The sequence below is a fragment of the Trachinotus anak genome, unplaced genomic scaffold (assembly GCF_046630095.1).
Source record: "Trachinotus anak isolate AG129_WGS33_773 ecotype Australia unplaced genomic scaffold, CSIRO_AGI_Tana_v1 ptg000002l, whole genome shotgun sequence".
Lineage (NCBI taxonomy): Eukaryota > Metazoa > Chordata > Actinopteri > Carangiformes > Carangidae > Trachinotus > Trachinotus anak.
The window spans coordinates 11,329,123-11,583,295 of NW_027273853.1; the positions used below are offsets into that span (position 1 = coordinate 11,329,123).

Here is a 254,173-nt window from a genome sequence, read left to right on the forward strand (position 1 = left end):
TCCTACAGAGCAGGATCAAGCACATCCAAATCTACTTATAAATACATTTTCACTGCATCACTTTTATGCTGCAGTTGCTCTGGCCATGTCTTTAATCTCCTCGTGTCATGACAGCTCCTGGACCAGATCTTCTTCATTTAATGTCATATTCAGAGGCTCATTAGATTTCATACTACATCCAGTTTACAAATCATGTATTGTTTTTATCCATCTGATGTTTCTTCGGCAGTGATTGTAAATACACAAACTCTAATATAATCTTTTTATCAAACTAAATGTATGTTTAAACAGTTAGCACTGGCTCTAATAAATAAAGTGATGTGGCTTGTGCTATCTCTGCCACTCAGAGGGTAATTGACACAGATGCTTTGAGATGCTTGAAGTCAAGAAGGACTTTGACAGGGGTCAGAGAGTGCAGCATGAATTGCTCATTGTGGTTCGCTCTCTTGGTGACCCACCTACGGATAGTGGTCTCTGGATAATAAGCTTCACGGATGACGCAATAATTCAGCCATTAATAAACATTTTCCAGAGGAAAATTTAAGTCATTCTCAGCCTCAATAGTCCATCTACAACAGAGATATTCTTCCACATTAAATTATACAAACTGTGCAAAATGTTCTTAGTCAAAACACAAATTAGACAATAACACATTGAAAAGGCACAAGGTAAAAATGTTCTTTAAATATTTCTGTATATTCATCAAAATGTGTACTGTGAAATAATTTTTCCTTATTATATAGCTGAAATACTGGAAATATTCAGTTACACTAATATTGATTTCTTGTGGCTCCAGATGAAGCTTATCATGCTTCTACGCATTCACACACCTCTTTACTGAAACATGACCTACTTTTAAGGAAACCACTCATGGCAAGGTTGTTGATAGGCTACTTAGGCAGCTAATCAGGCAGCCAAACTGTCTTCAATGCCACATGAAATCTGTCAGGAAAAAGCAACCTTGTTACACAAGCTCTTATTTTTTGATCACTCTGTGGAGGTTGGTGAAGAAGAGATGCTATGTTACAGATGTGTCCGAGTGTGTGAGAGCTGCACCGTGACCACTCTGTCCCAGTTCTGTTCACTTCAATCAGAGGGATTTAATCACAGTGTCTGAGCATCAAGCTGCGAGAGATCTCTCCAGCTAATCTCACCCATGGCACTAAGAAAGTGCCCAACATGAGCATTAGAATATGTTAAAACTGCACTACATCTCACCGGGCACACGGAAGAAAAATTACACTAAATTACTGCAATAACAATGTGTGTTCTTACTGTGTTCTTCACAGGTTCTCCTGGTCAGAGGTCACAGTGTCTTTGATAGAAATTTAGTGTCTCACTCAGAAACACCATCTGTCAGGGCTAAAATAACTAATTACATTCACACTTGCTGCTGTAATTAAACACTTTTTTACAAATTTTACAAAGGTTACAGTTGTGCATCCAAACACATTGACAAATGCCAGGAAACACATCACAGATGTCAATTATAATACACACTATAAAAACAGAAAAAAAGCTTAACAACTTAAGGGAATATTTTGTTATATGAATATATAAAAAATGACTTCAGTTTATTGAATACATTCTATTCTCATCTATTGCGGAGTACAGATTTTGTAGAGTTGGAAATCAAAACCAAAAACAAGACCAACTACACATTTTTCAGCATCAAATGCATGCATACACTGTAGTTAACATACTGTAACCTTTAAGATCAAATTAATCTGTGATAGTAATTTAGACAACATCTGTCCAGCTCCATTTGTTTGTACTTTTTTTTCTGGCAGTTGAAGAAAAAAAAAAGAAAACAAAAGAAACAACAGTACATTCTAGTAGGTTTTGTTCTTTCTTTTAATTAACAGACTGAATGGCATTCAATTCATTACCTTTTTTTCTGTAGACAACAGTTTAGAGTATATTCATAGTGAACATTTATATTTTGCATTGGAAAGATCATATGTAATTCTGAGTATAAATTCAGTGTCAGTGGTTCTACTTCTGTAGGATGTTCAGGCAGCCTTTCCACTTCTGACCAGTGTTATTTGAATTTCCAGAAAATTCAAGGTCTTCTAAAAGCAATTCATCAACACTGAATTCCAGTCTTTCGCCTGATCCTGAGCCTTGTTTGAACAACTAACTAATCAGAACAGTGAATGGTCTGCTTACGTACGCTTCCTGTGGCAGGACTATGTCTCTTTAATTAGCTCCAATTCTTTCATTGTAGAACAAACAGCAACATATGCCACTTGGTGACAGGCGTCAGTGTACACAAGGACAGGACAGGATAGAGCTGCGCCCATAAACACCTGCTGCATTCAAAATAGAAGCGTTTCACATTGTGCAAAAAAGAAAAAAAAAAAAAAAGAATGATAGTGATTAATAAATGGTCACTGAAAATATTGATTAGACACTGGTTTGGTTTTGATTATTTATTCAACATATATAATCATGTAAGGGGACATTAGCATATTATGTGCCAGGTGTATTGTTTAAGTACATTCTATCTCCAAATACCTTGTGATTTTTACAATACAAACAATTAAAAGCACAATTTAAAAAGCCACAGCAGTTAAAAATATTAATAATATCAAAAATATTTTTATTGACTTATTTATTTAATATAATTGTTTTTATTAAATCACATGCCTTCCACTACATGTTCTGCTTACAATCTCTTACTAACTGAAGGAAGCAATTTATTGGTTCAGTGTTAATCATGGGTTGGTGTCTGGCTAACATGAAACATGGAGACATTCACACCTCACAATGTTACCACATTCATTTATCTTACTCACGCTTACTCAAAAACTAATAATTAGTTAGTGAACCATCTGTCATCACACTGGGTGGGATTATGTATCCTCAGCTGATTCAGATCATCGTTTTGAAGTCGGGAGCTGTAGTTGCTATTGGTGATAAGAAAACTGGGTGGATCACCAGTGGAGAGGTATGGAGTCCACCAGGGTTCAATTCTTGGGCCACTGTTATTCAGCCTGTAAATGTTCCATTTATAGGTCATTAGCATATGACAATAATGTTGGTTATGACAGCTACACACTCAGATTTACTTAACTCTTTCACCAAGTGACGATGGTCCCTGAGACCCCCTCTATCAATGTCAATTTAATGACAATTAAATTGACAATTTCTTTCAATTAAATAAAGACAAGATGGAAATAACTGTATTTGGCAACAAGTAGGAAAGAATGAGAGTCAATGCTTGGCTTGATTCAACAGTTATGAAAACAAAAACACAAATTATCCCAATAATCATCTTGGTGTCACATCAAGGTGATAATCACAAGTAGTTAAATCACAGGCAAGATTTAGAGAAAGTAATTCATGCCTTCATCACCAGCAAGGCAGACTATTCAGGACTGACAGTCCTTTGTCTGGTCCTCCCTAAAAGGCTGTTAGAGAGTTCATTCAGGACACAGCTGTCAGTACAACAACCTGGACAACAACTGAGCACGTTACTCATGTTCTTAAATCTTTACACCAGTTACTTGTAGAATAGATTTTACAATGTTGCTGCTAGTTCATAAATCATTGAACAGTCTCAGACCAAAATACATATCTGATCTCCTTGAAGAATATCAACCCAGAAGGGTATCGCAGATCTTTGACAAGCATTTAAATCAGTCATTCGAGTCAGTGCTCTTCTCCTGTGACTTTGATTTACTGGTTTCTCTTCTGTGCATTTTTTTGAATTTGGGAAAATTAACAACAAATACTGTAACTGCACTGTAATTATATTTCTGGTCTATTATTTTTGTGTATTTGTATTTTATCTATTTGATTTAACTTTATCTATTAAGATTCATTTTATTCCATCTTAACTGATTTCATTCTGTTTTTTATTACTTTTCGTTTATGAGTGTTGTTCAAATGCTTTTCTTTGCATATGTAAAGCATGTTTATATGTATGTGTTTGAAATGTGCTATATAAATGAAGCTGCCTTGCTTTGTTTAAAAAGGTTTTTAAATATTATTATCATTGGTGTATAGACAAAAATTTTAATCTTTTAATCTTTTAAAGCTTTTAACCTACGTTTTTGTTGATTTTGGGATGTGTAGCCTCATTTTGAAACTGACCCTGAGAATGCCTTGTGGAAGATTACTGTTGGAAATATACCTTTTATCCTCATGAATCAGATTGTGTGACATGTAAGAAAAATATTATTGTGCTGTCTCTGACATAGGTTACACACTGTATAGCATCTTTGCTGTCCGGTTTATCATTACAATATTCTAACAGATAAGCTAGTTGAAGCAGCAGAACCGGCAGTTAAGGCCAATGCAAACATGAACGTCACCACATCACTTTTTGCGAGGAGGAAACGTCAGTGTCTTTGATATTCGGGGATCAGGAAGGGGAAAGGTTCATTGTGATTCTGTTGACAAGAGATAGAAAGCACAGGGAACTCAGGAAATGAGCTGAAGGGGGCTTTGATTGCACCCAACAGCATCATGTGTCTTTATTAACACGCCTTGACCAGGTGGTTGTGAATAGGCCAGGCCTTGGAATCAAAGGAGAGGGAACGTGATGCTGCACACACACGCATTCTTCATCCCTTCATTATACCCCCCGCTCGCCCAGCAACAGGTACTACTCCAGTGTCCGAGCCATTTTACACACTCAAGAGGGCTTAATTCAAGCCCTGACAAAATGACCCAAAAATTATTCTAAGAAATATCTCAGTTCATATAACAAATAACAGACTTGCATCATGAGAATCCCCTAATCCCTTTCACTGACGTGTCCACAGGAAATGCTTTTCCATTCCAGTTGGTCACAGGTTAGATATTTCTTGCTGTAGAAGAGCTGTTTATTAGCCCAAAACTTTACCTTATTAAATTATTACAAATCAAAATCATCATCAACTTCACAGAGATGTAATGTTAAAGGTAGTGTTATTTTTTTCCCAGGTTACATAAGGACTTTGAACAGATGAATTTTCACACAAATGAGAGACCAAAATAGACTGCATTTCACCGTAAGGCAAAATGTCAGGTCATTTAAGAGAACAAGCAAGCAAGCAAGTTAGTTTTGTGGGCAGTGGTAAACAGAAAAAGAAATAAATGACATCCAGCATCAGCATCAGACAGGCCTGACATGCCTCGGCGTCACTGATGTGTATAAAGCACCGGCCACACGAGGAACAGCCTGCTGTGTTAAGTTCATGGAGTCAGATCATATCAAGCTGCTGTGAAGCCTGCCAGACTGACAATGAAGTTTGGCAGGGCAGCAGGAAACATCTGGGCTTCACCCTGATCTCTATGACATGACGCGCCTGGAAGGGAGGCCTGAAGACAGAGCAGCCAGCAAAGTGCAAGTCACTGGCCACAAGCAATCTTGAAAGGCCAAGCACGATTACATCTACATCATTCTAGCCATTTACAACACAAACAGAACATGACTTGCAGATCAAGGCACCAGCCACCTATGTGCATCACGAGTATAGTCAAGGTTCAGAGCGTATCTCAAGATAGCAGGATTAAAAAGACAGTTTTTTTTTTTCCCATAGGGTGATCTCTGTCTCGCATACACGCTGACCATCTCAGGATTTCCATTAGAAAGAGTGTTCTACATATCAATCCAAGCTTTAATTAAAAAGCTGCTATATTCACAGAGCCTTCGTAAGCTTGCTGGAAATGCGCAGGCTGTCCTGCTCTTCTCCATGAGTGGGTGAAATGGTGCATTTGGAAACCAAATTAGTTCATTGTTGCCAGGCTCAAGCCTTTCATCTAATTTTATTGTCCTTAGCGAGTGACTGTCACCCTCTGGTAAACACTTGATGTTGTCATCAGCATTAGCACCATTACTCATATGCTTGGCAAGGTGACTCAATACACACTCAATGCATTTCATTTTATATAGAAATGTACTTTATTCTATATTTTCATCAAATAAAAAAAAAAAAATCAAGGGATTAATAATAACTATATATACTTTGTGTTGGAGGTTTAAAAAATAAACATGGTTATAACTTTAATTTTTGGTAAAAAAAAATGGCTCTTGTGAGTTGCGATGTTAAATTTCTGGAAACGTGTCACAGAGACATTTGCCTACATGTGGCAAATAGATGACAGAACAAAGTAGAGCTCAAAATAATGTTAATCATCAAAGGGAGTATATACTCACATTTAATTGTCAAATATACAACACTACAGTAAGATCTTCATTGTATCAGTGTCTTATTTATATTTTGAAATAAAGAAGGCTTGGCTTAGGCCTGTGCATCCAGCCATGATAATAATGTCTGAGTAAAAAATTACAAGCACAAATTGTTTTCAATAAAAAGACAGTATTTAATTTATACAAAAATAGCATTCTCAAAACAATTAAAAACCTTAAACAGAAGCACAACTGTACTTTTACAGATTTTACAGATTTAGTCTAAGAGTGGCTCATAATAGTGATTGTGTGACATCTGAGTCTTTCCAGTGGAAATGCAAATAGTCTGACTTGAAGCGGGATCTTTGGAGAGGAAATAAAGTCCACTATAAAAAGCAATGGTGGGAGTCGGGATGAGTGCTGAACACTGATCTGCTGTGCGTCTCAGTCAGGAAACTGTTTTCTCACCACGTCTGCCAACTGGGGATCAGTCTCTGCCAACATAAACTGCAGGTGCTGAAACTGCACAAGAGGAAGAGGGGTGGGGTGGAAACATGATGTTTATTTTCCACAGAAGCTGGTGGCGTATAGTAGCAGTCCATCACATGTCCTAACTTGACACAAGCTCTAAAAATAATCCTTTATGTGAAACAATGGAATTACAAGCAGTGGTCTGAACACGTGACCATTAAGCTGCTAAATATGTGGACAAGAAACCTAAAAAAGAAAATTCAATGTCAAAAGCAGCCAAAAAAAGACAGTTGTCCATCACAAGTTACCGGAGTCTACAATGATATTTTAAAATAGCTTATTTTGTTTCACCAACAGTGAAGAAACCCAAAGTTATTCCACTCAGAACTACTTGAAACTGAGAGAAGGAGCTAAATTTGAGACACTCTAACCAACAAATGTCCGAGACTTAAATCTTGAAGATATTACAGTCATACAATTTTTTGACAACTTACCAATTCTTTTCTCAATTATTCCTTTTAGCAGAAGCAAGAATATATATTCCCAAAAATTAATAATCTGTTATTTAAACTAGATAAGGAGTTTAAGATGGCTGACATTGAAACTACGAATGATTCTACAACGAACTTTGATTTCACAATGAAAAGCAGAAAGGATATTAAAGTGATAGTTCGGGTTATTTGACATGGGGTGTCCATCGAAAAAAGCCAAAACAACTTGAAGTTTACACTTTATTTAGAATATTTTCACTGCTTTATCAGCCCTTTCCTTTGGAACTACATTTTCTTCACAGTTGAACTACCGTATTACAAGCACAAGCACACCTGCAGCGCTCATTGTATTACACCACAGATCCGCTGTTTGAGTCAAAAAGAGCAAAGTACAAGTGTGTAAGAATATGGCAGTTCAACAGTGGGCAGTCTTTAAGGGGCTAAAACACATTTTTTCTGCTGCCCCCTTCCACAGAAGTACAGTACATCACTCAGCTTCTGTGCTAGTGCTCTTGTCAAACTGACAGCGCACTGATCCAAATCTACTACAGGTAATATGCTGACTATGTGTAAGTACCTCACACAACCCCACGTCAAATAACTTGAACCATCACTTTAATATTCCTCAACCACTCAACCTGTTACAAGTGGAGTTTGATTATTTTGTACCTTCTTGACAACCCTGTAGTCTGTGAAACATCTGTGCGTTGTTCAGTAAGTGCAGATGATTACAGTACATGCAGGGAAAAGTAAAGCCTCACTCCTCATGCCTACACTAAAATGATATATCTTTCATTCTATTTACTCCATGAGTGAATGTAATGCATGTTTTAATCTACTTAAACCATTTAGAGAAAACACTTACAGAAGTCTTAAAGTTGGGAAGTAAACTGTCCGCGGCTGTGAGACAAGTCTTCTCTGTCAGGACACCTTTCTTCACCAAATCTGCCACAGTGTCCTATGAAGAAAGAAAAGAAAGAAAAAACAGGATGGACACACCAATGGCCTTTAATACAGAACAGAAAATTCTTGTTCATATTTTTCACAATCCTTAAAGTGATAGTTTGGGTTATTTGACGTGGGGTTGTGTGAAGTACTTATCTATAGTCAGTGTGTTATCTGCAATAGATCTGGATCAGCGCGCTCTAAGTTTGGAGAAGCAGCCAGGAGCACCGGCTTAGAAGCTGAGTGATGTGCTGCTGTGGATGGGGGCAGCAGAAAAATATCCACATAAAAAAGCTGATATCAGTTGAAGTGTGCACTATATTTTGAATATTGTCACTGCTGTATGTTTCTGTCAAACAGCTCTTTCATTTGGAACTACATTTTAAATGTTGAACTATCGTATTCCTACACACAAGCGGACGAGTTCAATGGATCAAAAACTTTAGTTCCAAAGAAAAGGGCTGTTTGATGACAAAGCAGTGAATATATTCGATAAAGCATGCACTTAACCTGATATTAGCTTTTTTCTGTGGGCATTTTTAAAAGTGGCTTAAACACATTTTAAAACCTGTCCACAGCAGCACATCACAGCACACTGATCTGAATCTACTGCAGGTAATACATTGACAATAGATAAGTACCTCACAAAACCCCATGTCAAATAGCCCAACTTTAAACTGTTGCATTTAAGAATCTGAGTACATGATGTGATCCAACAGGAAAGTGAGCAGAGTGCTCCTTTGGTGGCATTACCTTGGAAATTTGATTGCAGATGTCAGCTAGAAACTCAGCTGTGATCTCTGCCAGGGTCTGGAGATGTTCATCTTTTGCGCCTTCTTTGCTGGTACCATCGTCTTTGCACTCACTGTGGTACTGCAGCACCCGCAAAATGGTCGCCAGAAGGGGCAGACCTAGAAAAGACGGGAGATATTTGCACAAAAACATAATAACTTGATTAATAACTGATTAAAAGTAAGCACATTAAAACTGAACTGCACCTTTTTACTGTGGGTATTTGTCAATAGTGAGTCTGAGATATTCTTGTTATATTTCCATTGTATTCTTTTTTTATACAAAACTAAAAAACTAAAGGACATACTCGTGTTCATTAGTGTTTTGCTCAAAGTCAACAATGAGAGGAGGACCAAACTGTAACTGTTCTGGACATTTGGATGTTTTTTGTTGACCAAGTAACCACTTCAAACAAGGAAACAACTGGCGTTATTTAGAAAGAACAGTGGAGCTGTTAAAAAAACTTACTTGCGTCACTTTTGCTGGGCCACTGCTCCTGGCAACTATAAAGAGCCTGAAGCACAGAAAACGCCTGAACCAAAATGCTCTTCTGCTCTTGCAGGACAACTGGAAGATCATTTGGCTGACAAAGGTCCTCACATACCACCTCACAAACCAAGTCCCACATTGCTTTGCCAGGTCCATCAGGGGCAGCTGAAGACAGAAGTAAAACAGTAAAACAGTGTCTCATCTGTTAAGAGTTTAGTTAATGAGTCAACAACTCCAGTGAACACATTTAACTTCTGAGATGGGAAACCAGCAGCTGAACATGATGATCAGTCGTACCAAAAACCCGAATGCCCTCATCTATGGTGGTGAGGAGTTGAAGGGCATGAAGGTAAACCTCTAAGCCATTCGGACTCTCCGGTCTGTGAAAACAATAATACTGTTAAATGCTGAGGGTCACATCAACATCATGTATTAAGTATAAATTCTGCTGTATCAGACAAATAATGAACTTCACTAAAAAACAAACTACCAGAGCATTGCATCAACATTATTATTCCCACTGAAAATAAAAATAAGCATGAAAATACAACTAACATTCTCCTGAATTAAAAGTTCAGATTCCCACCTAAGCTGCTTGGCTGCCTCAAGAAGGCATGAGGCCACATCCAGACGGCTTTCACCATCATCCTCCTCCTCCTCACTTGGATGAGACGTGATCCAGCTCTTCATCAGCTCTTCGTCAAGGTCAAACAGTTTGTCAACCAGCTCGCCGACTTTCTCAAGCAGGTCCGCTGTAAAAACGCACACAGTATCTACTTAGGATAACCGTTTTAGAAAGCAGGCAAAAGGTTACAAATAGTTCAGATAAACAGCTTACAGGGACTCTAAGCTAACATAAGTAATTCATCTTGGTATTTCAAAAAGATAATCATTTGTTGTACAAAGGTAAAACTTCAACAGCTCTTTATACAGAAAGAAATGAATAAAAGCAAAGTACTATTGGTAGAACTGCACATGATGAAACACAGGCTGGAGCGCACAGACGTCTGCTGTCGTATTCGCTGAAGCCACAGGGAACAAACATCTTTCTGAGAGACACAGGTCAGCAGCAATCTGCAAACATCATCAGAAAAGGTAAATACTTCTCTCTCAGTGTCTCTGTCTCACATGTCTACAGAAAATGTAAATGTCACCTGCTCGTTTCCAGAAGCGTCGGAGGATCTGTATCTCCGAGAAGAAGCAACAGCACAGAACTGTGGACACACGCGGAGTTACAATAAGTTGAATGAATCGCAGCAGTGTGCAAAATCTATTTCAGGACAATTCTACTCACCCTAAGTCTTCATTTTGGCTGAGAGTCAGACAAGTGTCAGGAAAACAAGCAATGTTCCCAAGGATTCCCACACAAATTTCCTAGAGAAGCACCAGAAAACTTTATGACCTGACACTGGAATTCTATATATATATATATATATATATATATATATATATATATATATATATATATATATATATACACACACACACACACACACACACACACACTGAGACAGAATGCATATAAAAGAAAGGATTTCACTCACTGTGAGACGTGGACAATGAGATTTGGCTATCACCCCTAGAAGAATATCAGTAGCTTTGAATTCCTGCAGAAAACCAGCCACATCCTATACAGAGTTGGTTAAAAAAAAAAAGTCATTATGATGGTTCACTGTGCATTCCATTTATATGAATGAGGGTAGGTTAAAGAACAGGACCACCTGTCATTATAATGCAATATGGGTTAACATTATGACAAACTACATCTTCCAACATTATCATATAGTTAAACCAACTTTTTAGTTAGGAGTACCTGTAGCACTTAGATCGTTTGTGCATTTCACCAAAACACTCTTTTTTTCATAATTATCTCATATTTAGTGTTTAGTGTTAATGTTTTTAATTCATTGGTAATATTTCATGAAGCGGCATATTACATCACTTGTGGCTAAATTCCCCAGGAGAGGAAAATCCTGTGTGACCAAAGAATGTGAAGCCTACGGGACGAAGATAAAGAACTCTACCTTGTCCATTGCCATATCCCAGACTCTACACAGATCTTCCTCATCATCTTCAGGGAGCTGCATTTGACCCTCAGAGCCCTTCTCTGAATGCTCTGTGACCATCTACAAGACATGACCATTTTATGAACATTAAGACACCTCATCTATAACGGACAGTGTGCACCAGTGAGTAGTATAGTGGGGATGGGCCTGTCAGTTGAATAACAACTGTTATTGACAGATTTCTCATTGCAACTGATTCGATTTGTAGTCTTTAAATTGGCTGATCAGTTCAATGTTCAATAGTTCTAGAAAATAAATGCAACTTCAATCATGTCGCCATTACCTGGTTAGTTAACAATACTGTAGTGATGCTAGAAAGATCAGGTAGTGACACTGGTGACAACAGTGTTGTTCCTGTTACGAATTAGTCGCTATTTTCCACTTGAACTCATGAATTACTCCATGAAATCCCAATTTCATTTTCAGGTGTTTCACAAAATGTGTCATATTTGACAATAGCAACAACAGCCTGCTTACATGGATGAGACGAGTCAGGGTGCTGAAAAGCCAGTGCTTGCTGTACACAGTGTCTCCAATAGCGTCCAAATCTTCATCCTCCTCTCCATCAGCTGTTTCTGGGGGTGGTGATGGGTTACGGTCCATTACAGGGGACTGTATTCCAGTTGGAGATGTCGAGCGCTCGTTCTCCACCTCCTCTGCACCATCAACACAGTCTGGAAGGAAAAAAACAATGATATGAATTAGGGTTGGGGAATATGATTATACCATAAAGTAATAGAGATTATCAGCAAATAGAGATTTTGCTTCTACTAAGGTAACTAATATCAGTGAGCAGGACTGCTTTATGGAAGTGCTAGATGTGCAGGATTCGGGGAAAAATGACACGACATAGATTTGACAGGTATTTCATTGACTGAACTAGAAAAACCAGACATCCTGTCTGGTCCTTATACCTTTGGATTTATATTATTCCCAGGAAGTCAGGATTTATACTTAGTTGCCAGTTTATTATTTAAATGTACGTAATGTACGTCGTAGAAGTACTGATACAACAGTGTAGAAATACCCTGCACTGCATTTAAAAATGTACTTTGAATAGAAATTTTAACATCTACTTTACTTTTCTTTTTTAACATGTACTACATTACCAGTACCCAAAGTAATAGTAATATCGTGTATTAATAGTCGTTGCTAAAGCTGTCAAATAAATGTAGCAGAATAATACTAAGTATAAAGTAGCATAATAATGGAAACAGCCAAGTTAAATACGTCGCCACCTCAACATGGCACTGGAGTAAATACACTTGGACATGTTTGCATCTATTTTGATCCACTTTCAATCGAACAATTAATCGAGCAGCTGCAAACCTCGCTGTTTTCGGAGGATCACTGCCAAGCTGTCATATTAACAAACCTCTTGTCCACTCACCCATAGTGACCGCTCTGTGCAAACGTAACTAGCTGGTAAATATTTATACTAGTACAATTGTGTTTCTTTCATCACAGCATACAACGTTTCAAACAGCCTCCATTTGACATGAGTCACTGACTGCGCATGCGTCAGCATTGTACGCACTTCCTGTTGTGACCGGCCGCCTCAGTTTGAAAAGGACCTGCCGCCCCCTGCAGGGTGCAGGCGGAATGACAGGGTGTTGGAGCCAATGGGGTGTGCCCATGGATGTATTGGTGTGCCTGAGGGGACGATGGGACGTGTAGGCAACAGTTGCCCTGTCTTTCCCAGCCCTAATCCAGAGCTGGGAGTGCAGCCTGAGTTCAGTGCTCACAGGGTTCACAGTAACCCAACTGTAGTGATGGTGAAGCTTCAGGGACTAATTAGAAGTGGTGGAAAGTAACACAATGCATTTATTTAAGCACTGTGCGTGAGAGCCATTTTTAGGTACATGTGCTTTACTTGAGTATTTACATTTTCGGTTATTTTATACTTCTACTCCATTATATGTCAGAGGCAAGTACTCTGCTTCTTACGCTGCTAGACTTATTTGTTAACTTAGTTCCACTTTCTGATAAATTAAGAAAATAAAGAGTTTATGAGCTGTAATGAATTGCTTTATTTGATAAATAATTCACCAAGGCATTAATAGGAACAACATCTGTGTTACCAGGTTGTGGAAAATCATCCTCCAGCATGACACATTGACACTGTGAGCTCTTTGATTCATTGTAGGGAAAAAGTCAACCCACTGGAAAAGAGCTGCCGGACATTGGACCAAAATCTATTTATAAACTGTAGACTTATTATGGTGTACGCATTTCTTATCTTATACGCAGAGTTCAACTTGCAGTTGACATGTGTGCAAATGTGAAATAGAACAAATATAGAGAGTCAATACAGTAAATGTCATGGTAAGATTAAAAAAGATTTTAGAAAGGTTGAAACAAACAAACATCCTGGCAGGTGGTATCACTCCTGTAGAGTGGTTTCTTTCATCAATTTCTGTTTGAGTGATTTTTTAAACTACGTATTTGCTTCTGATTTGTTTATATGTGTTGGTAAAGAGTTCCACTGGCTGGAGGCGCTGTCACTGACTGAGTTTTTAAGTTGATTTGATTTTGGCTTTGGAAGTCCTAGATGACCCAGGCTGACCTGTCCCATTTGGTTCAACTTGTCTGTACTACTTGATCAGTAAAAAAGTCCAATTTTCTGTCTTCTGCATTACCAGAGGTGATTGACCTGCATTTATAAATATGAATAAATCATGTGCATGAAGTCCGAAGCTGTACATGTTAATAAGCTGTTTATAAATGGATTTTAATCCAGATGTCCTGCAGCTCTTTTCCAGAGAGTATAGGCTGTCAAAAAGCCTGATGGAGAGGTCTCCCTAATGAATTAATGAGGTAAAAAGACAAGTGCCACGCTGGAGGTGGATCTTTTTGCAACCCAAAAGCTATTCTTATGAATGGATTATAAGTGATCTATAAAGTATTACCAAATGATGTATAAACCATTAATTACAGCATACCAATCATTTATAAATGGTGCCTTATTAGAAAGTGGTACAGATACATTTAGTTACTAGCAACCTTACGGATCCTGATTAATAATCAGCCAATAATCAATTAATTGTCAAGGAATGTTTGAAGCAGAAATGTTGAAAATCCAATGTCTATATCCTCTCATAGTGACCATTTGCTGGTTTTCTTTCTCTTCTATGACAATAAACTGAATCTCTTTGAACTGTTGATTGAGCAAAACAAGATATCTTCATATATTTGAGGCATGGACTTTACTATGAAATTTACAGGCATTTTTTTTTTTTACAGTCATGTGATATTTTATATAGACAACATGAGTTACTTAATACTTTACATTAGAAAATAATCAACACATTGATTTGATGATAAAAAGAATTGTCAGATTAAGTCATAATACTTACTTTAGCATTAGAATCAGCTGCATAACAAATGGGGTATTTTTCATCCAAACCTTCCCACAAAGCATGTCTACTTTGACGTTTGTGTGTTGTTAACAGCACAGTCAATGTTGTCTTTACATATTTTCATGCAAACAGAAAGCCTGGCTCCGACACAAAGCAAACACAAAAGCTTGTTCTGGCTGAGCCTTGGCACAATTAAATGTATCTATGGTTGGAAGACATGGAATATGTTTTAGTTTAGTTACTTTTTAACTTGAAAATAAAGGTTGTCCTTATAAAAACAAAACAGTGGGTATTTTGTTTCTACGAAATGCTTGTTTGAGGGAGTTCCAGAAAAGTGCAATGAAGGGCGAAAAATAAAAATGAAAATAAAAAATCTTGTTGGTTAGAAGAGACATGAAACCTAAATTTAACATTGGATTTAATAGAGAATCTCCTCAGAGAAACTCCTCAATCTCTATCACATGTTTCCCTCTCCAGCACACTGATCTGGTCCTCTGGTTAAATAAGCACATTAGTATGATCCTAACTAAAGTTCTAATTTTGAGTGCAACTCTTGAGTATAATTTGGCCAGTAGTAAATGTTAGAAACATTATAAAACCTGCACACATTTGAAAAAAGAAGTATTCATAAATATCAATGAATGTAAAAAAAATTGCTAACTGCAGCAAATTCATGTATTTATACTCTTCTTTTGGTTGTTCAGAATGGAGTGTAATTTCAGTCAGTTTTTATTGGAACTGATGAAGAGTTAGCTGTTAAACAGTATTATGTCAACACATATTACAAAGTTATGAATGTTCCTGCCTCTAATCAGATCTGTTTTGAGGTAATTTGGCGTCAGCACTGTCCTCCCTGAATCAACACAGACACATGCTGTCACACTGCGATGACTGTACACTTTACTCATTACGCAGCTGTCCTCTGGGAGTGGTGCTATTTACACTTGGAGGAGCTGCCACTGAATTCGAGAACATGCAGAATAACTTCTTATGTATTTTCAAGTTATTGTTATTATTTTTGTAAAGCTGAATGTGCAAGATGGAATGTAAAAGATCAACTCAGCAGCTTGAGCAATTGATTAACTCTTAAGCTATATAACTGCTTTACATTTTAAGTTTCCTCTGTTTCTAAAATGGTTTTTGTGTGTTAAATGGGTTTAAACGCACGGTTAACACAAACCAGTTCTCATGACTTTGTTTGAGAGTTGGACAGTTTGCATTTTAATATGATGCCAAGTTTCATGCATGTCAACATGACACTGCAGGTAGAGCATGATTGCAATCAAGGATGTAGGCTTGATACAATCAACTGCACATCCTGTGTTATTCATGATCCTGATACAATTGAGGTAATACAGTATCCTGTGTTACCACATTAAAACAAATATTAAAAGGTGTCCTGATGATCTTACGGTTAAGGGGTGAAATCCTTTGTTGCATCCCCATTTCTCTTTCTCCCATCGTTCCCTGTCATTTCTATACCGTACCTTGTACTACTATCAAATAAAGGCACAAATGCCAAAAAAAAACCAACAAAACAAAACAAATAAATAAATAAATAAAACCAAAACTACAAATGAAACAAACACACCTAGCAAACAAACTCAAACTCATTATCCTAGTATGTTGTTAACTAATGTATATAAACAGTGGTCACGGGGCACACTGGAACAAATCTTGGTGACCAGTCAAACAATCCATGAAGTTACTGGCCATCGTTTCTAAAGGACAGTTGTTGAGAAAAGAATATTTCAGCTCCTCAGATACCTCACTATTTCCTGTTGTATATCCTAGAACATGCAAATTAATGGATTACAACTAAGGCCCTGTTCACCCCTAACATGTTTCATCCCTCATAGCTTTCATAACCTCTGATAAGTCAAATCAAATCCTTTCAATTTTACAACAGCTCTGGAAAGCACTAGTCAATGAATCCAGCATATGCCACTGCCATATTTATGAGTTTCATTTCAGTGGGATTAGCCTAATTAACTGCAAATTTCAACTTTATATTTTGTTAAATTCCAGCGTTCCTTCCATTCTAAACTAATTTGTATTATTATTATACTTAACTAATGACGAATTAATGTATTTAAGTTTTTATTAAGCAAGTGTTTACTTTTGGACAAATGCCTTGTAAACAAGTTCAGTTCTGGTAGTTCAATTTGTGTGCATTCTTGAGGCTTAACAAACACACTGATACTTTTCCTTTATTTATGATGCAGATTTTTTTCTTATATAATTTCAAATCTGCCTTGTTAACATTGATGTTTGCATGTACAGTTGAAGCCAGATGTTTACATAAAACTACTTGGCAGTCTTCTAAAACTTTTTTAACCACTCCACAAATTTCATGTTATCAAACTGGCAATTCAGTAAGGTCATCTATTTTGTGCATGACACAAGTAATTTTACCACCAATTGGTTACAGACAGATTGTTTCACTTTTAATTCGGCGTATCACAATTCCAGTGGGTCAGAAGTTTACGTACACTGAGCTGACTGTGCTTTGAAACTGCTTGGAAAATTTCAGCCAATGATCTCGTGGCTTTAGAAGCTTCGATGGGCTAATTGACATCATCTGAGTTAAATGGAAGTTTACCTGTGGAAGTGTTTAAGGTCTACCTTCAAAATCATTGCCTCTTTGCTTGTCTGGTTTATCATTGGGAGCAATTTCCAAACACCTGAGGGTACCACGTTCCTCTGTACAAACATACACAGGTGTAAACACCCTGGGACCATGCAGGTGTCATACCCCTCAGGAAGGAAGGAAAATTATGTGGATGAGTGACACCAGGGCAACAATTCCAACAACTTATTGTCAGAAGCTTCTGGAAGGCTGCCTGAGACATCTGAGTCAAACTGAACAATATATAGGTCATGCTACCAAATATTAATACAGTCTATGTAAACTTCTGATTCATTGAGAATGTGATGAAAGCAATAAAACCTGAAATAAATCGTTCTGTCTATAAATATTCTAATATGCAACATTCTTCAAATGAAGTAGTGATCCTAATCTACCTGAGACAGGTCATTTTTATCGAGATTAAATGTCAGGAATTGTACAAAACTGAGTTTAAATGTATTTGGCTAAGGTGGGTGTGAACTTCTTTCCTGCCTTTTTTTGGTGCGTTGTCATGATTTTTTGCAAATAGTGTGTTATTGTCGACAGGAATGTGTGTTGTGTCACCTGTGTTCATGTGCGTCCTCATGTATGGCATCAAATACAAACAAAACAGACCCCTCTGATTAAAAAACAAAACAAAACAAAAAACATTGCTCCATAACCACTAGTGGTAAAAAAAAAAAAAAAAAACACCTCACAGGTTACCTTTAATGTGCTAGTAGCTTTATTTTAATATTTTAAAGAAATGTGGCTAAATAAAATATAGTTACCCCTATTTAAAGTGGCTCAAAAAATGTTCTAATAACAGAAATTGGTGTTCATTAGTGTATAGGTCTGTCAGTTAAGTGTTAATACCTCACCTGGTAATAATCATTTAATATATCAGCCTTCTATCTTTTGGACCCTGTAGCATTATATAATCTGAAAGGTCACAGTTTTAGGTATAACACTGACTTCAATGTCTGTCCTGAGATCAATTTAGTCTGAACTATAAAGACTTCTCCTACTGCCTTCACATTGAATTCATGAGGTTGTACTTCATCCAGTCCTGCAAATCACAGGGCTGCTCATTGATTGGCAATATTGCTTACAACCAATAACATTGCCATGGAGAAAACAATACAGCAAAACCTGTACTGGTGAACAAATTCTTTTATCAGCCTCCAATATACAACATAGTGATATTGTCCAACCCTGCCCTGAATGAAATCTGGAAGAAAGGTGATTAAAAAATGAACAACATCCTTAGTGAAAACACTGATTACTTGTATTTTTTTAATACATTTAACACTGTAGATTGTTTGAGTTTGTTAATGATCCACCTGCCTATCGCATGTAAAGCAGATGGCAGATAGGGTGACACAGGTCGTGTTTAAGGCAGAGTCATTGTTAGATGACTCATTTTCTCTCATTAGATCTCATCTTTCCTTTCAGTTTTATACCTTTGTCAAGTTCATTTATGCTCATTAAAATTTAAGTTATTACGATTTTATTTTATTTTGTTTAGTGCTTCCTGTCTTCTTGCATTGTTGGCATGGGCTGTTCATATACATCATCAACAATTATCTTGTGCAGGGTTGCAGGTTCAGTCATACGCCAATAATAAAAATAACAATTATAATAGTAAAATACAATTCTCATAAGATATCATGGATAATAAGTTTTCATTATGAAATTAAAAAGCTGGAATGTGAAATCATTTATTGAAACTTTTCATCCAGATGTATTAATAAAGAACAGATTTAGAACAGAGTAGCACAGTGTCAAGAAAACTTTTTTATTGCTGCCCATCTCAGAACACAAGTTCATGATTGAAGTGCAAACATATCTGTTCAATCAAGAGATAAGGACATCCTCCTTACCTCGATTGAACAAATATGTTTGATGTTTGGGTATAATATGGGTATTGTGAAAGGCGTTGGACATCCTTTCAGCACATATTTGTCTTAGGAATAAAATTTCAATTTGAAGGAAAAGGGTGGGAGCAAACATTGCGCAATCTGAATATAAAGGGCAACTGAGTACTGTCTGACCATTACCTGCTTTGGTGACAGCAAGCCCACAGTGGCAACAATGAGGTGGAGATGTGTGTGGTTGTGTTTCCTTGCTTTGTCTGTGGCTATTGTCACTGATGTTCAAGCCAGACTGGGTAAGATGCTTATCAGGACTTTGTGAGTGGATTATTATGCTTCATTTATACATACTGCATCAATGTACTCAAACTGTTTCCTGTGCTTTTGTATTTTTCTCAGTTCGCAACCATGTCAGCAGCATCTGCAGCACATGGGGCAGTGGGCATTATAAGACGTTTGATGGTGATGTGTACGAGTTCCCTGGTATGTGTGAATACAACCTGGCCTCCGACTGCCACGAGACCTACCGGGAGTTTTCTGTGCACATGAAGAGGAAAGAGCAAGATGGAAGCACCATAGTCAGTTATATGGTGGTCACCATCAATGACCTCTCATTCCACCTCAGCAAGAGTCTGATCACTGTGAATGGCCTGCCGTAAGTAAACAGCCCGTGGAAGCAGCTCTGCTTCTCTCTTCTGATACACGTGCATGATAATAATAATGATTATAAAACAACACACATTCTCTGTCTCCCAGAGTCAAACTGCCATACTACAATGCAGGGGTACAAGTGGAAAAAAATGCTGTTTACATCAAGCTCCAGTCTAAAGTCGGCATCACAGTCATGTGGAACCACGATGATGCAATCATGGTAAAAACTTAAAATAAAGGACTTTATCTTTTGCACTCCATGTCTGCCCAAAACAGATTGTTGTGTCATATAAAGAACATTAGACCGCTCATGGCGTGATACACAGGCAGAAATCTACGCACACACCTCACACCTGAAGTTAGTTTGAAGCTTGTTATAACCTCTTGCTATGTTGTAGGTGGAACTGGATCGTGACTATGCCAATCGTACTTGTGGACTTTGTGGAGACTTTAATGGTGTTTCAGTCTACAATGAGTTCATTCATAATGGTATATATGGTTATTCACTTTATGTATTAACTCATTTCATCAGTCATCTGTTGCATCTTTTGTATGTGATTCTATGAATATAATTATATGCAGGTCGCACAATTAGCCCAATTGAGTTTGGCAACAAACAGAAAGTCCACCGTCCAAACGATGATTGCGAGGACCCCGATGAAGAGGAGGATGACTCACGGGAGGCTCGGAGTGTGCCAGATTCATGCAAGGACTTTGTGGGTTTATTATCTACCAACTTATAACAACAGTGATATGTAGTGATATATAGCATTTCAAACTTTGGTTATATCACCCATCTCTTTTTACCTTTTAGCAAACCACCTGTGAGAACAGATTGCATTCAGAGTCCTGGAGCTCCTGTACCAAACTGATTGACCCCGAACCTTACATCAGGTCATGTGTGCAGGACTTGTGTAGCTGTGGCAACAGTACAAATGAGTCCTGTCTCTGCAGCACACTGTCTGAGTTCTCTCGGCAGTGTTCACATGCAGGGGGGCAGCCTCCCAACTGGAGGACACCTGAATTCTGTGGTAAAGTTTGGTGTTCTCTTCTTTGTTTTGTTATCACCTTTACATTTTATACAGTTTGGGGTGGAGAGAGTATTAAACACTGAAATCAGTGCAGCAAAACGCAAATCTTATCAATTGTTCTCTGAATAAAAGTTAGAGTGTTACTCTCCGAACACAATTACATTTTGTCATGCTGCTTTAGAATAAGAGGATTCATTATATTCTATTATACCTTATCTTCACAGCTAAAAAGTGCCCAGGTAACATGCTTTATGAAGAGAGCGGTTCCCCTTGCATGAATACTTGCACACATCTGGACACAAGTTCGCTGTGTGAGGACCACAAAATGGATGGCTGCTTCTGTCCTCCTGGTGAGTGCTCTTCCAGCATGATCCTATGTTTCTTACTACATAATATATTTTTGAGAATTTTCTGTTTCACCTATAATTATCCTTTAATATAACCGTCTGCTCCAGGTACCGTGTATGATGATATTTCCGAGAGAGGGTGCATTTCTCAATCTGAATGTCAGTGCAAGCATCACAACAAAACTTATAACTCCAATGAGGTTTTCCGACAGGACCAAGCTGAATGGTAAGTCGAATGTTTCATAGTGTAAACATAATGTATTGCTGGGGTTTCTTCAAATCATTTGTTATGTTAAATTATTTGACTTCTTTCAGTACATGTTCGGAGGGTAGATGGATTTGTAAGAGCCTTGAAACACCTGCTACATGTGCAGTGGAAGAGGGCTCGCATATAACAACCTTTGATGGGAAAACCTACATCTTCCATGGAGACTGTTACTACACCCTCGCCAAGGTGGAAAGGAAGGTGAATAAGCTAAGCTTGCTTTGTACAATTAAATGAAATCAAAAATATAATCAGATGATGAAAAAAAAGCTAATTATTTAATTGTACTTACACTTTATTTTGCAGGATAATTCAAGTCCAAATTTTACCATCATTGTCCAGCTGCAGCCATGTGCAAACCAAAAGTTTGACACTTGTCTGAAAAGTCTTAAAATCCTGCTGAACAACGACAGAAACAATGTGAGTTCAAACCTGTCAGTTAAAAAGACTGTAGTCATTCGTTAGTTCATACTGATATCTGCAATGCTCAAATTATCAAAATGATCAATTCTTTTTTTATTCAGGTATTAATGTTCACTTCAGATGGCACAATAAAGCAGAATATGCAGGCCATCAGTTTGCCCTACCACTCAGGTGGGTCAGACAATAAGAAACTCTGAATAGAACATACTGTCTTCTTTTATTTACGCTATGACATTGGCAAATGATCTTACTGTTTTTGTATGTTTCTTTATTCAAAGGTGAAATCAACATATTCCAGGCTTCATCCTTTCACATCTTGCTCCAGACCACTTTTGGGTTGCAAATTCAGATCCAACAGGTGCCTATCATGCAGGTCTATGTCAGCCTGGACCAGAGCTACAGAGCAAAGACACGTGGTAAGTTTTAAATTTGTTGTAACATGAAGTATCATCATCATCAGAAATATGTCAGACTACAATACATTTCCAGTAGATTATTCTACCATTTGATGAGCAGTGAGGATGACACCAGTAATGTTAATTTATTAGTGGAAAATAATTTTGCCATACACAACTGTCACAAAAAAACAAACCAGACAGATTTAACAGAAACAAATGGTCAAAGCTACAATAAATCTGTTTTCTGTGACAATACTGTCTTACAGAGTTAAAGTGGTAAATACAAATGTGCATGATAATGTTCGTTAAAACTGTTTATTCAGTGGTTATTATTCATTACATTTATTACACCCCAGGAGAAAATTTCAATATAAAACAATATACAGACTATAGATAAACACATGATGTCCATCTTAATTCAGTTCAATTAACTGAATTAAAGAGTCCCTTTAAAATCCTATGAGCTATCTCCATTTTTAAGTGCTGATACTCTTAAAATTCAAATTTAATGTCAAACATATTTGATTTCTTCAGGTTTATGTGGGAACTACAACATGGTCTTGTCTGATGATATGAAGACACCTCAGGGGATCGTAGAGGGAACCGCAGTAACTTTTGTTAACTCCTGGAAGGCTAACCATATGTGTCAAGACAGAGAGGAAAGACTTGAAGAACCCTGTTCCCTCAGTATGGACAATGGTAAAGAGTAGTAGTTGCTTTTTTGTTAGACAAACATGTTTCTTAGATTTATTCTCTGCTTTAAACACTTATTTGTATTCTTAAAGTATGTTATATTGAAGGCAACTAGACAGTCTAACACAACTGAGGACATTCAAAATAAAAGGGTTGCCATTTCTTCATTCTCAGAGGCATATGCCAAACACTGGTGCTCCTTGCTACGCAGTCCAAGCAGTACCTTTGCACAATGTCACTCAGTGGTGGATCCTGAGATGTATTACAAGGTACAGTAATATCTTTCAGTTTGTCTTTCATTGAATAAAATTTCAGTGGGGCTGTAGTTCTCTAAAACTGGGTTTTGCTTCTGCAGCGATGTACTTATGCTACCTGTAACTGCGAGAAGAGTGAGGCCTGCCTGTGTGCTGTCCTCTCCTCTTATGCACGGGCTTGTGCATCAAAGGGAGTGTTCTTGATCGACTGGAGAAAGAATGTGTGCAGTAAGGATTTCTTTCATTCTGTTGTGGTAAAATGAGATGAAATGATTTCCAAAGTTTCATTAGTAACATTATTGCTTTCATTAGTTGGTCATAAACTATTAAGTAACCATCCTCACATTGTGCACAAAACAGATAAATACACAAGGAACTGCCCAACATCTCAGACCTTCTCTTACAAGCATCAGAGATGCCAGTTGACCTGCAAATCACTGGGCTCTAAGCAGCAAAGCTGCACTTCTGATTTCTTGCCTGTGGATGGCTGCTCCTGCCCTGACGGTCTCTACCTAAATGAACAAGGGACCTGCGTCCCCATGGCAAAGTGTCCATGCTACTATAATGAAGTATACATTAAGCCAGGAAAGTCCATCAGCATCAAAGATGAGCACTGGTGAGTTAGTTGTTTCCAATTTAGTGACCTTGGGTCAGTTATCCTAGCATGCGGTATAGAAGGTTAATAGAAACTGAATGTTTAGTTTTTAAGTACCTTTGAGTTGCATCTTATATCTTTGTCTTTTCCAGTGTGTGTACTAATGGAATGCTTCATTGTCGTTCTTGGAGAACCCATTCATCAAGTATGGTCTTTTTGTTTTCTGTTTTTTGTTTTGTTTTTTGTGTTTTGTTTTGTTTTGTTTTATTTTAATACAGCACAATCTTTTGGTTGATATGTACCGGTATATTAAATCAGTTTCTCTTTCTGTTACAGCATGCCCCTCTCCAAAAGTATTCTTCAACTGCTCCACAGCCGGCAAGGGAGAACTTGGAGTGCAGTGTGCTCCAACTTGTTTAAATCTGGACAGCGATGATTGTGTGAGCTGTTTTTGCTGCTGGGTCTAAGTTGACCTCTCAGTCTCAAACAAAATAATATTTATTTTCTGAATTTAATGGTAGATAGCATGTTACACTGTACACTAGTGTCTACAGTAGTTTCCCGACAGTTTTGAAGAGTAATTTTTGACAGTATCATTCATATTTGCTCTTTTTTGATCTTCCTATCTCCTCAGGACTCCACAGAGTGTGAATCTGGCTGCCAGTGTCCCGATGGCCTCATTGATGATGGCAAAGGTGCCTGTGTGAAAGAAAGTGACTGTCCATGTCAGCATGATGGGCATCTGTATGCTCAAGGAAAAGAAATTCGTTATCAGTGCAACAACTGGTATGACCTTGGTTTTATTAACCATAAATATATCATGGCAAACAAATATTATCTTTTGCTTAACTGCAGTATGCAAAGCACTGTAATATATTCATCCATTTCTGATTCATCTAGTACTTGCAAAAGTGGAAAGTGGGAGTGCACAGAGAAAAAGTGTCCAGGAACTTGCAATATTTATGGGAGTGGGCACTACAACACATTTGACCAGCGAACATATGTTTTTCAAGGACACTGTGCCTACGTTGCTGTCAAGGTAAACAAAGCATGTACATATCATCTCAATGACAGACTGTCAAAAATCATTCTCTTGTTCACCCATTAACTCCTCCTTGCATAGTGGGCAAACATGCAAAATGTTTAATGAATCTCTCTCTTTTAAGAACAAATGTGGCAATAAAACAGCACAGGACAACTTTGGAGTTATCACAGAAAATGTACCATGTGGATCAACAGGCACCACATGCTCCAAAACTGTCAGAATCCAACTGGGGGTAAGATCTCATAACAACACCTGATATGTATTCTGGCTTAAAATATTGAGTAATGAATGCAGCACAAATCTCTTCAACGTTACAGCGAATGGAAGTCAAATTGTCAAAGGGTAAATATGAAGAGGAGGACCTGGGACATGGCCCTTATATTCCATACAGAATACGAACAGTTGGCTTGTATCTGGTAATAGAATCTGCCATTGGTCTGGCAGTGATGTGGGATCGCAGGACAAATGTTCGCATCCTCCTGGAACCACAGCACAGCGTGAGTCACAGTAGTTGTCTTATTTTACATGTTTTGAGACTGTGTAGCCTTTTTCTTTTCTGTTGTCTAGCTGTGTTTGTAGCTTATCTTCCTGCATCACTTTGCTTTGGGCCATCAGTGGCATTGCTATACAGTACAATTTTTCTAAAAGTCTTTGACGCTTAATATTCATGATGTATGATGTAAATACAGTAAAATATTATAACATACAAATATATCAATAACTGTAAAATACTTGTTCTATGTTATATTGTCCCCATGTAAAAGAAGTGACTGACTCATTTTGTTTGTACAGGGAGAGGTATGTGGCCTGTGTGGAGATTTTAATGGTGATGGCCAGAACGACTTCACCACCCAGGGTCAGCTGGTAGTGAGCAATCCAATAGAATTTGGAAACAGCTGGAAAGTGTCCAGCACCTGCCCAGATGTGGAAACGAATGTTGACCCTTGTGAAAAAAACCCTAATCGACATTACTGGGCAAAGATGATGTGTAGCATTATAACTGGAAATACATTCAAAGACTGCCACAACAAGGTAATAACAGATTTTTTTCTGATTTATCATTATATAAAGTAAAGAAAATTTAACACATTCTTAAACATCTGTCATCAACTTTGAATGACTGAGCAGGAAAATCCCCGTCCATATTATGAAAACTGTGTGAAAGACTCATGTGCCTGTGATACGGGAGGAGACTGCGAGTGTTTCTGCACAGCTGTCGCAGCTTATGCTCAAGCTTGTAGTGAGGCTGGTGTCTGTGTTGCATGGAGAACTCCAGAAATCTGTCGTAAGTGAACAACTGTTTTATACTTTGGTCATTAAACTAAGTTATTTCAGCTTTTTCTGGCCCAAAAATGTTGTCAAATCCCAAAGTTTTTGTGACCCTAGAATTTAGAGGTTGAGAGATGAGAAAAGACATGTGCTGTTAGGATTTAATTGATGGAGTTCAAGTTTCAGTCTTTAACTTTGTGACACTTGTTTGAATCAATATTTCCTTTATTTGAATACATAACATGCCTCATATTTTTTCTTCCTAGCTGTCTTTTGTGACTATTACAACAGCCCAGGTGATTGCAAGTGGCACTACAAGCCATGTCACAAACCTTGCTACAAGACCTGTTTGAATCCAGAGGGAACATGTACAAACCCTCTACCTCAACTAGAAGGTAAGAGTTTAACTCACAATGTCTCACCTCAGATTAATGTGCGAGTTAAAATTTTGGCATACTTTATTTGACAAGAAAGAAGAGAGATCACTTGGCATTAGTGTCCGACATTTAAAAACAAAGGTTTGGCAGTCAAATAGTAATGTGATATTTTATGTGATTTTTACAGGCTGTTACCCTGAATGTCCAGAGGATAAGCCCATATTTGATGAACACAAGCAGATATGTGTGGAGGAATGTGAGGGTTGCTTTTACAATGGGACCAGATACAACGAAACTGAAGTTATTTTCAATGTGACTGATAACTTGGGAATGTGCTACTATGCAATCTGCATCAATGCAACAGTGATATTTGGAAGTGAATCCTGCTCCACTTCAACTCCTCCACCATCTACAACTATTACCACCACTGCACATACCACCACACCACCTGAAACCCATAGTACAACCTCACCAACCACACCTCCTACTACAACTGTGGGACCAACCACAACTACAAAATCTACAACACCACCAACCAAACCTACTACTACACCAGAGGAGACATCTACGACTCCGTGTGTGATCTATTGTAATTGGACAAAATGGTATAATGTGTATGACCCAGAAACGGACCAAAATGACTTGGAAACATATGAGAACATCAAAAACAGTGGTGAAGAAATATGTGAAAAACCGTTAGAAATTGAGTGTAGAGCAGCAGATCAACCTGGAATGGACTTCGGGGACTTTGTGAGTCAAACAGGCCAAGTTGTTACTTGTGATCGGGACGATGGTTTAATATGTAGAAGAGACCACCAAATAATGCCTCCATTTAAGTGCTTTGACTATGAGATCAAAGTATGTTGTCCGGTCTACAACTGTACAACACCACCACCACCCACACCTCCTACTACAACTGTAGGACCAACCACAACTACAGAATCTACAACACCACCACCTCCTACTACAACTGTAGGACCAACCACAACTACAGAATCTACAACACCACCACCTCCTACTACAACTGTAGGACCAACCACAACTACAGAATCTACAACACCACCAACCACACCTCCTACTACAACTGTAGGACCAACCACAACTACAGAATCTACAACACCACCACCCACACCTCCTACTACAACTGTAGGACCAACCACAACTACAGAATCTACAACACCACCACCTCCTACTACAACTGTAGGACCAACCACAACTACAGAATCTACAACACCACCAACCACACCTCCTACTACAACTGTAGGACCAACCACAACTACAGAATCTACAACACCACCACCCACACCTCCTACTACAACTGTAGGACCAACCACAACTACAGAATCTACAACACCACCACCTCCTACTACAACTGTAGGACCAACCACAACTACAGAATCTACAACACCACCAACCACACCTCCTACTACAACTGTAGGACCAACCACAACTACAGAATCTACAACACCACCACCTCCTACTACAACTGTAGGACCAACCACAACTACAGAATCTACAACACCACCAACCACACCTCCTACGACAACTGTAGGACCAACCACAACTACAGAATCTACAACACCACCAACACCACCTCCTACTACAACTGAAGGACCAACCACAACTACAAAAACTACCACACCACCAACACCACCTCCTACTACAACTGTAGGACCAACCACAACTACAGAATCTACAACAACACCACCAACACCACCTCCTACTACAACTGAGGAGACAACCACAACTATAGAATCTACAACAACACCACCAACCACACCTCCTACTACAACTGTGGGACCAACCACAACTACAAAATCTACAACACCACCAACCACACCTTCCAGTACAACTGAGGAGACAACCACAACTACAGAATCTACAACAACACCACCAACCACACCTCCTACTACAACTGAGGAGACAACCACAACTACAAAAACTACCACACCACCAACACCACCTCCTACTACAACTGCAGGACCAACCACAACTACAAAAACTACCACACCACCAACACCACCTCCTACTACAACTGAGGAGACAACCACAACTACAGAATCTACAACAACACCATCAACCACACCTCCTACTACAACTGAAGGACCAACCACAACTACAGTATCTACAACACCACCAACACCACCTCCTACTACAACTGTAGGACCAACCACAACTACAAAATCTACAACACCACCAACCACACCTCCTACTACAACTGCAGGACCAACCACAACTACAAAAACTACCACACCACCAACACCACCTCCTACTACAACTGAGGAGACAACCACAACTACAGAATCTACAACAACACCACCAACCACACCTCCTACTACAACTGTGGGACCAACCACAACTACAAAATCTACAACACCACCAACCACACCTTCCAGTACAACTGAGGAGACAACCACAACTACAGAATCTACAACAACACCACCAACCACACCTCCTACTACAACTGAGGAGACAACCACAACTACAAAATCTACAACAACACCAACCACACCTCCTACTACAACTGTGGGACCAACCACAACTACAAAATCTACAACACCACCACCAACACCACCTCCAACTACAACTGAAGGACCAACCACAACTACAAAATCTACAACACCACCAACCACACCTCCAACTACAACTGCAGGACCAACCACAACTACAAAAACTACCACACCACCAACACCACCTCCTACTACAACTGAGGAGACAACCACAACTACAAAATCTACAACCTCACCAACCACACCTCCAACTACAACTGTAGGACCAACCACAACTACAAAATCTACAACACCACCAACCACACCTCCAACTACAACTGTAGGACCAACCACAACTACAGAATCTACAACACCACCACCCACACCTCCTACTACAACTGTAGGACCAACCACAACTACAGAATCTACAACACCACCACCTCCTACTACAACTGTAGGACCAACCACAACTACAGAATCTACAACACCACCAACCACACCTCCTACTACAACTGTAGGACCAACCACAACTACAAAAACTACCACACCACCAACACCACCTCCTACTACAACTGAGGAGACAACCACAACTACAGAATCTACAACAACACCATCAACCACACCTCCTACTACAACTGAAGGACCAACCACAACTACAGTATCTACAACACCACCAACACCACCTCCTACTACAACTGTAGGACCAACCACAACTACAAAATCTACAACACCACCAACCACACCTCCTACTACAACTGCAGGACCAACCACAACTACAAAAACTACCACACCACCAACACCACCTCCTACTACAACTGAGGAGACAACCACAACTACAGAATCTACAACAACACCACCAACCACACCTCCTACTACAACTGTGGGACCAACCACAACTACAAAATCTACAACACCACCAACCACACCTTCCAGTACAACTGAGGAGACAACCACAACTACAGAATCTACAACAACACCACCAACCACACCTCCTACTACAACTGAGGAGACAACCACAACTACAAAATCTACAACAACACCAACCACACCTCCTACTACAACTGTGGGACCAACCACAACTACAAAATCTACAACACCACCACCAACACCACCTCCAACTACAACTGAAGGACCAACCACAACTACAAAATCTACAACACCACCAACCACACCTCCAACTACAACTGCAGGACCAACCACAACTACAAAAACTACCACACCACCAACACCACCTCCTACTACAACTGAGGAGACAACCACAACTACAAAATCTACAACCTCACCAACCACACCTCCAACTACAACTGTAGGACCAACCACAACTACAAAATCTACAACACCACCAACCACACCTCCAACTACAACTGTAGGACCAACCACAACTACAGAATCTACAACACCACCACCTCCTACTACAACTGTAGGACCAACCACAACTACAAAATCTACAACACCACCAACCACACCTCCTACTACAACTGCAGGACCAACCACAACTACAAAAACTACCACACCACCAACACCACCTCCTACTACAACTGAGGAGACAACCACAACTACAGAATCTACAACAACACCATCAACCACACCTCCTACTACAACTGTGGGACCAACCACAACTACAAAATCTACAACACCACCACCACCACCACCTCCAACTACAACTGAAGGACCAACCACAACTACAAAATCTACAACACCACCAACCACACCTCCAACTACAACTGCAGGACCAACCACAACTACAAAAACTACCACACCACCAACACCACCTCCTACTACAACTGAGGAGACAACCACAACTATAGAATCTACAACACCACCACCAACCACACCTCCAACTACAACTGTGGGACCAACCACAACTACAAAATCTACAACACCACCAACCACACCTTCCAGTACAACTGAGGAGACAACCACAACTACAGAATCTACAACAACACCACCAACCACACCTCCTACTACAACTGAGGAGACAACCACAACTACAAAATCTACAACAACACCAACCACAACTCCTACTACAACTGTGGGACCAACCACAACTACAAAATCTACAACACCACCACCAACACCACCTCCAACTACAACTGAAGGACCAACCACAACTACAAAAACTACCACACCACCAACACCACCTCCTACTACAACTGAGGAGACAACCACAACTATAGAATCTACAACAACACCACCAACCACACCTCCAACTACAACTGTGGGACCAACCACAACCACAACATCTACAACACCACCAACCACACCTTCCAGTACAACTGAGGAGACAACCACAACTACAGAATCTACAACAACACCACCAACCACACCTCCAACTACAACTGAGGAGACAACCACAACTACAACATCTACAACACCAACCACACCTCCTACCACAACTGTAGGACCAACCACAACTACAAAATCTACAACACCACCACCACCACCTCCAACTACAACTGAAGGACCAACCACAACTACAAAATCTACAACACCACCAACCACACCTCCAACTACAACTGCAGGACCAACCACAACTACAAAAACTACCACACCACCAACACCACCTCCTACTACAACTGAGGAGACAACCACAACTATAGAATCTACAACAACACCACCAACCACACCTCCAACTACAACTGTGGGACCAACCACAACCACAACATCTACAACACCACCAACCACACCTTCCAGTACAACTGAGGAGACAACCACAACTACAGAATCTACAACAACACCACCAACCACACCTCCAACTACAACTGAGGAGACAACCACAACTACAACATCTACAACACCACCAACCACACCTCCTACCACAACTGTAGGACCAACCACAACTACAAAATCTACAACACCACCACCAACACCACCTCCAACTACAACTGAAGGACCAACCACAACTACAAAATCTACAACACCACCAACCACACCTCCAACTACAACTGCAGGACCAACCACAACTACAAAAACTACCACACCACCACCTCCTACTACAACTGAGGAGACAACCACAACTACAAAATCTACAACCTCACCAACCACACCTCCTACTACAACTGCAGGACCAACCACAACTACAAAAACTACCACACCATCAACACCACCTCCTACTACAACTGAGGAGACAACCACAACTATAGAATCTACAACAACACCACCAACCACACCTCCTACTACAACTGTGGGACCAACCACAACTACAAAATCTACAACACCACCAACCACACCTTCCAGTACAACTGAGGAGACAACCACAACCACATCTACAACACCACCAACCACACCTTCCAGTACAACTGAGGAGACAACCACAACTACAGAATCTACAACAACAACACCAACCACACCTCCTACTACAACTGAGGAGACAACCACAACTACAAAATCTACAACACCAACCACACCTTCTACTACAACTGTGGGACCAACCACAACTACAGAATCTACAACACCACCAACCACACCTCCTACCACAACTGTAGGACCAACCACAACTACAAAATCTACAACACCACCACCACCTCCAACTACAACTGAAGGACCAACCACAACTACAAAATCTACAACACCACCAACCACACCTCCTACTACAACTGCAGGACCAACCACAACTACAAAATCTACAACAACAACACCAACCACACCTTCCAGTACAACTGAGGAGACAACCACAACAACTAAATCTACAACCTCACCAACACCACCTCCTACTACAACTGAAGGACCAACCACAACCACAAAATCCACAACAACAACCAAACCTCCTACTACAACTGTAGGACCAACCACAACTACAAAATCTACAACAACACCACCAACCACACCTTCCAGTACAACTGAGGAGACAACCACAACAACTAAATCTACAACCTCACCAACCACACCTCCAACTACTACTGTAGGACCAACCACAACTACAAAATCTACAACAACACCACCAACCACACCTCCTACTACAACTGTAGGACCAACCACAACCACAACATCTACAACCTCACCAACCACACCTCCTAGTACAACTGAGGAAACAACCACAACTACAAAATCTACAACACCACCAACACCACCTCCTACTACAACTGAAGGACCAACCACAACCACAAAATCCACAACAACAACCAAACCTCCTACTACAACTGTAGGACCAACCACAACTACAAAATCTACAACACCACCAACCACACCTCCTACTACAACTGTAGGACCAACCACAACCACAACATCTACAACCTCACCAACTACACCTCCTAGTACAACTGAGGAAACAACCACAACTACAAAATCTACAACACCACCAACCACACCTCCAACTACAACTGTAGGACCAACCACAACCACAACATCTACAACCTCACCAACCACACCTCCTAGTACAACTGAGGAAACAACTACAAAATCTACAACACCACCAACACCACCTCCTACTACAACTGTAGGACCAACCACAACTACAAAATCTACAACAACACCACCAACCACACCTTCTAGTACAACTGAGGAGACAACCACAACAACTAAATCTACAACCTCACCAACACCACCTCCTACTACAACTGAAGGACCAACCACAACCACAAAATTCACAACAACAACCAAACCTCCAACTACAACTGTAGGACCAACCACAACCACAACATCTACAACCTCACCAACCACACCTCCTAGTACAACTGAGGAAACAACCACAACTACAAAATCTACAACACCACCAACACCACCTCCTACTACAACTGAAGGACCAACCACAACCACAAAATCCACAACAACAACCAAACCTCCTACTACAACTGTAGGACCAACCACAACTACAAAATCTACAACACCACCAACCACACCTCCAACTACAACTGTAGGACCAACCACAACCACAACATCTACAACCTCACCAACTACACCTCCTAGTACAACTGAGGAAACAACCACAACTACAAAATCTACAACACCACCAACCACACCTCCTACTACAACTGAAGGACCAACCACAAAATCCACAACAACAACCAAACCTCCTACTACAACTGTAGGACCAACCACAACTACAAAATCTACAACAACAACAACACCAACCACACCTTCCAGTACAACTGAGGAGACAACCACAACAATAAAATCTACAACCTCACCAACCACACCTCCAACTACAACTGTAGGACCAACCACAACTACAAAATCTACAACACCACCAACCACACCTCCAACTACAACTGTAGGACCAACCACAACCACAACATCTACAACCTCACCAACTACACCTCCTAGTACAACTGAGGAAACAACCACAACTACAAAAACTACAACAGCACCAACACCACCTCCTACACCACCTCCTACTACAACTGAGGAAACAACCACAACTACAAAAACTACAACAGCACCAACACCACCTCCTACACCACCTCCTACTACAACTGTAGGACCAACCACAACTACAAAATCTACAACAACAGCACCAACCACACCTTCCAGTACAACTGAGGAGACAACCACAACAACAAAATTTACAACCTCACCAACCACACCTCCTACTACAACTGTAGGACCAACCACAACTACAAAATCTACAACACCACCAACCACACTTCCTACTACAACTGTAGGACCAACCACAACTACAAAATCTACAACCTCACCAACCACACCTCCTAGTACAACTGAGGAGACAACTACAACTACAAAATCTACAACACTACCAACCACACCTCCAACTACAACTGAAGGACCAAGCACAACCACGACATCTACAACCTCACCAACCACACCTCCTACTACAACTGAGGAGACAACTACAACCACAACATCTACAACCTCACCAACCACACCTCCTAGTACAACTGGGGAAACAACCACAACTACAAAATCTACAACACCACCAACACCACCTCCTACTACAACTGAAGGACCAACCACAACTACAAAATCTACAACACCACCAACCACACCTCCTACTACAACTGTAGGACCAACCACAACTACAAAATCTACAACACCACCAACCACACCTCCTACTACAACTGTAGGACCAACCACAACTACAAAATCTACAACACCACCAACCACACCTCCTACTACAACTATAGGACCAACCACAACCACAACATCTACAACCTCACCAACCACACCTCCTAGTACAACTGAAGAAACAACCACAACTTCAAAATCTACAACCTCACCAACCACACCTCCAACTACAACTGTAGGACCAACCACAACTACAAAATCTACAACACCACCAACCACACCTCCTAGTACAACTCAGGAGACAACCACAACTACAAAATCTACAACACCACCAACCACACCTCCTAGTACAACTCAGGAGACAACCACAACTCCAAAATCTACAACACCACTAACCACATCTCCCACAACTGAAACACCAACTACTGTTTCCACAACTTTCACGACAACTGAGTCAATTGTCACTGGTCCTACAGTACTGACATCAACACCGCTTACAGGAGACCAAGTTGTCAGCAACCATACAACTGTAACATCTCAAACTCCACCATCAACAACAACCACACAGAGTTCCACTACACCTACACCTACACCTACACCTACAACTACACCTACACCTACACCTACAACTACAACCACAACCACACCTTCTCTACCTACCTGCCCTCAATGGAATGTAACAGTAAGAACCTTCTTACCTTACCTCTAAATATATTATTATTTTTGTTTTATGTTAACTCAAATACATTTAAAGGTTCTGTAAACGATTTTCACTGCCACTGGATGTCACACAAGACCACCACCACCTCAGACCAAAATAAAAAAAATGCTTCATCTGCCACACCTCCAGCCTCCTCCCAGCCTTCAGCCAGAATCCCTTTCCCACCTTTACAGCCAAGCCCAGTAAAAGCAGCCAGTGAAAAGACAATGAAAAGCTCAACTGAATAAAGTTACCCTGTAATAATGTTACCCTGTGTACATGAGAACCAACAAAAATCCAGCCACAACCATTAGCCCATGTTAACATAGCTGCAATATGCTCCACAGCAACGCTTGGCATTAAGCCAAAAAGTGATAGCAATATTAAATGAACAAATTCATAATCTTGGTAACAGGGAGTTACATTATCAAGCTTTCTGTAGCTGGTAACTCACTAATGAAGACAGATACTTCACATTTTGGAGGCATGTTATGCATGTAGTGGGAGAAAAGCCAGTTTTAAGTCAACCTTTAAGCTGCTCTCCATCTTGGAATAGTTAGACCAGTATTGGCTCCACGGTTGAGCTGGAAAAGAAATTCAGCCATGGACAACCACTGGGAGCATGAGTCACAGGTACACCGGTAGAAGAAGACAGGTAAAATCACTGAAGGGCCTGTAAAAAACTGTCCAAGATACCAAAACAACAGATAGGAGTAACAGAGGAACAGAGAAACTTGGATCTGCCCAGGACACCATTACTCCACTATGTCTTTACCAGAAAATGATTGTTTACTGCTATATCATTGTTTAAAATCTTGTTTGCAGAACCTTTACTAACAATGTATATTGTCACTGTAAAATAACATTTTTAGAGAAATATTTCAAAGTACCACTGATTTAACCTATTTTTTTCTCTCTGTATTAGCAAAATGAGACCTTCTTTTTGTGCAACTGCACCATGGCCAGATGCATTGAGAACAATACAATTGAAATAATTCCTTATGAATGTCCACCACTTGAGAACATCACTTGCACCAATGGAAAAAAACCAGTTGTTGTTTATGATGAGTACCACTGCTGCCAATATCATGCTTGTGACTGTAAGCCATTCTGTGGTTAAATGATGTATGGCATATTTATTGACTCTTATTTTTCTCTTTTAAATACATTTTAGATTTTTAACTTTTCTATTTATTGTTTCTTGTCAGGTGAATGCAAAGGCTGGGGAGATCCTCATTACATCACCTTTGATGGATTGTACTACAGTTATCAAGGAAACTGTAGTTACATTTTGATGGAAGAAATTACACCAAGACATAAACTGAAGATTTATATTGACAATGTTAATTGTGATCCCACTGAAGATGTTTCTTGTCCAAGAGCAATAATTATATCATACAACTCACAAGTTTTCAAACTCATCAATCATAACCTTGTAGGAACAGTGCAGTTGGAGGTAAAACAATATATGATAGTTTGAAAGTTTTTACGTTCTGAAAAATTCACTCGGCTAACTTTGAGTATAATATTACTGTCAGTATAGATGGAATAACATGATGGATCGTTTTTTCATAGAACATTACCTTTTTTCTTGTTACAAGTGTTTTTTTCCCTTGTAGGCACAGAAAAATGGAGTACATCTGAAACTACCTTATTCACAACACGATATTAAGATCTTGGATTCTGGCATTACCTTGGTTTTGGAGATTCCTAAACTGAAAGTGGTCATTACATTTGGATTAGTTGGCTTTGGTGTTAACCTTCCATTTGAACACTTTGGCAAAAACACACAGGGTCATTGTGGTAAGAATATCCTTCCCTCCAGTGTCACATTAATAAATCATTAGTTTGAGGTTAGACTGTAATAATAACTGTTTTGTGACTCTTTTGTCAGGAACATGTAACAATAACCAGGCAGATGACTGCAGGTTGCCTGGAGGCCAGCTAGTGCGGAGTTGTGCAGTGATGGCCGACTACTGGCTTGCAGAAGACATTTCCCGGCCTGATTGCAAGATGCCACCTGTACTGCCCACCAACAGACCTGAACCTCCACCAACCTTGACTCCATGCACACCGGACAATATATGTGACTTGCTTAAGAGCAGGTAGACATTCTCTGATCCACTGTAGTTGTTCACATACATCCCCATAACTGACATATTGCAATTAAAACTGGATAGCTTTTTCATTTGAGTTATTTTTCTGTTTTATTTTCACAGTGTCTTTGCAGAGTGCCATCCCTTTGTCTCCCCTGACCATTTCTACCAAGGTTGTGTTTTTGATAGTTGCCATGTTTCCAATTCAGCAGTGGAGTGCATAAGTTTGGAGACTTATGCTGCTGCCTGTGCTCAGGCTGGGGTTTGCCTTCACTGGAGGAACCACACAACACAGTGTGGTAAGAAACCAGTCATTATTTTACTGTTGGGATTAGTGAAATCAGGAGGGGCAACTTGTTTACTTGTGTTACATTTAGCACATGCTAAAAAGGCTACTCTTCTATCCATGTTATCATTCTGGTATATAGGCAGTATGTGTTTTTAAAAATAACCAATTGAGTTCTTTTCTTCACTAACAGCAAGTGACTGCCCATCAAACAAAGTTTACAAGCCATGTGGTCCTGCAGAACAGCCAACCTGTGAAGACAAGTAAGTTTCAACAAAAAAATTGAGTGTATTCATTCCATGGTTCACAGTGCACTGTGTAAATAAGCATTTCCTGAGAGTAGGGGCTGAATGGGACATCCATTCATTCATCCATCCATCCATTAGCCATACTGCTTTTCCTTATAGAGTTGCAGATAATGGGACATGCAAATAAATATTTCTTACTAATAGTGATAAAACCAATAGTGGTAAAATACAGTATATGAAAGTAACTCTGTTTTAGATATCTGAAAGAAATAATGTAAACCAGCTATTCCTTTATGGTGATTCAATCTTACAGTCCTAATGAATCAACTATGAACTTCACTACTGAGGGCTGCTTTTGTCCTGATGGAATGAAACTCTTTAACAAAGAGTCTGGCATATGTGTTGACAAGTGTGGTAAGTATGGTGCATATCTTCCGGTGTTAATAACAAGTTAAATGTATTGTATCAATCACAAAGTCTTACAGGATTGATAATTTTCCAACAGGATGTCTTGATCCTGAGGGCATTCCTCGTGAGGTGAGTCTTCTGTTCATGCTCAGTTAAAATCCAAACTTGTACTGTCTACTTGCAAGAGACAATTAAATCGCTGCTGTGGTTTTATTCTTTTAGTTTAATGAGAGTTTTGAGTACAAATGCCAAAACTGCATTTGTGAGGAGTCCACCAAGACTGTGACTTGCAAGCCTAAGGGGTGCCCAGCACCACCTGTAGTAGACTGCACTGGTCCAGGATTTGTCCTTGTCAACCAAACAAATCCATCAGACCCCTGCTGTTTTGCCTATGTTTGCCGTAAGTCATGTAACATCAATACACATTTCTTCCAGAGTTTTCAGAATGCTTTAAATTGAGGATGATTCCTCAGGATAGCTCTTAACAATTTACTAACACTGTTTTATCATCTCCACAGAATGTCAAAGCAACACTTGCCCAGCTAACAACATGAACTGTCCAGTTGGATATAATCCAGTTGTCGAAGTCCCTGAGGGGAAATGCTGTCTAGAGCATACCTGTGGTGAGCTCATTAATTCATAGCTTGAATTTAGATAAAATCTAATGACCACAGTGACACTTAGTTAATTTCCACTGTCTTTCTTTTATCTAGAGCCTAAAAGAGTTTGCGTCCACAAAGAGACTGAATACCAGGTAAATAAGAAATGGAAATGTGTGGATGATGTCTCATAATTTGTTTATATAACAGTCATTTTAATTTCTACTGTACTTCAAATTCTGTCTGGCTAAAAGCAGAAAATGACCACATGTCTTCTTTATTTGTAAGCCTGGTTCTTCAGTTCCTGTCAATCCATGTCAAGATTGCACCTGTACCAATGAAGTGGATCCCAAATCTCGTCTATTCAAAATAAAGTGTGAGCTTCAGCAATGTCAAAAAGACTGTAAACCGGTAAGAGAAATACTACCCATAACCCATAATGTTAATATACACAACACAAACAATGCAACTTGTTTTTCCTCGGAGTGTTACCTCAGATTGAGGGTAAACTTGTAAAACTGGACTTAGCAACTTAACTCTCTCTGTTCTTTCAGGGATACAAATATGTGGAAGAGGATTCAGATGAATGTTGTGGGAAGTGTGTACAGACACATTGTGCCTTCAATTTAAATGGTACCACGCAACTGGTTAACGTAAGCTGGATCACCTCTGTTGGCTGTGTTTTTGCATGTAAATATTTAATAGCCTAAAGTATCTCAGGGTTTTCATGTCTGTCCGCCCATCTCTCTGTTCTTCAGCAAGGAGAAACCTGGTCACCACCTGACAATAAATGTGAGCGTTACATCTGTATTAAGATGGGTGAGACTTTAACAACGATCAGGTCACACGTTGTATGCCCGCCTTTCCAAGAAAGCAACTGCCAACCTGTAAGTATCACTTTCAACAAATGATTCTGGATTGATTGTGTCTGCAAGGACATAAATTAAAACAAATTCTGCTGATGTTGTGTATTTTCCTTAGGGTACAATTCAGACTGCAGCAGACGGCTGTTGTACAGTTTGTAAGTATGATATTTTCTTTATTTTTAGGTAGAGGGTATTTGAAAACAAGCTCATTGTGTGTCTTTTCTGAAAAGGTGTGGAGAAAGAGAAAGCCTGCAAGTTACTATCCATGAAAACCTATGTTAAGTACAAGAAATGTCGGTCTAACCAGGAGGTAGAAATGCCATATTGTGAAGGATCCTGCAATACTTTCACCAAGTAAGTATGGTATTGCTTAAAGCTCTCATTCCTCTGGAAAGTCACAAACCCATTAAAAAATGTTTAGGTGTAGTTTGTGCAGATTTTTAGTTTTTTCATTTATCATACATCTTCTCTCTCCAGGTACTCTGAAGCAGCAGCTAATATGCAGCACTCTTGCTCCTGCTGTAAGGAGATACGCTCCAGCAGGCGCACTGTTGACTTGCTATGCTTAAATGGAGAAGTGATTCAGCACAGCTACATGCATGTGGAGGAATGTGGCTGTGATCACACAGAATGCCCCAGAGCTGCCGGACAACTTACTCGCAGGAGGCGAAGCTTCACACTAGAGTAATAGAAAATCAGTCATCACATTAATGGATGTGGGCTGTAAAAGTTCTTACCATGTTATTCATAATCTAATGATTGTCATTGTAGTGAGATTATTCATCAACTAATCAAATAAAAAGATGCAACTCTGTTCATGTCTCTTGTCTTGTTTCATTTGTTCCAGTCTAACTTATATTGCTTATTATTCTTTTAGTGTTTTTGCTGTTTGTAGTTACTTGCAAACTTGTTTCTGTAATCATGATTATCAATTTTAACAAATAAAAATTAGAATGATTAAAAAGTGCATTTCTTATTAATTTCACACAGACCTACACACGGTCTATTATTATTTTGTATCAAATAAAATGTGACTAGAAAACAAAAGAACAGAATATATCAGAATTAAGTATCTTGTCTGCTTTTAAGAAGGTAGTATAGAGTGAGTATAGGTGGAGAGTGATACTGTGGGAGATGTGCTGTTCAAGGTGAAGTGGAGAGTGGTGAGTTATTCTTTTGCATTGATAGTGTCAGCCATCTATCTCTGTGTGTTTGCTGCATCTGTATTGATATTACAAAGTTTGTTAGTGTGGATGTAGATAAACAACCCAATCAAAAACTTTTGATGGCAATTGGATGTGCAGCGGGATCTGGTGGAAACTCTCTCTTTGAAGGAATGTTTTTGAGTTGTGTACTTAAATGATGTATCCCATATGCTCATTTATCAGCGCTGTGGTTGCCTGCCGGAAGCTCAAAATTGACTTTCATCCAGTTGATGTATGATAAACTGCTGAATATACACGATACAGATAAAGGACATTAGAAATATTCCACTTTGCAATAATAGATTAATTAAACGCTATCATATGTCATAGGGCTGAATAAACAATGCAAATCACCACCAAAGCTTTAGGTCAAGTTCTCCTTTTAATATAACAAATTTAATACAGATAAACTTATCACAAACACTGTGTAGATATTTCAGTAAAGACATTAAACACAAATTAAATAAATGAACATAGTGTAAATTTATATAGTCTTTCTATTTACTTTCTAACAGCCCCTTGCCATTGGAACTTAATCTGCTACTTTGTTCACCATCACCCTGCCAGAATAAATTTAAACAGCACACTTAGTTATAGATAGCTGTCATGCAATTTGGTTGTGATGATCATGTCTCCCATCCTAGTGTTTTTATAAAGCCTTTAGCTTTATAAAGCTTGAAATGCTGTTTATCAAAGTTTGTTTGTTCATTGTTTTTTCTGGGGCTCTTAGAAACAAAGGCAGAATATAAATGTTATTTTGCGTGTCCGCAAATAGCAACACAGGTGGGAGCACCTCCAAGAGCAAACATGGCTTTGGACAGATGTATGATGAGGACGTTCCATTTCTCCATAATGTGTTGATTCAGGGAGGGCAGCCAATTTGCACATTTCCCTGAGAGAGTTTTGATTAGAGGCAGGACTGTTCAGGATGTAATCTATATTGACATAAGACAATTTAACTTGTAACACTTGTCATCATTTCACAAACGCACTGAAATGACTGTCACTCAGCTGATTTAAACAAAGTAGTGTGTTAGAGTACTTTACAGACATTTCTGTCATACTTCTAACATGGAAACACAACAGAAAGGTAACAGATATCAGTTTAGCCTACAACACCTACAACACACACACACACACACACACACACACAGACACATGAACACACACATACGGTAATATTAGACGATATGGTTTATGGTTGCCGATGTTCTTTGTGAATAAACAGATGCAAAGAATTACCGGTCTTCATCCAAAGGCTGTAGTGCACACACTACTCTTGTGACGTGTCCCTTATCCATAGGCCAAGAGGGCTCACGGAATGGTTTGACGAGAATAAAAATGTTTAAAAAATTATGTGAATCCTATGCTTTTAGCTTCATGGTCACCAGATTTCAACATATTTGATAGAGAGCTGCTCCACCACAATCAAAACACCAAATGAGGGAATATCTTTTGAAAGAATGGTATAGCATCCCTCTCCAATTGACAACTACCACAGCTGGAGGCTGAAGCCAAAGTGGAAGTACCTTAAGGTGCAATACCACTGACGTCTACTGGACCCTTGCTCCAAAAAATCCTGGCTTCATGTTACTCCCATTCTGAAAGCATAAACTTCTCTAAAGTTAGCCTTCTGCCTAGTGACTGAGAAATGATGCAGTCATTGCTGTTATCAAACATTTTTTTCTCATGTGTAGCTAGTAGCTGAAGTCATTCAGCAAGGTTGTTCTGTTATTGCTGACAATTGTTGATTCAAGAGCAGTGAATGCTAACTGGTAAGGGAAAAAGGGACATGCTTAGACTGTTTCAAAGGTCTTTAAGTCTTTGTCAAATGTTTGATCAATGAATGAGTAAGTGAATTATGAATTTACTTAACAGATACAGAGGCACAACCCACAATGCTTAGGATCAGCAAGTAAAGTACATGATGCCTGTTTAAGTATGCATGAAAACTAATCTTGCTCTCTCAAGAAACAGGACAGGGCATATAGTGCAGTGTATCATCAACTGAAACTGTATGACAGCTTAGTTTACACATTAATGTTTACCAAAGATCTAATTCAAAATACAGCTACTGAGCCTGAGAGCGACTGATCAAATTCTTCATGACACAGATAGTTAATAAAGTGTTATTATAAGCAACCTCTTCATGGTTGTGATCTTAATGGAGACAAAAGCTACAAGGGTTGACACCCACAATGTCTCTTTTACCCCTCCTAAACTGCAAACACCCAGCAAAGTATATTACATGACACTGACCATGCGGTACCAGTTGGCTCAACCATCTATCTCAGGACAGGCACCGTGCAAGGATCATGAGGACAGCCAGGATGCTACTTGAATGGGTGATACCATGGCTCACCCTCTGCCTTGGACTACCTGCAGCCACCACTGGTATATATATATATATATATATATATATATATATATATATATATATATATATATATTCTGAGAGGAAAAATTGACACCATTACTCTATACTGTTGCATTTTTTTACATACTGGATAATGCAAATAGAGACAATATGATAATGTACACTTACCGTAAAAATGTCTTTCCTCTCTTTTAAGTCAGGGTTCAGACAGTGACTAAAAGGCCAGTGATTACAGGGAATTGTTTGTTTTTTTTCTTTTAAAGATGAAATATATCAAATCAAACATCGTTTAAAATTTAAACTACAGCATAATCAATGCTTTCTTCTTCACAAACTAGAAGTGAGACCGTCTCACAACGGCCAGTTCTGCAGTACATGGGGAAGCTACCATTTCAAGACTTTCGATGGAGATTTCTTCCAGGTTCCTTTCACTTGCAACTATGTCCTGACATCCCAGTGTAAGGGCAGCTATGAGGATTTCAATATTCAGCTCCAGCGACAGCAGAGACATGGGGTCATCACCATTAAGAAGGTCACTATGAGACTGGAGGGGATTGTTGTGGAATTAGTCAACGCTTCTATCAAAGTTGACGATAACCTGTGAGTCTGTTTTGATAATGTGACTTTTCATTACCAGCTGATTACTGGTTACATTAATGTTTAATGCCACATCTTCTTACTATAATGATATTTTTGATATTTTCTAGTGTCACTATACCATTCAGCCAAGCTGGAATTTCAATTGAAAGAAGTGCCTCATATGTCAAAATCGAGGCAAAGCTGGGTTTGGTCATCATGTGGAATCAAGAAGACTCCCTCTGGGTATGTTGATTCATATTCACACGACGTCATATGACCTGACTGCATTTAGGTAAAAATAAGATCTGATATTGATTTTCATTATTTTGATATCTTACATATTAGCGAATATACTGAGCTCTGAAACTATATGCACAACATTTTACTGTCATTTGCTGCTATACTGCAATTTTACTGCTAGCTAAGAGATTATAGAGAACAGAGTCAGGTGAAATAAAGATTCAGTGTCTTGCTCAAGGATTTATTTTCGATGACTATATCGATGACTACACTGAACCTGACACATTGTGTTGATGAGACAGTGTATAAAGGAAGATCAAATACTGCCACTGTGACAGAATCACGTGTCCTTCACCAGTAGATGATGAAGTTGTCGTGTGGTATGGTAGTGTCACGTTTTGTGGAGTTGAGGACCCAAATGCAGGCGATCCAGGAAGAAGGTGGAAATGGTGAATTATTTAACCAAAAAGTAAACTTACGAAACTGGTGAAAAAACAGAGAGAACTCAAGAGCTGGACGAGAGAAACAAAACTGAAGAACTGGAAACAACTGGGGAACACTGGAGCAACACGGGGAAAGAGAACAGACGAACTGACAAAGAGTAAAGCAAAGACAGAGACTTAAATACACCAGGAAGGCAAGGGCAATTGAACACAGGTGTAACACATTAGCAGACAATCAAAAAGCAGGGAAAACAGGGTAAAGACAGGAAGTAAATAACCTTGAGACACACCATGAAGTATCTTCAAAATAAAACAGGAAATGAACAAACGGAGAATCAAAATCAATAAAGTCCAAAGTCCAAACATAAAATGTCAATCAGGGCAAACACAACCTGACAGGTAGAACACGAAAAAGAAAAGCAACTTCATCAGACTACTATGTACTTCTTCATTGCTGCACTTTATTTAAATCTAATTTTCACTGGTTAAAAGGTTGAGCTGGATGCAAAATTCAAGAATCAGACATGTGGCCTGTGTGGTGACTTCAACGGAGTCCAGATTTATAATGAGTTCATCAGAAAAGGTGAATACCGAAAAATGAATCCTAAAATAAACTGAATTGTACAATATTACCAAATTACAAACATCTTCATATTTGGAATAAACTCTTTTTCTTCTAGACACAGGGGATTCTGTTGCTCCTGAAGACTATGCGGAGGCTTGGAAAATCAATGCTCCCACTGAAAGCTGTGACGAAATTTCTTCAGCTGCAAAGACCTGTGCAAATCAGGTATGTGAAAATGGATTTGCTTTTAATAATTTTCTATACAACATTTAGGTAGAATTGAAGTTCCTCCCCATACTTTGACCCACAGAAAGACCTCTGTAAGAACCTGCTGTCAGGACCTGCCTTCCTCAGCTGTCAAAACCTGATTGATACCGACTCCTTTATCAAAGCCTGTTCAATGGACCTGTGCAATTGTAAGAGCAACAGCACTTCATGCTTGTGCTCGACCATCTCAGAGTACTCCCGTCAGTGCGCTCACGCAGGCGGAAAACCACAGCAATGGAAGACCACACAACTATGTGGTAAGAGCAGCAACAAGAAAACTGTTCAAGCTTTCATTGTTTCTGGATAGTTATTTTTCAAAATCAGTGTTTCTGAAGTGCAAGTTTTTGTGTTGAACAGCAAAAACATGCCCTTTCAACATGGAGTACAAAGAATGCAGTAGCCCCTGTACTGACACCTGCAGCAACCCCCAGAGAAGTCAAGTGTGTGAGGAACACTGCATAGATGGATGCTTCTGTCCACCTGGTAAGTTTCCTGATTTTAAAACCAGCGCAGATCCCTGTAAGGAGAGAAGATGCAAGATGTTTGTTGTTTGTTTGTTTTTTTTTAAAATCTTATTTAGTTTTACGTTCACACAATTAGTGATTCATAGCCTTGAAATACTTGTGTTCTTGACTTTTAATTAGTGCGCAGAATCACAATTCATGTTGTTGAATTACTGTCAAGTAATTTGCAGCAGGTAAGCTGAAGTTGCAGTTTTAGTAGCAGGCAAGCCCCCGTGTTTTGGATATTAAAGTTACAGTGACACAGACATACCCCTACTTATATGATATAGCTATGGTATTATTTATAGTGTGGTGTAGTTTTATGTGCCGTGGTGGGGCTAGCTAGTCGCCCACGAAGCATATTTGGTTGGACAAATTTATTGTAACCAACCCCTGGTTCAGGATAAGGTATCCAAACTCTTTTAAAATAAAGGGACATATTGAGCATGTAACGAGAGATAAATTAACACAAGGGCACAAGATTAGCTACTTGGAAAGTGTATTTTTGATTTTATCACATTCTGTATATTTGACCTTGTCTCATCAACACTCTTTTTTATATGGTTGTGATGCTACGGTATATTGGACATAGGTTTGACTATTAAACAGTGTTACCTGTGCAATCCTTTAAACGTGTTAATATTTCAAAAATGTTGCTTGTCATGTTCTACTAATTTGTGCACACAAATTAAGCAATTGAAAATCTATTAAGCATTTTTCTCATGACGCTCTCGTGGTAAAATAAATGCAAAATATTTTGCAATGTAAATGTAAAGCATTTTACTCTCGGTCTAAGATGAACCATGTCATCATATTTTTCCCAAGGGACCATCTTTGATGACATTACACAAAGTGGGTGTGTTGCTGCTGACCAGTGCTCCTGCTTACACAATGACAAGCCGTACAAACCAGGAGAAACATACTCAAGGGCATGTCGTAAATGGTAACCACTTCCTTATCTTCATTATAATATATATATTTACAACTTGTGTATTTAACATGGTCTGTCCAGTTGAACTAACTAAACTCTGATGACAGCACCTGTACTAAGGGTGAGTGGAGCTGTAAGGATATGAACTGTCCGGGCATCTGCTCTATACTGGGTGGCTCCCACATCTCCACCTACGATGACAAAACATATACTTTTCATGGAGACTGCTCCTATGTTCTCTCCAAGGTGAGGCATTTAAACTTAAATGAATTTATTCTTTAATTTACACGCAAAATGAAAGTACAGGTAAGTAAGAGTTTGAGAACCGTTTGTAATCAAATGTATTTTAATCTTCTTGATTTCAGGAAACTACAGGGACTTTCATTGTCCATGGTGACATGGTCAGATGTGGAAAATCTGATAAATCAACTTGCCTGGCTGCAGTCACTCTAATGCTGACAAAACACAAGGTAAAATTACAGTACACTACAGTTCACTCTTAAAAACATGACAGTTTTTCTCCATGTTGGATCATGTTTGGAAATATGTTTCCTGATGTTATTTATCTTTTTTTTTTCTGCTGCAGATGATTGTAGTTGACGCCAAAGGACAGGTCTTTTATAACAAACTGCTTTCTCAACTGCCTTTTTTCATGGGTAAGGGACCTGTTCTTTAAGTTGTGTGTTTAGATGTTGACAGTTTGCTGAGTAAAGTAAAACAGTCTCTTTACTCAATGTGAAAATGTTTTATCCCTCGCAGATGACATAACAGTCTTCAGCCCATCGACATTCTTCATTGTAATCCACACCACCCATGGACTTGATCTTGAGATTCAGCTCACACCCATTATGCAAGTCTACATCAAAGCCAGTGTGTCCAATAAGGGAAAGCTCAAAGGTGTGTTTTCATTCTTGAGCACACTAGTGTAACATATCCCCCTCTTGCAGGGAGTACTGCAGTGAGTATTAAGTCAAAGTATCTTTTTTCAGGCCTTTGTGGAGATTTTAATGATGTTGGAGCTGATGACTTTAGAACCACAAATGGATTGATTGAGGGAACAGCTGGGTCATTTGCCAACACATGGAAGACCAAAATAGGCTGCCACGATGTAACAACCATACTAGGGGACCCCTGCATTTTGAGTGTAGCCAAGGGTAGGTCACAGACCATGTGCTCCACATTTTAATGTCATACTTCAAAACTTTCTACCATTAAACATGTTTATTTTCTTTCTTCTAGAGAAATATGCCAAACACTGGTGCTCCTTGCTGTCAGACCCAAAAGGGATTTTTGCCAAGTGCCATTCTGAAATAAACCCAGAAAACTATCAAGCTGTGAGCAGTGATTTCTTTTTGTGTACACTCTATAGTGTATAAGTTACGTATTTTGCTTATTTAACAACTCCACATTTTAATTATTCATTTAGCTTGTTGCTGTTTCTCTCTGCAGTCTTGTATTTATGATACTTGCGCCTGTGAAAACAGTGAGGAGTGCATGTGTGCTGCCATATCGTCCTATGTCCATGCATGTGCTTCTGAAGGTGTCTTACTGAATGGATGGAGGGACACCATGTGCCGTAAGTTTAAATCAAACCATAAAAATGTGCAATAAAGGAAAATGCTATTTATTTATAGTATTCAAACCTTATGCGACCTATTTCCTTTCAACAGAGAAATACACAAGCGCCTGCCCTTCTACTTTGGTCTATGAATACCAGATGAAAAGCTGTGGTCGCACCTGTCGCTCTCTTAGTCATTCAGACTTAACATGTGAGGTTGAATTTACTCCACTTGATGGCTGTGGCTGTGCTGAAGGAACTTACCTAAATGAGAAGGGGGAGTGTGTGTCAGCCTTACAATGCTCTTGTTATATGGGAGACACAGTACTGCAGCCCAGGCAGGTCATCAGGGTTCATGGACAAATTTGGTGAGGATTTCGAGTTTTCCTGTAAAATTGAAGCAAAACTATTTTTTTATTGTAAAATTTTTGGTATTCTATTAGTCAAGTGATGGTAGCAAGATACCAAGAAATGAGGGGAGCGAGATGGTGAACATGACGCAACAAAGGTCCATGGCAGGAAGTGAACCACTGATGTTGGTTGCAGTTCATGGTTGGTGCCTTAACCCCTCAGCCAGGACACTTCCTAGTGGGTCACAGTGCTCTGAGTGAATTGTGGGACAACTTCACTCACTCTTTTAAAGTGTGTAGAACATATCTAGCACAGTCATTTATTTTTATTTTGAAGTGTCAGCCCCCACTGAAGAGTGTGTTGCAGCATTAGGGCATGCAGCATTTCAAAATAAGAAGCCTAGCAATGGTCACCCTTCACACTGTGGCAGACCCTCTTGGATCTACGTTGCTAATTGTAGAGGTTGAAGCTAGTATGTTCCACAACTTAACTGCTTAACAGAAACATATTAAATTTGGTTTTACTGCAAGTGAAGATTAACCCAAAAACCCCTCAGTATATTGTATTCAGTGAAGTACTGCCCTCCCCGGCCTTGCCTTAAATCCAGCTTGTAAACACCTTTTAAACACCTTTTCTTATTCTATTCTTTTCATTTTCTTTATTCCTCTATTGATATTATTCAGCCTATTGATATATTGTGCTGTAAGATTGATTCTGTTGTTGCTAATTGCTGATGCAATAGTTTTAATGTTGTTGGATTTTAATCCATAATTCCCTTTCTTCTCAGGGTATTGGTTTCCCCAGACACAGTTGTTTCCAGAAACAGTGTTGATGACTGATTGACAGAGAGATAGAGTCCTTTATTGTCAGTTTTATGCTCCACATAAAAATAGTGTTTTACACATTCCACCAGTCAACAAACACACTTCAGTGCAATATATTAATATAAATAAAAGCAATAAATCAAATAAGTATAGCAATGATAAATAAGCTAAAACTGTGAGGCCAAAAAAGAATAACTGCCTGTGTAAATGTAGTTACCTGTTTGTTGCTGTCAAGTCAGCTTATATGTAGATGATGACAATGTTTTTTTGGGTCCTGCATCAAATGACTGAGATTCAAATGAATCAGAGGGCTGTATTTTTTCATGTGGGGCTCACATTAATCTAAACGTAGCCTAAGGAAAATTGCATATCCCCAAGGCTAGACCAGTTGGTAATCACTGCTTGTGTTTTTGTATTAGCAAGAAAATGAGCAACAGCAAGCAAGAATTAACCAGAAAATGCATTTCTCTCCTTTGTCTTTCTATGCATTTCAGCTCCTGCCATGGTGGAAAGTTAAGCTGTTCAGGAAGCCACACAAATGAATGTAGGTGCAAAGCACTCACCTCATCATAGTATTCCTTCTATAGCAAAGCATAATAGCTATACATTCACGTCCTTTGTAACACACTATCACTGTCATCAGCATGCACCAGTCCAATGGTTTTCTTCAGCTGCTCCAGTGCAAAGCCAGGTGGCAAGGGATTGGAGTGCCAAAAAAGCTGCCAGACTCTGGACACAGAATGTGTAAGAATATGACTCGAGCTCATGACTGTTGTTGAATATTCTATACATGTATACTAAAGCAGCAGAATTGCATTTTACTAGTTTACTACTTTACAATTATGTGTATAGGTCAGTACACAGTGTATCTCAGGCTGTGTATGTCCTGCCGGTCTGCTGTCAGATGGTAAGGGAGGCTGTGTTAAGGAGGAGGATTGTCCCTGCCCATATAATGGACAATCCTATAATTCTGGACAGACTGTCACTGTGGACTGCAATACCTGGTGAGCCTTCCTATCTTACCGTGATGCAGTGCTGTGTCAGTTCTCTGTTGTCGTCTCATTTTTATGTTTAATTAATTTTTAATTTAATTGGGCACATGTGTGTATACCTTGATATTAATTCATCCTTTTAAATCATAGCACCTGCAAAAGCAGAAAATGGGAATGTACAGATCATGAATGTGATGGATCCTGTACCATATATGGAGAAGGGCATTACATTACTTTTGATGACAAGAAATTCTCCTTTAATGGGGACTGTGGTTACGTCTTCACCCAGGTTAGTATGTATTTCTGTTTAGTATTTGTGATTAGTCAAAAATCTGTCTTGTAATACTAATATCAATATTTTGTAGGATTACTGTGGGGATAATATGAATGGCACCTTCAGGGTCCTAACTGAGAGCATCCCATGTGCAACAGCTGAAAGCATCTGCTACACTGCTATCAAGCTCTACTTAGGGGTACATACAGTGACACTATTATATGCAATTTATTTATTTATTTTTAAACTCTGAATATTACTTTGTGGGACTATAAATGATTTGTTTCTTTCAGAACAACGAAATTGTTCTTTCAGAAGAAACTTTTAGAGTTGTCAAACAAAGCAAAGGGGTGGACATACCATATCACATCAACACTATGGGTATATATCTTGTCATTGAGGCAAAGAATGGTCTTGTTCTCATCTGGAATAAGAAGACGACACTGATGATCAAACTCAGCTCCACATTTAAAGTGAGTGAGTAGATATACAGGTAGCCTAGTTAGATACATGTTAATAGGGTTACCATTTTACAAAGTAACTGGATCTCATTTTGTCACAGGGCAGAGTCTGTGGTCTGTGTGGGAATTACGATGGGAACGTCAAGAATGATTTCACCACCAGAAACAAAGAAGTTGTGGTTGAGGCCCTTGAGTTTGGAAACAGCTGGAAAGTGTCGCCTACCTGTCCTAATGCAAACAAACAAAAAAATCCCTGCAGCCTGTATTCACACAGGCAGGCATGGGCATTAAAACACTGCAGCATTATCAACAGTAAAGTATTTGCTGCCTGCCATTCAAAGGTGAGAAAACTACCAAGGAATGTCACATGACATATATGAAGTTATTGTAATGAGTTACAGAATGGCTTTATGTATAATCAGCCAGCAGAATACAATTCAGCTTCTACTTGCATTTACAATGGCTTCCTTCAAACAGGTGGATCCCCAAAGTTATCATGATGCCTGTGTGAGAGACACATGTGCCTGCAACACAGCAGGAGACTGTGAGTGTTTCTGCTCCGCTGTAGCAGCCTACGCAGCAGTCTGTAATAAGGCCGGAGCCTGCGTGAAATGGAGGACTCCAACAATTTGCCGTGCGTCTTTTATTTGTGTTTCTGTGAGGAGATGAATTAATATTACAATGTATTATGTTTTCTGTCATTAGCATTGAATTTAAAGGTTCTGTAAATGATTGTCACTGCCACTAGGTGTCGCACTAGACCACCAGCATCTCAGACCAAAACAAATGCTTAGTCAGGCTCACCTCCGGCTCCACAGCAATGCTGAAAGTCAGCTAGCCTACATTATCATGTCTACTGTGGCGGGTCACTAATGAAAACAGACATGTATCATTATGTAGCATCAAGTTACTGACACATGGAGGAAATGTACTGCACTGTACCATCTCGCAGCAATCAAAACAAAGACCAGAGAAACTCAGATTACAACATACACAGAGGGGGTGTAACTTCATTCTCTTCTCAGGATTTCATTACTTAAACTTTATCTTTACATAGAAAGTAGCTGTTTGCTGCTGTATTATTGTTTAAAATCTCATTTACAGAAACTTTAATTATAAAGTTTTCAAATAAAGGGTGACTCTCATTGTATTCTAAATGTTTCATAGTTTCTGTTAATGTAGTATGAAAACTATAATTAACTATATTAATGTCCCTTTCTTTTGTTTCATTAGCTCTGTTCTGTGATTTTTACAACACTGATGGAGAGTGTGAATGGCACTATGAGCCTTGTGGAAAACCTTGCATGAAGACATGCAGGAATCCCTCAGGAATATGCTACAATCAAATCCCGGCATTAGAAGGTACAAATAACATGAAAGGGATAATGTATGTTTTTTAAGGCTACTAATATTCAGAAAGAAAAAACTGACCATGTATGCTCTTTCTACTAAGGAAGTTTAGCAGAAATATGTTTTTGTGCTTACTGATGTGTTATGGATTCATCCAATTTCACCACTCAGAGTTGCTCACAAGGTTTAGGTTAGACTTATTCACCTATTCTTTCCTAGTTTCGTAGTTTACAATTACATTAAATTTTTAAGGTTGCTATCCAAGATGCCCACCTGAAAGATCTTATTTGGAAGAAGCTACCATGAAGTGTGTATCAAAGGAGAAATGTGGCTGCTATGATGATGAAGGGAAGCATTATAATCAAGGGGATTTCATGCCTCCAAAGGAAAACTGTCACAAATGGTAAGAAACTTTCCTTAGTAATCCTGCATGTGGTGCAAATGTTAATGATAACTGATACGTATTTTAAAAAGCTGTTATACTGAAATAATGTACACTTATGTCACACAATCATGATCTTTCACTACATGAAGTGAAAAATATGACAACATTAGCTATCCTTATTTAATAAAGAAATTTAAGTGGATATAGACTAAATTAAATATTAATTAGCTAAGGAATAATGTATCTGCATTTAGTTTACTGGTTCCCTATAAGCCTTGCTTTCACTATGCAATTCTGTCTGGCACTGGCCAGTTACGACACAAACAAAGCACATCTGCAACTGCATAACCAAAACAGAAAGAGGATAGTGCTTTTGTTTTCCCCAGTAGCTATAGGTAACTTTCCCCAGGTAGCTGAAATGATAGATGGTAGAACAACCAGAGTAACTATGGAGAACCAGCAAAAGAGAAAGAGCATTGTTGTCGGAGGAGGCAAAGAATGCGAAGACAGAAGGTGATTTAAACCATGTAAAAGAAGAGTGAACCTTGGACGGACATTCAGACCATTCAGCCCTAGACTTAAACACTGAGACCAGAGAGAGAGTCAGTAAAGAGACTGACAGGCTTAGTGAAAAAATCTTTTACAGTCTACCGGCCCATCTATGCGGCAGTCCAATGGGATTTCTCATTATTGTCTTGAAGGCTGTCCAACTATAGAAAGAACTCCAAACCGACACTCAGTTGGCCTTATTTGTAGTAGATCAGTAAGTAACAAAACATGCCTACTTATCAATACAACCAGGTGTTTTAGTCTCCTTTCATCATAACTTTGAGATTGAGGTTCCAAGTTCAAATTCTTGAAAAGTTAAAAAATTCTTATGGCTGTTTCTTGCTTTGGATAGTATAGTACTTACTATATTTTGTTATATTCGAGCTAGTCTTTGCAACAAAAGTGCCAACATTAATCTCACTTGGATATGCTAGAGGGGATAAGTTGAAAAGTTGCAGATTTCCACTTTAAGGTAATTGTGAAAATTACAAATAAGACAGAAAACAGTAAATATAGGCAATAAATGTACATAAAGTGTGTTTATCCTGTATATTTTTCAAGATTAACTTTCTTTTCTTTGTTCATTTATCTTCCAGTTATTGTTTCTCAGCAAAGGTGGAGTGCAGCTATGATGTCCAAGGTGAGTATAACTCACCTGTTGTTTTTGTTCTCTTGAAAAGGGGTCCAAGCAGCAAATGTTGGATTCCTTTTTCTCTTTATTATTATTATTATTATTATTCTCCACTCAAAGTGATCATGCAGCAAAAAATACAAGATTAAAAATAATGAACATTGGCGTATAGGTTGCAAATTTCACTCACTACTCAGGCACAAAAACCCCAAAATGAACTAGTCCAAGGCTGTTCATCTAATTCTCACACGATTTGGTTGACCTCATCTACAGACAATACTGACAAAAAGTTATCAAAATACAGAGCTGAGATTTGTTTCAGCACATCCACTGCATGATGATGAAAGTTTGCTTCTCTGTAACTGATGGTCAATTCAGAGGTCCATCACTCTATATTTTTCAAAATATGCTAAATCATTCAGCATCTATATCCTCACAAGTCTTCATTCAATGCCACCAACAAGTGGCCACCACTTGACACAGACATTCTGTAGATGGTAGGTAGCAAGGGTCATAAACAGCATTTGGATCAGACAAATGGTGAGTCCCAGGGGCGTTGCTAGACATAAAGCTCTACCGGAGAAAGCTTGCTGCATATGAAATGTGCTATTGTAGGCTATGTGCTTAACCAGCTTCCATTGCTTTGCTCATTATTATTGCCACTGCCACACTCATACTGACAAAAGGACTGGTAAATGTAAAAATGCAAAGATACATTCATGAATGTATGAGAATATTTATTCAAATAAACATGAACCTCAACAGGTTTTACAAAGTAAAGCATATCGGTATGCAAATAATAGCAACCTCTGACTCCAGCCATCGAACTTTTGCAGTCCTCTTCTATGTTCCACATGAAAAATATTCAAGTACTACAGGAGGGAAGCCTGTCTTGTCCCACTGTGGACCACAGCCAAGTGTGCAGCCATTTCAACACACTCAATGACCACAACTTCAGCTATTCACTGGGATTGTAATCTTTTCATACTTGTGTGGATTGTCTGGAATCTGGCAACATAAATATCATGATAGTGGGATAGCCTACTGTATGTCTTAGTAATAATTTGTAAAAATATATCATGTATCAACATAACTACATAATGTAAGCTACATTAGAATACCAGTCTGAAGTTGGAGAAAAATTGTTGTTGCAATTTGCTGTTGCTGTAATTTCAAAACCAGATTACTTGAGAAAGGCAAAAGGCACAGATGAATACTTTATACCATTCAAAACGGTAGGGACTGCTATTTATTTTGATGTATGGTTTGTGTAAACTCAGGAGTTAGTGAGGTATTGCGCCGACAAGAATGGGTGTGGAGATTTTATCACAAACCATTTATCACAGCAACCTGTGGGTAGCACCATTGGGAAGTTCAAGTCGTGTGGTTTCAAACAATATATGTATATAAATTGCGTGATGAGTGTATCATCAGCAATTTAATGGGTGCGATTTGGATGCATCGGTCATATAGGGTTATTCCGCAGTGCCAGAGACAATACTGTTTCTGAAATGTGATCAGGAAATTTTACTGCAGCACAGCAGATATATACTGGGGCATGTGCCCCGGTAAAATAGGTCTGGTGAGTCCACAACTTATTGATCATCTTATTGCAATTTGTACTGTATGCACAACATTTTCGTTTTTGCTCAGCATTGGATTAAAAATCACCAAAATATTTGTTGAAAACCCCCAAAACCCCCAGAATGATGTGTGATTTTTGTCAGAACTGTCACACAAAGTTTTGACCATTTTAAGAGTTTTAAAGTGAATAAGGCAAAAGTGCCCTGGTTTTGCACATGTGATGTCATAGCCTCAACTTGTGTAAAGGCAACCAATAAGTCACCTTCTCTGAGGATACCAAGGTCAGGGGTTCAAAACCCGATAGCACTTGTAACCCTGCTAACCTACCTGTAATTAGTAAGAACCAAGAACAAGCTTAGACTAGTTAGCCAGGTAGCAGACCAGTGTCTAGGTTCATGCAGGTAAATACTGTGCTGACTGACAGTCAGAAAGGAGAAACAGGCAAAACCATGTTTCAGGGCTGGCAAAATTTCAATAATAATTGATGCATATGTTATTGAAATGCTCACTTGTGGCTATATTTAAGGTTATAATTGTTACAGACTGCCTCAGTTCTCTGTGACTAAGCCACATAATACACAGATTAATTGAAAACACAATAATACGGCTCTATTGAAACCATAACATTTGTATGTCTTCTCTTCTATTGCAGCTTGCAATTGTTCATATAAAGGACATACCTACAAGTATGGAGAAAAGGTCTATGACACACATGATGGAGATGGAACCTGTATCACTGCTGTTTGTGGAAAAAAAGGAAATATTACCAGAAATATAGAAACTTGCACTACAACTCCTCCCATCCAGACATCAACAACACCCTTTACATTTGTCACACCTGGTAAGAATAAAAGAATAAACTCATCAACTCACAGCATAGGAGAAGAATATTTCAAGTTGTTGGATTTTGAGCTTTTTAAAGATAACTTGATGATTTACCCTTTCTTTACATTACAGGAAAAACAACCACAACATCTACAAAAATCACAACAACAATCACTAGCTCTCTGACTCCAATTGAGGCCGTAACAACGATGTCAAAACATACACTTTCAACAAGGTCTAAGACAACAACAGAGCCATCATTCTCATTGTCTTCATCAACAACCACTGTCTCTACAATCAGCACAAACAAAACAACAGCTAACTGCTTTTTTTGTAAGTGGACAGGTTGGATAAACAATGATTACCCTGACCCCTCCAAAGATGGTGGAGATTATGAAACCATAGACAAAATTACTGACCCAGACCTAAATGTTTGCAGTAAACCTCTAGAAATTGAATGTAGAGCAACCCAATACAAAGGTGTACCATTGAAAAATCTGGGTCAAAAAGTAACATGCAACCCAACAGACGGACTCGTCTGTCATAACAAAGATCAAGGTATATCTCCTTTTTGTTATGACTATGAAATACGAGTGAAATGTTGCATGAACATTTGTAAGTCTTCAACCACAGTTACATCTTCACCAACAACAACCAAAGAAAGGCCCTCTACAACCTCAGGAACAACTACAGAAAAGCCCAAAACAACCAAAGTCACAGAAAAATCCACCATCACTTCAACAACAATCACAGAGCAGTCCACCACTACTACTACCACAACCACAGAAAAACCCACCACCACTACAACCACTATCACAGAAAATCCCACCACTACTACAACCACAATCACAGAAAAACCCACCACCACTACAACAACAATCACAGAGAAGACCACCACAAAACCCACAGAAAAGTCCAGTACCTCAGCAACAACAACAGGAAAGCCCACAACAACCACAATCACAGAAAAACCCACCATCACTTCAACAACAATCACAGAGCAGTCCACCACTACTACTAAAACAATCACAGAAAAACCCACCACTACCATAACCACAATCACAAAAAAACCCACCACCACCACCACTACAACAACAATCACAGAGAAGACCACCACAAAACCCACAGAAAAGTCCAGTACCTCTGCAACAACAACAGGAAAACCCACAACAACCACAATCACAGAAAAACCCACCACCACCACTACAACAATCACAGAAAAACCCACCACCACCGCTACAACAACAGAGAAGACCACCACAAAACCCACAGAAAAGTCCAGTACCTCAGTAACAACTACAGAAAAGCCCAGCACTAGTTCAGTCACAACCACAGAAAAACCCACAACCACAATCACAAAAAAACCCACCACCACTACAACAACAATCACAGAAAAGACCACCACAAAACCCACAGAAAAGTCCAGTACCTCAGCAACAACAACAGGAAAGCCCACAACAACCACAATCACAGAAAAACCCACCACCACTACAACAACAATCACAGAGCAGTCCACCACTACAACAACAAAACCAACAGAAAAGCCCACTACCTCAGCAACAACTACAGGTAAGCCCACAAAAACCACAATCACAGAAAAACCCACCACTACTACAACCACATTCACAGAAAAACCCACCACCACTACAACAACAATCACAGAAAAGACCACCACAAAACCCACAGAAAAGTCCAGTACCTCAGCAACAACTACAGAAAAGCCCAGCACTAGTTCAGTCACAGCCTCAGAAAAACCCACAACCACAATCACAGAAAAACCCACCGCCACTACAACAACAATCACAGAGCAGTCCACCATAAAACCCACTGAGAAGCCCAATACCTCAGCAACAACTACAGAAAGGCCCACAACAACCACAATCACAGAAAAACCCACAACAACAACAACAACAACCACAACGACAGAAAAACCAACCACCACACTAATAACAGAAAAGTCAACAGCAATGGTCACTGGAAAGCCCATTACCACTGTTGTTAAAACAACTAAAATACCAACCACAACAACTCATGAAGTTGTTACAAATACAGAGGTTATAACAACACAAACTAAACAACCTCAGATTCAGATTACAAATGTCACAACCACAGAAAAACCCACAACCACAATAACAACCACAGAAAAACCCACAACCACTACTACCACAATCACAGAAAAACCCACCACCATTGCAACCACAATCACAGAGAAGACCACCACAAAACCCACAGAAAAGTCCAGTACCTCTGCAAAAACAACAGGAAAGCCCACAACAACCACAATCACAGAAAAACCCACAACTACTATAACCACAATCACAGAAAAACTCACCACCACCACTACAACAACAATCACAGAGAAGACCACCACAAAACCCACAGAAAAGTCCAGTACCTCAGCAACAACAACAGGAAAGCCCACAACAACCACAATCACAGAAAAACCCACCACCACCACTACAACAACAATCACAGAGCAGTCCACCACTACAACAACAAAACCAACAGAAAAGCCCACTACCTCAGCAACAACTACAGGTAAGCCCACAAAAACCACAATCACAGAAAAACCCACCACCACCACTACAACAACAGAGAAGACCACCACAAAACCCACAGAAAAGTCCAGTACCTCAGCAACAACTACAGAAAAGCCCAGCACTAGTTCAGTCACAACCACAGAAAAACCCACAACCACAATCACAGAAAAACCCACCACCACCACTACAACAACAATCACAGAGCAGTCCACCACTACTACTAAAACAATCACAGAAAAACCCACCACTACTATAACCACAATCACAAGAAAACCCACCACCACCACCACTACAACAACAATCACAGAGAAGACCACCACAAAACCCACAGAAAAGTCCAGTACCTCAGCAACAACAACAGGAAAACCCAAAACAACCACAATCACAGAAAAGCCCACCACCACCACTACAACAATCACAGAGCAGTCCACCACTACTACCACCACAATCACAGAAAAACCCACCACCACCACTACAACAACAGAGAAGACCACCACAAAACCCACAGAAAAGTCCAGTACCTCAGCAACAACTACAGAAAAGCCCACAACAACAATCACAGAAAAACCCACAACCACTACTACCACAATCACAGAAAAACCCACCACCACTGCAACCACAATCACAGAGAAGACCACCACAAAACCCACAGAAAAGTCCAGTACCTCAGCAACAACAACAGGAAAGCCCACAACAACCACAATCACAGAAAAACCCACCACCACCACGACAACAACAATCACAGAGCAGTCCACCACTACAACAACAAAACCAACAGAAAAGCCCACTACCTCAGCAACAACTACAGGTAAGCCCACAAAAACCACAATCACAGAAAAACCCACCACTACTACAACCACAATCACAGAAAAACCCACCACCACCACTACAACAACAGAGAAGACCACCACAAAACCCACAGAAAAGTCCAGTATCTCAGCAACAACTACAGAAAAGCCCACAACCACAATCACAGAAAAACCCACCATCACTTCAACAACAATCACAGAGCAGTCCACCACTACTACTAAAACAATCACAGAAAAACCCACCACTACTATAACCACAATCACAAAAAAACCCACCACCACCACCACAACAACAACAATCACAGAGAAGACCACCACAAAACCCACAGAAAAGTCCAGTACCTCTGCAACAACAACAGGAAAACCCACAACAACCACAATCACAGAAAAACCCACCACCACTACAACAATCACAGAAAAACCCACCACCACCACTACAACAATCACAGAAAAACCCACCACCACCACTACAACAACAGAGAAGACCACCACAAAACCCACAGAAAAGTCCAGTATCTCAGCAACAACTACAGAAAAGCCCAGCACTAGTTCAGTCACAACCACAGAAAAACCCACAACCACAATCACAAAAAAACCCACCACCACCACCACTACAACAACAATCACAGAAAAGACCACCACAAAACCCACAGAAAAGTCCAGTACCTCAGCAACAACAACAGGAAAACCCACAACAACCACAATCACAGAAAAACCCACCACCACCACTACAACAACAATCACAGAGCAGTCCACCACTACAACAACAAAACCAACAGAAAAGCCCACTACCTCAGCAACAACTACAGGTAAGCCCACAAAAACCACAATCACAGAAAAACCCACCACTACTACTACCACAATCACAGAAAAACCCACCACCACTACAACCACAATCACAGAAAAGACCACCACAAAACCCACAGAAAAGTCCAGTACCTCAGCAACAACAACAGGAAAGCCCACAAAAACCACAATCACAGAAAAACCCACCACCACTACTACAACAACAATCACAGAGAAGTACACCACAAAACCCACAGAAAAGCCCACTACCTCAGCAACAACTACAGAAACGTACACAACAACCACTAACTGCTTGGTGTGTGAATGGTCAGACTGGATAAACAATGATTACCCTGACCCCTCCAAAGATGGTGGAGATTATGAAACCATAGACAAAATTACTGACCCAGACCTAAATGTTTGCAGTAAACCTCTAGAAATTGAATGTAGAGCAACCCAATACAAAGGTGTACCTTTGAAAAATCTAGGTCAAAAAGTAACATGCAACCCAACAGACGGACTCGTCTGTCATAACAAAGATCAAGGTATATCTCCTTTTTGTTATGACTATGAAATACGAGTGAAATGTTGCATGAACATTTGTAAGTCTTCAACCACAGTTACATCTTCACCAACAACAACCAAAGAAAGGCCCTCTACAACCTCAGGAACAACTACAGAAAAGCCCAAAACAACCAAAGTCACAGAAAAATCCACCATCACTTCAACAACAATCACAGAGCAGTCCACCACTACTACTACCACAACCACAGAAAAACCCACCACCACTACAACCACAATCACAGAAAAACCCACCGCCACTACAACAACAATCACAGAGCAGTCCACCACAAAACCCACTGAGAAGCCCACTACCTCAGCAACAACTACAGAAAGGCCCACAACAACCACAATCACAGAAAAACCCACCACCACTACAACCACAATCACAGAAAAACCCACCACCACCACTACAACAACAGAGAAGACCACAACAAAATCAACAGAAAAGTCCAGTACCTCAGCAACAACTACAGAAAAGCCCACAACCACAATCACAGAAAAGTCCACCACGATACCCACAGAAAAGTCCAGTACCTCAGCAACAACTACAGAAAAGCCCACAACCACAATCACAGAAAAGTCCACCACGATACCCACAGAAAAGTCCAGTACCTCAGCAACAACAACAGGAAAACCCACAAAAACCACAATCACAGAAAAACCCACCACCACTACTACAACAACAATCACAGAGAAGTACACCACAAAACCCACAGAAAAGCCCACTACCTCAGCAACAACTACAGAAACGTACACAACAACCACTAACTGCTTGGTGTGTGAATGGTCAGACTGGATAAACAATGATTACCCTGACCCCTCCAAAGATGGTGGAGATTATGAAACCATAGACAAAATTACTGACCCAGACCTAAATGTTTGCAGTAAACCTCTAGAAATTGAATGTAGAGCAACCCAATACAAAGGTGTACCTTTGAAAAATCTAGGTCAAAAAGTAACATGCAACCCAACAGACGGACTCGTCTGTCATAACAAAGATCAAGGTATATCTCCTTTTTGTTATGACTATGAAATACGAGTGAAATGTTGCATGAACATTTGTAAGTCTTCAACCACAGTTACATCTTCACCAACAACAACCAAAGAAAGGCCCTCTACAACCTCAGGAACAACTACAGAAAAGCCCAAAACAACCAAAGTCACAGAAAAATCCACCATCACTTCAACAACAATCACAGAGCAGTCCACCACTACTACTACCACAACCACAGAAAAACCCACCACCACTACAACCACAATCACAGAAAAACCCACCATTACCACCACCACAATCACAGAAAAACCCACCGCCACTACAACAACAATCACAGAGCAGTCCACCACAAAACCCACTGAGAAGCCCACTACCTCAGCAACAACTACAGAAAGGCCCACAACAACCACAATCACAGAAAAACCCACCACCACTACAACCACAATCACAGAAAAACCCACCACCACCACTACAACAACAGAGAAGACCACAACAAAATCAACAGAAAAGTCCAGTACCTCAGCAACAACTACAGAAAAGCCCACAACCACAATCACAGAAAAGTCCACCACGATACCCACAGAAAAGTCCAGTACCTCAGCAACAACTACAGAAAAGCCCACAACCACAATCACAGAAAAGTCCACCACGATACCCACAGAAAAGTCCAGTACCTCAGCAACAACAACAGGAAAACCCACAAAAACCACAATCACAGAAAAACCCACCACCACTACTACAACAACAATCACAGAGAAGTCCACCACAAAACCCACAGAAAAGCCCACTACCTCAGCAACAACTACAGAAACGTACACAACAACCACTAACTGCTTGTTGTGTGAATGGTCAGACTGGATAAACAATGATTACCCTGACCCCTCCAAAGATGGTGGAGATTATGAAACCATAGACAAAATTACTGACCCAGACCTAAATGTTTGCAGTAAACCTCTAGAAATTGAATGTAGAGCAACCCAATACAAAGGTGTACCTTTGAAAAATCTGGGTCAAAAAGTAACATGCAACCCAACAGATGGACTCGTCTGTCATAACAAAGATCAAGGTATATCTCCTTTTTGTTATGACTATGAAATACGAGTGAAATGTTGCATGAACATTTGTAAGTCTTCAACCACAGTTACATCTTCACCAACAACAACCAAAGAAAGGCCCTCTACAACCTCAGGAACAACTACAGAAAAGCCCAAAACAACCAAAGTCACAGAAAAATCCACCATCACTTCAACAACAATCACAGAGCAGTCCACCACTACTACTACCACAATCACAGAAAAACCCACCACCACTACAACCACTATCACAGAAAAACCCACCACCACTACAACAACAATCACAGAAAAACCCACCACTACTACAACCACAATCACAGAAAAACCCACCACCACCACTACAACAACAATCACAGAGCAGTCCACCACTACAACAACAAAACCAACAGAAAAGCCCACTACCTCAGCAACAACTACAGGTAAGCCCACAAAAACCACAATCACAGAAAAACCCACCACCACCACTACAACAACAGAGAAGACCACCACAAAACCCACAGAAAAGCCCACTACCTCAGCAACAACTACAGGTAAGCCCACAAAAACCACAATCACAGAAAAACCCACCACCACCACTACAACAACAGAGAAGACCACCACAAAACCCACAGAAAAGTCCAGTACCTCAGCAACAACTACAGAAAAGCCCACAACCACAATCACAGAAAAACCCACCATCACTTCAACAACAATCACAGAGCAGTCCACCACTACTACAACAACAATCACAGAAAAACCCACCACTACTATAACCACAATCACAAGAAAACCCACCACCACCACTACAACAACAGAGAAGACCACCACAAAACCCACAGAAAAGTCCAGTACCTCTGCAACAACTACAGAAAAGCCCACAACCACAATCACAGAAAAACCCACCATCACTTCAACAACAATCACAGAGCAGTCCACCACTACTACTAAAACAATCACAGAAAAACCCACCACTACTATAACCACAATCACAAGAAAACCCACCACCACCACCACTACAACAACAATCACAGAGAAGACCACCACAAAACCCACAGAAAAGTCCAGTACCTCAGCAACAACAACAGGAAAGCCCACAACAACCACAATCACAGAAAAACCCACCACCACTACAACAACAATCACAGAGCAGTCCACCACTACAACAACAAAACCAACAGAAAAGCCCACTACCTCAGCAACAACTACAGGTAAGCCCACAAAAACCACAATCACAGAAAAACCCACCACCACCACTACAACAACAGAGAAGACCACCACAAAACCCACAGAAAAGTCCAGTACCTCAGCAACAACTACAGAAAGGCCCACAACAACCACAATCACAGAAAAACCCACAATAACAACAGCAACAACAACCACAACGACAGAAAAACCAACCACCACACTAATAACAGAAAAGTCAACAACAATGGTCACTGGAAAGCCCATTACCACTGTTGTTAAAACAACTAAAATACCAACCACAACAACTCATGAAGTTGTTACAAATACAGAGGTTATAACAACACAAACTAAACAACCTCAGATTCAGATTACAAATGTCACAACCACAGAAAAACCCACAACCACAATCACAACCACAGAAAAACCCACAACCACTACTACCACAATCACAGAAAAACCCACCACCACTGCAACCACAATCACAGAAAAGACCACCACAAAACCCACAGAAAAGTCCAGTACCTCAGCAACAACTACAGAAAAATCCAGCACTAGTTCAGTCACAACCACAGAAAAACCCACCACTACCACAACCACAATCACAGAAAAACCCACCACCACTACAACCACAATCACAGAAAAGTCCACCACGATACCTACAGAAAAGTCCAGTACCTCTGCAAAAACAACAGGAAAGCCCACAACAACCACAATCACAGAACAACCCACCACCACCACTACAACAATCACAGAGAAGACCACCACAAAACCCACAGAAAAGTCCAGTACCTCAGCAACAACAACAGGAAAGCCCACAACAACCACAATCACAGAAAAACCCACCACCACTACTATAACCACAATCACAGAAAAACCCACCACCACCACTACAACAACAGAGAAGACCACCACAAAACCCACAGAAAAGTCCAGTATCTCAGCAACAACTACAGAAAAGCCCAGCACTAGTTCAGTCACAACCACAGAAAAACCCACAACCACAATCACAGAAAAACCCACCACCACCACTACAACAACAATCACAGAGCAGTCCACCACTACTACTAAAACAATCACAGAAAAACCCACCACTACTATAACCACAATCACAAGAAAACCCACCACCACCACCACTACAACAACAATCACAGAGAAGACCACCACAAAACCCACAGAAAAGTCCAGTACCTCAGCAACAACAACAGGAAAACCCACAACAACCACAATCACAGAAAAGCCCACCACTACTACAACCACAATCACAGAAAACCCCACCACCACCACTACAACAATCACAGAGCAGTCCACCACTACTACTACCACAATCACAGAAAAACCCACCGCCACCACTACAACAACAGAGAAGACCACCACAAAACCCACAGAAAAGTCCAGTACCTCAGCAACAACAACAGGAAAGCCCACAAAAACCACAATCACAGAAAAACCCACCACCACTACTACAACAACAATCACAGAGAAGTACACCACAAAACCCACAGAAAAGCCCACTGCCTCAGCAACAACTACAGAAACATACACAACAACAACCACTAACTGCTTGTTGTGTGAATGGTCAGACTGGATAAACAATGATTACCCTGACCCCTCCAAAGATGGTGGAGATTATGAAACCATAGACAAAATTACTGACCCAGACCTAAATGTTTGCAGTAAACCTCTAGAAATTGAATGTAGAGCAACCCAATACAAAGGTGTACCATTGAAAAATCTGGGTCAAAAAGTAACATGCAACCCAACAGACGGACTCGTCTGTCATAACAAAGATCAAGGTATATCTCCTTTTTGTTATGACTATGAAATACGAGTAAAATGTTGCATGAACATTTGTAAGTCTTCAACCACAGTTACATCTTCACCAACAACAACCAAAGAAAGGCCCTCTACAACCTCAGGAACAACTACAGAAAAGCCCAAAACAACCAAAGTCACAGAAAAATCCACCATCACTTCAACAACAATCACAGAGCAGTCCACCACTACTACTACCACAACCACAGAAAAACCCACCACCACTACAACCACAATCACAGAAAAACCCACCACCACTACAACAACAATCACAGAGAAGCCCACCACGATACCCACCGAAAAGCCCAGTACCTCAGCAACAACAGAAAAAACAATCACCAAAACAACCCACAAATCCACATCAGCTTCCACAATCAATGAAAGCCCCACAACCACAAAGAAAGCATCCACAGAAACGCCAACTGTAACAACTGAAAAGATCATCACAACCACTGGAAAGCCTACTACCCTTCCATCAACGACAGAGAAGCCCACTATTGAGACTCCAACTGTAACAACTCAGCCTTCAGCATCTGGCAGAACAACCTTATGCTTTTGCAAGTACATGGGTCAGATTTTCTCTCCTGGTAAGCAATTTGCGGTTTTCATCAGTTCATACTATCACAACAATGTTTTGGCCATAGTTACAACTGTCCTGATAATGCAGCATACCAGACCACCTAAAGTGTGAGGTGTTTGTGTTGTGAGGATGTTCTTTTGAGTCATTTTGATCTAACTGCACTGTTTTTTCCCCATTTAGGTAGTTTCATTTACAATAAGACTGATGGAGAAGGCTGGTGTTTCACTGCATACTGCAGTTTATCATGCAATGTTGAGAAGCTTGTTAGACCATGCCCCTCCACTACTCCACCAGCACCTATCACCACCACATCAGGCTCTGGCAATACAAAAAGTGGCTCAACAGCAGTCAGTACAATTACAGGATCCACACTGAAGCCTTTCAAAGACTGTACATATCTAAAGCCACCTAGAAAGGTATATGAATTACATTATATACTGAACTTGGACTTACATACATTAGGACAAAGGCCAATTGTTGTTTTATTTGATTTCATTTCTTTATTAAGGTCCTGGTTAATTTAATCAAAACTGATGCTGTTCTTCCAGGGGTCTAATCACACAATTAACAGGCAACATAAAATGCCTTCAAACACCCCATAACGATGCCACTAAAGGACATAACACTTGCATATACTGAATTTCAGCTTAGCATTATATCTCAACAAAATTCTTTCCTTATTCCCTAAATTTCATAAAAAATCTAGATGTATATGTACATTTGTATGTATGCACCTAGGGGACTCAAACATAATATTTCTTTTGCTATTATTATTAAAGTACCCCTTTGCCATTTACAGCATGGCGAGTCATGGAAGCCAAACAACTGCACCACAGCAGCATGTGACGACGGTAGAGTAATCAATGAACCTGTACCATGTGAAAGCGTGATCATGCCTATATGTGAAAATGGGAACGCAGCAGTAAGGGTCTATGATGAAGCAGGCTGCTGTTTTCACTACGACTGCAGATGTAAGCTCAAATTAAAACATTTTAAAGGTCAAGCAGCATCTTAAGACTGCTGCACATACATGCTACAAAACACAATATATACAGTTTTCTCTGATGTAACTTGCAATGTTATCTCAATTTCTACAGGTGTTTGCACCAGCTGGGCAGATCATAATTATTTGACATTTGATGGTCAATACTACAGCTTCCAGAGAAATTGTACATACATCCTGGTCAAAGAGATCAATCCCCAATACAATTTTAAGATTCTTGTCGACTATAAAAACTGTGCTTCTGGAACTATGACCTGTGCTAAAGCTTTGATTGTGTATTACAAAGATTATGAGATTATTCTTACACAGGAGAAAATCCCAAAATCCGTTAACATGGTAAGTATTGCCACAAAAAACAATCTTATCTTATTTTAATTTTACTTAAATATATTTAATTGATATTCAATGATAATCTGAAGAAAATGTTTTGTCTGTTTAGAAAGACTCATACAAATGTTGCAATTGTTTAGGTGTCCATCAACAGCAAACAAGTATTCCCAACCTACACTAATAAAGACCTCATCATTATAAGCACAGCAACTGAGCTGATTTTGAAAATCAGGGCAATTGATGCAGTTGTGAGGCTCAAAGGTCTTTCATTTACTGTTGAATTGCCATTTTACCTTTTCCACAACAACACAGAGGGACTGTGTGGTAAGTTGATAATCAGTTTGTTAGAATAAACTTGGTGAAAAGTAAATGAGGCTGCATGTTATAGTCACAGATAAAACTGCCAATGGATGGACCAAATGCTGTAACACATGGGTTGTAATATCTGTCATGTTAATATTTATTTTCACAAGGCACCTGTGATAATAACAGGAAAAATGACTGCAGACAACCAAGTGGCCAGATTAATCCTTCATGCTCTGAGATGGGACATCACTGGTATGTGCCCGAAAAGAAAAAGCCATATTGTGAGAGGCCATCTCCTCCACCAACCCCAGGGCCTACACAGACACCCTGCAAACCTGATATCTGTGAAATTTTGATAAGCAAGTAAGCATTTACAGAATAAACATGAACACAATATTGTACTTAATTGTGCAGTATCACTCAGAAAAACACTCTAATTTCTTTTGTAAATTAAGGGTGTTTGAGAGATGCCACAAAGTCATCGCACCAGAGCGCTTTTATGAGGCGTGTAAATCTAATGTTTGCCACATGCCAAATTCCACGGAGGAGTGTTCCAGTCTGGAAGCATACGCCACAGTGTGTGCTGAGGCATCTGTCTGTGTAGCCTGGAGGAACTCCACGAACGGACAGTGTGGTAGGAGGGGTTTGTTTCAGTAAAAGTAAACTAAGTTATTCTCTGATGTCCAGATTACCTTGTTTATTGATGTTTAAATCATTTTTCTCGTCTAGAACATAAATGTCCAGAAAATAAAGTCTACAAGCCTTGTGGACCAACTGTTGTACCAACTTGCAATGCAAGGTAATTGCTTGGTTATATGTATGTAATATTGAATTATGTCAGTGGCTTGTAATTTAACAAGGCTAAGTTTCCATGCTACCACCTCTGAGAGGCTGTACTTAGGCTGAGATAAATCCTAGCTTCAGAATGCTAACATGCTCACAATAACAATGCTAATGTGCTGATGTTAAGCAGACATCACCATCTTACCTTAGCCCATTAGCATACTAACATTTGATAATTTAATTAGAAATAAAGACAAAGTCTGACTGAGGCTGATGAGAATGTACTTGGTTTTGTAGGTGTTTGATCTTAAACCAAAGTATTGGTGTATTTGATGTAATGGTGGTGCTACAAAAAAGTGATTACCAAAGTGATTATAGGTTAATCCTGACAAGCAATCTATCCAATGATAGATTGCCATGAAAAGTCAGAGGATCACCAAAGTCATTAGTGTTCATTTTCTGGGGACCATGAATTTCATTTCAACGTTTCATGGCAATCAGTATAACTGTTGAGAGATTTCAGCTTGGACCAAAGTGGTGGAACAACAGACATTGTCAGCACTGCATTATACAAATTATTTATCATTTTATGTCTGAACTTATGATGTGTTTTTCACCATCAATTGTCTTCATATTTAGATACAATGAGAAGTATGTACAACAATGCCAGGGAGAAAAAGAAGACCAGAGCATAATGTGTAATCGATTCATTGAGGGATGCTTCTGCCCAGAGGGGATGACTTTGTTCAGTTCAAACTCTGACATCTGTGTCACCTCCTGTAAGAGTATTTTCTTTGAAGAAAAATCTAATTCTTTGTGAATGAATGAATATACAAGTAAATGTATTGTTTTTATTGTTGAAGGTTGCACAGGACCTGATGGCCAACCCAAAGAGGTAAATGCTACATTAGATGAACAATTTTTTCACTTAGTATCTGCTGCTGTCACAACAGTAATTCTTTTTCATCACTCAAACAGCTTGGTGAGACCTGGCAGAGTGACTGTCAGCAGTGTGTCTGTGATCAGGACACTCTGAGTGTTCAGTGTAAGCCTCTCACATGCCCCACTCAAGAACCAGTTATTTGTACCAAGGAAGGTGAGGTGTTGGTGAACCGCACAGTGGACTGCTGTGAGAAACTAACATGTGGTGAGTGATTTAATGCACCACTTCTACATCTGCTCACATATTGTTTTAACAGAAAGAGGTAGAAAAAAAAATTGCTATAGTTTTTTAAAAGATCAGTTTAATCATCATGAAGTGTATGGGTGGGCGATCTGACAATCCAATATGGTTGATGATCTACATACATACAGATCATACAGATTGCGTTATTGATTTAAAAAGTTCAATTACTGCTAACCAGCCCACTGTTAACTATCAAACACCTAGCCTGCTAACTGCAGCTGGCAGTCCTTGTTGTGCTCTGCAGCCTCAGCAAGCTTGGTGTAGCACCACATGTAGTAATTGTCGACTTGGGCAGGACAAGAACCACCGTCGCCAGTGGAGTCACAGTTTGCCTGTTGGACAAGAGACCTGCCTGCAGGCAGGGAAACACAAACCAGGGCTAGCTGGTCACCAGAAACTGAACTTTCTAACTAAAATACTTACACATAGCACCTCTTAAAAAATAAATAACAGCACAATTTGTAAACAGAAGACAGCATTGTGGGGGCAACCCTGCAGTTCCCCAAGCACAACGTGTACTACAAGGCTTAGTCCATTAGGACATGCAACCTTTGCTGCATGTCATCCCCTCTCTCTCTCTCCCTGACTTTCCTGTCTGTCCCTAACTGCAGCTATCAGAATAAAAGCTAAAAACACCCAAAAAAAGAACTTTAAAAAAATGGGAAGAAAAAAAATTTAATAAATAAGACAGCTTCGAATAGCAGCAAGCAGACAAATATCCAAAATACGTGTCAAAGTGGCGGACTGATGAGGTCCCCAACTTTGAGTCAGGACTTTCAGAATAAAACCAGAGCAGAAACAGGATGCAGAAAAAAGAACTTTTGGCCAGATCACCTACCCCTATTTGGGAGTATGATACTAGGGACTAAAGATAAGATATTTTGGCCTCCTCTGCATTGATTTTCAAGCTAGTTTTAAGAGTTGGTAGACACATACACACACACACACACATATGTAGTATCTGAAATGACTGGCAATGAAAGTACTTTGAATAGACTGTATGAATATATGTATAAATGTAGCAGTGTTTGCTGAGGTCTAAAATTAACCATTTTTGGTTGGACTGCAACAGCAGGGCCAGCCCTAAAATCACAAATGTCTGACTGACTGCAAATGCCACATGACTGAGTTGGAGTTTCTCCATTGGCCACTGCTCTATCAAAATTAATTGGCATAGCACTGCCAACTTAGCACATTTCTTGCTACATTTAGAGACCATTTTCTTTTTCCAAAAAGCACCTAGCCACAAATCTAGCCACTTTTTGGACAAACCTTGGCAACATTGAGGACAGTCGTTCAGTGAGTGGCAAAGTAATGCAGCAGTTTGTTACCCAGACGGAGGCTGTACACAGTGTAAGAGACTGAAATAAGAAAGATCAACTGTCACTTCTATCTCTTTTAGTTATCATATCGCTGAAATCACAGCACAGTCTGTGTCCTTAATTTATGTGTTTGGTAATTTTGTCAGACAACGTTGCAGTTATAAATTCAGGGTTTTAGTAGTGCAGAGCAGCAGCCTGGAAGTGGCTTGGGATTTAACATTTGTAGTCTTAATGGGTCATGTTTCAGCAACTATTTCAAACGTGCTCCATTGACAGACAACATAAACACTAAAACATGTAAATGAAAACAGCTTTATTGGTTGTATTAAAATACTGTATATGTGAGCACAGAGAATAGGAGAGAAACAGAAACAGACTAATAGCTGAAACAGGCTAAAACTAAGCAGAATGCAAATAGATGCAATGATGTCAGTTGTTTACAGCAGTTCCACAGCAGTTTTCAACTATGTCCCTTATTATGTTATTATTATTATTATTATTATTATTGTTGAAAGACCCATTTTTATTTTCAGTTATTTTACAAATTATCATCTATTTTTTATCTATGGTCTGACTAATGTCAATCGCTGTACCTAACAACTGTTGGTTATCTTTGTTAGATTTTATGTTACACTCACCAACCCTGGAAATGTCTCACTTTTTCAACCAATAGAATGTGATAAAAAACGCTGTTCACCGCCGCCACAGAAGTGCGAACTGGGATTTGAGTTGGACATCCGCAACTCAAATGATAGTTGCTGCACTTCTTCCGTCTGTGGTAAGTTCCACATTAAGGTTTCATTTACATTTTTGTGAAGTATTAGGGCTTCAATTTAACAGTCTGAAGTGCATGGTTCAAAGCGCATGGCACTAGTGCATCTAGGGAGTGTCCATATCACTTTTGTTATTTTAGCCGCGGAAAAAACAGCTGCACCAGTTGCATGGCTCAAAAGGTTTGCACTAAATATTTTAATTAATCATAGGAATGTTTTGGGCGTAACATACATTTCACCAATCAGAGTGCCGTCTCCTATTCCATTTAAAAGCCTGATGCACTTGCACCTTGGCAGATTACTATTATAATGACGCAATGTTTCACACAGAGTTAGATTCCAAGAGACATCCAAGATGCATGGCAACATTGTACAACACACAATATGCCACAGAGAAGCTTAAGAGGCATGTTGTGCATCCAGGTTTTTCCTGGTCAATTGTGCAGTCATTTTCCACTGCCTCAAGATAGCAGTACGCCAACAACACACCTAACCACCACCTCATTTTAAGACTAACATGCCCCATGAGCACACAGATGAATGCAAGTGTGTAAATGACAACTGCATCGATCTGAAACTAGCAAAGATACTTGTTTTGCACTTTGTGCCACACTGTTGCCAGTTCAAGTTAGTGTTTGAAAGATTTACGCGCTAAACTGAACAAAAGGCTTTGATGTGATCATAAGTATTTTTTGTCTTTTTTTTTTTGTAGTACCTAAAGGTGTCTGTGTCTTCAATGATACTGAGTACAAGGTAATAAATAATACACAGTATATATTCTAAAGGAGCACTGTTAAGAGTATATTGCATTACCCCTCTGTGTTTTTACCCTGTAGTCAGACCAGAGTGACATTTGTTTTGCTGGTGTCTATATGAAATCAGCTCAGACTTTACATTTTATTGTTTACAGCCCGGAATGACTTTCTCCAAAAACCTATGTGAAAGTTGCCACTGCACTGAAACTCAGAATCCCACCAGCAAGTTGAACATGATTGAATGTTATGTGATCGAGTGTCTCCTACACTGTGCAAAGGTACTTTTGCATGGAAATTATTAGTAATATTAAAAATATGAGTATTGCTGTTTTCAATCACTTGAATTTGTAGCCAGTAAAGTTATATATTGTACAAAAATATTTAACATGAGACCACATGGTAAATCTAGTGGAGCTCACTCATATACTTGACTCTCAGAAATCTTCATGGAGTGTACTTCTGATCTTGTGTAAGTGTTGTTGATGCAAAGATTTTGTAATTTACATGCACAGTATGATTATTTTGAAGAACAAAAATGTGTGAATGTGGGTGTTGCCTCATGATATTTATGTTTAAAAAGTTAAACTAAAAGACAAAACTAAGATTTTTTCATGCATCAATGTCATGTCCAGGTTTGAAACATCTCATCTTTTCAATTCAATGGAGATTAATAGGATTTAGTTTGTGGTGCTGCTGAAGATATTGTCCACTGTCTAATCTGTAGACCATTCAGAGAAACAGGGACATTATTGCAATCACTCTATTTGGGTGACAGAAATCTCAGAGATGGATATCTCAAACCTTTGCACATGAACCTTAAACTATCAGATTGGCTCCATACCTCTTGGGGGTAATAAAAATATGTGTTTTCTCTTTGTAATTTGGATAAAACTATTCTGACAAGTGAAAGTATTCTGTAAATACTACAAGTTGCAAATTATGTCTATGTTAAATTGATTGAAGTTTCAGACCACCACCACTTGTACATTTTTTCATACAGGGCTATGAGTATGAACGCCAACCTGGACAATGTTGTGGATTATGTAAAAAGACAAAATGTGTTTTGGAGTTCCCAGGCCTCGATCCAATAATTATTGAAGTGAGTAGAGTATAATGGAAACATCTTCAGAGTCAGTGTCTATAACCTTAATTGTGTTATTAGTTACAATTGTTTATGTGTACTAATTGACCACTTGTACACTGACAGCCTTCTAAGTCTTGGTCACCACCAAATGACACGTGTACCAAGTATGAGTGCCAAAAGGTGAAGGATGAATTTATAATCTCTAAAACCCAAGTATCATGTCCTGAATTTCGTCCAGAAAACTGCATTCCTGTGAGTATAATCCAGTCCTGAAAGAAGTGTAAATTCTTATTTCTTACTATCCTTGTTAATAACTCTGAACTGATTCTGCCTCATCTTAATTTTCACTTTAGGTCCAAACTGCATCTAAAACAACTCAGAGCTTTGCTTTGCTTTTGTTCAATTGAATAACAAGAGTTAGGGTCTACTTTTTCTATTTCTTCATTTTTGTTTTATAGTGATAGAGCTGACTATACCTCTCTGAAAGTAGACTTTTGATTCAAGCTAATTAGTCTCTTAAACATATATGAAATGTTTTTAAATGTATTTGAATTGCGTAGAAGGCCAAAAATTGCACTGCAAGCCAAAGACAAATAAAAATATCTGTAAATGGGTTGAAATGATAAGTACTTTGAACTAATGTATATGGTTAGAGAAAAACGAGGGACATAAATACAGCAAATGTGCTCAAACATACCTTGAGCAAAAGCTTCAGTAATACATCTGACTTGTGTGACTGTCAGTGTTGCATATTTGCATACTTTACAGTGCACTTTGTCTACATTACAGGGAAGTGAGCAGACTGACGGGAATGGTTGTTGCAAAACCTGTAAGTATTAGTTGATAAAATGTAATTACACACTATTTTTCAGTCACCTTTTCTGAAAATGCAGTTGTACATAAAATACTGTATATCTTTGTGAATGACTTGTAAAAATAATTGTTTCTTAATTACTATGATTCCACAAATATATAATTGTAGCATGTAGAAATAGTGGCAAAAAAGATATGTTTCCATAATAAATTGTGTCACACTGATACTTACAGGCTTGTTTGGGAAACATATCTCGTATTTGTGGTGCAACAGAACCTATAATGCTGTTTTTACATAAACAACAGCCGGACTGGAATACATGGTTCAAAAGCTATACCTTCAAAGTCCTCCCACTTATTAGATGCTTTATTTTGTTTTGTCACTAAAATGATAATGTACAGACAGTTGGGTGTTACATGTAATCTTTGTTGAAAGATGAAAGAAAAATTCATGTGTCATTCACAGGTATCCCACGTTACAGCTGTCAAGTGAGCAGGAACACCACCTATCTGCAGACAAAGAATTGCAAGTCAGTGGTGCCAGTGGAAATCGCAGCCTGTGAAGGATCCTGTGGAGCTTCCTCAACAATGTGAGATTTATTAGAAAGTATCTGAGGATACCAGCAGGATAAAGGTTTATTTTCTTTGAACAAAAAGTAATACACTGATACTGATCCCGCCTTGATATTAATTTACAGGTACTCGGCGGAGAGCAACCAGCTGATGCGTTCGTGCTCATGTTGTCAAGAAATGGCCACCAGTAAGAAGGAAGTGGAGATGATCTGCTCTGATGGCAGCAGGATAAAGCACTCCTACATTTCCATTGACAAGTGCGGCTGCCAAGTTGCTAAATGTACTGAGAAGTAATGACAAGATTTTGAAAATTAAAGTTAATCTGAATAAAGTACTTTTATAAACTTTGACAATTCCTCTTCAAAAACTATTAGAGAATCAAGACTCAATATGTGAAAACCACCAAAGACACACCTCTGTGCATTAGCTGACAGCATGCACCTGAGCACACCCCAGTACAGGATATGTAAGAACAAACAAGTAAAATGTTTAAAACAGCGGCCTGAAAACAAGGAGAGCATTACTTTGAGCTGTTACACCTTTTTGTTTTATGTAAGTAATGCTGAATAGTGATAAAAATCTCCCCTACACTTCTGAGCACTAGAATGATCTACTATCAGAATACCTGTCATCATTTCCTCATTCAATGTTAGGAAGACAGGTCCAGATGGTGCCTCATGATGACAGCACATATTGGAGCCATGGTCACTTTTAGCTTTTGAAGTGGTACTTTCCAAACTTTATGATATGGTGTTTTCATGGTGTTTCTCTTCCTTCAACTGTGTATGATTTGAGAGATAAAATACAAGGTTCTGATATTTAGTACACTGCAGTTATACTTTGTTTTCCTTTATTTCTTTGTACTATCTGAGGGACATATTGTGACTATATATGGGTAAAAATAAATACAAATTTGAATTTGAATTGTTTGTCGGCCGTCATTTATAACTGCTACATTCACATTAATTATGGTCCACTGACTGCAGCTTAGTGATAAATAAAAGTGTAAAGTGTGTATCCATGCTATTTTTCTCAAATATCGTATGTGTCCAACTTAAAAACTTGTCTTCAGTGTCCTTAAAACTCATAAGTGCATTAATGGTTGTTACCTTGTTTCTTCTTCTTTCTCATTTAGATTTAACTTGATGTGTTTACATTTTATGCACCTTTGGTATTGAGGAGAATCTTTAATTTCATTAAATAATATTATTCCATTTACATAGTGCATCATGACTTCATAATGATTTTATTATTTCTCATGTTTTTGACATAAGCTAACATTTTCACTAATGGTTAACATTACCAACATTGGTAAACATTGTTTTACTTACAAAGGTTCTTAAAATTTGGAATGTAATAGTCATACCAACTTTGTGTGGTTCTAGGGTCAATGGAGATACTGGGCTTAGCCCAGAAATCTGTGAATGAATCTGGGGCCATGCTTTGTTTGATACTGTTAATATCAATAGGACCATGGGGTTCTCAACCTTTTTGGATGTGGGGACTTCAAAATATCCAATCCAGACATGTTTTAAAACATATGAAAAAAATTATCAGCTTTCAGTGAAACTACCTGTTTGAAACTGGTTTTCTACATTGAATCAATATGTACATTTTGGGCACAAGATGTGTTCTTTCACTGTGTATTTACATAGTAGGTTTCAAGTTTTCACATCAAACTCTTGTGTTAATTGTATTTGTTGCATCACAGTCACCTATTGCTGCATCACAATCACTTATTCTTGCACCACAGTCACCTGTTGTTGAATCAGTCATCTATTGTTGCATCACAATCACTTGTTCCATCACAGTCACCTGTTCACAATAACCTGTTGTTGCATTAGAGTCACCTGTTGTTGCATCTTACTTGTTGTTGTAACTTACTTTTCTTGGTTGACAAAAGCAAATAATTATGCTGTAATACATAATATGCATGTGTTACATACTTCCTCATCTTCTAGGTTGTCCTGGCCGGGAAACTGTGTGCAGCTGCTCAGTCACCTGGCTAACTCCATGACCATGGCAGCATCAGTGCTAACACCAGTTCTCCTCCACTCATTAGGCCAGCCCATCCCCGCAGGTCTTGATGGTGAAAGCGGTCTCCTGTGCGTCTCACTTGCCACTCTGTGAATATTAATATTGGCCCGTGTAATCACTCTGTATCTCCCTTCCAACAGCTGACATCCTTTCTGCATTATTTTCTCTTAGTTTGCACATCAACACCTCCACTCCACACCACACACATCCATGCATTGCTCTAATGGTAAACATTGCAGATTTTCACACCCCATTGTTCATTTGTGCTTTTGTTAGTTTAAGTAAACTGCATATACATGCCTCTCTTACATGGAGTCCCTCCAATTCACAGTCCAGGTCAGTTTATGACACACTTTATACCATAACATCCACATTATCACATCAGTATTACATGTTTTTCATAAATTATAAGAAATCTTTATTTATTTACAAAATTATCATCTCTTCTTACTTCCTCTGACAATTTGTTTGACATGCATATTATTAAGGATTACAACAGTGATTTATTTTGATCTCCATTGTCAGTTTCGATGTGCAAAGTTAATGCAAAATGTCATTGTAGTATCCAAAATAAACTGTAGCACATGAAGTGATTCATTTGGTAAAGTTACACTGTACATTAATCACTGAATTTTAAACAGGTTTTAGTCTATCCTAAATATTGAGAGGGGTTGGTCATTATCACTCAATACTGCTGTGCAATTGCTACATCAATAAATCCATAAATCTATACACACACACACACACACACATATATATATATATATATATATATGTATATATATATGTGTGTGTGTGTGTGTGTGTGTGTGTGTGTGTGTGTGTGTGTGTGTGTATATATATATATATATATGTATATGTATATGTATATATACATATATAACATGTGCCTCAGAACTTAAGCTTTAAGAGATTAGATACTTTTCGTTATAATGCACAGCTCGTGTGTCTCAGCACGGCTCTGACTGGAACTATTTGTTTTACCGCTTTATCTCTCCGGAACGTTTTTGGTGTTACACTCAGCTTGGCAGTCATGTCGGCGCTGAAGTCAGGGCGCCCAGTGTTAGAGTAGTCAAAATTCAGTTAAATGTAAGAAATTCTGTAATTTTGTACTCAAGTATACATTAATTCGAGATTATGTGTTGACCCAAAGCGAGGTATTCGCTGCAGTGTTGGTTTATTTTGAGGTAAAGTAAGTTTACTGGCGACTTCTCCCTCAGGCTTTTTCTATTCTTGACTGTTAACGGTAGCTAACTGGTTAGCTATATTGATGTAATAAAACCGTCACGGAGCAGTGGCTTGTTTGTGTTCAGATATCTAGCAGAGGATAAAGGCGTAAGAAACAGGACATTAATGTAGTAAGTGCCATCTGCTAAATTTGTTCGTGCTTGTATCTCATACAAAGTGCTAAACATTTTATTATGTTTATTAATGTTAATTCTGCACCACTCAAGTAACGACTGGGTGGTTTTTTAATAGCGTTAAACAGATGTTTATGAGGTAAAACATGCTGCTTTCAAATGTCCTGGTTATCCTTTAATCTGTGAGGCAGTATCCAGTACACATAATATGGTTATTGATGATAATCATCGGCAATTTATCTGTTTACTCAGTTCTCTTTTTGGGCCATGGCATCACTATCTGAGGAGGTGCTGCTGGTGGTGAAAAAGGTTCGCCAGAGGAAGCAGGATGGCACACTTTATCTGATGGCTGAACGTATAGCCTGGGGTCCAGAGGGCAAGGACCGCTTCACAGTCAGCCACCTATATGCAGATATTCGCTGTGAGTACCGGACACCACCAAGTTACATCTGGTGAAGTGATAATGATGCCTTGGTGGTGTTCTGAAGTTGCACTTTATTTCTTCTCTGTACAGGTCAGAAGATCAGCCCAGATGGTAAAGCCAAAGTTCAGCTCCAGCTGGTTCTTCACACCGGTGAGAGTACCACATTCCACTTTGCCAATGAGAGCAGTGCTCTCAAAGACCGAGATGCTGCTAAGGAACTGCTTCAGCAGCTACTGCCCAAGTTCAAGAAGAAAGCCAACAAGGAACTTGAGGAGAAAAACAGGTGACGCCTAGCTGTTTTCACAGTATTCTTCTTAGAGGATAAATCTTAATATTCTAGGTTTTTTGTTATTGTTAACAAATGGCATGAAAAGACCAAAACCAACTATGACGGATTCTTACAACCCTGTTTACAAAGAAGTTGGGGCACTGAGTAAAATGTAAATAAAAACAGAATGCAATGATTGACAAATCATGAAATTGAAAATAGAACAAAGACAACATATCAAATGTTGAAATGCTGAAATTTAATTGTTGATGATGAATGAAAAATATGCTCAGAATTTTTTTTACTCCAGCAACATGTTTGTCAAAAACGTTGACACAGGGGCAACAAAAGACTGGAAAAGTTGTGTAATGCTTAACTAAACACCTGGTTGAATATCTCACAACTAATTAGGTTAATTGGCAACAGGTCAGTAAGATGATTGGCTATAAAAAGAGGCTCCCAGAGGGGCAGAGTCTCTGTGCAGTGAAGATGGGGAGAGGTTCACCACACTGTGAAAGACTACGTGGGCAAATAGTGCAACAATTTAAAAATAATGTTCCTCAGCATAAAATTTCAAAGAATTTGGAAACTCTGAAAACCATTGTCTGTGAACACAGTTCACTCACTGCATCCACAAATGCAGGTTGAAACTCTACCATGCTCAGACAACACGATATCTAAACATGATTGCCAACTTCTATGGGCCTGGACTCACTTAAGATGGTCTGAGGCGAAATGGAAAACTGTCCTGTGGTCTGACGATTCAAAATTTAAAATTCTTTTTGGAAATCATGGACACTGCGTCCTCTGGGCTACAGAGGAGAGGGACCATCCAGCTTGTTATTAGTGCACAGTACAAAAGCCAGCATCGGTGATGGTATGGGTGGGCATTAGTGGCCATGGCTTGGGTAGCTTGCACATCTGGAAAGGCTCCATTAATGCTGAATGATATATACAGGTTTTGGAGCAACATATGCTGCCATCCAGACAACATCATTTTCAGAGAAGGCCTTGCATATTTCAGCAAGACAATGCCAAACCACATTCTGCGCATATTACAACAGCATGAATCCATAGTAGAAGAATCCGGACACTAAACTGGCCTGCCTGCAATCCAGACCTGTCAGCCATTGAAAACATCTGGAGCATCATGAAACAAAAAACACGACATAGGAGACCCTGAACTTTTGAGTAGTTGAAATCCTATATCAGGCAAAAATGGGACAACAATTCACTTTCAAAACTCCTGCAACTGATCTCCTCAGTTCCCAAACATTTACAGAGTGTTGATAGAAGAAGAAGTGATGCAACCAAAGTCCAATATTCCTTTGGGTTAGACGATCCTTTATTTTGAGTCTGTTGCACATACACCATTTTGGTGTATGTAATTCCCTGATGAAATGTTTTGGTAATTTGCTGTAGTTTGTGTTATACTGATGGGCGTTTCTAATATATATAGTTAGTCTAGCCTCACTGCTATAGATGGGTTGGACAAAATACAGTTTAGCAGTACCACAAATTGCAGCCTCTAAAATGACCATGAAGTTGATCAACGTCTCTCTAACACAATTTCCACAAAAACTGAACATTATAACCTTCATGAAGGTGGGATTTATTGCAGGACTGTTGTATTGCACTGAATTAGTTTTAGTCCTCGGTGAGTGTGCATAGATCTAATTTTGATTTCTATGGTATGAGAGTAGAAACTGGAATTTCGTTTGTTGTAATTTCATGATGTAGTTTAAATATGTGTTTCTAGTCTAAAAGGATGGTTTATAGTAAATAAACAATTATCTGAACTTAATATGAAATTAACAGTTAATGTCCTCTTGTTGACATTACTAAGAGGTTTAGGCAGTTCATTCATTAAGAATCGTCTTGGGGCTAAATTCTGACTGAAAATCTCTAAAATATTATTGTTAATTTTTTCCTATAGAATGCTTCAAGAAGATCCAGTGCTTTTCCAGTTATATAAAGATCTCGTTGTGAGCCAGGTGATCAGTGCTGAGGAATTCTGGGCCAACAGGTTAGGTGGTGTCAACAACACAGACCCTGCACTATTCAACAACAAACAAGAAGTTGGTATATCTGGAGCCTTTCTGGTGAGTAGATCACGCCTGTCACAGGTAGACCTCAGATTGTGAAAGCAGCCTAATCTTAAATTTCATAATTATTTTAATTACTGACAACTAAAGCATTAGTAATATACTATTGAATGTTAACAGACACCCTTTTCATGCTTTACAGGCAGACATCAGACCTCAGACAGATGGCTGCAACGGCTTGAGGTATAATCTGACAGCTGACATTATTGAATCCATCTTCAGAACATACCCCACAGGTAAACAATTACATTTCCAATTGGAAGTTAGCCCAACAATTACATCAGTATTGTCAGACTAAGAAAATGCTGCTACAAGATTTTCATTTCAGCTAAATTTCTATCAACTTGCATTGTACCTGCAGTGAAGCAGAAGTATAATGAAAATGTGCCTCATAACCTGACGGAGAAGGAGTTCTGGACGCGCTTTTTCCAGTCCCATTATTTTCACAGAGACCGCATCAACACAGGAACACAGGATATCTTCTCAGAGTGTGCCAAGCAGGATGAAAAGGGTAGGTGGATTTTCTAGCGGTGTCAGTCCATATATTATTTCATTACTGCAAAGTAAAGCACAGAGCCGCAAGTCTGTTTTCATATTTTAAAGTTTTAAATCTGTCTCATGCAGGGTTAAAATCAATGGTGGTTCAAGGAGTGAAGAATCCTTTGGTCGACCTCCTGTCGTTAGAGGATAAAACATTAGATGAGGTGAGATTTAGTGAGATGATAGACAGCCGCAGCCACATCATATTACTCAACAATCATTTATCTGTTGAGCTTTCTTCTTCCACTTCCTCCTTCTACCTTTAAGACTTTTTTTCGTAACACAGGGTTATGGAGTAGGCACAACACTTCCCTCAACTTCCAATGCTAACAGGACGGTGAAGGAGAGCAGCAACTATGCCATTATAAAGCGGTTTAACCATCACAGTGCCATGGTGCTGGCAGCAGGTTCACGCAAGGGGTAAAGAAAATACTTTCCTAAAAATGAACAATAACCTGCTTAATATGCTCATTGTTTTGCTAACTGCATCATATTTTATAGGGAAACGCCAACTGACCAAGCTAGTGAAACAAGCAGCACAGATGGAAACTCTAGGGATTCTGACTTCTTTCAGCCTCCTGTAAAGAAAGTATGATGGCTCTGTAGCTACACAAAAAATGTCCAAAACTCAGTTTTCCGCTTTTACAGATTGAGTGACTTTTTTTCTGTTGACAAACATTTTTAGGTTAAATTGCAAGAAGCCATAGAATATGAGGATCTGCAAAGGGAAAACAGACCAAAAACAGTTGCGCTGAACCTCAAGAAGTCTGACAGGTACAATTTGTCCACATTTTATTGTTATTTTTTTCTTGTTTGTTCCTTACTGGGAAACTTAGAAAGTTGTGAACTCCAAATGGCAGGGGTTGATGATACAGTTTTTTAGATTATACTTTTGTCTAAAGATCTATCAAAGTAATAGTAAAGTGTGTTAAGTTTGTTAACAGGCAGGGGATGTCTTGAAATTGCTTATTTTGTTTGCCATGCTCATCTTTTGCTGATGAGTCTTAGTTCCTCTAGACCAGTGGTTCTCAACGTTTTTTTTTTTTTACATCAATGACCCCTAAACTGACACAAATAATACCACAGACCCCATTTGATAGACAATGTGTCCCAAGGTCCTTGATTGTTGCTTTTAGTTATTTTATCACAGAAGGTGTTTGAAACCCATCACCAAAATAGTCATACACTCTGTCATCAAGTATGGATGCAATAATAGTGGAAATAAATTGTTCCCCTTTTTGCTGGGAACCCCCAGCACACTTTGCACTGTTTCATAATAGATTTGGTATTTCACTTTAAAGGTCAGATTCATTGATTTCTCTGTTAAAGTTCCTGCTGGTAGCCTTAAGTAAACACCACACTGTCACGTCAGAACACAGAGAGAATGTATGTATAAGTCTCAGGTAGAGGGGATAGGTTGCTCCTCTGTTTTGCAGTGACCACTCCATGTTTGACGCAGATAAAACAACCAAATATTTTTCTTTAGACATGTTCTAATGCAACATTTCTCCCTCCTCTTTATCTGTAAGGTATGCTCATGGTCCTGTGCCACTTCAGTCCCAACAGTATACAACAAGCCAGGATATCATCAACTCTGTCAACTATATCCGGCATGAGATGGCCAATTACAAACCCGACCTCACTCAGGTTAGATCATACACACTATATTCCTGTAACTTTATCATGATTTGCTTTGGGTGAAGGGCAAAGTGAAAATTATTGCCATCAGATCTTCCACAGGTGTTTCTAACTCACCCTTGGTTCACATATTCATCAGATCGTGATCAGGTTGGCTGATGTCTTCACCCAAGTGCACAGCGTATTTTGTGATTCAGCAGTCATTGACCTTAGGACAAAGATTAATGATCATCTTTGTGGTTTGAACTATTCATACACAAATCAGAAGTCCAAAAGCAAAGTGTTTTCAGGTCAAGATCAGGAGACTTGTTGCTTCTAGTTCCTTCTTGTTCCTCTTGGTATCCCTCTTTAGGCCTAGGGTGACTGGGTAGGCAGGCAGGGAGAAACTTTGCAGGCATCTGTCAAGGATATGTGTATATCTGCATATGTGAGAAACCATCTTTACTTAAGTGTTTGATGCCAGAGCAGACATTGTGCATAGAGGTAAGGCCACTCATATCTAGTAAAAACCTTTCCTCCAGAGACAATGTGCTGCATTCTGAGGGTTATATTTAAAGTTTATTCTGTTAGTTTATGGTACAAGTTTACTTATAATAGTAGATATATAGTAATTCCACATGAACAAAAGATGGTTCGTTGTATTTGATTTAGTTAATTCTTTGGTCATGTCAGAAGATTTAAGTTGAGACAAATTAGGATGTACTTATTCTCCAACCAGTCTTAAAATTCAAAAAAACTATAGAAAACAAAAATCATACCTGAATGGAAAATGGGATTTAAAACCATGTAAACATGTTATTCAGATATTTTCAAGTGACTTAAGAAATAATCCAGAGTTTCAGTTTTCCTGAAAGTAATATGTAAATTGTTGAAACTATGAACCTATCTCTGCAGGTGTTGTCCAGCACAGCAGCTAGCTCTGCCATTGCAGCGCTTTCTCCAGGTGGTGTCCTCATGCAGGCAGGAGCACAGCAAGCCATAAATCGTAAGTGTGTTTGTACAGTCATTAAATTACATTAATATTAGTTACTGTGGAAGATGGTGACCAGTGGGTGCTTGTAGCACAACTGCCTTCTGTGAGGCAGTTGAAATGCTGTTTGAGCAACACTAGTTCAAGTTCACTTCAACTCTCTGCTGCTGTCCATTGTATTGTAGGCCTAATCTTTTATTTACTTATTTATATATGTATTTTTATTTTTAAATTTGTGATATTTCTTTTTTCAGAGATGGTACCCACTGAGGTTCAAGGAGAGTTGAAGCATCTTTATGTAGCTGCTGGAGAGTTATTGAGACACTTCTGGTCCTGTTTCCCTGTAAACACGCCATTTTTGGAGGAGAAGGTGACTAATATTCCCTCTGTTGGAAGAAAGTCAAATTATTATTGTCACAGAAGTTAGTCCCTTGTTCCCTGTCTTGACACCCATGCTTTTGGCAACAACAATAGCAACTAGTAGTGCATACAGATCAAGTATGAGCATTTCTTTGTGGTTTAAAAAATATAAACCACACAGGAGATATAATTGATACATATTTCATACATAAAAGCATAAAAAGCCAATTAAAGATATTGACGCTCCTTGGAAATTTTCATGTTGTATTGTTTTACAATACTGATTTATAGTATATGTTGACTAAGCTTTTTGACAATGATCACATTTTGTGTTTCATATGCACTTAACTTTGCTTAATTGTAGACGGTTGAGCATTTACATGGATATTACCATATCTTTTTAGTTCAATCAGTGCCAAAAAGTCCTAATTAAAGGTTTCCCACATCTTCAATTCGAGGACCTTCAAGGCCCAATTCCCTCAAATTCACCAACATGGCAAAGTTTGGCACAGATCAAGGGTAATTACTGTTACACTAAGAATTTTTTGTGTTCAATATATTGTTTTAATTGAGCAATAGAGACAGAGACTTATTTCGAGTTGAAAAGCTGAGTCAGTGGCAGACACGTGCAGATAGCAGTGTTTGTCTTTTGTCAAAAGCTTTCAAGGTCTTGATTGTTCTTTTTTCTCAAATTCACAAACTTTAAAGGATTTCAAGGACCCATGGGAACCCTGTAGTTAACTACTTTAGACTTGTGAGTCTAAAGTAGTTAGCTTTTTCAGTTTTTCAAATTTTTCTTATCATCATGTTCTTTTCATATAGGTGATAAAAATGAAGTCGAACCTTGAGAGATTTCAGATGACCAAGCTTCGTCCTTTTCAGGAGAAGATCCAGCGCCAGTACTTAAGTACAAATGTAAGTTTCTATTGTATTATAAAGACACAGTGGCTTCTACCAGGTGACACTTATGTTAAATCTCTGTCATGTTCCCACAGCTCACAGGGCACTTGGAGGAGATGTTGCAGACAGCCTATAACAAGTTCCATGTCTGGCAAACCCGCCGGATGATGAGGAAAACCTGAGGTCTGATGGTTTGTCAAAAAGAAGACAAGGAAGACATTAAAGTATATGGACAAATGACCTGTGAAGGTCCTTCAGACTGCTATGAAGAGACCACAGACCACAGCTTTATGTGACATTGTCCACAGAGGCTTAATGATAAGGATATAGATGAACGCTGCTACATCCCCAAATGTTCAAAAGAGACTAACTGCATCTCAGTCACAAATAACTGTAATTAGTTTATTTCTCTTTAGTTTGTGTTTTCTCAGTGATTGAGAGATTGGTGCTGGTAATGGTTAAATGGGACTTTTAAAATGGTGTAACATGACCAAATTTCACATGGAAATTTAGAAAAAGGCTCTCAGGACAACAGGCTGAGATGTGAGATGCAAGCAGAGGACTGCCAACATATGTTTCATCAGTGCACAGAGCAGAGAGAGCTTGGACTTAACAAAGAGCCCCTCAAAGCACTGACTCGATTTGTGGAACAAAGTTCCACAAACTCAGAAGCGAAAGGGGGAAGTGAATATAGCAATACTGTAAAGACGTTTCACACTCCAGTGCATTAATGTGTGGAACTGAAATCACACTGTTACTGGTTTGTAATGTCTGCACCTTCTGTCTGCACTGAAGACAAAAATGTAACTGAATTAAAGTGAGGCATAAAGCTTTTGTTCATGCCACTGTCTGTTGAAACTGCAGTATTTCATTGATCCATGCACCTCCACATACTCTTGTTTTTGGTCACTCATCTCAGTTTTTACAAGAGGAGTTGTTTTTCTGCCGTGGTACTTTAAAAACTACAACATCTGAAGCTGTATTTAGGTTGCTTTCCTAAATGCGTGGCTGCATTGAATAATAGTTCGAGATGGTTTCAGTTTTCTTTGTGACAAACCAGAGCGTCCAGCGCAGCCGGTGGGGAACCGACGCGCTGCCTCCAGGAAGTGTCCTCATACCAGCCGAGAGGAGCCCTGACAGGTCCGCTGGCCGCCGTCAGTGGCGTGGGACCCACCGCTGACTTTCTCCAAAAACACTCAACAAAACCGGGAATGTAAGAAATCTGTTTGGTCTACTTTTGCAGGCGGTAATGCTGGAGTGTCACCCCGACCATCAGGTAGGTTGACAGCGAGTGAAAGGCAACATCACTGTCTAAGCTAGCACGCTTGCTAACTTGTTATTGCAAATATAACGACACTGGGGCGAGGTGGCGAACTAAACTGCGTTTTAAGATTTATCACAACCTCAACAAACGTTCAGACATATTTAACATAGTCATGCTGTGCTCATATTTATATGTCTTTAAGCTTTTGGCGACCTGGTAGTAGCGACTGGAGAGTTTAGCATCAGTGTCAGCAGACGGGTCCCGTGATGCCGATTGCCATGGATTGGCCGATCTAGTTGCCCGTTTTAGTTGGTCGTGATGGCGACGCAGCAACTCAACATAGTTAGTTTACCGTGTACTAACAAGCTGAACCGTTAATGAGCCACCCGGCTAACCAACCGACGGAGTCATAACCGTTAATGAGCCACCCGGCTAACCAACCGACGGAGTCATAACTGTTAATGAGCCACCCGGCTAACCAACCGACGGAGTCATAACCGTTAATGAGCCACCCGGCTAACCAACCGACGGAGTCATAACTGTTAATGAGCCACCCGGCTAACCAACCGACGGAGTCATAACCGTTAATGAGCCACCCGGCTAACCAACCGACGGAGTCATAACCGTTACCTAGTTACATTAATGTGAACGACGGGCTGTGATTGACAGCTGTTACCGTTAACATTAGAACACCATGTTAACGGTTAATTACAACGTCTGTTGACGTTACATCGGCTCCTCTTTCGACCAGACCTTCGTCGGGTAAAACCACTACACTTCTCCTCGACAGCAATTCAGAGACACATGTTTTGACAGCTTTATGTTCACACCACATATGAGTTTACAAAGTATGATACTTTGAAGTGGTTTAAACTAACCAGCAGTTTGTATATTAGTCAAAAGTAGCAAGAGAACTGCAAGAGAAAAATGTTATTAATGCATGTACCGCTGCAACGATTAATCAATTAGTCGATTACAGAAAATACACCTGCAACAATTTTGACAGTCAAATCAGTGTTTTATTTATGTTTTATGCAAAAATAGCAAAAAGTTTCTGTTTTTAGCCCCTCCTCCTATTTGCTGTCATTTCATAGACAAAACATTAATTTTAAAAAAATTGCCAGCTTAATCACGAATTAAAATTATTGTTAGTTGCAGCTGTAAATGCATGAGTTGAAATAATTTATGTAGTTGTGCAACAGGTATTTTTTCTGCATTGTAGACTTGAAATGCATTCTGAAATGCAGTCACAGTAGTGATAACATAGAAGGTCAGAGGTCAAAGGTCACTGTTGCTTCTCACCCTTTCCTGAGGTTCTTGTGTCAACTACTTTATTGCTGAGAAGCCTTTATGTTCAAACATTTTGTTTTAAAACATTCTTCCAGCATTTATGCTGAAATACTAACAGTATATGGTTTCTTTAATTATCTACAGCTTTGGTTTTGCTTTTGCTTCCTTGTAAGTTCACATAAAACCACAAAGAAAACAGAAGTCAAACTATGCTGTTGTGTGAGCTGAGTGGTGGTCTTGGGTCCTTTCCAAATGGATTTTCTGGCAATAATAACTGACAGCTCCAGGACCAGGATACTGCAGTAGGGATGATATGTTTTTTTTTAAATAAACCCCAGCCTAAAACAGAATTTTGTTCATGCAGATGTGAACTAAAGAATTAATTTAGTGACAGCGATGTCTTTCTTCTGTTGATAATAATTAGAAACATCAGTAAACTTTGCTAAGTTAAAACACATCCATGAAGTGAGGTTTGTTTCACACCCAAATGTTTTACAAGTCTCCATTTTAGTGGCACGAAAACAAGGAGTAGAGACAAGTAAACAAAGCAGAAGTTATAAAACTTGTTTTAAAACGAAAACATATTAGTGTGTACATAGCCTTAAAGTCTGATGCGGGGGTGTTTCACCAGGCTGGAGTCAGTGTAAGTGAAGTCATGACTGGTCAGTTTACGAAGAGTCATGTGATGCCACATGGCTGAGAGCTGTGGTATGTGAAAGAGCAGGGTAGTAATGCTTGAAGTCGTGCTCTACTGACTTTCTCATTCTCTCTCAGTTGTGGAAGATTACCAGGGAACATGTCTCTGATACCAGTTGTGCCAGAGAACCACAGTCATGTACTGGCAGAGTTTGACTGCCTCGATCCACTTCTGTCTGCGCTGCGTTTAGACTCCGGCAGGCTGAAGGTAGGTTTCACCATCAAATGTCTAAATCAGTCTTATAATAAAATCACACATAGATAATTTAATAGCAGCTTCTTATTTAATGTCTTAACCATAGTGAAGAGTGAGAAATGACTGAATTTACCTTACTTTTAAACAGTTATTGGATATGTAATGTTGCATACCTTGTACTTGCCAAATATATATTAATAAATAAAATTGAGATTGTCCTAGACTGAGAAGTGGGTGCACTAAAAACAGAAGTTATAACATGTTATCACAAAAAAAAGTTTATCTAACAACGTATCCGCATGAAGAGATGAGTCCCCGCCCTCTAAATGTGATTCTGTTGTGTTACAGTGTACATGTTTGGCAGTGTCAAGGAAATGGCTGGCATTAGGAACATCAGCAGGGGGGTTGCACCTGATTCAGAGGGAGGGTTGGAAACAAAGGATCATCCTCACTCATAAGGTAATATGTGCATGAGTACCTATTGTGCAGAACTACTGAACTAACTGTTGTTCTGCTGTTAGGTAATACAGCTGCACATTAGAAGGAATGCAATGGTCATATGTTTCACTTTCTCTGAATTTCCTGTTAACTCCCCATCCACTGTCTGCTCTTTTTCAGGAGGGATCTATCACTCAGGTGGCATGTTGCCCTCATGATGAAGATTTTATTGCTGTCGCGACAAGGTTGGAGTCTGTTTATAGAGTAACGAAATGCATCACATTCATCTGCCCTCAAGACAGCCCATTGTCATCTAATGTTCCTCTTCCTCCCTCATATAACACATATCTCTGAGTTAGTTGTGTTGCCAGTATTTGCTGTGTTTGTCTCTGGTCCAGTCAGGGTCTGGTGGTTGTGTGGGAGCTGCAGCTGGAGCGGCGGGGTCGTCCAGAGAGAGTCAGTGTGTCCTGGGAGCACAGAGGTCAGGCCATCACTGCACTCTGCTGGGACACCAGCACTCTCAGAGTTTTTGTTGGGGACTCAGGAGGAAAGGTGTCCTATCTGCGTGCAGGATCCTCCAAGCTGGGCAAGGTATTGTCAGTTGACTAACAATGAAACTTGTCTGTTTTGTTAATAGAAATGTACATAAAGTAAATATAGCTTTTGAAAAAGTTTAGGCACTTTATAGTTGATCCACTCGTGGTTTGGTATAGTTGCAGAACTTAATTGAATCAGCAGGCCTTGATTTGAGCCAGGTGACAGAGGTTAATGAACTCTCTGACGCCTCTAACTTCACAGGCTGTTGTGTGAACAGTCAACAATCAAAGAGACCTCCAATCCACTAACTAAGGATCTAAAAAAAAGATACTTGATTATTACTGGCATGTTCAACAAACTAAAGTTGCGATTGACTAATATGTGCTCTGAGAGGAAGAGATGAGGAAAAAGACTGTAAAGCAAAAATAGAGATCACAGTTAACTGGCTACAAGAAAGCTGTGATTTCTGCAGAGTGGATGTTAACATTTATTGCTGGTTGACTGAGTGCCTAAGCTTATGTACATGTACATCATGGCACATTTGCTGTTATTTCTTTTTTATGTTGCTTTTCATCCCAAACTGAAATCCACTACCAGTCAGGAAGGTTGGAATTCAGTCTTAAAACTTACGGTTGGAAAATGGAAAACAGTTGGCAGGCTTGCAAGCATTTACAATTAATGGTAACTGATAAAACAACATAATCAATTTAAAGCTGTTTTCATATACAAGTCATAGCTGATATTTTATATTTTTGTTTCTGACACTTACTTGTGGTTCAGCAAAACGAACCAGTGTCACCTCTGCTTCCTGTACCCCAGTCCTGTCACCCAGACCTCTATATTTAGAACTTTTTGATTTTTCCTGATTCATGTTTTTTCTTTGTGTCCAGGGGTCATTTGTTATCTTCCCTGTTCAGACTGTCACCACTGTTGACTCCAAAGTGGTTCAGCTTGGGTACCAAGATGGCCGCCTGCTTGTGTCTTCCCTTAGTCGCTGCTACCTCTGCGACACAGAGAGGTGAGTAAAAATGTGTGTGCATCTCTCTTGTGTCTCTAATGGGGACAGAGACTCTCAGAGGACCCATGTTAATGCCCCCATATAGGTAAATATTGTCCCAAAACAGCTCTGTCAAAATGATGATGTTTTGTGACTCATGAAAATCTCCTTTCTTCATGTCGAACATCTCTCAGCGGTTGTGTATTTCTATTTTTACCTGCCTTCAGGGAGAAGTTCTGGCGTGTTGGAAATAAAGAGCGTGATGGGGAATACGGAGCTTGTTTTTTCCCTCAGAACAGGGGATTATTAGTTGGCCAGCCACCCCTGCTCTACTGTGCCCGGCCGGGGTCTCGAATATGGGAGGCCAGTTTTAATGGCGAGGTTCTGAGCACTCATCAGTTCAAACAGCTACTGGGCTGTCCTCCTCTACCTCTCATCACTTACAGGTACTAATTGTTCCTGTTTTTATGTTGTGTTGTGTAAAAGGCCAAGTTGCTAATTTGTCCTTTCTTCCGTGTTACCCGCAGAAATGAGCCACATTACAACCCAGTGCAGAAGAGCCCACAGTCAATGGCCTTCCCTAAACTGCTTTATCTGGGGTAAAGTAACATATCCATTATGTATTTTATTATCTCCCTTGTTAGAAGTGTCAATCACTTTTTTTATAATCGAAAACAAGGCTCAAATATGTAGATTAAGAGAGACAACATAATTTAACCCCTTCATTTATTGGTTTAGAGACCAAAACCTGCTGACCTGGACTGATTCAGCCATTTATATATTCACACCTCAGAATGGACAAGTGCTTCTGTGGACTGAAGTCAAAGGTGATTTGCTCATTTATCTCCAAAAGTCAAAAGTGGAATAACTGAACTCTCAAAACATTTTGTTCATAAACACACTCTTTATTGCTTTCTGCAAATGCAATTTTTGTGCTGCACAGTTGATCCTAGTTGATGTAGCAGTTCAGTGTAATGTCATCCTGGTATTATTACCGATAACAGTGATTGAGCAGTAATTGTCTGTGATCATTTCAGCAATGATCACACATACCCTCTGTACCTATGTTTTCTTTTTAACTATAAATTGATCCAAACCTGTTTTCTGGTTTTGTAGACCTGGTTGAAATCGCAGTCTACCGCAGTGAGCTCTTCTGTCTCCATGGTAGCGGACGTCTGTCCCACCTCTCCATGTTATCTGCAGAGCGCTGTGTTGAGCGTCTTCTGCGTAGGGAGTCCTGGCCTCTGGCTGCTATCGTCTGCTGTATGTTTCAGCACGCAATCACCACCAGCAGGGTAAGATGGCTGCTACTGCCATGCTAGCTGGACTCGTCTCTGTGTACCGTGTAACCTGGATTCCAGTTTTATCTGGGCTAAGCTGCTTATTTGAATTCTTGACTTTCTGTGTTACTGAGGATAAAGCACAGATCATACCTGTTCCTGTGCCTGACATATAACTGAAGTGACCAAGAAACAATATTACACTTTGAATACATAGGGAACAAGGCATTATTTCCATGGTAAACATGAACAAACAATAGGTGTGGGTGTATGCAGATGGTGACAAATCTGAAAATACCAAGTTTGCATATCATGGGTTTAACTTAAAAACATCTAAAAAAAAAACATCTTAACCATATTTCTTATAATCAGAGTAAGGGCTTGTGTCTACTCATGTGCACTGTGTTGAACTCACATGTTGGTGGATTCATAAATTTAACTATTAATTCAGGCCAGGAAATCCATTCCCATCGACCGCCTTGAACATCTCAGGTGCCAGCTCAGTTCCACCACACACCTGGAGCTCATTGGGCAGCTGGAGGAAGTCATCGCTAAGCTAGAGCCTCTGGACTCCGCCTCTAGCAGCCGCAGGAGCAGCATCTCCTCACATGTGAGTTAATCTTTATATAGATGTCTCTTTATATTGTAAGCTATTTGCATCACAAATGCAAATGATTAGCACCCCACTTCCATTTCATGTGCTCATCCACTGACTTACTTACCCATTGAATCCTGTTGCTATGGATATCAGTCATTGAAGGACAGTTATATTAAATTGGAGATAAGCAGGCTCTAGCAGTAGAATTAAACTGTAATTGTATATATTAAGTCACCAAACATTAGACAGTTAAATATTTCTTCCAGGACTTGTTTCTCTCTCATGACTCGTTATGAGGTTCATGGAGCTGCATGGCATCCAGAATAATTCCACATCAAATAAATACATCATGGTTTGACTGCTTCATCTTCTGTGATTTACACAGAAACAGTTCTGTTGTGACCAGGAATATGCATTCAGTACATTTTTATTTATCTGAGTGTTTTGTAACTGAAGCACGCCGCTTCTGCTGATCTGAATACACATGCAGCAGTGAGTGTAGTGTCATCAGATACATGTATGTCATTATCCAGGAGAGCTTCAATGTCCTTGACTGTGGAATCTATCGTGTGATCAGCCGCAGAGGAAGCCAGTCAGATGAGGAGACGAGTTCCCTCATCAATCAGTCCATGTCAGAGGAGGAAAGGCTCAAAGAGTTCAGTTTTGTACAGGAGGAAGATCAGGTGGATCAAGGTAAGAGGCAGATGTTGCTCTTTACCATTAGCTGACTGAAAAAAAACAGATGGCTGTCAATAAAAATGTCTGCTATCCATAGACAATATTGTGAATTTCAGTTTTTTTGTCAATGCTGCCCCTTCAGGATGGTCTAATTTTAGTGCTATGAATAAACTGGTTGTTTTAAAGTGTTAATATAATAATTACTGCTCCCATTACTAGTATTACCAATAATATTTACTATTAGTAGTAATAGTCACAGTCACCAGATAGAATCAAGTTCAGCAGGGTAATTGCCTGTATTAAGTACATTAATTTTTTAAGACATCACACATGAAGAACAACTGCAAAAATATAAGGCTTGGTTATTGTAATACTTATTTACATAAACTGATTTGCCCTAACAATTTAAAAATGATCACATAATGTGTTATATTCTTCTTGATAAGTACTTATTATTTACTTATATTTAATCTGTAATCTTTAATCAGTACACACAGGCACAAATAAGAATGAAGAAATTACCCAGAATGCACATTTACCAGCATTAACAATTTTCTTTGTGTCTGACTCCTTCTTGCTCGCTTTGTGTTCTCTCTCTCTACATACATATATATATATATATATATATATGTATATATATATATATATATGAATATGATTGTGTGTGTGTGTGTGTGCGTGCGCGGCAGGAAAAAATGTCTCTGCCTCTTCTGAGAGTTCAATGTGAAAAGAGAGTGAAGTTATTTTCAGTTTTATAGCTACCATTCAATTAAAGTACCTGAATAATTAAAAAAAAAAACATGGAGGAAAAAAGATATTTGTACTTTGGAGCATCTCTAGCTACGGAAAGATTTATCAGTGTGAACGTGACTGATAATAATTTTACTCTTTGACTATCTCTACTGTCATGACAATCATATGTACCTGTCTGTAATACCCTTTTGTGTGTTTTCTACTAAAATCGATGTGTTCTTGATTGATTTGAATACATAAAATCATATAATCAAACACTATGCAGCACCACTGGATTTGCTGTGAGAGCTGAATGATCACTGATGACTGTCATGCTTTATGAATATAATCTTCACTTTGCCCTATTGTTAACACCGAGTTTCTTGTCTGTTTCATTGTATCACACATTTATCACCATTTTGGTTCTGTATTTTTTGTATTGTGCAGCATTTGATTTACTTTGTCTCTATAGTGGCGTCTCGCACCTTTGCGCCATCTGCTTGCATTTTGCTCTCTCCCTGTCATCATTCCCCTCCAGTACTCCATCCATCTGTGTTTTTCTTCTGGCTCTTGCCTTCATCTTTATTCAGATCCACAGAGCAGTGAGCGTCTGGAGGCTGAGCGATCTGAGCAAGGCCTGCAGTTCCACCTCCCCCTCTCATTCCGCCCCAAACCCCCTCGCATCGCACTGCAGGTCGTCAGAGACAGGTGAACATCCAGAGAAATGAAGGATAGACATGCTAACAGCTTTAAACAGAAGACTGTGCACATGTCATGCAACCATGCAGCTGCACTGTGTAGTTTTGAGTTTTTGGATTATATTTGAACTCTGATGAAATTATTTGTGGTTTGTACTTCTTTCATTTTTTTCTTCTGAGGATTGAAACTCCTACAATACCCTATTATTCAAGTGCAGCTGTGCTTTAAGATGGCTTACTTCCTCTTTTTACTGGAGACCCACATCTAGTGTTTTTTTAAATTCACATGCTACATGCTCAAAGAGCATGTGGCAGATTTCATCTCTAAGCATTACACTCTGTCATAAGTCATCAATATGAAATGGCTCGTGTTTTGTAGCTCTGTTCGACTTTATTTGATTCAATGTTCTCTTCCACAGTGTTTCTAGCTTTGTTAAGAAGACAACAGAGAAGATCAACACCCTCCAGATGAACTCTGAACTCTGGCAGAGGTCTGAATTCAGAGAAGGCGGACAGTCCGAAATGTCAGCCACCACAGCTGCATACTCAGAAGAAATGGAAAATGAGTAAGTACAGAGAACACATGAAGAAATTAGTCCGCACCAATTTCTTCTTTTCTATGACTTTAGGTCAAACTTTTATCTAACACTCTTTAGCTTTGCTGTGAATAGACCATTAAAAAGAAAACAAATCAATTACATTTGTTGTTACAGAGTTTATGATGAAATGCCAAGCACGGAGGCCGACATGCGGGAACTTCGATCGGCAACAGAGCGAACTATGTGAGCACTGCTCTGCATTGTGTTAGAATCACCACTGTAGGATTTCATAATCTTTTTCAGAACCCATACTCATACATATTACAAATTTCCCAAATTCAGCTCCCAGATCCAAGATCCTTTGGTGCTACTAGATCCAGCCTGCCTGAGAGAAACTCTACTGGAGTGGCTGCCGGTGCTGGAGCGAATACTAGGACCTGCAGATCTCGGGTCAGCTGCTGCCAGTGATTCAAGCGAGGATGGACCAGCAGAGGAGAGATGGGAGAAAGATTATCTAAACTCCTGTTCAGAGCAGCCAGAGGAGTCTTCATGCTCACTAGGAGAGGCAGCAGAGAGCATTACAGAGGAGAAGAAAGAAGAGTCCCCTAAGCTCAGAGAGCAAGAGGACCAATGCAACTCCACTGAGAAGGTTTCTGAAGTATCTAATGGGAGCCCTCCAGAGCCTGTGCGAGTGGCATCCCCCAAACCAGTACCATCAGATCTGTTGGCTAATCTCACCCAGCTGGCCACGTTATACACAGAGCTGAGCTGCTTTAGAAACCAGGAGAATGAACAAGTATTGGGCTGCACAACTTTCCTGCGCCGTTACTTCTTTCTGCTGGATCAAGAGCGTCTGAGAAGAATGTGTCTGCTGTGTTACCAGGAGCAGCCGGAGGTGCAGAGCTCTTTCATTGAGGCCATGCTAGGTCAGAAGCTTCTTCTTAAAGTTCTTGACCATACCCACTCTGGTTTAATCTTTTATTTTATTTTATTTTATTTTATTTTATTTTATTTTATTTTATTTTATTTTATTTTATTTTATTTTATTTTATTAACTGATAGTTTTTAAATGTTAATATAATGCTTACAAATAATAATAATTAGTAGTAGTGATATGATAATTACCAGAAGTAATCAAGTTGATCAGGAAGATAATTACCTGTACTGTAATAGTCTACGAATAAAAAAACTGAAAACACACCTAAGAAGAGACAAAAAGGCAGTCTTGGCCTGACCCTGTTTGAAATGAAAATTGATTAAAAAAGATAAAATGAATTAACAAAAACAATAAAAGTAGAATAATAAATATGATGCTTTATGTGAATTAATAGAGATACTTCAAAATTGAGTTAAAGGTCCTCAAACAACTAAAAGAAACTTTTTTTGGTTTCAGAAATAAATCAGTTTAGTTTCATAAACATAAATCCTTGTGACTGTATTTATTTGCATCTACAATTTATGAATAAGTATTTCATCTCCATTCATCTTCATTTCACATTATATTAATCTCTGATAGTCTCTTAGTTTAATTTTTAGTGATTTTGAAAAGCTGCTTCATTTCTTTCTCCATAGATCTCACTCAGTCCAGTAAAGTGGTGGAGGTTATTCAGAGAGGTGATCTACTGAGATCACTGCGCAGTCTGAGAGAGCTGCAGCCCTGGAGCGCACCTCTTCTCCTTGCTCACTTACACAGGTCAGTACCTGCATTTCTCTCATCTACATACAATATTTAAGCTGTGAAGGACCTTGTGAAGTGAGTTCACTGTGTTATTGTGCAGGCTGTATGGGAAGCACGGGGAGGCGGCTGTCCGCTCGTTTTCCCAGTTCTATCCTACAATAACTCCTGCTGATGTAATGACCATGGCTCAGAAAAGCCACTTCCTGGCCTACCTGGATAATTTGGTCCAATCACGAACTGAGGAGCACAGGTATTTCTTCATATTAAAAAAAACAAAAGACAACTCTTTTTCTGGCCAGATCTTACATTCATTTCTTTTTCTAGGTTGACATTTTTGCAGTCCCTTCTTGAACCTGAATCACTGAGACAAGATTGGCTGGAGCTGGCACTTACCCATGATGCTCCTCAACACTGTGATACCCTAACCCCTGATGGACAGCCCAGGTTTGGTTCTGATAATGTATGATAAAATGCAAAATAACATCTCTATGCCTTTGAGTATCATTGCAAATGATGCATGCAGGTGTGGAAAGTATATAAATAATATTTTATTTAACATTTACTCAAATTTCAGCAAGTTGACTGTACAAATCTGAGGCTAAATATCAAATAAGAACATAAAAATAAAATCATTCTGTCTGGATTGACATGAACAAAGCTGCTATCATGGGTATGTTTCACTACTGGATTCTACTTTGGCCAAAACACTGTAAGATACTGAAGTGAAACTAAACAAATAATTATAAGTGTGAAGCCATGTGACCTCTGTTGCAGGTGGCATTCACATTGTTTCAGTTGGGGTTACGGACGCCTCCTGTCTCTGCTGATTCGTCTCCCTTCAGACCTGTCCTCCAAGCAGAAGATGGCAGAGACATGCCGCAGTCACGGGTACCTCTAATGTTCTTAGTTTATGAAGAACATGCTGTATCCTGTTGTTGATGGCAATGTTTGTTAGTGAGTTTACAGTGTCATGTTTAACCTTTTTTATAATGTGTGTATGTATAGGTACTGGACAGGCTACCTCTACCTCTGCTGTGAGCTGCAGCGTCGCGCAGAGGCGTTCTCCACCATCTGTCAGCTGGATGACATCAGCCTGCTGGAGGAGCCTGAGGGTAAAACTGTTTCTCAGAATCTTTTCCTTACACTCTTTCAGCCAGAAGGAGAATTTTAATCTCCAGTCAACTGAGAGGAGAGTTGGCTAGACTGTCAGGAGTTACTGAGATACATACTGAAGTCCACACATCTGCTGCATTGAAATCCAGTGCCCACACACACACGATACAGAAGTAGTGCAGCATGTTTACATCAGCTATGTACTATAACCTCACCAGAATACAAGACATGGGTTCACCATGGTCTTAACTTGTTTCAGTTATTATCACACATCACAAATTACTTTAGAAATAAAAGTACTGTATGTTGGTTGATAACAGTTTAACATGAGTGAACCTAGCTTTGTCCTTCCCCCAATTTAGCATTGGTGTTTACACTTTGTGTAAAGTGACATGGGACCTCATGCAAGAACATTTTCGTATTCTTGTCCTAAAATTCTGTTACTTTTTTCTCTGAGGTTTGAGGAGTGTCCTAAATCAGATTCACCAAATTCTTTTAACTGCACAAACCTTTTGTTCATTGCTTGTTTCAGCCTGATGAATTCCACCTGTTCATGCGGATGTGCATGTTTTTGAGATTTCATTATTAGCTTAATCAAAGCACCTAAAATTGCCTCATAAGCCTGCCTGTTTTAGTAACTGTGTGGGGAAAGTTTCATTCACAAAAATGTAATGCAAGAGTAAAGAATTTCACGCTGGAAGCCTCCAAATCTAGTGACATAACAAATTTAGCAAAGTCAGTAGTTGTATTAAGGGACCCAAAACATTTGGAAAACTCTGATAGAAATAAAGTCACATGCTGTCAGTCAAGGGGACAACAGTCACTGAGATATTAGACACAGGAACATTACATCCTAAAGTAGGTGATGTTACACTTTGTGGTGCAGCAGAGGATGATTCTGGACAGTGACCTGCAGAGAGACCTTGAGGCAGCGAGAGCAGCTAGTGAAATGTATCAGCTGCTGTGCCAATGAAATGTCAATAAGAATACTAAAATCTAAGAAAAGCTCTCAGTAAACTGGCACACCACACTGATGGTGAATATCATGTATTATCGTGCAAGTTTGTTTTATATTTTTTTAAATAAAATCAGTTTGGTTCAAATTCATTCAGATTAAGCCACTGTAATTTATAAATGAAACATGTATGTTTCTTCCTGTAGAGTAAGGCAGGCTATCTGCTCATGACTCGTATGACAGGTCTGGACCACTGGTGAATGCCTAAGAGAAAATTCCAAGTACGAGAAAACTGGTTGATGGCACAAATTTTCTTAATTCACTTGTCTTAGCTTTCAGAGGTTTATTTTCAGTTGGTACAGTGTTTGATCCAAGCACTTGTCAGTGCTGACAGTCAGCATGTAGTTGTAAATCAAGAAATGTATATCTGGCAACCACCTAAATTTAATACTGATAGGTTAAATACTCTGACTACAGCTCAAAAAGTGGATTGAAACAAAGAAGAAAAAACACCATAGACTAGATCATAGACTAACATCTGCCCTGGCTCTCTGTAATTTTCCAGGTGTTGAGCCCCAGACCTTGGATGAATGGAAGCTCTTGATCCAGTTGTCCCAGCAGCGCAGCAGTGTTGGAGACTCAGAGCAGGTTGCAGGTGTGAATGGGAGTAGCTGGTCCAACAGCTCAGAAGACTGCGGAGGCAAGATGAGCCTAGAGAACCTGACCCTGATGCTGGCTCGGACAGCCGGACCTGACCGAGCTCTGGCTGTCCTGGAAGAGTGTGGGGTGCAGCTGGTCCTTTCCCCCCACTCCAAACTGGTCTGCGACCTCCTGAGAGTCACTGAGAAGAGGCAGAGGTGGGTCAGAGTGCTGAATACCACGTCATCAAAATGTTATAAGCCTGTAAGGACAGGATGCAGTTCCAGCATTTCTTTAAGACAAATTTCTAAATGCAGACTTCGATTTAAAAAAACTCTGAAGCAAACATAAATGCATAAATCTCCATCAGGCATTCTGGTTAGTCTGGGAATTTTCTGACATAGTTTGGTTCTGTTTATCCTTCCAAGCCTAGAAATCAATAGCAGTGATATGCTATTGTTATATGCTATACAAACAGCATCAAAGCAGATGACATAATTGTAACAGATGTGTCAGGAGAGGTCAAGAAGCTTATGTAGATGTACATAGTGGACCTTCCCTCCAAATTTAGAATAAAAAATAACATAATTGAGCAATTATGTTGAAGGAAAATTCAGATACATCACCCTTTTTATAACATGCCTTGATGAGAGCAAGACAGTACAGTTCTATTTCTTGTGATTTTGTTTCAGGGCCATGATCCAGACAATGCTCGAGCGCTGCGATCGGTTCCTGTGGTCTCAGCATGCTTAACTCCAGATCAGCGCTGTGTGGACAGCAGCTTCCCTAAGATAACTAACACTGTATGTAATGTGAGTGTAACTGCTGTTAAAGCTGTGGCTTAATTTATGCACTGTGATGTTTTACAAAGCTCTCTAACTCAAATGGAGGTATTTATCCCCCCAGTGAAAGCAGTATTATCTTCATAACTTTTGGTTCATATTTGTTTTGCAAGTATCTTTCCAGTATTATCCTCTTCATTCCATTTACTTGCCAAGTGTATCAATATTCAGGTGGATGTTCAGGGTATCATCACACTACTCTTTTCTTTTTTTAATGATTGAGTTTAAGCATGTACAGTAAATCAAATATTTCATGTACTGCCATGACAAAAAATGAACTGTCAGTAACAACAGTGAAATGTTCTAACCAGTAATATTATGTGAATAAAACTGTCCGTATGAAACATCATGTTCTCTTTATTGTTTTTTTATGCCTCCGCACCGGCGACAGCCAGGGCCAGAGGCATATTGTTTTCAGGTTGTCCATCAGTCCCATTCTCATTGACATAATATCTCAATAACAACTTGACGGAATTACTTCAAACTTGGCACAAATGTCCTCTTGGACTCAAGGACCAACTGATTAGACTTTCATGGTCAAAGGTCAAGGTCAGTGTGTTACAAAACACTTTTTAGCCATTATTAAAGACTTCACACGGCAATTATTACAAAATTTCACACAAATGGCTCATATTTTATATGACTGGATAAACAGGGATGTAATCTGAAATTAGCCTGAGTTGCAGAGGCATACAACCGTAATTCTAGTTTTTTGGGGGTTTTTTTGCCCTGATGTTCTTAGTATTAATGTGTTTATTTTTTTCCTTGTATCCGTGACAAAAACAGTGATAGAGTCAATGTGATGGATTGGATTGGCAGCATTAAAAAAAATATCTTGCTGAGATTTAAGATTTGCTTTAAGCCAAACTAACAAACTAAAACAACTTTCATAGATTGAAACATTTAGGGTTAAATAGGGGAAATGATTTGGGTAAATTTACCCTTTTTTTTTAATGTGAGACATTTTTCAGAACAAAAGATTTCTACATTTCAGATCTTAAACATCAACAGCGTGTACTGTGGAAGATGGGTAATGTGGGTCAGCAGAGATAATGTTAATAACAACCTAATGAAATGCAACTGATGACTCATTTGATCGTATCACACACCTGGAGCATCAAAGGGAAGAGAGCAGGCAGGGGGATGTCCTGGTGCCTCATATTTGACTTTTAAAGGTCCATACTGGCCACAGTCAGGCTTCCTGAGTCACGTCCTCTACAATGATTTAACTGAGGCTTTTCTGTCTGATCCTTTTCCATTTTCAACCACAATCCTGGTTCTTCTTCATTTCCCCAAATCCTTGTTTCCTCACCCACCTGTCTATGCCACTGCCACAGACTGAACTGGCGAAGACACAAACACACATTTTAATAAAAAAAAAACAATCCCACGAAAACAGAAATTAATGTGTCATTGTGCAATTGAAAAATAAAAAAAGTAACCTGTCTTTCCAGTCTGCACCCCACTGTGGCACGCTGCTTGGACATCCAATATTTCAACCACCTGAATTTGGTTGGTGTCCACTGCTACAATCCCTGTTCTCTGGAGGGATTGGCAGAAGTGTTGAATTTATCTGAAATGATCCACATACGACAGAAGGTTTTCATCATGGGAGAGAGGACAGAAGTAAATTTGATTTGAAAAGTTATTTGGTTGAGGCAGTGAGTCCAGTGTTTGATGTTGCATTCCTGTCACCAGAAGGACAGATAAGGGGATTCTGCACATACCTGTTGGCCCTGCTGCCAGTGTATAAATGGCAACCTTGATGCTCGGGGCCTGACACACATACACACACATACACACACACACACCTGTAGGCTCTCAAGATGGGTCATGGTCAGCGCAGCATTAAGAGACTGTAAGCGTGGTTAGATGTGCACACCTGAAGTGAATCCTTTCTGCACGGACCAAACAGTTATAAAGCTCTAGATGGACACGGCACTCATGGTGAGTTTCTGTATTACTTTCTTGATTTAATTGAATAAAGTACCACGTTTCATGAGATAACTCAGATATGTCCTTTGGTCTCAGGTGTCCCTCTCTCTGTTTGGACTGGCTCTTGTCCTGCTCTCCTTCCCTGAGCACGCTTCACTGAACAAAGTGTTTGACAACACATCAGGTAGGATTTCTCTTTGATTATCACTGAAAAGAGCAGGTACCGAGGAGTCTCACTAACCGCACTGATGTTTTCCTTTTGTGGTAATCTCAGAAACTGTGTATCTGGGGTCTGTATTTGTGAAGGAGGCTCTTCAGAGGGCGATTGAGCTGACTGATGCTGCTTACGCTCACACAAGTGAGAGGTAAAAATTCACAGGGCACCCTGGGAATTTTTCAAATTCAAGCTGAACCACTGTGAAGCATAAATGGTCATTGTACCTTTATAAAGCATTGTGTCTTAATGTTTCCAGGGGGAAGAAGTCTCTGTCTGAAGGCGCTCTGAGACCCAGTGACCTGCTGGCTCAGTTCAAACAGACTGAAGCCAGAACCAGGACTCATATCCGAGCTGCAGAACTGCTGGACAACACAGTGGAGCTGATCAGAGAGATGGTCTACACTCACACTATGGTGCAGCCCAACCCTCATGGTACTGAACAGCAGCATTACACACACCACAAACAGATGTTTCAGCACCTGTGTGTTAAATAGTTTACATTGGCTTCCACTATGTAGGATACAGAATCACATCTTTTCATTCATTCATTCATTCATTCATTCATTCAACATGCACTGTGTGTTTTGTGTTCTCACATAATGCACCAACCATCAAGCATGTTCTCAGATCAACCAACTGTTAACTGCAGATCCAGGCTCAAAAATAAAGAGGGATTATACTGTGACTGTTTCACTGTAGGTTCAAGAAACCAACACAGATATTTAAGTTATCACTTGGGTTGTTTAATGTATTTTCCTAAAGAGCTGCTGAGTGAGGGAGATGTGGAAAATCTGCTGCAAGTGACAGGCTGCTCTGCTGAGCTGCAGAGACCCAGCTGTCAGACCGACTGTCTGTCTGAGCGCTACAGATCCATCACAGGAGAGTGCAACAACAGGTCAGAGCTGACACAAAAAAAAAAAAAAACATGTAGAGACAGAGCAGTGTGTTTTGGGGTTTTTTTTCTTTGGTAAACATGTCTGTCATATCCTGTTCAGACAGCACCCCAGATGGGGCGCTGCAAACATCCCATATTCCCGTTGGCTGCCTCCAGAGTATGAGGATGTGTGGGGGGCGCCCAGAGGGTGGGACCCAGAGCACACCTACCACAACGTCAGCCTCCCTCCAGTAAGAGTCCTGCAGCAGAACTCAGTCGTTCTCTGTCCCGTCAACTCACATCACTCCTCACCCTGTTTGTTGTGCAGGTGCGGCTGGTGTCTCAAGAGGTGCTGTTCACTCACAATGACAACATCTCTCTGGACTCCACGCTGTCTCACCTGCTGGTGGAGTGGGGTCAGTGGATAGACCATGATGTGGTGCTGACGCCTCAGAGCCCCAGTACAACCGCCTTCAGGACCGGAGCTGATTGCACGCACACCTGCAGCCAGGACACACCCTGCTTCCCCATACAGGTGCACCAACTGTCAGCTGATTCTCTCAAGTGCTGCTGTCTCTTCTCACGCCTCCTTTAACATTCCTACATTTGACATACCGTTTTTATACTGGGCCTCAGTTCTTTTTATCTTAGATGCATTTTATAAAATTCAAATATGAAACATACAATATATAAACAAGTTAGCACTAAAATACCTAAGACACAAAAACCAGAAAAGCAAAGCAAGAAAAACTAAGTCAAGCCTTTGGAATCACCTGCATTTATGTTTAAATTTGTCTTAAAGTCAGATCTTCTTCTAAATCGTTGTATTGTTCTTGTCCAAAACATCATTCAAACAGGCGAGGTGTGGGTTAGAGACACTTTGATTAATTAATACTTAAACATTTTGACTTTTCTATTCACAAGAAGCGACTGTGTATGTGAACCGTGCCTTGTGAAAAAGAGATCTCAGTCCACAGTGATACAATGTGTCTAGAAATGGAGATGATTCAGTTGTGTGGCTCCTCTGGTGTGAAGTGGGTGCTCAGCTAAGATGACCCCAAAAGCACAACACAGAATGATCAGTGAGGTGAAACAGAAAGGCAAGTGCAAGGTGAAAAGTACAAATAAAAGTGAATGACAATAATGAAAGTGTGCTGTATCAATATACAATAATAAATTAGACAATAATGTATCTATGTTACTATATTACTATGGGAAAAAAAACTATAAAAACAATAAAACAAAACATTCCTTCCCAGATCCCGCAGTCAGATCCCCGTAATGGCGTCCAGAGTTGTATGCCTTTCTTCCGCTCTGCTCCCAGCTGTGGTGCAGGAGTCCTCCCCCATCAGCACCGAGAGCAGCTCAATGCCATCACCTCTTTTGTAGATGCCAGTATGGTGTACGGCAGCTCCACCAGTCTGGCATCAGCTCTGAGAAACCATTCTTCTCCGCTGGGCTCAATGGCCCTCAACTCCCAGCACTCAGACCAGGGGCTGTCCTACATGCCCTTCCTGCCTCGCCAGCAGGCACACCTGGACCCCTGCGGCCCCCGAAACTCCACCACTGCAGAAGCATCGGACAGATCCACACACTGGGAGAACACCACATCATGCTTTCAAGCTGGTGAGTAAATGTAGTGATTTGTCTGTTGTCTGCAGGCTTCAGTGGAGAGGCTGTTTACCATTAATGTTTCACAGGTGATTCAAGAGCCAATGAGCATCTGGGAATGATCGCACTGCACACTCTCTTTCTGAGAGAGCACAACCGGCTGGTCAAAGAGCTGCACCTGCTCAACCCTCACTGGAGCCCTGACGTTCTTTATCAGGAGGCCCGCAAGATCATGGGAGCCATTCACCAGGTATCACCAACAGTTTCATCACGATCTCTACTTACATGAGCCCTCCCATCACTCTGACCAGCTGCCTTGTCTTTTCCAGATCCTAACATGGGAGCACTATCTGCCACGGGTCCTTGGTGACGTCACCATGTCTCTTCTGATGCCCCCCTATGAGGGTTATAATCCTGAAGTGGATTCCAGCATTGCAAACGTCTTTGCAGCCGCTGCATTTCGTTTTGCCCATGTCACAGTGCAGCCAGTGGTGACCAGGCTGGGGCCAGGATACACCATGAACTCCCAGCATCCCCCGCTGCCCTTGCATCATTCACTGTTTGCTTCTTGGAGGGTTATGCAGGAAGGTAAAGAACAAGGCTGTAATTCACTCAACTTAAATTACACATGGTTTACTCAGCTGTCCTGTTCCTGTCTGTCAGGTGGTATAGACCCTGTGCTGCGTGGCCTGTTGTTGTCTCCAGCCAAGCTGCAGACCCCAGGTCAGATGATGGTGGAGGAGCTGACAGAGAGGCTGTTTCAGGCACAGGGAGGGATGCCTCTGGACCTCGGGGCCCTTAACCTCCAGAGAGGCCGAGACCACGGCTTGCCTGGTACCAGCATTTCTTATCTGTCGCACAGCACACACTCTGGTTACAGCAGCTTCACTTCAGTCACTTTATACTGAAAGTCAGCTGATGACTGTCAACAGTGTCAGTTGACTGTCAACAAGGACTGTTACAACAGACAGGCTGTATCTATTTTATCAACAACTTTCAAATTTAGTTGAAATTTCGGCACTTGACAGAAATGACTCAGAGGCTGGTAGATAAAACTGTAATTATTCAAATTAAATTTGAGGAAAATTAATAAGATTTTCTCAGAGCAGACATTTTCACCTGTCACAGCAGAAAAGGTGCTGATTGCCCCTGTAATCATGATGGTTGCTGCATCCCAGGTTTTGGGTCTGTTGTGTGTCACTCTGGAAAAGTCAGTGTGCATATAAAATCTATCTCTGAGTGAGCCAGTTACATATGAGGAGGAGCTTCTCAAAGTGGCAGCTGCTTTAGCAAATATTCAGGTGTTGGTGAGATATGAGCACAAAATTCCAGGAATTTAAAAAGTTCATAATAAACATTTTGAAAAAATCTTTCTATCTATTTATTTTCTTAATTGACAGTGAAATTCTGAAGTCGCAGTTTGATTGACATTTTTCATATTTATCATTCGCTGTTAGAACACTATGTTGTTTTTGTGACAGCTGGTATGTAGTACAACGTTTATAGTGACGGTTTTAATTAATGTGTGTGACGGTCGATGACTGTGCTTTCACTGTTGCTTGTAAACTCTGAATACAAGCTTAAAATCTACATAAAATCTCAAGAGTGGCAAAATAAGACTTGGTTTCTTTATTTTTTTTTTACTTTGTGGGTTATTATATTTTGCAGTTTCTGTCTCCCTCCCATCTCCCTCTTTAATTTTTCCTCTTCTCATAGAGCATTTTGTAACTTCTGTTTGGAAAAATGCTTCTAAATAAGATTTGCTTGCTAAACAAACACCAGACAGTTGGTCTTTGTTTCAGACATGGTTGTCCCCACATTTAATGCAGATCCTTCAGTGTCTCACTTCTTGTACCAGACCTTTCAACCCCTGCTTTCTGTCTCATCTCGTCCCCTCAGGATACGGCTCGTGGCGAAGGTTCTGCGGCCTCTCTGTTCCCAACACTACTACAGAATTGGCTGAAATCCTGGGTAACTTCACTTTGGCTCATAAATTCCAGCTCCTGTATGGGACACCACACAACATCGATGTGTGGGTTGGGGCCATCTCTGAGCCCGCTCTGCCCGGAGGCCGAGTCGGGCCGCTTCTGGCCTGCCTGCTGGCCAGACAGTTTAGAGCCCTGAGAGACGGAGACAGGTAAAACTAAATCCTCCACTGATCATCTGCTGATCCAACAACAAGAATCAGAATTGTAGGTGAGAAGAGAGAGTTAAATCTGTCTTTGTCCTCTGAGGTTTTGGTGGGAGAGAGAGGAAGTGTTCACCAGCACCCAGAGAAGACACCTCCACGCCGTCTCTCTGTCCCGCATTATTTGTGATAACAGCCATATCACCCTTGTCCCTGCTGACCCGTTCTCACGCACTGAGAGACCTGAGGACATGCTGGACTGTTCCCACCCACTCATCCCCCACCTTAACCTCAGCCCCTGGAAAGAACCAGACACAGGTGAGGAGGTGAGGACAGACAAATATGTCGAGTGTGATATCATGTTTGTGTTGTTCTTTCACTGACCTCTCTCCCAGATCCCAGCTGTGGTCCAATACCCAGGATCCAATCTGGCTACTCGCTGCTCTGTGACTCTGTGATTCTGTATCAGTGTCACTCGGGCTTCACGCTGCTGGGATCCTCATCTGTCAGCTGTGATCCCAACAGCCACCAGTGGAGCCCCACACCTCCAACATGTCAAGGTACAAAGCCTGAACTAAGGCTGGTTGACATGGCATCATGATATTTCTGTTTCACAGTATGGTTTATGTGTCACATTTAACAAAACTGATGTCAAGAGTCAGATGGGTTTATTCTTGATGTTGGAAACAGTCAATTTCAATTTAAGGTCAAGAATGAATGAGCACTTGCATTGGTTGAGGAATATCATGTGATGTGATCAAAAGCTACAGAACAGCTACTGAATTTAACACTGAGGTGAAATTATTTTGTAAACTATTTCTAAAAATGTTTTCCCCCTTTTTTGCTCACTGAATTGTTTCTGACTGCTGCAGATATTAATGAATGTGGAGATCAGATTTCCCCGTGTCCTCAAAACCTGGAGTGCCTCAACACACCAGGTTCCTTTATTTGCTCAGGTTGGTTCAGATGCTGCTGCTGTCTCTCAAGCAGATTTTCTGTCTATTTGATATTTCATGCTAAAAAATTGTGAAGCAATTTGTAGCCTCTTTTTGGAAATATATTATATAAATAAATCTTAACTTCCATTGCTGAAATTTTTAGAATATGTCACTTCTGATGCTGAATGTTTCTGTGTGTGTGTGTGTGTGTGTGTGTGTGTGTATGTACACACTGATCCAGAGCCCTCCTCCCTATCTGCCGTCTCCGTTGTCACTGCAGTGATAGTAGTGATCGGTGGTGTGGCCGTGCTGGTGATGATCATGATCTTTTATCGAAGGTATTTAATAAACCAGATTTTGCTATTTTATACAAATATTAAAAATAAATTGTATTTCTGGGAGCATCTATTCCGTGAGCCGGCACCTTCTTGAGATACAAATGTTTTTGAACTGTTGGCTAGACTGCAAACAAATTTTGTAAGTTGCTGATCAGAAAAAACATGATTATAATGATGATAATTCAGTCATGTGTCGTCAGTGAATTAACAAGTAAAATGAATATTATGGGAATTATTCATTCAGGCCTGAAAGATCATCAAATTAGTTGAGTGGATATGAATAACTGTATGTCTTCATTGCAGATATTTCCCCAAGAAAGAAGAGTCGGTCACTGCTGGATGTTGCCAAAGAAAAAGTTAATCAACCATTTTTAAGAATTCGGTCATTTTTTTTTCTTGATGTTCTCAATATAATTGCAACTTAAAATAATAATATTTAACTGTCTAAAGTAGTATAATATTTTGTCTTGTTTATTTATAATCACGCTGAGGCTGAACAAATCAATGTTTTACATAAACAAATATCCTTGTTGTTGACCCCTGCAGATATCGAGATGGTTTTTACCTCCATGTTATGGTTTGTCCTCTCGCTACACATTATGTCACCCTGACTAGCTCATTCATTAAGGTCTAATGTAATCTGTATGACGAGGCCATGAAAACAGAATAACAAGCTTACAAGTCTTTTCAATCCGGAAACTAAATCTTACTGGAATGACTGCTCCAAAAGATTTTTATACCATAAAGCCCCTCTGAGTGGGATATGGCCTCAGTATTTCCTCAGTATCTGTGTGCCTGATTCCTGCTAACAAACCTGTTGGGCAACTGTGGGTGTGTAGCAGAGCGTTTTAGGCAGTTCCTGGCAATGACTTTAATCTAAAACCAATGACGTGCCCTGAAAGAAACAGGTCTCTGTGTCATCCAACTGAACTGTATTGAAAATGTTTACAGTGATGAGTCATCACTCTCAAACTTCAGTCTGAACTTTACAAAGACCTGAAATCAAAGTCAAACTAATCCATTTTACTGTCATCAGATTTCACACAAACAAGACCAATAAATCATGCATGATACAAAGGTTATAGGCTACAATGCCTCGTTTTTAATGGAGTGTTGAGACTGGAAGACACAGTTAATAATCAGCACACTGAGGTTAGGAACCTCAAAGCCCTAGATAAGGCTAAGAAGCAGTTATTGCACTTTCTGACACAATGTTCTCCATTTTTAACTTCAAAAGACTGTTCTCTGTAAAAACTGGTCACTAATAGTAATAAATCTTTACTATGAAGTACAACCAATATACATTGCATAATATGGCTACGTACTGCATTCATGCAAAGTCATTTATGGCTTACTCTGTATGTACATACTGTTCATTGCAGACGTGCAAAACTACAGTTGTGCATATTGTAATCACATATTAAAGCTTGTTTATTTTCTGTTTATATTGTAAAGCTGTCACTATTTTGAATGTGGAGGTATAATAATTAATTCATTAACAGTATATCTGATTATTAATTACAGGCCAATGTGAAACTGCTTTTCTTGCAACAGGCTGCAGCTGTTTCACTTGTGTTTCTTAAAAGGCCTCTATAACTGGTAGTGCATCAATACATTTAAGGCCATGCTGAGACAATAAGTCTTGCCTGTGGTGTTTGAGCCGCTAACTGAAAGCCACTAAGAGGTGCTGGTGAGCATTACATTTATGTAACAATTAAGAAAACAACCCAAATCATTGTTCTATGGAAACTAAATGGATACTGTCAATCTCACACATCTTACATAGAGATTTATTTAAGCATGTAATACGTGAGGTAAGAGACCAACTAAACTCTCTCAACTGCTCTCATCCTGTGTTCAACTTTCCAACAGACCAATGCCTGAAACATGATACATCTAGATTCTATTGTGTTAACATGAGAGGTTGTGTGTACTCCACCGGGGAGGTTCAGAGCTCGCAAGATAAAAAACAAACTGTTCTCCTCACTTGGAGAGAATTACTGGAGGCCTGCAGTAAAACGGAATAATATATTTGACATAACTGGGAGTAACACTATTTAGAATTGCGTTACTTTTAAGCTGTGGTTCATTTTTTATTTTAACTGTCTTATTGCATATCTAAAAGTGTCACTAGAACATTGTCTGCTTCCCTTGTTGGTTGACCTCTGCTGCAGAACTAATGCGAAACAACCTCTGCTACAAAAACTGATTCAAGACAAGTTTGTTACCACAGTTTAAACCAAACTCATCTGAATAATCAAGGTCCTGGGGTCTTGCTTGTCCTGGTGGGTGTTCCACTGGACTGTCAGGATCTCTAGCCCTGGTCAGTGAGGTAGAAACCTAACTTGGCCACAGTCATTTCTCTGCGAAGACGCATCACCTCCCAGAACATCTGCTCCGCTGCAGAAGGGCAGAGAGACAACAACAAGAGTCAACTGAATGAAACCCATGTTGGCAAAGCAAGGAGCAAAAGGAGGCAAAAAAAACGGCTTGATATATCACATGTAAATAGATGTTAACTTACCATCATGTCTCACCAGGCCCTGCTGGATGTAGCGGATATAAGTAAAAAAATTGCAAACTGCTGTGATCTGCAAGGGTGAAAGGAGGACAAAGTGAAATGTAGCAACACTCAACAGCAGTGTGTCTAGTGAAGGTTACGGCGATTAAGTGAGAGTTACCCGTGCTCGGCTAGAAGGAGAGATGTAATAGTAGCTCTCCTTGTCGCCAAGCTTAATGCGATGCCGACAGAGTCGTGTCATGCCGCTTAACGCACATTTTCTGCAAGTGGAGAAAGATCAGCTGTTAAAAAAAATCACAGCTACAAGATACGTGGATACATGTTTTGATCACAGCTAACAATGAACATGATTTTCATTTCTTAAGGTATTATCAACAGGTATCCTAAAAGAGGACACATTCCAGGTGGAAATACATTTTACAAGACAGCACAAAAACAGAGGAGCTCAATCAGAGAAAGTTAGTGATTGAAAGAGTAAAGGATTCTAGGTTACATTAGACAGACACATGCAGAACCCTATCTGGGTCATTTATTTACAGACTTGTTTACATCTTTTCAGATCTCTGGATAAACAGACTTCATTTCATTCCACAGTAATTAGTGTTAGTGAAAAGCTGGACAGGTTATTGGTTCTTTGGAGGACTTACGTCTCTATTGCTGCCCTAAAGCCACTGGAAAAAAAGATTTTTAAATCAGACAGTGATTAGAAATGTGCCCATTGATTAAACCCCTCTGTTGACACATGGTAAGACAGTGAATAGCCCAGGACCATAAATCATCAGTGGAGAAACCAAAACCAAATTAGAGTGAATTTTCAGTGTTGCCTTGGCCATTGTTTAGGAGTGAATGGTGACAAGAGAAGAGAGGATGATAGTTAATATGTAGACGTGACAACTCACTTAGGGCCTCCACACTCTACAGCTGAGGCTTTAACCATCGGTATTGCTGACATGGCCACAGGCTCAATAGTCAGAGAGTTGTTTTCCACTGCACTCTGCACCAGCTGGGAGAGCTGTGGAGAGCAGGAATCAATCATGTTAATGTAACTTCAAACACTAAAATATGACAAATACAGTGACATAATGTTTCTGCTAAGAAGCAGCAAGACTGTGACCTCAGATCTTGTGAAGGAGAGACAGGGTCCGATGTCTTCTCTGTAGATACGACTCAGGAAGGCGGAGGAGCGGTCTAGACTCGGATGTTCCTTCCACATCAAAAACTCTGCATACAGAACTGAGTCCATCTGCAAACAGAAAATAACATATCACTCACTCTGTCAATATACTACCTGCCTAATGTGTCGACAACATGCAGCTGCATTAAATCACAGAAACCTTTAACTGACAAGACGTAATCATATTTTAAAAAGATTAAGTCTAAAGCCATGCTCAAAGCACAGCCTCACAGAGCAGCTACTCTGTGAGGCTGTGCTTTGAGCTAAATGCTAACATGTTCATGATGACAATGCTAACATGCTAATGTTACCACGTTGACCAGCCTTGCATGTTAGCACGCAAAAATTTGGTGATTATAAATATAAACAATAATAAAAACAAAGTACAATTGAGGCTGATGGTAATATGATTAATTTAACAGGTATTTCATCACAAATCAAAGTAATGGACAAATTGAAATTTTGTCCTGACAATGGCACTAAAGGAAAAGTTAAGGGACCACCAAAGTTATTACAATTCATCCAGACAGGGACATAAATATGTGTATCAAATGTCATTGCAATCCATCAAGTAAAGTTGATATATTTCACAGGATAAGTGAAGACTTTTGAGCTGTTGAATGCACTGGAGAAAAACTCTTTGCACCATCCAAGGTGACACGTCGACATGTGAGTAGAAAGAGTAGTTGGGGATCGAACTGCCTGCAGTTAGCGGACACCCTGCTCTACCTTCTGAGCCACAGAGAAGGATGTGTACTAAATTTCAATGCAGTTGCAAAGTGGTAGACCAACAAACCAACACTGCCATCCCCAGAGCAATAGGACATGCCATAAACATAAAAAACAGAGATCTGGGTTCATTATTTAGTTAGTGAAAGAGGCATAAGGAGGCTGTGCATTCTCCTTTCTACCTGTATTAGTCAGGAATGACTTTGCTTTCCACATATTTGGTGGCTCTTAGTTGTCTACAGCACCTCCTTGAATATTCAAAGTGAAATTTCTGTCCCTGCTGCATACTTTCACCTGCACAACCGGCATATTTTTACAGACAAAAATTAACCACTACTGCTAATATTGCTTCTCTCCAGTAAAAACACATGCATTAGAAGGACCAACTCTTATTTACATTGGTTGGTCAGCCATAAACACTGCATTTCACTAACAAATACATTTAAAAGAGATGACAGAAGCTGTTTAAACATTAAAATCTTAACTGCTTCGATTGAAAAAACTGCTGAAAAGAGCAGGACAGAAGCAGCACACTCAGTTATGAGTTTCTGTCCAACCAAACCACCAACTAAAGAATGTTATTCCCAAATGAAGACTTAAAATACACTTTTCCCAAGAGATACTGTGTATTGTTGTCACTTTGAACAGGAAAAACTCCCTCACTGTCCCAGAAATGCAGATGCAGCAGCTACAGCTAAAACTCCACTAAGCCTCATCGAACGGATGCGGTTACCTGTCTGCTGTCAATGCCTTGCCCCTCTCCCCGCTCCTGCCAATAAGAGTCATAGGTCACACTGACAGACTGTCCAGGAACCAGGCAGAGAATCAGAGAGAGGAGAGCAGGAACAGCAGGCTGAGACAGAAAGAGACAGACAGGGAGGAAGAACAAGTAAGGCAGAGGTTAGTAGTGAGAGAGAAGAAGAAACAAAAAGCAAAGAAACTCAGCTCAAGTAAGAGACAGGGAGAAGTGAAAACAAGAGTAAGTACTCAGAAAAGAAAATGTACAAGTCCAAAGAAAAAGAAAGACAAAAGTACAACATTTCGTTCAGGCTACCTCTCGATCCTCTTTGGCCACAGGTTGAATGGAAACTGAGGATGGTTCTGGTTTTCCAGGTGAGGATGGAAAGGCACCACTCGCGCTCTTGTTGCGGATGTGTCCCGCGACATGTTTGTACGCTCCCCTGGCTCCTGAAGGCTGCAGCTGGGGATGCAGCTGGCGGTTTGGTGAAGAGGGCGTGGATGTCAACACCAGAGTCTTGAGTGCCGTCACCTCTGCTTGCAGAACATCAATCTGGGAGCCAGACACAGAAAAAGCAGAGATAAAAACAAGAAAAAGTGCTGAAATCTGATGACAGGAGAGAAATCAACACCAACAAAATGCTATTTATGTCCTTTTTTTTTTTTGTTCATAAAATATTTCTAAAAAAAAAAACTACTTACAATAGCAGCCTATTTTAAGACAAATCAGAGGTGGATTCAAGAATAGTTCAGGCGCTGCTAAGGAATTTTAATAGGACAAAAATTCAATTCATGAGGCATCTGCTGAAGTTTTAACTGTAGTACAGAAACACACAGAAACAACCTCACACACCTTCCCCTGAGCCTCCTTCAGTTGTTTCTCTGCTGCTGCTTGTTTGACATTTGCTTCACGCACCATCTTGTGAGCTTCCTGTTGAGAAGCAGATTACATCAACCTGGTTAAAACACTGCAAGGTAAAGATATCTGCTGTGTGTCTATATGGTGCATTTAAAAAGGGAAGTCTGAGACATCTGATCATAAGTTGTTCTTAACAGTTCACTCATGCTAAAGGGTAAATCTGTTAAAAAGTTAAAGCTGCATTATTTTATCTTTTTGGTCACCAGTAGCAGAACAAGCTGAAGTCACAACATTGAGTGAGTTTACCTGCACATTAGTATCCCAGTTGTGTGCATCATCCTGAGTTTGATCGTATTATTGTTGTGATATTTACTTAGAACATGAGACACCTGGTTATTCATTTCCCTGAATAAATGATTATATCAGTATCCAGGTTTCTTATAATCTGTTTGCAGTTTTGTCCTACTCAAAAAATCCAATCATAACCAGGATACTCATGTAAATCCAATATTCACTCTAATTGAGCTCTTTTTGGTTTCCACCAACTCCTGAGAAAATTATCTGCTCCATTATGTTCACCAGCTCGTCGTTTACTTTGTCTGTCTGCCATTTGGTGCTGAGCAGGTAGTGTACAGTGTCTCAGTCAGAGCTTCTTTGCTGAAAACAGCTGCCTGCTGCTGCTGGAACAAGGCTGAAGACAAAGGAATTTGTTAATCAAAGAGACTAAGACGCTGTAGCACTGATGGGAACCAAAGAGTCTCATCGGTAATAGCTACTAGTCACCTCTTTCAAGTTGAGGTGTCTAAGTGAACTAGAGGTTTAAGACGCTGACCATTTACTTGCACAGCCCAAGATCACATGTTTGGTCAGGACCATCTTTAAATCCCCATCACCTCACTGTTTTGTGTTTAAGCCTCTTTGCTCTCATCAGTCTCATTTCCAGCAGCAGCAGTCAATGTTTTCAAAAAGTTAAATGGATAAACTGACTACACTCCCTGCCCAGCACAAAATGACAGATAGATAATGTTACCAACCAGCTCCTGAACACAGTGGAGCATTTCATTGCTAAAGAACAAGATATTTCCCTCAGGAGTTGATGAAGGCAAAAAACTGAGCAAAAAGCAGAGTGAATGTTGGATATAATTTGCCCGGTTGCTTGTGTCTGCTGTACGTATAAACTGTTTGCTAAAAGTTTGTCATATGAACTTAAAAAGTGAAATTATATCATTTTTGCAGCTTGTTTTTGCTGCCCCAAAGTAATGTTCAACATCAACGTTAAACTTGCAGTGAGTGCAACCTTACTTACACCATCATCGTCATCAGGGCATAATGCACGTGTCAGTATTACAGTGCACTCACCTCAAACAGACTAGCCGTCAGCTCCTCTAGCTCCTGCTCCAGCTGATTCCTGACCTGCGACAGACGCTCACACTCCTTATCTTTCAGTTTTAGTTCCTGAATTGTGGAGAAGAAAATGTCACAATCACATTTAACAAGGAAGAACATTTGCATTGTCAACTTTTTTGTTTTTTACTGTGTTAGCAGCAAGTAGGTTACAACACCCTCTTTGCAGCGTCCAGCTGTTCCCTAAGGATCTCCGAGCCCTTTTCTCTGATTTCTTTTTCTCTGATTTCCAGCGAGGAGCTGCGGAGCCGGGAGAGGTTGCCATGGTCTCTGCCCGAGGCGGGCACAGCCTGGCCTCCCCCCTCCACTCTGGACTCTGGCTCTGGATCCAGATCTACCAACCTTTACAGGGCAACAAACAAAAAAGTAATCATGGTTATTGACAGGACCCTTAAATCTGGGTTAGTGTAAAGACTACTATAGGATAGAGGTCTGCTTTAATGATAAGGACTGATTAACCCACAATTTGACTTATTTTCTTTTAAAGTCCTGCCTTGTTTGCCTAGTATTGAATGTCATTGTGACTGCAGGTGTGAATTATCTTTCAGATAACTCTAGTACAACACATTAAACTGCATTGTTTACATTGTAAGCTACAAGGTCCATGAGTTCAAGGTACAACTTGCAAGTCATCAAGTCACCTCTAAGTCATCATGCTCATGTGGGACTGGATATCATATGGTTATAATAGATATCCAACACTAACATACACTCAGTTATTATTATGGTAATATCGTTCAGTTTTTGTTTAAACTGTTTTGCATAGGTGTGGGGTGTTAACCACCCCGTTTACAGTCAGTGTCAACAAACCCGCAGCAAGATTATATTGGCTAATTAATGAGTCCAGACAATAGTTATAACCTTGATAAAGGCAGGCTTTATGACAGGGCTGCTGAGACTGGGTGTTCCTCATACACCGGCAACTGAGTGTAAATTATTATTATTCGTCAAGAACTAAGATGCAAAATGAACAACAAAACATCAAAACATTAGGCTGTGATGAACAATACTGACTGTGAATATTCAGTCTATTAGAGACTTTTCCAGCTCAGTTTTTTATATAATTATTTTACTCTGCCAGTGAGGGAAGCAGACTCTTGAGGGACCCCGGACCACCGTTTGGGACCCTCTGCTACTGCATTAGCAACATTACATTTTAATCAAAGCAGTCAGATTGTTATATATTAGTTAGTTGACGTTCACATCAGCAGCTAACAAACATTAAGCGGCACTTTTAGCCGGCTAGTTGCTGTTAGCTGCAACTTTCTGACAGGGAGAGGTCTCCCCTCAGCGTCCGCCCTTACCCCGTCAGTGTCCGGGACAGCAGATAAACCTCCCCCCGTGTCCCCTCAGCGTCCTCCAGCCGGTGTTGTTATCACAGCGACAATGATAACCCTACACACGGCGGAGGTTAGCCCGGTTCACCGAGGCTGAGCCACCGCCAGCGGAGGAATGCGGACGCTGACGTAGACAACCGACAACAGCAACGGTCACGAAAAAACAACAACAACAACAACAACAAAAACGATCAAGTTAAAAAGAAAATAAATAAATAAAAGTCTAACACCGACTGTGGTTTACACTTATCCTGTCTTATCCGCCACTGATTTTCTCCTCATCTCCGCGGTCAAGGGAGCGACTGCCTCCTCTCACAGGTCACATGACAGCGCATCCACCCCACAGCCCGGGGCCTGTCCCACCTCCACCTCCTCCTCCACCTCCTGCATGTACTGTCACACTGACAGGCTCATGCTTTCATCTTCTGATGTATTGTTAGCTGTATGTGTTAGATTTACCTCCTAAAGGAACAAATATTCGTTGTTGGGCCCATTTTCACCCCCAGTTTCACTGTGTCCATAGGCACCCACAAACCAGCCAGTATTGACAGACTTAATTATATTAAGATTTTAAATTAGATTTAATTATATTGACAGATAATTAAATGGCAACAATCTTGATAATTTATTAATATTAATTGTTTTTTTCAGCAAAAAAATGCCAAAATAACCACTGGTACCAGCTTCTCAAATCTGAATATTTGCTGGTTTTCACAGTTTTCTATGACAGAAAAATCCAACATCTTTGGGCTTTTCACTGTTGGTCAGACAAAAAAATATCTGAGTTTGTTTTGTTTTGATTTTTTTGTCAACAGTGCAACATCACACAAGGAGTTTCTGAGCACTTTACAGACTGAATAAAAACTATAGTACTACTATAGTACACACACCAAAATTTAGTACGTGAGTCAAAAAGCATATCACGCTGTGCCCTGGTGACTGAGAGGTTTAGGACACTGACCACGTAATCTCAATGAGTTTAGCCAGAGACATGTGTTGCATTTACCCCCATCTCTCTCCACTCATTTCCTGTCAGCTCCCTACTGTACTTTCTAATAAAGGCAAAAATTAAAATCAAAACGAGTCCTGGTCTGACCCTGCAGTAGACTGAAAAAAGGCCCCAGTATGTACCTGTTGTCAGATGAGGTTCCTCTGTTTTGGCAGCTCTTCATCACATTTGTTTAACTAAGATTTTACATGCAAAATACACCTAAGATAGTATCATGCAATGTTGGAGTTAAATTAGTGACTAAAGATTTAGACTAAAGAAGACTTTTGTCTGCTCGTTTACATATGTAGTCATGTGACTCGACCACCTGTCTACTGCCTTATTGTGATTGTCACGGGCGAACACATTATCCCCCTGGTGGGGCACATTGTCCATGGTGTGTGACAAAGCAGTGCATACTGTAAGTCAAGATAAGTCAGATTTCTCAAGACTGGAGTTGGTTTAACATTAGAGCCTCATCTGAGAAGATGTTTGTTGTTACATATTGTGCAGAATTGCACAACTGTCAATACTACAGCTGGTGGAAAGGAAAGCATTTGGGCAAAAAAGTGATCTTACATATTGTCATTGTGGTAACTCTAAGGGAGCCATCTGGTGACCACGAATATGAAACATAAAGTCTCTTTACATATGCTGTGCAGCAAACAATCACCATGCATTATGCTAATGTCATTCTGAGTGAACAAGGTGAACCTCACTTGGGCCAAGTTGCCTTTTTAACCAACAAAACCACTTTGTTCATCCCATTCAGATAACCTTATGTCAACTGTCTCACCCCGATGCTTTGTGATTTAACACTTACCGTCCCACAACACAGCCTTCCTCCTCAGATTCTCTGCTGGACCTGTGTCTGGAAGCTGGCTGTCCCACCACATCAGGTGTCCCGTAGAAGACTGTGGAGGAATACACTGCTATTCCAGATCTCCCCGCCTTGAGGACTTCATATCCCCGGCTGGATGAAGCTGAAGACGGTGGAGAGGAGGAAATCTGGACGCTGTGAATTCCCTCAAAAGCATCCATGTCTGTATCTCAGGTCAGAAACTGCTGGTTTCTTCAGCCAAAATTTAGTTTGTCAAATTCTTTAAGTGGCATGTGATGACCTTGATGTCTGTAGCTGTCAAGCTCCTAAAATACAGACAAGGAAAAGTTACATACTGCAAGTTAAAATCACATGACAACTAAATGGTTCATAAAAGTTTCGCTTTACAAACTTGCACAGTAATAAGTATTCTGTTGGACAAGACATGACCTCTACAGTGTTAAACTGTAACTTCCCTCTTTGTATTCTGCAGAGACATAAGAGGTCAGGTTTGAGATATCCCGTGTAAACATAAGGTAGGAAACAGTATCCTGCAAGTATCATGCACATGTGGAGTTTGACAGAGTTACACTTCCAGGTTGAGTTAAGGACAAAAAACACACATGACATACTCACCAAAATGTTCAAAACGGATTCTTAGTTGTTTCCAGTGGATCAAAAATCTGGAAAACAGTGCTTTGTTAATCTCTGGATTCAGGGTTTAGCAAATTAAACTGTGTCCGCACTTCGCCCTGCTGCTGTCCGTCTGGTTAGACAGGAAGGGTTAATCACTAACACTTTCTGACCAGCCACAACTCAGCTGTGCACATTTCTTCCAGCAGGGGGTTCCTCCACAGTCTCACCTGATCTGGAGCCTTATATTATCAAATGTTGAACGATGATTCAAATAGAAAATAATCAAATTTCCTCTGATATCCAGAAATGAGAGTATGTCAAAAGTGAAAAAAGAGAGAAATGGCATGAGTGTTAAACTTTAAAGAAAATAGTCCGTGAAGTTGCTGAAATTTGGTTTCATAAAGTCATATTTCCAAAGTCTAAACACAACTACTCAGCGGTTATGTCTGGAACCAACCTATTTGTGGCAGTGTGGGTGCTCTGCTGTCCTCAGATTTGTTCAGATTAACAGGACCTGGCCTCACAATGCAGCTTTGTTGCTGAAACAGATTAACACATCAAGTGACCGGAGGTGTAGGAGTCCCTTGCTCTCTTTTTCTTTCCTGCTTTCCTTTCTCCAACATTCTCCCCAGACGCTGCCGACACACATCTTGAGCCACAGTAAGTGCAATGACCAGACGTTTTCGTTTTCAGTGGTGAGTAACCACAAATTCACAGTTTTATGTTTGAGTCGGCAGATTTGACCTTTTGTGACCCTTAAATATTGTATTAGCCTGTTGTAGCCTTGCAAACATCTCCTCAGAAGTAGTTTTATATTTAGATCTATAAAATGTGAAAAAAAAAGTTTGTAGAAAATGGAAAATAAAATTTCGTTGATTAAGTTTGGGATCATTGAACTGTTCTCTGGATCTCAACACAATATAGTGTATAAATCTAAACCTGTGGATTATAGAATAAGTAGTGAACATATCTCAACCAACATTCCTGTTTTGTTTTACTGAACAACTTCAGATATGTGACCACACTGGCCTTATGAGATCCAGGCTGATCGCTGACGCTGAGCTACGACGAAGCAAAGAAAACAACACCACACTGGTTTCCTTCATGTCAGGCCACAGTCAGCCAGCAGGTTGGCCAGCAACGAGCAGCAGCAGCAGCAGCAATGACAGTAACGTACTCCCGCAGGGTTGCTGATGCAGGTCTGGGAACCTTCTTTCACCTGCTCCTGCGATGGAAAGGCAGCATCTACAAACTGCTCTACAGAGAGCTCATCATCTTCACCCTGCTCTACTACTTCTTCAGTATTGTTTATAGGTACTCATAAAGAGAAAACACCAAACTTCAGTTGTAATTATTCATGTCCTCCAGTCTACGGAAAGAGTGACTATTGCCTGATCCATGCTGGGTTTTTATTCCTGATATTGATATTTTATTCTATAATTTTTTCCCTTTGTTAAGGACACACACATATATACTAAAGGAGACATTCTCCAGTTGAAAAATACACTTGTCAGTGTCCTGTGGTGAACAAACTATGTAAAGATCTCAAACATTACTTTGATAAGTCAGTATAAGCCAGGGCTGATTTATCAGTTGTAATCTTAACAGTATTTATTGTATAACTGTGGTATAACAACGACCGTCACAGTTTTAATACACCAGTTTCTGTTATAGCCATAAGACAAAGTAACATTTTCTTAAAGTGGATTCTTAATGGACAAAACTGTAAAGTTTAGTACATCTTCTTAGCAGCATATGGCCTCCATCATAACAAAGGAAATATTTGCTCAGTTTCTCATAAGAACAAGAAAATGTTCTCATATTAACAAAATATAACAAATTATTTTCATATTATAATGACTTTACAACAAACTAAATTAACAAGACTGGTTTTTAAAATTCTAACAACATGGATGTTTCTATTACGACAACATCCTGACTTGTGTTATAGAGAGAAAATGTTTCTTATTTTAATTAGAGAAGATTGTTTTTAAAGTGAGAATGAGATATGTTGACTGTGTAATAACTGGATATAATGATGCTTCACAAAAACATTTTGTTGACTTTGGTTTTTTGTATTTACAAGAGAATGTGGAATAATAGCACTATATAAATATGTTGTTATGACATGAAAAGGATCTTTTTCCAGTTATAAGGAGAAACTGAGGAAATATTTTTTGTCATGGTTAGAGCAGAAAGTGTGGTCCCAGCTTGTCACAGGTCTGTCCTCAGTTGTCATAGAAGGGACTCAGCAGATGTTTCCTTCACCAGGTTTGTGTTAAAAGATGACCAGAAGAGGCTGTTTGAGAAGCTGTCAATATACTGCGACCGCTATGCAGAGCTCATCCCGGTGTCATTTGTGCTGGGTGAGTTGGGGCTGATTGTTTTCTATCTTGTATGATCCTCAGTTGCACCTTCCCACCATCTCTCTGAGTAATTCACTGCACCATCATCTCATGTAAATCTGGAAGATCATTCAAACATGTGCAATACTCGTGCATACATCTAGTTTGCTGTAAACCAACACTACAGACAGCTTCTGATTTTGCAGTTTTGAATTTTTTAACCAGGTTTCTACGTGACTTTGGTCGTGTCCCGCTGGTGGGGCCAGTTTGAGAATGTTCCCTGGCCAGACCGCCTGGCAGCATTAGTGGGTGGTCATGTTCGTGGAGGTGACGAGGCCTCCAGGCTGACCCGCCGAACTCTGATGAGGTACGCCAACCTGTCTGGCGTGCTCATCTACCGCTCTGTCAGCACAGCTGTCTACAAGAGGTTCCCCACCATGGAGCACCTGGTGCAGGCAGGTACGACGTGATGATGAAACCACTAAGACACATGCCACTTGTCACATACAGCACAACCACACCCACAGCTGCTGGCTCTGTTTGCACCATTTAAAGTCTTGAGGAAACCGATGTGGCGCTTTCTCTGTTTATATATCGTTTTGGCTGCTTTTATCTCCACGCCATCTACATCTCCTAGGTTTGATGACGTCAGAGGAGCTGAGGCACCTGGAGGACCTGCCATCTCCTCATAACAAGTTCTGGGTCCCCTGCATGTGGTTCGTCAGTCTGGCTCTGAGAGCTCGGAGTGAGGGTCGCATCAACAATGATGTGGCACTCACAGCCATCCTCACTGTAGGTGTTCATGTGCATCAGTCTGCAGGCCAAAAGAGCCTCATCATCATCACTTTGAAAAAGCTTTTATTTTAAAAAATATGGTTTCTGCATGTGCTGCTGTTTTCTCTGTTCAGGAGTTGAATAGTTTACGGGCAAAGTGTATGAAGCTGTACGGTTATGACTGGATCAGCCTGCCTCTTGTCTATACTCAGGTTTTGTTGATAATGTATTCTGTGGCAGTAGAACAAATAGATTTAGTAGTTTTCATTTAGTGATAATTGCACATTGATTATGTAAAAATAAACACTGCCAATGACTGTGATGCTAAGCTGAAATGAGGCTACTGGTTTTTACTACTAAAAAATATAATTGTGTTCTTATAGTAATCACATACCTGAAATGATTAATTCAGTTTAATCAATATTAGAAATTTAATCAAAAGAGCAATAAAACAACTCTCGTAGATACTTGGTAAATTTTTCTCTGAGGTTGCTGTGACACTGCTGGACTTGACAAATGTGTTTAAATTAGGTGGCGACAGTTGCTGTCTATAGCTTTTTCCTGGCTTGTCTGATTGGTCGTCAGTTCTTGGATCCAGCTCAGGGGTACCCTGGTCATGATCTGGACTTCTACCTGCCTGTCTTCACCCTGCTGCAGTTTTTCTTCTACGTTGGTTGGCTGAAGGTGAGGAGCATCAGATCATTTGTTTGATCCAGTCACAGTGAAATTTTATTTGTCAAACCCTGAGATGTATTGTTGCCGTTTTCCTTCCGTGGTCTCAGGTGGCTGAGCAACTCATAAATCCTTTTGGTGAAGATGATGACGACTTTGAAACCAACTGGCTTGTTGATCGCAATTTACAGGTCTGGATCGAAAACCTTGTTGCTATTTGTTTTTCATCAGCTGTGGACAGTGGCTGTCTTGTTCTACTTGCTGTCGTTTTCATTGTGTGCCAGGTGTCCTTGTTGTCTGTGGATGAGATGTATGACAGCCTGCCCCTGGTTGAGAGGGATATGTACTGGAACGAGTCTGAACCTCAGCCTCCCTACACTGCTGCCAGTGCTGAACACCGTAAACCCTCCTTCATGGGCTCAGCACTGGATATCAGGTGCAGTAATGATTTTATTTCCTGGCAGACAATTCTTAAATACTCTGTCATGTAACCATCTGTGCGATCTAAACCAGTGTCCCTAAGGAGGAGATGGAGTTTCAGTCCAATCTGGAGCAGATCAAAGAACACGAAGAAGCCAACTACTCCACCCCGCTGCTTGGAGGGCTGGGTCGTCTTCTCGGTGTTCAGTCTCCTAACTTTCCTCGCTCCTCCCGTGTCTCTCTGCTGCGCCGCCGCCCTGGAGCTCCACTAAGCCGTTTCCCTCTTTACCTGCACCAAGAGACTCCATCAACTCTGAGTCAAGTTCGCCAGCCTTTGAACCAGGAGCGAGATCCGGACTACGCCTTCTCCAATATGCCCCTGTACGAGAGACCAGGTTTCTACAGCTGCCCACAAACACCCATCCACTGCGTACCCCCTGCGGTGCCCCGGCCTCGACCCGCCCGGAGAACCCAAAACGAGTGGGATCGCAGCTGCAGCTCCCTCGCCCATCCAATGGCGGGCTCACAGTTGCTGCCTCCTGACACCCCCAACCTTGTCCCCCCAATGCCGTCCTCTGCTTTCCCCTGGCTGAGCGAGGATGGCGAGATGCAGAGTGCCCCTGCTTTCTCCTTCCCCGACCCTCCAACTGAACTCTGCCCAATTTCTAAACTCAGGCCAGGACACGGCCTGCTGTCTCGCCGGCCTCCCCCTCCTCGCCTCACTCTGGACAACCTCCCCTCAGCCGACAGCCAGCCTGGACCTCCGAGTGCTCGAGCTGCCGGAAGCGGAGGAGAAAGGGTGTTCTCGTTCACTCCTCCCTCTCGAACAACCCCAGCAAATCCCAGTAATCCCAACAGCAGCTCTAGCAGCATTAATGCAACAAGTACCAACGGCGCTGGCACGACAGGAACTCTCTGCAACGGTACAAGTCACAGTAATTTTAGTAGCCATGGCAACTTCAGCGGCAACATGAGGGCAAGCAACGGAGGCGCCAACGGCGGGCTGAGCAATAACATGAACACGGTTTCCACTTCAGCGTCATCGCAACAAGAAACCAATCAGCAAAACTCGCCCAACGATTCAGGAATCTCACTGGCTGAAGGGGACCTGCTGGGTGTTTTGGTGGATGGCGGGGTGAACAAGGCGTCAGGAGGGAGGGAACAGGATTGACACTGTTTTTATACCAGACGTGGCATTCAATATATTTAACACACACACTCACACAGCTACCGACTTATGTTACATCTGAAATGCATTACATCATCTGAAGCCATACACACAATTGAAAACTATTTGTTGCAAATACTGAGTTAATCTCTTGCTTCCTGACGAACTCTTAGAAAAGAATTAACCTACTTGTAAAGCAAAAAGCACCTTATGAGATTTAACCGTCAACATATGAAGGAAAAATAAAAAATACTTTACAGTTTCTTCTGGGACTCCGTGACAAGAAGCCAAAATGTGTATATCCTTAAACTCTAGTAGTCTTGGCATTGTTACCATCAGTGTACTCTTTAATAAATATTACTTAACATTTTTTCAATAAAAAAACCTCAAAAGCTGAAATTATTTGTGTACTACTTTATTTTATTATACAAGGATAATGTACAATTCACAACTACATATATTCATAAAACATGTTCTATGAAGCACTTGCAAAGAGGAGCAAACTGTCCAACAAAGAAATAGCTGAGGAAACATTTTTATGGCTTTCATCTGCTTATTCACATCTGCGTGTGGTTAGACTTTAGTTTGTAACCATGGTGATTTGTAACCTCGGTTAATTATCATTTCAGTAATTGTTTTGGAATGTTTCAGTAAAAAAAAAATAAAAAACAAGTTTGTCAAACAGGAAATTAAATAATTAAACTGACAAGAAATGCTCATAGTGATTAGATAATAATTAAATGGGCCAATGAATTTAATTTTATTGTTTTTAAATTATGGATTATTCTATTTGCTAATGTTCCTTCCTAATTATTCATGTGGTTTTTTTTTTTTCTTTGCTTTTTACAGTTTCATTTAATGCACATAAGAATTCAAATATGATACACCCTAAAGTGACAGGAGTATCCTGGAGTGGTCTACAGCAGTGATTCCTAATGTTCGTAAAAAGAGGCATGGTCTTTGTGTGGACATTAGTTGTGAACAGTTAAAACAAAGAAGAAAAACAATTTAAAAAATTAGAGAGAAGTCAACCCCCAGGTTGGGTTAGACCTGATTGATCTTTTTATGTGAAACACTGGTTACATGTCTTTGAATTATAGAGAGGTATCATTAAATGTAAGAGTGGAAAAAGTAAGCTATAAATGCTTATATCAGGCTATTGTCAACGTGCGGCTGGAATATAAGACACATAGTAATAAATGGAGGAACAAAAAGCTTGCTTTAAAATTATTTTCCAAATCAACTTTTAAAGTAATTAATTTATACATAGTTGTGATTTTACACATTATAAAAGCCTTTAAATGTTCAAGTGGCCTCCATACACTTCCTGCTCAAAGAGAAGCAAATATTTTAATAAAATGCTGACAAATTTCAGTGCAGACATTAAATTGTTGTTCTAGCCACCATACCACCATACCAAATAAATAAGTATGAACACACAAGGTAGGAATTAAAGGTCTATTCAGTCTTTATTTTTACAAAACACGTCTACGATAGATTGTAACCTGGAATGTAACGTCAAGTGAGGTCTGGAGTGGTGCAGTTTAGAGCTCTATCTATGGCTTTTGCAAACATATGCAGTGTACGTAAGGGATGGGGGCAGGCTGGCATGCAGAGGTGAGCAGGATGATCAGTGTCACAGCGTAGTTTAACTGCCCTCTTCAGCCATGGTGTGTTTGTCAAAGAGGTACTCGGCCATGCCGGTCTGAGGGGCTCCCATGCGACGCAGGTTTGAGATCCAGTCAGCGAGCTGTTTGATAGATTTCACCTGTTCATCCAGAAAATGTGTTTCTATGAAGTCACACATCTGTGGAGAATAAATGACAAAATGTTGCAGATCATTAGACGATCAGATCCTCCAAATAGCAAGTATTTTATGTTCTTACGCCAAATGTGCAGACTTCAGCTTTTCCAATTGTTTTGATGACATTTCTGGTGTTTTGCAAGCATAAATAAAGGTTTGCAGGTCACTTAAATGTGTAAGAGATTGGCTTTTGGGCAGTATTGAATATGACATCTTGTTGTAGCTTCAGATCTTCTCTGCAATCACTCATTTTAAAATGTCAGTATACCCAGTCTCACAGCACAGCTGCTGTCATTAACCCCTGCTTTTGTTGATATAGTCTGAAGATGTCACGATTATTTAATAATGATTTTATCTACAGCTCAGCAGCTTCTTACTGAGCGTTGGTTAACATGGTATTTATGAGCTGCTTTCAGATTTCATACTCACTCCATCGTTTGATGGTAAAAAAATATAAATGAAATCAACTTTACTATGAATTTGGCTATATTAAAAAACACAATATATCTGATCACACAAACTGAGGTTTAATGGGCCGGCCATATCTATCTATCTATCTATCTATCTATCTATCTATCTATGTGTCTCTGTCTCTCTCTCTCTCTCTCTCTCTCTCTAACTGCAAACACCTACAGCGTTTTGCTGTCAAGAAATAAATGAAATGCATCAGTAAAATTAATTTTAAGTCAAATGCCAATAGCGCTGAGTGAAATGGCAGCAGACAGTTTCCTGCAGCTGTGAAGGAGCTGGAAGGAGACACAGTGAACATTGGCCCATAGTTTGCTGCTTACATGAGGATCATTGTGTTCAGTCGCCATTTTCTGCAGGTCGAGCAGAGATTGGTTTACACTTTTCTCCAGCTGCAGGGCACACTCCAAAGCCTCCAGGCCGCTGCCCCACTCATCTCTATCAGGTTTCTAAGACAAACATAAATAATTCACAACAATTCAATACTCCACATCTGCTGATTTTACAAAAATAGCCAACTGAGGAATGAATAATTTGATCATAAATTGGTAATTGCATCCCATTTTATGGACATTTCAAAAGTTTCCTCCAAAGACCTTCATGGATAAAGATTCACTTTGTGATTCCACAAAGTCAACTGGTCTTGGTTTCTTTAACTAACCTGATGTGAAAATAATGATAATAAAACTGACATTGTTGGGACACTGTAACACCATCGAGGAGGAAAAGCATCAGTACATACATTTATGTCCTGCAGAAAAATCCGGCCTCCCCTCTTGTTCTGCAGACTCATCAGCTTCTCTGCATGCTCATTCTCCTCTTTGGACTGCGTGCGAAAGAACTTAGCAAAATTTGGCAGGGATTTATCATCCCTATCAAAGTAGTAGGCCTAAAAATGAACAAAAAGAAAGATGAGAAAACCTTTGTTTCATCACAAACAGCACTGAGCTATCAGAGCTGAGCAGAGAAGATGCACCTCAAGCTGCTGATTTGAAAGCAGGTCTTACCATAGAGAGATAAACATAAGAGGCATACAGCTCCAGGTTTATCTGTCTGTTAATAGCAGCCTCACAGTCCTGGTGGAAGTTTTGTCGAACTTGTGAACTCATTTCTGTATGGATTATAACGATGAATATGAGAGTGAACAAATTTCCTTGACACTCCTATGCTGGTCAAATTTAAGGCAGTAGATAACGGGATAGGCACATTTAACAAGTATGGATATGGATATAGTAGGATGGATACTTGAACTCAGCTGATGCAGTATATGTCGCATCACAAATTACCAACATGAGACAAGACATGCACTTCAGACCACTGCCGACACTAGCTGATGATAACTTACCACTCCACCCTCCCTGCCAACATCACCTGACACACAATCTTCTCACTACACATCAGCTTCTGACACTGAAGCTCCTACTAAACCAAATAATTACACTTATGGAAGCAAGCACCCAGCTTTCAAATGGTCATTCACCTAATTTATTTAAAAAAAAAAAAAAGCTTTTCCACACTTACCCTAGTTGTATCTATCCATGCTGGTCATTTTGGGTTTACTTGCACAGGTTTTAAAACATCTGTCCTTGAGTTTTCTGTCTGGACCTCAACACAATAAGTGGATCTTCTAAATATTTCCATTTACTTTACGTGCAGCAATTTCTCAGGGCGATCCACCAAACTGTGAACAGTAAATGCCGCAGTGAAATTACTCCTGGGTCTGTGGAGCATCCTGATTTGGGTGCACTGACCTTTTAAGTGAACACCTGCATCCATATTGATCCAGACAAACCGACCTTCATCTCACGAGCAGCGACTGAAAACCTGATAAACCGATGTAACGTGTGTGTTTAAGTGAATCACTGTTGATCAAAGCCAACCTGGTTAAATAGCTTTTGTGTTCGAGTTGTAGCAAACAGATATTTTCACTAAACCGTGGGTAGTAAAGGCGGACTGTTTACCTGCTTATGTAAAGAGGCGTTGGGTCAAGGTGGGCTGATAGCAAGACTTGCTAACCTGGTGGCTGATTTCAACGCAAAACTAAAGGGGGAAAGTAGCCTTGACTGGCGGTAATGCTGACTTTGTCGATGAGCCTAACATTTTATTCTACCGGAAAGCTAGCTGACGATAGCTGCAGGTTGAACACACAGTTAGCAACCATCAGTCCGTTCATTCAGACAACAGCTCGACAGGTAACAACTCACAGGCTAGCTGAGCATCGAGCTGACACACAAACGTACCTGGTTTGTCGAGCTGGGACTTTCCACAGAAGTAAACAGCTGTGTACCAACGCAATGTTTACGACCTTAAACTTCCAATGACAAAGTTTCTCCGTGGAGCAGCTAACGTTAGCGAGCGGCGGGGCTCGCTGGGCCCCTCCCCCCCTTCAACGTTAGCGCCGTCAGGGTTGCCAGGTTTGACCGACAAAAAGTTGCTACCGCAGAGACTAGAAACCGCCCAGTCTCAGCAAAAATGTCACTTTCCTACAACAAAGTCGTTTGATTAATGTTAAAAGTTAAGATAATGTTAATGTTAAAAGTCTTCACTTATATGAACAGATCTAAACGTTTACAAGGAACAGGAAGTATGCAAATGTAATCAGTATTTGTTGACATTTGGTAAAAATAAATCAAGAAAAGTAAAGAAAATAAATAAGCCGAATTCGCTATTAGCCGTTCCTGTTTGCTATAACTGGCTGTAGTGACAACTAACATTAAACTGCTTTTACACTGAAGAAAACTTTAATACTTTGTAATTCTCAGGCAAGTTCAGTTTCATTCAGTTTTCTGACCTCTCAGCAGACATTATTTGTGCTAGATGTCAGAGATAATGATAACCTTGTAAAGTGTAAGTTACACTGAATCAAAAAATGTATGTGTAGCTTTTGATTTGACTGATTTTATTACACAATTTGCTGCTGCAACTGATGATCGTGATGATTGTCAACCAAACTGCACCATCTCATGTTGGTTGTGTGCTTTTTATAGTCTGTGGTTGTGTCTCTGACCATAACCCCAGACTGGCCCTCTTCATACACCTGTCCCTTTCACATCACACAATATCTCGTATGTCCCAGACTGCTCCACCCTAATAGTCTAACTTTTTGACTATTTTGCCATCATGGCACAAAAGGTAGCTCAAATTATATCCGCCCATTTATGGAAAAAGTAACTAAATTGGGCGGAAAACCTCACGATCTGGCAACACAGTCAGTAGCTAAAGGGGCGGGACAGTACCGCAAAACGTAAACAGCCACGTGCACAGTGGACTTCAGCATACAAATCAAAATTTAATTAGTAATAACATGCTACTGCCACATTATGTCTTTTAATTAGTATGTAAATGTATGTAAACAACTAAAGCAGTGATGTTTTTGTCCGCTGTGAAAAAAGATCTGCTCGGATGTGGAGATGTGGTCGTTTCTTATTAAAGGACCTTTATCAACACAAGCTGGTTGAAATAAAAAAGTAAGTTTTATTGAAAGACCCCGCACACCCGTGGTGTATTGACACATTGTATGTTATTTGGGAATGATTTAGCCCTGTGCTGTCTGCGTTTGACATCTCTTTGCCTCACTTGTTAGCATCTGGTGGGTGGGACAAATAACACATATCTCCGCCAACCTTAAACCTGAGCAGAAGTGTAACAAGCTAAAAATAAAAATAAAAAAACTGATAACTAAAAGAGTGCAGGGTAAAACATTTTCAGCTGCAGGTTCAACTGGTAACTGGCACAACCTTTAGCACAACCAACCATTTTAATGCACTAGATAAATCCCAAACGTGAATCATTTACAGTCACCACACATTAAAACCAAAGTTTTTACTTTTAATTTGGCAAAAACTTTAAAATATCAGCTCCCACTAGGTTATTATACAGACTCATTTTCAAGTACAAGTAAAGCATCAGTTCCATCACACATGTATCACTTAAATCCATGATATTTTACATACTCATAACAATATAACTAAAATGTTGGTGCCTAAAACCTTTAAACAAGTTTAATAGTGGGAAAAAACATTAAGAAAGAACATGTTACTTTATTGGAAACAGGCTTTAAAGCAAAAAATTAAACTTTATACAGCAGTGTATATCCGTATCAGTGTACAGACATTACTTGGTTCCAATTGGGGGAGAGTGCCACACAGCAGAGCTGGTGCGTTTAAAATAGCGAGGCTTGCTCTTGTAAAAGATGTTTTCCAGTTTTGGTGGTTCAATTGTTCCGAAGAAAGAGTCTAAATCAGGAGGGTTGAAGTACTGCTTCATAATTATTTGCTGCAGGTTGGGACCTGGAAGGGGGAAAAAAATCATGAACAATGTTTTTACTTAAGACTTCACAACATGAGACTGAAGTCATATACCTTACAACAAATAGCTGTTTTTTGGTAATATACAGACCTAACAGGCATATCAACTGAAATGACGACTGCTGCAGGCTTTTATTAGCTACGGGTAAACAAGTTAATGTTTGATCCATGACTTGGTTGAACATGCTGTCTCTGACTGTCTTTGTCATTTTTCCAGCTGACTCATAATGAAACAAAATCTTGTAAAAAGGTTTTTAATAAGCACTTAATGGCTACATACGTGACATCATGCTAAAAGAGGCTAGAGCTGCGTGTTTCAGGCGTCAGATCCAATCCAACAGAACCCGGTCTGGCCTCTTGGCTTACATACTTGTTTGTATTTTTAAAAGAATATGTTTTCAGTTTGAATGTTACCAGAGGAAGGGATTTTGAGGATCTTTTAGAATGAACACTACCTGATGTGTTTGGCAAAAATTACCACAACCTTGAGTATAACTTTCCCAAATCCAATAAAAAGCCGGACAAGGCACCATCATTAACCTAAACTCTGATCGCATCCTGCCACACAGTGGAGAAATGCTACACAGTAGACTTCCTAGTCAGGAACCTGACGTTTCTTATAAAAACACAAATCCACAAACCAGTATGGTTAGTTCATAACATCCTAACTCTTGGTCTTTGAAGTAACACTCATGATTATTCACACATACCCTCTGCCCAGGACGGAATAGGTTTCCTCGGGGCAGACTCATCATCAGTAGAGTCGTCACTGTTTTGGTCCATTCCATAATCCTCTGAATTTTTGGACATCATCAGAGGTTTGTTGCCACCCTTTGGAGTGATGGGATATGACTGTGGTGATTGCTGCAGAGGAGGATAAAACACACATTATGGAGGCTTTATTCTGATGAGAAATTAGTTCTATCATGTTTAAAGACAGAAATCAGTAAAATACTTGTACAAAATTAAAATTTTACCTCAATATCCACAGTCACATTGAGGCCACCACCTTTTCCTACCGGTGTACTCATTACAGAGTGCTGAAAAGATAAAGCACAAAAGTGGTAATTAGGTTTATATCACTGCTTAACAAACTAACAGAGCATTAAACATTCAGCTGAATGATCTATGTGAATTAACATTGTCAATTAGTAATAATTAAAACCAAAGCCAATCACAGAGCTCAAAAATTCTTACCTCAATATCCACAGTCACATTCAGGCCAGCAGCAGCCTTTGTGAAGAAAAAAAAAAAAACAGCATGCTTAGTTATTACATCATTAATAAGATATACCTGTCTATGAGACAGTTGCCAATTGATGCGTCTGTTCTATATCTGAAGAAGTACAGTAGTTATTTCCACATCTGTCCCTGTGTGTCTTATGTTACTGCTGCATTATGGACTTTATTCAAACACATCACACTGGAAGGTCCATTGAACACACAGACAACATTTTTGAAAAGGACTATTTAATTAAGCTAGATAAATAAAATCAAGCACATCTGCATGGCTAGATGAAGTGGGGAAATATTTCTGTAATTTTGCTAAACAGCCCTTTTATACTGAGAATAATTAACATTTATGTCCTTTGCTTATGTTTCACTGGGCTAATTTACCTAAACTAACTATTATGTTCCCTTGCTGGTTTACCTGTGTCTTAGCAGCCTGTTTAGCAGCAGCCTCTCTCTGCTTAGCAGCTTCTCTCTCTTTAGCAGCTTTCTCTTCTGCAGCTAACCTCTGCTGCTCCTCCTGCTGGAACAAAAACCACATGAACAACCAGACAGCTGAGCAGTGGAGTAATAAACCCAGCTCCTTAAAATCTTCTTACATCAAATTTATAACCTGAGTGGGCTACTTGGAATTGTTTCATGGAGGTAAACATGGACATGGCTACATGGTTATGTGGAGGCTGAAATTTAGTCAGCAACAAACTGACTTCCTGAAACTGTCCAATTAATCAGCAATAACTCAATAAACACGATTTCTGCAAGTTAAATTCAAAAATGTTTCAATTATTTTTTTCTAATACTTTAATACTAATAAACTTTATAAAATCATTTCAGTTGATTTATGTTTTTTGCTAAAATCTGAACTTGCTTTTTCTAAGTTCTTTAACATCTATCTTATATTAATAATAGTTTTTCCATTGCCCTTCAAAACAACAGTAAAAGATCAGTTATAATCATGATTTTAATTTTTGCTATAAATACATGTGAGCTCAACTTTCCCTGAAAAAGTGAGGGTGAAAGTGATAATCTATAATCCATATGAAAAGTGTACAGGTGGGCTCCTGCAAGCATGATCTGAGTTTGAGTGTTTGCAACATCATACAGTCTTTTGAAACTTTACTCAGTTAGAGTCTAATGTCGACATCAAGCAAAGGTAACCAGCCACAGCCACATACATTTTGCGTGATTTCTTTTAACCACGTAACTGCTTAAGCTTATTATGTGTCATCTGACCTCTGTGCACTACAAAACAAATTTTATTTTGGACTGCTCAAACCTTTCAGAAATGTTTTACAGGTATTGTATTTCCAAATTTTTATTCCTTACCAGTTTTCTTTTTTCCTCCAGTTCTCTCCTCTCTTTCTCTCTCGCTGCTCTCTCCACTTCACGCTGCAGAGCGAGAGCTTTTTCTTTTTCCACTCGCTCCCTGGGGGAAAAAAAAAAAAACAGACATTAAGTCAGAAAAACGATCTCTAGAGTCTTGTCTTCGCCAATGCAAATTTCTGTTTGATCATTCAATTCAAAAGATAATTAGGTTAGTAGCTAAATAATTAGTTAAGTAGCTCTTATGGCACCATTAGATTACCTTTCAGCAGCAGCTTGTCTTTCTCTCTCCAGCTCCCTCTCTCGCTCCTGCTCCCTCTTCAGCTCCAGTGCTTTGCGGGCCTCAGCCAGTTTACGAGATCGCTGTTCCTCCTCCTCAGCCTTCTTCTTGGCCTCCTGCTGCCGCTTCTCTTCCTCCTTAAGTTTTAACAAAAGAAAAAGCCTAATCAGCAATGTATAATGGCAAAGGAAATTAAGTTACTGAGAAAAAAAACCTTCATGCCACATGACAAGAGATGACAAATTAGTAGAGTGTGCTTACTGTAATCTCTCTGAATCTGTTTAACAAACATCCATACATATAGTATATTGAAAAAAATCCAGAGATAGGCTTTAAAAACACTAAATCATACACTACACAGTGATGAAAGCCCAAGTATGGACCAAATGAAGCACAGCCACAGCAACAGAGATGACTAAATAAATGAATCAATAAATAAAAGAGCATCATCTCACCGCTTGCTGAATCTTCTTCCTCCTAGCCTCTTCTTCCAATTTCTTCTTCTGCTCCAGCTCCTCTTGACGTTTAATGGCCACCTTCTTCTTGGCCTTTTCATCTGCCAGACGCTGCATGAAGAGGCACAATATCAAACTTTAGACAATAGCGTTCGATCTGTTTTGAAGTGAACATACAGATTCACAGTCACCAAGTTTGTTGCATACCTTATCATTTTTCTCATCAATCTGAGCCATTTTCTGCTCAATTTTCTTTTTCTTTTCTTCCTCCCTCTGTTCTTCTTTTACTTTGGCCTCAAACACCCTTCTTAGCCTCTCATCCCTCTTCCTAGAAAACAAATTTGAAGGTGTATGATATGAATAAATAAAACCGATAGCAGTAATAAAAAGGAAGAAAGAGGACTATGTTTCTAAACTGTGTATTAACTCTGAAAGACACTGATCATTAACCTTTTAAGTTCGTCCTGTTTCCTTTTCTTCTCCTCCTCCATTTTCCTCATCCTTTCCTCCTCTTGCTCCTGCTTCTTTTTAAGTGCTTCCAGTTTGTGACGTTCTTTTGTCTGTCGAGAGACAAAGCAAGGAGAGAAGAAGATAGGAATTTGTGAAAATATGCAAACAATGTCAGCAAAGTAAAGCAATGGAACCACAACACAGTTGTGCAAAGCATGATATCAGCCCATTCAGCGTGAACGAGAAGCATCACCATTGAAGCCTCCAATGTGTGTGTGTGTGTGTGTGTGTGTGTGTGTGTGACTGTAGGGTGAGGGGTCCTGGACTAATAGCTGCATATGAACTGACTTGGGTTGGTTAGAAAACCACAAAGACAGGCAAAACTAGGGAGAAGGAGGCCTGTTGCCCATCTAAGCCTTGATCTAGATAGGCAGCAGAAAATTGATGGACAGATTAACAAATGGAAAATAAATCAATAATTTATTCATTCAAGTTTTTTTTTTTAAGGGAACTGAATTTTGGGTTTTTTTTTTAAGACCTGCAGATAACCTAAAGTATACACAAAGTGAACTACCTCTTAGGCTAACTGCCTACAGCTTCCACTGGTGATTCTCTAAAGATAGATATTGTGTCACTTTAAAGAAAGCTTTGTTGCCCAGTAAAGCTCAGCTAATGTTGTACCTATGATATCTTCTGTAACAATAGTCCATCTGACGAAACACAAAATGAGGGGAAACCAACAGAGAATCACCCAGTGCATCACCACAACAGTGTCCAAACACCAACAGAAGTAGCTGAATGTGATTACAAGAATAAGTCAATTTCTACTTCTGATCAAATTATGTTTTAGAGTCAACAAACAGTGAGGTTTGATTATAAGGGTTTGCAAAGTGTGATTATTAGTTGCCTGTAAGATCAGAGGCAGTCAACTAACAAGTACAAGTACTTTCAGGGAAAGTACTAGTAGTTTGGGGTGATGTTAAATGTATATGCCGTAGCCCCTTTCACACAATGACCCTGCAAAATTGCAGGGTTCAATTACTGCGAGTAAGTTTTGATTGCTTACACGTATGTCTGTCTCCAATACATAAAGTGTAGCATAGAGATTAATTCTAGACATTTTGCTTTTTGCATTATTTATGTTGTTTTATTCATGTTGCTGCTTCTGTTCTCACTAGAGACCACATCTAACAAATCTCTAACTCTTGAGCCATCAAACTGCCAGAGACTTAAGTTCAGTGGTGCTGTAGACAAATGCCTGAACTTTTAGGCTGAAATATGGACGTGTGAAAGGGGCTTATCTAAAGGTATGTGCTAAATGAAGGGACATTTAATCAAATCGCACAATGGGATGTTAGACACCATCAGATGCCCTCAAACAACATACAGTGCTTAAAAATTACACTTACCACTATACCAACACTCAACTGAGGAGAGGAGAAAAAAAATATCCAAATAAGAGGATCACAGAGTTTGACAGCGCAACAAAAATGCCAGCCATAATATTTTTTAAAATTCAACAACACGCACTTTATCAAATATAACAATTTCAAATTTAATTTGTGACATTTCTCTTTGTTTATTTATGCTGCAGTGAACTACAAAATGTTTTTTTAAAAAAAAAGGTAAAAAGATTATAGTGTGGACACAATTGTATTTCCTTTACATTCACTACAATACCACATCTATTGTTGGTTAATTAATAAGTGGTTTCTGCTGTGTAATCAACACTAATTATGAAAGCTCAAACTCATAAACCTACAATGATGCAAATGCAGGTGAAGGATACGGTTTTACTATGAAAGTAGCTTTCGGAAGTTACAAGAGTGTTGTTGCTTTGCTACAAGTTAAATGTTAAACTTACCTTAGGATCAACCCTCATCGGAGTGGTGTGTTTAATAAAGGACTTGATAACAGCTGTGCGACCAAGGGAATTTGGAGTCATCATCAGCATCTGATTCTTTTGCACAGTGTGGAGAAAAGATCTCATGTTGGGCCTGATTGCCTGTGTATTAAAAACAAAAGAGAAAAAAATTCCAAACATTACGATTTGATTAAGTAAACCCATCATTATTTTTCATACATGTCCCAAAATTTTCCATTGAATAATATTAACACTCTGAAAGATTTTTGCATCTTACACTCTGGCTTTTCTTGGGAGGAGAGAGCCTCTTTGTGGGACTTTCCTCTACAGTATCTGGTGCTTTACGTTTAGTGCTCCGACTTGACCTGGAGACACAGAAAAAAACTCTTTGAAAAAAACACAACACAAAAAACATCATAGCACACTGACACATCCTGTCATTGCAGACATCAAAAAATGCAGTACTCTGTCACCTAAGACAACAGGTACATCTATATAGAAACAGGACAACAGCCCATCACACAATACCCAGCACACATGCACGCATGAACACACAAACACACCGCCAACTCACCTCCGACTTGACTGGGAAGTCTGTTGCTTCTCAGTGACAACTGAAACACAAATGCAAACATGTATTTAGCACACGCGTTACATTTTGGTACAAAACTGTCAGATACCAACACATATTTATATTTAAGAAGAAATATTAACTAAAATCTAATTAAACAAGAGCTAATTAATAAAATGTTCAGTCCCCATACCTGTTCTCTTGTCAGGAGTGCTCATTTTCTGCTCAGTGATAAACAACGATGGGGGTGCCAGCTTGGGAGAGTTTGCAGCCACAGAACGAGTAATGCGTCCAACAGATGGATGTATACTCTGGGTAAACATTTGTTTGATATAAATAATAGAAAAACAAAAACATCCGCTGATCAATAAATGTTGGATAAATTATATTTCAATTTGACACTTTAGCAGACAAATACTACTTCTTTTTTTTTTTTTTACCTCTGAAGTTTTATGCAATTCTTTCACTGCAGCATTATCCTCTGTATCTGCAGTTACAGCTTCTGACATGCTATAACAGTGAAAACATTCTTATGGTCAAGAAACACTTTAAAATAAAAGAACACTGAATTCATGGCCAGTTACATGTAAGTTATAATAGCTTATACAAAGTTACTGTTATATTAAGCTTAAATTCTAGATGCAAACACCTTATTTTTCTTTTCCACAAAGCTGACAATGCAAAGAAAAATTTTATTACTCACGTTTCCTTATCCTCTTCCTCTGCAGAGTCCATGTAAGAGTCCTCTACAAAAAAAAAAACATTGCAAGATATAAAACATAGCTTGACAAGAAACAAAATACTGAAGAATTTGCAAATGTTTTGCATTTTATGTATTTATAAACCAAAAATGGCTCATCTCTCACCACTAATGTTGCTGCTACACGTGGAGTTGCCCATACGAGCTGCCTTCCTCTTCATCATGGAGCGGCGAGAAGCGCGGCGAACAGAATCCTGTGTCATACTGTGCCGCAGACCAGCCAGCGAGTGACGCAGCTTGAGGGAGCACCGGACGGAGGTCCGCTGTGAGCTTTGTGCCGCTCCAGCTATTGCAATCTTCGCAGCTGTACGGCCAGGAGATGGCTCAGGCTTTCTAGCGAACTCAGCAGACAAGCGGTCTGATGAGGAGATGCTGACAACAACCTCAGGTGAGGGTATCTTTGGTGGAGACTGGGAAGTGCAAGGTATGTCATCGGGCCTGACTTCTGCATTGTTCACCTGGGTATTTTTGTCCACCTCTTCTTCATCAACCAGCTCTGGCTTCTTGTTCTGCACCTCTTCATTTTTACAGCTGCCATGAGGTGAATGGCTCACGTCCTCTGCCACCTCAGGCTGTGGCTGTTTGTTTTTGCGGGTGGTGCGTTTAGGCTGTGTAGTGGTGCTGTCTGCAGAGGTGGAAGCCTCAGGAATGGATTCTTCTTCAGTAATGAAGTTCAGTGATTTTACAGATGAGCCACGAAGGTTACTGCGCTTTCCCTTTGAAAACCTGGACAGGAAAGGAAATTTATTTAGAGTTACAAAAGGTTTAACAATAAAATTGCTCAGGTTTGAAGAAATGTGAAAATTTAGCCCTTATTCTTGTGAAATGAAAACAACAAACCTTCGCTTTGCTTGATTTTCTTCCTGGCGCCCCAAAGATACACGCTTCCTGCGACTATTCTTCTTCTGTGAAGGTGTTTTTGGCATTAATTCTGGTTCAGCATTAAAATCTCTGAAACAAAACAAAATAGCCTTATTAGTAAAGCCTTGACAAACAATCCTAGAGAAAAATTAGACAGAACAGAAAAATTTCTAAAGATGGAAACCTGTGGGGAAAAAAGTCAAATGATTTTTAGGACATTACTTAAAGCCTACCGTGAGAACATGCGGTTGGCTTCTTGTTGGATCTCCTCGAGCCAAACCATGTGGACATTATCGATGTCACTGATGAATTCTTGTGTTTTGCCATCAAACATTTGCATGAGCGAGCGTACAGATGATAGTACAGAGTTCATGGTGATGGCCTGGGGCAAAGATTGAGCAATTAAAATTGGGACAAGTTGGGACAGACTAGAAACGGCAAGTAAGAGTAAATTAGTTTGGAGCATCACCTAGAGAAGATTAAAACATGATGAAATTGGTTCTTTTTCCTTTTTGTTTATGTTCTAACACTATGACTATTTAACCCACCTGTATCAAACTCACTAAACAGCCATCATGAACACTTTAAAAAATATATAATTTTATCCACCATAAAAGCTACGCTGTAAATATCTTAATGTTATATCACATTGTCTATTTAGTCACTTGTGCTCGAATAGGAATCCTGAAATAAAGGCACACACCTACTGCTCAGTCAAAGGTTAACAGTGCTACAAGGTTCACTATCTAGGTTATCACTCACACTAGTAAGCGACCTTACTAAATCATCAAAATGTCATTTCAAGTCACAGACAATTCTGGGGAAAATGCTACCAAAATACTTTTCATAATATTTTGACTGGGCAAAGATGGGCAACTGTGTAGAATTTAACGTTTTGATAAAGAAGTACTTTTCATGATGTCAATACACAAACTAACATAGTACATTGACAAATAATGAGAAGCTGCACATTTGACGCAGCCATGTATCAGTCTTGGTTTTTCTGGTTGCCATATTTTTTTTTTTCCAGTCTCCTACTGACAGCTCCATTTCGCACTGCTCTTGTCTTTGTATGTGAGGTCGGTGCCTGCGTAATGTCTCCTGTTTTCGCGGACGTTATCAGTGTGGTGGCTGTTTGAAAACAATGTGGTCGACAATAACACAGCTGTCTTCAGCACTGACACATCGTGGTACGATAAAAAAAACTGCATATTAACGTTACCCTAATATAAACCCAAACATTTTATAATATATATTTAGTTAATAGACTTAGCGTTACCCAGGCAACAAGTTAGCTTAGGTAGCTAACATTAAACACTAAGATCGACAAGCATTAAAACTCAAAGAATGCTAAGGATTATCCTAACACTATGACAGTTACTGGTAGACGCAGTAAGTTTACTTAACCGAGTTGGATATAAAGTTTTAAATTGCTCTGCAATTAAAAGGCTGTCGCAGCGATGTTAGCTAGCTAACGCTAATGTGGTCTTTGAATATTTACCTTTGATGTCCGAGTCTCTGAAAAAGAAATCCGATGCTCGCTGCTCCACTATTTTAAAAAACTAAATCTATCGCATACTGAGGTGAAAATAAACGTGCTAAAATGAAGGAACATCCACTTTGTTTTCAGCTCATGTGTAAACTTTACAGTATGAACGTCCTGGACGGCAACAGCAGTGCTCCGACTCACCCGCTGAAACCGTTTAACTGGTTCAAAACCTCAGCAGCCAATCCCGGGGCTCCATGAGCAGAGGAGCTGTTCGATTGGTGGATTGTGTCTGAAAGGGCGGGGCCAGCTGTTCGTGTGGCCAGTGAGGAGTGGTGCGGAGGGCGGAAACGGCCGAACAAGGCGGAAGTTCTGGGCGGAGTTAGAGAGGTGCCCAGATTTAAACCAACCAATCGATGCTTGGCAGGATTTGCTATAGACTGACCACGGGTTACCTGCATGTCTGTCACAGACTTATCCGCTGTGCTCTCTGCCTTAATGCCACAAAACTCATAGGGACATATTTTAAGAAAACCCTAAAGCATAATCATGGCATGATTTATTGTAAGTAAATTCAAATATGATGACCTCTTTCTGTTCTTTCTCCCATATTTTCTTGCAGACTGAAGGGCTGTTGCTGTCCTTCTCCACAAAAACAAAGCTACAGGATGTTTGAAGACATCAGTGACACAGCAAAGACTGGTGGTTCAGCTCAGAAAGGTAACATGAACATTTTTGAACTGCATTGTGCAGTGGCCCTGAGACCTCTATACACTGAAATTTAAGAAGACACACATAAGTAGACAAAACACAAGCAAAAAAAACAACAACAACAACAACACTCAAGTGGCACTTCGAAGAAAATGTTGCAAAGTGGGAAAATACAACCAAATACAGAAAACACAACCAAATGAGCTTCAAAGACGGAAGGGTTTTGCTTTTAGTGATTTTCTCAGTGTACAGTGTTGCTTTTGCATTATCAAATTGTTAAACATATTTTCTTAGTTTGCTTTTGTTTTGTCTATTTGTGTTTTCTTAAGGTGCAGTGTGGTGAGCTCTCAGGACCACCATAATGCTGTTTACATACTTGCAACAAAGTCTCAAAAGATTGAAACAAAGGGGGGAAATTTTATTTGAATATTTTTCATTTACAATACAACATAATTTGTTTATACTTTTGTAACATAGGATATGATAGAACTAAGAAGATAGGAGAATTTTAAAATAAACAAACAAACAAAGGCGCAGGTTCTACATCCTCACCACCAGTTCCCCATCTTACAGCCTCACAAACAAGTAGGGTGAGCACTCAAAAACTTTCTTTTTGAATTTTTCTTTTCGTTAAATCTAAACAAACACTCCATTTACATTTGGTTAATCCCTTTATGCTTATTTGTGATCCTGCTCTGTGTCGTAGCTATAAAGAAATGAAATTCATGTGGCCCTTCTATACTGAATTTTGTACATTGGTTGGTGAAGTGAATGTGACCATGCAATATAAATACAACATATTTTTAATGTGTAAATGGAATGATTAGCAGGCTCGGGGCTTCTGTTTCAGAAAGGCCAGCAGGAGGTCGTAGCGAGTTTACGAACACATCCAGGCTCTCGAGGAAAAGTTACTGGCTTCCCTGAAAAATATAGATGTATATGAGTAAATTCATAATCATCAGTTCTGCATCGGTCTTATGTCTGCTTTATGCCACATGGCAACATGTATATGTATGACATCATTTTCTTTTCAACATTTTGAGGTTTCTGAATATGTCAGCTTGGGCTTCAGAGAATAATGATTTCACTGACATTTTATACACTGGGCAATCAATGGATTATCAAAGAAAAAAACCTTGCAGCCTTACAGTTCTCCTAATGGAATAATACAACCTTGTCTGAGGTTTTCTCTGTGAATTGATTTACAGAAAGCAGCTTTACAGGAAATGAGCTCAGTATGAACTAAAATGATTAAAATCTTAAAAACTGATGGGGGTCAAGATGGAGAATGGAGGACCTGTTAAAGTTCATATTCTACTTCGGTGGTGCAAATTTCTAATAAATTTTCAATTAGTGAAATTATGTAGATAAAAATAGAATAGAGTAAACATAAGGCTCTTGGGGCCCCTGGTGATCTGGGGCCCCCGGGCAGTTTCTCCCTCTGCCTATTTCTTATTTTGTCACTCAGATAAAATGCCCTTCCTATGACCACATGTAGTACTTTATTTTTTGCTAAGTTATTTCCTGAGTAAACTGTATGAATGATTCACTGTTCACTCATTCACTTTTCTTGGGCTATAAACTTACATATTTATTGCAGGAATAAATGTTCTAAGAAACTGAAATGGGCTGCTGTCATTGCATATCTTAGCTTGTGTTTTTACCTGGTGTGAGAGGGATTTTAGTTCCCGATGCCTTCAGGACAACCTGTAGATAGGGCTTAACAGCGTCATCTCTGCTTGCCCCTTCCCTCAGTATGATACACACTTCTTCTTTCCTCAGGAGCCAGTCCATCTGACTGCCCAGGTAGTTTACACCACGGATGCAGAGCTCAGAAATGTCATTGGGAAGAATTGGGGAAAAGGCCAGGCATTCCCTCTCAACTCTACAAAAAAAAAACACAAAAAAAACCCACACAGTATCTCTGCGTACGTGCTGTGTACATACTGAGGTGTTTTTTCATTGCACAGTGGGAGGATTGATGACTAACCTGAAGCCAGTATAACCAAACAGCACAGCTTGCAGGAATCCTCCCATACCTGTGAGAAAGTTGACCGCACCAGAACCATCTGATGATTCACTCCATACCTGTGAGGACAGGCCATCACACATCCACTGAGTATTCAGTAAAGAGGCATAATGTGGCTGTGAGAGTGAGAGCGGTACCTGGAACGGGCCCTGGATGTTGCTGAAGCACTTCTCAAGTAGACGCTGAGCTTTCTCAGCCTCCCCCAGCTCCAGCCAGCCGATTGCAAACATACCCTTATAGTGGAGAGATGTAAAAGCATTGGTGCAAACAAACACAAATTAATAAAGAAGTAGCAGCAACAACAGACTTTTACATTCAATACAAAAGGACTCTTTAAAGCATAGCTTATTATATGTACCTCAAGCAATAAGTAAATGATGAAGCCTTTATTTATAATCATTAAATCACCCACTTTAAATAGAGGAAAGTTAAGAAGTGCAGTACATTTACTAAGAACTATATACTATTTTTCCACTATCTTACCCATGTCATCGCAGGACCATGAGGGTCTGTTACTGGCTCGTACGCTTCTAGATCATTTCTTCTGACCTCTGAAGACATTGCAAACCCAAGAGGATAGCCCAGCATCACCGTGTCTGCTTGCTTCACTGGACGACCTGTCAGAGGTCCAGAAGACAGTCTGGCATCATGTCACTTTATTTTTGTTATGTGTGTCAGAGCCAAAAAGGTGCAAAAATGTACCTTTAATATAGCCATCAAACTCAGGATGGTACTGAGATTCTTGGTCAAAAGGTATCTTGATTTGCTCGGCCACATCTTTCCATTCCTTTGGTGCAGGGTGTTGGAGGAGATCAGCCAACTCTACAGCGAACTGGAGACTGACAAATGAGAAACGCTTTGTATTATTGGTATTCACAGGTTAATATGCACTGTAGGGACATATTCAAATACTAGTACCTGAATTTGGCCACTGTGTTTGTGTACACAGAGTTGTCGACATTGTAGTAATACTCATCAGGTGGCATGACACCTAGATGGCAAAAAAGAAAAATGTGTCATTATATTTTAATAAGAATATTCATGCTACTACACAATAATGATTACACACATATCAAATAGTTATCTAATCTTTTTAGATATGTAAAATGTATGAATATAGAAAAAAAATTAAGTTGATCAACAAGAATAGCAATAGAAAAAATACCTGACATTACAATAGCAAAAATATAAAATAAGGTGAATTCAATTTTTTTAAAAAAGGTGTTAACATTTAAAAAACTAATAACACAGAGAAGCAAGTTCTACTTCTCTGTAGACATCTTTTGGTGAGATAGTGAGTTTTTCCACTGGTAGATGTCTTTCATTTTGCTTGTATTAAAGAATTAGCCTGAACCATGTCAACCTACATAAATTCAGTTTAATTACTTTCTTTCTAATAACTGTCTTTACCTAGGAGGTGATATTTCTGCTCCTCCGAGTTCCATGTTACTCTGGAAACCCAGTAATCAGCCACACCATATATCACCTCGCTGCCCTGTCCCTCCCTGAACATGGACAGGTCCTGCAACAAAGAGCTCAGTTAACACCCTCACACAGGGTGGGACAACCTGCTGCTGAGTGGGGACAACGGAGCATACCTCGGTGAGATAGAGATAGTGTTGGAAGGCCAGGGTCACGTCTCCATTGATGTGAATCTCTTGTTGTCCATAAATGTCCTCTGGACACACCTCCCTCCCTGACACAGCACTCTCCCATGGGAACTTCAGTCCCTGTAAAGATAACATCTTTTCTTCAGAAGACTTAGACAAAGTTTCATTGTTGATGGTAAAATGTCAAACACACACACACACACACACACACACACACTAACAGACCAATTCTATTCAACAGCACTTTCATTTTAACCAACATTGTTACATCCTCTGTTTTGTCAAATCAAACATCTTATATTAAATAGTGCTTTTGACTTATTTGTAATTCAATACAACATTCATGGTTACTTTGTAACGGATGTCTTTTACTTGTCTTGTGGCGTCGATGTTTATAGCGTAATTGTGATGTACTTGCTCTGACAACAGTTACAGGAATATCCTTAAACTGTTTGGAAATATTCTTGCTGAGATGTAGATGAGAAGATCGATACTACCCTCCCCTCCTGTCTGTAGCTAAATACAGAGATCCCGAGAGCCAGAGACTCCAAGAATCCACTGTAGTTACAGCACATAACTCTACCTAAAACCACAAACTGTTGTCTGTTTGTGCACAGATTAAAAACTTGAGATATAATGTGTTAATCAGTGAGCTTTAGAAGTGCTGGTAGATGTTTGTTTTTTTTACTTTGAGAGAGACAGGTCAGCTGATTCCTTACTTCAAGTCATATTGTTAAGCTAAGCTTTTCCCAGTTCTAGCAACATGATTAGCAGAGACACACCTTATAGCAGTGGTATCAGTCTTCTCATCTATTTCTTGGCAAAAAAGTGAATAGGTGCTATTCCTTTGATGTTATTCCTTCACTGGAGATACTTTTTTCATGGCATGTGCAACGTAAGTCCATCTGACAGTCAACCTCAGTCATACAGCTTTCTTGTTTATCCCCTAATTTAGTGGAGTAACGTAGATTGTGTGTTTAGATCACTACATAGCCGTGCACCTACATGTATAGCCAGTGTTAGTGAAGGCAGAAGAGCTGTGATGGTAACACCTGAGAATCCCACTGATCGTCATACCTTGAAGCCCTGCTTTTGGGCGTTGTTTTTTGCGCCATCTATAGTCCTCACCCTGTACTCCAGCACAGCTCGGGCTAACTTGGGGTAGAAAAGGGCTATCCCAGGATACATCCAGATGTCCTGTCACAGGAAGGTACGGTCACTGTGTGATACAATAATCATACAACCAAAAAAGACACGGGTATGCATTAACTTCCACCAGCCTTACCTGGTCCCAGAAAACATGGCCCCAGTAGTCCTGACCATCCCCACCATTCGACAGCCCACCTGGACTGACTCCACCAAAGGACCTGGAGGTGTCATGTATGGAGGGGAAGGCGCTGAGGAGGTAGAACATGCAGCCAATCAGGGCTTTGCAGAGGCTCTCTGATCCTGCCACCTCCACCTTGCTCTGCAGCCACAGCTCTTTCCACGCCTTCTCGTGAGACAGACGCAGGTTACCAGTTGCCATCAGATTCAGGCCCTCATCAAAACTGGCCTCAGCAGAGTCTAAACTATTGGCCACAACCAGGATGAAGCCCCAGCGACCCTGACTCTGTCCTGGAAGCAGCGTCAGAGTGGCAGGTATGGGGTTCCAGATAAGGTGCACTGAGGGACAGGAGCCACCGGGGAACTCAGCTGTGGTCGTCTGTCCTTGGATGTGCCTGAGGGAAAGAGGAAGTAGACCACATGTATAATCACCCTTGCACTACATGTTGCAAAAAAAGTATTTTACATGTGTTTTTGTTAACAGTACCTCCCTCCTTTGTAGTCAGGACCAGACTCAAAACCAATGTCTTTGCTCTGAGGTGTGAACGAACTGACCAGCTTGACACTAACTGGCTCCTCTGACGTCACCTGCCGCACCAACAAAATCTCCATCACCATCAGGTTGGGGTTGTAGCGATGTGAATACAGAAACTGTGAGGCTGTTACTCTGGCTGAGCTCAGAGTGTGTGTAAAAATGCCTGGATGAGAAGATGAGAAAGTTAGCAGTGATAATCCTTCACAGCATGAAATGAGATCAGCCACAAAGCAGGTTTTGGTGACCGAAGAGTCAGGTGCTCTGCAGATGTTACCTGTGTGTGTGTTCAGACTGTAGCTATGTTTGGCCGGTTCCTCCAACTCAACTTTAACAGCCAGAGGACAGGGGACATCTGCTCGGTGGCAATGTCCACCCTCTCCGTTATACACACCACCCATGTGCATGATGTTGTTGTACACCCTCCAGCCAAGAAGCCCATTGGCCAGTGGAGGGAGGAAGCGGAGGTCACTGGGTAGAGTCTCGGTGGAGAAGATGTAAGGGTCTGATTCACAGGACATGGCAGGAGATGATTTCTTCAATCAAACCAAGAAGCTGTTTCCAGTGCAGTCGGGTCGATCAGAGGATGTCTTCAACTGAATGAACAAGTATTTTACTCATTGGAGGGTGTGAAAACATTTATATTTTGACAGCATTATTTGCACTACTGTACTCCTTTACTGAGATTATGAACAGTTACGTGCTATATTTCTGACTATTTTTGGAGTGCAGGCTCCAGATTAGATTATGACTTGAAATTTTGACTGTGGAACAAGACACACACACTTTTCACACGTTCCTTCTAGTAAAGACTATTTGTAGTTCATGTACTTTGACGCACAAGTGTCACAAGACGAGCCCTGACGTCATCATCCTAAGATACTGTGCAATAAACAATAAAAACAAAAAGAAAACAGAAGTCAATCCTTGGACCAATACTTAATTAATTACGCATGTCTGAAATAATCTCTGAAGGCGTTCATTAACAAAAACATCAACACACAATCTCAGTGATCAAGCTAAGCAACTCCTAAAAGTCAGACTGAACTGTTGCATGTCTGCATAGACATCCAGCATAATCCCCTTCCACACATTTGTACAGTGGAAATGTTTCACATCTCACATGAACAGGAAGCAGCATCTGTTTCTGCAACAAAGGAATGCTGGAAAATCTGCAGAGGCTCCAAAACCGCTTGCTCTTTACAGTTCAGCCTGTGAAAAACAGCTTATGAGCTCTAATTCCCTTTAAAAGCTCATATCCGTCAAAGTAAAGAACTAAAACGTTGTTGACAAAGTTTGTCCAAGTTAGTCAGTACTACAAGTGTAGGAGGAGGCCGTGTGGCTTTGTGCTGCACAGAAAACCTGGACTTGATCCTTGGTCTGCTGAAAAACATGGCATGGATTAAATGTAAAGGACAAGGCAGAGTCTGCATGGACCCAGCTGTGCAATGGATCAGTAGGACACCACAACATATTGAACATGCTCATTAGATTTGAATGAAATGTAAACACGTTACGTTCGTTTACTCCAGCTTTAGGAAAAACATTTCTTCACATTATTAGTGTAGATTATTTTAAAAGTTGGACAGATTAAACAGTGGAGTCTTGTTAGAGGCTAACATGGCTGCCACCACGTGTTTACATATTCACAATTGAAACACCAGGACCACTTGGCCGAGGCAGTAAAAATACTCCTCAGGTCACAGTAAGAGTGTTTACATTTTCATCCTATCTTTTCCAAGAAGTATCGCGTCACTCTCTCCAAACTAAATCATGTCATCGCTCCTCTGCTCACCAGTCACTCTATAAATTCCCTCTCAGCTTTTTTGATATTAGATCTTATTTTACTCCTCACAAAACAGATCTATGTGATAATTTGAGACAGAAGGGATAAGGTCAGTAAAGTCAGTAAATCAGTATAAGAGATCTTATTCTGATTTTTTTTTTTTTATACTCAATTTTACCTGAGTGATATTTCTTTCATGCTATTTTTCTGAAATCTGTTTTTAAATGTATAATACATATACATTCTTTATTTGCTTTTATTGTTGGTTCCTTGTCTGTTCCACTGTATGAACCTTGTTAACTGGTTTTTAAAATATGCTCTAGAAATAAGTATAAGTAATGGTTTATTATTATTACTATAAATGGGGTTGCAGGCAGGGTTCTCCATCAACCTCGCCATGGGTGGAAGTTAAAAATGCAGCCCCACGACCACTACCTACAACACTTTTTAATTCAATATAAGTAAACTCTAAAAACCTTGCATTCAGCTGTGACCCTTAATTGCATGTCATTCCCCATCTCTCATTTCCTGTAATTAATGTACTGTTCTTATTCACAAAGGTGTAAAATGTCCAAAAAATGGGATAAAACCAAGGCCTGTTAGGAGAGAAGGTGGGTCCAGTACCCTCAACATGCACACACCCACAACCCAGTTTGTCTAGACCCCAGAAACCAACCAGTACTCATGTGCTGGTTTAATACACTTTTTGTATACTACTATTTGTTTTATGGATTGTAGTTTGCTTATGATAATTTGATTATATTAAAAATGTGTTAAAGTTAAACTCCACCAAATGTAGTCATGGAGAGTCAGTCAGTAAACACAGCTTTACATTGTTTTCTGTGGTTATGGATGAGCTTTCTATGTCAGACTGAAAGACTGCAATACAACACAGAAGAGTGGGATTTGAAAGATGAGGGCAGGTTTAAGGTTCAAGGGCAGACTGTTTAGCAGCATCATGTGAATTGTATATTACAACTACATTTATAAGACAGGGCCTGAAGATAGACTAAAATGCAAAAGCCACTTTAATGCTGTTACTAATTCAGTTTTCGCTGTGCTATATCGCATATTAACAAGTTTCCAGTCAATCAAATTACCACAAGGTAAGTGCCATACAAACAACCTGGAACCTGCTGGATTTGGGTAGTTTAAGTTTGTCTTGAGAACCAGTTGTCAAAATTGTTTTAAAAAAATATAATGGAGAGAACACGTTTGTCACCCAACTGCATTACATTAATTGCACCTCTTGGTGGTGCTGAGGAGCTGTTTGTGTAGCATCTGGCATCATGCCAGGGGGTCAGAGCCACAAACCCTGGGAAAAGCAGTGCTTTGTCCATATAAGGCTGCAATCCATCCGCTTCCCTCTTCCTCCCCAGCTCCCTTCCTCTGTCTTTCTCAGACCTGAGGGATATTTACAGAGAGAGTGCCTCAGCCAGCCTGCCCTTCCTTATTAGGAGCTCAGCTTGTTGTCAGTACTTCTACCCTGCAGGACAGTGGTCCATCTCTCTGCTCCCAGATGAGACAAACAGATGATCTAGTGGTAACTTCACCTTGGTGCAAATGGACGGGAGCTCAAAAGACAACAGGATTCCTACAGCAACACTGACGCCTCCTAAACACTCACTCAGCACATGTAAAGACACTAGTTTGTGTCATGTCAATCAAACCACTTATGGTGAACTGTCCACCTGGGAGCAGCAGTAGATTAATGTTACAGTCCAAACATACTGTAAATACATCTGTGTTGCTGTTTCCTCTGTTAGGCTCACGGCGTGTGAGCATCGCAGTGTTGCAGCTGTTCTGTTCCTCTTTTTTTTTTATTATTTCCCCTGTGATGTAGGACATCTGGCTACCAGAGAATAGCAGCTGACACTGTATGCAGGGTTGATACAAGCATAGCGTGGATGAAGCAGAAAAACCCCCCAAAACAACCAGGTGACCCGAGATCATACAAGAGAACAGACCTGATGACTCCCTCAGTCACAGCACGTTACTAGAGAGCCGGGAATCAAAGCAAGATTCAGTGGTGAGGCTGCAGGATGTGATATCCTACATGTATCAGTACCTTTGTGAATGATCTGGTGGAGGTGGACAACATGGCCTTAATACTGTGTATACAATAACCAGGCAGTTGCTACAAACACACTTTTTTTTTATTAGGGTGCAGACATTCATTTAATATATTAGAAAACCAACAGTGAAGAAAGGCTACATGGAATTTTACTTCAAAAGGGTATTCTTCAAGACTAATATTTATACACATGTAATATACATATCCATGCTCCCTTGCAAGAGGGGAACTGACAATGAAAAACTATGAAAATAATATCTTTACCAATGGTAATAATTAAAACCATTCATAGCATAATAGGCTTTGACAGAACAGCAATTTTTATAATTGTGCAATGACCTTTGACCTTCAGCTGTGGGTAACTTCTCCCTCCACTTATTAAGTGAGAAGGTGCTGCTCTGAAAAGTAAAGTTGTCTGTCTGGAGGACGGGCAAGGCCTCGCAGATCTTTTATTGCTTTGTAGAGAGTAAAGTGCTGTGGTCGACGGACCTGGTTCTGCGGTCATTTATAAGAGCATGGAGTGTGTCTGTGGTCACAAAAATAAAAATGTATGTGGGGAAGTGCATAGGTGGAGAGGTAGGTGGGTTCAAACACTTGCACGTGGAAACAAAACAAACCCAACAGAGCTTCATGGACTTCCCCGTGTTGTCAGGACGTTACTGAATGTGAAGACACAGCCTGAAACGTGTTTCAGAGCCGAGTTTTAAACGAATACACCAAAACCTTAACTGCTTGGCAACACATTCGATTTTGGACTGTGAGTGGGTTAAATTCGTGAGTGTGTGACGTGAGTGTGTTCACAAAAAATAAATACTAAGTGGGAGCTTTAAGGCCCAAGCTGCCTTGTGCGCTCAGTGGAATGTGCATTGAGGAAGTATGTGATGCACGCATAGGAATGTGTGTGCGCATGTTCGTGTTCCCCTGATGCACAGTCGTTGTAGATGTTTTGTGTGTTGCACCAGCTGTGGGCATTTTGGCTGTTGTCAAGTCTCATGTTGCTACTGTTGGAGCCTCTGACCAGGGCCATGGGCCTTCACGCCATCGGTCTTCCTGTGACTAACGGGCATTAAGGCACACAAAAGCCAGCTGTTCACAGAGAGGCATCACAATCCAAGTCAATCTGTGGTGCTCATGTACGTAGGACATTCTGCTGCTTCTCTCCCCCCTCTCGCTCTTTGGCACTGGGAGGAATGTGTGGAAGGAGGGAGGGAGGGAGGGGAAAGGGGGGAGATCCCTGCTCTTCTTGTCTCTCTCTCTCTCTCTTTCCACATCTATTTGGAGAGTTTGCTGATGACACGGATCAGTGCTCCATTTTCATCTTTAAGACGCTGGTTGTCTGCTCTCAGGTCAACCAGAACCTGGTGGTAAAAATTAAGCTCACATTACAACAAATCAAAAACAACCACATTTGATTCTATTATACTGTTGTATTGTTTGTATATCATAGGCTTTTTTTTAAACCGCAGACATTTTGACTCATGGCAGGAAAAATGCAGGTGTTACTAGTACATCATTAAAGATCACTTTGCTGCTCTTAAGTGCTGCCTGACACAGCAAGCTGAATACAAAAAATCTGCACTCCTAAAGGCACTGAACCAATGTTGTTAATTACACCTTTATCTGTTAGGACATGTCAAAGCATCTGCCCTGAAAAAAAAACCCATTAATCAAAAAAAGGCAGATTCATTAATATTAAAGCATTAAATCTGAGTAAACAGTATTAAAGGAAGAAGAGCAGCTAACTCATGTTGTATCAAATACAGCTGAATGAATGACAATGGGCTCATTTTTAACTTAGCATGTTTTTTAACCAAGGACGACAGTGATCTTTTGCTGCCACACTCATAAAAAAAGATATAAAATATGCATTATTTTATGCATATATTTGGTTGAACTGTGGACGAACAAACCTCACAGATGATCATTTCATTTGTTACCCATGTTGCTCCTATAGAGCCTCAAGAATCTGGATATTAGAAGCTGAACTAATTATCAGGTCCTTAACTGTGGTACTTGCTCTCAATTACCAAAACTGTGTACAGCTTACTACCAAGGACAAGTGTGATGCAAACAAGTCATGTTTGAATCATCTGTGGGATACATTTAAATGTCAAAAGGCTGAATGGAGGAGCTAGAAAATAAAGGTCCAGTGGCAGAGAACTTAAGCACATTTAAAATGAGGCTATTTTGGGTATTTTATTAAAAATAAATTGTTACACCCAATATGATTTTTTTTAGATCCTAGTATCAGAGAATGTTAAAAATGTTTACAAGCATAGTTTGACATATTGTAAATATGCATCTTTGCTTTGTAGCTGAGGGTTAGATGAAAAGATTAACACCACTTTTACGTTTGTGCAGTAAATATCAAGCTCTTTCCTGTCTTTATGCTATGCTAAGCTAACCTACTGATGGCTCCAGCTACATATTTACTCGACAGACATGACACTGGTATCAATCTTCTCATCTCAAACTCTGCAGGAAAGGGAATAAGCACATTTCCCAAAATGCTGAACTATTCCTTTAAAGAATAATGACCTTCATTATATACTTATTCATTTTGCTTGAATAGAAAGGTCGAACAATTTACTAAAAACAGATCACTGTGTTATTATGAAAGCACAGTCAGGATGCTGGGCAGGTAAAACAAACAACATCATCATCTATTAATTTGATCAACAACTAAATGAAGCTATGAGATGTAACATTAGAGAGAATACACTGTGTAAAACAGCTCTCTACAGTGTGCCTTCACCACTCTGCTGAACTGCAAAAGCTAAAGCCAAGCTAATCAAGCAGGAGCATGCAAAGTGTCTGTGGCCATGATGACATTCGTTCTGAATATCTCCTCACCTTTAGCTCTTCCTCCAGCTCTGCCATTCGCCGCTCCAACATCCTCCGGTCCTGATGCCAGGGAAATGTGAGGGAGGGTGGGAGGGAGGGGGGAGTGAGAAGAGACAGGAAGGAAAACACACAAAAGGTGAGTGAAAACAGGTGAGAAAGTGGTTGGAGTGGGGAGGAGAAAGGAGAGAGTGTCAACAGACAGCAGGGGTGGCAGTTGTGAGGCAGATGAAGCTACAACAACAGCATGTAAGATCATGGGCAGAGAGGCATTACCTTTCTCTCCAGCTCCAGCAGGGCTGAACAGTCACTGAAGCGCTCCTGTCTCTGTTGGATGCAACAAACCAACAATATTAACATCATCGCCAGTTGCTCGAGTAGTCATGAAGTCAGCAAAACATCAGTTACACTCCATTATCTGTTTGCGGACATTAACCACCGTTATTGGTCATACCAGACCAAGTCAGCAGCTTTAAAGACATCAAGCAAATAACAAGTCACTGTTTGCTATATACACACATACACACACACACACACATTATGTAAGGAATTTTACTGTAAAACAAAAAGAAAAATAAATAAATATCTAAATTAAATTATTGATCTTGCCTGCACCAGGCATTATGGTAGTTAGCTCTCAGTTATGGCTGATTCTGGGGTTATTTAGGGTATAAATAAGTTATGGTAATTTTCAAGACAACACAAATAAATAAAAAAAAAATCCCAATATCCTATATTGTGAATAATGAATGATGATGATTGGTGCCTCCTGCTGTGGTTCTGAGTCACTTCTTGTTTCACTTTGTGACAAAACCCCTGGAACACTTAAATGACCTGCTCTAATGTGGCGTAACAGGAGCTCAAGTACAGACAAGTCATTAAGTCAGTGAACTGGCTCAGTAATGCCATTTACTTGCTAAGGGTTTGCCAAACATTTGCTAACATTAGCCAGAAGCTACTGTCACACCAGGGGCCTCATTTATAACCACTGCGTGGCAAAAAACAAGGCCTGACAGAGACGAACGCCACTTCCCATGCAAAAGTTAGGATTTATCAAAGCAAACATGACGGGAGAACATGTGCGCTCTGGAGACAAGGGAATTTGTGACACAGATGGTGAAGTGGTGAATTGAAGCCAGATTGTGGAAATAACATTTCCCTTCATATCACACATAACTCAGACATTCAAACCAGCAGCACTATCTGTTCTTGTGTTAGTGAGCCATACCTATACCATAAGCACCTTTCAATTGCAAAAGACATAAGACAGCTAAAATGTCAGATCAAATTGTGCTCAATATTTGTGGTGGAGTTGTGGAGCCAACGCAGCTGTTGAAATGCGAGGATGATGCCAGGATTCAGGAAAGTCTGGCTTCTGCCTTTCCCTGATATTAAGTATGAATATACAGAGTCCTTTTCACCTCAACCACTTTAACTAGGCCAAGTGATTAGATCATCATCATCGGTTGTAGAGATCAAAGATAACATCAAATTGAATCAAAGGATTGCAGAACAGAGCGTTAATAGTTGCATTCATAATCAACTGTGACAATGAGGAAAAACAGTTAAAGAAGTGTGTGATTTCATCAGCTGTGTGTGTGTGTCTTGTTTTGTTTGTGACACTGCCTCCGTTCTCAGCATGGAATAACATGTATATTAATATTCATGAGGAATTTGCATTGATGAAATATGGTTCATGTTTTATAAATAAGGCCTCAGAACTTTGAAGGCCAAACCCGACTGTATTGACAAGAGCATGGGCGCATTATTTTTTTAAATGAATTCAACTTTCCATTTATAAAGAGGGTGATTGAATTACTTTTAAAAGTACCACATTTTCACTTTAATGTCAGACAATTTTGATTAAACCAAGAAGTTCCTTATATTTTCTTCTTCAAAAACAGCATTTGTGATAAACAGCATAGGGTTTGGGTGGATGGCCCGATAAGTAATAGCCACCTGAACGGCATACAGAAACAAACAGAGGAGACAATAATAGAGCTTGTAGATTACTGGTTTTACCACTTTGAAATGCACCCTTTTGTCTTTGCATGGGGAAGGTTACAACAGTTTGCGTTTTAACTTTTGTGTGTCTGTTTCGTCACCTGTGTGGCCTTTTCCAGGTCCAACCTAGTCTGACTGACAATCCTCTGAGTGTCCTGCAGCTGAGACTGGAGCTGGCTGTTTTCTCTGGAGACCTCCTCGAACAACTGACACACACACACACACAGAGCAGTAAATAACTGGGACAAATAAGAGACATTGAAATTGTGTGACCTCACTATCAGCCCTGTCTGCCGACCTTCTTAAAATCCTTGGCCTCAGATTCTCCTCCCTGGGTATAGTCGTTACAGGATACAGCCGACCTGAGTGGAAGAGGAGAGCAGAGGTCAGAGATACTGCTATCACAGAGGTTCTGCTGACAGAATGAAGAAAGAGGGGAAATCAAAGAGGTCAAAGGATGGATTCATACCTGGAACTCAAGTGTCTGTCTGTCTGTAAACGGAGAAGACAAACAAGTTATGGATGCTGTCTTAGGTTACGGTCCACTGTGACCACAAATAAACACACACACACACACACACACACACACACACACACACACACACACACACACACCTGTGGATCCAGCCCACTGCCTGAGAACTCTTCCTCTCCACTGGGATCATTGTCATCACTCTGCAGGTGACACAGACAGTGCAACATGTTATTAAACTCTAAGATCAAACTCAAAACATTCCTGGTTTTGTTTCCACTGCTGCAGACGTGGTCTTTTCTTGAATTAAGTTTCCAGATTAAAAAGAAGTCTGACGTACCTCCCCGGTCCTCTGTGCCTTCCGTCTGGCCCGAGCTTGTCTCCTCTCCCTGCGCTCCCTGGCCCATCGCTCAGTCTCGCTCTCCCCTGTGCTGGCCTCAACATCTGGAACAAAGCCAGACAGCAGTTGTTTAACACCAAATCAAATATTTCGACAAAGTCACGTTCTACATTTTGTTAGGAAAAGGGAAGTGGCGGTGCGTACCTCTCCTGTCAGAGGCCTGAGGCCGTGCAGTGCCAGCGGGCTGCGTGAGGCCCAGCAGGTCCGACTTCTGCAGGCTGGCAATACGAGACCTCCAGCTCACTTCCTGTAAACACAGTATCCCCCGCTATGTGATGTCACAAGAAGTTATATAAGTGCAGCCAACGCAGGGCTATAACTCTGAAATATGGCTCTCACCCCCTCCTCTCCCTTCTTCGGTTTTGTTTCCTTCTCTTTCTCCTTCTCTTCCTCCTCCTTCTTTTCTCTCCCTTTGTTGTCAGTCTTCATGGTTTTCATCGTCTTCTCTGCTTCCTGCAGATCTGTTAGTGTCACCCCCTTAATATGAAAGAGAGACAACACCATGTTATGTACCAGGCTGACAAACAGTACTAGAAGTTCTCCAGAGCTGGAAGACTTCCTCCTCATCTTCCTCTGAAGAGCAGGTGGTGTTTGTACCTGAGTGGAGCGGCGGGACTGCCGTGCGTGTCTGGAGCGAGCCTTCCTCTGTGCCTCTGCTTCTTCATCCCGCACTGGGGTCAGATAGGATCTACACAAATCAAATTAAACTTTTAAGCCACAAAGCGGCACCATCGGGCTTGCAGTTTAAAAAACCATCAGCCCCGCAATAAAACACTCAAGAGAACAGCTGAGACTCACTTGCGCCTCTGCTTGGTCTCCTGTTCGCCTGTGGTCGTGCTCTGAGAGTTGGAGGTGGTGACGGCAGACTGATCCTTCTTGTCTGTCTGTTCCTGAGGAAGTCTTTGGGAGAGAGATAAGAGCTGGCTATAAGATCTTTCAGATAAGTGGGGGAAAATGTTCCAGACAAATTGACATACAGTACAGTATACAAAAATTAAATACCTCTGCGCCAAGACACTATTAAGGCGGCTGAGTCCGGCAGAGCTGGTTCCTGTGCTGGCTGAGGTCACGGTGGGGTCATCCAGTCTCTTTCCATAAGATGAGCTAAAAAAACGAGACAAAACCCATTGGAAACACAAAGGCATCTTTCACAGCCACACAAACAATTAGTATTCACTGCTGGGGGAATATAATGTGCTGTGACACTGCAGAAACAATCACACACAAACAGCAGAGCAAACAAATACAACATGGGCAGTGAGCAGCATGACTGACCTGTGAAGCAAATAGGGGGTGGAACTAGTGAGATCATTCCCTGTTTGACTATGAAGGCGCCGGGTGTAAGAGGAGCTACGGCTTAGCCAACTGAAGGAGACAGACAGGGTGACAAGGCCACATATGCAGTGACTCAGAAAAACAGATTCTGGTTTCACAAGTGCAGAAGCATATCGGAGCACAGGCCCACCTGTTGGAGTTGTCAGGGCTGCTGTCTGGAATACTGAAGAGTCTCCGTGTTGGAATGGGTGGTACCCTAGCGAGCCTTGGCTCCTGATGATGAGGGGTGAGAGTACTTCATCAGTTATTTATGTGACTCAGTGATCGGAGGATGTAAAAGAAGCCTACATTTGGCCTGTCACGCTACATTCATAAAATAATATCTGTGGTGCGTACCTTGGTGTCGGCATCGGAGCTGAGGCGGGGGCTGGAGGCAGAGCGGGTCATGCCCAGGCCTGACTCTGGAGGTCTGCTGGGGTCCTGGCTGGAGTCAGAGAGTCCAGCTGAGCCCAGAGTCACCGAGCTACCTGCCTTCCTCAGAGATGTTCTCCAGGAGCCCGGGGCCTCAGGGGCTGCGGGTTTGCTTGGTTCCTGCTACACAACCAATAAAAAAAACCACCATCCCTGTTGTTCAGTATCGTTATGCAGCTAAAACAGACATTTGATGTTCTTTATAGAATATCTCTGTATATGACCTTTTTCACTTGGCTTGCAGCAGTACTCGTTGACATGGAGGTAGGAAGCAGGCTGGTGGTGTTGCGTTTGTTGTTCAAGTTATTTATGATCTCTCGGTTTTTTGCTTTCTCTGCAAATGTGCAAAGGTCAGCAATTAATGAATCATGAGTTAAATAATAAAATCCTAAAACTCTGATCTAGTAAACATGTTAGTTCTTAAACACACATTTCCTCAAATATTGATCAGCAGCAACCCCAAAGATTTCCTTTGAAAAAAAAAAAAAAAAAAAAAAAAAAATGGAAATTTTCTCTGACCTGACTCTGCATCACTCTCAGATTCACTCTCCTCCTCTGAGCTGGAGCTGCTGGAGGCTTTTGCCTGGCTCTGAGACTGACTCTGTCCCGTCTGGCCTTCCTCCTCCTCGTCCTCAGCCGGACTGCTCTGCAGGGCAGGAGGTGGGTGCTTCTCCCGCTCATGGAGGCAGATCTTCTCCTTACTGCTCATACGAGAGATAGATGTCCTGCAGGGGCGGGGCCAAGGTGGGGTGGAACAACAGGTGGCATGCAGGGAGCTGATCAGTGAAGGCAATCATTCCATGTGCAGCCAATTAGAGCGAGCATGCGCCAATCAACACACCAGCGGGTGGGACAGTGGGTCAATTTCTGTGAAGCCATGTGTAGAACTGCTGTCTTATCACTACACCACCATTTCACTACATGTAACTTCAACCAACATTTTTTTTTTCCAAATCATTTGTTTTACAGATTTAAGAATCTTCTCTTCACGTGTGATGATGCCAATTTTACACAAACTCCCAGGGATAAAATAGCAGCACAGCACCCACACAAATGGCAAACAATTACTATGTCCCAATTCCGCACTACATACTAATTGTATACAGTATGTATATACAATAATATGCATACAGAATACAAGAAATCAGTGTTTCGTAATAGGAGTGTGGTGTATTTTACACTTTTTCTTTACCTTATTTTGACACCTTTCCTGTGTGAACACACTACATACTCAAACCCTGCAGAAACCCTAGAATTAGTTTGTATGATCAATTTGGGAAATACATTAACTCTTTATGTGGAAATATTGGATTTTTCTTTTTTTGCAGCAGCAGCAGCAGCAGTGTTGACTTGTGTTCACCATAAACAGTTTCACTGTGGATTTTACAGAAAACAAAATAAATCAAAATATAAATATAGACTGATATTAAATTTTATTTTACTTTTATTACTTTATTTTTTCTTTCCATCTCTCCTTTCAGATAGCAACAATGTTCTTGTAAGCTCTTATTATTATGCTCTGTTTCTGTTATGCATTACATTGTGGGACAAAAATACGCATTGAAGGCCATGCTGAATTGTACCATGTATGAGTTTTTTTTTAAAGTGTACTCTATTTTTGTTGTATGTACAGTTAGTATTTAGCATGAAACTGGGACACAGTGTTACTGACCACTACTGCTATCCAGGTCAATGTCAGTGGATAGAAGTAATGTGGTTCACATGAATGCTGGGACTGTTAACATCATACCCGCATGCAGACAACTGGTACTGGGATTACTGGGATTCAGCTCAGGAACAGCGTAGCATGTGCCCACATACACACAAACACACACACACACCAACACACTGGCACTGACCTGCGTGCACGAACTGGTACCATGGAGATTTGCGGGCTGGTCTCAATAACAGGAGTCTGTTTCTCTTTCTCGCTGCGTAACTGAAGAGGAATATAAACACACATAAACACAGAGAACATTCGCCGCTGTAACACTATCAATCATATCAGGTTTAAATAACTGCGTCAGATAGTCATGGAGCCTGTGTGAAGGTGGACTCACGGCATTTTGTTTCTTCTGTAGCTCCTCCAGAGTGTCCACGAGATTCTCATCTGCAACATCTAGAGGTGTTTGGCCCTACAAGGACATTCACGGCATATGATCAGTCACGGCACCATCAAAGGCTTCAGTCGCAGACGCAGACATGCAAAGGTTGTTTGTCTCCCGCTCACCACATTGTTGACGGCACCCATATCGCACATGTTGTCGGCAAGCAGGGTGCACACCTCCTCCTGCCCCCAGTGAGCTGCTGCATGCAAGGGTGTCCAGCTGTCAATGTCCCTGCTGTCCACATCCACACCGCACTGTAACAGCACCCTGAACAAGGTGAGGAGGAGGGGAGGGAGCAGGGAGGGAGAGAATGGGGAAGACGACTATGAATAAAAGCTGTTTGACTTGGTTTGGCACCAAAATAAGACAAAAGCTAACAAGCTGTCATTGCTGTCGTGTGTGTGTGGACTGATGCTCACTTTAGGACTTCAATGTAGCCTTTGGCAGCGGCAACGTGGAGAGCCGTCGCCCTGGTGTTTGGGTGAGGTGTGAGAGTGCCACCTCCTGCCAGCACCGCCATGGCGTCCTGGAGCATGATCCTCTCCTCCTCCTTTCGGGCCTTGTCCACGTCTATTGCTGTGATGCACAGAAGAACAAATGAAAACACAGACACACTTTAGAAAAGTGAAAATCACCTGCCGGTTAAATCTATAATGTATGCTGCTCAGTCAGTGTGTATTGAGAAGAAATATAAAAAGTTCCAGTTGCATTTCGGATCTAAGCAAACTGTTCATTTGACAGGAATAAAGATATAAGCCTGAAGCTTCAGTGCACTGAGGGTCACAGAACACTCTGTCCTCATTTCTTGACCTGTTTTCATCGATTCAGAACAAGGCGTGTTTTAAACATGACCATGTGCAAAAATGAAAATGCAAAGAAAGTTTTGGGTCTAAACAGTCAGGGGACAGAGATCTTGAGTTTTTCGCTCCATGTAGCCTGATCTCTGTGTGATTTCCCAATTGATTCTGTTCTTAAAAAATTAAACGATGCAAAAGCTGTTGGGAATCAGTCATTTCAACCACATGGACTGATACAGGAGAGCATCTAAAAGCACCTGATCATCTGCACATTATTCCAAACATCTCTAATAAAGATGGCTTTTGCAAATAGCGATGTGATACTTCATGTGCATTTTGTTTAATAAACACTACGGCTAGTTAAATAATTAAAAGAAGAAAAAGAAATATGAAGGAAAAAACCTTATTAAACATTTATCAATGTTTTGAATTATCTCTTGTAATGTTACTCTTTGGTCTATAAAATGTAAATACTGAAACATTCTCATGACAATGTTCCAGAGACAAAGGTGACATGTTCAAAAACCTTGTGCCACCCAAAACAAATAACACAAAACAGAAAAAGCAGCAAATCATCACATTTGAGAAGCAGGAACCAACAAATGTTAGTTAGCAACTTAGCAAAGGCTTTCAGAAAAATGACAAAACAATTCAGCACAGTTATAACACATAAATATATAAATATATAATAAATGGTTTCTAAAAATGATCTTAGCCCCGATGATGCAGTTTTGACTGCTGTGAAAATCTCACATTAGTGTCAATTCTGACGATACCATGTTATATATTGTAGTTATCATGTACTTGAGATTGTCATAAAGATCACACGTGGGTACCCAGTGAGTCTTCACCTTGTTTTTTGATTTCAGCTTTGAGAAGTCTCTCCATGGCGTCTTCTGTGGCCACATCCAGAGGAAGCTCTCCCTCACTGTTCACCGCCCCGACGTGAGCGCCGTGCTCTATCAGGTATCTTCAAAAACACAATTTTGGATTGCAACAGTTCTACCAGAAAACAGTATAACATATGTACACACACACACAAACACTAAGTGAATGTAGGCTTAATAAAGCTGGATATTTAAATCATCAGTGTGGTGACGGTCAACACTCACTTAGCGATCTGGATGAAGCCGCAGGACGCCGCAGCGTGGAGAGGAGTCCAGCCCTCGTTGTCCCCTCTGTTGACTTCACTCCCATTCTCCACCAGAAACTGCACCATCTCAGCATTTTCATCAATGCAGGCCTGCCAAAGGACACACAGCCACATGATGGATCGCTGTACAACTGTTTACTGTTTATTACAGAAATCCCGGCTACACGCATTAAAAAACAGAAACCATGCTGCACACGTCAGTCAGAGTCCAGTTTCAGTACAGTAGAAAAGGTCTTAACCTTTTTTGGTTTGTTGTGAAAGGCAAAACCCAAGACACTTCCAAAATCCATTAAATTCAACGAAAGCACTGGGGCTAAAACAATGACTACTGTGTCTACTTGTTATAATGACTTTCTGTTAAGTGGCCTGCTAGAAGCCCTCAAGTACTTTCCAAAACAGTCATTTCATGGCGTGAGTGAACAGCGGATCTATTTAGCTGCTTTTCCTGGGGCTGGTCTAGCAAAGATCCCAATGTGATCCAACACAGGTCCCAAGATGAATCCCATGAGCACCTTATGGTGTTATGTTAGGATATGCTACTTTGATTTCAGCTATACTGATATTTGCACTAGTATCAAATTGAAATCGGAGTAAGTTATTAGTTGGTAAATTAGTATCAAAATAAGTTTAGTTGTACAAGAAAATGTCACAATAACATTGTAACAGTAGCAGTTTTTCAGTGTTTTATGCTTCAATTGCTTCAATTATTTACAAAAATGACTTGAAAAAGACATTTTCACAGTATGCACCAGCAACTAGCTCTAACACAGATAAATATCAGAGTTGGGAGCCTCTCTGCTGAGAACAGCATAAAATATGACTGATTCTCGATCAGTGTCACAGTCCACTTTTTAAAAACAGCAGAAGCGAATATTCTGTAAATTCAAGGTAATGCCATCATGTTGCTGGTTTTGTCTTAAAACTGTTGATGGAAATTATATAAAAATAGGAAAAAGCCACAAATCCCACATCTGTAAAGCAGGAAACAGAATATTGTACTTTTGGTGAACTTCTTAACCTTATCTTTTTGCGCTTGGCCTTATTGAATCTATTTAGTACATAGTACTTATTTCAATTATTTCAATTTCAAAAGTCACTTTGGATAAACGTGTCTGCCAAATGACTAAATGTAAAAAATAAATGTAAAACATCAGGCACTTTTGCTTGATAAATGACTTAAACAATTACAAAAACTGTTGTTGATTAATTTTCTAAAGCTTCTTCACTTGTTTTAACAAAATAATGGTTTTATGAGTCAATTATAGACAAAAACAAGAGTCTACAATCATGCTAGTGGCTCTGTGAGGCTGTACTTAGACACAGCTGTGCTTTGAGCTAAATGCTAATGCTAAAATTGCAACATACTCACAGTGACAACACTGAAATGCTGATGTTAAGCAGATATAATATTTTTGTTTACAGTGTCCACCATCTTATCTTAACACTTACTAATTAACGAAAGATCAATTACAGCTGAGACATGGGAGTGTTCTTCATTTTGCAGGTATGTGATTATTCACCAAATGAAATTCTGACCTGCTGGTTGCACACGATCAAAAAAACAAAGAGATCAAAAAAGTCATAACAATTCATCCTGAGAGGGACATAAAGGCCTGCACCAATGTTGACATTTCATTCAAAACCACAAATGCCAACCTCATGGCGCTAGAGCAAAAGTCAGCTGATCACCAAAGTCATCAAGGTTCATCCTCTGTAAAAAGATATCACGGCTATCCATCCATCCTGGACCAAAGTGGAGGACCAACTGACAGACGTCGCCCTCCCTACAGCCATACTGCTAGCATGACATTAGAAGATTTTGCAGTGTAAACCGGCAATAGATAGAATAGAAATACAACAATAGAAACCAGCCTGAATGAGAATCAACAACAAAAATATGAGTGATTCTCACTCATGTTCACAGAAAAAGCTTAATCTGTACTGGTGCAAGCGAAGAGCAGGCACATAGATTACTATTTATTTTGTTAGGAAAAAATAAAATCAAGCCTTAGATGTGTTCTTATTTTCCCGCTTTGTTTCATGTATTTTCTCATACATGTGACCACCTAAACTAAGAACATGCTTCTATGTTGGATTTCGTCGCTATCAGCTGATGCCATGACACCTGATCAGGTGACTACACTCCCAAATGTAACAGTCTTTCCAGTCATTCATTATTGGGTCATTGACAAATAAAGCTTTTAAAATGTTTTTTTTTAATAAGTATTTTTAAAATGGATATCATGCATATTTTTGAAATTAGAACAATGTGTTTCAACAAGCCTTATTTGTGTTACAACATTTCAAAGTTTTAAATTCTTTTTTTGACTATGTTTTTAACTTCACCACCTGAAAAATGTCAGGTGGCGCAACCAAATTTTGTAAAAATTGATATACTTTATACTTTACTTATATACTAGTTTTTTAATAAAATGAAGAGTTTTATAATAAAATAACATTTTCCTAGTTTTACCTTGGTTGTACCACCTGACATGAAAAGTTGAAAGTAGCTATTTTTATGAATATTTGAGAGAGCTCTACAAACCTTTTCACTCATCAATAAAGATCACTTGGGGTCCTCTGGCTGATGCAATATCCTGTTTGATGTTGTCAATATTCACTTCAGAATAAAAGATGCATGCATACAGTTGCACCACCCTGACATTTGACAATGCACAAATTCCTGGACAAAAGTTTTTGAATTATCTCAACACCTTTAAAACTATTAATATTTGTGAATTTAGTTTATTTGAAAGGTGTCAAACATGAAATCATGCCACAGTATTTATTTTGAATTTATAATTATTAGAATATCATATTTAATACTTTCCTCAGGCTGTTCATTAACTTGGACGGTTGCGCCACCTGACATTTTGGTGGTTTGAGAGGCCAAAATATAAAATATATACATTATTATAATGTACTGAAAACATGGTCAAACTACAGCAGTTTTATAGAATAAAATGATGCATGTCATGAATTAATTAAAATTATTTTAAAGGAAAGTAATACACTCGGACACAAAAATATGCAGGTCATGACAATGACCCTATTATCACAGTCACTCTGCAGGATGTCACAGTAGCAAGTGCCTATACCCACACAAACCCCTGTCCATCAGGCCTGTCTTAAGCCACCTAAGAGGCTTTGCTTTTGGGCTAAATCAACTAATCACAAAGCTGCTACAAGTCCCCTCCCTGCTTCATAATATGAGATAATTAGTCTGGGAATATGGTGGTAAAAACAAAAACATGGTCACTGTGAGACCCTGAACTGAGGTTCGTAGTACGCTCCAGAGCCAGAGCGTGGCAAATGAAAAGCAGGCTTCACTCTCAGCAGAGGGGAAGCCCTCTGAAACAAGTGGGTGCTCCAAGGTGAATGAATGAACAGAGGGCATTTCTCGCACCCTGTGCATTTAGGAGGGTGCACACACTGGCTCCCAGCAGACTCCATCACTGGGTCATCAAATGACTCATTGTGGAAATGGCCTTTGACAACAGCAGCTTGTGCTGTTTCAGGAATGTTTTCCATTTCTTCATCCGAAATCCCCAAAGTCCCCTCCATGGGGAATTGGCAAAGGGAAGGAGAAAGAGAAAAAGAGACAGAGAGAGGGGGAGGAGAAGAGGGGGGGTGGAAGAGAGAGAAAGAGTAAAGACGAAGACAGAAAGGCTTTGGATGCAGAGGATGGAAAGTTTGGAAAGTGTGGGCCTATATTTAATTCTGGTTGCCAGGCAACCCATGAGCAACAGGGGAGGACGGGATGGAGGGCAGGAGAGGGACCACACTGGGTGACAGTCCAACATGTGGCTCGACCAAAAGAGGGCCCATTTACTGAAAACCCAGGCAGTAACATGCTCGCTCACTCATCTGAGCTGGTCATGGGAAAGCGGCTTCACCAAATACATACAACTGACTTAAATTAGGAGGAAAACACCAATCATCTCTGGGCATGACATCACAGTGAAGCACACAGGCCTGCTGAACCGCCATTCAGCTCCAGTGGGCCAGAAAATTAAAAGCACAACATCTTTTATGTTGACAAGTATGCTTAGATATCAAAGTTAAATCCATCCAACTTTGAGTTCACTGTATGTGAGGAGGCACAAATGTGTTTATGACACGCAGTATCATAAAAGCTGAGGAAATACTGCACCACTGAGGGCCTGTGTGACAGTGATGTTGTCCAGACTGTGCTGTGTTATGACTGAAGTGAAGTGAAGGGGAGGGAGGGAGCTGCGTTAGGACTGGAGCATGCTCTGGAGAAACCAGCGCAGCCTATTTGGGACATAAACTGCATTAAAAACCTGAAGGCTAAACCACACTCTTTCTGACTAAGTTGCCCTGTTTTTAATCGACAGGCTCACGTTTGCTTTCCTCCTTGAGAACAATACTGAAAACCCGTTGATCAGATGATAAAATCCTCCCTGAATTCAACGACCTAGTACTGTCAAAAACCTGACAGTCAGTGCCTTTAAACGCCTAAAGGAGACCCCACAGGCTGTGAGCTGCTTTTCCTCTCTACTGCTAACTGCTAACCCTGCTGCTAGAGAGGAGAGTGATGAAGCACAGCAGTGAGGTGACCAGCCTCCCAGCAGCCTCCTCACCTAACCGTGTCTGTCCACACAGGCCACGGTGCCGCCGCCGCCGTAATGAAGTTCACTTTAAGCTACAGGAGAAGCGACGGTAAACGCAGCGGGGATCTTTAGATTACCGTAGCTGTGAAGTTTAACCTCTCAGTCCCCGCTACGTTCAGGGGACGCTCCTCCGCTGAGAGGAGCATTAACGGATAAACCGTCCCCGCTGGTTGAGCGACAGTTAACGTCTACACAAACTCATTAACGTCTACACAAATTCACTAACGTCTACACAAATTCACTAACGTCTACACAAATTCATTAACGTCTACACAAACTCATTAACGTCTACACAAATTCACTAACGTCTACACAAATTCACTAACGTCTACACAAACTGTGTTACTGAGAGTTTGACGAGGCAAACTTCCTACCTGATGAAGCGCTGTCAGTCCGTCTATGTTGGCGTGGTTGATGTCAGCTCCCTGCCGGAGCAGCGCTGCCACCTCCTCCCGGTCTCCGGCGGAGCAGGCGGCCATAAACACTGCTCCTTGGGCGAACCGGACTTTCGTCCGCCGCGTCACGGAACCGCCCGAGGTTTCCCGGGCCTCCGGTCCCGTCCGATCCGTCTCTGAGCCCAGCCATCGCTGCAGCTGATCCTGCCGACGCTGTTTTGCAGCTTCGGACCGGGAATGGTCAGTGGCCGCCATCTTCCCTGGTCTGTCCCGGACAGATTCAGCTCATGGTACGAGGAGCGGCAGAGTGGATGGTCTGGATCGAGCCTCCCCCGGGCTGCGCCCTCTGGCGGACACACAGCGGAGACGGAGCCGTGAAAGTCTGGGCGAACTTCTGACTGAGTGGCAGTCCTGCGCTGCCTTCAGGAACTCCTCGGAAATTAGACACAATGTCTTACAAGACAATGCTGAATATCATTTTAGGTGGATACAACAAATCAAAAACAAATAAAACAAAAACAAACAAACAAAAGAATTAGCTTGCACAAATAAGACGAACAGCCTTTCTAACTGAGTAATGATTTAACAAATAAGCTCATTTTTTAATACCTTTTGGTACAATTAATTTGCTAATATATTATATTTTTTTGTGACATGACAATTCCAAATATTTCCATTCATAATTTAACTTTTTTTAAATTGTTTTCGGGAACAGAGTTTTATCTTCACATATTTTACTAAGTATTTTAAAGCAGCCAGAAATAGATAAATATCACTTGTAAACCAGGCCACGAGCAATAACTTACAAATAACATTACTGAATAACAATTGCAGTTGGATAAAACAAACATAAACAAATGAAACAGCCTACATAAATTAGAGTGCAGAATAACGAATTAATGATGATAACAAATAAAGAATTCATGGTACATATTATTATAATATATTTTATTTTTGTGACATGAGCACCTAACCCACTCAGGACCCATGTTCCAAATTATTTTCAAGTTAAATGTTTTAACTCGTTTGTTTTTTCTATTTTGTATTTATATGTTTGATGTGTTCATGCTCTGTGTGTGTTCTTTGTGTTTGGTTTTTCACTGCTGCACAAACAATTTTGGGAAAAGTTAAAGTGATTGATTGCATGCTTTGAACACATGTTTAGTAGAAGCACCTTCTAGTCCTCATGGCAACACAAACGCCAGTAAAGTGAAATGTTATTATTTATGATTTCGTGCAAATTTTCCATTGAACCCAATTCATTAAAAACTTAAAGTGGGCCTGGGTGAGAATCAGAATCAGGCAGTTTACTAGGGGCGTCAAAAAACTGGTCACAAAGAAAAGAGTGAAACTATCAAGACGAGGACCAAAATAACATCAAAATACATAAAATGAATAAGCATGTGCTATCCACACTAAAACTTCAGAGGCAGACTATTAAGTATAAATACAGAATAGTATTTGTTAACGACAACTCAGAAGTTACCATTTTTCCCAACATGACTTGAAGGCATTATCACGTTTCGTGTCGTTGCCTACTTTAAAATCTCTGTAATTTAAAAATCCACGTCAACAAACATTTTTGTCTTGGTAGATAACTTCTTAGGTTCGATTATTCCCCGTTTTTACTAAGCACATCCGGTTAAACAGCTTTCACAACAGACCACAACTGATAAGACCGTGCGTGATGAGTTTTGTTATCATATGACTTCACTGCTGACCGGAATCCCAGGATGCGCCTCTACTGCTGACAGTACGGTACGACCAGTGCCTTGTCTCTAATAAATCTCTTTTAGTTAGTGTGGCATCTCATTTATTTTAATTTACTAGGTTATTAGATGTATTTGTTAGACCAAACTTTCTAGAGAAGAACATGTGACATGACGCGCTATTGAAAAAATAAAGAACATTTAGGACAATATGAGACTTAAAAACAGCTTAAAACAGGAACATTAGATACAGCTTGTTTATGTTTTTTCTATCCTATGCCGCACCATCTTAAAAGCACAGGCACGATTTTAATTTGTGAACACACATAGCTTATTATGTTATGAAAAAATATGAATTGCAATAAAGATGTGCGTTCAAAAATATCAAATGTTGAAATCTAAATACACAGTGAGAGATTAGATTACAGTTATGAAACCAAATGAATCTCCCAAAAATCGATTATTGTTATTAGTTGTGAGTTTTATCATCACATCTCATAATTGTTTTGACAATTTGATGAGTAAAATAACAAAAAATATATATATTTTGGGTTATGTAATAGCAAAATAAACAACAAACGCTTTTCACCACTTTTTTTTTCAACCAGACTTATCAGTTTTTAGATTTCTCACTATTTCGTATATAATCTATTATCCCTTTAGCTGCTGTCAAACTGCATTATTCCTGTTTTTTGTACTCACAGGTCAGCAACCAGCAGTGGATATTTGTCATTTCACTGAGATCATTTGGATGCCTCCCAAAAACACCTTCAGGTCCCAGATCCACTGTTTGATTTCTGTTAAGCATGTGTACTGTTCCCTGTCCTGTGTGCACTTTTCATTGTAAGTCACAGTTTTTCTGGGTAATGTGAGGATTATTGTTGTTTAACTGATCTCTGAGAAGTCACAGCGATGAGAAAACACCCATAAGCTGCAGTTAATGTTAAACAATACCAGTTTATTTAATAATCATAAATATTATTCCCTGCAACATTTCTGACAATATTAACTTCACTTGGCAATTGTTTCATTGACGTTTATGGTACACGTTGGGGCTTCATCATACAGTTAGACATTCTTGTAGTACAAAGTACAAGATAAATATTTAAACAGGTAGGTTATTACCTAAGAACTTAATCTGATGTCTTACAGCGACATCAAATGAGAAAGTGCAATTCAGATTAAACTGATTCTTTGATTAATCAAACACAACATAAAAATCATTGTTAATAAGATTTTAAAACAGAAATACAATAAAATGTAGATTTAAATTTAAACCTAAAACAGATGTAACTTACATGCAAATAAATGATGATAGTTTCTATCACTGGGAAAACAGAGCAAAGCAGTTTTATATTTCTTATATAAATAATTGTCAAGACATTGACATTCAAACAAACCTTAAAACATAAAGACAGTGTATTTTTTCACAATAATGCATTGACTTTTGCATATGATAAATGGAGTAACTACCTGTGGCAAACAGATTTCCTCTCCTTCAGTTCTTCACTGCCTGTGTTGCAGAAGTGACTTTGAGTTTCATAACCGGATACAGCAGAACCTCTCTGTTTAACAACTCGTCTGACTGCATTCCACTTAAAACATGAACACTCTCCTATTTTAATTACTATTTTTGCTACATCAAGTGTGCATTTTTGTTTGTAACATCCTGTAATTCAAGTTTGTACATGACTTACTGGGTGCGTGTGCCAACTTTAAATGCACTTCTGTAGGCTTACAGACATACTGTGTCTCGAGGCTTGCCTGATTATACTGTAGATAAAGACATATTTAATTGTGCTGCATTAGTCAAAAAATACTGAATACACAGTGAGTGTAAATATGGTAAATTACTACCATTTCCGTCCCCTATACCAAGAGGTTGATTAGATTATAAATACTTTCTTTGTATCTTAAAAGTATCTAGACGTCATGGTGTAAACAGATATTAAAATCTGATTAAAATTCTTTTAAAATGCTCCTGGATCTAGAATAAGTATGTCTGAATCTCAGAGCTGCAGCATCTGAGGCAGAAAACCTGTCAAAAACTCTTAGGAGCTGCTGATGGTCTCACCAGAGTCGGCAGCAGGTGGTATATTAAGACAGCCTGTGTGCACTGTGAGGCCCTCTGTGGAGAGGATGGATGAAGCGCTCTTATTTGGTGGCATCTGTCCAGTTTCGAAGGAGCCTTGCAGGTCCATGTTGATACACAGCACTCCAGACAGCAGCTGTCTCTTGTATTGGTCGAGACGCGTGAAGACGTCCTGGACTGAAGAGCTTCGCTCATTCACCCAGGTGGGAAACAGGCTGGTGGAGCTGAGCTGGTATCTGAGAGTCTGGTAGTGGCGCAGCTCCAGCTGATAGGAAAACCTAGAGTAAATTTATGCAGAGGTGTGTATCAGGAAACAGCTGTTTCACTTATTGCTATTAGCGGCTGTAATTTATTTTTTCTATTATGACAATATATCAAATGAGTGTGAGAACAATGTGAAAGGGGTTGCTTATAGTGATGAACCTACAGAGGACTATCACCTGAATCTGCAGGTCCTCTTGACTTAAGAGTAAGTGTCAGCTCATTGTTTTGCTGTTGGGCTACAACTTTACCATTCAGGTTCACTCACACTGCTGTCACAGTGTTGTTTTGGGTCTTTACAAACATACTGTACACGACTTGCTCAGCATCAAAGAGCAGAAAGACACAGTTAGCAACTAGCTAGTGAATGTAGTGGAGTACTTTTCAGCTAAAAATCCCCAAATTTTCCCTCAGGACTTGGTAGAGACCAAAACCTGTGACTCTAAATACATGTTAATGTTGGTCCAGGTCTGCTGGATGTGTAAATAAGCAAATGTTTACTAATGAATTAGATTTACTGACTTACAAGATTATATCAATGTTGTGTTCACAATTTGTTTCTGCTGCTGCCAAGTGGCCAAAATAATCAGTTATCACAGGTTCACCTAGAAACACAGCCATGTTCCCATGCTGTAGATATCAGCTAGATCCAGTCACGGAACATATAGACCTGTCATGTATACTGACTGGATGTTAAATTTTGCTTTAAAAAGTCAAGTACAGTCTTTGTAAATATATGGCATAAATGGGTAACTGAAACTTTATTACACTTTTTATGTGTAATAATGTATGTGTAATTGTTGTCACCTACCTGGCAGATACATGCTGGGAAATGCTTTTGGAGGCCTGGCGAAGAACATGCTGCGCGATTTTTAATATCTGCTCTCGAATCCATCCCACATCTTCTTGAACATCTGGCAGCCACTCCAGAAGTCTACACACGAGATATATAGCTGTTAGTCGGTAGGCACAGCAGGCTGGTACAATATCCTGTACCATTTCAATGTCTTTCATAAAATACAACAATTGGTACAGGATAGTCAGTTTCACTAATCTAAAACATTCTAGAAAATCTATTCTAAATAGTGTAATGACCTTTGCTGGACACAACTACACATATGAACCAAGTAGACACAGTACTATTTTGAGTGCATGTCAAATGTGTAAGGAGGGAGTGGGACTAGATGTAATTAAGTCTTTCAGCACCTGAGAGTCAAGCACATAGCAGACTCCAGAGGGAGAGTGTAGGGAAGCATCAGGGCTGAGGCCATCCTGACAGGAAGCAGGTTGCTTAGTGACTGCACCAGGCTCCTCCTCTCCATGCACGCCTCAACTAGAGCTGTAGAGGGAAGTAAAAGAGGAACTCTCTGGTTACTAAAACTAGTCAGATTTGCACAGTTTTATTCAATACTATTCATGAACTAAACAGGAGATGGAGTACATTACAGCATATTCAAATAATTTTTCAGTACATGGAACATAATATTAATTTGTATAACATCAAAAATTATGTCTGTAATTATTGTTGGCACAGAAACATTATCTTAGCATTATAAGGCTAAGATAATAAAGGTTAATAATAATAAAAAATAATCAAATTAATCTGCTGTGTCAACTGTATTATGTCATTTGTTACTTTTTACATGGAAGTGAAGAGAAGCTTTCAAACACAAAACTCTAAACCACAACTGCACACTGAATGGTCAGCTGTTATGTAAATTACATGTCATTTATAATTCAAAGTCTACATATGAAGCCACATACATTTTTTTTTTTTTTTAAGTAGTGTTTCTACCTCTGTGCAGGGTGGGTGGAAGGTGTTCAATGATATGCTCCTCTACTGAAGAACTGGAATGAACCATCACTACTCTTTCTTCTTTTTGTGCACTTTCTTCCTCTTCATCACTTTTATTGTCCTCCTCCTCCTCTTCCTCATCATCATTGTAATCCTCCTTTTCTTCTCCATTAGCTAGCAGGGGTCTGTCTCTGAGAGGTCCATTGAAATTAAGCAAGCCTGAAAGAAAAGTAAACATTAAAGTGCTTTTTAATCTGTGATCAGTGCTGAGGTTATTTCTTAATTAGCCAACAACTTAATAATAATCAACACATTTTGCTTTATTTTGCAATCCCATGCTGATTATATGCTTAGTACTGAAAATGCTTAGATACACAAATAAATGAAGCGAATTGACATGAGAAGCCATAGGGAGTAACAAGCCTGATCACAAAACAAAGCAATCTACCGATTTGGTGACATGTTGTCACAGGAAGCACAAGCTGTGATAGCATATCAGTGTGAACGTACTTCTGGCCAATGGACAAAAGATCAATGAGGCTTGTTAGTACAGGCCAGGTTTTTATTAAAAAGAGCTTTGAAGAAAGTTAGAATAAACACAAATGGGAGATTCTTACCATTCTTCTTTAAAAAGTGCAAAGCATCTTTGTATCCCTGTTTACACATGGCCTTCATAATCTGTACTCAGAAAAACATACATTCATCCCTCATGAGTCAGAGAAGAGTTCACTCCAGTTCAACTGAGCCAATCAATGTATCTCTAGATGTATGTGTGTGTGTATGTGTGTGCGTATGGATCAAGTGACTTACCATTGGGTCTGGAGGGAAAAGCGCTCTGGAGACTCTGTAGAGGTTGGTGAGAGTGAACTGGATGCTTGTGTTGGTGAATCGCAGCTCATGTATGTTGGTCGAGGTGTCTCGGGGGCAGATGTCGCTCTCTCCAGAGAACGGGGACACAGTGATGGTGTTTTTCAGCTCATACTGAGGCAGGTTGTCAGAGATTCCTCCGTCCACATATCGCTAAATGACAGAGGATAAATATTAGCATCCGAGCAAACAGATACAGATCATTAATTGCACAACATCTACACAATATTTACTGTGAATCCTTTGAAGCAATAAGAGGCTATTTGGCCAGAGAGCTTTTATCATCACGTGTGATTATAATGACGTCATATCCTGCATATTGATTGATGTTTGTTTTTATTGAAGCTTCTGAACTGTTCAACCCAGAGCTGGGAGTCATGCACACGAGTGTGTCAACAGATAAGATCAGGACGACATCAGTCTTTTGAATAAGAGCCACTGAGGGGAGGAAAGGACAGAACAACCCTACAGCCTGGGCCAACATGGTAACATCTGGCTCTGCCACTCTCAAATTTCGGTCACAAGCCCTGCATATACACAAGCACATGGAAACTCTTAAAACCCATCACAAAGGCCACAGAGGGAGGGTTGGGAAAGCTGGTATTGCTCAATGATATTCCCCAGAAAACCTCTGGTCTAGAAACATGTCCAGAAAAAGAATACAAGTTCTACTTTCCCCTTTATTGTGAGATCTCAGACAAACACTAACTCCTGGGGAATTTTATAATCATTGTTTCCACACACATGTGCCATTCAGAACAAACACATTCTTGAGGAAGGGAGGGGGTTTGAAGACAAAACGTGCCAGAAGTAACAACAACAAAAAAACACAGTGAGAGAAAATATAGTGCATATTAGAAGCCGAGCAGAAGGGAAGACTGGTCGTTACACCTCTTCAACAGTAATACCTACTGTATGTGTAGTTCTTAATTTAAAATTACTGCAAATCATGAGGGTAATTTATCTCCATTCCAAACAGGATAGTGACAACAGGAGGAAAAGTGAGTAACTGCTGGATAATACTGCATTTACTCACCACTCCTTGAAGTGTAGGAGGAATAAGGCCACAATATACTGGGATGTAGGCACTGCAGACACATGCCTAATTAACAAAAAAGAAAATATGAGGAACATAATTTGACAAAGTAATCGAATAAGAAATACATCTCTTGGACACATTGTTGGGCTGACACCCTTTAGACAAAACTGAACAAAAACAAACAAAGCTGTAAAAAAATTTGATAACATTTTTTAGCATATTGCTGTTCTCATTACATCATAATATAGCTTCATTTTTGTCTTTTTCTGGTCTTGCATGCATTACATTTAAATTAAATTCATTTCTACTACTGTGGTGGCTCAGTGAACTCAACTATAGTGGGTAGCTAACAATTATTTTCATTTCCAATTCATCTTAGGATTGTTTTTTTTCCCAAGTAAATAATTAATTGCATAGGCCAATAAATGTCTAAAAAAGTGAAAAAGGCCTGTCACAATTTTCCACAACCTAAGGTGGTGTCTTCAAATGTTTTTTTTTCTGAGTAACAGTCCAAAACCCCCAAGGATTTTCAGTATACAATGATATAAAACAGAGAAAGGTGGTAAAACCTGACATTCGAGTCGTGTGTGGTATTTTGCTTGATAATTAACTCAAATGATTAACTGACTAATTGTTTTAGTTCTAAAATCATATTCTCATTACTAATCATATTTCCACAAAATGTTCTAGTATATAAATGGCATCTGAAAGCACCCATGGGCGTCCCCAAAATACTGTCACATCAGTATCAGCACTTAAGTATTAAATTGTGCCTTTCATGATACCTGATTTTATTAATATCAACTAACTCTTCCGCTAAGTACTGCGAAAAATGTACTACACAGTGCACACCTGCACCAGCTCCTCCTTGTTGTTGAAGTGAGACACCAGGACATTTTCTCCATCTGCCACTCGGGTCAGAGAGATTCCCAGCCGTCCATTGGCCCGGTCGTGGCAATCAGCTGGCAAAGTGCGCAGCAGCATGTGACGCACAATCTTCACCAGATTGAAAGAAGGATGCATGGGTCCCAGGAACCGCTTTCTTGCCTCTTTGGCAACATCGATGATACTCGCACCTGCCTCTCCTGTGAAAACATTAAATAAAGGTTTATGGGAACAGTGGTGAACTCAGTGAGAGCTCATAAATGTGGATTGTTATTGTAAATCATTAGATAAAGATAAAATTGAACTTTTTTCAACCAGGTATTTGGGATGAATGAGGTTCTTCATGCAGCTATCTACACTAGTACACTCTAAAACCAGGAATTGTAGCTGCAATGAAGATTTTAATTAGGTATTGTACTCAATTACAAACCACTTTGTTTTTGTTACAACCTCTGGCTGAAAGTAAGGAGCTGTCCATTTTAAGCCACTTTATTCTTTCATTGTGTTACACATTTTGAGGGAAATATTTCACTTTTACTCCACTACTTGTATCTGACAGTTACTGTGCAAATGAACATAGACACCATTAGCTCACTTTCTGAAAGTTTATAACGTAGTTAAAAGTACCCCCACCTTATCAAGCTGCAACATGAACTGCCTCTATATTAATGCAACAAAACTAATAATCCAGGTGTAGCTACGGTATTTATTCATCATACCACTGTAAAAAAGGGCAAAGCTGTACTTTCGATACTTTGATCACGTTTTGTTGTTTTGTTTACAGTGTACTCTGAGTATTTCTTCCAACACTGGTAATTACACACACTTGTCCTCTTCTCCTCTGCATCCTCTCCACACTCATTAAATAAAATACAAAAAAAAAAGTACATACCGAGACATACTCCACTGACCAGGGCAGTGGCAGTGAGGGCCCCGGCTGATGCCCCGTATATGTGCCGGGCATTTTGGACCAGAAAAGGGGCCTGCTCCAGCAGACAGCTGGCCACACCGACGTGGTAGATGCCGAGGAAGCCGCAGCCCGCAAACGAGATGTTCCACGGCGAGTCTAACGGGAACATACCGGCGACCGTCCGCGGCTGTCAAGTGGGGCTAAGGTCGTGAGCTAACAATAAGGCAGAGTTCACTCTCAGATACTAACCACTACACAGGCACCACAAGTCTAATTTTAGAACCGAGGACCGTCCGCCTTTTGTTACTGGTGTCTCTTCACATGCTGCCTCTCCCCGTCGGTTGTTTTTAGACCTCTAGCTAACAGTAAAAGTCACTTCTTTCGTTGCAGCTGAGTCGCCAAGTTGACATGGTTTGAAAATACAAAAAAAATAAAAAATAAATCACCTATGCTGAAGCTAAACCCCGTTGGTAGATGTTCTTATTAAAACAGCCCTGAGCTAGTTATATAGAGACATGGTGCGCCGCGGGGAGTTGTTGTTACTTTACACACTTGCTCGGTGTGTATTGGGAGGTGGGGGCACAATAAACCGGCTTGCCCAATCACAATCGACAGCGCTGAGTAAAGTGACCAACCAGAATTGAAACGGTTGATGCATTGACCAATCACAGTCCGCACCGCTGGAGCACACGTGACGTCAGTGAGCGGACGTTCGCATCGCAGTGACTGCTGTCACACGCTCCCTGCAGACTATGTTGGGACTTTCTTTCGTAATAGGTGTTATCGTCAGGAAGACCTTTATATTGATTTGCCACTATGGAATACTGGATAGATAAACCAATTGTTTGCAGATCGATTAAAGGAAAACCGCGATTGTGCTCACTAATAAGTTATAAGATATGTTCTATCTTATGCGCTGTAGTGGTAACACTTTCTATGATTTTCAAGAAATGACCCGGACATCATTGCTTTCAGACGCTTTGTTATGCCAGAAAAAGTAGAACCTGTCCTAATAATAAAGATGAACAAATCTGGCTTGTTTGCAACGTCCTGGTTACAAAATAGTAAATGGTAGTAGGGTTTCACAAGAAAGACTAGTACAATTACAAAGCTGCTGCATCTGAAACACGTTCAACAATAACACTGAAATGTTTTTCTGGAACATTCCCCTGAACAAACTATTCACAGAATTAGACTGTAAATAGTCACTTTTTGTGGGAATTGATCCAAGTTCTGTTTAGGGCATGATTCCTCAGAGACCATATTCCTATTGTGAAAGTAACATCAGCTAGGGTTCACAGTAAGAAGTATCCCTTCTTTATCAAGTGGGTATTGAGCATTCAAAGCTAGATTACCAACTGGCCAACTCTCCCAGGGTCCAAGACCCCCAGAGACCCCATGTCTCAGGTTCACTGGGGGGCCTTTTGTTTTTTTTTGCACATATAAAGTACAATATATACTAAAGCAGGTCCTGCATTATTATCTAAACTGTAGTGGCCCTGTCTTTTAGAGGGGCCCCGTGTCAAAATCTAGTTTTAAGATTTTTATATTGTGCTCACATGGTGCATATTCTTTAATAAAGTTCAATAATCTAACTGATACACAGAAGCTGCCATGCCTGCTATGTACTTGTGAGAACATAGAGGCGACAGGATATATATTCGGTGCATAGGGGAGGGTTAATAATGACGGGATGTTGATGTTGAGATTAAGTAAAATTGTTAGGTATTTAGATTGTGTTCATTTACGAGGACTCACATGGATTCACAAAAGAGAGGTCATTCTGGCTGAACTCCAAAAGAAGTGACTCGAAAGGTGAAATGTGCCTGACCGGGAGATGACCGCTTCGCTGGCAGGCTGGGAGGTTTTTTGAGGAGCATTTTGTTATTGCACCCAAATAGCTCACTGTACCACTGTTGGCCTTTGGCACAATATCTGAATTGAACAAATTCTTTTCTCTATGATTACATGATTTCCACAACAGAGATGAACTTTTGACATGTTTTTGTTAAATGCAATGCAGTTTTTAATGATCAGCCATGAATGGACCACAGTGAATGGTGGAACAAGTACTGAGAGCTTTTACTTCATTACAAGTAAAAACCCTGAACTCATAGTGTTACCAAAGTAAAAATGCAAGTGTAGTGGCAGCTGAGAAGTACAAAAATTAAAAGTGTACAACATTAGGCACCAGAATGCCCCTTGTCAGAATGCAATTATGTTATAATTATTACCAATAATATCATAACTGGTCAAGTTGAAACTCATTTTAAGACCTTGTGTGGTGCTGGATCATTCATGAGGCTATGTGCATCATACTCCATAATATGATCATATGCTTTGTGCGGTAAAATCTGTAGAGGTATTTCACTGAAATAATTATAGACCTTTGCTGTGTTTAAGTATAATCACTTAATAAACTGGTTAGTATAATAAATACATTGTAATTTAAATGATTAAATTCAAATTATGAAACAAAAACTCAGAGAAAGACATTCCTTTTCATGTCTTTAAATGGTGGATTTCAAAATAGAATAGCACAATTTATTTTAAAAAGGGCCTAAACTTTTTGGTAAGTTTTATTACGTGTCATCATAACTCATCTTATTATTATTATTATTATCATCATCATCATCATCATCATTATTATTATTATTATTATTATTATTATTATTATTATTATTATTATTATTATTATGACTACTCTTGTTGGTTTGCGCTGCTCACATTTGAATTGTATGTGATTTCAAATGTGTATGAGCCATGTGCAAACAGCGCCACCAGATGGCCGAGCAGGGGGTGACAGCGCTGCCGACGTTCAGAGTCTGTCCCGCCCTGAGTTGAAACTTTGGCGGCGCCAGCATCGGGGCGCTCGGTGTTAAACATAACAATAAGCGGGCGGGCGGAGCTTCTTATTCTTAAACCGGTGCAGATGGTTGGACTCCGCCCGTCGCCGACCGTTAGAAGAAAAACGAACGACCACCTGTGATGCAAACGGTTTTCTTTAAAAACATTCGAGTCCAAGGAAGTAAACGGTGGCGGAACAGGTTAACCCGAAGACCAGAGTAACACATTGTTTAGTAAATAACACTGGATTAGCTCGTAAGCAGCCGGAGTTAAATGTCTAAATTAGCCATAGAGGTCAGCAGATATGTAATTCGTAGCTGGAGTTCATAGCTTAACACAGCGTAACATAGCTGTTGTTAGCTAGTAGGTACTACCACTTCCACTCAGCAAACATGTCTAGTGAAATATAACTTTTCATGGCAGTCATTCAGCGCTGTCCGGCTGTGGTGATAATGAATGTATCCGGTCGTGTCATGATGACAGAAAACCTCTCGGACGCTGTTGGAGGAGCAGGTATCTGCTAGCCGGCTGTGTCAGTGTCAGCAATTGGCTTCAATGGAGAGAAGCAGCGAGGAAGGAGCAGCTCCTGATGAAGAGGATGGACACCAGGGAGCCGGCTGGACTGTGAGGACAGACAGGTTGGATGATGAAGAAGTGGAGACGACAGCATCCCAAGGTGGAGTGCCAGAGTCAAGGGGGCTTGTGTACCAGGAACAGGATAACTCAAAGAGAAAGTCTGGACCAACGATATCAAGTGGTGAGATGTCTGAGGACCAAGCAGAAGTCTTGGAGCCAGAGAGGGATGAGAGCTCAGCTGCTCCCTCTGTGTCTCCCTCCAGCCTCATGGACACCTGTGGTCCTTCCATCTCAAGCCTCTCCTCTTCCTCCTGCTCATCCAACCATCATCATACCTATTTTTCTTCCCCATCTTCCTCTTCCTCTTCCCCTGTCCTGTCTCTGACTCCACCCTTGCCTCCCTCTGTGGAGCTCTCAGCTGTGTTGACTGATACAAGGCTGACCCTGGATGTGTACCAGGGAGGAGCAGCTGCACTGCCACTGCTATGGGCGTCCATCCCCGGGCAGCTGAGGGGCCTCCAGTACCTGAGACTGGGCTCTGAAGATGAACCAGGGCTGGCTGGTGCACTGGATGTCCTACCCCATCTGACAGAGCTGCGCTCACTGGCTATTCGGGGTATTGTTCTGACTGATATAAATAGTATCAGTTGCATGTTAACATACATAATTAAATGGCTTAAATGGCTTAGTTCACATTTGTTCTTAGCCTTGGAAAGCTTTCACATACAAAAGTGGATATAGTAAATACTATGTTAATATGTTATGATCTGGCAGTCATTCTATATTTTCTCCTGGATTTGCTCCAATATTTCAACTTTTGACTGATTTTTCTTTCTGATTAAAGGACACTGTTTTTATGACTCGCAAGGTGACCCGCTGCCTGGCCTCCTCACCACTTTGCCCACAGCTGTTTCCTCCCTGTCTCATCTGGTGCACCTGGATCTCTCCTTTAACCAGCTCTCTGCTCTGCCATCCTGCCTGCTCAGCATTTCTTCGCTGTCTTCCTTGCTCCTTTGTCACAACTGCCTCTCAGCTTTGCCTCCTGATATAGGGCAGCTCTCCTCCCTTACCTACCTCTCGCTCCTGGGGAACGAGCTGGTCTCTCTTCCCCCGAGTCTGGGTCAGCTGAAAGCACTACAGACACTGGATGTTTCACATAATCTCCTCCAGCATCTGCCTGATGAAATTGGTTCTCTGGAAGAGCTTGTTAAGCTGGAATTGTCCCACAACAAGCTGAAACGGCTACCAGACACCATGGGTAAGGGTGAGAGGAAGTGTTGAGGAATGTACTGGAGTTCCCATTTTGTTTGATGGAAGTGAAAATCATAAATGTAGCAAAAAATGTGTAAACCTGTCTGCTCTGTTGCCCAGGCTCTCTCCTGTCACTCAGGGAGCTTGTCATCTACAGCAATGACCTCCGCCTGATCCCACTTTGTCTGAACAAACTACCTCTGCTGAAAATAGATGTGCGTGACAATCCACTGGGTCAACCCCCAACCCCACCTCCTCTCCCTCCCACACCTGGTGAGCAGACAAAAAAAAGGGCTTCAAATTGATTTGGTGCTCACATCATTTTGATGGTATAGTCATCAGATAGTGTTTACATGCTGTCAGTACATGCAGTGTCAGTTACATCACTGTTTTCTCACCAGATCAAGCTGAAACAAAAATTCCAGAGTTGCACCTCGGATTTAATCAGCACAGGTACAGTGTCAGTCTCAGCATTGAAATATTTCCTCGGTCTCTTCAGTAATATTGTCAGTTAAGGAGATTGTGATGCTTCTTTTGCTCCTTAGTTTCTGTGTTTCGTCTGCTGGGTGTCATGTGTTTCTCCCAGGGGGGGCTGAGCTGCTGTTCCCCCCGGGGTGCCTGGTGAAAACCACAAGGCTGGAGTGGTTTGAGAAAAGGCCAGAAAAGAAGTGGGTGTGGTTGGAAGAACATGACATCCTACTGAGTCGTCCTCTCGAACTTCGTCCCCATGGTATTACATTTCTTAAGGTATATAAACTTAATTTATTCCATAGCCACATAACTTCTCTCAAGTGTGAAGACTGTACTGAACAGACACAGTAAACATTTTATAGTTGGGATGCACTGATCTAAGTTGTATCTTATGATCACGATTCTTTTAACCCAGCTTTGGGTATCTGCCAATACCAAGAACTGACCCAATACTAATGCTTGCTTTACCAAATTTTAAAATCTGTGTACCTCACTGGAACTCATTTGAATCATTTTTATGTAAGGTAACATGAGGCCATAGATTGTTGTGGCTCTAAAAACTGACCTTTTAGCCTGATGTTACTGAATGAATGTGGCTAATAGCTAAAACAATGAATTAATAATGACACTGATAAAGCAACTGTATTTAAAGTGGATCGATCATAGCCAATATGGTCAGTATCTGCACAGATACTGATTCTGCCTTTTGAACTGGTGTATCTCTATTTCATGGGTCATAGGTTATTTTTCCTCCCTCTTGTAATTCTTTTCTCTTCTGCCCCTTAATGATGTAAATATACTTGAACTTTATAATCCTTACAGCCTGTGGAGGTGTGTGTGCCATATCATCGAACTAAAAGAAGGCAGGTGGTCGTGCGAAGGTTTGACGGACAGTCATGGAGCACTCTGCCCACTGATCTAAGGAGGGGGAGCGACAGCCATAGCAGTCACCCCGGAGGACAACCAGCCAGGGTAAAGCACAAACATCCCACTAAGAATATTATGAAATTGACATGTTTTTTCTTTGCTGTGCGAATTGTAACACTCATGTTGAGAAAAAATTACCTGTTGTACCTGTAGCTGGCGTGCTGCTCAGTGCACCAGTTCTCCTGGTTTATGGCAGTGTCCCGTCCAGTGAAGGACAGTTGCTCTGTTACCCCAGCTGGAGCCCTGCTGGTGTCCAGCTCTGACCCTGGAATCAAGCTCCATTTCCCGCCAGACTCCACTGTACAGACCCGCGCCATAGCTTTACAGGTAGGCACCACAAGTGGAAATTCACCACATCAGCCTCTCAGTGTGGTGTCAGTGGTTGTCTAGGCTTTACGTTTCCTCTGTCTCTGTAGGTGTTGCAGGTGTCAGTGTCAGAGGTACAAGCACTGTGTGGAGATCCTCAGGCCAGGGTCAGCCCTCTCCTCTGCCTCTCCCAGACTCCTAACATACATTTCCTGCAGCCTGTCAAAGTTCAGATCCCTCTGCCACCTGGAGTCACAGGTAAACTGTGCCATTTTCATTTTCTACATGTTTAGAACAGCATGTATCAGCACGTACTAAATGTGTGGTGCTTCTGCAGGCCATACAGTTGATACAACCTGTTTGCATCTGCTCCATGGAGACCCCACTGCCCAAACCTGGACTGATATCACATCACAAGTGTCTCTCTACGTCACTCATTTGTATGCCATTTTCTACATTACACATTTCTCCTGGTAAGTTTCTGTAACATATCCTCATGATGTAGGCTTGATTTATATATTTACACTGTATCAATACAGCTTTGTGTCAACCACTACAGGTACTGGCTGTGGTACACCACTCAGCGCTGTGTTAGTGGGGTGGTCAGGAAGGTCTATCAAAGACTAAAACAGTTCAAGGTCCAGTTCCTCGTCCTCCAGCGGAAGACTGATCCCGCTCAAGTGTTGTTACAGTGTTTACCTGCTAACAAGGTTGTAATTCTCTCTGTGCTGTAACTCTCAGCCTCAGCCCTGCTTGAGTCCAACTGATTTCATCATGAGTGTGAATGCCAGCGTAATATTTATGCATGAATGTTAAACAGTGTTTGTGATGCTTCCTGTCCAGGTGGAAGGCAGAGTGCAGTCTCTGTCAGAGCAGTATGATGGACCTCAGCCTTCAGACCTGTGTGACCTGCTGGAAGGAGAGCAGTTCTTTGCGGGCTTCGAGAGGGGCTTAGATATCAGCACAGGTCTGAAGTCCTCCTTGAGACTCTATCTTAAATAAACATTTTTTTCTTCTGTTCCCTTTCCTTCCAAGGTCTTATGATGTGCTGTTGTGTAATAATTGTCTGGAAACAGCTATTTGTTTGTAGTCTTGATATGATATTTTCCTTTTTCTACAGACAGACCAGACTGTGTGCAGGGAAGACTGTGCTTTGAGTTTTACTCCAGCCTGAAGAATCTGAAGGAAGTGTACATCTGTTCAGCTCAGGGTCAGAGTGGGCCAGTGAGGGGACAAGTAAGACAGACATCATATTCAGCAGATGAGAAACTAATTTTTTTTAAACACATATAATTAAAGTCACGTTGTGTATCTTGTGTATCCAGCTTACATAGTGGTAACTATGGTGCGAAGACAGCATGACCTCACCTACAGTATATTTTACCAATCCTATACCAACCTAACAAATAGACTGCACATATCACCCATCTACATATGGCAGTATGGCAAATTCTACACTATGTAACCAGAACAGGAGAGACTCTGTCAACTGTAATAAAATACAAATCCTGTAATAGATATACTAAAACATTTGTAATGGTTGGTGAGACACAGAAATGTTTTGATTCAACTCCATGGTCAATTTTGAGGTTATTCTGAGATGTTATGGGGTGTTTTTGTATTAGTTATATAGGACAGTGTTTTCTTATATTTTTGTTTGTCAATGCTGTGTATGTAAAAGAAGTGCATGCTAGGAACACCTTTCAACATAATTATACATCAAATTTCAAAATACAGGCTCAAAACGAACTGTAGAATTGATGGTTTAAAACACAAACGGCTAAAAAATATGTCTCGAATAAAATCGATGTAAGCTGAACATTTTATGTAAGTCAGTAATTATTTGGTAGTATCTATTGTATTGCATTTTATAACATTTAAGGAACATTTCCATCTTTGTGGTTACTTAGTGTAAAGTGGATCAATTTACGATCGCTGCCAGTTCAAAATACAGCTGTTATTTTGATCCATGAATCAGTCTGGTAGTATTGTTTAGACAACACACTGACAGTATGTTTTGGACCTTTGTTACAGGTGTCTTTTTATAGAGGGGAGATTCCCAGCAATCTGCCAGAGGAAGTGGCGCAAAAAAGGAAAGGACATGACAGCCAGTGGCTTGCAACTTTACCGCTAAGACTTCCTGTCAGTGGAAAGGACAGATGTTTTTTTTCCCCTTATTTGATACAATAAAAAAAATATTTTTGTGTTTCTGGACAGTGTGTGAATTAGTATGGACCAGTTGTGCATTTTGTTTTAAAATATTGGATTATATCCTATAATTTCAGAGTATGTGTGTATTGGTTAGAAATAAAAAATATGTACAATGTTCCACATTAAAGTTAGCATTTGAACTAGATGCCTATTTCTTCCAACTAAAGTCACAAAGATTATTGTTGTGCTACAAATAACATCAAAACCTGAGGAAAACACTGCATATATTATCTCCCCTCTGTTTCTGCCACAGGCTTTAAACTCGGACAACAGTTACATCATGGAGGAGCTTCAGCATCCTCCTCTGAACCTGGGTGACCCTGAGAGCGGTTATCTGACAGAAGCCAACCTGCTGTCCATCTCTCTTCAGATAGGACACGACTGGCGAGTCATTGGCATCAATCTTGGCCTAAGCTATCAGGAGTTGGACCGTATCCAGTTCAAGCACAGGTTGGAATGACATCCTGTTAAGTCAAGGCTTCCTTATTTGAAATCAACAATATAAGTAATTTGCAGGTTGTGATATTTTTTATTTTTACATTTTTATCATATACTTTTTGAGATTCAAATTCAGTTCAGTTATATGTTTATTTTAACACCAAGACGCGGTCTCCACGTGGCCAAAATGTAATACTATAAATTCAGCCTGGTATATTTGGTTTCTTTGGAAGCTTTGATATCTTGACTATCTTGACTGCAGCAGAGGTTTAGATAAATATGTACATTTTCTGTTAGAGGATCTCTTCGTGAGTTGGTGATGTAGTGAGTGTGTGCATGTGTGTGTTTGCACAGCCGAAACCACTCAGGGAACAAAATGGAGTGAGATGTTATGTGACTGAAGGAAAGCCTGCAGTGGGAGAGAAATGGTAGAGAATTTTGATTGTTTTAATCTGCACTGTCAGCCATCTCTAAGCCATCTGGGACACTGCAGGAGATTACACACAGACTGATGCTCATCTGGCCCTCCCCCTACTCCTCATGCCTCTCATGACTCATCCCGGAGGTGGAAGAAAAATTATGCATTATGTAAAATTCTGTATATATGTGGTTAAGATGGTTTTGTGTGTAAGATTTCAATGTTGGAATGCATACATAATCTATCTTTCAACCCTTTGGTAGGTCACTGCAGCTGGAAACATATAATGTGAAATTTCTTGTGTATGTTTTGTTCTCCCCACCAGGGACAACCTGGGAGCCTTGGTGCTGGACATGCTGTTCCTTTGGGCCCGGGCGCAGAGGAATGCAGGACCTGGGGCAGTGACGCGGCTGGTGGCCGCTATGATAGAGAGCGGCAGGAGAGACCTTGCAGATGAAATTGAGGACATAGTCAGTATAGGACGGAGAAAGTACTCGGAGTCACTGAGGAGAGTGGGCCTGGAAGCAGAGAGCTCCTCCCACAATGAAACACAGCAGTAGCTGAGCCCTCGCTGGGTGCAGATGGCTGACTTATACTTGAGTAACATGTTTGTTTACAATGCGCCTCCATCATCTCATCCTGCTGTGTAACAACTATCCTGGAGTACAAAAAAAATCTCTCTTTCACAATTATGACATTGAGCTACCAGCTGGAAGCATCTTTCACATAACCCAAGGAACAGCAAGTAAAATGGACCAAAAGTTTTCTTTTTTTTTTTTTTTTTTCCAATTTCCCCTTTTTTAAAAAAATTCTCAGTATGCAAGACAGTACTATGACAGCTCATTTCTGCCAGGAAAAGAAGAAAAATGATGAAAGGTTATACTTGATAACAATACTCATGCTAAGTCAAAATTATGAGATAGCAAGTCAGAATTTAAACTTACCAATTTCATATGTCAGTATTATCAGCTGGGACAGCATGTGGCGGATGAGTCAGTGTGTGTATCATCATGGTAACATGTTGTCCTGGAGAGACCGACTGTTGCAGGAGCTACCACAGAGACAGTTTTGAGTATTTTTTACATTTCTATGTCTGGACAAATTTTTGTCACCATGATAGCATCACAGATCACTACAGATTTGTAATTGAGATCAAAATGATGGCCGAATTCGAAGATGGATGTGTTCTGTCCCAGTACTACTGAGCACTAAAGGGCTGGAACGTCAGTATGTTGACGAGTGGTGTGATCCCATCACAAGATGGTCTTCAGTTATGACATAAGTAGGGTCTTTTGACTCAGTATCACATAATTAATTCAAATCTTTGACCAAATAACTCAAATGCCTGGTCAGTATCTCTTAATTTTGGCAAAGTCAGTCAAATCTTTGACTTAATATTTGAAATTGACTTAGTGCCTCATGATTTAAATCTAAAAAATATAGCTGAGAAAGTCAAATATTTTGCCTTGCTACATAGTATATCAAAATTTTTCATTAGTAAACCAAACCTTATACTGAGTATTTCATAATTGTGACTCATCTCATACTTTTGAACCAGTATCTCAAAATCACTGTTTTTGGTTTAGTCAAATTTTTGACTTTGTATCTCATCATTATGTATTACTGATTACTTATTAACTTAAAGTAACAGAAGTTGCTTATTACCTAGCAGTACACTTCTTTTCATCATGCTTGACTTTGCATGTTTTTTTTCATGTCTTGGCAGAAATGGCCGCCATAGAATTCACTTGTCTCTTCCAGGACACAGTTAAGTGGCAGGACAAACACTGGAAGCTGTGTGACAGTGAATAACACACTGAAAGTGCAGGAGGAGGCCATTTGTATGGTTGATTAAATTTCCTCCTTGTGTGCCTTTGGTCCCCGAACAACCAGTTTAGCTGCAGCACCAACTCAGTGACATGTCAGGATATTAGGTTTTTGTAATGTATGAATGTAATGTGTTTAGTAAATAAACCTGTGATATAAAGAAATACTGCGTTTGTCAGCTATTTTATCACTTTTAGCTGAGATTCCTGTCGTGACTCACTGTTTTGTTTTTTTTAGACACATTTATTCCTGCATGCTCCCCTTCATCCCCCTCCCCCCAATATTTCTACTATAGCCATTTTTCTATTTTTATGTTCAAGGTCATACAGTTGAGATGAATCGTCACGATGACGCCGGCCCTCACCCCCCACCCCTACACATTTACTGCATATACAAATGTGTGTACTTCTACTACACACCACTAGAGGAGCCCTTTCTTTGAATCCATTTACTGTGTGCTCCGTCTACCCCATCGCCAGCCAGGCTGCTCCCCCCTCCCTGCCTGCCTCCCTGCTTTCACTCCCACCTCCCCCACCTCCTCCACCTCCCCTCCACTGGACTCAAATGCTAGTAACGCCGGTAGGTTAGCTGCTGTCGGTCTGTCAGCCAAAGATCCAGAGAGCAGAGGCTTTGATTTCACGCTAAAGAAAAACCCCAAACCCGGACAGATAACGGAGGCGCCTCTCTGCGGTACGTACATACCGGGATGCAGTGAAACTCTTGGATGTGGCGGCTGTCTGACTCAAACGTGTCGTTGGCTTGAAGCCGTTGAAATCTCACCTGGGAATAACGGGAGGGCGACATCGGCTCGAGCTGCTGTCGGAATAAACGCAGACGATGAACCGGAGGCTGGGATGCGATCGCACTGACGGGAGGCTGTCGCGTCGTTGCGAGAGGCAGCGGGTCATTGTCCGTTATGTCGGAAATCATACGGCGGCTTTAGAGATGTAACGGGAACGGTTGGGCCCGTTGCTGGCCGTTAAAACGGAAGGTCAGAATTAACGTTAAAAGCCAACAAACGAATAACCGTTACAGTGCGGCCGTTGACGCGGTCTGTCATAGTTTGCCCTTTAACCTTTAGCCGTCAGACAGAGGTGTTCACGGCTGTTCATTACTATGCTAGAGGCGGGCGTGTAATCTCAGGTTTGACCGCTTGTGTCTGACTGTAAGTATATTTGCTTTCTTTTGGGTGTTAACGCAGAATTACCGGGCCAGTTACCATGTTTCCTTCCGTCCTGCAAGCGGCCACAGCGGCCGCCTTCTGCCGGCCACTGGCGCTCAGCACCCAGGGTGTAATCATCATCATGTGGGCTGGGATGTTGGTAGTGGAGGGTAAACCCACTTCAACTGTACCCACCTCCTTTTTCATTGGTAGAGAAGAGTGAATCTGCTCACATCTGACAGGCACAGTCTAGCTAAACATTAACATTAGCATACAACTGCAAGAGAGTCAAACTAATGCAAGATGGAATATAAAAAAAAAAAAAAAAAGTTCTATTATCCCTCAATATCTTGCCTCTTTTCTGCAGTGTTTACCTCCTCATCCTGCCGAGGCCTTAGACTCAAAGCACACATAAGGGGACATTTAACTGTTGAGCAAGATGTGAGATGAACACTGAATTTTGAAATAGTCTATGCTTTTAAAAGAAGCAACTTTTTTTCCACAGCCACTAGTGTATTGGTAGTAGTGGATAGGTTATGATGAGGCCAAGTAGAGTAATAAAGCATTCCTGCAGCCTTGAAATAATTGATGAAGCAGACCATTCTTGGGTGTAAGGTGACTCATCCGGTGCTTTCCGGTTGAAATGTTGTACCTTTTTGGCTCCAGTGCTTAAAACATTGCTTTACTTTCATTCAGCAGAAAACAACAACTGTGTGTAGGATATTTATTTAATCAGCACGCAGGACTACAGGCATGTAGCTAAAGTCCCAGAGGCAAGGACTGCTAAATGTCACTGGTATATGTGCACTGAATGGAAATATGTCGCCAAGCTCTTGGGTAGATGCTGTGCTCCCGTGTGAAAGTTACTGACATTCAGGCCATTCGAGGCCTTACTGAAATCTGAGGACTGTAACCAAATGCCTTAATTCTACATTTGGCTTTCTCACTAAGGAAAACTCTCTTACACTGGAATCATTATTTTCCTGCCAAGGCTGCAGGAAAGATGAGATGAAGGCAAAACAGGAGATGCAAGACAAAAAACCCAGTTGACTTTAGAAAGTGGGCCACCAGGGATACCTGTGGTGTCAGAGGAGGGACTAAACTCTACACCACCTCTCTGCACAGGAGGGCCAGTCTTTCTGGCTGAAAGTTAGACCCAGCTTGATATTTCTGATCCAAAGCCAGTGATTACAACAATGCATAATTGTGCAGGTGTAATGGCCGCATGAACTCAGAGTAGAGCACTTGTGGTGGAAATGCATTGCCGTGTCCAGATCATAACTCTCACTCCACTGGTTGTAAATGGAGATTGCGAGAGAGCTTTCATAAGTAGGTATTAGGTTTATAATCCTGATGCTGTTGGGAAGAGGGAATAGTAATCAGATTTATCTGTGACACCACAAAATTCATCCCTTATTTCCGCAGTGCTGTAGATGTCCAAAAATAGAAACACGTCTTCTAAACCATTATTATAAAAAAGCATGATTACGTAGCAGATGTCAATTTTTTTTTGTGAAGAACAGTAGATACACAGCTACCAGTGCAGAGAACTATTTAAAACTTAATCCTTTTAGAAATAATTGATGCAACAAATATACACAAGAACAACATCAAGCTGAGAGTAAGTCATGTACTGTAATACTAGCTCATAGTAGCCTCACAGTAGAACTAAATAATGCCCACAAATGAAGAAAAATAATGGCTCCAGGGGCAAAGTAACAGTGGACAGACTGAGATTTATATTTGATCTGGCCTCTGTGCTCTTGCAGCTCAGAGACGAACTCGACATCTGATGGAGGATTGCAGGAACGCACATAAGTCTGAAACAGACCTCAGTGCAGATCCTCTGTGGATCGGCCTACAGCGTGTGTGTAGTTAATCAAACCAGTTCATGTGAGACAGATGGACTGGTAAGTAACAACAGCCTCTTCTCTAAGCTAATGAGGTAGGGGCTGTGTGCTTCTCATTTTATAACTGTCCTTTTGACTAGCCAAAGTCACATGAGTTAATGCTGACTACAGTCACTGTAGCCACTCATGCCTTCCTATCAATCACCAATATCACTGTCATTCAGTCAGCAAGACCTTTACTCTGTTTGGCACTCGAGGACAGAGAGGCAGCCAAGGAGCTGTGATGGATAAGGTAAATTTTTCCTTTGTCTGATTTGAATGATAGGAGTGTAATTTGCATTGAATTTTGCATAGTAAATAAACTGGGGCAGACTTGTCTCCAGATTTTATTTGTATCTGCAGGATTATATTATTTGTGATTCATTTTGTGATTAAGACGTGCCTTTCAGTACATTGGTTGAAATAAGTAACCACGTGTATGCTTTGCACCCACGTGTTTCATTTAAATGAAACATGCACAGTACGTGTCTGATATTGTTACGTTTTGGTCAAGAAAAATTCCGAAGACATTTGAGACCATTTGCGTTTTGAACATTTTATTTATCATATTCACCTTAGTTACATAATACTCAACTGATTTTTCATTCAGGAGAATTAAAAGACAGTAGGAATCATATTTAAGATTATTGTTATTATATAGTTTGATATATTGTTACATTATTGCACTGCATATTATATGTGGTGTCATTCATGCATGGTATGTAAATCAGTATGCTGCCACTCTCTGCCTCACCTTTGTGGGATTGCATTTACTACCACAGCAGATCATTACATATGATACTATTAATCATTTAACCTTAGACACTTGTCCATAATCTTATGCTTTTTAATTTAAAACCTGTCAATAAAATGATGTTTTATAGGAGTTTAAAATCTTAATTTTAGCATTGCATGTCGCACTGACAAAGTTCTTACAGATGTACCTATTTGTTGGTAAAACAGTGTTTATTGCCTCATTGTTGAAGTTGAAATGATGAACAAGGGTCAGAACAGAGCTGTTATCTGTGTGACAGTTTCCGGGCTTCCTACTAGCTCTTTCATCAAGTGTGTCCAATGGCTGGTTTAAGTTTTAGGTTCAAGGTTCTGCAAGTTGCACAATAACCTTGTCTATTGTTTACTCATCAGTTCTTATCTGCTTTAGTGGCACAAACTCAAAATGTGACCTCTGTGTGAATGTGTGTGAGAGTCTGAGAGACAGAGAGATATTTAAAGTCACTTGTGGTCGGCTAGTTTGATAAAGAAGTTTTTCATTCACTTTGGATCCATTGTTTCGTCATGTTTCTCATGTCTGGTCAGATGTAACTCTCCTCCTGTAATAACTGAGCGAATTGAGAGATGACTTGACTGAACTGAAATGACTTGAAAGTGATTTACTGACAGGGTTATGTGTGGTCTTGAGAGAGGAATTACCACTTCCCCTGCAGTTTCCTGACAGCTTGTTATTTTTTCTCATGCTTTGGGAATAAAAGGAATTCCTTGAAGATGTGGTTGATGAGTGATGCCACTGTGCTGTGGACTCTGCACACTGGAGCCAGTTGTTTCCATACAGACTCCAATTGTCATGACAAGACACTGCAGCCAGGCTACGACTGTGGGTCAAATAAATGCCCGAGCGTAGACACAGTTGTGTGGTTCAGATGAACTGAAGTGGACCAGTAAAGCCGCGGGCATGGTGGAGAAGGAGAGAGATGTCAGTTTGATGGGTGACTCATGTAAGACTGCAGTGCTGTTTAAGCTCAGTCCTATCACTAACAGAGCATATAGTCTTCTGTAAATTGTGGTTTAAAGAGAAGCCAGAGTGCTGACTGTGGAGTTAACAACAACTTGTTATGTGAATATTCTTGAGGAAGTCAGGCAGGAAACAGGGAAACAAAAGTAGAATGCAGTGAAGTGAAAAAAAGTGGGGCAAATATCACTGCTGGGTGAGAAACGGTGTGGGTGAGGTAGATGAACAGTCAGAGGGAGATGAGTGATGGAGGTGAGCTGTGAAAGTGTGAGGGAGCTGAGAGGAGAGCACCCAGCCAACAGAGACCAGAGAGGCGTCTCGCTGACCTGCTCTGAACCCCCCCTTCCTCCTCCTCCCTTCCCCACCTCTGGAGCAGCCAGCGAGGGCCTCAAGTTCCCCATCCAAACTAAACACACCAGACCACAGCTGCATTCATGGCGAGATACCGTTATCAGAAACCTAAACATCCACGCACGCTGCGCAATCTCTCTGAAACTGATCCTGAGGAATTAGTGACATTTGAGTCACACAACCGTACGCATGCACACTTCACACAGAAACCCACAAGTCAGCAAAGATCTGAGACGGAAAAGCTGCGTTTGAGAGTCGTGACTCGTGACTGAGGGAAATGATGGGGGAGGGCTGGTGAGGAGGAGAGAGGAGGAGGCGAGTAGTACACGCAGAGGCAGGTTGTGATTGGTGGATGGAGGGGGTGGAGAGAATGAAAAGGGAAATGGGAAGCATCTTTTCACACTGAGGGCATTCTGTACTGTACCAGAAATAGGGAGCATCTTAGCTACATCATCTGTTTGCTCTGAATTATCGTTTTAGCATTCAGAGGAAAGAGCTTCCTCTGCAAGACTCCAGTTTCACACTGAAAGAGCTTATGCATAAAACATGAATGTTCAAGGACGCGCGTGACGTGCAGATGATCCAGTGGCGATAGATTTGTTTAGCAGAAAGTAATCCCTCCTCAGTGATGGCTAAAGCTCTGTTTTGAGGGAGGTGTCACTGTGGTAATGAATCTTGTGCCAATGTAGGATTAACAAATGGTATACAGAGTTTCTGATAATAAACTATGCCTTATTTATTTAGTCAACTGCCAAAAATATAATAGCAGCTAAACTGATGATTGATTTTTCCAGGAAAAATAGAATAGATTTTCTGCCTTTCTTTGTCTTATGTGATTGTAAACTGATTGTCTTTGGATTTTGGGGTGGTCGTAGGACTACACACACTCCTCAACTGCAAACACCACTTATATTGTTGCAAGTTTCAGCTGGGCTTCAGTTGCCCACCTAGCACAGTGCACAGGGCATTTGCTTGCCATTCCAGGCTTAATACTGTAATTGAGGGCTGTATTTGGTTTGGTCCACAGCGCACCTGGCAGTAGAGTCAAAAGTTCAACTGGACATACTCTTCAGTTTTTGTCACTGCTCAAACATTGTCTTGGTCGTTTGTGGGTTCCACAGTGGTGGAGTAAAGTTGGACTCAAAGCTATTTTCACGGGGCATCTCAACACCACAGGTTAGCACTTCTATCTAACATCTCATGAAAAAAAAAGCAGCACTTCTGATGTAGATCTCTGACGTGCTTTTAGCTGTTTATTTGGGGGGTGGGGGGTGGACCTCTAGCTTTTCTGGTGGGAATGCATTTATTGGAAGTTACCTTGGACATTGAACGTGAACAAAACCAGCAGTTCGATCACACCACCCTGGGCTTTAGTAAGCTACACATGATAGACATTTTTCACCGTTTTCCAAGATTTTATAGACCAAACTATTAAGTGTGAAAATAATTCATAATGAAAACAATCATTAGTTGCTGCTCTAGCCAACTGATATTAGTTTTTGATGTAAAACTAGAATTGGGGGGGGGGTGTATTTATGGTGGTGTTACTAAAAGCAAGTCTATGTTGCAATGTGTCTGAAAACAACATTGCTTCATTCTAACTTTTGAAATGTATTGATCTTCTATTTTGTGGAAAGAGTTCAGTGTTTAATGAGAACATCTCCTTTGCTATATCTTTACAGATATCCCCTAACTTTAACTAGAGACGAGTGGACAAAGCATAATCGGACTACACACTCCCACTTGAACAGCAACACACTACTGTAACAAACAACAAAAGACAAAGACGACCACTGAGTGACCAGCTAACAGACAGATTGGCACTTTGACCTGCCGGGGCTTGAGATAAATGGCTGACAAGCAGATCAGGTAAGTTTGATATGGAACGACTTAAAATTGAATTATGCAATAGTTTGCAACAGCAGCACTGTGACCTTCTTTTCATCCAGTAACCTTTCATAAGTCATATCTTTCTCTGTGGTCATCACCTTCATGCAGTTTGCCTGCCAAATTGATCAATGGGGGGATCGCTGGCCTAATCGGAGTGACCTGTGTGTTTCCCATTGACCTGGCCAAGACTCGCTTGCAAAACCAGCAAAATGGATCTCGCCTTTACACCAGCATGTATGAAATTTCTTTATTTTTACTTTTACACATGAACAGTCCCTGACTCACTGAAAGCTCACTGCTGGGCTATGACCAGAATAAATCAGCAGTACAATTCAGGTTATCAGCAGATTCCTTTTGTACCTCCTGTAGGCAGCCGTTTGACTAACATACCAATGGTTGTGTTTGTGTTTCAGGTCAGATTGCCTTATTAAGACCATTCGGTCAGAGGGGTATTTTGGGATGTATCGAGGTAAGTTTTCCACTCTATCAGGAGAATGTTGTGATTAATGTGTGTGTTGAGTACCATAAGATTCTTACTTTCAGCTGCAGACATCAAATAGAAGGATTCCTGTCTGATTAGAACAGGCAATTATCTGTAAAAAAAAAAAGCTTCCACCATGGTCTGCCTCATTCTCTCTCTTTCTCTCCTCTATTTTTTCTTTTCTCCGTGCCTCCCTCATCCTTGGTCTCCGTCCTTTTCATCCTCCCAGGAGCAGCGGTGAACTTAACACTAGTCACGCCAGAGAAAGCCATCAAACTGGCCGCCAACGACTTCTTCAGGCATCACCTCTCCAAGGATGGGTGAGGCATGAAAGTGCTGACAGGCTGACTGACACACACCCACTCCCCTCATTCACACTGTGATTAACTGGCGTGTTTACTAACATGTAACCTGACACATTAGCTGTCTGTATTCTCACCAAGGCTCCAGTTAATCCTCCACTGTTATGTCATCTCCTCCGAGGCACAGAGCATTTCACGGTGGTTTGTTAATTGTCTGGTTTAAAAATACAGAATTACTTGCAGGTGTGACAGCAGAGGCTCTGTCTGAAATCACATTACCAAGTAAAAATTTGCACATCATGTTATCACATGTCAAAGTTTTAGCAACCATCATCTGGTGTTGCTGAAACTGAGCATCCATTGTCTCTCATGAACACTGCAGAGATAAACCTGAAGGTTTCTGGGCCATCTATCTTCATCACTATGGTGACAAACATGCAGGCTGATCAATGATTGACTTGTCTGGCCCAGCTACTCACCTTGTGAATTATTAATCTGGCCTCATGGCTGACATGTTGATATGGAAAACCAAGATTAGCATCGCTAGCGCAGGTAGTGACAACTCCCTTTTCCATCTATGGAAATAAAGTTGCACGGCTCTCACACTGACATTGTAGTTGCATGCTTTTGTCTGATCTTGTTTTTATCTTTTTTTTTTTTTTTTTTTCCAGAAAACTCACTCTGGTCAAAGAGATGCTGGCTGGGTGCGGGGCAGGTACATGCCAGGTGAGTGAGTGAGTGAGTGAGTGAGATGCTCCTTTTAACTGCATCCTCCTGTTCTCCATCTGGAACTCCCGCCTTCAGCACTGCCAATGTCAGCTCACGTACAAACCACTGGGCCTCAGCCATTGCCTCATTTATCTCTGCCTCCAGCAAGAATTAGACACGACTAGTTTAAACGAGAGGTGGTTGCTGCAGAAACGCGCTTGCAGTTTGTCTCTGTCTCTGTTGTCTCTGTCCCCTGTTATCTGTGGTCTGAATGTGACCTGTAATGTTACATTTTCATGAATGATTTGTAATTACTGAAATGCTGTCCTGTTAGCAGGCGATACCCTAGCACCTAGATGTAAGTGATCAGATAAGACACTGAGAGAGTGCTTGGCCATGTGCACTGAGTGAGTGAGTCAGAGGGAAGTGCCTGTTGTCAATGAGGGCAAAGGCTTCAAGCCCAAGGAACGTGATTAGATTAAGTGTAGCAGACCTTGGATTAAGATTGCAGCTGAGAACGTGGCCATCTCACCCTTAATCCAGTCAACTTGCTACTACTATGTGGATTACAGAGAAAAACAAGTGTTGACATTTAGCTAATGATTGCCAGTTGATTTACACTGGACATTCGTTTCGTATGTCGCACTGAGTACTTATCAACCCTTAACGCTGACTTTCAAATCACTTGCATTCACATGTAGGAAAAGTAACTAAGCTGGTAAATTCAGAGTGTGCATATGTTGACACTGTACCTGAGTCTGTCATTTTGTTTTGTTGTAGGTTATTGTCACAACTCCTATGGAGATGCTGAAAATCCAGCTCCAAGATGCTGGACGACTTGGTAAGAGAAAATGAAATCCACATGGTGGTATAGCAAAGAATGAAGTGCATGTGGTAAAGTAGAGAAACAGTGGCCTCGTGTGGCCATGTCAGAGATTACAACTGCTTTATCGCAGTTTCTTCTTACTGTTATGAATCCAAAATGTCTGCCCATATACCTGCTATAGTGTATCATGGTGTAATCATTGTCATTGTTCTCAGGTAGCCTCAAGTTGTGAATCTGCTGATATTAATATTGTGTGTGCTATTGTGCTCCTCAGCGGCTCAGAGGAAGCTGATGCCAGAGACGGTGGCAGCAGGTACTGTGGAGACCAAGTCCCCGACAGCCATGCAGCTCACAAGAGAATTACTGAGGGAAAAGGGCATTGCTGGGCTGTATAAAGGCCTTGGTGCCACATTGCTCAGGTGAAACAGATCCGGCAACCCGAGAGTAGTTTTAGCAACCAACTGTAATGAGCTTCTTAAGACTTACTGTGATCATCCGTCTGATTTTTCTCTTTTTGTAGGGATGTTCCTTTCTCCATCATCTATTTCCCCCTTTTTGCCAATCTGAATAACCTGGGCAAAAAAGGTGCAGATGGCCCTTCTCCTTTCTACGTGTCATTTATATCAGGCTGCCTCGCGGGGAGCACAGCGGCCGTCGCTGTCAACCCTGTTGATGGTGAGCAGTGAGGCCGTGAACATTGTTACAGCAATCCATGCGCTGACACTTGATGTTCTATATTCACCTGAGCTCTGTGTGTTGCAGTGATAAAGACTCGACTGCAGTCCCTGAACAGAGGGAGCACAGAAGACACGTACAGCGGAGTGACTGACTGTATCAGGTGACCTCATTATGTCTTCACTGCAACACCATGTGTGAAGCTGTGTGCATGGCGTGCCTCCATATCTACTGACACATAGCTACTGCTGGCTGTATGCTTCAGAACATATAATGAGCTTTCGTTTTGCTCTCTAGGAAAATCATGCGTAATGAGGGTCCAGGAGCGTTCCTGAAGGGAGCCTACTGTCGAGCCTTGGTCATTGCACCTCTGTTTGGCATCGCCCAGGTGGTCTACTTCCTGGGTGTGGGTGAATTTATCCTCAGCTTCTTGCCTAAAAAAGACAACTAAGAAGCGCCTCCTTTCTGCCTTTCCCTCCCATAATGCATTACACCAACTGTGTGAGGATTCATCTCATTCTGAAAGAAGTTTTCGATGGGTCAAAGCAATGACCAATCAGTTAATTTTGTTTTCAAATTTGTTGTGTTGAATGTTGAAGTAGTTTAAGAGGGAGCCTTTGTTTGCCAAGCTGCCTAAGGTGGCACACAGAATTCCAGTAGGCACGCTCAGCTAGCTCTCTGGAAATTAAGCCACAAATATCAGTTGAAGTTTTAAAGGAATATTGCTTTATATTAACACTGAATCACATTTTGGAATACGATTGTTCAAGTACTGCCCTTGGTTGCTGCGGTTCTGCAAGCCCTACAGTACTTTATTTCAAAAATAGCATTAGCCTCTAAATGACAGAGAAGACAACAGTGATCTACTGAAAATGATAACCCCTAACTAGCTAAATTAAATGCACATACTATACTTAAATTTGAGACCATTAACTCTGGTATAGTGACTCTAGTATTTACTAAAATGCTATTTCCAATTTTTCACCTGAACATATGTCTTAAAAGATGATGGAATACTCAGAAGTAGAGCAAAATATAAACCCTCTGTTTCAGGCAAAGACCCAGGGAATGTGTTGATGTGATAACAGCACACCCCTTCTGATCTTTCCTGAGAAGCCACATCCCTTCCTGTAAGTGGTTGTAATGAACTCAGCCATTCAGCTCCAAGCAGACTTTGATTGCCTTGGCTTTTTAAGTAGATCAGGTTCCATCTGATATTTAGTGCTACCACAATGCTTCGACTGTTTTGCCTCTGTGAAAGACGGCTCTGTATCGTGGTCACACACTAGACTGAAGAGACAGTGTACAACATTTGGGCATTATGCACTACCGATCTACATGTACACATTGTTTAACCTCGACACAGAATCACAAAAAAACCCCCAGCTTCTATAGTCTTTTTCCCTGAGGATTAAAACTGTCAAACTGTTGTACTTGAGGCCACACCCCAATCAGTGATGTCACAGCAGGGGTTTTGCCTTTGAGGGATGATGGAAAACACCTGCTGTGACATCACTGATTGGATTGCGTCCAAAAGTGCAGTGTGCTTTAAAATTTCAGTCCACAGAGAACCATGCAGCAGCAGTCTTTCTTTCTCTGTGATTCATTGTGAATTCAGATGAAGAGCAATAGCTCTGAACACTAAATGGGTTGAAAGTAATTTTAATAGAATACCAGATTATGAGTAAATATTCAGTAATTATGCTGAGAAATGGTCAGACATCACCTGCTGAGGCCCCATGAGTAAACTCATCCATTGTGGAGCGAGTAAGACCTTAGCTGGAGTAGCTCACGTCCCCTTAGATCCAGGCATACTTATTATTGTTTACGGATGAGTTAACGCTCAATTAAAATTATTTTCTTTTCCGAACTTGAATTCAGTGGCAGGACCCAAAGAGCTAATGAAAAACCCTTCTTTATCACAAAATCAAACCAATGTATGTTCAGTGTTCTGTGGTTTCTACCAAACATCTCTGCTTGTTTGCTTTAGAGGTTTTGTTTGCTTTAAGCTGCTGGGGAGAGCAGCCCTGTCCTGTCTTGTTTATGCATCACAACACTGAAGCCCTGCCATTGGTTTATCTCGCCGGAGATCAAGGTGACTTTGACATGTATTACCCAATCACATTCCTTCCTCTCTCCCACTGTTCAAGCAGCTCGTCTGTTGTACTGTTGCACTGTAGATGCGTGATGCAACTTTTCAGTGTATTATCATTTGTGGGAGTGAGACCTATTTATGAATATTCCTTTCTATAGGCAGTATAGCACTATATATTTGAATGTGTTGTTTTTTTCTGTGTCAAAGTGTCCACCTTAACTATATTGTACATATGCAGATGATATGAACTTTATGTTTTAGGATTTATTGTTTGTTTTGTACATGATGGCTTATTTGCACACCTACCTCTCCAGCTCCCCCCTCAATCCATATTGTGGTGATTTTATGTTATGATGGTGTGGACATATCGAATGAAGGAACTTGTTTTAATGCAACAAGCATCATTTGAACTTTAATGCAGCAATTTGTTGAGGGTTTTTTTTACTGTATGCAAAGGGGAACAATAGTCTAGATCTAGGATGGTGTTTTGGAGGTGCCCTTTCTCCCGAGCTACTGGTTAATTCTGTGGGTCAGCTCATTGTCCTGTTTCCTGCTGTTTTATTAACAAGGACCAAATGAAGCATCATGTAATGATGAAAAAACAGAAATGTAGTTAGTTTTAAGTGAATGACCTATGGCACTGCTTAAACAGTTATGGAAATGAAATACACTCTGGACAAAGCCAGCAGGGACCTGCTGACATCTGTCTGTCTGAATGGTGCTTCTGTCATGACGTAGCTGCAACGTGACCAATGCTGCACTGACTGAATTACATGCTAGCGAATCTCAGCGTTGTCTTAACTGAAAGCCATAGGTCAGGGAGGGACAGCAGAACTTCCAGGCACCTCCAGCCACGTTGACAAATGACAAGCAGAGCCGCAGGAAAATGGCGAAAACAGACCTGCCTGCTCGTGTGAGCTCGTCTTTATGAATTACTCTTGTAGTTTTTTCAACATTCCGATTGCCAGTTCATCTCATATATGCGGTTATTGTGATCATAATGCCTATTTTTGTGTTGTTGAGATTATTGTTATGATTTTTGAACAACCCCCCTCGACCCTCCTAGATTTTTATTTGATCTGTCTTTGGTTTAATCTTGAAAATGTTGTGCAAATCATTTTGTTTTACCCAGCTGTGAACTTTCTCTGACCTTGTGCATTCGGTTATGTATGTGCGTGTGTGTCTGACTGTGTAGTGATGTAGTTGATGTGTACTTCTTAGTGTGACACTGCGGTATTTTTCTCTTTGATTGTCAGACCCATGCTCTCTCCCCTCCTTCCCTCTATGTGTCACACTCCTCTGCCATCCACTCTCCCCTGCATCCACAGCCGGGGTGCAGGTTAACGCAGAGGAGCTCTAAACACCAAATGTATGACTTAGAGTGTGTACAATCAAAGAAAGCACAAAGGATTATTAGGCACAAGAGACCACATGGCCCACTTTCAATACTCAGACCTTGGAAAAGTATGTGCTGCTTTTGCAGAAATGGATCAAAGTGTGATTTATTTCAGTGGAGATGTTGAGATTAACTTTGTAGTCTTGTAAGAAAGTTTATCTATGTCTGTAAAACTTGATCCATATAGGGCTGAGACAACAGGTCATTATAAGAGACCCATAATGTGATGGTGTCCACTATGTTACCCATCAGCAGTTAGTCACAAAATGTATATCGCCTACATATTTTAAATGAATCAGATATGAGAATGTAACGTAGATATTGAGATGTATTATAATTATAGTGAAGAGTTTATTACATTTTAATCTAAAGATTTGTGCTTTACACATTCACTGAATTCATGAACCAGCTCACTGATATGCAATAAGTAAAAGCCACACACAGAACACCAGAAAGAAATAAACACAGAAGAAACCCCACTGAACACAACCTGTCAATCACATCGTCACACAATGTATGAATAATGCAACTGGGACCTTGGAGGCCTTCTGGGGTCTGAGCTCTCCTCATGGCCTCTGTTCTCTTCCTCCAAGAGGAATTGTGCATTATAGCACTTTAAAAAAAAACAAGGACCCCCCCACCCCACTGTCCATCTACAAAGTGTCTCTCTATGACATAGAGGGTGTCTATGAATATGTGTGGTGAATGACACAGTTATCCTAAACATTGTTTACAATGCAATGAAAAAAAACAAATAAAACATTGTGTTTCTTGTCACAATTTGCTGTTCAATAAACTGACTGTCCTGAAATCTCCTGATGTGGTCGTCTGTGCTGAGGGTTACACTTTTCTGTCTTTTTTTTTTTTTTTTTTTTTTCATACCCATCACTGCATCTGCTTTCAAGGTCTGGTGGTTATGTGACAGAATACAAAAGAACTGAGGCTGCTGTTTTTATTGTCTGTAATAGTGCTGTGAAACCCAAACAGCAGGGCGATGTTTTGAAGAGTATGAGGATGACACTGGCTCCTTGGGGCATGGGAACAGCTGAGCCTGTTGTGATGGTGATGATTTTGCTGCCTTGCAGAGCCACCAGGTGTCAGTGTGGGGTCGCAGTAGAGCTATGAACCTCGCATGGTTGGGAGTGGGAAGGGTGTCAACAGTGCCATATACTACAGGTGTATGCTAAGCTTGGGGGATGTGGCGGTAAATCATGCACTCCGATCTCACTCTCTGTCGAGCTGCCTTATCCTCAGTCACGCTAGTTTCTCTCTCTTGCAGCTGTGATATAGCTCATACACAGATGTGCCTTTTTTTTTTTTTTTTTTGCCTGTGGTCGTTGTTGTTTCACTTGATAAATAATGTGCTTCTACGTGTTTATAAGGTGCCCGACAAGAGTATGGAAATATATCTTTGTGAGGATTTCACCAAATGTTTATGGTGTATAAATCCCACATGATTCCTGCACGTTTCAGCAGAACAGATGCTGTGACAGGGCTTTATTCATTATTAATCCTCGGCTGTTTGCGATGTATTCAGCATAACTGTTTATAGCATTAGTTTCCAGGGTACTGTTTTGCAGCACCCTGCAGCATAATTACATCATAGCACCTTCATAACCCTGCACTCACACACACACACACACACACACACACACACACACACACACACACACACTCACACACACACACACACACACACACACACACACACACGCACATACATATTGCTGTCTTTCCATACGTCTGTTGTATCCAGATCTTATTTCAGCCAGATTCAGATTGAATGTTGTGCCTCTGTGAGGGGCTCCTTTCATCATACTATCTACTCCAGTGTTTACACACATAAGAGATTAGCCAAAGGCTCCATTTACTACAATGACAAGACTTTGAAATATAGAAATGATCACCAGCCACTGTTCTTCTACACATTCAAATCCCTTTCATGTGTCATGACTTAAGCTTCCACCGTGAACTATTATTAGCCTTTCATGCTTTCTTGGAAAAGGAGGGGGAGAAGGTGGAGGAAGAGGTAGTCAAAGTTGAGCTTAAAGGGAAAGAATGATGGAGGTGAAGGGGAAATCAAGAGGTGGGGACAGTAAAGGACCATCGATATAAGGAGCAGAGAGCCGGAGGAAGGGAGGGGATGGTGGTGATGTGTATATAGGTCACTAAATCAATGGGAATCAGGTTTTTGAAGGGGAGAGAAGGGGGTATTTATAGATACCAGTGGAGACAGATGCATCAGTGACAGGCACAATGATGCTGGGAGCACAGGAGGGGGAAATCTGGGAATAGACTGTGGTCAAATTAGTCTGCAGAGAATTCTCCTAACAAATGGCAAAAGATTCTCAATAGTGAGCAAATAGCATGGAGCGCATTGCAAAACAAAATATAATCAAATGGAAATCACTGCAGGATGCTTTGAGCAAATGACCTTCCCAGCTCTATTGACAAAACCCAGGCAAACTGTTAGTTGCGTTTTTGCAAATGCTCACAGCATTTGCATCTACAGTACAGCTCCACTCATATCCTACTGAATTGTAATCTGTGATGTGAGAGAGTCACATGATTGAATGGGATATTAGCTTTCTGTTTTGCAGGCTTGTAAGGAGAACCTGCACATATATTACTCAGGCACACTGCAAGCCACTGAAAGGCTGTGAAGTACAATGAAGACAATACATTACTTCTATTTTAACCATTTCCACAAAATGCTAATATGTCTTTGTGCAGTGGTTAACCGTCAGAACTTATCCCATTTATTTTATAATGTTCCATGTCTCAGTCTACCAGCTTAAAGTAACTAGAAGTTCAATCATAAATTGGAAATTTGCTCTGAGAACAAGAAGAAAAAATAATTGAAGAAAGTGTTTTAAATTGCCTTCTGACTGGATTTTTCTAGGACTATGTCAAGGTCATGGACAAATTGTTCCCTCTCCACTTACAGGGCTGCCTATGCGTGATGTAAGACAGCCTGAATACTGAGTGGTAAAATAATCTACATCTCATTTCTGCATCTAATTTGGGGAGTATTTGCATTGCAACCACATCACCTTGCATCAAAAAACTGGCAGAGGACACGCCCAATTACTCCTTGAGAGCTCTTAATCTCTGGCCTGTGCCTAATAATGTGGTCGATAAACTCACACAGTGTCCTGAATACAAGACCATCTGATGAACATTTGTATAAGGGACGGGGATATGGATATGCTGCAGGTGGGGCATGGTTGAAGTGACAGGGCCAGATGGGTTCTTACTTATATCAGAGTTAACTGACACTAAAGGTTTAACAAACTGATCCACTGAAACGTTTCAGACAACAGTATGTTGTTGCTTTAATGCCTCATTTGTCATTGTGGTTTAAGAGATCCAGTGGTTGGAAGTAATTATGTATATTTTCTCAAGTTCTGTGCATAAGTATGATTTTGCGGTACTTATACTTTACTTAAGTGTTATGTTTTGTCACTTCATTAATTCAAATGTCTTGTTTTATTTGCCCCAAACTCTAAAACCCAAATGTATTCATTTTATAATTATGTAAATCAGAGAAAACCCTCAAATCTTCACATTCGAGAGGCTGGAACTAGTCAGTTTTTGGCATTTTGTGTAAATGATTTAAATGATTAACTAAACTAATTGTTTCAGCACAATGTTACATATGAAATGTAGAATCATCTCATGAAATATATAGATATATTTTATGGATTAAACGACCAGGCAGTCAACCAGGTACAACATTAAAATGCATAAATCAGGAATAAGAGAACAGTTTATATCATGGTAGTGATTCTAATGTTTCATTTTATGTTATGTTTTGTGAATGTGTTTCATTCACAAATACATAACTAACTACAATAAGAACAATACATTAGACTTTGTATAATAACACTGTGACAGGACCCATTCTGCGTAATGAGATTTTGCTGATATATAGCCTAATACTTTTTCTTAGTTCTAAGAATAATTTTAATACATGACTTTTACTTATAATTGAGTTAATCCTTATGCATTGTGGTATTTCTCCCTTCGCCTCATTAAAAGATCTGCATACTTATTCCACCACTTAAGACATTTCCCAGCAGCTCAGCTCGGGTTCAAGCCCTGTTAGGTGGGCTGCAGCTGCACTCCTCGATAGACTACACGCAAAGCGATATTTAAAACTGATAAATCAATGCAGAAATCAATGATCGCGGCAGCTGAAGACTCACTCGCACAGCTGCAAAAGTCACTTTTCCCCATTTTGTCCTCTGAGCCACAGTGAACCGGTGGTTATTAGAGAGAGAGAGAGAGAGAGAGAGAGAGAGAGAGAGAGGGAGGGAGAGAGAGAGAGAGAGAGAGGGAGAGAGGGAGAGTCTCAAACTGGTGAGCCTACCTATCCACTAGGAGGAGAGGAGAGGCTGTTGAGGAGCAACAAAACAACAAACAGCTACTACTACAAACCACATCAGCGGAGTTCACGATACACATCAGAGGAGTACCAACACAATAACTGAGACAAACGCCGTCGCATTAGCCTCGAAGTGAAATAACAGCCATGTATCTGAACAGGGAAGAGGACAACAGCAAAGGTAAGAGCCCGTGAGGAGCTGTCACTCTTTAGGGAGAGCATCCTGACAGTTTCAAGGTGTTTCATTTCTGACCCGCTGTCTCCCTTTGAGGTGGCTGCCTGGCATGATAAGGTGGGGATGGTCTCTCACACACCCCTCGTTAACGCGTGTGTGTGTGTTTTCTTTTCTTTTTTAAACAGCCTTATCCTTTGGCATGGACCGGTGCTGTTGATGAAAAGTGTGGGCTGTCATTATGTAATATCAGTGCAGTTAATTGCCTCCTAGGAGGACGCTTATCATTTGCCCAATCCTGCATTTATTTCAATGCACCGTGAACGATTAATTGTGACTCCATCGTAGACGGGGACACTTTATCACATGCATGATTTCCTTTTGCCGGTGTGCATTGGCTTGTCCTGTTAATGTTCTGGACATTTACATCAGCCTACTTAAGGGCAACATAACACAAGGTCAAACCCTCTAGCTGCCATGAAACCCAAGTGGTCTTTAGGTTATGTGCGGTGCTTTGCAGCTCCCGACATCCTGCACAAATATGCACGAAATGGGCTGCGGGCTTTTACTTGACGGGGATGGGTGACCGTGCAGCAGCGAGAGGGGTAAAGAGGGTACAAAGGGGGCATATTTGAGTAATCTCTCCCACGTGTTTTTGAGGCGTGATTCCTCCTCTCATCGGGTGCCCAGAAACCCACCCGAGTCGTGAACCCCGCCCCCCCCCCCCCCCCCGCTCTTACCATGAAGCATAGATAACTCTCTAAGAGGCAAAGAGGCGATGCTGCACCTAAATCTTCAGGTTATACGAGAATAACACCTGCTGCTACCGAGGACCGGGGGGGGGGGGGGGGGGGGGGGGGGGGGGGGGGGCAGAGTGGGAGGAGCCATGTTTTTGTTCACTTCCCTGTGATGTGAGACAATGTGATCTCGCCACACACGGACAACAACATGAGGCTGCGTGCGGGCAGCGGCAGCCTCGGTGGGTGGATGGGAGGGGGGGTCGTGGTGTAAAGCTGGGATGCAAGTGGGAGCAGCCCGTGAATGCGTGGTCTGAAATGAAAACATGCGGGCTACAGCTTCACGCACAGTCCGGGAAAGAAAGCTGCAAGAATTATGTCATTTAAAAAAAAAAAAAAAAAAAAACCCGCAACAGCGTAAAACTGATTTGGTTGAATTTGACAAGAAAGGTCTGTGAGGTCACATTGAACTCTGACCTCCACAGAAGTGAATACATACATGAAGGAGACACTTTAGCTGCGATGCTGCGCTGTGGCTCCCTGTTGTCATAGTAACCGCGAACAAGTTGTCAGGGTTTTCTGGCGCTGATGCTAGCGGTGATGAGCTAAAGTTAGCTAGGATATTAAAGATGCCAGCTGAAGCATGTTTTTGTTAGTTGTCACAAGTTAAACAAACTGAAGTACTATCATTTTCTTTCTCACAAGTAGGCTAATTGACATTAGCTAGCTAAATTAGTCATCTTCCATTTGAAGCTAGCTAGCTTTTTGTTTTGTTTTTTTTTTACCTGGAAATTTGCCAGTTTACTTTTCTAGTTATCAAGATAACAAGATCGGGTATGATTTTAGTTGGAGATCCCTTCACAGGCAATAAAGGTGGGTTTACATCTGAATTATTATATTTCTCCATTGCCACAACATTTGATACAGACATTCATGTTCCTCAGATGATGAATTCAAATGGCTTAGCACCGTCATGGGGTCAAAATTTCTATTCCAGTACTTGAATTTATGATAAATAACCTAATGACATTACCGTCAGCCTTAGCGCTCCCTTGTGATTAGTGCTAAGTGGAAAATGCTAGCACACTAACACACTAAACTAAGATGGTACATGGTAAACATTACACCAGCACGCTAACATTGTTGTTGTGAGCATGATACCATTAATATTTAGCTCAAAGCACCATTGTGTTTAAGTACAGCCTTAGAGCTGCAGCCTTTTTATCTTGTTGAAGGGCAAAGAGGGATACAAAGGGACATTTTGGATCATAGCAGATTGTGTAGTATTTGGGACTTCATGATCCAGGTTTATAGCAGGTGAGGAAGGAGAACTGCATGTGAGCTTTAGTGTAAGGTGCTGATGTAATAAAAGGCAAGATGCTGTGAAGTGAATGTACCTGTAACCTGTTGTTAGAATTTGTGATTATTTGGCCCAGGTTAAGACAAAAGGCTGTTTTTTTTAATAGACTGTAAATATTAAAGTTATGAGTAGGCTGACTACCAACATATTAGGGCAACTCTTTTAAGTAAGGAACTCAGTACTTGATTTATATGCCTTGAATTGATTGAGTGAATGGGTCTTCCTTTCCAGCGGGTGTTTCCCTTGCCACACTGCTGTAGCCTTTAAATTCACACTGCGTCTCAAGGTGGAGTGGCAGGGAGAGGGAGAAAGGTCTCCCAGGGACATATCGATTATGGCCTCAGAGGATTAAAGGGGAGTGAGGACAAACAGGTTGATCATATGTGAGTCTGACAACCACACAAACTGCTGGCTTCTGTCAAATAAACACCTGAAATAAGACTGGATATGGGCTCCAATCAATATGAATGAAATAAAGGGGAAAAAAAGTAAATTGGTGAAAGTTGAAATGGGTGAATGCTGGGGATAATGTGGCACCCTATTATTGTCTCTTCAGTGTGAAGGCTAAATGGTTTGTTATTTGTACCCACTGGAAAACATTCAACAACTATTTAGACTACTTACTGATGTTCCAAATTCAGCAGTGTGAGCTCCTGCAGGGTTTGATTGTAGGTCCTTAACAGACAGCTGGGGGATGTTCAGACCATCTACCCCACATACACCCAACTTCTCTTAATCATGGTAAAAATAGCATTTAAAAATATTTAAACACTTAGTAGGCATGTCATTTTAAAAGTACATGTAGGTTGTTTGTAACTCTAATCAATAAAATCATCACAAAGCTTCAAATGACAGAAAGGAGTCTCCAGTTTTGTGATGGATGTTGCATTGACCACCTTACTGTCGCTTTTTGCAACAGGAGGAATTTACTTTTGAGACCAAATGCTTTAGGCCATATGTAAATACAGTGTTTCAGGGTGTATATAAACACCAAAGGTGTAGAACCAGTGACTAATTAAACACAGGCCGACTGAAAGACTAGATCATGGTAACAGTAAACAGCTATGTAGGCAACCAAGGTGTTGAATGTTTTAGAGTCTGGGCTCATCTTTGTATGATGGAATTAGTAATTACTTTCATTATTGTTTCATTCGGCAACTATTTTCTCAATCAACTGATTTATAAATTATTCACTAAAATGTTATAAGAGATATTTTTTTAAAAACCCCTTTTAAAGGTGACTGTGTTGACCATCAGCCCAAAACCCAGAGATAGTTAGTCATACATCAGTACCTACTCTATCTTAATTAGTGATAATCATGCATTTTTCTTTTCTCATTTTAGTCCCTAGAATTCAGAACTAGAAATATATTTTATATGAGTGGATTGAATTTGTATGTGGCTTTACTTATGATAGTGTGTGATTCTCCTTTTTAACCAATACCAACAAGTGTGAAAGATCTGTCAGGCAGGCGGCATCATCACCCCATGTACAAGGAGGAGACTGTCCCCTACTTGTGAAATGTCTGTGCTACACATAAATGGGAGATTTACTTCTATTCCCAATTCAGCAGGAATTTCGGCTGAAGCCAGAAACTGAAGGGTTTCTTTCCAACTGGAACAACGTGCAGTTTTCAGCTTGTCAGACAGCAGGAGACCAGTAAATGAGAAGCTTTCGAGCTTCTTCTATTAATGACTGTTTTGATGAACTGAATGTCATACATTCGTTGGACAGGAACTGATGCCTGTATTGATCGATTGCACTAAAGGAGAATGGTTCAGGTACAGGTTAGGTTTGGGGAGACATGTTCAGAGAGGGAACCTGTGGTTGACTGACTTCATGTATTATGCATGTAATCGCCCTGATCTATATAACTAACAACAAGAGGTGGATCAGAAATACAGCTTTATGGCCTCTCTAGGTGGAGCAATGTCACCTCAGGACCCTTGTCTTGCTTATATTGCATTGTCCAGTTCATTCTCATGCAGGATAAAACTAAATGCAGTTTATGTCATTATACCCTTATGTAATGACCGTAATGAAGAAATCAGTGTAGAGCTTCACTTGTTTGCTCAGCAGCATAAAGTATTATCCTTCTGTGTGTCGACATTTTGTTATCTATCTTCTTTTTGTTGTACTAAGTCTGGAGACAGAGGTTGTGCGTCAGGGACAAATTTCCCTAGATCTGTTTGATGTGTGGTCCTGTACTCCGTCTGGCAGCCCACACTACCTACCACTTGAATATGATATATAGTAATGCCATCAGGTTCACTATTGATTTAGGCTGATGCTGGCCTTGGATTTGGGCTGGAATCCAAAACTCTGGCCAGGGCTACCAATCTAAATGACTTAAGTTTGGCATGTGTAACCTGCCCTAAGAGAGCTCTTAAGGTAGAGCTTATTGTTTTTGGCCTCTTTTCAGATAAATCTGCAACCTAAAAGGGTTATGCAACTAAAAAAAAAAATATGGATATGTTTCTCTGTTTTAAGACTGAGAGACCTAATGCTGTCGCCCTGAAAGTTTTTTTTTCAGCCATTTAAGGGGTGTGACTCTAGAGATGGCAATATATGTCAGTCCACTGCTTTGTTCATGACTGAAGTAATTCAACTTCTGGTGGTCCCCAGAGGATGAATTTTAAAGATTTTAGGTGTTCCCCTAACTCTAAATCAAACTTCAATGCCAGGTCAAAATTCAGTGTGCTTGATACTTTGGTTTATCACCAAATACCTGCAACACTCATGACTTTCCCATCAGCCTCAGCTGTACTTTGTGTTTTGTGATAATGAGCAAATGCTATCATGCTAACATGCTAAATTAAGATGGTAAATATGATACCTGCTAAACAAAAGCATGTTAGCATTGTCAACGTGTGCATGTCAGCAAGCTGACATTAACATTTAGTTTAAAGCTCCCACCTCACAGAGCTGCTAGCATAGCTGTGGGTCATGTGGAAATAAAACAATCCAGGTGCATTCATTGTGGTCCTTCTTCAGTTGTGGGCCCCTGACTTTGATGAAAACCCTACATGTGCTCCCACATTCTCAAAGTTGTGGTTAGAGTCTTTGTATAAGTGCAATTTACTATTGTCACTTACCTCTGAATGAAAAGGCCTTTATTATGCACAGGGTTTTGACAGTTCGTGGTGTACCAGCTTTTTTCATGGTATACATCAAAGGATTTTAAATGCTAAGGAAATGAAATGGAAAATGGGGGAATTTGTGGGGAGTCTTTAACATGGTGTGAAGTGTACGTGTCAGCAGAAGACTGTGAGTTCCTAACCTCTTTGTTATTATTGCCCTGTAGAAATTGATGATGTCCCTCTACTTCATGGCTGTTTTACTAATGTGGGATGGGAAATTATTTGGGGGGATTGCTGTGGCAGTCTTGTAATGTCCATGCCTCTTAGAGCAAGATGAATTGAAAAAGAGCTGGATGCTGGGAGTAAAGGAATCGCCACTACCTTTGCAGCTGCATTCAACAAGTCTATTTTTCTGTGATCAAACTTAAAAGAAAGATTACTGGAAATATTCATTCACGGAGACCACTATTTTCCCACCTAATATTGTTTAAAGCATAAAGCTGCCGGAAGCTATTCTGTTGTCCTGCCAGCTTGCTGTATTGATATCAGATGTAGAGTAGATGAAAATGTCATATTTTACAGCAAAGCCTGAATTCAATGAGGAAGATTCAGTCTGTGAGCATCAGATTGGTGAACACAATCGCAGCTGTACGATATGTAAGGTACATGAATTGGCACATGAATTGCGTAATTGTAGAGAGCACTTAATCAGCCTGTTTGACATTTAATAGATGGCTCCGTCACTTGAGCTTAAGTTTATTTAGCTTTGAATGGATAGTCAAATGGTTAACAGCTCCAATTTATTATACAGATGGATGTTGTCAACTGAGCCATTTGGAAAATCTCAAGGATCACTGGAGTCAGAGGAACAGGCTACAATGCTGCGATGGAGGCAATTAGATGCTTTTGTAGGAGCACCTGCAATGAAACAGGGATTTCGACCTGCTGCTTCTCTGTTCCACTGAGAGATCTCGTCATCCTCCCTGGTGGAACAGGAAGCTGCAAGTCTAATCACACTTTGAAATCAAATACAGAAAAAAATAAATACTTTTTATTGATTAACCTGAAGCCTGGTTTGAAAAATTGGTCTTGCATAGTGTAAAGCAATGTTAGATACCATATTTGTAACTAAAAACAATACTATTTACTGTAACATTACCCTTATTTGTAAGACTTACTTTAAAGCCCCTTATTTTATATATTAGCTGTATACAAAAAAATAATACATTGTTTATAACACACTTATGTAGTTATAAGCAGCTTAAGGACATTTTTAAGTTTTAATTAATGTACATTATTTATCAACTATAAAGTCTCCCATGAAGATATACAGTATTTTATATTATTACAACTATTCAATATCTGTTTATACACTGGCCTCCAAAAGTGGGCTCCCGCAGGAGTTGTAGTTGTTGACAAATACCTTAGAAATACATCTGCCCATAACTGCATTTTGGCCTGTTTTTAACCATTTATTAGATGTTTATACGCTGATGTTAAATAGGCAGACTTAAAGTAAGGTGTTACCAACTTATTTGACAACATATTGAATAAATGGCGCAAGCCCTGTTTTTCTAATATATCTGATAAGAAATAACGATCCACGTAGCAGACTTGTTGATACACCTTTGTCGAACTGGAGTTATTTTTATGGAGGACTCTCTCAGCCTGCTGGATTGCAGAGGAGGGGGAGGTGTTTCACTTCTCCTTTCTCTGCCATCTTCTGCTGTCCCTTTCTCCTCTGTGTCTTGGGGAGGAGGAAAAAAAGGACCGTGCTGGTTTACATCAGCCGGCCAGGCAAAGAGTGATAGAAAGCAAGAGGTCGAGAGGCAGACGATAGAGTGGAGGCGAGCGTGAAAAGATGGAGTGAGCAAGAGAGACAGAGGGAGAGGGAGAAGCAAAGAACAAGCCCTGGAGTGCTAGCCAGTCAAGGTCACACAGAGGAGAGGAGGCCCTGTGTGTATGTCTGTGTGTGTGTGTGTGTGTAAAGGGAAAAACAGTGGGGATGGGAGTCCTACATGGTAAAGAATGAAGGGTTTGTGACAGCAGATTGGTTTAGTCTGGGATGGGGGATTTTATGGGGGAGGGATGAAGAAAGAAAGCAGAGGAGGGAAACAGAGGAAGCCAGAGATGAAAAGAGCTTGTAATATGGCTTCACAACACTCACTTAATGCTTCAGTCCTGTGTTTATGACAGGAATGGCTTAATAAATGTGTAACTTTGAACATGTCTGACTTAAACTCAGAAGCAGCGGTGGTACATTTGTAATTTCTATTGTTATACTGCATCATCATGTATGTGTATTGCATGTTTCCATGTATGCTGTTACATAACCACCCCGTCTTGTCATGTTGATCCATATTCCCTTTGTAGTCTCCTTCGCTTGTTCTCCCTGTTGCTTTTTTTCCCCCTCACCACTCAATGACCTCTGCTGTTTTGCTGCAGCTCCCACTGTCAGTAGGTGCTATGGTGCATTTTGTTAAGAGTATGTGTTTTGAAAATGAAAAGCAGTACCTCTGCAGGTACATAATGCCACCCTTCCCAGGGTTCTGACAGCAAAGAAGCACGAGGAAGGCACCATAAACCCCATCCAAAGAACTTACTCTAGTTTTGATTAGTGGTGGAGAAAGGGAGAGTATTACATAATGGATAGCCTGGTGCTTGTCATCTTAGGATCAAGTGTTTTGAAAGTGGGATTGTGGTTTGCTGAGAACATTCACTATCCGGTTATACTAGCAGGTTGCTGGGAGTCACTTGGAAATGTGATCACTGCTGTCTCTTCAAACATATTAGCCCTGTTTGCATCTCACACCCAGGAGAGATTACGAGTGTGAGCAGTTGCCATAGTGTTCTGGAGCACCAGGGTGCTGATGTGAAAGATCTGAGGTGGCGCTCTGTGACATTATCTCTCTGGAGCAATGGTGTGTGGAGTGTTGATAACGAGTGATGACTTTGTTTGCAGGAGGTCAAGAGTTCACCTTGTTGGTGCCCCCCCACCCACCCCCCCCCCAGGTCACTCACACTTCTTACCGTTATTGTTTTAGATAACCTCTGTCTTAATGTATTCATACTCCATTGATGTAATTTCATTTTAGTTTTTTAGAAAAATGTCCTTTTTCCTAAAACACAATCAGCACTAATCCTCACATTGAACCTCCAGTGGTCACACAATCTCATTCAGCTGAAGACTCCCAGCGAATTCTTGGTGAATTATCCTGTTGACAGACATCATTACCATTTCAAGGCGTTATTTCCACACCATAATTTTACACAGATGAAAAGCAATAGATTCTGTTATAATGGGTTCAAAGCATTTTGCCAGCTATAAACAGTAATTTTACTCGTCTGAAATAGCTGACCTGCAGTATGAGCTAGTGATGACCCTTAAATTTTTTATCATCATATTGGACAGCTGAAAGAATAGGACTGGGAGGAAGCTAGGGGAGAGGGACTTACAGCTTCCAAAAGGCCTGGTAAATTATTCATAAGTTTTGGTCAATCGAAGAAATCCAAACTGCTATTCATTAAACTTAGATTAGGTGTTGATGGTGTAGAGGAGCTGAAAAGTGCAGGTATTTTCCTATTGTCTTAAAAAGGGAGTGTTTATACAGGAGATGCATCACGCTGTGTGCCTCAGTACAGCATGTTCCACAACTTGAAGTGTGTGTTCGAGCATTAATTTGTGTGTGTAGCTGCACTGTCTCCTGGTATTTAGCAAAAAAGTGTGTGATTTTGTGTGAGCCACCCTGTATCTGGCAAGGTAGTCAGACTGACAGATTGGGCTGTATGAGTGCCATCTCCTCAGCTTGGCTGCCTGAGCGTTTCTCTCTCGTTCCTCCTTCCTCTCTCCGTCTCATCTCCCTGTTACCCTCCTTTCGCGGTGACCAGCAGGGGAAGGGATATTTTTCCTTCATTTGCCTTATCTAGCTAGCTGTATAGGTTGGCCCTCTTCCTGGATTAAGTCCAGCCACCGTTCCATAACTGTAGCTACAATACCTGATGGATCAGCCATCCAGGTCTTTCTCCCCTGTGCTTGAGCCAGGAGGGTAGACTGGGACATTGTGACGTTAAAATGCTTGAGGTGGCAGCGAGTGGTCTGTGTGTTCTTGTGCAACCCTCGTCCATTAGAGCTGTTCTCACTTTGTGGCTGCATCAGTTAGAAAATCAACAGATACTGTAGATGAAGAAGAAGAGAGAGCTATTGTTCTGTAGGATTGAACAGAGGGAGGCTGGGTCATGACCAGGATTCAACAGAGTGATTGTGTGTGTCTCTGTGTGTGGGGAGAGTTCACACAAACTGTTTTCACACTCACACTTTCACTAGAACTGCTGTGTCAATAATAGAAAGATAGATTTTCAGCAGCAGCTCTCACTGTGTCCTAATTTTGCTCTATTCACCACTCTAATCAGTTTTTTATTTTGGTAAATTGGAGACGATAACATTTCAGTGGACACATTTACACAGTTATTGTTTCATATCTGCTTTAGGTGTAGCTAGCCATTTGAGCAAATAAGGCATTTTTAAATTGGCACCACCAGATCTACTTGTGGAGAATTGGATGGAGGGAGCACGGGAGAGAGGAGGAGGAGGAGGAGGAGGAGAAGAGGAGGAGGAGGAGAAGGAGGAGCAGGAAGAACAGGGAGTAATGAGCCCAGGCAGGAGGGACAGATGATGTGGGAAAACCTGACACAGACAAAAGAAATGCACAGGCCCACATCTGGAAATCCAAATATGGCATCTCATGATCGATTGGGAAATAGAAAACCCAGGAGGGGATGGTGGGGGGTATTCAGAGGAAATAGTGGGCTTGGGATTCATCAGCTGAATATTTGGCTCAAGAAAAGAATTGCTAACCCCGTTCACATTGTAACTGAGTACCTGCTCTGAACAAAAAGATCAAATTACTGATGCTAACAAATGGGAGACACTTGTTACTGCTCTGTTTCCCTCCCACTCTCTCTACAAAAAACGATCTGGATTACTGTTTTCGTTGCCCTCTTGATTCCCCACCAGTCATCTAACTTTTTTTGCTGTGGCAGTCTTATCATCCTATGTTTGCCTTGGCAGCGGCGTGAATTGGTGCAGACAGAAGAGCACAATGAATTGGACGCAAGCAATTGTGCATGCATGGGACTGAGCTGAAAGAGCTCAGCTCCAGACTCAGTAGAGCTGAGACACACCAGATTGGGCTGGCTCGTCCAAGCAGTACATTTTTGATTGGTCTGGGCTACAAGGCTGAAATGTGCCTTTTGTGCCACTGGTCCACACATCTGACTCTTTTTCTCTCTCTCTTCACTCTCACGCTAATGAACAGCAGCGCTTTTCTACATCCACAGATCATATTTCATGTGCGCAACATTCATTGATTAATGCCAACTGCCCTGAGACCCTTCTTAGTGATTATGGCTCTCAGGCTTGGGAGGGGCCACTGATACCCTTAATGAGTCATAAAAAGCGAAGAATTATACACTCCAATAGTCTTGACATTGGGTGATATTTCAATTGCTCACTCACTCTTGGAGTCTATTTGCCGACAGAGTTGGCACAGGCTCAAATACCCCCAGACATGAATTTGCACAAGTAAACAGAGAAATCTTGACTTTCCAGTCCCGTGGTGTGTTCCATGCACTCGGGATATTTAGGAACAGGCAGGATCCTGCTGCATAGCCTGGAAAAACAAACACGCAGGTCAAACACACAGCTCCCAGAATGCACTGTGATTCAGCTCAGCTCACTCGCCACCAAAATAAGCATGTTGATTACATAATCAAAACAAGACGCCTGAATGACAAAAAACACTATATGATAATTGCCAGTCAGCGTGCTGACTCCACAGTGCATCCTGCCCGTGGTGATATTCCTTCCTGGGTGGTACTGTTTGTGAGCTGTTATATGAGACTGATTGTGCTAAATTATGTTATCTTATATGTGATTATCCACTTGATCAGGACAGTGAATTGTTTTCCCACCAGTGACGGTCAGCACACTCTTAATGAGATGATGGAGATCTTCACTTGTTAAATGAGCTATCGTGGATGCATGCATAGGACGTCATACTATCTGCCTCTCACACCATCTTTCCCTGGGGTATATGCGTTCCTCCCTTGTTTCTGAATCCATTGCCCTCTAAAACACACTGCTTAATTACAGAGCAACGGAGGGAGGAGGTGAGGACAAAGTGGGAGAAACAAGCAAAAGCCAGAAATAGGAAAGAAGAGGCTTTAAGCATGTAGCTAGAGGAGCTAAAATGGGTGCAAGAAAACAGCTGTGAGAAAGTGACGTTGGAGAGGGAAAATGCTCATAATTAGGATTATTTTAGAAGTGACATTGTTTAAAAATTACAGTTAATATTTGATGATCGCTGCACCCCGAGATTCCCCACTGAACAGGCTATGACTCTGAGGCAAACACACAATGACTGCACATCAGACATGGCTGAGGATTGACAGACATGTGGCTCCCAGCTTCTTCCGACAGTCCTCCTCCGTCTTTGAGCGCCTGACAAACCTCATTAAGGACTGTTCATGCAGGCTCTATTGACATGAGACGTACCAAGAAAGGGTCATGTATAAAACATGAATCACCCAAGGTTATATAGCAGAGCCTATACATGGATTTATCATGCTTCATGCTGTATAAGCTTTTACCTATACTATAAACACAGTGGGATGTGTGATGTATGCATGGTATTCACCATCAGTCCCCTGTGTATCTTAGGTGTAAAAGGTACACCTAAGGTATCTTAGGTGTAAAGAATGATGAGCCCTTGTCTACCAACAGTGGGAATATTATCCGCCAGACAGATTTTGCTCACGTCTGTTTCAGTCCAAATCCCTCGGCCAAATTCACCCCCTCTCCTTTGCTCCTCTGAAATATTAATATAATGTAATAGGCTATTTGTATTAAATATTTAATTCTGTGTCACATTTGCATCTCATAAACCACTGGTCAGTATTACGTTAGATTACCTTTGAAATTTTAAAACTTGTATGGCTGGGAGAGAATTAGAAAAGCAGAGGAGCAGAGGATGGTGTGGACGTGAGTGTGTAGTGTGTGGTGTGAGCTGGGGATCGCTGGGAAAATGGTTCTTGTGTCCTTTTGGCTGCTCCATTTTCATCTTCTTCTACTTCCAAACACAGCACGTTTTCCCCCTGTTTATTACCCACTGTTGTAGCAGCACTTTGTGTAATGTGCTCCAGACAGATTTGACAGCCTGGACGTGGACCATAAAATACCTCCTGGTAGAGTACTAACTACCTAGAGATCACAAGCCCAGGTATTTGGCATCTGGGTGGTTTAGATAGAAGAATTAGGAAGAAAAAAATTTAAGAAATGAATGAAAGAGGGAACTTCAGGAGAAGCCACAGAGAGAGTGGATAAGGTTGAAGCTTTTCCCCTGATCTTAAAACTGTAACCTTATGAAAATATAACGCTGTTTTTCATGAGGAACCCAGAATTTCTTGCCATAAATAAAGTTTACTTTTAAATACTGCACATAGCCCCATAAACTGGTGTTTAGTCTGACTTTCTGATTTTATCATTTGATTTCAGATATCAGATTATGTGGTAATACATTAGTAGAGCAACATTTCCTTTTAAAAGTACTTCATCTTTGACGTGGAAAGAGCACAACACCAATAGAACAACCTCTTACCAGTTTTAATATGTCTGAGTGGTTATATTGGAGTGTATGACCATCTTTATAGTGCTGACCCGAGGTTATTACTGCGTGCAGTGATGGGGAAGGAAAGTCTATTGCACGCAGCCATTTTGACGTGCTGTTTCAGTGGTTTGAGGCATTGCCGATGGGAGGTTAAGTTGTAATATCGGTCCTCTCTTGTGCACCCGATGCTTCACCTGTTGAATATTGCTTTGCAGTCTGATTTGATCTGTTTGCACTTAGAGATGCATCTTGGGTGATCTGGTCACCAGTGAGCAGCTCTCAGTACAGGTGTAACTGCAGCCGTAAAGCTCTGAGGATTTCCTGGGATTGAATCGCTCAAACAGCATTCAGCGGTGGTCAGTGATGCATGTGAGTGCATATTCAATGTAGTGTGAAAGCAAGAGTCTCCCTGACTGCATGCAAGGGCCGCGGGGTCAACTTCAACTTTGTACAACATGCATATAGCACAGCAAGTTGTTTGTTTGTGGGGAACAGCATGGGTAGTGTTTTGAAGCATATTTATGGGCAGAGGTGCCGGTCAGCAGTTCTTGTTCCTTCAGTACCTTTGTGGCTGAGCACAAATGTGTTTTTCTGTTGAGCAGTGGCAATAGTTTCCCACCAGACTAAATCAAATGTGAGCCAGGAAGCAATGTAGTCACTTTTAGACACATTCTGATGCCAAGTGTGATTTGCAGCTAAATCTAGACACATTTTAGATGCATTTGGTCTTAATAGGGCATGAAACACATGTGAAAGGGCTGTTCCCTGACAGGATTATGGGCCTAGCCACAACAATAGGTAGGATTTGTTAAAACCTTGACCAGCTGGAAAAGTTAAATGATAAAATATGATATAAAACACTTTTTCCTAATCAAATCATAACCCGCTTGGTCATGATCACTGTCATGTGCAATGGATTCACAGTTGTTTTAGGGGTGAAATTACTGTTGTGAGTAATGACCTACCTAGTAAGGCCTAGTCCTTTTGGCTTCGCAGTGGAAAGCAGGCTAATAAAAAGCCCTGAGCATCTGTAGGCCTACGTGCCCATGCTCACTCTCTGTCCTCCTCCAGCCAGGCTGCACAGCCACAACCAACCATACGCGTGGTCTCCTCTCTTTTCCTCTCCCCTCCTCTCCTCTCCCCTTCCCCAGCCTGCAGCTTGCCTGCCCCCATCTAGAACAGCCTGGAGGTAGGGCATACTGGCAGTCCTCTGCATTTGATTTTTGTACTTGCTCTGAACAAATCTTATTTTGGATGCTGCTGTTTGAGCAAAGGTTTGCACAATCTCTCATTGCAGATGCAGGCAGGAGTGACACTTCAGACCCCTCCCCATACATATTAATACTTCATCTGTTTATGACCACTCAACCATTCAACCATACATCACCCAGGAATGCAGTGGAAGTGGCACTTGTCATTTCACCAGCTGTTGGAGACAAGGGTTCAGACAGGATGCACAAATCTTTCGTACTCTGTGTGCCATTCTCCCTCCCGTTCCTCTTCCTCATTCACCCTAGTCTCAGTACCCGTTCTCCACGACTGTCAGCCCACACAGGAATCCTCCAGAACAGCCTGGATCCATCACCCTGCATCCACAGGCTAAGCACAGCTGAGCCCCGTTCTAACAATTACACAAATAGGCATGGACACACACCCACATTAACCCCCCCCCCCCACCTCCCCCGAACCTTACATTTCATCTGTGCATCAGTTAGTGTTTTGAAATTGTATAGTGCTAACCACTTTACATATTTCCATTAGATAACTGTCAGGGCCTAGTATGTAAGCATTCCATTACCTTGTGAATAGCCACTGATTTTCAAATAGAAGTGGTGTGTTTAATCACAAAATGTCCACAAAGCACTCAAGTGTTTGATTCAATATTTATTTTACTTTTATGAATTAATTGCATGCTATGACTCTCTACACAGTTTTGAGCAACAGTGCCTGTGATATAATGTTTTGAACATATATTTTGAACATTATTTTAAACAAGACTCTACAGCCACTTCAGCATGTGGCTGTAGTTGGTAAGCTAACATACCAACACGTTATAATGCTAACACGCCGATTTGACGCAGGTAGCCTAGGTGTACTATGTGCACCTAGTTTAGCATGTTAGCAAGTTAACATTTTCTAAATAACACAAAGTACAGCTGAGACTGATGCAATATCTTTGCCGATATTTGGTCATAAACCAAAAATTTTAAGTTTGTTCTGATCATTAAAATTGAGGGGCATCCTCAGGGGAACATGAATATGTTTACCATATTCTTGAGAGATATTAAAGTGAGGGACTGACTGCTAGCAGCATGGTTCTAGTAGCTGCTAGCATGGCTAAAAAAGCAGTATGAGTTCTCTTCACCAAACCAAACCCAGACCTAACCAAACTGAGTTTAACTGATCAGAGCTGAAATTTGCTCTTTTTTAGAAAAAGGAAGGAAACATGATCTGTTCATTACAACCAAATCTTAATGGGATACTGATCTAACAGGAGCCTCTGTCTGGAGACTGTTCCTGGATAGCTTTGCATTCTCAAGAGCCCCACGATTGGCTTAAAGGTCAGGTTGCATACAAATCACACAACCGCCCTGTTTGTCCTTTAAGTAATTTAACAGACCTCATAGAGACACGAGGCTGAGAGGCTGCCTCAACAGCATCCGTTATTCTTTGCCTACTCCATCTGGCCCATTACACATGACGAGAGTCATAGCTCACTTAAAGAGTTAATAAATCAACCACAGATCAGGTTAGTTCTGCCTCTTTGTTTTTCATTCCAGTAACTATAAATAATGCTCATAATGTCCATTAGATTGTTTGGGACATCTTTGTTTGCCTGTGCCCAGGCCAGGCAACACCCGGTGAATACAGTGGTCTGAGCTCCGAGTAAACTGAGAAAATGATGGAAAACAATACACCACTGCTTTCTACATTTAATCACATATTTGTAGTGGAAATGCCGTGTTGCTCATTATTACCCTGTCGAAGAGAAATCAAAGGTGATTTCACATAATAACTTAAATCGCTTCTCTTTCTTGCTCTTAATTCCTCTATAGCCTGAACTCACACTCCCTCTATTATTCCCCCCTCAGTGACGCCTGCAATAGTTAGCCAAATGACATCCTTGTCATGATGTTAGGGTGATAATGTCAAGTATGTGTGAGAGCTCTGTGTGTGTGTCACTCTGCCTAATGAAAGCAGCCAAGCCTGCCTTTTATTCTCTGCTGCTCCGCCAGCCAGATGGAATACTTCATCGTATCGGTTGATGTGACAAACAGTGACATCCTGCACCGTACTGCAGGTATTATGGCCACTCCCGAACTCCGAGGTGATATTGACTGCAGCAACAGTCCCTTCGTGTGAGTGTCAAGCTCATATCATCACAACATACTGTTACTATTTATATGCTTGCAAGTAAGAATTAAGACAAGCTATTACAGTATGGACCAGGGCTAAAATGTCCTCAGGTGGTGTGTAATCAAGTTAATGTGGAAGGAAAATTACAGGCTGCTCCCAGCAGAAGTGAAGGCCATGAGGACTGGTAGTTGTGGAAAACTATATTTCCCAGGAGCCTCTAACTGTATCCTGCTGCGAGAGAGCAGCTGCACGGCATCGTCAATAAGTCTCAGTCTGCTGGGTACTACCCAGCTGTAAATTGTCGACAGTTCTACAAGCAAACACATCAATGGGCAGTCAAGCAACAGACAGCAGTGCTGAAGGCCTGTCCAAGATGACCCTGTGCTTATGAAGAGCAAATTATATTTATATTGAGCTGCCTGCAAAAAGTAAAACTTCATTCTGGGGGACATGGTGCATACTAAATTTTAGCATTAATTATTAAATGTGTTCTTTGGAAGAACCTCCACCTTTGAGTCAGAGGAAGGAAATACATTCAATTGTATAGTATACGTTATAGGATGTATTTCATTACTTTAATTTGTCCTTCCATTGACATTGGCTGATGCTAATGAGGGTTATTTTCTGTGGTGTCTGTCCAGCTGGAGTCTAAAAGCAGAGGGGTATTTAAATCTCTTCCAGACACAGAGCCGATGTAGTCTTGTCCCAAGGGCCTGTGCTCAGTCCGCAAAACTGAAGACGACAGGATCATTTCGATCATAGTACAGCTTTACCGTTAATGCACAGACGCTGATGAGAAAGGTCACCTGGGGAGAAAGGTGGTCAGTGCAGAGATGGGATTCTCTGTTCCACCTGATGAGAGCAGAAGTCACTGAACAAATATAATGCACTCTGTAGCAGAGTTCTCCTGTTCTCCGTCTGCTCTCCCATGACAGTGTAATTTACAGTTCGACAGCCTGTTGCACATACAAAGGCAACATCAGACCTATTACTTCTTCCAAAGTAACCTTTTGCTGTCCCTCACTTTGCTGTTGTACACTTGTACATCCTCCCCTCATCAGCACTCCTGACACCAGTGGTGAGAAGGTTGTGGTCACAGGCGAGTAATCAGTCATCACACCAGCCGGGGGTACAAGTTAGTCAGTGTCAGGCTTTGACTCCAGGAAAAGTGTGTGTCACTTGCAGAAAGACAAAGACATTGCATGCATTACATGCAGAGACAGACGGACACGGCTACCATCAGGTGACGTGATTTCTATCTTTCAGTGGCTTTTTTATGGAGTCTAAAGGGAGACGACTTTGGCTGGGTTGTGGCAGAGTCAATACTCTAACCTCTAGCTAGAGGCTAGAAGCTTTGCAGTGTCCTCGGTTTTTACTGCCTGGTCTGTCCAGACAGGTAATAAAGTGCTTTTTACAAGGAGTCTTTAATTTAATGAAGAAGGCAAAGGTAGAGGCCTCCAGATAGTCATAAATCTAAATGAATTCATTTATGACAAATGTCTATTTGGCTTTTTCACATGAACTTTGCTCAATAGATGTGTGTCTGTTTCGGTCGTGAATAATCATGTAAACGTCTTAAGCTAAGCTCATTGTGTAGTTGCGTGGTGTTTGATGAGATTTTATATGAACCATAACGGAGATGCTGCGACTAGGCTGCTTCACTGTCATTTGACTGTCATTTAGCTGTCATTCAATTAAAGTTGCACTTGTCCTGCCAATACTTTAATTACACCCTCAATAATTGTTTTCTCATTTTTGAAGAAGTGAGAATATTTAGGCTGATATTTTTATGTGGAGAGGGGCAGTGGAAATTGGACATAGATACAAAAGCTTATACACACACACGCACGCACACACACACACATGCACGCACACACACATGTAGACACATAGGCACAAACACACATACCATGAATTCATGCAACTCTGCCCTGTATCCTTAGGCAAATACAATTGACTTTGACTTGGATTAGATTTTATAATGCCACCCACATAATACATCTGGAGCATCCGAGACCTCTTTGTCTTGGTTGATGTCACCAGCAGTGAGCTGATGATGTGGGCAGATGGGGACTGTAGGCCTGTATGCATATGCACAAGCTTCACAAATTGCTCCTCAATAGCATTACAGTTGAGTCCCTCTTCCCTCACTCCCACTCTGCTTTTTCCTGCACTGTTCTCTCTCCACTTTCTTGGTTTCCTCACATCCCTAAAGCGCATGTGTTCCCACTCATGTCACTGTGCTTAAGCTGTGTCAAGTGGAAGAATATGTTCGTATCAGTGTGTATTTTTGCGCTCATGAGCACATGTGCGTGTACCCATTTTTAGAAAGGCAGTAACTAAAACATAACTTTCATCGCAGATGGTAAAGGGGATATGGCAATAAATTAGAAGTTACAGTGAAGCGCAGAGGAGAAGAAGGTTACAGAAAGTGAAAGCTGAGAGGTTGTGTGAAATCAGCAGAGGCAGACAAAATGTTTGGCTGCAACAAGACTATTGCCATTTCAGGCCTCGATGGAGATGACAGTTGGAAAAAGATAGAAAATGAAAGAAATGTGACCTGTGCAACTGTACAGTTACAAGGCAAGGCAGATCTGTCCAGCTTTGGATTTCTCCACATATTAAAGTGATTTGCATGTTAAATAGTTTGCAGGGTGGTGCATTTTTTTAGCCTTTCCAAAACCAAAAATGCAAACTACAGTGGCTGCAGTAGTAACCAGGTGTTATTTCCAAGGGAGAGGAGCATATCATTAACTAACTACAGTAGGTTACTTCTGCACTGTAAGAGTACAGAAAACAAGCATAGCAAATGGACATGAACATGAACATGAAAGAAAATTCCTCACTAAAAGGTGGGGAAGAAGGAGATACCAGAGTTTTGTAAAACAATTCAGTGATAGGCTATTTTATTGCAGGACCCAACCCTGCTTACAGCAAATAAAGAAGGCTATATATAGGCAATTTAATGCCCCTGAACCTGGAATAATGTTAGTCATGGCTGATTTAGTTTACAGCTCACAAGCTCATTATTGAGATGGACAAAAGTCTACCTCCAGAGTATCAACAGCCACTGTGTGGACTTAAGTCAATAAAGTCAAGGGCATCAGTGGGACCTGTGAGTAATAGGTTGTTTGCAAGTGTGTGAAGCAGCTAGGAGGTCCTAAAGCTCTGGGGCCACTAAACAGGAGAAGCTCATTCAGCTTGATCAGGATTGTGGAATATAAAATAGGCATTTGTCCCAGTGTGACACTCAGGAGGAGAAAGTGGGAGGAGTCAGCTAAAGAGGAGAAAGGTGAAATATGGAGAGTGTGTGGGTTATTCTGTCAAGAGGAACGTGGAGCCAAGATGGTACAATTGTATGAGAAAATTAATCAAGTATTTGAATATTTTCCTGCGATCATGACAGATCTAGAACAATTCAACCAGGTAGTTGCCTAGTTACCCAGATATGTAACTAGCTAGTAAACAACACCAGTAACGGTGTACCACTAGAATAATATCCAAGCAGGCAGATGAGTTAGCCTGCTTTAAAGTAGTGTTTTGGAATCATCCTGTGATATATGACTCTAATCCATTATTAATGTGGGTTTGATGCGAGGCAGAGGCACTTACAAATCGGAAAACAAGTTGGCCTGTTAGAAGGCAGGGGAGGGTGTCCTTGGTAAATGTATTGAATCCTTCTTGTGGCTTATATGAAAGTCATCCATTTCAATCTGACCAGTTAATTCAGTCTTTCTGAGGTAGAGCTGGGGGAGAAAATTACGGAAGAGACACTGATAGATTATGTGATGGATGAAAACCCTGCGTACTGTATAAAGCATCAAGAGAAATAGATCTAACTAAAACGTTATTTTTATCACTCTGAATAAAAACATTCATTTACATCCCACTGAGATAATGATATTGAAGAAAGTTAGTTCAAAATCATTTTCTTGATTTCAGTTGCTGGAACTTTCACAAAAAAAAAAAAAAAAAAATCTCATGTACAGTTTCCAACAGGCTGTTATTTTTTCATGAATGGACCAGGTTCTATGTGAATGATGTAGTGATACGTGATAAAAGCATAAGTATAGAAGCTGCGCAAATTCAAACTGAGCTAATCCTGTTCATGCCTTTTTAAATATCCTGAAAGGGAAAATATTCAGTAATCGCACATTCATTATTTGTAATGCAGTATGTCATTTTGACAGTATTATACCGTCCTGCTTACAGCGCAGAAGCCACGCTATTCATTGAGCATCTTACTGTGAGCAGGCTGCTGGTTGTTTCTCACAGGGACTCCTGAGTATTTACCATTAGCATACACTAGGTAAGAAAACTAAAATGTTGGCCAAGAAATGTATGTAGTTATTATATTTGTTCACACTCACATAATTACATAAAAATGTCTATGCCACAGAGTATCTAAGATATATTAGGGAAATATACTTTTTTTCCAAGACATTTTAAATAAGAATATTAGAAGATAAGCACAAAAGAGCATCTGATTATCTGTTGTATTTAAGTTTTATAATATATATTTACATCAGTTGTATAGCAGAATCAGAAAAGTACCAAACTTGATTTTGATCCCTTGTAACTCTATTAAAGCATTCACATCATCACAGTCTCACTTACACCCTGAGTGTCCAGATTTGATCATTTATTCACCCATTCTGTGTCAGAGGTGCTAATAAGACGATGGTGCCATTATAGGTGACACCAGACATGTGTCACATGACGTTTTGCTGGTCCCACTCCAGCCCGACCTGTCACTGGGCTGAGATGGATCCTGTCCCTCATCTGAGAGCAGACAGAACGTGGGTGGCAGTCCTCTTACTCTCGCTGTGAAACAGCCTCTGTGACAGCGCAGCAGTGCTACAGCTGAGCCACAGGGAGCATATAGGGACAGAGAACAGGCAGAGCATCCCTCTACCCTACAGGGGATGCAAGAGACACTCACTCTCACCACAGGTGCTCTCCACCTGTCAAAATTTCACTGGTTGCTCTACACACCCTGGTGATTTGCAGCACATGGGGCTCCAGTGTCCACTGTGGACCTTAATTTCCAATTGGTTAAGGAACCGTACTAAAATTTTGCAGTTTTTTTCTCCATTTACTGCAAATTGCATAAATTTCCCAAAGCTTACCATGACTTTTTAGATGATGAATGGATGTTCCCTCTACCATCTATGGATCAATTTGCTTTTGATGCTTGCTGCCAACTGTCATGAGATAGGTAATCCATCAGGTTGTCTATATTGTTTTTACAATTATTGTTGCATGGTAATATAACATTAATATAAAACCCCAAGAACTGAGAGTTCCATGTCAAACATTAAGTCAAATCAAAGAAATATGTTGTCACAAAATAAAATTTGGGAACACATCCAATGACTAATGTTAGTTTCTTTTGTTGGTTTTGTGCTGTTATAAGTACAGTAGTGGACTTTCTAAACTATTTGAAACCTATCAGCACTAACCTGAAAAAACTTTGCTACCAGTTATTACCATGTGGCTGGTTATGTTTTTCACATTGTGAGTCTGTGTGTGTGTGTGTGTGTGTGTGTGTGTGTGTGTGTATGTCATCATGACAGAATGTGGTCCTGGTGATACCTATTTGAGTAGTTTGGCAGGTGTTTATATGTCTGTCTGTCTGTCTGTCAGTGGACACTCACTGTACAAGATACACTCACAAAACTCTGCTGGTGTGTAGATGAGATCATAATAAAGGCCAAGTTTTTTGAAGATGGGTGTGGTCTGACCCATGACTCCTCAGTACTTGTGCGTCAGAACATCAATATGTTGATGGGTTTCGTGACTGATGTGATCCCATCGCAAGCTGGTCTTTGGTAGCTGTAATAAAGACCAGTGCCCACCCACCAAGTTGTACCTAGTTTAAGTAGCTGTAGTAGTGTGCTTCAAAATTATGTCTGCCTCCATCCTATTTAAATGCTGTTCTGTCTCAAGCAAATGCCTGCTGAACCTTGCCAGACTGAAAAGGCTAAAACATGCCAAAACAACAGGTTACCCTTAGAGTGTGCAGCAGCACTGATAGAAACTACCACATAGCTCACTGTGTGAGATGTCACCTCATCAGTTTAGTTGACAATGACATTATTTACCTGGAACCATAGTAAATATTCATTTTATCCACATCTTCTCTCTTGAATCAATTTTACGCTTTTCCCACACAAATTATTTTGTGCGACTGAGCAAAGAAGAAATACTTAGTTTGAAGGCCTTCATATGCACGTGCTGTTTACTAACATTCAGTCTTTTGTCTTGAGAAATAACTGTAAAACAAAAGCAATAACCTGCAGTGCAGAATTGAGCCAGAAGGTAAATTGAAGCAATTTGAAATACTCAGTATCACAGTTCAACTGGAAGTAAGTAACATTTTGCTGTTGCACACAGATTCTGCCTCAGATGGGGGCAGACTGTAAAGATGTCTGAGTGACATCTGAGGATTACCCTGGCTATAAAGAGTGCAGAACCCTCTTGAACTCCAGTACAAGGAGGGGGCACTTTGAAGTGGCGATTAGGCTATGAGCTTTGCACCCAGAGCTTCTGAGGCACTGCCCTCTCCACCTCAGTCAGAGCGCAAAGATACGGTGTGGCAGCTTTGCTGACTGGACACTGCTCCAGTTCCGCCTGTCCAATTAGCAATTTCTCCTACCCCTGAGGACTGGTCCCTTTCTGCTTGGCTTAGCTCACTGCATGTGGGCCAGATCACCTACATGTACTGTGCCACTCTGTGCAACCAGAGTAAGGCTTGTTGCACTCAACGCTGCTATGCACTAGAGCACTTTATCCTTGAGACTCTGCACTTTGATATACTTTGCGGGTTCCGTCTTTGCCTTTCTCGTTAAATGTCCATATTTAACCTCCTGCCCGACTTGTTCGTTGTTGTCCTCCTCACTAAAAGATTTCTGCAAATTCATTTACACTGTGATTGTCGCTACTCACTGCTGTGCATGGAGCCATTTATTTTCTCCTATAAGTGCATATGAAAGAAATACCCATAGAAATCTAAAACAAACAAGCGACTTTCAAGTTCAAGAGTGCTCTGACTCCTAAAGGCTTCAGATCAAAGGGTTCAACGGCTTGTTCAGTTCACTTGTCAGTTTTACTGAGAGGTGCAATTTTACAAGTGATTCATCACCCTCCATTTGGGAGTATTTTTCATCCCATACCTGGTTAAACTATAGTAAGGATTAATAAATGTATTATAAATAGCTGTTCTTGTGAAATCATCTCTTTATTCCAGTTATAACACACAAACATCTTTTTATCTTTCTAATGCGTCACCTGCTACAGTATTTCAAGTTTTGTTCAAGGGAAGAGATAAATTGAATTTCCTGAGTGCTGTGATTACTATATGTAGTGCAGGCTTCTTATACTCTAATGATGCGTCCACAGCCATAGCACTGAAGATTTGCATATCTCCCTAATACCTCAACACAATGTTTTTTTCCTTCCTTTTATTCCTCTGCACTGCCTGCCCACAGTGCTTCTCTGCAGTTTCTAAAAAGGAAGTTAGCTTCCATGAAGTGGGAACCAGTATCCAGCTGTCCATTACTGAGTGCAATAACGTGGCCTCTTTAGATGCTGCATTTTATTTGGAGGCTTTTTACTCTCGTAGCTCTCATGACTGACACAGATCATAAACCATACCACTCTCCACCCCACCCTCTGACCTTCAGAGAGAACACAGGGCCGTGGGACAGGGCCCTACATCAGCGGCTGCTGGCTTTCACAGATCCACCTCACTATCCAAGCCCTTCAAAAATCTGAACATCCATCACTGAGGCACTTAGTGCAGAAGCTAGCTGGAGACTAGCTCTCCTTATTTAAGATCCATAGCTGATGCTGTAGTATCTAATGGACTCAACTTCATGGACCTCTCTATGAATATACAGTAGCTGAGTATATAGCCTGTGTCTATTTCTGAACATCTGTGAATAGAGATATCCATCATTCAGGAGCTCGATGTGTTTCACCGATTCCTCCCTTGTTCAGAAGGATATGGATGTGTGTCTTTACCAGTAGCAGCCTCTTTGACTGTAGATATATAGTCATAGGGGGCATTAAACAACATGTAACGACCTCTCCACTGATTACATGTATACTTTCACAATCAGAACAAGATCAGTAAAGTAGGATTCAGTCTTTTCAAGGCTGGGGCCGCTGCTGTTTTCAGGAGATAAACTCACACAGTGTGGGATGTTTCAGATGTTTATGATTCTTATATTTTAGGTGGTAGGTTCACAGTTCAATTCCTGCTGGCAGTACCTACCACAAGTGACTCCTACTGTTCGGTTGAAGCACCGTGCCACCTGCACAGGAAGGGATGTTGTAGGATCTGAAGTTGGTGAAAAGCGTTAATCATAAGTTTACTTGTGTTTCTGATCCCATGCTCACGCCTCACACTGAGCCCTCTTGTAGAAAGCAAATAAAAGTTTAATAATACACTGTAGCTTGTACAAAGTCAACTCCATGAAAACGAAAGATAATTCTAATAGAAAATCCTGCCACAGTTGGAAAAGTATGTAAGCAACCAACTACCTTAAAAAACTAATTACCTACACATTCCTACCAAAAGATTCACACTACTCCATTCATCTGCAGGTGGCAGTATGCACCATGTAACACAGCAATATGCCAAAAAATGCAGGGCAAAGGAAGCCAGCTAGCAAACAAATAGCAATCCCTGAGGCTGAAAAATTAAGCCAACATGGACGTGTCAAAAACAGCTTTTTTTATGTGGAAGGAAATGCAAGTTTGTTCAACCTCAGGGATGCACACCGTGGATTTTGGTTAGAAATGTTGAATGTTTGCAGAAATGTTTATAAGAAAAGTTGACATGGTACCATTAATATTGTAATATTCCCGGGAACATTAAGGTATTTCTGGGGGCACTACCAGTAACACATATACATGAAACAGAGTTGTCACTCACTCTGAGTAGATGTGGATTAAAAACAAGATTCTGATCTCTTGCCTCATGATCATTTGTTCCCATATGATTCATTTTAACGACTGAAATCAGGGCAATCAACATAAAAAATTGTGAGTTGGAGAAAAATTAACACGACAATTAATGTTGGTTTTACTGAGGACTCGCAGCATGCAGCAAAGTTCATTCACCTCCGTCTCAACAGTCTGTGTTGCCCACGTTTCTCCATCTGCAATCCAAGATTTTCCCTTGTTTCTTTGCCATTTCTTTGCAGATTTCAGTACAAACGCACAAAACTAAATGGTTCTTTAGCACAGCCACAATCTAGAGTTTGTGTTCTCATGCATTTTTGAAGGATTGTCTGTCACTACAAGTCTCTCCGTTGTTAAGTTTTCTGTCCATTGTCTAAGCTGATCTGTTTGCACTGTCTCTTTTTGACTGTAAGTGGCCTCAGGTGTCACTTAAATACATCAGTTGATGCTGAGGGAAGACTGTGGAATACGATGCTGATCCCATTCTGATTTTCCATATGAAACAACATTACCTGCCACTCTTCCTCCTTTTTGAGCTCATCTGTTCCCAGAGGACATGGTGAGGTGGAGAATAAAGGAAAGATATGATGGAGGAGTGAGATGAAAAGGCCAGTTATGACAGGCAAAGGAAGAGAAGCAGACAGCAATTGGGGAGAAGACAAACCCCAGTTCCTGAAAGGATAGCATGGGTGTTTGTCAGTGTTTGTCACTCAACGGTGTGAAAACGCTTTCTGACACCCATTTATCACTGTATATTTAGGAATCAGAATTGTTAGAAGGAAATCACGACTTTGAATACATTAGCATCTTCCCCGCTGTGCAAATATCAAAGCTCAATGAGGCTTTATATCCCTGTCCTCGAAAGAGAAGGCCACTCAATTGTTTAAATGTGGAGAACTAACTAAACACTGTACTCACGAGGCTAGATCCACTTATTGCCACTATCATAACCAGCATGTAAACACACTCAGGCGCACAGGTGCATGTGTGAATCCTCTCCGTCTCACACACGCACACACACACACGCGCACACACACACTGAGACACATGCGAGCAGCAATAGATGATGTTTTTTTATGACTCTCTTCCAGAGCCACCTCTCTCACTGGGCATCTACTGATACCCATTAATCATGAGCTCTCTTGTATTGTCAGCCCAGCCTCCCCAGCCTCTCCTCTCCTCTCCCCCTCCCTCCCTACCCTCCTCTCTCTCCCTTCACTTTCAGCCTGTCAGTTAACAAGCTGTGACACTATGACAGTGATGTGTGTGCGAGTGAGTGATGCCTGGCTGCAGCCCTTATTGGAAAGGTATTGAAATGCTCCGGCACGAAGGGGGTGGCGGTGGGATTGTGGCTCCCTATGACAGAATGTAAAAATGGCAGCTTCGCCTGGCTATTCAATTAAACACGGAGGGAGATAGACCAGCTTTGTTTTAGGTTGCCCATTTGAAAATCTGATTCACTGTGGCATACAATCAGCTCTGTAGCAAAAATCCCATGTTTTCATTGTGCACAAAATGAAGAAAATACTGTATATCTCTATGTGCAAAAAAGCATCACTCATCTTCTCTCTCTTTCTGCCTCCCCGTTTCTGTATGTGTGTGTTTGTGTGCACAGGCTCAGTGTCCCTCAGTGTGTTCCTGGTCTCCCTCGCAGTGACAGTGTGTGCTGTTTGGCTGGTGGCTCTTTGTGGCGTCTGTGGTTGGTGTCAACGCAAGCTGGTGAGTTTACACACACACACGAACACACGAACACTCAAGCCTCACTAACAGAAATACTGCGGTTCCCACTCACATTTGTTGCCATCCTAACATGCTTTAATAATCAGAGCGCCTTAATAAATATTGTCTGCTTAATAAACATTGTCTGTTGTGAGTTTACTAGAGAAGGACACTTTACTGCTCTGGAGATAATATTTGCAGAATGTGTGCAAATATTATGAAAATCTGTGCAAATATTATGTGCAGTCTCGGTGAACTGAGAGTTTTCTATACAAGACAGTTTTTAATGAAGACATATTAAGAGTTGTGGAAGACAAATTCAGATCTTTAAGTCATTAAAAGAACCAATACAACATGAAAAAGTACTCATTCAGTCCTTTACTCAAAATCCTTATGTACAAACATATGGAAGTACTGTATAAGCGGTGTAAAGTGTATGGAAACCAAGAGAGCTCCAGAGTATATAAGATAAATCTTAGAGGTTGTGAGATGATTAATGGATTAGGAGGAAGAAACAAATGAAGAAAAATGAAGTTCTGTTATGAAAATGTGTTTTTATTTTTCAAACTTGGAACTGAATCTTTGGTTATGTTATGAAATATTTAACAATTTTACATCTTGCAAGCAATTATTTCAATGAGACATTTTTGTGGAACCTGTGAAAGACTTGTGAGGAGCTGTGACCAGACACCATTGATTTGTAATGGCTCACAAGCCAGAAGGTTTGGAAGCTATTTGTTTAATCTTTGCAGATGATGTTTTTTTTTTTTAAGTAAAATCATAATCTGAATGTAACTACCTTCTGTAACTGTTAAATAAATATAGTGGAGTATAAACTACAATATTTCTGTCTGAAATGTGGCTGAATTAAGTTTCATAAAATGGAAATAAATACACAAGTAGAAGTACTTCAAAACTGTACTTGAGTGACTATACTTATTTACTTTCCACCACTGCATATTACTGTAGAGAGATGGCCGCAGTTAAATCAGTGTCACATGACCACAACAGCAACAACAGTCCAGACTCAAACTAATTACTCTCAGACATTAGCAGCTACAACATTAGTAAACTGTGCTGATACAGCATCAGAGCCAGTCCACTCATTGAGGAGAAACAGAACACAGATCAAGCAGACTGACCTCTGACAGAGGGCATATCATTGTGATTATGTGGTATGAAATGTGATTGATTAAAGGGAGGCAACTAGTCATTAGGCAGACAGAGCTGTACGGCTAAGTGCCACTTCACTTGACTGATTTTTTTTAGATTTGCATGCCTTTAAAGGTAATTGATTTCTGATTCATCCTGTGCTTGTACAACCCAGAAACACCAGTCACCTATTTCAACTTTAATGTTGACTCAATCTCTTACTTGTTTCAGCTCCCAATTGCACTGCTGTGAAACTTATTGGTCCGCAGATGGCAGGATTTGGCGTTGCAGCAGGCTCTGCACACCACACGCCTCGCTACATAGTGTAATTGGCATTGCTATTGAATCACCAGTAAGGTGACTGTTCCTAGATTACTCGTTGATGCCATTATGATATATATGAACCAGGGGGGAGAAATGGTCTGTGCTGAAATGAACGTGCTACAACACAGTCTTTCTATTGTTTGCTTCACTGCAACATTGTGTTATATTTGATATTCCACTTTGAAGTAAATGGAGCAGTGAATGACTCCTAGTTTCCTGCTGTGGATGGAGGTAGTTCTGCTGCAGCACCTTCGAAAGTCCCCGAGGACCTCTCCAGAGCACTGCTGTAAATGGATCTTATTTCCATCCTGTGACAGAGCCTTGCAGCCGCCACAGAGCAACAGCGGGCTGGGATAGGGTGGCGATCTATTGGCCTTATGACCCTGTGAAGGCCACTGTCAACCACATCGTCATACACAAGATGATGTGCTTCTATCTCAGTGGAGACACTGTTTGTGTATGCCTCATTTTTCTTTCATACATCTTACCCTGAGCTCTTATTTGTGCATGTGTGTTTGTGTGTTTGTGTGTGGTGGTGGTGGTGGTGGTGGTGAGGTGGAGGGTACCTTAGAGTGGCACTAAGATGTTAATTAAAGCCTTTGTAGTCTCAGACCACTTACTTTGGGGAAAATGTCAGCTGCCCACTGCTGTGAAACCACATCAAACAAGCTGCTTCATGTACAAAATCATAAAGTGTGACTGAGATAAATACCAGTCATTTCTATTATGATAAACGTGTTAGTGATGACACACTGTGCTCTGACAAAGCACAAATACGACTAATCTTGTTAAAAATCATTTTCTCACATTAATATCATCATCCTTGAGGTGTGTTATTTTCTATATGCGACTAACAGCCATGAAGGCTCAGCAGCTATACAATCTGTTCTTCTAAAAAAAGTCCTGTTACAGAAGCTCCCTCACTTCCCTTGATCTCTTTATCTCTCTTTTTTTTCCATGGTAGCACTTTATTCCCTGAACACATGATTAGAATGTATATACAGAATAATTTGCATAAATGTGGTTACTTTGAACAGAGCCACCTCATTATAGATGCAGACTGTATCCAGTATACTGTAAAATCATGCAGGCTGATTTTCTATGCACAAAGATTCCTCATTAGGTAAAAAGTGCTCTGTACTTATCGCTCATTTTACATAAAGCTACGATGGCCCAGTCCACATCTAGAACTTTTATTTTTGATATTTCTGAGTGTACTCTTTGACAGTGTCAGCTTTCATAAGAACAAATTTTTGCCAGAAGCTTCACGTGTCATTTGCGAGTGGGTCCATGCCAGTTTTGGTTATGATTCATAGGTTAATAGACAAGACATTTTGGGTGAGTGTTGCTTTTGGTGTTTTAGCTTTGGCAACCAGTGCAATGGGCTTTATTTTAAAAGTCCTCATGTGCAGTCATCCCGAAGCCTTCCTCCTGCTTGGCTTTCTGTTATCTAAACCCCCTGGAAGTACTGTGCATTGAATGCTCCCGTCTCCTTCTGTTGGCCTGCGAGTCTGTTTTTAGAACACATGCTAAGCCTGTGTCATTTTTCTATTTCTATTATTCTTGTGTATTGATTGATTTATTGTTTTCCAGTCCGTCTTTATGATATATACAAAGGTGGTTAAAACAACAACAAAACAAAAGCAGAAATTATAATACCATGAGTTGCATGGTTATTAAGCTCCTGTGTTGTGGGGCTGATGATTGTCAGCAGGGGCTTGTGTTGTAGGTGTTGGGTGGGATTTTCAGATATCAGAGGTGGTGCAGCTAACATCTGTTTGAGCAGCAGTGGCTGTTTGGCATTCAGAAAACCTCTGCCTGCTCCTGTGAGCCCTGTGCTGTTTGATCCGTGACATAGTTGTGTTGGAGTTGAGATTGGACCTGACCAGATTCACAGCCTGATTCAATCCCTGTTGGGCTTGAATCAACAACCTTCAGTCTTTTGGATGCACTAACTGGGAGTTAGGAGTTCACAGTTGTTAGGAAGATGATAGTAATTATGCCACTCAGAGGAGAGAAAAGATGTGTAAATGAATAATTATAGAACTTCAAAGGAGAATTGTCACAGTCCTTGGGAATTTTATAATAACAGCACATTATGAGGATCTGAAGTCTTGACCTGTCACATTTAAGTGTCAGATGATGTTGGCAGTGTTCCTGGTGATATGTAAATTTATACGTGCTTGTGATAACACGCTTCTCAATGTCAGTGTTTACTACAGGAGGTAGAACACAGGTATAAAAAAAATCTTTTTACAGATGCTAAATATGAGCGATCACTTGATGCTTTAGCAGCGGACGACCATTTTAATAGTGCACTCCTCTCTAATTATGGTGTGATGTGGATAATATTGAACGAGCATGTAGACTCTTGCTGCCTGCTAATTTACAGCAAACAAACACAGCTGGGTGTTGGAAGGCAGTGCACTGCCAACTGAGCCAGAGAGAGTGGTAGTTTCACTCTGTCTCCTCTCAAGTCTGGATTCTCAAAGAAAACCCTCAGCATCACCCTGGGCAGTCCAGCACCAAAGTCTCACTCATCTGTGGTGGTAGCAAAAAAAAAAAAAAAATCTGCATGTAGAGCTTCAATGGGCCTCCTTCCAATTTTTATACATCAGCTGTCACATAAGTACAAATTAAGTAAAATCAACTACTAAATCATCAAGTAACCATCAAGTCCATGTTTATAAGACATTTTGACAGAGTTTGCACAATCCGAAGTTTCAGCATATTTCAACGTAACTTCTGTGTAAAGCTTTCACTATGAGGTTTTATAATATTGCAGAAAATAATTTTTTTGTCTTCATTATATCCTGGCCATATGACAAAGCCATCTTATTCCTCCAAATTAAACAGCAACAGAAATTGTTTTTCCATGCCCTCTACAGCAGCACATAAAAGTGTTTTCTAATCTGATGCCCCTGTTGGACGACATAATTTGTCTGAGCCTTAAACATCACTGTTGACAAATCAGTTTTATGATGGGCCATCCTGTAATCTATTTAATATTTTTGAACTGCAGCATAATTTGGTTCATGTAGACTAAATACAATTTCCATTGCCTTTTTATAATATAATATAATAATAAATATTATATATATATATATATATATATATATATATATATATATATATATATATATATATATATATATATATATATATAGAGAGAGAGAGAGAGAGAGAGAGAGAGAGAGAGAGAGAATTAATTACATGACTAAACTGATCTGTTTTGAGCTTAAATGGTAAAACATATACTTGTAACATTGGTTTTTCTCTGCTTTTAAAAATAATGTGTCTGTGATTCTATCGTGGTACACAGTAATGTGGCAATGGTTGGGGGCTGGGGACATATGTGTGACTGTGAACTTTGTGCAAATTGGGAACATGAACTAGTGCATTTTAATCTGTGTGAGGGGAATTTTGAGCCAGATCTTGTGAAGTGTGCACATACACTGCTCTGTGCTCGATGCTGTAGGGATTATGGCATTTCATAACAAAAGTAGTTTTAGTTTCCAATATGTGCTAGCTGCAACATAGTATTAGCTTAATAACACTTCAGAAACTTCCAAATATAAACCACGATATAAACCAAATATAAACACGATATATATATAAATATATATATCGTGTATAAACCCAGTATTAAAACTGAAAACACAGGATTAGAACCTGCTATCACTTGCAAACTGACTAACTGGTCTTTTCCAAGCATTCAGGGAGTAACTTTACATACATCACTCAGTCTAACTTTTCTGAGACTCCTGAAGATTTTGCTGAAGAGGTTGTAATATAGTTCAGAAGCTAGAATTAGTCAAACAATTAATTTGGCCAACACCAAAGCTTTATTTAGAATGTAACATTTCAAAATTGTACATAAAAACAAACTTAATTCTAGGTTTTTATTCCCATTATTTGCTCACTTTCACATTGAGGTATTGAGCTGATTGTCTGTATTGTTTCTTGCCTCATGTCCATAGAGCTGGTGGCTTTGTTATGTTCATCACTCTGGATTTCTGCAGCCTCCACACCTACCTTGTAGATAGAAGCAAGGAGTTTGTTTTCCAGTCTTGTGAATGAGCTGGAAGAAAGGTGTGGAGGAGATGGCTTTGAAGCTGTGTACATCTTTGTGTGTAAGTGTGTGTGTACGTGTGTGTGTGTGTGTGTGTGTGTGTGTGTGTGTGTGTGTGTGTGTGTGTGTGTGTGTGTGTGTGTGTGTGTGTGTGCATGGAAATGACGATTGTGGGACTCAGTGTCCACTGCAGAGTCTCCTCCTTGTTTTCACATCCAATCCACTTGGGACTTCCTGCCACTCATTGTTTCTCTCAGTTCACTTTTCACACCATCTCTTCATCTCACATGCCATCCTGCATTGTCCTTGTTTTTCTGTTTTTTTTTTTTTCTAAATTAGATTTCTATTTTCAGTCCCCCCCCCCCCCTTTTTGTACTGGACTCTCACCCATCCTCTGTATCTTCCCACCTTCCTAAAAATTTTACGATAGTATTGAATCATACATGAGTTTCCTTTGATAGCTCGTCCTCGTCTGACAGAAATTCAGTCAGCTCTGCCTTCCTAGAAATTGTCATGCAAGAACACAGAATCTATTGTGGTGCTAATGTATAATGATTTTTTGAATGGGGGAGAGTCTACCTCTTGGGCATGCAAATGTTTTTCAGCTGTGATGGTGGATTGTGTGCGTTATTGCGTTTTCAGAATGGTATATGAAATTATGTGGTGCCGTTTCACGTATTCAGCCAGCACGTCAAGCCAATGATGAGAGCTATCACATGCCTAAAGCAGACTATAAAAAAGCAGGCGATAAAAGATCATGAATGCTCTCGATAATGTGTCTGCTGAGAACACACTGACATGTGATGTGTGCAGTTTATAGACTTAGTGCATCCAGGGCTCTGATGGTTTGTAAAGCGACTGTTTATCTAGAAGTCAGTGTGTAAATTACAAACAAACCTCTTGTATGCAGCTGTTTAACTAGTCGTTCCTGTCCGATCTTTGTTTATTCATTTGTTGACCTTTCTATTCCAGGTTACTGCTGATTATACAATAGATGAGCGGCTTTTGTTTCCTTGTGTGCGATGGATATCATTTTTGCTCAGTAGCATCATGGAGGGCTTTATCATTTTTGCCCAGCAGTGTTCTTGTCAACTCTGTCTTTGTAACAAAACAAACAATATCCACAGCCATAACACTGTGGACTGTAGTCTGAAATGATATCTGTGTTATCTAGCCCTTGTGGAGTCTACATCAGCCTGCCTGTCAGGTTTTGAAGCTCAATATATAGGCTGTGGTACGATCTGCATTTCCATACGCTCCTGCTATTTATGAACACTGCTTGCATCATAGATCTGAGTCAGTTCAGTATCTGTCAGAAACTCATACATAACCTCTGGCTGATTGCCTCTCTGTATTTTTAGTTTAGTGCTTGGATCAATGGGTTTGTGTTTACATGAACAGGTTAGAGGTTGGCCAGTTTTATATGCTGGGCATATGCTACTTTCTCTTACAGAGCACAGACTAGACAGGGGGTCACCTAGCTTTTTACAGGCACCTTTTTAAGAACCATTGCTCTTGGTGTCTTCTTTGTTCATGGTGTTGACTAATCAGGTCTAGAATTCTACATGAACCTAAAACTGAGACCGGGACCTCACCGATAATGGTGCTTTATAGAAACAACCTGACTGAACCTGACTGATGCTGCCAAAGACCCAAATCCAACCCCAGACACAAAGTAATGTGTTTTCTTTGCACAGGCAGCAAAGATTTTCTCACAAACAAAAAATCAGTCAGTGGTAATAAAATATATATACTAGGCCAACATAATATGTCATGGCAGTCCACCGGCAAAAAACACAAGTAGCCTAAATTAGCAAATGAGTCGTTACTTTCTAGGTTACATTTTTAGTGGAAACAACACTAAAGTCTGTCATAATAATAAATTATCTGTCTTCTATCTTAACTCAGTCAGGCTTTACCAAAATCTGCCTTGTGATTTGCATGATGAATGAGGCTGTTGTCCTGTGCATTTCACATGTGCTCCAACAATTCAAACGGTCACGATATAGAACTGAATCATATACAGCATTGTAATCTGTGCAAAGGCTTTTATCCAGTAATAATTTTTCCAAAGTGCCAACGTCTTTCCTGAATCACTGGAAATTATGAGAAGTTTCCCTTTTGCAAGTTCTTGCTTTATGTCACCTGTTACTAGTCGTAACCTTAGCCTGGTCACACATTTTATTCTTTGTTGAGCAATTCAGATTGGTCTGATGTTGTGGTGGCTGTTTGTTCCTGTTGGAGAAATAATTAACCAACCAGAGTTTAGTTGGCACGATTAAAAGAAGTCATTTAATAATTATAATTATTTAATAATTAAAAATAGAAAGAGCCGATATCCAAAGAGTGGATGAGATTGATACAACTCTTCAAACTGTTGTAAGTTGACTTACTGACTTACTGAAATAACACCTCTTCAGTCAATGTTAAAATACCTGCTCATAGAAATTACAACCACAGTTTCTGTGACACCTGAAAGTGAAAGCACCAACGAGTCACTCATTACTTATTAGGTTAGTTAATTGCGCAGAGCAATTAACTGACAAGAAATCAGGTAACATGAACACAGTGTCAAATATTTTTCTACACTTTTCCTGGAGGGTAATTGTGTATGTATTCGAAACACATGACACACATTGACGGGAACAGTCCGAGAAAGAAAGAGACACAGAGATACATTTTAAATAAATTATATTTGGAAATGAATAAATCTGACCCCAACCTAATCTGAAAACTGTATGCGACAAATTGGCCAGAGCCTGACACAAACCTGACAGGTTGTTGCCGGAGTTGGGGGTAGAGACCTCATTAGCACTCTTGTGAGGTCTGGTAAAACTTCTCATGGCTTATGGGATGTTGTCTATTTTGTACATAACCATGGTCCAATCTGCAGACACATGCTCAGCCAGCAACAAGCAAGTCCACCACAGGAAATGTCCCCTTCAGCCAATTTAAGATTCAAGACATCCAAGCCAAGCCATGATGCCAACTCAGTGTGTTTTCCTCCCACTCATTTTCTGGGCAGGAGAATCCTTACCTATCCTCGATGTGTATCAGAGCATCACTTTCAGGGAAGCACGGTATTTTGGGGGGGGGTTGGACAGATTTAGACTGATCCCCTCCCTGTTCCACTTGTAGCAAAGTGTCAATAGAGATTACCTGCATTGTGACACATGTGGAACACCTTTAACTGTAATGAGCTTTTCCAGTAGATTGCGCCCAGCAGCCCTCACTTTTCCAAGCCTTTAAATTGCCATTATTTCCATGGTTACAGCAGGTCATGCTCTAGCTATTTGAAATCAGGCTGGTGCAGGACTTTCTAGAGGCTTCTCTCCAGTACCCAGCGGATTACCTTAAAGAGGCAATTGCCATGTAAATTTCAGGGTGGTGCGAGTGATAATCATAGTCAGAAATGGCTCTCCACAGCAGATTTGATTTGACTTTGATGAGTGTAATCAGGAGACCATCAGGTAAAGGACTGATGGCACAGTGTTCCTGAGATAATAGGAGAGGCATTTACACTTGAAATTAGTATAGCAAAAACACAGCTTCAAAGGGCAGATCCGAGCTAACCTTTTGTTTCTCTTCTTTCTTTGTCACCCCCTCCCTCCGCTCGGCTCAAGGGGAAGAGGAATAAGCCAGGAGTGGAAACAGCAGACACTCCAGACTCGGCACGTGGGCGAGGGGAGAAGAAAGCCATCAAGTAAGTGCCTGGTAACTGGTTGGGGTAGAATAATCTGGTGATAATGAACTCCATTTGGTTCAGCTTTGAATCCCTCGATGTAGACTACACAAACAAGGCAGAAAATGAAGCCTGGTGTTTTATCTCAAGGAGCACAATCTCTGCAAGAGCATGTTGCGGCAGACATTAAATGAAAGGTTAGTGATTTAATCAGTATAGATTAAATCTGCATTATTTTACCTGTGAAGCTTTTGGCTGGATGGGTCTGTTCCTGCACTTATCTTATGGGTTGTAAGATAGGTCTCTCTTAAGTGCAGGCCTTTAGGAACGCCTCTGCATTGCTTAAAATGGTACAGGTTTAAGTAAACGGAGGGGGCCCGGAACTCCTTTTTCTGAAACCGTTGCAATATAAATGTTTGGGAGGATTTCAATCTAACATTTCTTACAGGGCTCAAACTAAGATTAAAGTGTTTTCTGTTCACGGTGAAACCAGACTATAGGTCAGTACCAGAAAATGTCAGCTTTGTAGTGCTAAGTACAATACTTAAATCTACGAAATGCTTCTATTAACCTGCTCATCACTACTTCTCTTCTATAGCCTGCTGTTGTCTCAGCTGTTTTTGAATGTCTGTGTTTACTTTTCATTTTCTGTACGGACGGTTTTTAGGCACTAAAGATGGGCTATGTGAATGTATTCTGACTTGGGTTCTTCAGTCTCTTAATTTCTGCATTTCCTTTCTCACTGCCTCTAGCAGCATTGATGTGCTCTGTTGGTCATTTCAGCCTCAAACTCCTTCTCTTCACGCCTTGCCTTTCTCTCCTGCTCTGTCCCTGTGCTCCAGCTCTGACCACTGCTGTGTGACTTGTATGACATCAGTGATTCTGCTCACCTTTCTTCCTTCTCTACTTTGACTGTCTCCGATTTATCTCTCTGCCTTGTGTCTCATACGTTCATGCGTTCGCTCTGCTCACACCCAGGATGGGGCCCAGACTTCTTAATGTTTACTCAAATGTGTTTCATCAGTGGTGCCGTGCTAGGTGAACAGAATGTAATCACATGCTGTATGTATTCATCAGATTATGACTTCCTCTTTTCTTGCTACCTGTCTCTTTTCCTCTCTCTCTCTCTGTGTTTGCTACAGCACATTGCTTGTGAATACCTTTCCCCCCCCCAGGCTGCCCCTTTGTTATTTTTAAAATCAAACCACCATGGTGATTTGTCAACTTCTGGTAGAAATAGACATTAATCTGGGGCTGTTTCTGTTTCAAACTCCTATTCAGTGCAGTTGTAAGACCAGTTCTCTCCCTCAAACCAAGCCCTCGCATCATCTCCGAAAGCAGGAGCGGATCTGTTGCGAATGGTTGGTTGGTGCCAAGGCTGTCCATAGTTGTGTTGCTCTGACCTGTCTCTCTCTTTGGCCACAGTGATCTAGACAGAGACTTTTGGAATAACAATGACAGCAGCACAGTGCAGCAGAGGTGGAGCTCCTATCCGCCCAAGGAGTTCGTACTAAACATTTCTCCCTATGCCCCATATGGAGATCCTCGCCTCACACTCAAGTGAGTCTTGGTCCAAGGCTGGTAAGAGACTTCCCCCTGAGCAGGGCTGTAACGAGGCAGGGGCAGAGCCACTCTCCCCTTTCCCTTCCCTCCCATCCCTCTTTCCTTCCCTCTTACCTTTCCTTTTTCCTTTCCTTTCCTTTCCTTTCCTTTCCTTTCCTTTCCTTTCCTTTCCTTTCCTTTCCTTTCCTTCCCTTCCCTTCCCTTCCCTTCCTCTCCTCTCCCGTCCTCACACCACCATCCTTTCTAGTTGTGCAGTCACCACCATTAGCCACTCATCAAATTGAACCATTGGATGTGGATTTTATAACATCTGACATCTAATTAAATCCACCTAGATTAATAATTTGAATTATTTTTCTATTCCTTAAGACACAATTTACTCATGTGTAACTGGCAACATTTATCCAAAGACCTTTTGAAAAAATCCCATTGCATAAATGTCATACTGTGGCAAAATATACACAAACTGCACATTTCAAGACTTATTATTGTTGTATAACAGGATTCCCGTCAACAATAGTAATAAAGACAACAATAACAACCCACCCAATGTTAACAGACTGGAGGGCATAAATGGTTACTAATGATTACTCATAATCTGCTTGGGAAATGTGAGTGTGGGCAATGTCATACAGGCACATTACAGCATCCCTCCAATAGCCATTCAACTATTACTACAGCGTCAAGGCAGCGCAGCCCTGCAAACCCCCCCAGACTAATTTCTGCTGCTACTCCTCACATCCTGTCACCTTTTAATGAACACAAAGGCGCATGTTCAGATGCCCCCCACTCCCTACAGCCCTGCCGGTCCCACTAACTCCTGACCTCTAACCTCTCACCTCTCTCCCATGGAGTGTAACCATGGAGACGGACAACCCTCGTATAGTTCTTCTCCAAAAGATATGTGTATACTTTAACCCACCGTCTCTGTACTCTGTATGTCTCACTGTCCTTTGCTTGTGTGAAGTGAAACCTGCCGGCTGTAGTAGTTGTTTTGTGGAGGGTTGACCGTTATACCAGGTTGCAGTGTGGTGCCAGTGTTCACCTGTGGTTTACATCCATCTGTGGCTTCTCTCTGATCCCCATCAACCCAATATCTAATGTGTACTGCACTAACATTAGAGCACTACAACTTCGTCCCGCTGCCCATCATATTGGGAGATAAGGTAACAGTGTTTGTACTTGATGCAATAAAAGTAATGTTTTTACTCACTAGACACTTGAATCCAATAAACCACTAGCAAGGTCATACCAATCTCCCTTCAGGCACTGAGAGGGCTCCAAGCCTAGACATGCTGCTACCAGGCATCTGTCTGATAAACTGTCTAATAACTGGTCATCTTTAATAGACCTAGCCGTTGAGGACTGTGTGGTAAATTGCCTGGAGAAAGGAGGCTGCAGTGTGTGTATGAACGTGATGGATATATGGATTACTGCCTGAAAAGTCTGCCTGAAAACTCTGGGGGCAGATCTCAGGAAACCATCTTTTGATCCTTGTGTGTGTTTCTTGAGAGCCTCATATTTTTATTTATATATATATATATATATATATATATATATATATATATATAAAACTCAAGGTTGTCATTTACTGTCCACAAAGCTGTTTTTTTTGTTTTTTTAGCAGGTTCTGTTTTCACAAGTTTTTCCTCTGTCCACTAGTAAGATTTTCACTGCAGCAATGCCAAAATGAGTTGTTTTATCAGTAGTAGCAGACACAGGGGGTGACCTCGTGACTGTGACCAATAATAAAGCCAACAGACGGCAGAGAAATCATTTCCTGTTTGAGATTCTCTCGAGATCAGCAGATTTCAATCACACTGGGCCTCATTTATCAAACAGGTTACCTAACCCTGCACAATCAATCTCCATGTTTAGGGATTTATTGGATTTGAGTTTCAATACTATCATTTTTCAATATTGAACTTGTAATATATCTAATGTCACTTGGAAAAGTGGTCGTATTGAATTGACAAACATTTTTCAAATTTAAGGCATTTAGTCTGAATTGTATTTACTGTATATCATTTTTACTGTATAATCAAGTTTGGTCAGTCCAATAATTCTGAGATGAAAAACTGTCAAAGATTATGTGGCTGTATTTCACTTGTAGATCACTTCTACTCTCAGTGAAGTTCAGTCAGAACGGTTGTATATTCCTGCAAATACTTGGTGATTCATGGCTCCATTTATTTATGTTTCTACTTTTAATAAAGAGTAAAGACGTTCACCTTGTGCTCGGCTCGATAAATGAGGCCCATGTCTTCTGGGTTGACCGTTGCTCCAGCAGAGTCATCCATGCTGTTCTTGTGATTGATGACTTATCCACTTGCACTGTCAGGTCAATTGGTCAGAATTAAATGTGAAACGGTGACCTTCAAAGGGACCTGATGCAGGTGTACCACCTCCTGATCCCGCGTTTACACACCAGGCGACAATGTCTTTTGTGTCTCCTAGAGCAGGAGCATCATGCATATTAATGAAGTGTAGTCATGTCACCAGAGGGCACTACTGTGCTTTATTTTTGATCATCACTGCTTTCAGAGTAGACATGACATTTTAAACCCAAAACTGTTTTGAGGGGAAATCTGAATTGACAGCTGCTCTTAAGTTTGAACACTGATTAATTTCTGAACGTTGTATCTTTTTTTTGGAGGTTGATATGATTAGATTGCCCTCATGATCTTTTGTACTGTGTGGCTCAGGTATTTTATTCCTTCCTGTTTACTGTAATTGATGCTAAGTGGTACTCAAATGACAGGTAGTAATATTACAGATTAGTATCTAAAAATGTAGTGTAATCGATGTTTTACAGGAATAGATGCACTTGTATTTAACCAAATGTCACTTTGGATGACTTCCCAGATGAGTTGATTATTTGCTCATGAGACACTTCAGTACAAGTCCTCTCAAGTTGCTGCGAATGAATTGCTTTGTATAGCAGCTCATCTCAAGCCCCAAATGCCTAAATGAATGAGAGAGTGAGAACTAAATGACCAGCATCCACACTCTGTTGCCGCAAGTGAATGCTGGCAGCTGTAGTATTGGTCCTCCAGGCCCAAAAGGAGTGACTTCTTACTGGTTTTCCACCCTCCACAGGCTCCCTGTAATTTCTTCCTCTCCTCCTCCTCTTCTTCTTCCTCGCTCTCCACTCCCTCATCCCTGTCTTCCTCCTCACTGGACTCCAGACCTTTTCATCCACCTGCCTCTCACTTGGCCTGGAAAACTAGACCTGCCCCCTTACACACTCTACTGATCTGTCTCACTTCCTTAGCCATGTGGTTGCTCAATCTATTTTCCTGTGTGTGTGTTTGTGTCTGTCTTTCTCACACTCTTTGGTCTTTTTCTCCTCTGCCTGTCGTTATTCTCCCTCTTCTATACCCTCTATCTGCTGTGGGACCTTCGCACCCTGTCTCTCTCTCTTAGTGGGGCAGTGTCAGGGGGTCAGAAGGGGGCAGCAACTGGGCATGGGGATGATGGGGGGGGTCCTTATCGCAGTGACAGCGTGAAGAGCATGGTCACAGAGGGAGTGAAGGCCGGGAGGTGGCAGACCGTCCAGGGCCACATGCAGTCCGGAGGATTAAGACCCAGCAAGTGAGTTCAGCAAAACAAACAGTATCACTGTGCAAATGTTATTCTTACAAGTTTTTACCTCAGCAGCAGCTATGATTAGATGAGAGTGAGGGAGCATCAGGTCAAGTTCAGCAGGGAGGAAAGTGCAGCTCAGGTGTCAAGGTGAGCACGCGGGCACAAATGAATGTGTGACCACTGGGGAAATGTGAATTCTCGTCATCAAGATAACAATAGTTCCTTTATTTATGTGAGGAACTGCACCGCCTGCAAGTGTACTTCCAACAATGCAGCACAGAAATAGTCTCATTTTCACACACTGACGCCTTTTAATTAAGATTTAGGCTGAAATGTGAACGACATGTTGATCACTGACTGCATGCGTCCCACAGCCATGACGTATGACATGATTTAGGGTCTATATTCAGCGTGTTTTAAATGAGGCAGTTCATTTTCAGTTCTTCATGATTTTTGCACCTTCCTTTGGCACCTCGTGCCTGTGATTTCTTCCTCCACAACACATTACGCTCATCACTACCTCACTCCTCATTCCCTCCTTCTCTCCTCTTCTCATCTTTCTTTTTGCCCCCTGTCTATAATTGGATTCTATTTTCAGGATGCTATAAGTGTCTGTGTCTCTTGTGTTTGTGTCTCGCACCCCATTTTCTGTCTCTCCTCCATCGTCACCCTCAGTTCTTATCGTTACCATCGTTCTCTCCATCTGTGTCGCTGTGTAGAGCCACTCCTCTTCTTTCCCTTTTCTTCTGTTTTGCCCACAGACTGTTTCATTTCTGCAAAACCATCCATTACCCTTTGTATCCCTTCATTTGTGACAGTTAAATATGATGGATAGCACACTAAAAGCCTTATGCAAAATTGTGTTAGGTGAAGTAATGCGAAGCTTAGTAAACTGCACCTAACTGATGTGAATAGCTCTCTCATGACCTAATTCTGGTAGTCTGGGTTACACAGCGATCTGACAGAGAAGAGGATATATTTAGGAAGTAGAAAAGATATAAAAAAAAAAAGAGGATACAGGATAGTGTAAAGCCCACAGAAATATAAGTGAAATAAGATGTGTCACACACCTTCATGTTGATGTGAATATTGAAGCATTTTTAAGAAAGGCAATGAGCCAATTAAACAGCATTTATAAAGGGGAGGAGTGGAAAATGAGAGGCTGACAGAGGGAGGGAGTCATACTGTAGGACTTGGTTGGCTGTTGGCATGTCTCTAGAGGTGCAGCATGTATTTAAAAGACGAAAATGACTTAGAGAGAAAGGAAGAGAGGCTATCAGAGATGGAAAAAGTTGACTGACGAGTAGAGGAAATGGGGATCTCTCATCAGCCCAAAAAACCCTCATCAGGAAGGCCTGGAAGCTGCAAAACTTCGACCCTTGCGCCTCGACACGGTCACTTGGCGCATAACCGCTCCACGCCCGTGCGGACAGTGCACATCCGACCACTGCCCGCGCGAAACACTCCCCCACGCAAACAGCACGCTCAGACCGCACAGACACGCAAGGTGCACACACATCTGACGCACACACGCAGGGCAAGCTCACAGTCTGCACACGGCTGCCCGACGCAGCCCCATGAGCAGTACACAGCACACAGCGATCACTCAGGCTGCACCTTCTACTGCTATTTCTGCTACTGCTGTTACTGCTGCTGCCTCACATTGCTCTCTTTCTCTCTCCTCCTCCTCCTGTTTCCACTTCCCAACGCTCCTCCTTCTGCCTCCTTCTCAACTTTGTCCTCAAATGCCACCCCTCCTTCTTCCTCCTCCTCCCCTTCACGATCATCAACTTCCTGTTGGGATGAACTTTCCTGTATCCATCCTGACGTCAACCTGACTTCTTCTGCTGTCTCTCCTTACTGCCCTGTGCCACCTTGTCTCATTTCTGATGATTCTTTCCCTCTCTCCTACATCTCACCCCCTGACCCCACCACTTCTGACCAACTCTCCTCCTCTCGCCACGGCTCCTCTCCTACATCTTCTTCTTCCTCTTCTGTGACCTCTGACTCCTTCCCTCCTCCTCATCATCCTATCCTCTGCCGGCCGTGGCCCTCTTCGCGCTCTCTTTCCTCCCTGCTCCTCTGCCCTCCCAGCTTTGGGGATCCAGTCTTATCCTATGCATCCACTTTGGAGCACATCCCCTCTGGCCCAGCCCGGCCTCGGACGCTTCTGCGACAGCAGAGTCTTCAACAGCCTCTCATCCACCCATCAGGCCTGGGTCTCAGCCATCCTCCCACCACATCCCAGAGCTTGGGACAATTACACACTGCACCTGGACAGCCTGGGGGAGGTGGGGGAGCTGGGAGAGGAGAGGGAGGTGGCAGCGGTGGTGAGGGTGGGGGTGCAGGTACACGAGGTGGTCCACGGGGTGCACGGGGCAGCCCGGCAGGAGCAGGTGCCTCTCGCTATAGGGGAGGTGGAGCAGGAGGGCGCTCACGTGCCAGTCCTGGCAGCTGGGATTACATGATGGACCAGATCCGGAATCGTGGCCTGGACGTCAAGTCCTTCCTGTGAGTCTCCTGAACTGTTCCTTCATATCTTTATGGAGTCTTTGTAGTGTCACCTGCTTAAGCCTGTGTCTATCTGTGCCTACGTCATATGCTATGCTATAAGTTATTTTATGTATTAGTTTTAATCTGTAATACTTAACAATGTCTTAGAATCAAACAGTTTATAACGTATCTGTGTTTAGGTATTTACTAATCTGCTTTTACCTTTGTGAAACTCTCTTCTGTGCCTCTTCTTTTGGGTGTTTTCTTTCAGTTTGTATGTGATATCCAGGGAAGGATATTACTTCTGTCTGACAAAATATGTACTGTACTTGTGTGCATACATGTATAAATGTGTATTATGTAGGTGTGTGCTTTGTGGTTCACAGTAGTGTGTGACTGTGTGTTTGGAACATGTGCAGCACTTCTGTGCACAAGATGTGGTCATTGCTTTCACCATAATGTCTAGTATATCCTGCTGTTGTTATGGAGATATATTCTATGTATCCAGTTTCAAATGCAATTCAGTCCATCTCATAACTTATCATGCTCATTCAGGATGGTGATGTTGAAAACAGAAGAGGAGGCCAGAGGTTGGCTTATTTGAAAAATCTATTATTAATGTTAATAAGCTAGAGTTATGAATGTAAATAAGCCATTGTCTTCTGCTCTAAGCCCTGTTGTTGTATAAGAGACAGATCAACATCTCATTTTATCAAGACGCCATAGATCACATGCTGATATTCGTAATTATAGATTTTTTTTATTGGGGTGAGGGGTGGGGGCACATATGGTTACTTGATATGTTTTATGGTCCTTTCAAATTGAACATAAACAGAGTTATTAATGAATTGCTACATCGTGAGCAATAATAGCTGTTCAGACGCACAATGCTGTTAACAGTAATGAGTTGAAATGGATTGCAAAGCCTCTCATTGAGCAATCTGTCACAAAATACATTTTTCCTCATTTTAGAAGGAATGACATCATGTGCATGAAAAATAGCAAGGAAGTTGCGACATATTGTGGGCTGTTTCTGTCCCATTCTGTGATGGATTGTTCAATGTTTACACTCTATGCTCTGCTAAACAGTAACATCTGTTTGGATGGCATTCAGCCTGTCTGCTGCAATTGTCTTTGCAGGACAGAGCTACTTGCGCTAGTACATAATATTCATGAGACACTGTCATGAAAAGTCACAATTTATTTTATATTTACACCGTCCCACTCAATTAGATGATGTTATTTCGGAGCCATCCTTTCCAATGACTGTTAAATGTCCTGCTTAGCAGACACACCAGCAGGCCTAATCCATATTTCATGAGTATTTGCAACTAAAATTGCATCTCTTTTTCTGGTAGCACTGTAACTTTCGTGCTAATAGTAAATCTGCGGACATGTGTGTCAGCATGTGTACATCACCATGTGTCACTGTGCATCAGTATAAGAACAAGGGTTAAGCAGCTGTGTAGATTTGTGTTAACCCTGAAGCATTGATCTTATGTCACCAGCACCATTACTTCCTCAACATATTGTCGCTGTAGGCCAGAGGAGGAGGGGGGGGTGATGAGGGAGAGAGCGGTGTGGTGAAGGGATGAGGAAGGACATTGCCAAGGTGCAACATGTATTTAATGTCCCTTTCCAGTGAATGCATTTTACAGTAGCCCTTCACCATTCGTTTTTCTTTATATGTGCATTAAAGCTTCTCTGGGCGTTTGAGTACGACACAGCAGAACTACTGCCATAGACTAACTGATCATTAGCAGTGTAGCACCAAGGTCATGGAGAGCATCACCTATAGCACCTATCATTGTAAATGTGACTATAGCACCTATCTTTGTAAATACGAGATTGAGATCATTCTTGTATATTTCCTTCTCTGCAACAGTAACACCTCATATGATAGATGACAGAGTGGTGCAGTAATAGACATGACCCATTGTTCAAGCCAGTTAATTTCAGTCTTGGCCAGATTCCCTATCTGGGTGAATCATTGCTCAATGAATATGTTGATGTCATTGACACAGATATCTAGCCTTTGGAGCTGTTTGACCAAATGGATCTCTTGGGAGATTGGTCTTCATGCTTTTTCTCTTAAAATCAATAATTTATCCTGGTGCCATTAAGGTCTGTTCCTTCCTCTCGCTTGTGCTTCCATAATGTTCGGCACATTGATTGAAAGTGTTTTACCAATATTCTTGAGTGCAAATGCCCATTCCCAACAGGTGATGGGAGAAGAGGGGTTCATTAACCCTTATAGTATCAAT

The 254,173-nt window shown here is 40.6% G+C and overlaps 17 protein-coding genes and 1 long non-coding RNA gene across 47 annotated transcripts; 10 read left to right on the top strand and 8 right to left on the bottom strand.

Annotated features, from left to right (window-relative positions):
- Nucleotides 1-6,294: 6,294 nt before the first annotated feature.
- Nucleotides 6,295-12,905, bottom strand: saal1 (serum amyloid A-like 1). Of its 2 annotated transcripts, XM_071497014.1 has the most exons (13): nt 12,766-12,905; nt 11,853-12,049; nt 11,334-11,435; nt 10,854-10,937; nt 10,604-10,683; nt 10,464-10,523; nt 10,268-10,383; nt 9,896-10,061; nt 9,607-9,689; nt 9,289-9,474; nt 8,782-8,939; nt 7,949-8,041; nt 6,295-6,643 (listed from the first exon to the last, which is right to left on the bottom strand). In XM_071497014.1, exons 1-13 carry the CDS (start codon nt 12,767-12,769, stop codon nt 6,566-6,568), a joined length of 1,407 nt encoding a protein of 468 aa, XP_071353115.1. In that variant the 5' UTR covers nt 12,770-12,905; the 3' UTR covers nt 6,295-6,565. The 2 variants fall into 2 exon arrangements, with proteins under 2 accessions (XP_071353115.1, XP_071353123.1); XM_071497022.1 differs by lacking the exon at nt 6,295-6,643 and having other exon boundaries at nt 7,994-8,282.
- A 6,510-nt stretch (nt 12,906-19,415) lies between these two features.
- Nucleotides 19,416-41,031, top strand: LOC139627474 (mucin-2-like). The gene is made up of 44 exons (XM_071488257.1): nt 19,416-19,512; nt 19,616-19,871; nt 19,973-20,087; nt 20,266-20,356; nt 20,450-20,583; nt 20,682-20,898; nt 21,123-21,248; nt 21,354-21,471; nt 21,561-21,711; nt 21,817-21,930; nt 22,035-22,104; nt 22,212-22,349; nt 22,866-23,030; nt 23,199-23,293; nt 23,380-23,506; nt 23,639-23,894; nt 24,026-24,078; nt 24,210-24,313; nt 24,508-24,659; nt 24,774-24,912; nt 25,040-25,150; nt 25,236-25,415; nt 25,711-25,950; nt 26,047-26,203; nt 26,454-26,582; nt 26,752-27,569; nt 35,097-35,696; nt 36,640-36,814; nt 36,923-37,170; nt 37,334-37,517; nt 37,609-37,819; nt 37,934-38,109; nt 38,290-38,359; nt 38,658-38,758; nt 38,850-38,881; nt 38,975-39,152; nt 39,271-39,375; nt 39,466-39,506; nt 39,640-39,762; nt 39,906-40,004; nt 40,110-40,238; nt 40,333-40,372; nt 40,448-40,571; nt 40,695-41,031. Exons 1-44 carry the CDS (start codon nt 19,437-19,439, stop codon nt 40,903-40,905), a joined length of 7,179 nt encoding a protein of 2,392 aa, XP_071344358.1. The 5' UTR covers nt 19,416-19,436; the 3' UTR covers nt 40,906-41,031.
- A 2,655-nt stretch (nt 41,032-43,686) lies between these two features.
- On the top strand, nt 43,687-77,285 carry LOC139627482 (mucin-2-like). Its single transcript, XM_071488269.1, has 50 exons — nt 43,687-43,816; nt 44,138-44,399; nt 44,507-44,621; nt 45,554-45,644; nt 45,742-45,851; nt 45,937-46,150; nt 46,251-46,376; nt 47,222-47,339; nt 47,435-47,573; nt 47,693-47,797; nt 47,914-47,983; nt 48,087-48,224; nt 48,317-48,481; nt 48,567-48,661; nt 48,777-48,903; nt 48,998-49,253; nt 50,555-50,604; nt 50,704-50,804; nt 50,913-51,064; nt 51,203-51,341; nt 51,418-51,525; nt 51,620-51,799; nt 51,889-52,128; nt 52,265-52,421; nt 53,021-53,149; nt 53,390-53,540; nt 54,668-54,711; nt 56,939-57,127; nt 57,244-60,168; nt 61,867-62,694; nt 62,890-64,407; nt 66,574-67,440; nt 67,614-67,849; nt 68,233-68,404; nt 68,531-68,772; nt 68,907-69,090; nt 69,240-69,435; nt 69,528-69,706; nt 69,802-69,871; nt 70,495-70,634; nt 70,719-70,750; nt 70,834-71,002; nt 73,037-73,141; nt 73,849-73,889; nt 74,047-74,169; nt 74,892-74,990; nt 75,099-75,227; nt 75,765-75,804; nt 76,255-76,378; nt 76,487-77,285. The coding sequence occupies exons 1-50, from the start codon at nt 43,738-43,740 to the stop codon at nt 76,653-76,655; spliced, it is 12,438 nt and encodes a 4,145-aa protein (XP_071344370.1). The 5' UTR covers nt 43,687-43,737; the 3' UTR covers nt 76,656-77,285.
- Nucleotides 64,437-66,109, top strand: LOC139627337 (mucin-22-like; the record flags this gene model as incomplete). Its single annotated transcript, XM_071488065.1, has 2 exons — nt 64,437-65,968; nt 66,052-66,109. Coding segments are annotated over 2 exons (1,590 nt in total), but the record flags the coding sequence as incomplete, so codon positions are not given.
- A 2,118-nt stretch (nt 77,286-79,403) lies between the features above and the next one.
- gtf2h1 (general transcription factor IIH, polypeptide 1) lies at nt 79,404-87,822 on the top strand. 3 transcript variants are annotated; one of them, XM_071497145.1, is made up of 15 exons: nt 79,404-79,756; nt 80,012-80,180; nt 80,274-80,466; nt 82,388-82,553; nt 82,699-82,792; nt 82,918-83,067; nt 83,181-83,260; nt 83,383-83,516; nt 83,598-83,685; nt 83,782-83,870; nt 84,626-84,743; nt 85,629-85,719; nt 85,959-86,074; nt 86,887-86,979; nt 87,060-87,822. In XM_071497145.1, exons 2-15 carry the CDS (start codon nt 80,027-80,029, stop codon nt 87,144-87,146), a joined length of 1,653 nt encoding a protein of 550 aa, XP_071353246.1. In that variant the 5' UTR covers nt 79,404-79,756; nt 80,012-80,026; the 3' UTR covers nt 87,147-87,822. The 3 variants fall into 3 exon arrangements, with proteins under 3 accessions (XP_071353246.1, XP_071353236.1, XP_071353255.1); XM_071497135.1 differs by having other exon boundaries at nt 79,404-79,585; XM_071497154.1 differs by having other exon boundaries at nt 79,427-79,487.
- Nucleotides 87,823-87,965: 143 nt separating this feature from the next.
- Nucleotides 87,966-102,478, top strand: hps5 (HPS5 biogenesis of lysosomal organelles complex 2 subunit 2). 3 transcript variants are annotated; one of them, XM_071497040.1, is made up of 23 exons: nt 87,966-88,240; nt 90,293-90,422; nt 90,759-90,869; nt 91,029-91,093; nt 91,247-91,439; nt 92,276-92,403; nt 92,610-92,828; nt 92,910-92,981; nt 93,121-93,209; nt 93,499-93,677; nt 94,114-94,272; nt 94,794-94,953; nt 96,261-96,378; nt 96,788-96,934; nt 97,082-97,150; nt 97,250-97,833; nt 98,480-98,600; nt 98,686-98,835; nt 98,910-99,029; nt 99,360-99,473; nt 99,591-99,697; nt 101,219-101,510; nt 101,985-102,478. In XM_071497040.1, the coding sequence occupies exons 2-23, from the start codon at nt 90,315-90,317 to the stop codon at nt 102,043-102,045; spliced, it is 3,366 nt and encodes a 1,121-aa protein (XP_071353141.1). In that variant the 5' UTR covers nt 87,966-88,240; nt 90,293-90,314; the 3' UTR covers nt 102,046-102,478. The 3 variants fall into 3 exon arrangements, with proteins under 3 accessions (XP_071353141.1, XP_071353148.1, XP_071353133.1); XM_071497047.1 differs by lacking the exon at nt 87,966-88,240 and adding an exon at nt 88,661-88,990; XM_071497032.1 differs by lacking the exon at nt 87,966-88,240 and adding an exon at nt 89,030-89,820.
- Nucleotides 102,479-103,533: 1,055 nt separating this feature from the next.
- epx (eosinophil peroxidase) lies at nt 103,534-111,120 on the top strand. Its single transcript, XM_071497228.1, has 17 exons — nt 103,534-104,081; nt 104,166-104,253; nt 104,344-104,434; nt 104,543-104,718; nt 105,049-105,181; nt 105,282-105,411; nt 105,489-105,695; nt 106,420-106,786; nt 106,861-107,021; nt 107,101-107,359; nt 107,435-107,605; nt 108,671-108,908; nt 109,006-109,217; nt 109,295-109,459; nt 109,772-109,855; nt 110,079-110,175; nt 110,479-111,120. Exons 1-17 carry the CDS (start codon nt 104,064-104,066, stop codon nt 110,534-110,536), a joined length of 2,655 nt encoding a protein of 884 aa, XP_071353329.1. The 5' UTR covers nt 103,534-104,063; the 3' UTR covers nt 110,537-111,120.
- Nucleotides 111,121-111,241: 121 nt separating this feature from the next.
- rab3il1 (RAB3A interacting protein (rabin3)-like 1) lies at nt 111,242-121,536 on the bottom strand. 5 transcript variants are annotated; one of them, XM_071497164.1, is made up of 13 exons: nt 121,382-121,536; nt 120,749-121,071; nt 117,759-117,942; nt 117,556-117,651; nt 116,191-116,268; nt 115,654-115,890; nt 115,333-115,452; nt 113,811-113,939; nt 113,596-113,708; nt 113,344-113,367; nt 112,857-112,956; nt 112,700-112,766; nt 111,242-112,575 (listed from the first exon to the last, which is right to left on the bottom strand). In XM_071497164.1, exons 2-13 carry the CDS (start codon nt 120,964-120,966, stop codon nt 112,490-112,492), a joined length of 1,452 nt encoding a protein of 483 aa, XP_071353265.1. In that variant the 5' UTR covers nt 120,967-121,071; nt 121,382-121,536; the 3' UTR covers nt 111,242-112,489. The 5 variants fall into 5 exon arrangements, with proteins under 5 accessions (XP_071353265.1, XP_071353272.1, XP_071353281.1 ...); XM_071497171.1 differs by lacking the exon at nt 113,344-113,367; XM_071497180.1 differs by lacking the exon at nt 115,333-115,452 and having other exon boundaries at nt 121,382-121,535.
- A 241-nt stretch (nt 121,537-121,777) lies between these two features.
- On the top strand, nt 121,778-127,204 carry best1 (bestrophin 1). Of its 3 annotated transcripts, XM_071497109.1 has the most exons (10): nt 121,778-122,041; nt 122,393-122,695; nt 123,653-123,747; nt 123,952-124,185; nt 124,364-124,518; nt 124,635-124,712; nt 125,032-125,184; nt 125,283-125,363; nt 125,457-125,608; nt 125,686-127,204. In XM_071497109.1, exons 2-10 carry the CDS (start codon nt 122,544-122,546, stop codon nt 126,761-126,763), a joined length of 2,178 nt encoding a protein of 725 aa, XP_071353210.1. In that variant the 5' UTR covers nt 121,778-122,041; nt 122,393-122,543; the 3' UTR covers nt 126,764-127,204. The 3 variants fall into 3 exon arrangements, with proteins under 3 accessions (XP_071353210.1, XP_071353195.1, XP_071353201.1); XM_071497094.1 differs by having other exon boundaries at nt 125,283-125,608; XM_071497100.1 differs by lacking the exon at nt 124,635-124,712 and having other exon boundaries at nt 125,283-125,608.
- Nucleotides 127,205-128,210: 1,006 nt separating this feature from the next.
- Nucleotides 128,211-131,432, bottom strand: fth1b (ferritin, heavy polypeptide 1b). Of its 2 annotated transcripts, none has more exons than XM_071497215.1 (5): nt 131,273-131,432; nt 130,040-130,143; nt 129,775-129,921; nt 129,356-129,481; nt 128,211-128,567 (listed from the first exon to the last, which is right to left on the bottom strand). In XM_071497215.1, exons 2-5 carry the CDS (start codon nt 130,139-130,141, stop codon nt 128,409-128,411), a joined length of 534 nt encoding a protein of 177 aa, XP_071353316.1. In that variant the 5' UTR covers nt 130,142-130,143; nt 131,273-131,432; the 3' UTR covers nt 128,211-128,408. The 2 variants fall into 2 exon arrangements, with proteins under 2 accessions (XP_071353316.1, XP_071353308.1); XM_071497207.1 differs by lacking the exon at nt 131,273-131,432 and adding an exon at nt 130,784-130,823.
- A 1,051-nt stretch (nt 131,433-132,483) lies between these two features.
- incenp (inner centromere protein) lies at nt 132,484-142,850 on the bottom strand. 4 transcript variants are annotated; one of them, XM_071497066.1, is made up of 21 exons: nt 142,634-142,850; nt 141,366-141,514; nt 141,112-141,222; nt 140,378-140,997; nt 140,215-140,257; nt 139,952-140,021; nt 139,705-139,822; nt 139,515-139,554; nt 139,218-139,305; nt 138,941-139,081; nt 138,486-138,503; nt 137,077-137,186; nt 136,834-136,954; nt 136,627-136,737; nt 136,154-136,308; nt 135,895-135,994; nt 134,990-135,088; nt 134,537-134,572; nt 134,317-134,379; nt 134,050-134,203; nt 132,484-133,321 (listed from the first exon to the last, which is right to left on the bottom strand). In XM_071497066.1, exons 2-21 carry the CDS (start codon nt 141,503-141,505, stop codon nt 133,146-133,148), a joined length of 2,514 nt encoding a protein of 837 aa, XP_071353167.1. In that variant the 5' UTR covers nt 141,506-141,514; nt 142,634-142,850; the 3' UTR covers nt 132,484-133,145. The 4 variants fall into 4 exon arrangements, with proteins under 4 accessions (XP_071353167.1, XP_071353159.1, XP_071353185.1 ...); XM_071497058.1 differs by having other exon boundaries at nt 134,990-135,091; nt 142,634-142,849; XM_071497084.1 differs by lacking the exon at nt 138,486-138,503 and having other exon boundaries at nt 142,634-142,849.
- An 876-nt stretch (nt 142,851-143,726) lies between these two features.
- Nucleotides 143,727-150,186, bottom strand: pgghg (protein-glucosylgalactosylhydroxylysine glucosidase). The gene is made up of 14 exons (XM_071497123.1): nt 149,950-150,186; nt 149,104-149,422; nt 148,782-148,992; nt 148,254-148,689; nt 148,046-148,165; nt 146,957-147,088; nt 146,769-146,880; nt 146,277-146,349; nt 146,061-146,197; nt 145,842-145,975; nt 145,496-145,591; nt 145,320-145,417; nt 144,994-145,214; nt 143,727-144,249 (listed from the first exon to the last, which is right to left on the bottom strand). Exons 2-14 carry the CDS (start codon nt 149,345-149,347, stop codon nt 144,176-144,178), a joined length of 2,088 nt encoding a protein of 695 aa, XP_071353224.1. The 5' UTR covers nt 149,348-149,422; nt 149,950-150,186; the 3' UTR covers nt 143,727-144,175.
- A 3,691-nt stretch (nt 150,187-153,877) lies between these two features.
- Nucleotides 153,878-169,629, bottom strand: LOC139632341 (protein phosphatase 1 regulatory subunit 12A). 8 transcript variants are annotated; one of them, XM_071497249.1, is made up of 25 exons: nt 169,216-169,629; nt 164,167-164,297; nt 163,906-164,024; nt 162,677-162,833; nt 162,380-162,524; nt 162,210-162,284; nt 162,009-162,088; nt 160,669-160,874; nt 160,374-160,483; nt 160,075-160,269; nt 159,869-159,951; nt 159,679-159,768; nt 159,406-159,507; nt 159,202-159,303; nt 159,001-159,091; nt 158,743-158,880; nt 158,548-158,650; nt 158,344-158,447; nt 158,147-158,206; nt 158,001-158,023; nt 157,830-157,893; nt 157,633-157,737; nt 155,804-155,854; nt 155,540-155,590; nt 153,878-154,044 (listed from the first exon to the last, which is right to left on the bottom strand). In XM_071497249.1, exons 1-25 carry the CDS (start codon nt 169,489-169,491, stop codon nt 153,958-153,960), a joined length of 2,748 nt encoding a protein of 915 aa, XP_071353350.1. In that variant the 5' UTR covers nt 169,492-169,629; the 3' UTR covers nt 153,878-153,957. The 8 variants fall into 8 exon arrangements, with proteins under 8 accessions (XP_071353350.1, XP_071353359.1, XP_071353341.1 ...); XM_071497258.1 differs by having other exon boundaries at nt 160,075-160,272; nt 160,669-160,850; nt 169,216-169,628; XM_071497240.1 differs by having other exon boundaries at nt 160,075-160,272; nt 169,216-169,628.
- Nucleotides 169,630-171,882: 2,253 nt separating this feature from the next.
- pnpla2 (patatin-like phospholipase domain containing 2) lies at nt 171,883-179,348 on the bottom strand. The gene is made up of 9 exons (XM_071497310.1): nt 178,777-179,348; nt 177,852-178,084; nt 176,997-177,062; nt 175,904-176,113; nt 175,711-175,771; nt 175,094-175,312; nt 174,505-174,637; nt 174,110-174,232; nt 171,883-173,315 (listed from the first exon to the last, which is right to left on the bottom strand). Exons 1-9 carry the CDS (start codon nt 178,961-178,963, stop codon nt 172,997-172,999), a joined length of 1,551 nt encoding a protein of 516 aa, XP_071353411.1. The 5' UTR covers nt 178,964-179,348; the 3' UTR covers nt 171,883-172,996.
- A 2,420-nt stretch (nt 179,349-181,768) lies between these two features.
- pidd1 (p53-induced death domain protein 1) lies at nt 181,769-189,132 on the top strand. Of its 3 annotated transcripts, none has more exons than XM_071497321.1 (15): nt 181,769-182,833; nt 183,062-183,475; nt 183,589-183,741; nt 183,870-183,921; nt 184,014-184,215; nt 184,762-184,911; nt 185,020-185,193; nt 185,283-185,430; nt 185,510-185,645; nt 185,732-185,882; nt 186,016-186,139; nt 186,293-186,408; nt 187,207-187,314; nt 187,637-187,833; nt 188,176-188,309. In XM_071497321.1, the coding sequence occupies exons 1-15, from the start codon at nt 182,197-182,199 to the stop codon at nt 188,204-188,206; spliced, it is 2,793 nt and encodes a 930-aa protein (XP_071353422.1). In that variant the 5' UTR covers nt 181,769-182,196; the 3' UTR covers nt 188,207-188,309. The 3 variants fall into 3 exon arrangements, with proteins under 3 accessions (XP_071353422.1, XP_071353429.1, XP_071353419.1); XM_071497318.1 differs by lacking the exon at nt 188,176-188,309 and adding an exon at nt 188,565-189,132 and having other exon boundaries at nt 181,770-182,833; XM_071497328.1 differs by lacking the exon at nt 188,176-188,309 and having other exon boundaries at nt 187,207-187,263; nt 187,635-187,776.
- LOC139632444 (uncharacterized) lies at nt 187,893-191,564 on the bottom strand. 2 transcript variants are annotated; one of them, XR_011693561.1, is made up of 3 exons: nt 191,286-191,564; nt 189,184-189,290; nt 187,893-188,685 (listed from the first exon to the last, which is right to left on the bottom strand). It is a non-coding gene; the product is annotated as an uncharacterized lncRNA (long non-coding RNA). The 2 variants fall into 2 exon arrangements; XR_011693559.1 differs by lacking the exon at nt 191,286-191,564 and having other exon boundaries at nt 189,184-189,889.
- slc25a22a (solute carrier family 25 member 22a) lies at nt 190,594-204,399 on the top strand. Of its 5 annotated transcripts, none has more exons than XM_071497360.1 (12): nt 190,594-190,756; nt 196,243-196,391; nt 196,898-197,084; nt 197,214-197,339; nt 197,519-197,574; nt 197,816-197,906; nt 198,560-198,614; nt 199,377-199,437; nt 199,697-199,841; nt 199,943-200,097; nt 200,185-200,260; nt 200,395-204,399. In XM_071497360.1, exons 3-12 carry the CDS (start codon nt 197,065-197,067, stop codon nt 200,546-200,548), a joined length of 939 nt encoding a protein of 312 aa, XP_071353461.1. In that variant the 5' UTR covers nt 190,594-190,756; nt 196,243-196,391; nt 196,898-197,064; the 3' UTR covers nt 200,549-204,399. The 5 variants fall into 5 exon arrangements, with proteins under 5 accessions (XP_071353461.1, XP_071353439.1, XP_071353445.1 ...); XM_071497355.1 differs by lacking the exon at nt 190,594-190,756 and adding an exon at nt 191,684-193,370; XM_071497338.1 differs by lacking the exon at nt 196,243-196,391.
- A 4,721-nt stretch (nt 204,400-209,120) lies between these two features.
- Nucleotides 209,121-249,275, top strand: LOC139632551 (synaptotagmin-7-like). The gene is made up of 4 exons (XM_071497491.1): nt 209,121-209,757; nt 234,932-235,035; nt 244,207-244,286; nt 245,691-249,275. Exons 1-4 carry the CDS (start codon nt 209,721-209,723, stop codon nt 245,827-245,829), a joined length of 360 nt encoding a protein of 119 aa, XP_071353592.1. The 5' UTR covers nt 209,121-209,720; the 3' UTR covers nt 245,830-249,275.
- Nucleotides 249,276-254,173: the final 4,898 nt, after the last annotated feature.

Bases quoted from the DNA above. Each gene is read 5' to 3' on its own strand.
- saal1 (XM_071497014.1), bottom strand. The intron at 10,062-10,267 runs GTACTTTGCTTT...GCGTTTTTACAG, and splicing joins CATGTGCAGTTCTACCAATA to CGGACCTGCTTGAGAAAGTC. The intron at 6,644-7,948 runs GTAAGTGTTTTC...CCTCTTGTGCAG, and splicing joins TTCCCAACTTTAAGACTTCT to TTTCAGCACCTGCAGTTTAT.
- LOC139627474 (XM_071488257.1), top strand. From the start codon at position 19,437: ATGAGGTGGAGATGTGTGTGGTTGTGTTTCCTTGCTTTGTCTGTGGCT. The intron at 23,294-23,379 runs GTACAGTAATAT...TTGCTTCTGCAG, and splicing joins ATCCTGAGATGTATTACAAG to CGATGTACTTATGCTACCTG. The intron at 27,570-35,096 runs CCACCACCTCCT...ACTACAAAATCT, and splicing joins CAACTACAGAATCTACAACA to ACAACACCACCAACCACACC.
- LOC139627482 (XM_071488269.1), top strand. From the start codon at position 43,738: ATGAGGACAGCCAGGATGCTACTTGAATGGGTGATACCATGGCTCACC. The intron at 43,817-44,137 runs GTATATATATAT...TTCACAAACTAG, and splicing joins ACTACCTGCAGCCACCACTG to AAGTGAGACCGTCTCACAAC. The intron at 73,890-74,046 runs GTAATAAATAAT...TATTGTTTACAG, and splicing joins TCAATGATACTGAGTACAAG to CCCGGAATGACTTTCTCCAA.
- gtf2h1 (XM_071497145.1), top strand. From the start codon at position 80,027: ATGGCATCACTATCTGAGGAGGTGCTGCTGGTGGTGAAAAAGGTTCGC. The intron at 82,793-82,917 runs GTAAACAATTAC...TTGTACCTGCAG, and splicing joins CTTCAGAACATACCCCACAG to TGAAGCAGAAGTATAATGAA. The intron at 83,068-83,180 runs GTAGGTGGATTT...TGTCTCATGCAG, and splicing joins TGCCAAGCAGGATGAAAAGG to GGTTAAAATCAATGGTGGTT.
- hps5 (XM_071497032.1), top strand. From the start codon at position 89,771: ATGGATTTTCTGGCAATAATAACTGACAGCTCCAGGACCAGGATACTG. The intron at 90,423-90,758 runs GTAGGTTTCACC...GTTGTGTTACAG, and splicing joins TAGACTCCGGCAGGCTGAAG to TGTACATGTTTGGCAGTGTC. The intron at 96,935-97,081 runs GTAAGTACAGAG...TTGTTGTTACAG, and splicing joins TCAGAAGAAATGGAAAATGA to AGTTTATGATGAAATGCCAA.
- epx (XM_071497228.1), top strand. The intron at 104,254-104,343 runs GTAGGATTTCTC...TGGTAATCTCAG, and splicing joins AGTGTTTGACAACACATCAG to AAACTGTGTATCTGGGGTCT. The intron at 108,909-109,005 runs GTAAAACTAAAT...TTGTCCTCTGAG, and splicing joins GCCCTGAGAGACGGAGACAG to GTTTTGGTGGGAGAGAGAGG.
- rab3il1 (XM_071497164.1), bottom strand. From the start codon at position 120,966: ATGGATGCTTTTGAGGGAATTCACAGCGTCCAGATTTCCTCCTCTCCA. The intron at 113,368-113,595 runs GTGAGTTGTCAC...CTTTTTTTCCAG, and splicing joins GTAGAGTGTGGAGGCCCTAA to TGGCTTTAGGGCAGCAATAG. The intron at 112,576-112,699 runs GTAAGTTAACAT...GCCCTTCTGCAG, and splicing joins GGGCCTGGTGAGACATGATG to CGGAGCAGATGTTCTGGGAG.
- best1 (XM_071497094.1), top strand. From the start codon at position 122,544: ATGACAGTAACGTACTCCCGCAGGGTTGCTGATGCAGGTCTGGGAACC. The intron at 122,696-123,652 runs GTACTCATAAAG...TTCCTTCACCAG, and splicing joins TTCTTCAGTATTGTTTATAG to GTTTGTGTTAAAAGATGACC. The intron at 125,609-125,685 runs GTGCAGTAATGA...GATCTAAACCAG, and splicing joins GGCTCAGCACTGGATATCAG to TGTCCCTAAGGAGGAGATGG.
- fth1b (XM_071497207.1), bottom strand. From the start codon at position 130,808: ATGGATGCAGGTGTTCACTTAAAAG. The intron at 130,144-130,783 runs GTCAGTGCACCC...TAATCCATACAG, and splicing joins TGCAGGTGTTCACTTAAAAG to AAATGAGTTCACAAGTTCGA. The intron at 128,568-129,355 runs GTAAGCAGCAAA...TATTCTCCACAG, and splicing joins CTGAACACAATGATCCTCAT to ATGTGTGACTTCATAGAAAC.
- incenp (XM_071497058.1), bottom strand. From the start codon at position 141,505: ATGAACTCTGTACTATCATCTGTACGCTCGCTCATGCAAATGTTTGAT. The intron at 140,022-140,214 runs GTGAGTAATAAA...TCACTGTTATAG, and splicing joins GAGGAAGAGGATAAGGAAAC to CATGTCAGAAGCTGTAACTG. The intron at 139,306-139,514 runs GTGAGTTGGCGG...CTGTGTCTCCAG, and splicing joins ACTTCCCAGTCAAGTCGGAG to GTCAAGTCGGAGCACTAAAC.
- pgghg (XM_071497123.1), bottom strand. From the start codon at position 149,347: ATGTCCTGTGAATCAGACCCTTACATCTTCTCCACCGAGACTCTACCC. The intron at 146,881-146,956 runs GTATGCTCCGTT...TCTTTGTTGCAG, and splicing joins ACTATCTCTATCTCACCGAG to GACCTGTCCATGTTCAGGGA. The intron at 144,250-144,993 runs GTAAAAACACAA...TATATTTTTCAG, and splicing joins TAAAATCCCTCTCACACCAG to GGAAGCCAGTAACTTTTCCT.
- LOC139632341 (XM_071497240.1), bottom strand. From the start codon at position 169,491: ATGGCGGCCACTGACCATTCCCGGTCCGAAGCTGCAAAACAGCGTCGG. The intron at 160,273-160,373 runs GTCATATACAGA...TTGGTTGTGTAG, and splicing joins CTGCAAGCCAAGTGAAAAAG to CAGGAACCAAGCAAACCCGC. The intron at 158,881-159,000 runs GTACAAACACCA...TTTCATATTAAG, and splicing joins AGTCCCGCCGCTCCACTCAG to GGGGTGACACTAACAGATCT.
- pnpla2 (XM_071497310.1), bottom strand. From the start codon at position 178,963: ATGTTCCCGTTAGACTCGCCGTGGAACATCTCGTTTGCGGGCTGCGGC. The intron at 175,772-175,903 runs GTAAGTCACTTG...TTCTGAGTACAG, and splicing joins TTTTCCCTCCAGACCCAATG to ATTATGAAGGCCATGTGTAA. The intron at 175,313-175,710 runs GTAAGAATCTCC...CTTTTCTTTCAG, and splicing joins GCACTTTTTAAAGAAGAATG to GCTTGCTTAATTTCAATGGA.
- pidd1 (XM_071497318.1), top strand. From the start codon at position 182,197: ATGGAGAGAAGCAGCGAGGAAGGAGCAGCTCCTGATGAAGAGGATGGA. The intron at 183,476-183,588 runs GTAAGGGTGAGA...TCTGTTGCCCAG, and splicing joins ACGGCTACCAGACACCATGG to GCTCTCTCCTGTCACTCAGG. The intron at 186,140-186,292 runs GTCTGAAGTCCT...CTTTTTCTACAG, and splicing joins GGGCTTAGATATCAGCACAG to ACAGACCAGACTGTGTGCAG.
- slc25a22a (XM_071497360.1), top strand. From the start codon at position 197,065: ATGGCTGACAAGCAGATCAG. The intron at 197,575-197,815 runs GTAAGTTTTCCA...TCATCCTCCCAG, and splicing joins GTATTTTGGGATGTATCGAG to GAGCAGCGGTGAACTTAACA. The intron at 197,907-198,559 runs GTGAGGCATGAA...TTTTTTTTCCAG, and splicing joins CATCACCTCTCCAAGGATGG to AAAACTCACTCTGGTCAAAG.
- LOC139632551 (XM_071497491.1), top strand. From the start codon at position 209,721: ATGATTTTAGTTGGAGATCCCTTCACAGGCAATAAAG. The intron at 235,036-244,206 runs GTGAGTTTACAC...GCTCGGCTCAAG, and splicing joins GTTGGTGTCAACGCAAGCTG to GGGAAGAGGAATAAGCCAGG. The intron at 244,287-245,690 runs GTAAGTGCCTGG...CTTTGGCCACAG, and splicing joins GGGGAGAAGAAAGCCATCAA to TGATCTAGACAGAGACTTTT.